The sequence below is a fragment of the Hyla sarda genome, chromosome 4 (genome assembly GCF_029499605.1).
Source record: "Hyla sarda isolate aHylSar1 chromosome 4, aHylSar1.hap1, whole genome shotgun sequence".
NCBI lineage: Eukaryota > Metazoa > Chordata > Amphibia > Anura > Hylidae > Hyla > Hyla sarda.
This window is the reverse complement of record NC_079192.1, coordinates 96,635,673-96,888,291: the sequence shown is the minus strand read 5'-3', so window position 1 is coordinate 96,888,291 and position 252,619 is coordinate 96,635,673. Positions and strand designations below refer to the sequence as shown.

At 44.3% G+C, this 252,619-nt stretch overlaps 5 protein-coding genes and 7 non-coding genes across 22 annotated transcripts; 2 read left to right on the top strand and 10 right to left on the bottom strand.

Moving 5' to 3' along the window:
* Positions 1 to 13,381: 13,381 nt before the first annotated feature.
* MAP2K1 (mitogen-activated protein kinase kinase 1) lies at positions 13,382 to 69,390 on the top strand. Its single transcript, XM_056571676.1, has 11 exons — positions 13,382 to 13,597; positions 42,928 to 43,138; positions 44,129 to 44,275; positions 45,065 to 45,142; positions 46,668 to 46,719; positions 49,601 to 49,725; positions 58,819 to 59,026; positions 63,038 to 63,102; positions 64,203 to 64,264; positions 67,911 to 67,956; positions 68,042 to 69,390. Exons 1-11 carry the CDS (start codon positions 13,518 to 13,520, stop codon positions 68,153 to 68,155), a joined length of 1,188 nt encoding a protein of 395 aa, XP_056427651.1. The 5' UTR covers positions 13,382 to 13,517; the 3' UTR covers positions 68,156 to 69,390.
* A 2,234-nt stretch (positions 69,391 to 71,624) lies between these two features.
* Positions 71,625 to 86,409, bottom strand: SNAPC5 (small nuclear RNA activating complex polypeptide 5). The gene is made up of 3 exons (XM_056571680.1): positions 86,215 to 86,409; positions 83,866 to 83,946; positions 71,625 to 72,473 (listed from the first exon to the last, which is right to left on the bottom strand). Exons 1-3 carry the CDS (start codon positions 86,302 to 86,304, stop codon positions 72,354 to 72,356), a joined length of 291 nt encoding a protein of 96 aa, XP_056427655.1. The 5' UTR covers positions 86,305 to 86,409; the 3' UTR covers positions 71,625 to 72,353.
* A 16,827-nt stretch (positions 86,410 to 103,236) lies between these two features.
* On the bottom strand, positions 103,237 to 112,195 carry RPL4 (ribosomal protein L4). The gene is made up of 10 exons (XM_056571675.1): positions 111,938 to 112,195; positions 109,920 to 110,091; positions 107,035 to 107,141; positions 106,693 to 106,831; positions 106,163 to 106,287; positions 104,769 to 104,898; positions 104,436 to 104,592; positions 104,129 to 104,212; positions 103,568 to 103,688; positions 103,237 to 103,457 (listed from the first exon to the last, which is right to left on the bottom strand). Exons 1-10 carry the CDS (start codon positions 112,178 to 112,180, stop codon positions 103,299 to 103,301), a joined length of 1,437 nt encoding a protein of 478 aa, XP_056427650.1. The 5' UTR covers positions 112,181 to 112,195; the 3' UTR covers positions 103,237 to 103,298.
* On the bottom strand, positions 103,758 to 103,828 carry LOC130268142 (small nucleolar RNA SNORD18). Its single transcript, XR_008843501.1, has one exon. It is a non-coding gene; the product is annotated as a small nucleolar RNA SNORD18 (small nucleolar RNA).
* LOC130268145 (small nucleolar RNA SNORD18) lies at positions 104,282 to 104,353 on the bottom strand. The gene has a single exon (XR_008843504.1). It is a non-coding gene; the product is annotated as a small nucleolar RNA SNORD18 (small nucleolar RNA).
* LOC130268146 (small nucleolar RNA SNORD18) lies at positions 104,671 to 104,741 on the bottom strand. Its single transcript, XR_008843505.1, has one exon. It is a non-coding gene; the product is annotated as a small nucleolar RNA SNORD18 (small nucleolar RNA).
* On the bottom strand, positions 105,312 to 105,382 carry LOC130268144 (small nucleolar RNA SNORD18). The gene has a single exon (XR_008843503.1). It is a non-coding gene; the product is annotated as a small nucleolar RNA SNORD18 (small nucleolar RNA).
* LOC130268158 (small nucleolar RNA SNORD16) lies at positions 106,896 to 106,997 on the bottom strand. The gene has a single exon (XR_008843515.1). It is a non-coding gene; the product is annotated as a small nucleolar RNA SNORD16 (small nucleolar RNA).
* LOC130268143 (small nucleolar RNA SNORD18) lies at positions 107,212 to 107,282 on the bottom strand. Its single transcript, XR_008843502.1, has one exon. It is a non-coding gene; the product is annotated as a small nucleolar RNA SNORD18 (small nucleolar RNA).
* On the bottom strand, positions 110,168 to 110,266 carry LOC130268159 (small nucleolar RNA SNORD16). The gene has a single exon (XR_008843516.1). It is a non-coding gene; the product is annotated as a small nucleolar RNA SNORD16 (small nucleolar RNA).
* On the top strand, positions 111,615 to 161,027 carry ZWILCH (zwilch kinetochore protein). 4 transcript variants are annotated; one of them, XM_056571662.1, is made up of 20 exons: positions 118,479 to 118,757; positions 119,203 to 119,256; positions 121,653 to 121,701; positions 122,868 to 122,957; positions 124,709 to 124,821; positions 126,356 to 126,558; positions 128,548 to 128,627; positions 128,863 to 129,018; positions 129,138 to 129,209; positions 137,239 to 137,332; positions 139,578 to 139,633; positions 140,575 to 140,680; positions 142,483 to 142,562; positions 144,005 to 144,161; positions 146,356 to 146,384; positions 146,778 to 146,914; positions 149,212 to 149,307; positions 150,866 to 150,984; positions 151,969 to 152,074; positions 160,648 to 161,027. In XM_056571662.1, exons 1-19 carry the CDS (start codon positions 118,747 to 118,749, stop codon positions 152,058 to 152,060), a joined length of 1,794 nt encoding a protein of 597 aa, XP_056427637.1. In that variant the 5' UTR covers positions 118,479 to 118,746; the 3' UTR covers positions 152,061 to 152,074; positions 160,648 to 161,027. The 4 variants fall into 4 exon arrangements, with proteins under 4 accessions (XP_056427638.1, XP_056427639.1, XP_056427637.1 ...); XM_056571663.1 differs by lacking the exons at positions 118,479 to 118,757; positions 119,203 to 119,256 and adding an exon at positions 111,615 to 111,827; XM_056571664.1 differs by lacking the exons at positions 118,479 to 118,757; positions 119,203 to 119,256 and adding an exon at positions 112,201 to 112,520 and having other exon boundaries at positions 160,648 to 161,026.
* On the bottom strand, positions 160,651 to 251,925 carry LCTL (lactase like). Of its 8 annotated transcripts, XM_056571666.1 has the most exons (17): positions 251,816 to 251,885; positions 206,644 to 206,722; positions 190,187 to 190,302; positions 187,542 to 187,725; positions 187,092 to 187,252; positions 186,801 to 186,888; positions 179,082 to 179,191; positions 177,117 to 177,245; positions 176,888 to 176,983; positions 174,375 to 174,429; positions 171,274 to 171,435; positions 170,891 to 171,165; positions 167,057 to 167,183; positions 166,635 to 166,834; positions 164,884 to 164,947; positions 162,281 to 162,325; positions 160,651 to 160,861 (listed from the first exon to the last, which is right to left on the bottom strand). In XM_056571666.1, the coding sequence occupies exons 4-17, from the start codon at positions 187,663 to 187,665 to the stop codon at positions 160,746 to 160,748; spliced, it is 1,752 nt and encodes a 583-aa protein (XP_056427641.1). In that variant the 5' UTR covers positions 187,666 to 187,725; positions 190,187 to 190,302; positions 206,644 to 206,722; positions 251,816 to 251,885; the 3' UTR covers positions 160,651 to 160,745. The 8 variants fall into 8 exon arrangements, with proteins under 8 accessions (XP_056427641.1, XP_056427643.1, XP_056427648.1 ...); XM_056571668.1 differs by lacking the exon at positions 206,644 to 206,722 and having other exon boundaries at positions 251,816 to 251,902; XM_056571673.1 differs by lacking the exon at positions 162,281 to 162,325.
* Positions 251,926 to 252,619: the final 694 nt, after the last annotated feature.

The window sequence follows — 252,619 nt, the reverse complement described above, 5'->3', positions numbered from 1 at the left end:
CGTGGAGTGGTAGTATTCACACCCAGGGACACCTCTCCCACAAACCCTAGGTGCGAGCATTTCCCGGACGCTGTGGGCGATCTGTACAGCCCTTGAGGAAGTGCTCCAGGCCAGCACATAACAAGCACAAATTCTCACTACTTCATCGTGACCTGTCCTGTTGAGTAAGTTGAGAACGATCCACTTTCATAGCCTCTTCAGCAAGAGGCACAGGAAACAGAAGAGGTGGACGTTGAAACAAGCGTGCTAGACGAGGATATTTCCTTGTTGGGGCAGGTTCCCCCTCTAAGTGCAGTTCCTCATGTCTCTCAACAAAACGCACATCAATGTGAGTGGCCAAGTGGATAAATTCAGTCAAATAAGATGGAGGATCACGTGCTGCAAGGGCATCTTTAATCCTGCTTGACAGTCCTTTTTTAATAGTGGCACACAAAGCCTCATCATTCCATGCAAGTTCAGAGGTAAGAGTGTGGAATTGAACCGCGTAGTCACCAACTGAAGAATTCCCTTGACAGAGGTTCAGCAAAGCCGTCTCAGCAGAAGAGGCATGTGCGGGTTCCTCAAAGGCACTGCAAAATTCTGCCAAGAAGGCTGACAAATTGTAGGATACCGGATTACCATGGTCCAAAAGGGGTGTAGCCCAGGCCAGGGCTTTTCCAGACAGTAGACTAATGACAAAGGCCACCTTAGCACGTTCTGTCGGAAACTTTTCAGACATGAGCTCCAAGTGCATGGAGCACTGTGTAACAAAGCTTCTGCATGACTTGGAAGCCCCATCATACTTGGAAGGTAATGGCAGACGTAGCTGAGAGCCAGAAGACACTGCAGGAACCGGTGGTGGGAGTGGGCCAGGTTGCGGTACTTGCGGTTGTTGTAAGGCCAAAAGCTGCTGCATCATAGCAGAAAGTTGAGAAAGTTGCTATGCCTGTCGGGCCAACTGCTGCAACTGACGTAACACAACGGAGGGAAGATCCGCGACTTCAGGCAGGGGTACTTCAGTGGGATCTATGGCCGGATCTTACTGTAACACTCATGTTTCAGTAGATAGGAACCCGGTGCATGTGGATCCGCTGGACCTGTGTGGCAGATGACTCGGACCGTACCAGGGAGCGGAGTCTAAGGTGCCGCTGGTTTTCACTAGAGCCCGCCTCAAAGCGACAGATGGCACCCAGGTCACTACCCCTGGCACGGCTCGACCACACAGGCGGCTGGGGAGATAAGAGACACAGGAGGGATAAGACAGCTCGTAGTTAGGATAGCAGGCAGGACAGTAGCATAGTCAGGAATGTAGCAAATGATCAGTAGGCAGGCGTCAAGGAGCAAGGTCAGGTCACTGAGCAAAGGATCAGATACACGGCAATGAAATAACTGGGATGCTTTCTCTCAGGCTCAAGGCAACAAAGATCTGGCAGGGAAGTGAGGAGGGTAGAGGAATTTATCAATGAGCCACAGATGAATTACACTAATGAGTGCACTGGCCCTTTAAATCTTAAAGCAGGCACGTGCCCTAGGGGATGGGGACACGCGAGCCGGAGCAGAGAGGCAGAGGCAGGGGCAGGAGAAGTACCAGGTTAGTGACGGACTGGGGCTCGTATGCGGGCGCGTCCAGCGATGCAAGTCCCAGCCCCGCTGACAGCAGCAGGTAACAGGACCATGCGCTCACAGCCAGCATGTGCGGCCGGAGCGCATAACGTAACAAACCTTAATCTATTCCTTGTGTTCTAAACAAAGAAAAACATAATTTTTCTACAGAAAATTAATCTTATCCACCTACATTTGTATTCCACCTGTATCTGGGATAAATGGCTTCTGAGTTCCCAGGTAAACATTTCTTCTCTGATTGATTTTTAAGTACCTCCCATTTATCAACATGAAAAGCCATTGATTTGTTTAAAGAAAATTCTGCTTCCCTCCCAGGGTTTCCCCAGACCACACTAACAAATGCATGTACCCTGAGGAAGTATATAGGATCTATTTTACACATTTAAATGGTCACCATCTACACCAGAGCCATGTTAAATGTCTCCATTACTCATCTCCTACCATCCTCTGAGGTGACTATTTTCCTACAGAGATGGTCAAATAGTGGAATCCATTTCATTTTACTCTCAGATTTCATTCCAGTATTGATCTATTGTAAGTGTTTGAAGGGATAACCAGACAGGCTGAGCTCCTTACATGCATTTAAGTCTATGCCCAGACCGCCTGAAGAGGAGTAGAGTACACCGCCCCAACTACAGCAGGTCACATTGGATTCTGGATCATGTGCAACATCACGGGCTGAGTGAGTTTATGTGAAGGCTATTCTATACAGGACAGAAGGGCACCTCTAGGAAAGCCATACACATGCATGTCCAAGGTGAGGAGAAAAGATCTGGGTCACTCACTCAGGCATTCAAAATGAGAATCATTTTCTATTATTTGTGAACTTTTTTAATGTGCAACAAGTGCCCATGTATGTATTCATCGGTGCTTTATTTAAGTCAGTCTGACTTTCCTTCCACATCAGATATAAACTGCATTAGGCTTATTACATAGAAATTAGTCTGGGGAACTAATCATTGGATGCATTTAATTTCATGGTAACAAAAGAATCCAAACTGAAGCCTATAAAGGTTATGTGCACCTTTAACTTTTTCTGACAGGTCATTGAGACACCTTACACGTTCTTATAATTGAGGTCTATAAGCAAAGCCCCTAACAATCGCTAAAACAAAGGGGGTCTGATGCTCTGGTGCTCCTTCAGACTTTCAGATTGACTTGTTGATTTCTGCAAATGAAACTGGCAGGTTGTTAGTCCCAGGGATTCCTATAGAAATGTAATACCCCAAAATGTAAAGGGATTTGACACCTAGTACAAGGTGTACCAAAAACCTGTTTGCTCAACACATTCATGGAGGTCTCTCAGTTTCTAACTGCAATTGCCTATCCAGGGGGACAACTGAGAATTACTCTTTAGTGATTGGTTGAGCGGCAATGTGGCCAGTGATTCATTGAGCTAAAGTATGACAGATTGACCCCAGGCACCAGGAAGAGGATCACACCAGAGACCTGAAGCAGGATACCAAAAGACATCGGGGGAGTAGAGATTCTTTGTTTTTATAGCACACAGAATGAATGAGCATGGTTTAAAAAAAAAAAAACACCCGGACCCTGACGTCCACGATATTGTCATTGGGGATTGCACCTATAAATGCTCCGCCGTTGCGGACGACCTCCTGGTATACATCACTGACCCACTGGTGTCCCTCCCATACCTGATGACCCGTTTGGCCGAATTTGGTGCCTGGTCTAATTTTAAAATTAATCTTTCTAAGTCAGAATCTCTCAATGTTTCATTGCCTGACCGTACAGTGTCTTCCTTCCGATCAGCCTTCCCGTTCCGCTGGCCTAGTGGGGGTATCCGGTACTTGGGGATGGTTATCCCCCCAGATCTCTCCCAACTGTTCGTCCGCAACTTTTCCCCCCTTCTGGCCTAATTCCGGACGGAATTGGAATCCTGGAACCGCAAGGACTTTTCGTGGTTCGGCCACATAAACATCCTTAAAATGACCCTGATGCCTCGTTTGCTCTACCTCTTACAGATAATCCCCCTCCACATCCCCTCTCTGTACTGGCAGCAGCTGCAGGCCTGCTTTGGCTCCTTTGTGTGGGCTTCGGCCCGTCCGCATCTTAATCGACTAACATTGTCGTGCCCCAAATCCTTGGGTGGGGTGGGCCTCCCTGATGGTCAAATGTATTATTTAGCGTGTGCTCATGCACGGGTACTCGACTTATTCCATAACCACAAGTCCAAGTTGTGGGTCCGTTTGGCACAGGATCTTTGCCCCACAGCTCTCTCCTCCCTGTCATGGACCTGGTCCCTGACGCTTCGGAATGACTTCCCTGCATCCTTCACCACTCGCCACACCATGGCGATCCTGTATCATGCAGGGCTGGGGGCTAGTCTCATTGACCAGAGGGGGCCCTCTCCTCCCCATCACTGATAATCCACAGTTCCCACCTGGGCTTTCAGTCAATGGCGCCTTCTTTGACGCTACCCTTTCTAATCCCCTCTGCTTTCATCATGTCCTAGCTGGTGGTGCGCTCAAATCTCTGGATGCCCTTTTAGGGGATCGCCCATTGTCTAGACGTGCTCCGTTTCCGTACCTCCAGCTTCGACATTTTTACTCTGGTCTCCCGAGGCACTTTATCTCCACTGGGGCCTAACCCCATTTGATCATTTATGCTTGGCCTCCTTGTACCCTCGTCACTCCATCTCCATCATCTACGGCCTACTCTTGGCCTGCCGAACGGAAGCCCTCCCGACCTTTTGTCGTGCTTGGGAATCTGAGCTGGGTAAGACTTTTCCTCCTGAACAATGGCTTTGCTGCTTCTTCCTCACCCACAAAGCTGTTATTGCCACAAAGGCTCAGGAGACAAGTTACAAAATTTTATATCGCTGGTACCAGGTGCCGGAAACCCTTCATCGCTGGTAACCGTCTGTTATGGGCATGTGTTGGCGCTGTGGTGGTGATGAGGGTACTATGACGCATATCTGGTGGAGTTGTCCCCACCTTTCGTCCTTCTGCCGATCAGTTCTCCATGTAATCAGGGAGATGACAGGTGTCCTAGACCCGTCTAGCCCGGAAGCTGCCCTGCTTTTCATGTTTCCCATGGCGCAAGCAAAATACAAAAAGTCCCTCACATGACACCTTCTTCAGGCCGCTAAAACTGTTATCCCTCAACACTGGAAAAGTACTATCTTTCCCTCTTTCGAGGAGTGGTTTGCCAAAGTTACGCACATTAAACATATGGAGGAGCTCTTGGCTGTCCACCCGGAGGATGTCTCCAGGCTTGCTGCTACCTGGCTCCCGTGGTCCACTTTCTGCTCCTCTCCTAGGTATCGGGTCCTGACCTAAACACCTATGTGTCTGGTTTGGCCCTGATGGCTATGCTGCCTCCGCCGGAGGTCCGTGCTACTCGGTATCCGCCCCAGCTAGGTCTGCCTGTGGTGTGTCTGTTTTTCTGACTGCCCTATTATGTACTCTTTTTTTCTGTTTCCCCCTCTTCGTCCCTGTATGGTTTTCTCCCACTTTATATTGTCCGGTTACTTTTTGAAGCCTTCCTCATCTTCTACTCAGTGGTTTCCTCATCACCTCTCCCTCATACTTACGTGCCCAAGGGGTTCTAGCCCCTTACTTGCTTTGTTTTTACCCCCGTTTTCTTCACTTTTTTTCCTGATATCCACTTCTCTTGGCACTGAAAGGATTTTTTTTTTTTTTTTTTTGAAGGCCACATATGTCTGGTTCTATTGCCTTTTTAGTGTACTGTTTATATTGCCTTTCCATGTTTTATTTCTTTTGTCCTATTTCGGCCTACCCGGCCGTTGATTGTTTTTTTATCCTCACTATTGTTACTGTATTTACTTGCTGTCCTCAATAAAATCGTTCTTAAATTGGAAAAAAAAACAAAAAACACCCTACCACCTAAAAACTATTCTCCTTTCCACTTCGGAATATAGCTTTTGTTTTATTTTACTACTTGAAAAATGTTTTAACTTTTTCTGACCCCTATAACACTTTTTTTCAGCATATTTTGCTAGAAGAGGGTTTGTTTTTAGTGCCGTGATCTGTAGTTTTTATCTGTATCAGTTATGTTTTGATAAGGCCTTTTTGTTAACTTTTTGTTATTTTGTTCTGGTCTATAAAGTGACCAAAAATCAGCAATTATGGACTTTTTATGTTTATGTAATTCACTGTGCAATTTCATTAATGTTATATTTTAATAGTTTGGACATTTTCGCACGTGGTAAGACCAAATATGTTTATGTTTAGGAAAAGGGGGACGATTTGAACTTTGATTGTGGTGTCTAAAGGGATAATGCCGGACATCAGCCTGATGGGTGATGTCTGGCAATAGCCATGGATCCCAGCAAACATGTATGCCCTGCATCCTCTAGGGGTTAATAGGCAAGTCAAAACCTGCAGCATATCTGCAAAAAATCTGTAGTGTATCCGCCATGTGAGCCACAGTCACAGCTCAGCCATGTGAAGAGTAGGGACTCTGGTCAGTAAAGTGACAGCAGTCCAGACTCCTATACGGTATTCAGTGGTCAGCTCTGCACTGCTGTATACTGTATGGATGGTGGACATACAGTCATGGCTGTAAATGTTGGCACCTCTGAAATTTTTAAAGAAAATAAAGTATTTTTCACAGAAAAGGATTGCAGTAACACATGTTTATTCTCTTTGTGTGTATTGGCACTAATCCAAAAAAGGGAGAAAAAAAGCAAATTGGACATAATGTCACACCAGACTCCAAAAATGGGCTGGACAAAATTATTGGCACCCTTAACTTAATATTTGGTTGCACACCCTTTGGAAAAAAATAACTGAAATCAGTCGCTTCCTATAACCATCAATAAGCTTCTTACACCTCTCAGCCGGTATGTTGGACCACTCTTCCTTTGCAAACTGCTCCAGGTCTCTCTTAGGGTGCGTTCACACTGAGTTATTCAAGGGGAATTTACTCAAGTAATTCCTCTTGAATTCTCCACTTCAAATTAATGCACATCTCCTCTGCCCATTGACTTTAATGTTTTTTCAAGCGGAATTCGAGCACAATTCAAGCGGAATTCAGAAAAGTATAAAATAGCCTCCTCCTCCATTCCTCTTCATTTCCGCATGGAAATTCTGCTTGAATTCCGCTTGAAGGATAAAATGACAGAAGGCAACAATTTCCTGACCGAAATTATTCCTCGTGAATTCCTCTTGAATTCCTCAGTGTGAACGCACCCTTATTGGAAGGGCACCTTTTCCCAACAGCAATTTTAAGATCTCTCCACAGGTGTTCAATGGGATTTAGATCTGGACTCATTGCTGGTCTCTTCAGAGCTCTCCAGCACTTTGTTGCCATCCATTTCTGGGTGTTTTTTGACGTTTGTTTGGGGTCATTGTCCTGCATGAAGAACCAAGATCTTGGACACAAACCCAGCTTTCTGACACTGGGCTGTACAGTGTGAAAATCTGTTGGTAATCCTCATATTTCCAGAGGCAGCAAAACAACCCCAAAACATCATTGAACCTCCACCATATTTCACTGTAGGTACTGTGTTCCTCTCTTTGTAGGCCTCATTCCGTTTTCGGTAAACAGTAGAATGATGTGCTTTACCAAAAAGCTCTATCTTGGTGTTAGGATTCGGCAGGCTGAAGGTGGATCCTCTGTGTCAGCGAGGGATTGGCGTGGACCATGTCGGTGGACCGGTTCTAGGTTGCTACTGGTTTTCACCAGAGCCCGCCGCAAAGCGGGATGGTCTTGCTGCGGCGGTAGCAACCAGGTCGTATCCACCGGCAACGGCTCAACCTCGCTGACTGCTGAGAAGGCGTGGGACAGAAGGACTAGGCAGAGGCAAGGTCAGACGTAGCAGAAGGTCGGGGCAGGCGGCAAGGTTCGTAGTCAATAGCAATAGCAGAAGGTCTGGAACACAGGCTTTGGACAACACTAAACGCTTTCTCTGGCACAGGGCAACAAGATCCGGCCAGGAAGGGAAGGGGAAGTCAGGTTATATGGACAGAGAGCAGGTGGAAGCTAATTAGACTGATTGGGCCAGGCACCAATCATTGGTGCTCTGGCCCTTTAAATCTTAGAGAGCTGGCGCGCGCACGCCCAAGAGAGCGGAGCCGCGCGCGCCAGAACGTGACAGCCGGGGACCGGGACGGGTAAGTGGCTTGAGATGCGATTCGCGAGCGGGCGCGTCCCGCTATGCGAATCGCATTCCCGTCGTGAATGTCAGTGCAGCGCTCCCAGTCAGGACGTTTTCCCAGAAGGATTTTAGCTTACTCAAGTTCATTTTGGCAAAATGTAGTTTAGATTTTTTATGTCTCTGTGTCAGCAGTGGGGTCCTCCTGGGTCTCCTACCATAGCGTTTTATTTAATTTAACCTCTTAAGGACCAGGGTTTTTTCCGTTTTTGCACTTTTATTTTTTCCTCCTTACCTTTAAATTACCTTTAAAAAAATCATAACTCTCTAAATTTTGCACTTAAAAATCCATATGATGGCTTATTTTTTGCACCACCAATTCTACTCTGTAATGACATCAGTAATTTTACCCAAAAATCTATGGCGAAATGGAGAAATGACGGCAAATTTTTGTATTGATTGTACTTTTTGATAACTTTTTATTCATTTTTTAATATATAAAAAGTGACCAAAAATACGCTATTTTGGACTTATAATTCAGACATTTCCGCACGCGGCAATATAACATATGTTTATTTTTATTTACACCGTTTTTAATGGGAAAAGGGGGGTGATTCTTACTTTTATTAGGGAAGGAGTTAAATGACCTTTATTAACTTTTTGTCCACTTTTTTGCAATGTTATAGCCTCCATAGGGGGCTATAACACTGCACACACTGATCTTTTACATTGATCATTGTTATCCCATAGGATAACATTGATCAATGATTCTGCCGCTTGACTGCCCATGCCTGGATCTCAGGCACGGAGCAGTCATTCGGCGATCGGACACACAGGAGGAAGGTAGGGATCCTCCACGTGTCCTCCAGCTGTTTGGGACACCAAGATTTTGCCGCGGCGGTCCCGAACAGCCGACTGAGCTAGCCGGGGCTAGTTTACTTTCACTTTGAACTTTGAACGCTGCATCTAAAGGGTTAATCAGCTATAAGCCACGGGTCCCGGCCTCTAACAACCCGCTGTGACGCGTTGCCCCGCATTCTAGAAAGGAACGGACTCAGGTTTTTCAAAACTGTTGGATAGAAAATTTAGTAGGCATAGTTGCTTCATTTGAACTTTGGGGCAAAGAACATCCTAAAACTAGAATTAACTCATTTTACTCTGCCCCTTATGAATCTCATTGCCACATAGATAATTTTTTGGGGAATATTCTGACTTTGTGCCTCATGGCAAGAGCAGAAATGGGTTCAATTACGTTGTCAGACCACGCCCCTGTTGTCTTATGTCTTAGGGATGACATACACTGTATAATGCCATTCTGGAAGGCACCACTATTCCTCATAGCATTTCCACTTATCCTTTATTCCTAAACCTAATAAGGACCTATTTTACCACGGAAACTATATTGCCCTCTTTAATGCTGATTTTAAAATTTTTATGAAAAATTTGGGGACTTGCTTATCCTATTGGCTGCCTTATCTGATTAACAAAGATCAAGTGGGTTTAGTCCTCTAAAGACAAGAAGGTGAAAACACTCAGAGGGTGACTGACCTTATAGAAATTGCTAAAGAAAAAAAAAGCATTTGACTGTCTCAACTGGTCATTTCAGACCATTGAGCCATATGGTATAGACTGTTCTCACGCTCTTTATTCCACTTCCTTAGGGGTTATAAGATGGGCTATAGAGGCTCTGTGGGGGTTATACCTAATTTTGTGGCTCAAAATAAACATGTTTTACAAGTAAAATGAGCCTCAATTTTTTTTTATCTTTTTTGTTTTTTTTTATGGGGCATTATTGTTTTATGGAGCATTTATTTTTGGGGCATTATATGCAATTTAGGTATTTTGTTGCAAAGATGAAGTGTTTTGTAGCATTCAAAATCTGCGACAAATGTGTGTATAAAAAATTTACTTTATGCGCATTAACCAGCCCCTTTATGTCCAATATTAGTGTTAGGGTCACGGCAGGTGGTGGATCCTCTGGGCCTGTGTGGATGATGACATGAGCCGCGCCAGGGAGCTGAGTCTAAGGCAGTGCTTCTCAATTATTTTCTGTCATGCCCCCCCTAGGAAGAAAAAATTTTGCGCCCCCCACCTCTGCATAACACTGTATCCGTATTAACGTATATGAGAATAAAAAAAGAAAGAAATGTGGATCAATTTACAACAAAGAATAGCTTTATTAGCTTAACCTGGGGGTGGTCTATTGTATGGGGGGGGGGGGTCGTGTCTACTTGCGGCTCCTGTAATGGATATTGACCCTTATTATTGGTATCCTCCTGCGGTGTGCTTTGTACCCCTTCCACTCCTGCATTCCTCCTATTATGCCCTTTTTTATCTAGGCTACCTTCAGGGCTTAGTAACTTTACCTGCAGAGCGTCTTTTTGCACCTTCCCCCTCCTCCTTTTGATCCAGGGTACTGTCTTCTAGTTCGTATACTTTTTCCTCCTCCATCCCCTGGTTACTATTTCTTTTCCCCTTTTCAGTTTTATTATCAGATTTTGTGTTTGTCCTACCTCCTCTCCTTGACCCCTGCTCTTTATGTTCTTTCTGTGCTTCAGCTCTTGTTTTCCCACCTGGTGATGCTGCGGATGTATCTTTGCGACTCTGCCTTGATGACATGCCGGCGTCCTCCGCTTCGGGCTGCTACTGGGGCTGCGCTGGGACAATCTCCAGTGATCGCGCCGTGCTGCTCCCTCTCTCCAGCCGTAGAGTTGCTAGGCAACCGACGCTGTGTGGGACGCCGCTTGTGAGTGAGTATTTGCCGAGGTCAAACGAGCCCCCCTTTACGGCGCGCCCCACTATTTGGGAAGCACTGGTCTAAGGTGATGCTGGTTTTCACCAGAGCCCGCCGCAAAGCAGGAAGGTCTTGCTGCGGCAGGCGGCACTCAGTTCGCTACCCCTGACACGACTCATCCACACAGGTATCTGGGATGTGGCGAGGCACAAAAGGAAACAGGCAAGACGAGATCAAGGTAGCAGTAGATCAGGGCAGGTGGCACAGGTGCAGGATCAGGTAACGGAACAAGGATAAGGAACACGGATATCAGGAACACAGGAACAACTACACAGGAACACGAGGAGCAAGTACTTAAAGACAGGGTGCAGGTGTAGACACTTAATTAAATGAGTACTGGCCCCTTAAATATAAGAGATCCGGCGCGCGCCCTAGGAGGCGTGGGCAGCGGGGACATGACAAGAGAGATCTCACGGCCAGCGTGTCTGGCCAGAGCGCAGATGTTATAGTACCCCGCTCCCCCCTTTTGTCTCCCCTTCATCTTTGGAACTCAAAAAGTTCCCCACTACATGAGACCAAGAGGTTTCTGGAGTGGGCAAAGGCTGTAAGGGATTTGCAGGTTTCTGTCGTGGAATCTTCCGACTACTAAGATGACCAACTGGCAAAGAAGAATGTCCCCAATTCAAGACTTTACATCTGAGTGTAACAAGCACAGAAGATATCACAGGAGGAAAATGATGCCTTGGTGTGGAGTCCAATCCTGCGACATCAGAGGATCTGGAAAGAGCGTCGGTTCTGAAGCTTTTATTAGCAGAGGAGGCACAAGACAGTGATCTTGGCAAAATTGTCCCCAACAAGTGAGCCCTGGTTCCAGTAGATTTAAAAAGAAAAAAGTTTTCCACTGGAGTACCCCTTTAAAGGAAAAGTAGGAACGTCATCACCCCTTTTTATAGCTCAATGGGAGAGCTGAAGATTGCTGAACGGCTCCCCCATAGAGCTATATGGAGGGGGCGTGGGGGCCGCAGCTTCGGGCGGGGGAACAGATGCGCCGCTGTGAAGGAGAGCCGGGGCTCCAAACAGGAGATCGCGGAGGGCCCCAGCGCTCGGACCCCCTGAAACTTCAAACTTTTGCCCTATCTCTCGGACAGGAGTTTTTTCCCATGATACTTGTCCTTTAAGTATCTAACTGAAAATATGACGCAGCTCAAGCAACATTTGAGACCAACCTGATCAGGAGCTATAAGGCTGGGCTCACATATATCCGGCATGACCAGAGGGAAACTGATGCTAGAACTGATCCCATTCAATGAATTCATCTCAATTTTGACGCCAGATGGTTGGACGCAGCTTGCTGCCTTCCCCTTTCCAGCATCCAGAAACAATGGATGCCATACAACTGATGACAACTGATGCATGTGGCTGCCATGTGATTGGCTGACTAGCTATTTGTGTTAAAGGGGTACTCCCTTTTTTTTTTTAAATCAACTGGTGCCGGAAAGTTATGACTTCTATTAAAAAAAAAATCTTAATCCTTCCTGTACTTATTAGCTGCTGAATACTACAGAGGAAATTCTTGTCTTTTTGAAACACAGAGCTCTCTGCTGACATCATGAGCACAGTGCTCTCTACTGACATCTCTGTCCATTTTAGGAACTGTCCAGAACAGCATATGTTTGCTATGGGGATTTCCTTTTACTCTGGACATTTCCTAAAATGGACAGAGATGTCAGCAGAGAGCACTGTGCTCATGATGTCAGCAGAGAGCTCTGTGTTTCAAACGGAAAATAATTTCCACTGTAGTATTCAGCAGCTGATAAGTACAGGAACGGTTAAGATTTTTATAATAGATGTAAGTTACAAATCTGTTTAAAGGGGTTCTCCGGTGAAAATCTTTTTTCTTTTAAATCAACTGGTGGCAGAAAGTTAAACATATTTGTAAATTACTTCTATTAAAAAAAAATCTTAATCCTTCCTGTACTTATTAGCTGCTGAATACTACAGAGGAAATTCTTTTCTTTTTGGAATGCTCTCTGATGACATCACGAGCACAGTGCTCTCTGCTGATGTAACGCTTTATTTATTGTTGTCCTTAATGGGATTTGAACCCAAGTCCCCAGCACTGCAGCAGTGCTACCCACTGAGCCACCATGCTGCCATGCATACAGCATGCATACATCTACTATGCACGGTTGCTAAAATGGACAGAGCTGTCAGCAGAGAGCACTGTGCTCGTGATGTCATCAGTGTTCCAAAAAGAAAGGAATTTCCTCTGTAGCATTCAGCAGCTAATAAGTACTGGAAGGATTAAGATTTTTTTAATAGAAGTAATTTACAAATATGTTTAACTTTCTGCCACCAGTTGATTTAAAAGAAAAAAGGTTTTCACCGGAGTACCCCTTTAACTTTCTGGCACCAGTTGATTTAAAAAAAAAAAAAAGTTTTTCACCGGAGTACCCCTTTAACAAGCAAATGAAAAGGAAGGTGCCTCTAATATTCTGGCCAGTAAGGCTGTGTTCACACTTTGTGGTTAATAAGCGGAACCGCAGCTAATTATATACCGAATGTGGTTTTTGACGTGAATGACCATGTTTTACAACCAAGATTTTGGTCATTCGTGGCATAAACGCATGCAGTTATAACCTGAGGTGCCGCTTATTAGCCGCAAAGTGTGAACACAACCAGAGTGTATGTATATCCTATCACAAAGACCCAGACAAATAAATCAGCGGGAAGCTGCGATGCTGATCCCGGCTCCTGTGAGGCCTGTCAGTCCTCATACACATCATTCAGCGGATCCAGTATAATGTATAAGAGCAGGGAAGCGTTTTATGTAGTTACTGTCCCAGTGCTGGGCATATGAGTAATCCAGCTGCGCCGCTCTCCTTGTCCAGCAGGGGGCGCCCTCGCTCTCCGCTGTACACTTGGCATGACGTGTTTCCGCGGTCCCTGTGTCTGTCGGGGGGCTCCTCCCATTGGCTGCTGCTGATAGCAGGGACAGAAGGTAACACAGGCATTACACCCCCTGAATGCAGAAGGGAAGAGAGTGACAGGGACCGGGGACTCTCCATCTGACTGCTGCACTGTGTGAGGACAAGTGACACCATGCCCAAGAGGAAGCCCGGACCCATCCAGCTGAACCCCACCCCTGATGGGAACACAGTCAACGGGACCCCATCTGCAGAGTAAGTGCTGGAGCCTGGGCACGCCTGGAGTGGGGGACACATGCCCTCTGCTTGGTATAGGGCACCCCCCCTCTCTGTTGGATACATTGCAGCCTCCCTAGGGTGACATTGTCCTGGTGCAGAGACTTTTCCTGTAGTGGAGACACTTGATGCACAGAGCACTGGTGACAGCTCCATCTGCAGGGCAGTGCCACCTCTCATGCCACCTCTGCAGCCCACAATGGCACTGGGGCTTCATCTTCCTATACCATTCAGGGAACAAGCATTTAGCTTTATGCACCGCAGTTCCTCATTTTAACCAACAGTTCTGTATATATATATATATATATATATATATATATATATATATATTTAAATATATATATATATTTAAAGGGAAACTCTACAGTTTGTTGCTGGGCATTGCATCTTACCTATATACAGGCACTGGGTATAAATGACCGAGCTACATATAATATAATGCAGTGTTTTCCAGCCAGTGTGCCTCCAGCTGTTGCAAAACTACAATTTCCAGCATGCCCGGACAGCCTTCGGCTGTCCGGGCATGCTGGAAATTGTAGTTTTGCAACAGCTGGAGGCACACTGATTGGGAAATATTAATAATAAGGATCTGTCACTGAATACAGAAGAACTGATGGGGGTAACTGAGCCCTGAAATCTGCCCCATGAAGTGCCAGTAAGGAGGGGTGGCATGGGGAAACCTTGATGCATATCCTGCCTGCATTAGGACTTCTCAGCCAATCATCAGTACTGGGAAGGGTCACATGACCCCCTATGATAAATGCAGCAGAACCCCATTGCTGTCGATGGGATTCCCCTATTCCGGTGCCCATTATGGAATTTCAGCGACAAAGCTTCTGTCGACGAAAAAATGATCACGCTCATTTTTTTTCCACTGGAATCAACGTGGAATGCATTGCCATCTATGGGAGCGGCAATGTCTGGTCGTTCCTAGCGCTGACTGGTTCAGTCGGCGCCGGGTGCCCTTGAAATCTCTGGACAGAATTTTTCTGGTCAGAGATTCATCAATATGGCCACAGCCTAGGGGCTAGAAGAAGAGGGGGCATGTATGTGGCATAGTGTATTAAAGTCAATGTGTAAACTCATATTTATGATATAAGCTGCATACACTGTCAGGTAGGTGACATGACAGCGATATCAGACATACCTTTCAAAATTTAGATTTTCTGCCTGATCTTAAAGGGGTACTCTTGTGGAAAAAAAAATGTTTAAATCAACTGGTGCCAGAAAGTTAAACAGATTTGTAAATGACTTCTATTAAAAAATCTTTACCCTTCCAGTACTTTTTAGCAGCTGTAGGCTACAGAGGAAATTCTTTTCTTTTTGAAACTTTTTTTTGTCTTGTCCACAGTGCTCTCTGCTGACACCTCTGTCCAGGTAAGGAACTGTCCAGAGCAGCAAAGGGGATTTTCTCCTGTTCTGGACAGTTCCTGACATGGACAGAGGTGTCAGCAGAGAGCACTGTGGACAAGACAAAAAAGAAATTCAAAAAGAAAAGAATTTCCTCTGTAGCATACAGCTGCTAAAAAGTACTGGAAGGGTAAAGGTTTTTTTTTTAATAGAAGTCATTTACAAATCTGTTTAACTTTCTGGCACCAGATGATTCTAAAAAAAAAATTAAAAATGTTTCCACCGGAGTACCCTTTAAGGAATTAGTATTGATCCCATACAAGGGTCAGTAGATTTTTATAGAGATACATTTTTTAAGTGTCAAGGAGGTGGAGCTGAGATGCTCAAGTGCAGCAATATTGTGCGAAATGTGGAGACAGTGCCCTGTATCTTATGCTGACTTGTAAAGGGATTCGGATCAGTTTAAAGGAGTAGTCCAGTGGTGAACAACTTATCCCCTATCTTAAGGATAGGGGATAAGTTTGAGATCGCGGGGGGTCCGATCGCTGGGGCCCCCTGCGATCTCCTGTACGGAGCCCCGACAGCCCGCGGGAAGGGGGCGTGTCGACCTCCGCACGAAGCGGCGGCCGACACGCCCCCTCAATACAACTCTATGGCAGAGCCGAAGCGCTGCCTTCAGCAATCTCCGGCTCTGCCATAGAGATGTATTGAGGGGGCGTGTCGGCCGCCGCTTCGTGCGGGGGTCGACACCCGCTATCTGGCTGGAGCGCCTGGCCCCTGTACAGAGAGATCTCAGGGGGCCCCAGCGGTCGGACCCCCGCGATCTCAAACTTATCCCCTATCCTTAGGATAGGGGAAAAGTTTTTCACCACTGGACTACCCCTTTAATGTTGACCCCTAGACCTACAAGTAACATAAACTGGTGCAAGTTCTCAAAATATACCAAATGCAGCCCTTGAGGTAGTAAAGATTGTTGTGTGCCAGCGGTGCCTGGTATAACGGGTGCTGCCCTCTGGGTGTGTCGGGTTGGGAAGGTGTGGAGTGAGCAAGCCCTGGGACATGACAGGAATGTGCGGAGTGCAGATGCCTCCTCCTCCTCCTCCTGCACTCAGTCTCGGCTACAGGTTTGTAAGTGTCCGGACACGCTCGGCTGGGACCCTCCACAATTGCTGCATTTGTCATATACACACCACAGGGTCACATCCCCCCCTTATGCTCCGGAGAATAGCAGCTGGCGGATTCTGCTTGTCATGCCAGCACAGATCAGTGAGGGGGTTGAATGGTTGGTGTTCTGCCCGGTTTAGTCAAGAATGTGTCATTCCTAACTAATAATGATCAGATCGGGTTACTTGTCCACAAAGGTAAGCCCGTAAGGCATTGTTTCCCTATCAGTGCGCCTCCAGCTGTTGCAAAACTACAACTCCCCTGTCCGGGCATACAGGGAGTTGTAGTTTTGCAACAGCTGGAGGTGCACTGGTTTGGAAACACCGCCATAGGGGTTTGTGTGCATTCGGGTGCATTCACATCCCAATTTTACCATCCTACTTTTTCTCTCGATTTTTTTTTTTTTTTTTTTTTTACGTACAAATCTGCACGCCAAGTCGTATCCATTGACTTCCATTCAGTAATCATGTCCAACACATGCATCAGTTTTGATCTGCATCCGAATTTTGTACGATTTTAGATCGGTGTAAAATCGCGGTTGACCACGATTTTTCGCCTAGATTCAAAATCGGATGGAAATCCTATCCGATTTTTTTTTAAAATTATTATGGCCTATGTAAATCGTATTGAATCGCGTGACTGAGATTTATCGTACATGATTTTTTTTCTACACATGCGCAGTAGCGTCTTTAAAGGGGTATTACGGTGCTGATTTATCACCTATCTAAAGGATAAGGGATAAGTTGCCTGATCGCGCGGGGTCCGGCAGCTGGGGACCTCCTTGATCTCGCACGCAGCACCCCGCTTTCATCAGGCCCCGGAGCGAACATCCGCTCCGGGTCTGATGACGGGGCCGGTGATCGTGACGTCACAGCTCCGCCCCCCCCCCCTGTGATGTCACGCTCCGCCCCCTCAATGCAAGTCTATGGCAGGGGCGAGACAACTGTCTCGCCCCCTGCCATAGACTTACATTGAGGTTGCGGAGCGTGACGTCACATGGGGGCGGAGCCGTGACGTCACGATACTCCGACCCCGTGATCGGCAGTCATCAGTTTGATGAAGCCTGATGAGAGCGGGGTGCTGCGTGCGAGATCGCGGGGGTCCCCAGCGGCGGGACCCCGCGTGATCAGGCAACTTATCCCCTATCCTTTAGATAGGGGATAAGTTGTCAGCACGGAAGTGCCGCTTTAAATAAACTTTATTGCCCTTGACATATACATATAATTTTCCAAACGTGATCAGATTTTTCGTGAAAAATCGGATGAAATTTTCAGCTGTACGATTTTTTTGATACGATTTTTAAACCGGATACCAAACAATCTTTTTTTAATTATATACGATATCAGGTAATCCGATTTTGTCCAATTTTTCTGTCTGTTAGTCGGATGGTAAAATCGTGATGTGAACCAGGCCTTAGGAGTTAATGAAAGGAATGAAACACACACTTGAGCCAGTTCCAAAAAGAATTTTTAGGTTCTTCTGACGCATCCAAAAAAAAAAAAAATAAAAACATTAAAAACCATTGAGTCATTATGCGTAATGTGCAAAACAAATTGTCTATTGTTTTTAAAGTATCAGATATATTTATAGTAACCAATACATAGACGACATTCTGTGAGTTTTTTTTTTTTTTAAATGTTGAACAGCAGTGGTCTCCAAACTGTGGACCTTCAGATGTTGCAAAACTACAACTCCCAGCATGCCGGGAGTTGTAATTTAGCAACATTTGGTGGCCCACGGTTTGGAAACCGCTGTTGTGCAGCAAAGACTCAAGCTCTTCTGACACACAGTATGGGTATTTTATTTTATTTTTTTTTTAAATCAACTGGTGTCAGAAAGTTAAACAGATTTGTATTTATTAAAAAAATCTTAATCCTTCCAGTACTTATTAGCTGCTGAATACTACAGAGGAAATGGTTTTCTTTATGGAACATAGAGCTCTCTGCTGACATCATGACCACAGTGCTCTCTGCTGACATCTCTGTCCATTTTAGGAACTGTCCAGAGCATTTTCTTCTACTCTGGACAGTTCTTAAATTGGACAGAGGTGTCAGCAGAGAGCACTGTGGTCAATATGTCAGCAGAGAGCTCTGTGTTCCGAAAAGAAAATAATTTCCTCTGTAGTATTCAGCAGCTAATAAGTACTAGAAGGATTAAGATTTATTTTTTTAATACAAGTATCAACCGGAGTACCCCTTTAAGACTTGTCAGGAGATATAATAGTGGATGGGATTAGGAAGGTGAAGACCCCTTTATCAATAGAACAAAGAGGCCGTGACGCAGTAATGATCAGCACTTGGAGAACCCTGTAAGTAAAACCAACACAGTAACCATTCTAGAATTATGGCCCTTTAATGCTGAATTTCTAGGCTTGCTAACCATCACCAGTGTTCAAAGGTGCCCATAACCTTAAAGGGGTACTATACCTATCCACTATACACGGAATAGGGGATAAGTGTCGGGGGTCGGGCGTTGGGAACGACCCACCGCAGCCTCATGTTTGGGACCCTGAGATCAGTGCCATACTTGCCAGTTTCTGGACCTCTCCGACCCCATACTTCCAAGACTAACAGGCGTGACGGCCCACTCAGCCAGTCGGTGATTAGGGATAAGTTAAGGTACCCAGAGTACCAATTAAAGAGATTTTGCAACAAGTACATTTTAGTTAACCTCTTAGGGTATGTTCACACGGCAGAATTTTCACTTGGAATTCATCAGCAAAATTCTGATGGAAATTCCACCGTAATTTACTTCAAATTGATTTGAATGGGATTCAGCAGTCGTATTCAGACAGCAGAATTTCCACTTTCCGCATTCTTATATTTTGCCGAATTCCATGGCGAAATCCCACTGAAATCAATGGGGCTTGAATATCAGCTTTGCTGAATGGAATTTCTGCAGAAATCCCGCCACGCGAACATACCCTTAGGCCCCCTTGCACACTAAGGAATATCAGCTTGGAGTAATTTTGGCGGAATCAGTGCGCCATCTCCTTTGACAGCAATGCATTTAAGAGCGGATCCTGACAAAAAAAATTAACATGTTCATTCTTTCGGCGGAGTCCGGAATTTGACTTTTAAATTTCCACAGCAGAATTTTCCACTGCGTCAAAGTGCAGCAGAATTCCATCAAAGGAAGGCTGCTGCACCCGAATTCTGTAGGTTAAAAAGCGGCCTTAGGCTTCAGTTCGCACCTCCTGCATTATCATTTCCGTAGAATAATGAAATGACAGCTTGACTTAATAATGACATATCATGGTGTCCAACATTTTGACGGGAAGAATGGGACTGTATACTGATATTATTACCGTCGGACAAGACCAGATCTGTGCTGGGGGCCCTTACCTTAAAGGGGTACTCCACTGGAAAAAAAAAAAATTCATCAACTAGTGCCAGAAAGTTAAACAGATTTGTAAATTACTTCTAGTACTTATCAGCTGCTGTATGTCCCAGAGGAAGTTCTTTATTTATTTATTTTTTTCTTCCCTTTCTGTCTGACCACAGTGCTCTCTGCTGACAACTCTGTCCATGTTAGGAACTGTCCAGAGCAGGAGCAAATCCCCATAGCAAACCTCAGACAGTTCCTAAAATGGACAGAGGTGTCAGCAGAGAGCCCTGTGCTCAGACAGAAAGGAAATTCAAAAAGAAAAGAACTTAATGTGGAGTAAATTACAGCAGCTGATAAGTAATAGAAGGATTAAGATATTTAAATAGAAGTAATTTCCAAATCTGTTTAAAGGGGTATTTCAGGCCAAACCTTTTTTTATTTATATATCAAATGGCTCCGGAAAGTGAAACAGATTTGTAAATTACTTCTATTAAAAAATCTTAATCCTTGCAATAGTTATTAGCTTCTGAAGTTGAGTTGTTTTTTTCTGTCTAACTGCTTTCTGATGAGTCACGTCCCGGGAGCTGTGCAGTTCCTATGGGGATATTCTCCCTCATGCACAGCTCCCGGGACGTGACATCATCATTGAGCAGTTAGACAGAAAACTTCAGAAGCTAATAACTATTGGAAGGATTAAGATTTTTTAAAAGAAGTAATTTACAAATCTGTTTAACTTTCCTGAGCCAGTTGATATATAAAAAAAAGTTTTTGCCTGGAATACCCCTTTAACTTTCTGGTACCAGGTGATTAAAAAAAAATGTTTTCCAGGGGAGTACCCCTTTTAATAGCCTTATTATCGGTGGCACCCAATCAGTGTTCACCTTTTTTTTAATTTATTTATTTATTTATTTTTTTCCTACGACTGTGTTAGATCAATGCAACCTGGACTTTGCTTGGTTGCTAGGGACAACAAGTTCTATTCTTTCAATAAGCCATGTTGGTATATGTTTGGGATCCTGAGATCACTGCCATACTTTTCTTTTTGAATTTCTTTTTTGTCTTGTCCACAGTGCTCTCTGATGACACCTCTGTCCGTGTCAGGAACTGTCCAGAGCAGCATAAGTTTTCAATGGGGATTTTCTCCTGCTCTGGACAGTTCCTGATATGGGCATCAGGTGTCAGCAGAGAGCACTGTGGACAAGACAAAAAAAAATTCAAAAAGAAAAGAATTTCCTCAAAAAGAAAAGATTTTTTTATAGAAGTCATTTACATCGTTTAGTATGTCATTTGTTTGTCTTGCCCACCCTACCCTTCCTTTGTGGCTTTGTGATGCTCTTGAGTTTTGTTTAATGGCAGGCAGATGACTGCGTCTTCTTAATACCCCGGTACCGTAGCATACGGCGGGATGCTCTTCAGTTTATTACTTAGGTTGGATTCCTTGTTAGGCTGGGTTCACACTACATTTTGTCCCGTACGGGACCGCATATGGCAGGGGAGCTGAAAACTTGCGCTCCCGTATGCGGTCCCGTATGTAATTAATTTCAATGAGCTGACCGGAGTGAAGCGCTGACTCCGGTCGGCTCATTTTTGCCCCGTATGCGGTTTTCCCACTGCACCTAAAATCGTGGTTGACTACGATTTTAGGTGCGGTGGAAAACCGCATACGGGGCATAAATGAGCCGACCAGAGTCAGTGCTTCACTCCGGTTCGCTCATTGAAATTAATTGCATACGGGAGCACAAGTTTTCAGGTCCCCCACCGTATGCGGTCCCATATGGGACAAAACGTAGTGTGAACCCAGCCTTAGGCTGGGTTCACACTACGTTTTCTCCCATACGGGAGCGCATACGGCAGGGGGGAGCTAAAACCTCGCGCTCCCGTATGCCTTCGTATGCGCTCCCGTATGTAATTCATTTCAGTGAGCCGGCCGGAGTGAAACGTTCGGTCCGGTCGGCTCCTTTTTGCGCCGTATGCGCTTTTACAACCGGACCTAAAACCGTGGTTGACCACAGTTTTAGGTCCTGTTGTAAAAGCGCATACGGCGCAAAAATGAGCCGACCGGACCGAACGTTTCACTCCGGCCGGCTCATTGAAATGAATGACATACGGGAGCACATAGAAAGGCATACGGGAGTGTGAACCCACCCTTAGCCAGAACCTGCCTGATATTTTATTGATTCTTTCGGGCTTCTGCCCTTGTGATGCTCTTTATACAATAGTTTTTCCAGATTTGGACTTGTATTCATGTAAAATCCTTAATAAAAATGAGTTTAAAAAAAAAATAAAAGTAATTTACAAATCTGTTTAACTTTCTGGCACCAGTTGATTTAAAAAAAAAATAAATAAATGTTTTCCACCGGAGTACCCCTTTTAAGGAATTAGTATTGATCCCATACAAGTGTCAGTAGATTTTTATAGAGATAAATAAGGATGAAATAAATCACATAAGGGACATATCGATATTCCTAATCTGTCATTCATTCTGAATAAATAGGGAAGCCATGAGGTTAGCCATCAGTTGGCACATGCCATAAAATGTGATTTTTTAAGGTGAGGTTTTCAGAATAGTGTATCTAGCATTAATGTTAAGCAGTTTTGCTGTAGAAAAGAATGTCTGGCTTCCAAATCAAGTCAGTATCAGGGCCCGTTGTCACTTATTGGGGGCATACTCGCATGAGGATGGAGGCTGGGATTGCTCATTTTAGAGCGGTTTATTTTGCTAGATAGGGTGGGTGTAGATACGGAATAATAGGGCTGGTGTCCCCTTTTGGTACCTATTTGGAAGTTATATATTCATTTCTGAAGAAGAAATTGTTGTAAAGTCAAAACATGCTGCCCGGTATCATAATCTGATGAAAATCCACCTTACTATCTTCCCTTCCTACTGGGTTCATAAGGTTGACGCTATACAGAGGATGGAGGAACTCGCTGTATCCCAACATGACAAATTTGATTTATATCTTTGGCCCCATGGATGTTTTTTTCAGTGTTCTCCAAGATACAGGGATTTCCTAAGTGAAGATTGATAGCGTGATAGAGCTCCACTTATAGCAGTGATCTCAAACCGTGGCCCTCCAGATGTTGCAAAACTTCAACTCCCAGCATGCCCGGACAGCCAACGGCTGTCCGGGCATGCTGGGAGTTGAAGTTTTGCAACATCTGGAGTAGGGATCGACCGATTAACAGTTTGGCCGATTTTATCGGCCGATAATCACGATTTTGGACGTTATCAGTATCTGCAATTACCTTGCCTTGCCGATAATCCGATAATGCCCCGACCCCCGCACCGCCCCCCCACCGCATCGCCCCGGCCAGAGACAGTCGCCGCTGCCCCATTGCCTCCCCCATCCCCGGTTTTATAATTACCGGGGCCCGGGGTCCACTCTACTTCTGGCTCCTGCTGCGTCCTGCGTTACGCTGTGCGCTGCGCGATGACGGGTGACATCCCCAACGCGACTTCACCGTCAGTGCGCACAATGACAGCTCAGGACGCCGCTGGAGCCAGAAGTAGCGTGGACCCCGGGAACAGGTAATTATAAAACTGGGGTTGGGGGAGGCAATGGGGCAGCGGCGGCGGTCTCTGGCTGGGGTGGTGCGGTGTGTGTGTGGGGGGGGGGGGGGGGGGGGGCGGTGGTTGGACTAAGGACCGGCAGGGAGAGAGAAGTGGGCGGCGGCGGGGGTGTCAGGCTGAAATAGCCGATAGCTTATACCGGAATATCTGTATGAGTTATCGGCTGTCGGCCTTAAAGTCCACAGAGTATCGGCCCTAAAAATTCGATATCGGTCAATCCCTAATCTGGAGGGCCACATTTTGAGACCACTGGCTTATAGCAATGCTCTGAGTCCCTGCATCCCCATCTCCACCCCAACCCCCTTCCTAGACTATGTGCACATGGGCAAAAACCGCTCTGTCAAATTATTCCACTCATTTTTTGGTTCAGTTTTCGGCACAATTTTGACGCGTTTTATTGCTTGTATGAATAATCTTTTTTTTTTCCATGTAGCGATTCTATTTTGGTCTTGGGTTCTCTATATGAAATAATTGTTGCAGCTCCTGGCCCTTTTCTGGGTTGAACCATTAGCCTCGATGTAGTCTCGGTCTACGACCAACCCTTCTGGCATAGTGTGCTGTTGTTGTTTTTCGTCCTTTATTATCTCAAATATCTAAAATGTGTCGACCTTTCTTGGCCGAACTTGTTGCCTTTCGCAATTTCTTATTTTAAGAGATTATTTTAAAGTGAACTCGTCACATTCAAAATGCCGTTCAATCTGTAGGTATTGTGTTATAGAGCAGAAGGGGCTAAGATTGATATATAGTTTTATGGGAAATTGTCCAGGATAACTTGTAATTTATTCATGTAAATCTCTGCTCATTCTGAGCTAAGTAGTCAAGTAGGTGGTCCTACTCAGTGATGTATGTGTGCGGCCAACCGCTGAGCAGCGCCGCCTACTTGACTACTTAGCCCAGAAAGCAGGTTCCAGGATAGGTCCTTTTTAAAGGGGTACTCTGCCCCTAGACATGTTATCCCCTATCCATAGGATAGAGGATAACACGTCTGCAATCTCCGCCATGGATAGGGGATAACACGTCTGCAATCTGCACCATGGATAGGGGATAACACGTCTGCAATCTCCGCCGCGGCACCCTAGTCACCCCAGAGCGAACTCAGCCGGATGACTAGCACCACTGCCTCCACGCCCCCTCCATTCACGTCTATGGGAGGAGGCATGACTGCTGTGTACTAGCCAACACTCCCATAGATATGAATGCAGGGGGCGGGACGTGACATCACGAATACGGAAGTCCTAGGATTCCGTTTTCATAAACACCGCATTGCTGGCCAGGAGATCAAACATGTTATCTCCTATCCTTTGGATAGGGCATAACATATCTAGGGGCAGAGTACTCCTTTAAGGGAAAACTGTAATCAGTGTCACTACACTAACCTGTTGATACAGGCCGGTAGTGTGTTGACATGATGACAGCTTTCCTTTTAAAGGGGTAATCCGGTGGAATTTGTTTAAATTTTTTTTAAATCAACTGGTGCCAGAAAGTTAAACAGATTTGTAAATTACTTCTATTAAAAAAATCTTAATCCTTCCAGTACTTATTAGCTGCTGAAGAGGAAATTCTTTTCTTTTTGGAACACAGAGCTCTCTGCTGACATCATGACCACAGTGCTCTCTGCTGACATCTCTGTCCATTTTAGGAACTGTCCAGAGCAGCATATGTTTTCTATGGGGATTTTCTTCTACTCTGGACAGTTCTTAAAATGGACAGAGATGTCAGCAGAGAGCACTGTGCTCAATATGTCAGCAGAGAACTCTTTGTTCCAAAAAGAAAAGAATTTCCTCTGTGGTATTCAGCAGCTAATAAGTACTGGAAGGATTAAGATTTTTTAATACAAGTAATTTACAAATCTGTTTAACTTTCTGGCACCAGTTGATAAAAAAAAAAAAGTTTTCCACCGGAGTACCCCTTTAAAGTGACCATGAGCCTTATGCAAATTATTTACAGTCCATCAATATTTTATGTAGCGTTGTAGTAGAATGCTGTAAATTGTCGTTTCTAAGCATTTTCCTATAAGGGCCTATGCGAGCAACAGAGTACCTGAGAAGAGTTCCACTCTGTGCAGTAGAGTCCTATTGCTGTCAATGGTATTCCACTGCACAGTGCAAACTATGACATTTCAGCGGCGAAGCTTTCCACCGCTGAAAGAATGAACATGTTCATGCTTTTGGCGGAATATTGAGTGGACTGCATTGCCGGCTATGGGAACTGGCAATGCCTATGTAGTCCTAGTGCCGATAGTGCGGGCAGCTCCCGGATTCTCCATAGTGTGCACAGACCCCTAGAGGGATGGTTTTGGGTTGTGCCTTTGTCTCGTACAGTACATAGATGTGATTTATTTAGGACCTCTTTTATTTGTTTCTTGCACACCTAGCACCTGCGTCCTCATTTTGCACTCTTGTTAGGTCCCTCTGGATGCTGAACAGCCTGGAGGTCTACAAGATTCATCTGCTTTGTGTTTAAAAGACATGTAATTACTATTATGAAGAGATCTCCGTGTAGTGCATATTCCTCTGAGCTTTGCTTCTTCTGTTTGTACCGGAGACCTAGCTCCAAAAATGATTCCAGACTTGCTCACTTAACCCTTTCCTTCTCGATACATTTTGGGCCCTTATGACAATGCAAAATGACCAATGTGGTATTTCCATCAATTAGTGACAGAAGCGCTGATTTCATTTTCTGTGTATTATAGCCCAGTGGACCTGTCAAGAAACAGCATACCATATTCTGACTACAGGTCTGTTTTAAAGGTCCAGTTGGAGATTTTCATGGGTGAACATAGAGGTGCCATATAGACTGATCCCAGTAGATGCACTTTTAGCTCTGCTTTGAGCTAAATACTCAAAGCCTGTGTTGCTTTTTTATTATTTAACTTTTTATGTTGTTGTTGAAAGAAACTGTATTGAACCGTTAAGCATTTATCTGCAATGCTACAAGGGGTATCCCTGGGGTCAATTATTATTGCTAATTACCCCGAGTCTGCCATAAAATAGAAGAAAATCCTATACTTACCTTCCTCTCTCCCCCGAAGCTGCCATTCTGAAGGAGCCAGGTCCTGCTGTGCAGTACATACTTTAGTCGGTGTCATCACAAGGACCTGCCACTCCGCTAATCAGTGGTAGGAGCAGTCCTACATCAGCCAGTGATTGGATAAGCAGACAGGTCCTTGTGTTGACAGAGACAAAAGAAGTTGTGCAACAACAGGACCAGGCTCCTTCAGAACAGCAGTCTTGGGGGGGGGGGGGGTCTTTTAAATCAACTGGTGGCAGGAAGTTAAACCTATTTGTAAATTACTTCTATTAAAAAATCTTAATATTTCCAGTACTTATTAGCTGCTGAATGCTACAGAGGACATTCCTTTCTTTTTGGAACACTGATGACCTCACGAGCACAGTGCTCTCTGCTGACATCTCTGTCCATTTTAGCAACCGTGCATAGCAGATGTATGCTAAGGGCAGCATGGTGGCTCAGTGGTTAGCACTGCTGCCTTGCACTGCTGGGGACTTGGGTTCAAATCCCACTAAGGACAACATTAAATAAATAAAGACTTATTATTATTATTATTATAATAACGTCAGCAGAGAGAACTGTGCTCGTGATGTCATCAGAGAGCATTCCAAAAAGTAAAGAATTTCCTCTGTAGTATTCAGCAGCCAATAAGTACAGGAAGCATTAAGATTTTTTAATAGAAGTAATTTACAAATCTGTTTAACTTTCCGGAGCCAGTTGATTTAAAAGAAAAAAGGTTTTCACTGGAGTACCCCTTTAGGTATAGAATTAGACTTATAATCTAACTATAGCAGCCTCAGCCTAATTATCAATAATGAGTCACTTGAATACCCCTTTAAAATCGCAAGTCCAGCCTGTTCTACAAAGTCCAGCCTGGAGAGACGCTGGCTGCACGAATGGTACAGTTGCTAAGGCAACCGTACAGATGCTCAGCGAGTTCCATGCACTGTACCATAGATTAGAAAAGGGCTTGCACACAGAACTGGCTTGGTATCATACAGTTGCCCCAGCAACTGTACCGCGCAGTGTGTGCAGCGCCTCTTCCTGTGAAACTTTGCAGAACAGGCGAGCGTATAATGTTGGACTGGCACTTTAAAGGGAACTTATTAGATAAACATTCCTATCACGCTCCTTAGAAAGCTGCCTGATTTAAAGAGGTGCAAAAAATGAAGTCTCAAAGTAGCATGTGCACCACGATAGAACTACAGTCACGTACTCATCATGGGCAATTGCATCTATTGTGATTGACATGCCAGCGAGAGTAGGACGTCATCTGTTGTCTTCATCTACATGTAGTATCTACCATAGTACATGTGACACCGCCAATAAGAGGACCCTTACTGGCATGTCAACTATGCCAAGAGTTCACGACTAGCCCTCTGGAGGTGCCCACATGATCTAGGACAGCGGTCTTCAAACTGTGGCCCTCCAGATGTTGCAAAACTACAACTCCCAGCATGCCCGGACAGCCAACGGCTGTCCGGGCATGCTGGGAATTGTAGTTTTGCAACATCTGGAGGGCCACAGTTTGAAGACCACTGATCTAGGAGAAGCACGTGGCTGGGCCCTTTACTCCTGGCTTGCTATAGTCTCCATTCAGTTGCACTATATGGTCTTTATAGACTTAAAAACGAAGTCCATCTAGTGCAGCCAGGGAGTGAAGGGCACAGCCACGTGCTTCTCCCAGCACTTTAATTTTCTAGTCTTTTTATTGACTGGGCTGCTTTCAGAGGAACACAATAACACTACAATTGTTCATATGGAATTGTAGAAACGTCACTTTTTAATAATACAGAACGTGTTGTGAAACAATCCCTGAGCCGGGTGCAAGGACAGCTTTACATTTCACATAGGAAAGGTAGATTATCCATCAGGATTATTGAAATGCAAATGCGTTATGTAAGAGTGGCTGTAGTGTAATGTACTTGTTATTTATGTTGCTTAGCAACAGTAGCATTGGAAACAAGCCCAATCCATATAAATACTACTCTTGAAATGTCTCCCCACCTACAGAGCCCATTAACACTCCCATGTCTATATACAGGACCCCAAATCTCGTCTTGACAATCAGAAACCCAGCAATGTTTTATTAACGACTGAACAATGTCCTTACGTCGCCCAATGTCAGGAGGAAAACTGAAAATGCAAAAGAAAGCTTTATGTATTGGGCTCCTTTTATTTCTTCATTGTGAGTGCGCAGCAAGAGTTAATATGCCTAGGTGTGTGTAGAGTTTGACAGGAGGAAACTACCCACGCTGTACCCACATTACCCACACTGCCAAGTGTAATGGGAACATGAGGGAATGGAAATGTCTGATAGCGTTCTGCAGTGAGGCAGGGTCGGGGGTTGGCTGAAGGGGTTAACCAGTGCGGGTGCTATGCTAACAACTCGGCACAGACCAGGGAAATACCGTACAAGTTCTTATCATCCGGTAATCCCCGGAACATTCCTCTGACGGATTGTCAGTGGCACATAGGGTCAGGAGTAACACAGTCTGTATAGTCAGGATACACACACCATGGTCAGCGAATTATTTGGGTATATTTAGAGGGACAATAATTACATAGGGCGCATATGGGGTTCATGCACATAAATGCTATGGGGTCTGTACAGGCACAGCATACCCCACCATATAGTACCTCCATGAAGACAGCCTTTGGCTGTCCAGACATACTGGGAGTTCTAGTTTTGCAACAGCTGGAGGCCCCCCTGGTTGTGAATCACTTCACTTCTATGCTTCAGGATTTTTATGCTATTGCTTTGCACGGCTTCAGGTCTTGTATGTCCCATTGTTCACTTACAACTAATAATGGCCTTTGTCATAACACATAATGCATTGTAATGTAAAGATGATTTGTGGTGGGATATAGATTTGTTCTTCACTTGCCACTCATGGTAAGGGCAGCAGGATTAGTGGGCAGTGGGCGTGCACATGTTGTCAGCTAATGACTTAAAGGGGTACTCCGGCCATAAGACATTTTATTCCTTATACAAAGGATAGGGGATAAGATGTCTGACGATGGGGACCCCCGCAATCTTGCATACGGCACCCACGCCACGCTGCCAGCTCACAAACTGCCGGGTGCCGACCACGGGGCTGGAGTATCATGACATTACGACTCCGCCCCCGTGTGACGTCACTCCCCACCCCCGCTATGCAAGTCTATGGGAGGGGGCGTGACGACCGTCACGCCCCCTCCCATAGACTTGCATAGCGGGGGCGGAGTCGTGACATCACTATGCTCCAGCCCCGTGGTCGGCACCCAGCGGTTTGTGAGCTGGCAGCGCGGCGTGCAGCTGCAGAATTTCTGTCGATGAGATTCTGCCACGGAATTCCACTTGCATCAGAGTCCCATTGTTTTCAGTGGAATTCTGTTGCACCGTTCACACAGTTCTGCAGTGGAAATGCTATACCAGAAATTCAAGATTCGGGACCTGCCAAAAGAATTAACATTCTTATTCTGCCAGATTGCATTGCTGTCTAAGGAGGAGGCACACAATAGATTTCTACCGCACCCGCTGCAGGCAAAATATCTGCCCAGAATATCTCCGGGTAGAGATTTGGCAGTGTGGATGCCCCCTTAACGTGCAACTGTCATTTGTACGAACTTTTAACATGGCCTCCAGACATGCAAAATGTTTAGATCGCCTCGGGTCTCAGTCCTTAGAGCCCCTGCAGTTGTGAGTTATAGCCGGATTAAGTGTGCATTAGCCGCCTGAACTGACTGGTGTGGTCTAGAGACTATAATGAAGCACATGAGACAAATCGGGTGGCAAACATGGAGTATAAAGGCCCACAATCGCAGTAGCTCTCAGGACAGAGATCTGTTGTGATCTAAACTTGTGACACATCTGGACGACATGACAAAAGTTTGTACAAATGACAGTAACTCTTTAACTTAGTGTGATAGCCTGGGGGTGTAGGGTATATGGGGTGTAGCTGTATGGTAATTAAAGGGTGTCTGGTTAACCCTTTCTATTGGTGATGCCAGGGTGAGGGCTCCTCTGTAATGCTTGTTCTGCCGCCACCCTTCCCAAGAGCGATAGGGAGGTATGGAATAATTGAATGTCCACAACTGGAGAGTTTGCTGAAAACAGTCGGAACTTTTACTGAAGATTTTATGCAAGCTACATAACCGGAACAGTCTCTATACAGGCAAAGTCTCTTAGAGATTGACAGTGGTTGGGACCGTAAGCGTTTTAGAGTCCGTAGACTGATATGCGCTGTTCCACTGGATTTAGGGGATTTAGTTGAGGTCCAGCAGTCACGCTAGCTTTAGTGGGGATTTACTTGGTTGGATTGAGGCTGAGGCCGACAGGCTTCAGGCCTAGAGTGTCTTAGTAAGTTGCGCAGATCCGTCCTGATAGTCCGACATCCACGAGAGCAGCAACCCAAGAGAGCAATCATTGGCTACAGCTCCCTTATATGGGCAGGGGCTGGCCTTAAGCTGACTGGTCCAATACTTCTGTCAATCATCTTTACAAAGGGTTATGGGTAATCATGTGACCCAAGGACCTCCAAAGGTCCTCCAACATACCATAGAGGAATTAACATAGTCACATGTCCGAAGGTCCTGCGACGCTACATAAGTATACATACTAATATGCATTATATTAGATATACCCATTATTAAATATGTACACATAAAATTTAGAGAAGGAGGAGGCGACTAGGGGCTGTCCCACCTGGGGGACCCTACCTGAACGTAGTAACTCTGACTTTGGGGACCACCATACAAGGTACGGTATGCAATACGGTGCCGGGACACCACATTATAATCCCCTAATAAGGTACAGTATATAAAAATTGGGATTCTAAACCTTACAACCACTTAAAAGGAGTACTATGGTGCTAAACAATTTATCCCCGACCCAAGGAATAGGGTATAAGTGTCTGATCGCGGGGGGTCTGACTGCTGGGAACCCCGCCCCCTTGTGATCTGCTGCACGGTGCCCCTCTCTCTGCATGAACGGAGCTGTGTTGACCCCTGCATGAAGCGGTGCATCATCCTTGACATTCAAGTTTCCAATTCTGAATCATTTGCAAAAGTAAGTAAGTGAGATTATCTAGGTTTTTGCATTGATGACTTCTAAAATGTGGGCGGACTGTTATCTCAATCACAAATCTAGACGAACCTTATAACCTGTAAACAGTTTTATTGTTTTTGTTATTTTTACCACCATTTGGCTGTAAATACGTCCTGTGTATTTCCCCCAAGGTGTATGTTCTTCATAAATAGTGTACATCTAAGCAAGTTTCAAAGTGTGGTCTGGGCTGGAGAGAGTTTGTTCTTGTGATAAATCAGTAAGTACCGCAAAAGCAAAGACACAATTTACTTCCCCCAAAGAGAAAAAAAAAAAAACCCCGAAAATAACCTGTTTGGAAACCTAGCCTTTAGGAGAGCTGGTTTCAGATGTGCTGTGCCCAATAAACAAAGGCACAGGAAGCCTGTCTACTAACAAATCTGAAAAACAATTCTTCTAAAAAAAGATTGGTTAGTGTGAGTTGTGTGAGTGAGTGCTTCCATGCAAACAATATTCCGTAGACATGTCCTGAAGATGCATGAGGCTTGAAAAACATTGTAAATCACTTTATCATTAAAGGGGAACTGCTCAGCGTTTGGAACAAACTGCCGTCACACCCCCTCCCATAGACTTGCATTGAGTGGGTGGGATGTGACATCATGAGGGGGCGGGGCTATGACGTCTCGAGCTCCCGGCTCCAGCATTTGGAACAGTTTGTTCCAAATGCTGAGTAGCGGAGTACCCCTTTAAACTTAGTGTGGTGGCCCAGTACAGGAGTTGTCCTCCTGTACACTTATCCGTCCTGTTTCGCAGATTCTCTGTCAGTGTCCCCTGGGTCCACATCCCTTTTACGGACTGTCAAGTGATCTTATGATATGTGATGGTTAATCTTTTGAGGCATTTGTGTCTTTAAAGGGGTACTCCGGTGAAAATCTTTTTTTCTTTTAAATCAACTGGTGGCAGAAAGTTAAACATATTTGTAAATTACTTCTATTAAAAAATCTTAATCCTTCCTGTACTTATTAGCTGCTGAATACTACAGAGGAAATTATTTTCTTTTTGGAATGCTCTCTGGTGACATCACGAGCACAGTGCTCTCTGCTGACGTTATTATAATAATAATAACACTTTATTTATTGTTGTCCTTAGTGGGATTTGAACCCAAGTCAACAGTGCTAACCACTGAGCCACCATGCTGCCCTTAGCATACATCTGCTAAGTTTACGCCGGTTGCTATACAGGGTCATTATTAATGATCCTGTACATAAACCAGCCTAAATTTGATTCTGCTTCATGGGTAACTGTCTGAACTATTAAAATAAAATGTTAATGATTTACTAATATTTAATTTTAATAGTTCAGACAATTAGCCATGCGGCAGTATTAGAAATGTTTTTTTTTTTTTTATAAGATTTTTGTATAGCAATAGGAAAAGGTGGAGCTAATTTTTATTGGGGGGCGGTTTATTTACATTTAATTTGTTTTTACTTTACACTTTTTCTATAGCACTCCTATACACATGGGGGTATTTGCAGACTGCAGAGCATTGCACCCGACCCATGTCTGTAGTACAGACACTAGGATGCAATTCTCTGCACCCCCCCCATGTGTATAGCAGTGTATATGCACTGCATACACACTGTTTTACCCATGGGGGTATGTGCAGAGCATTGCACCCTTGTGTCTGTACTACAGACACAAGGGTGGAATGCTCTGCACAAACTGCAATGGGTAAAGCGGTGTGCACTGCTTACCGATATACACATAGGGGTATATGAAGAGCGTTGCACCCTTGTGTCTGTAGTACAGACACAAGGGTGTAATGCTCTGCACATACCCCCATGTGTATAGTAGTGTGTGTACTACATGCACAGTGCTATACACATGGTAGTATGTGCAGAGCATTGCATCCTAGTGTCTGTGCTACAGACACAGGGGTGCAATGCTCTGTACACACTTCTATACACATAGGGGTATATGCAGAGCATTGCACCCCTGTGCCTGTAGTACAGACACTAGGATGCAATGCTCTGCACATACTACCATGTGTATAGAAGTGTGCATGTAGTACACACTTACGCTACTATACACATGGGGGTATGTGCAGAGCATTGCATCCTAGTGTCTGTAGATGACACTGGTGCAATGCTCTGCAGGTACCCCCCATGTGTGTGTCAATAAGCAATGCGGCAGTAACAGGGGCAGGGCGAATTAAATTGCAGGAAACTGTCCTACCAGTGGCAGTAGTACGGAGTCCTCCACGGCAGGCGGAGGCTCCATAAGTGTAGAGTGTCCACAAGCGACGGGGGAGGGGAGGAGTTCAGAGAAGCAGCCGCACAAATGATTGGTGAGCAGTGGGTAGTAAAGGGTGGGACAGGGACTAGACAAACTTAACAGAGGCTGCGGCAGTGCGGACTAGCGTCTGACCGCCCGCCCGCAGCAGATTTATCACAGCTGGAACCCGGACAACGAATCGGCCGATTTATTCGATAACGGAATTCGTCGACAACGAATCCCGTTATCAAATTTTATTGATAACGTTGATTAATCGTTGCAGCCCTAGAGTGATTATTTGCCCCGTGCCTGGCCCAGGAACCAGCGGCCATACCTCGGGTGGTGTAGAGGATAACCACGCCCTGGCGTCACTAATATAAAGGATTAATAACATCTGCCCTTCCAACACCCTCATCACATTGGAACTGTCTGCAAAGGGAGAAAATTCTTAACTGTTCCTAGTCTTCCTGGGAGTTAAAACTCTAAAATAAATGAGAAGTAACCACAAGGTAACAGCAAAAGTGGAACATTTTGTCTGAAATGCAAAGCGCTAAGTTTGTCGTAGACAGACCACTGCGCAAGAACACCAGAACGTCATCCTAAGGGTGGCGCTAGTACTATTCGCCATCCCCATAGACAGCAATGCATTCTTGAGCGCATCTGCCAAAATAATAAATGACCTTTTTTTTTCGTCTGATTTGCTCAGAAATGGTGCGATTCCAGCATAACTGTTAAAGGGGTATTCCAGGCCAAAACTTTTTTTTTTATATATATCAACTGGCTCCGGAAAGTTAAACAGATTTGTAAATTACTTCTATTAAAAAATCTTAATCCTTCATATAGTTAATAGCTTCTGAAGTTGAGTTGTTTTTTTTCTGTCTAACTGCTCTCTGATGACTCACGTCCTGGGAGCTGTGCAGTTCCTATGGGGATATTCTCCCATCATGCATAGCTCCCGGGACGTGAGTCATCAGAGAGCAGTTAGACAGAAAAAAAACAACTCAACTTCAGAAGCTATTAACTATATGAAGGATTAAGATTTTTTAATAGAAGTAATTTACAAATCTGTTTAACTTTCCGGAGCCAGTTGATATATATAAAAAAAAAAGTTTTGGCCTGGAATACCCCTTTAACAGTTATGCTGGAATCGCACCATTTCTGAGCAAATCAGACGAAAAAAAAAGGTCATTTATTATTTTGGCAGAAAACTTCAGAAGCTAATAACTATTGGAAGGATTAAGATTTTTTTATAGAAGTAATTTACAAATCTGTTTAACTTTCCGGAGCCAGTTGATATATGTAAAAAAAGGTTTTGCCTGGAATACCCCTTTAATCCCTTAAGGACACAGCTCATTATGACCTTAAGGACCAGAGCATTTTTTGCACATCTGACCACTGTCACTTTAAGCATTAAAGGAAATCTGTAGTGCTCTGAACTTTATCCCCTATCCGAAGGATAGGGGATAAGTTATAGATCACGGGGGCTCCGAGCGCCCCTCCATGAAGAGAGCTCTACACTTAAGGTCTCCTTTAATAACTCTGGGATGCTTTTCCTAATCATTCTGATTCCAAGTTTGTTTTTTCGTGACATATTCTACTTTATGTTAGTTGGTAAAATTTCATCGATACTTGCATAATTTCTTGGTGAAAAATTCTAAAATTTCATGAAAAAATAGAAAATTTTGCATTATTCTAACTTTGAAGCTCTCTACTTGTAAGGAAAATAGACATTCCAAATAAATGTTATATTGATTCACATATACAATATGTCTACTTTATGTTAGCATTAAAAAGTTGACATGTTTTTGCTCTTGGAAGACATCAGAGGGCTTCAAAGTTCAGCAGCAATTTTCTAATTTCTTGGTCGCTCTTCATTGGGGGACACCGATACTGATGGGTACGGTATATGCTCTTGCCACTAGGAGGCGCTGACACAAGGAAAAAAAGTCATCTCCTCCCTGGCAGGATATACCCGCCCACTGGAAGTGAGGTAATCAGTTTTAGCTAGTGTCAGTAGGAAGCAAGACACAGGTCTGGGAGCTCCCCAGACCTGTTTTTTTTATTTTATTTATTTTTTCCTAGTAAGGGCTGTTTAGTTAGGTTTTTTTTTTCTCCCTTTTGTTTCCCTTTTTCAGGTGGGGGCTCAGGAGCATGGTGCTACCTGTGCCTCCATATGCGACAAAGAGGCACGGAACATAAGAGTATGGGCTGTCAACCCCTTATTGCCAATGGCCAGCGTCTGTAGGTGGTACCCTGCCCCTGCTCGCCCCGCTATCGTAGCTTGGTATGATGCAGCGTGGCCATAAGCTGGCTGAAGATGCCTGAGGTGAGTATAGTGGATTGCGTCAGCAGGTGAGTATGTACCCCCCCTTCCCCCTCCGTTCCTCTTATTGTCCTTTTATTGCGAGCACCTATGTGTGGGGCTTGCTCAGGGTCTCCTGGGGGTGTCGTGTGTTCTACATAATTGGTCCTGGAGAACAGCTGCTGGCCCTATGCAGCGGCTCCCTCCGCAGGTGTTTCCTTCCCCGCTCATCTCTGAACAGCCTTGCTGTTTCTCCGCTCTGCCAGCTGTGTTATCTTTCATTCCCCCCCCACTTTGGGGGGGGGGATGTATTCAGCCGGTGGGAGTTCAGGGGGCTATGGCGGCGTGTGGTTTCTGCCCTTCTTCTCCCCCTCAGCCGGTGTGCGAACCGGGAGGAATTTTTCACGAAAGTTTAAAAATTGGAATTTTTAAGGGACCAGGTCAGTTTTGAAGTGGATTTGAAGGGCCTTCATGTTAGAGATACCCCATTATAAAAACTGCACCCCTCGAAGTATTCAAAATGACATTCAGTAAGTGTGTTAATCCTTTAGGTGTTTCACAGGAATAGCAGCAAAGTGAAGGAGAATGGGGTAATAGGAGAAAAAGCCCCCCAAAATCTGTAACCCAATTTCTCTCGAGTAAGGAAATACCTCATATGTGGATGTAAAGTGCTCTGTGAGTGCACTAAAGGGTCACAAAAGGAGCGACAATAGGATTTTTGAGAGTGAATTTTGCTGAAATAATTTTTGGGGGGCATGTCGCATTTAGGAAGCCCCTATGGTGCCATAACAGCTAAAAAAAAAAAACACATGGCATACTGTTTTGAAAACTACACCCCTCAAGGAATGTAACAAGGGGTAGAGTGAGCCTTAACACCTCACAGGTGTTTGACGTTTTGTTAAAGTCTGATGTGTAAATTCATTTTTTAGTTTCCCCCCCCCACTAAAAAACAGTCGTCCCCCCCCAAATTTACCATTTTTATAAGGGGTAAAGGGAGAAAATGCCCCCCAAAATTTGTAACACCATTTTTTTGGAGTATGGAAATACCCCATGTGTGAACGTAAAATGCTCTGTGGGCGCACTACAATGCTCAGAAGAGAAGGAGTCACATTTGGCTTTTGGAGAGAGAATTTAGCTGAAATGGTTTTTGGCATGTCGCATTTAGGAAGCCCCTATGGTGCCAGAACAGCAAAAAAAATAAAACCCACATGGCACACTATTTTGGAAACTACACCCCTCAAGGAACGTAACAAGGGCTACAGTGAGCCTTAATACCCCACAGGTGTTTGATAAATGTTCTTTAAAGTGGCATGTGAAAAGGAAAATGTATATGTTTTTTATACTAAAATGCTGGGGTTACCCCAAATTTTTCCTTTTCAGAAGTGGTAACAGGATAAAATGTCACCCACAATTTGTAAATACATTTCTTTGGAGTAAGAACATACCTCATATTTGGATGTAAACTGCTCTGCGGGTGCACACCAGTTCTCAGAAGAGCGGGAGCGCCATTCAGCTTTTGGAGAATTTTGCTGGAATCGGTCAGGGGCCTTGAGCATTTACAGAGTTACCATTGTGCCAAAACAGTGGGACCCGCCCCTCAAGAGCCATTTTTTTGGAAACTACACCCCTCAAGGAACGTAACAAGGGGTACAGTGATTACTTACACCTCACAGGTGTTTTGAACAGTGGGACAAAAAATTACAGAATAATTTTTTTTTCACAAAAATGCCGGCGTTACCCCAAATTATTCATTAGGTAATAGCAGAATTTTGTAACCAGATTGCTTCTGAGTATGGAAATACCCCATATGTGGACATAAAATGCTGTGCGAGCGCACTACATTTGGAACAGACGGGTGTATATGAAATTTCTTTTCCAGGAATGGATGAAGTGTACTATTGGGAAAAGGGGGGAAAGGAAAATTACAATTTTACTACTGATATACCAATTATGTTCTCAGAATGATGACCCAGAGCATAGCCAAAAAAAAAATAAAAATTTTCTCTACCTTTCCCTCACTCTATATTCCCCTGCACTAAGGGTAGCAGGAGGCCACTTGCTCTGCCCACAGGTCTTCACAGAGGGGGATCCCTGGCACCTTCTCTCAGCTCTGCCTGCTGACTGAGCTCAGTGGGCCGGCAGAGCTTCAGAAAGGGAAATTAACCCCTCCTCTGCTGGCTGCTATTGGTCGGATGATCGTCCGATCAATAGCAGCTCATCTGTGGAGGTGACCTGATTGCCACCTCCCCCCAGCAACAGGAGGTGATTGGCGGTGTATAGTACACCGCCGATCACCTTCTAATTCCGGGTCATCGGGTCACACATGGACCCGTATTACCGGAATCTCCACAGGTTTTTGTCCTCCTGAGTTATGTCCTGGAGAAGCTGATCTTTACTACAGATAGTCTTCTCTGTAGTAGACCATCTCTGGTAAATTGCAATACCCAATTATGTAATTGTTAACTTACCAACTTATATTGTTATACCATTGTGGGTGTAACTATTATGGGATGATTCCAGCCAAACCTATAAATATCCAGTTCCCTTCTATAAAAATAAATTATATATTTTTTGGCCCTCAAGAACTACAGTGGGGCAAAAAAAGTATTTGGTCAGCCACCAATTGTGCAAGTTCTCTCACTTAAAAAGATGAGAGAGGCCTGTAATTTTCATCCTCAACTTTGAGACATAATGAGAAAAAAAATCCATAAAATCACATTGTCTGATGAAGAATGTATTTGCAAATTATGATGGAAAATAAGTATATGGTCAATAACAAAAGTTCATCTCAGTGCTTTGTTATATACCCTTTGTTGGCAAAGAGAGGTCAAACATTTTCTGGAAGTCTTCACAAGGTTTTCACACACTGTTGCTGGTATTTTGGCCCATTCCTCCATGCAGATCTCCTCTAGAGCAGTGATGTTTTGGGGCTGTCGCTGGGCAACATGAACTTTCAACTCCCTCCAATGGTTTTCTATGGGGTTGAGATCTGGAGACTGGCTAGGCCACTCCAGGACCTTGAAATGCTTCTTACGAAGCCACTCCTTCGTTGCTGGGCAGTGTGTTTGGGATCATTGTCATGCTGAAAGACCCAGCCACGTTTCATCTTCAATGCCCTTGCTGATGGAAGAATGTTTTCACTCAAAATCGCACAATACATGGCCCCATTCATTTTTTCCTTTACACGGATCAGTCTTCCCTGACCCTTTACTAAAAAACCACCCCAAAGCATAATGTTTCCACCCCCATGCTTCATAGTAGGTATGGTGTTCTTTGGATACAGCACAGCATTCTTTCTCCTCCAAACATAACAAGTTGAGTTATTACCAAAAAGTTCTACTTTGGTTTCATCTGACCATATGACATTCTCCCAATCCTCTTCTGGATTATCCAAATGCTCCCTAGCTTAAGCAGGGGGACACGCCTGGCACTGCATGATTTAAGTCCCTGGCGGCGTAGTGTGTTACTGATTGTAGTCTTTGTTACTTTGGTCCCAGCTCTCTGCAGGTCATTCACTAGGTCCCCCCCCATGTGGTTCTGGGATTTTTGCTTACCGTTCTTGTGATCATTTTGACACCATGGGGTGAGATCTTGTGTGGAGCGCCAGATCGAGGGAGATTATCAGTGGTCTTGTATGTCTTTCATTTTCTATTAATTGCCTCCACAGTTGATTTCTTTATACCAAGCTGCTTGCCTATTGCAGATTCAGTCTTCCAAGCCTAGTGCAGGTCTACAATTTTGTTTTTGGTGTCCTTCGACAGCTCTTTGGTCTTGGCCATAGTGGAGTTTGGAGTGTGGCTGTTTGAGGTTGTGGACAGGTGTCTTTTATACTGATAACAAGTTCAAACAGGTGCCATTAATACAGGTAATGAGTGGAAGACAGAGGAGACTCTTAAAGAAGAAGTTACAGGTCTGTGAGAGACAGAAATCTTGCTTGTTTGTAGGTGACCAAATACTTATTTTACCGAGGAATTTACCAATTAATTCATTAGAAATCCTACAATGTGATTTCCTGTATTCTTTCCCCCCATTCTGTCTCTCATAGTTGAAGTATACCTATGATGGAAATTACAGGACTTTCTCATCTTTTTAAGTGGTGGCTGACTAAATACTTTTTTCCCCACTGTATTTTACTGTTCTTCAAGGACCAAATTTTACCTGTGACACCCTTGTTCCTTCCATGTCAGTTCTGCAGAGACAGCTAAAGCACTTCTCCTGTCTGATGACCCTGCAGAAGAGTACCCCAGATTTCAGCTTCCCGAACTTCTGTGAGTATGTGTTCGGGGGAAAGTGTAAGACTGTGTAGTGACTGCCACACAATTTCCCAGATTTATCAGTCCGTCTGAAACCCTAATTGTCTGGTTTTTTTTTTCCCCCATTGCAACCAATCACAGCTCAACTTTCCCTTTACAAGAGCTCGTTAAGGTATGAAAGCTGAGCTGTGATTGGTTGTTATAGGAAAAACCAGACAATTTGGTGTTACCCTGGAAAAGTCGGTGTGTTGGAGTTTTGTATGGTTACTGCATAGGTACTAGTCCGACCGGGTTTCAGAATAGACCAAACTGTATTTGGGGCAAAGTGTTGGTGTTACTGATGCTAGACCTTTATACAGAAGCTACTGTGATTAGGCTACTGCATGGGAATTTCAATACATGTTATTTTATTGGTGCTATCCTAACTGGAGTTGCTGCTTGTGCCTTGGTCATGTGGCTGATAACACCTAAAGAATTTGTCTAAAAGTGACCATACATCCTAAACGAACACTGGCCTAACCCACCAATTTTGCCAGAATCAGCTGCCTAATGTCTATAGGGAATTCCTGACTGTCCCCTTGATGGCAAATGTTGAGGGGAAAAGAAGGATCAGGTAGTTGGATTTCAGCATGTCTGATCCTTGAGTTCTGAAAATAGATTCGCTATAAAAGTCTTATTCTTTTGTCTGTATTCAGCATACATGCATGGTCAAGCTTGTTTTATATGGAGGAACAGTTGTTGGCCAAATGAGTGGTCAGCCAACAGCTAACTAAGATGTATACTACCCTTACGCGCATATGATATGTGAGACACAAGACGTGGTTCCGTTTTTAGGATCTACTGTAGCGGGTTCTTAACATTCTGAACCAGCTTAGCCTCAGCTTTTATTTCTTAAATAGGCACTGTCAGATCCAAAAACGTTTTATATGTTACTGATGAAAACTAAAGACATTTTGTAATATGGTTGTTTAGAATTTTTTTTGATATTTAATAAAGAAAACAACTTCTGAAAATCCTGCCACTAGGGGTCCCTATATCTACTGGGACACTAACCAGTCCTGACTCATGGACAAGGCACACACCAATCCCCTCCCATCACCACAAGGGAGGGACATGTCCCCTTCCCCTGAGAGGATTTCTAACACTGTGAGAATGAAAAGAGGGATTTTATAATAAATATAGTTCATAGAGCCATAAAGATTAGATGTACATGGTCAGGATTAGGTACTGAGTAACGTACTATTATTATTATATTATATAATTTATTTTTTTTTTTTTTTTTTTTTGTGTGATCTGACAGGTATGCTTTAAACTTCTGTTGATACTATGGGGAACTAGTTAAGGTTTTCTGCTTGTATTGATAAATGAGAATGAAAATGCCTGAACATAAATCATAGGCTATGGTCACATGTGCTTGGAAGCTCTGTTTAGGGAGCTCCATTGCAAAAGGCATCTAGTTAACGGTGCCTGAACAGACAAAGAAATGCTAAAAAAAAGCAGTTATTTTTTTTGTCCAGTGATATCCTGCTATATAAACAGACATCAGATTTAAACCAGGCGGACCCCATTAAAGTCTATGGGATCTGTCTCGAGATCCCTCCCAGCTCCATTTTCTGACCCTGAATGAAATCTGTGATGTAGGCCATGAATGGAGTCCCCAACATAGATCTGAACAAAGCCTTATATAACAGGTTGCTTGGCTCAGAACAAGTTTTTTTTTTTTTAATTGATAGATATTCTTGAACATGTTTATAGGTGGAATTCTATTGCTGACAACCTCTACTACATGTAGACCTCTTTGTGTGCCATGGATAAACTACAGATTTAGCTTCTGATGTTAAAGGGGTACTCCGCCCCTAGACATCTTAGCCCATATCCTTGGATGGGGGATAGGATTTCTAGGGGCAGAGTACCCCTTTAATTTATCAGATCTCATTTATGTTTCTGTCGTCCCCACCCCTGCAGTCTTATTCTGGGTTCTACTTTTTGACTTACAAAAATAAAAGATTTTGTTCAGTACATCAGGTGACTGTAAGGCTAGGTTCACACTGTAGAATTTCTGGGCAGAATTTCTGCCGGAGATCGAGCCGGCGGCGCTAGGACCGAGCAGACTGCATTGCTGCCCCCATAAACTGCAATGCATTTCTGAGTGGATCTTTTGGGAGATCTGCTCAGAAATGAATTGCCATCTATGGGGACGGCAATGTAGTCCGCACGGTCCTAGTGCCGCCAGCTCGATCTCCCTGGCAGAAATTCTGCCCAGAAATTCCACAGTGTGAACCTAGTCTAAGGAACAGCTTTTTCCTTCCTCCCAGACGGTCCTAGGGCATAAACTGAATACAAAAAACAACCCTTCAGGGGTTACCGCCTATATGGACAACCCCCCCCCCCCCCCTTAAAATTTTACCCCTGAAGGGATGTTTTTGTGTGCAGCATATTTTGACATTTTTTATCTCATTGTTCAATACAGATTAGCCCCACTTCAATGGGGATATTCTGTGTCTTGTATCTCCAGCGCTTACTCCCAATTGAGGGATTTGTGTGCAAAGAATTTGGTGTATATTGACACTGAAAATAATGGGGCGCACATTGCAGTATTTTTTTGATGCTTATTCTGTGTGGGAATGAGTGCCGAAATACTACGACTATGTGGGAACACAGCTCGCCAACTTTGGACAACCACTCATCTTATTACAAGGGGTCCGCTATCAGCTGGTCTAGGTGGGTCTAGCCACTGTAACCATTAATGCATTAAGCTGGCCATCCTGATACCAGTAAGACATATTGCAGCTTATTTCTATGGCAAGAAGAACAGTCTTATCGGAACGATTTACAGAAAATAGACAATGTAGTGTTGAATCAGTATTTTAGTTATGTAACTTCTATAACCAGCAGTGGTAATGCTTTACTTGTTAAAAAGTCCATCAAATGTTGATGCTACTAAACTCCCACTGGTGATGACATAACACTGTGACACATTTTGCGGTTACCAATGGGTACATGCGTTTTATTTCACAACTTTTTTATTTTTAGAACAAATCTCGAGGCCCTTCAGAAGAAGTTAGAGGAGCTTGAACTGGATGAACAGCAAAGAAAGCGTCTTGAAGCTTTCCTTACTCAAAAGCAGAAAGTCGGAGAACTGAAGGATGATGACTTTGAAAAGGTTTCCGAGCTTGGTGCTGGAAATGGTGGTGTGGTCTTCAAAGTTTCACACAAGCCATCTAGTCTTATCATGGCTAGAAAGGTGAGCCATTGCTATTCTCTTCTACTCAGGCTAACCAACTGGCATGGAGAGACGCTCCTGTATACTTGGCGGTACAGTTGCTGAGATTCTTCGCCATGCTTGGCAACCATACCACACCTAGAGCATTGTATATAGATACAGGTTGATTTTTACAGATACATACCAGAAGTGTCCTGGAAAATGTATAATTTGAATTTATTTTAGGTCAGAGTAGGGAATGGACGAATTCAAATTAGGAAAGATCACATTATATCAAGGTAGTGAACTTTGTTCAGACGGTAATATGTAGAACATATCAACCAACAGGCAGTTGTTCCATTCTGTTGGAATTCACATGTAAGAGTATTGGGCACAGATGGTGCCATATGGTGCCACTGTACCTTGCTGCATTAGAGATTAGTCTCCCTGAAATAAACTCTTCTGGAAGAAATTACCACTGAGATACAGTAGCCATTGCAGCATGCCTTGTATGGATCTTACAGAAAAGAAACACTATGAGGTATATGGTTTACTAGTAGGGTGGCTACAGCCTGGAGGTATTTGTGCCTAAAGGGGTATTCCACATTTTGTTCCGAACACTGGTTGTGGTCTGCGGCTGCCATGCCCCCTCCTTTAGACTTGCATTGAGGGAGCATGGCAGTGACGTCACGACTCCCGCACCCAGCAATCGGAACAAAATGTTCCGTTACGCTGGGGCAGTGGTGTACCCCTTTAAACCCAAGTCAACAATTATAGGGCTATTTGGTACAATGCTACTGTACAAGCACATGTTTCCCTATGAACAGTTTTATCCCATTACTACCAAAGCAGCAGCTCTATCGCCCATCTTACAGAAATCTACCACATTCAGTATGATAAACTTCATGTTTGGTCGCCAGGATACATTCTGGTTGCTGTTCTAGACTTGTGGCTTTTTGATGCAAAATTTTATTTTGGCAACACTCATGTATAAGATTGGTTTCCTTTAAATCGTGTTACTTCTTTCTACAGTTGATTCACTTGGAGATAAAACCAGCAATCCGAAACCAGATTATACGAGAGCTCCAAGTTCTGCACGAGTGCAACTCCCCATACATTGTGGGCTTCTATGGGGCATTCTACAGTGATGGAGAAATCAGCATCTGCATGGAGCATATGGTGAGAATGACTTCCGGGATGGGGGTGGGGTAAGAACAGAGATGACTGGGAAAAGCTTAAAACATACAGGGTATTAATGTGAAGCATTTTGCGTAAATAGAACAAATAGTAAAAATGTCTGGGGTACGCGGTAGCCTGGTGAGTAAGGCTGAGTTGCCTGGTGTTGCTGATAAAAAGAAGAAAAAAATAGTCGCATTGTATTCTTCACAACTGTTTTCAAGGGAAAACAAATCTCTCCATATTGATGGCACAATGGTTTTCCCATGTTAACCTATCCAATCAGATAGCAATGTCTAAAAACCCCCTTTGCACTAATTCTCAGTTCCCCAGGACTAAGAATTGTCCATCAGTGTTTATTGGGAAGGCATCCGACCTCGAACACTGCAGTGTGATCAGCGCAATGAAGAGGTCGGAGTACTTGTAGTAGACTTGTTTTAAATAAAGAATATTGAAACGTAAAGCCTGTCAATCACAATATAACGTATACTCCAGTGAAAATGGAGCAGCATTATTTCCAATGATAGGTTTAATTTTGAAGATGTGCAGGAGGTAAGATTTTTAGTGAGAGGAGAGTCTGGGGAAGACCTAGTAAATAAGTCAAAGTTGGGATATTGACCGTGTATGTTAGAAATGTTCTGGAAAAAACTTTTGACCATCACAGCGTCTTGTTTTCACATTTGCGATCAGGTCTGTTTGCTTGGTGCAGTGTATTATGGTTGGATGCAGTGATAGTTATTGACAGCTGTATTTACTTGCACATATTTTAAGTGCTCTGCTTTTTCTGATCAGGATGGTGGGTCACTTGATCAAGTGCTGAAGAAAGCTGGAAAGATTCCAGAGAAAATCTTGGGAAAAGTCAGCATTGCGGTAAGCATCAGAGAGAGTAATCTGTATCTATATAAATTAAAAGGATTATCCAGGATAAAAACAAAAACAAACAAAAGCAAGACATACCTACTTTCTTCAAGAAACATCACCACTTGTGACCTTAGGTTGTTTGTAGTATTGCAGCTCAGTTCCATTGAAGGGAATAAAGCCAAGTTAAAATACATAATAGGGGTAAGTGTCTGAACACGTGGGGTCCGACCGCTGGGTCTCCCTGGAGTCTACAGAACAGGGCCTATCTCTTACCTGGGAGTGTTCCTGCCCCCCCCCCCCCCCCTCCTGAAATGAACTGGTCTCAGGGGTGATGGCCCACTCTGCCAATCACCGACTGAGACAGGACATTGCTGTGGCCGGTGATTGGCAGAGCAGACAGGAACTCCTGAGACCAGTTTGTCTCGGTAGGTGGGGGCAGGAGTTAATTGACAGGCACCATTCTGGAGATCAGGTTCAAACACTTATCCACTATAATAGGGCATAGGGAATACGTTTTCCATCGGAGTACCCCTTAAAGTGTCTATTTTAGTAAGTGTTTTACTTTTCTTTAAAATAATTCTGGAGCCTTTTTTTTTTTTTTAGTGTTTTCAATGCTGTCCGTATCAGACTCTAAAGACACCTCTTTTGGCAAGGGGAATAGTACTACCCTATTATCAATTTAGTAATACGTTCTTAGGAAGAATAACAGGAACAGCACAATGGTAACAACCTAATGTTAACGTGTCTGTTCACACTGCTCTTATTTTAGGGCACATATTTGAGCAGATCTAGTGTTTTCCACATCAGCGCTGTAGTTTATCATTCATATGTATCAGTCTGAAAAGAACTGAATGTAAAACATACAGAATGGCTGCTTCTGCAATACAGTATGCTGAACTGAACAGAGCCTAACATTGTTAATATTGATATTGCTATAGAGCTTAACTGAAATAGCTAAACTAAATCTGTTTTCATAGGCCACCAGCTAGCGCACCAAACTGTGATATTGATGTTGCTACATATGCATAGGTTCTATTGTTTCTAATACAGTCTATTACATATCATTCACATCAACGTTCAGAACTCTGTTCGCTCGTACTATTAAAATTACGTTACTTTAACACACAAAAAAATATTCTGCATGTCAGGTTTTTCTCTCCACTAAAATGCTGAAAAATATAGAATCCTGATGGACACTATTCAAGGTCAATGAGACCTGTCAGGGTCCATTTGTGTGTGGCGTTACACCCACCCTTTCCAGACCCTTTATTAGCGTGTGTAACAGAGCTCCGTAACGCTGATGTGAACATAGCCTAAACCAGATTTGAGCTTTTGACAAATGAATTTTCTTTTGGATACATTTATTTATCACACTGTAATATAGGTCTTCAGGCAATTCTCCTGATTGTATAATTGTAATTGAATAGAGATACTCTTGAGGCCAAACTGGGAAGACTGCAGAGACTGGGGGATTAGTGCCTTGTATTGTGCACATGATATTGTGTTACCAACTTAACACTGCCAATTTCTTTAGGTGATAAAAGGCCTGACTTACCTGAGAGAGAAGCATAAAATCATGCATAGGGGTAAGAAATATATCTCTTACCATTCTATACTCTGATAAGGAAGGTAGAATATAAGGAAAGTTATTTCCAGTATTGGAAAGAAGCTGTTGGCTTTCCCCACAAAATAACAGTGCTGGAGAATTGTATGTTTGGATTCTACAATTGGAAGTTACCTTTTAACTTGTTCAGGACGAATGACAATTGACATATCTATGTACTGTGATTGTATTCAGTGAGTACTGACAGTGTGAGAATATGCAAATGGCACCATCTTGTGTGGCCCCATATATTCTACATATGTCTCCATTTGGAATATATTCTACATATGTCTCCATTTGGAATATACTCTATATATGTCTCCATTAGGAATATATTCTACATATGTCTCCATTTGGAATATACTCTATATATGTCTCCATTTGGAATATATTCTACATATGTCTCCATTTGGAATATACTCTATATATGTCTCCATTAGGAATATATTCTACATATGTCTCCATTTGGAATATACTCTACACATGTCTCCATTTACAATATACTCTACATATGTCTCCATTTGGAATATACTCTACAGATGTCTCCATTTGGAATATACTCTACATATGTCTCCATTTGGAATATATTCTACATATGTCTCCATTTGGAATATATTCTACATATGTCTCCATTTGGAATATACTCTACATATGTCTCCATTTGGAATATACTCTACATATGTCTCCATTTGGAATATATTCTACATGTCTCCATTTGGAATATACTCTACATATGTCTCCATTTGGAATATACTCTACATATGTCTCCATTTGGAATATATTCTACATATGTCTCCATTTGGAATATACTCTACATATGTCTCCATTTGGAATATACTCTACATATGTCTCCATTTGGAATATACTCTACATATGTCTCCATTTGGAATATACTCTACATATGTCTCCATTTGGAATATATTCTACATATGTCTACATTTGGATTATACTCTACATATGTGTCCATTTGCAATATACTCTACATATGTCTCCATTTGCAATATACTCTACATATGTCTCCATTTTGAATACCCCTTATTTTAAGCAAGCTCATGAGAGTTGTGCAGTATGCAAGGTGGTTATTGGAACAGAAAAGGTTGTGATCCTCTGTTGTAGTAACATATTCCATTAACAATGAATATAGTTACTCCCAATAATCAATTTATTGAAGCATTGCTGTCATTTAATGTTTATATGTCTGTGGGTCATGTAAAAAGGTTAAGATCTGTCAGGGTCTCCGTGCTGAGACCCTCTTCTGTCATTAGTTATAGCCTGTTTTGACATATTTTTGCCACTAAATTTATAGTTAGAAAGTCCTTATCACTTAAAAAAAAAATGTACATGTCAAGACTCAGTCTAACATAACAAAAAAGGTTACTTGTCTGCCTGTCTCCTTGACACTGCCATTCAGAGATTGCTCAGTCCCCAACACACAGAAAATGGCTACTCAACCAGTCATTGGCCATAGTGGTAATCCCCGTCACTCAGTGATTAGCAGTGCAGGTATTTCCTGCTCGGAATCACTGATCAGTGGGGACCGGGCACCATCTGGGTGAGGGGGCAAGTGAGTATTACTTATTTTATGCAACTCTGAGTCTGAACAATAAAATGGCTCCTGACAACCCCTATAAATGCTTATATCTCCAGTTATGTAATATCATAACTAGGCAGATAGATTTGTGAATATATATATATTTTTTTATTTTATTTTTTTTGTCTAAAAGCTGTGAAAAGGCCCATAATAACTATAGTTTTGACCATACTGCTTGTTATCAGCTATAAATAAGAAACAGTCCTCTTTAAAGGGGTACTCCAATGGAAAACTTTTTTTTTTATTTTTTTTTTTATCAACTGGTGCCAGAAAGTTAAACAGATTTGTAAATTACTTCTATTAAAAAAAATCTTAATCCTTCCAGTACTTATGTGCTGAATACTACAGATGAAATTCTTTTCTTTTTGGAGCACAGTGCTCTCTGCTGACATCATGACCACAGTGCTCTCTGCTGACATCATGACCACAGTGCTCTCTGCTGACATCTCTGTCCATTTGAGGAACTGTCTAGAGCAGCATATGTTTTCTATGGGGATTTTCTCCTACTCTGGACAGTTCTTAAAATGGACAGAGATGTCAGCAGAGAGCACTGTGGTCATGATGTCAGCAGAGAGCGCTGTGTTCCAAAAAGAAAATAATTTCCTCTGTAGTATTCAGCAGATAATAAGTACTGGAAGGATTAAGATTTTTTTATAGAAGTAATTTACAAATCTGTTTTAACTTTCTGGCACCAGTTAATTTAAAAAAAAAAAAAAAGGTTTCCACAGGAGTACCCCTTTAAGGCATATATAATAAACTATTGCATTTGTAATTGTGGATGATGAATCTTTTATATAGAATCTACAATGGAACATAAAACAATGCATTTGCCATCTCGTTGCATCATGCAGATTAGTTTGGAAACAAAATAAAATCTGTCAGTAGAAAGCCATCAGCGCTCAGGCGTCTCCGAGCAGGTTCTACGTACTACATCCAGTGCATGAAATGACAGGTGATCAGATTGATGCGTGTATATGGCTCCGGCTCTCACCATGCACAGCGGCTGGCTGTCAGTAGGAAGTCTGAATCTCCATGTAGCAGTAGAGTTAATCCACAAGTGCTGTAATTGCCCCCATGGGAGAAGCTTTTAGAGCTTCTGTCTCCTAGTAACTGAAACATATTGTTAGAGGAAGAATACTCTGAATAGTGGAGCTGACATAGAGATGTAGCTGAGGCTGGCGGCCTCCCGTACAGCTGTCTGCTCCCTGCCTCCCTACAGCGTTGGCTACAGTAGTTCACTGCTTTCCCTAATGCTTGTTTTACTCCATTGCAGACGTGAAACCATCTAATATTCTCGTGAACTCCAGAGGAGAAATTAAACTGTGCGACTTTGGAGTCAGCGGACAGCTCATTGACTCTATGGCGAATTCTTTTGTGGGGACAAGATCGTACATGTCTGTGAGTGTCCATATGCCTCTTGGCGTATAAGGTCCTGTCAATATATTTCTGCAGACTTGTCTCATTCTTGATGTGTGTACTATAGGTTAAAGCTAAAAACTTTTTTATACTGTATATATCAACTGGCTCCAGAAAGTTAAACAGATTTGTAAATTATCAAAAAAAATGTAATGGGTAGAGCTCACCTCCTCCGTGCTCGTGTAGCAGTCCTCCTCCACTGCGTCTTGAAAATAGAAAAAATTGTAGGATCCACAACACTGGTTAAAATGTCCTTTATTGTAAATCCATATAAAATCCAAACAGGGACAAGGTGCACCAAACAACCAAGCGATGCCGAAAGCAAGACCTCCCCCTCCTCTGACACGTTTCCGCCCTACCGGGCCTTAATCATATTAATTCTATGATTAAGGTCCGGTAGGGCGGAAACGCGTCAGAGGAGGGGGAGGTCTTTCTTTCGACCTCGCTTGGTTGTTTGGTGCACCTTGTCCCTGTTTGAATTTTATATGGATTTACAATAAAGGACATTTTAACCAGTGCCGTGGATCCTACAATTTTTAGATTTGTAAATTACTTCTATAAAAAAATCTTAATCCTTTCAGTACTTATGAGCTTCTGAAGTTAAGGTTGTTCTTTTCTGTCTAAGTGCTCTCTGATGACACCTGTCTCGGGAAACACCCAGTTTAGAAGAGGTTTGCTATGGGGATTCGCTTCTAAACTGGGCGTTTCCCGAGACAGGTGTAATCAGAGAGGACTTAGACAGAAAAGAACAACCTTAACTTCAGAAGCTCATAAGTATTGAAAGGATTAAGATTTTTTAATAGAAGTGATTTACAAATCTGTTTAACTTTCTGGAGCCAATTGATATAAATAAAAAAAAAATTCCTGGATAATCCCTTTTAAGCAGGTTGTAGAATACGTGCCTGGGTTGCACGTGTGTGTTATGTCACTGTATGATAGCCATGCAGCATAGCAACATTTGTTCTCTTTGTTGTGCACTGGATCCTATTTGTTCACATTGGGTGTCACACAGCAGATGGAGTGTTATAAATGTCCTCCCACATTGTGTGTATGTGTGTGTGTAATAACAGCTCCGATACATTTGGGGGTGGGGGTGGGTGTATTCCATTTGCGTTATGTCTCCCAGAGACATTCTGATGTATTACAGCAAACAGATGGTTAACAGAAGTCCTCCTGCAAGGATTGGATGGAACATTGGAGCATCTACTGTATATCAGGGCAGATAGAACAACACCGCAAATAACCGAAAGTGGCGTAAGAGAAAATATTGGTGCTTGCTTCATGTGCCAAGTATATGAGGACATTACACTATTCTCCCAAACAGTATTTAATAGGTCGGAATAAAGATTATGTTTCCGTACCAGTGTTCATTAAAACCTGCTCATGAGTCCCGTAGAACATAGTAGCGCTGTCACCATCACCTGTAATGGTGGAAAAATTATTTCACCTGCCTAAAAATGCTCAATGACAGCAAAGAAGTAAAAAAAAAAAAAATCCTGGACAGAATATGATGAAGGTAGAATAATTTAGCTATCTGTATTCTTTAACTTTCTTACATTGAGGATGGGAGTAGAGGTTTTCCTGGGAGTGGATTTTATTAGGGTAATGCCCTATTGTAGTGGTCTTCAACCTGCAGACCTCCAGATGTTGCAAAACTACAACTCCCAGCATGCCCGGACAGCCGTTGGCTGTCCGGGCATGCTGGGTGTTGTAGTTTTGCAACATCTGGAGGTCCACAGGTTGAAGACCACTGCCCTATTGTGTATGGCAGTATGGACATCTACTCTGTTTGGTGTTTAGAGAATAAAGATATAAAAAAAAAATAATTGTGATCTCTTACAAAGACGTTCCCTATTCATATGTGCAGTCGGGTCCACCTCTATAAGCTTGAGAGAGAAGCTGCTAAAAATTGGGGACCTTGCTCTTGCAGATTCAGGACTTCTATATATTTACAAAATGGTTTGTCTTCTTAAAGGGGTACTCCGCCCCTAGACATCTTATCCCCTATCCAAAGGATAGGGGATAAGATGTCAGATCGCCGGGGTCCCGCTGCTGGGGATCCCTGCTGCAGCACCCCGCTATCATTACTGCGCAGAGCGAGATCGCTCTGCACGTAATGACGGCCAATACAGGGGCCGGAGCATCGTTACGTCACGGCTCCGCCCCTCGTGACGTCACGGCCCGCCCCCGTCAATACAAGTCTATGGGAGGGGGCGTGGTGGTCATCACGCCCCCTGCCATAGACTTGCATTAAGGGGACGGGCCGTGATGTCATGAGGGGCGGAGCCATGACGTCACGCTGCTCCGGCCCCTGTATCGCCCGTCATTATGCACAGAGCGAACTCTCTCTGTGCAGTAATGATGGTGGGGTGCCGCAGCGGCGATCCCCGGGGTCCCCAGCAGCGGGACCGCGGCGATCTAACATCTTATCCCCTATCCTTTGGATAGGGGATAAGATGCCAGGGGCGGAGTACCCCTTTAAGACAACCCCTGTAGGAAACATACTACTTTAGAGGATTTTAATTTTATTACCCTTGATCTGCTCCCCTTCCCCACCTTGCAAGCTTATGGAAAGTAGAAGGGGGCGCAGTGAGTGGGATCACACGTAGACTTCAGGATCTGACTACACACAGTTTGTATGTAGTCCACGTGTACATAATCCGCTTCAGTTTTTTTCACAGTAGAAATTACACTTGCAGATTTTCTGCAGGGCCTTTTTAAGGGTAACAACATATTCTGCTTGCAGATTTTCTGCTGCAGAATTTACACTGTGGAAAACCCGCTGCAGATTATGTACGCTTGAACGTACCCTAGGGGCAAGGTCACACAGGGCGCATTCCACAACGTATTTCACACTGCTGATGCGCCGATTGCAGTTGCAGTGGGACTGCAGAGCGAGCTCCTCCCTCTGTGAATGCCACCGGCGCAGCCGCAGTGTGAAATATGCAGCGTGACCCTTCCCTAAAGAGGTATTCCAGGAGTTTTTTATTATTATTATTATTATTATTATTTTAGTCTGCTCAGGCTATAAAGTTAAAAAAAAAATCTAAACCTCCTTCCTCCACTGACACTGGTAAGTACGTATAGGAATTTTTCTTTTTAACACCTGACCGCAATAAAAAATAAATAAAAAAAATTAAAATAAACTCTCTGAAATAAGCCCTTAAAGGAAGCACATAAGTCTACATTGGAGCTGTAGACACAAAACAGTAGTATTTCTCTATCGGCTCAATTGGGGGACAAGACCGTGGGTATATGCTGCTGTCTCTAGGAGGTGTGACACTATGGTTATAAAAAAAAAGTCGGCTCCTCCCAGCAGGATATAGCCGCCTTCAGGCTCTGAGCTAATCAGTTTAAGCTTAGTGTCTGAAGGAGGTGGACATGGTCTGGAGTTATCCAGACCAGGTCTTCAGATTTTTTGTTTTCCTATTATAGGGACGTGTTAGTTTTTTATTCCTTTTTCTTTTCTGTTTTCAGGTGGGGAATCAGGGACTCCGGTTCCCTGTTTCCCCATTGCGAGTAAGGGGGCACAGACATTGCGTATATGCGCTGTTTACCCCCCCTCGCCATTGGTCAGCGCCTGGGTTGGTACCTCATGGGTCCGGGTCCCCCTATTCCTCTGCTCGCCTCGCTCGCGCATAGCAGCCAGACGTGATGCAGGTAACTAAAGCTGACTGAAGACTTCACTGAAGACTCCATTAGGTAAGTTCTTCTGACTGAGGTAAGTACTTACCCCCCCCCTTTTTTTTTCTCCATAGGTACGGACTTGCAACCTCTGGAGATCCCCTATTTTTGGCCCACCTTTCAGGTTATGGGGCTGGCTTATACAGGGGCTGCACCTTTATTCTGGGGGAGCAGTTGCACCTGAGGGGGCATGTAATATATGGGGCACTTCACTTTATGTGTGTGTGTTTGGTGCGACTACGTCCACAGTGCCTTATATGCAGCTGTCAGCCGCGGCACTGTTACGGGCCGGGCGCTCTCAGCGCTGGCTTGCTTTCACTTTGCTGGCAGCGCCTTATACGCGGCTGTTAGCTGCGACGCTGCTACGAGCCGGGGGCTTCAGCGCCGGCTTACTTTCACTTTCTCCGGCAGACTCTGCCGGCGTTTAGGCCGCCCGCTCGATTCCCCCGAGCGCATATGCGGCTGACATGTGCGCTCGGGACAAGGAGCGGGCGCCATTACAGTTTCTTCTCGGCAGTCTATAGCTCCGCCCACAGGGCTGGGAGCTCTCAGAGGCACGAAGCAGCCTCCAGTCAGTGCCGTGGGTGCGATTTTCAGTAAGAAGGGGTCGGTTAGTTAGTGCCTTGCTTCAGGAATGCCCCTCTCTTCCTATTGGCTGGCCTGTTCCTTCACTCTAGCTGCACGGAGCGAGTTCTCCTCACTGCAGCTGACAGGGGACACAGACTAGGGTGAGAAAGTTCCTGTCTGTTTCCACATTATGTCCGTATCCAGAGCTGTTCCTCCTTCTAAACAGAAACCTGGAACTTCAGTGACTTATTATATCTGTAAGCACTGTAATACCAAGATGTCTGGCTCTGCTGAGCCCACTTACCCTGCCTGCTCCACTGCTCCCCCAGACCCCCTGGTACCCCCTGATGCCCCTTCGGTCCCGGTGGGTTCAGCCGCTCCACCAGCCTTGGTTTCTTCCCTGACCCAGTATATGGCTGACTTGACCCAAGTCTCCCGTTCGGTGGCTGAGGCCTCCCGGGAAGTGGTGTCCGCCTTGAACACCCCTGCGCAGGGCCTCTGAGAGAGCCCGCTCCTCGTCTCCACATACTTCACGCTCTCACAAGCGCACTAGGGGTGCCTCGTCTGACTCTTCCATTGAGTCTTCAGATAGACGTGGGCGTTCCCCTCGTGGGTCCTGCCCCCCTGTCATCTGGGCACAAACGTCGCTCCTCCAGAGGACGTTCTCGGAGTCGCCGCTCTGCCATGCCAGAGCCGTGTACCTGGTCAGGGTCGCCCCCCTCCAGGACTGCCTCTACTCATTCACGTTCCCCTGGTGAACTGGTGGACGAGGCTTCCGAGCCGGCATCTGACTCAGAGGACCGCTCGGACTCTATTGCAACGGTGAACTCATTGGTGACAGCCATAAGAGACTCCTTTCACTTAGAGGACCCAGGATCTTCGGATGTCACTCCAGGAGTATCCTTTCATCATGCTAAGCCAGCACCTCAAAGATTCAGCTCTCACGCTGACTTTGACGACATTCTGGAATCTGCATGGAAACATCCAGACAAGAGGTTCCCGGGAATCAAGACAATTCAAGAACGTTATCCATTTGACAAGGATTTTGTCGCTAAGGTGGTTTCCCCTCCCTCAGTGGATCCACCAATCTCCCGGATCTCTAAGGCGACTACACTGCCTTCTGAAGCAGCTGTCTCTTCTCTTCTTCCAATCTTCGCCTCTACATGGGTGTCCAAGGCCTTGTGAATAAAGAAAAAAAGAGAGAGTGCCCAGGAAGGCGCCTAGTGCATAACCCTAGGTGGCAAGTAGCACCCCACAGAAAGTGGGGACAGGTCAGGGGTCTAATGGATGGCTGCTCACCTGGAGCGTATATTAAATACGCATGTAGCATCAATTGAGGTAGTGATGTAGGAGTCCGTGCAGGCCCGCAGGTCACAGGATAGGTCCAAAGGAAATCCTGAAATGGAACTGGTACAGCAGGAAAAAGATGACCTTTAGCCAGGCGCTCGGGGGTCCAAGGATGTCACAACCAAATCATGGGAGTGAATAAAGGTTCAAACTTTATTGGTAGATAACAACAACGTGTTTTGGGGTTAGCATACCCCTTCTTCAGATTGACAGATTAGTCAATCAAGGCCCTGTCTGAGTGGTGCCAAAAGCTCCATCAGGATATCTTAGCGGGATCCCCCCAGAGGATCTATCTGCTCTGGCTTCCAAAAGGTCTCTCACTGAGCTTCCTTTTATGGGTGGCCGTTTTTTTAGCAAACGCCTTGATGAGATTATCTCTGAGGCAACGGGAGTTAAGAGTTCCTTGTTACCTCAAAATAAGGCTCGCCCTACTTCCCAAAGGAAGTCCTCGCGAAGCCCTCGCGGGACAAGAAGGCTCCCTCGTTCCGGGCACGCCCGCCTTGGATGTCGGACTCCAACCGGTCCGGACGTTTTGCGTCCAAATCGGGCAACCGCAAACCCACTTCTGCATGAAGTGAAGCCCCCACCCGCGGTTTCTTCTCGGGTGGGAGGTCGTCTCTTGCTTTTTCGAGACATCTGGACCTCACACATTCAGGACTCTTGGGTCAGGGACATGGTGTCCAACGGTTATCTAATCGAATTCGCCTTTTTTCGATCCCGGCCCCCCGGTCTCCTCCTCTGGCGAAGCAATTTCGAGCGGCTCTCCAGTCTCTGCTTCTCCAGGGGGTTATCGTTCCCGTTCCTCCAGGGGAACGGTTTCAGGGTTTCTATTCAAATCTTTTTGTGGTCCCCAAGAAGGACGGTTCTGTGCGACCAATCCCAGACCTCAAGCGTCTCAACCGTCACCTTCTCATCCGCCACTTCCAAATGGAATCTCTCCGTTCGGTTGTGGCGTCCCTGGAACAAGGGTGGACATCAAGGATGCCTACCTCCATGTGCCAATATTTCCAGGCCATCATTGGTACCTCCGCTTTGCGGTTCCGGAGGGGCACTTTCAATTCGTAGCCCTCCCCTTCGGTCTAGCCACAGTTCCTCGAGTCTTACAAAGATCCTTGCGCCAGTGATGGGCCTATTACGGTCTAAGGGAATCTCGGTGATACCCTATCTGGACGACCTTCTCATCAAGGCTCCAACCAGAGCACAGACTCTGGAGAATCTGGACATCACTCTCCACACTCTGATTCGCTTCGGGTGGATGGTCAACCGGGACAAGTCAGTCCTCTGTCCTACCCAGTCTCTAACCGTCCTGGGACTTCGATTCGACACGGCCTCTGCCTGATTTTGTCTTCCGCCGGACAAACGTCTGGCGCTCCGGTCGAGGGTCCGCTCCCTTCGGACCCAGGTATCAGTCTCCATCCGCACTTGTATGGAAGTCCTGGGTCGGATGGTGGCAACTATGGAGGCCATACCCTTTGCCCAGTTTCATTACCGCCCCCTTCAACTGGTGATTCTCTCTCGATGGAACAGGTCTCCTCTGTCCCTCGATCGTCAGATTGTTCTCCCTCGCAGAGTCCGTCAGTCTCTGCTGGTGGCTCCGCTCCCCCTTTCTTCTCCAAGGGCGGTCGTTTCTTCCCCTGAACTGGCAGGTTATTACAACGGATGCCAGCCTGTCGGGCTGGGGCGGCGTGTTCAGGGATTGGACGGTTCGGGAACTCTGGTCTCCCCAGGAGACCCTTCTTCCGATAAACATATTGGAATTACTGGTGATTCTTCTTTGTCTTCTTCATTGGGAGTCCCATCTTCAGTCCCGTCCTGTCAGCGTTCAGTCGGACAACGCCACAGCCGTGGCGTACATAAATCGACAGGACGGCGTTCACACCATTCTCAAGGTTCGTAAGCCCTCCTCCGCAAGAATTTACCACCGTACTTGGCGGTCTTATTTTTGTTGGTGTGAAGCTCAGGACTTCTCCCCGGTAACCTTCTCGGTTCCCCGTCTTCTCTCCTTTTTGCAGTCGGGGTTTGGAACTGGGGCTGTCTCTCAGTTCACTTAAAGGTCAGGTTTCGGCCCTTGCTGTTCTTTTCCAGCGGCCCCTGGCTTCTAATTCTCATGTCCGGACCTTCCTTCAAGGAGTGGCGCACTCTGTTCCTCCTTATCGGTCACCCTATCCCCCTTGGGACTTGAATTTGGTTCTGAGTGCCCTCCAGGGTGCACCCTTTGAGCCCCTTAGAGAGGTGTCTCTCCGCCTCCTTTCTTGGAAAGTGGCGTTTCTTGTTGCTATCACCTCCATCCGGAGGGTGTCTGAACTGGCAGCTCTTTCCTGCCGTTCTCCGTTTCTGGTGATCCACCAGGAAAAGGTTGTTTTCCGGCCAGATCCTTCCTTTTTTGCCTAAGGTTTTCTCGGCCTTTCATCTCAATGAGGACATTGTCCTCCCGTCTTTTTGTCCTGCTCCTTCTCATCCTAAGGAGCGCTGACTACACAAGCTGGATGTAGTTCGGGCTGTTTGGTCTTATCTCTCCATCACTTCTTCGTTTCGTCAGTGTGATTCCTTTTTGTCCTTACGGAAGGTCGTCGCAAGGGACAACCTGCTTCCAAGGCAACCATTTCTCGGTGGATTCGGTCCGCCATTTCGGAAGCCTATCGCTGTAAGGGGAAGATTCCTCCTTTCAGGGTTGTGGCTCATTCTACCCGTTCTGTTGGGGCATCTTGGGCTCTCCAGAATAGAGCCTCGGCCTCGCAGATTTGCAAGGCGGCTACCTGGTCGTCTTTGCACACTTTCTCGAGGTTTTACAGAGTTCATACTTTCGCATCGGCTGATGCTAGTCTGGGTCGTAAAGTGTTTCAGGCGGCAGTGGATCGGCCGTCTGACTGACTGCTTATCTGCCCACCCAAGGGACGGCTTTGGTACGTCCCACGGTCTGTGTCCCCCAATGGAGCCGATAGAGAAAAGGAGATTTTTTTAACACTTACCGTAAAATCTCTTTCTCAAAGGATCCATTGGGGGACACAGCTCCTGCCCTTTTTGAAATTTTCCTTTGGTTCTCTGTCCGAGGGTGTGTTCGGTTATGTTTGGTTATGTTTTTTTCTTCTGGTTCACAGACAGTTTGGTTTTTTTTCTTTGACCTGTTGGTCTCCTTCTATTGCTCTGGAACTTAAACTGATTAGCTCAGTGCCTGAAGGCGGATATATCCTGCTGGGAGGAGCCGACTTTTTTTATTACCATAGGGTCACACCTCCTAGAGACAGCGGCATACACCCACGGTCTGTGTCCCCCAATGGATCCTTGCGAGAAAGAGATTTTACGGTAAGTGTTAAAAAAAATCTCCTTTTTTATTTTATATATTGTTTAACAAAATATATAAATGTGTGTATGTGTGCATGTGTTCATACATATATATTACAAAATATGTATGTATCCTTTTGAAGAAAATTTATATTTGATACAGTATGAATACCCACATTTGTTCCCTTGTTCTAGCCGGAGCGTCTACAGGGCACACACTATTCTGTGCAGTCTGACATCTGGAGCATGGGTCTATCACTGGTGGAAATGGCGATTGGTCGGTATCCAATTCCGCCTCCTGATGGTAAGGAGTTGGAACTGATTTTTGGCTGTTCCGTGGAAGGAGACACTGGGCCATCTGATCTCTCTCCTCGTCCCAGACCACCAGGACGTCCCACTAGCTGTAAGTGTTTCTTCCCTGGCCTCTTTATTTTCTTCTGTGTTTGAACAAATCTTACCTAGAACATTAGGTATTAAAGGGGTTCTCCTGTAAAAGAAACAACCTGTCTATGGTGTCAAAAAGTATAATAAAGCCACTTTATTATCTATAGTGCAGAGATCTTCCATTATCAGTAATACAGGAATATGGGTGCACTACTGTGTTAGATGTATACAATGACATTGACTATCCCTAAACACTGATGTTAAAATTGAGACATTCGCAAGTATATCCTCATATGAAGGACATACCAGAGCCCGCACACCAACGCCAAGGTTTCTCAGAATGGCACGGGACCTAACGCTAATCCTACCTGTGCGAGATAAGCAAAACAGGGGCCAGTGGACAATTACGGCAGCATTCGGTCAACTCGCAGCCTCCTCCCAGGTACCCTCCAGCGTGACTGAGCACACATACAATGGGAGGGGGAGGCAAGCTGCAAGCCCCACCTGAGTTGGCTAATATAAGTGCATAGCCTCACAGGTGCTACCTTAATGCTGCCTGGAAGATATTAAAGGCGCATTACCTATGGAGTTTACACACCTCCAAGTATAAAATTTTAACAAACAACAAAAAAACGTGGTCTCAAATGGCTGGAGGTGCTCAACCCCAAATGCGGCTGTGCATTTATACTGGGGGAGCAGATCCTGCCCTTCTAGTCCGTTGCTAGGGGCGATCCCCAGCATAAAAATGCATACAATGGAGGATGCCTGCAGTGGACTATAAGTGCCACAATAGAATCCTACACCAGATAAACGGTGTGGATGTGTAACAATTAGAATAATACAGGAATATGGGTGCACTACTGTGTTAGATGTATACAATGACATTGGCTATCCCTCAACACTGATGTTAAAATTGAGACATTCGCCAGTATATCCTCATATGAAGGACATACCAGAGCCCGCACACACCAACGCCAAGGTTTCTCAAAATGGCGCGGGACCTTCCATTATCAGCTCTGCTCACTCCCTTGTTGCTGTGACATCACATCACATTCAGAGCTTCCATCCCTGCACCCCCTCCCCTCCTATCTGCTTAGAACGAGACCAGTAATGTTAAGAGGGGAACTTTCTTTTACTACTTATTAGATTTTTAAAGGGGTATTCCGGCTTTATACATCTTATCCCCTATCAATGGATAGGGCATAAGATGTATGATTGCAGGGGTCATGCCGCTGGGGACCCTGCGATCTTGGTGCAGCCCCTGGCATTCTGTGCCAGGCTCTTCCTCAGAGACGGGGACGTGACATTATGGCCACGCCCCTAGTGCCGTCACCCCACACCCCCTCCATTCATGTCTATGGGAGGGGGCGTGACGGTCACGACATCACATCCCTGTCTTGGAGGCAACACCCGGCACAGAATGCCGGGGGCTGCACCGAGATCGCAGGGGTCCCGCTCACTGCTGTCTTAGCTGAGAAACACTTCCTGCTGCCTTGAAAAAAAATAAGCAGTAATATGATCTCAAACACATCCAGAGAGAGCAGGTAGCCGGCACTGCCCACGTAAGGTAGCGGTGACAAGTGTTACTATAGCTGGCTCGGGGTAAGTATGAAGACCGCATAGTCTTGGTGTGCTACACGATATGAATCTCAGCCTTATGCACAAACAATAATAGACAAAATTGGTGATTGGAGCACTCGCCATGAAAACCTGCTGTGAAGTTTATTGACAGTCTATAGACTGGATGCACGATCCTGCCGTCCTTGCTCTGCTCTATGCACAGGGGTATGTTATCTCTGTTTATGTCTATGGACTGTCAGTATACATTTTACACCAGGATTCCATGATGAGTGCTCCCATCACCTTTTTTTGTCTATTAGTATTGTCAGTATTATGAGCTTCCCTCTTCACATCAATGGTCTTGTCCTCAGCAAATGGGAGGGAAGCAGAGAGGGAGCTCTGCTTTCAGAGAGTGTGACTGGATGTTACAACTACAAGCCATACATCTTGGCTAATAACATTAATAACATTGTATTAGTAAGTTGCTTTATTATACTTTTTGGCAACATACACAGGTTGTTTCTTCTTTGCTGGAAAACCTATTTTAATGTTTGCTTCTTCATTCCCACAAGAGAATGGATATGTGTATAGAAATACAGGTAGCATACATCTTCAATTCCGAATAAAACAGCAACCTAGTTTTCCCCATTAGCTGCCTTGGTTTCTCATAAGATTTATTCTGCCATATAGAGAATTGTGTACGTAGATGGAAACTGGGTGGTAGAAACTGCTCCTGCTCTTTCTGTATAATTTTGTGCAATTCATCAACATCTCAGACATGAGGCAGTACTTGCTGTTGTGTCTCTCATACCTCGCACAGATGACTGATAACAGCCATGACATTCTGGTAGCATATTGTAAGTATGTGAGTGAGGCCTCTCTCACACTGCTGTTGCGCCCCATCAAGAACGGCCGTTAGTTTTTTTTTTTTTTTTTTGCGCCTTTAACCACCGTTCTCGTGATGGAGCACAATTTCCAACAAAGGGTCTCGACGGCTTCCATTTACTATTGTGGGGTCTGTCGGGAATATTGGAAAAAAAGAGATGGCACAATCAGTATTTTTTTTTCTCCCTGGCTCCCCTGATGCGCGTCCCACTGCTGTGTCATAACGGCTGTTTGAAAGGAGCCTTAGTCTGTCTATGGCAGGAGAGACATTAAGGCAGAAGACAAAGCATTAGTCTACTCCTCAGTGGTTAACAAGGAAAAGCTGGGCTTTCATCTGTCATTACCTGGCAATGGGTCCCCCTTTAAATTGGCATTTAGTAAAAAACGTATATAATGCAGATAATTTGAGGACCTTGGGTTTGTAAACCCTGATGAGGGGGAAGCGGGAAAACAGAGTAGGCCCATACGGGAACTGTCTCTGAAAGTTGTCTGAGCTGAAGAAAGCAATATAACACCCCTCTTGGGACACCATAGTTTTCATGGTCCGCTGCACTACCCCTGCACCGATAGTACCCATATTGTGTTGAATGTAAAATTGAGGATACAATTTAGTGGTTTAGTGGGTGAAAGAAGGATTGTACCATAAAGACCTGTCCAGCATAGTATAGGAGTACACCAGCAGTCTTTTAGCATCCAGCCAAACTTGAAGAGTCAGCCAAGCCCCAGCAGAGCTAGGTCCATCCTCCAATACAGGCCACATCTGAGGCCACATCAAACAATGAAGCTGCTCGCTATATAACTGAGCGGAAAAATCAGGTAAATCCATACTGCCCTGCAAACTCTGCTTCTGTAAAGTGGCTTGTTTGAGTTTAGGCCAATTATTGCCCCATAAAAAAGCTGGAAGTAAGGCATGTAATTGTTTTTTTAAAAAAAAGGACATTGGTACAGGCTGAGAAGTGTGATCAACCCATCTGGGCCGGCGCCTTCCTCTTTGATAGATTAATCGTAGGAGCTATGATTTTCTCTACTTTTATAGCCCCATCCAGCAACTATTGGCTCTAGAGAGACAAAACAGGATGGCGTATAGCATGGTAGTACTCTTTTAATATATCAGCAAACCTAAAGAAGTAGGTAGTTCTTCTAGTAGAAAAACTAAAACCTACATTTCCCCACCAAAGGGATGCCATATTCTTAAAATACGCTAACTACAAAAAGCTGTAAGCAGGCTCAATCCAGATCAAGAAACAGGGGTGCTACCAAGTGTACCAAAATACATGTGAAACAACAAAAAAGGAAAACGTACACAATATAGCGCACCCCCCAAAATGTATCTCAATTAGATATCACGATTTTATTCCATAATTACAAACAAAAATCTTGATATCTAATTGAAATACATTTTGGGGTGTGCGCTTTATTGTGTAAATATTCTTAAAATATAAAATCACTTTGAAATGGTAAGAATGCTTTCACACCCAGATTACTATATGTCCGAAGATTTTTTTTAAAGAAAAGAAATTGTGCACATAAAACACATGTTCAGTGTCTTGCATCATGATTTATAAAACGGTATCTTATTTTGCAGCCTTTGGTCCAGACAGTCGACCTCCCATGGCTATTTTTGAGTTACTGGATTATATAGTGAATGAGGTAAATGGACAATTTGATTTTAAGATCTGTGTATGTGCTGGAGTCTCCTGTGCATGTTCTAGTAAAGATAGCCAACCCTGGCACAGCTCATATACACCTGTTGGAGTATCCTTCCTTGGACATTCGTTAGCAGCCAAATAAATAAAGTAATGGTGGTGGTGCTCGGCTTGTGTAGTAGTGCAAAGGTATTTATATTACAGGTAAAAGGAAAGAATACAAGTGCACTCACCACGTTGGTTGCTCTTTAGGGGCCTCATGGGGCCTTATGAAGCGCTTGTAGCGCGAGACGGGTACATAGCCCACGAACACTCCCCTACCTCTGTCTCCCTGCACATGGTTTTTGATATGAAATAAACCTCATCTGAAGAGCAACCAACGTGGTGAGTGCACTTGTATTCTTTCCTGTTACTTGTAATATAAATTCCTGTGCATGTTACTTGCTTCTTATTGAGTGTACTCGGCATTCAGAAGACAGTTGTCCAGGATGGTATCTTTTTTTCTTTCTCTTTTATCTGTCTCTTTAAAATAATTTGGCAAATAAACAAAAATGAAAGTTTACATACACGTACAAAACCTGATTAATAAAATGTACTGTTTTAGAGTAGGGTCACACACAGCGCATCAACAGCATATTTGATTCTACGAATGTGCTTCTGGCAGTCACAGAGCAAGCTCCCTGTAGCTCTGTGTGTCCGCTTGTAGGGGGTGGATTCCCCAGTGGCAGTCACAAGCAGGGTTGCAGGGAGCTTGCTCTGCTGTCGCTCTGTGGCTGCTAACAGCGTATCCGCAGCGTCAAATAGGCTGCAGATGTGCTGTGTGTGACCCTACCCTTAGTATATGAACCTTTATCAGGTAATTGAATCTTAAATCTTTATTTTTTTGGGTGCACGCTGATTCAAAATGTGTTGCTTAGCACTTACGGCAACATTTAAAACTAAGAAAAAAGTGTAGGGTTCACTTCACGATAGTAAATCAGCGCCAGTGTCTAACTGATGTGTCTATGCTAAAGTTCTGCAGCAGATAATTTTTTTTTGTTGTCTTTTATACATGTAATTATTCTCTCTGTGTAACACTTTGTCTTTATGTTTCCCCTCTTACAGCCACCTCCCAAACTGCCCAGTGGAGTATTTGGTGCTGAATTCCAGGACTTTGTGAATAAATGGTGGGTTCTGTACATAGGCATCATGCAGACAAAGCTTATATACGATAAATGGAAGTTATTCATATACATTTGACTTTATTCTGTAAACGGTTTTCACTCTGTGGATGTTTTGAAAGAAACATAAATGTCTGTACAGCACCATTCTCAAGATCCCAGTTCTAGGAGCATGCTGCATGGATCTAAATATGTTTAAAAAGGCTACTTAAAGGGGAAAAAAACATTAGAATTTTTTTTTCCAATTTGCCCAGAATGCATTACAGGGGTGTAGAAATTTTATTTAAAAAAACTACTTGTCCACGGGACTAAAACGGAGCAAAATCTACTTGTCCCTCATGACGATCCACTTGTCCGGGCCAATTTTCGCTTTTACGCTCTAATTTTTTCCTCCTCGTCCTATAATAGCCATAACTACCTACTATAATGATACCTTTTTAATTTTTCAATAACATATTCTCCGAACCAAAAAAAAAAAAATATATATATATATATATATATATATATATATATATAATTGGTGAAGTGAAATTGAAATAGTAAAAGATAATTTAGCAAATTTGGTGGTTTTCTTTTCTACACCATTTACCTTGTGGTCAGACTTACATGTTATCTTGATACTTTAGACGGCCTGATTACAGCAATACCAGATTTGTGAGATCAGATAGTAGATTATAGTCAGCACCACTCCACCTGTGGGGTCACGTCACTTCAAGGCTGGATCCTGCTCCTACGGTAGTCGGGCGTACAGCAGACTTGATACCAGATTTGTAATGTTTCCGTCATGTTTTACAAATTTAAAAAAAAATTCAGAACTTTTTCAAATTTTTTTGACCCCTGCTTTTTTTTTTTTTTTTTTTTTTTTTTTATTCGCATACCAGGTTGCGCCATAATCAGTTTTTTTGTATCGGTACCATTTTGGTATTGATCTGACTTTTTAATCGCTTTTTAACTTTTTTTTCTGGGTTATTATAAAAATAGCAATTCTGTGGTTTGGTATTTTTTTTTTTTTTTACATTTACGTCATTTACCGTATGGGATACATAATGTTACATTTTAACAGTTTGTACAATTACGCACGCAGCGATACTAAATGTTTATTTTTATTATGTTTACATGTTTTTATATAGGATAAGGGAGTGATTTGAACTTTTAACATGGAAGGGGTTAATGTGTTTCTTTTGAACTTTTATTAAAACTTTATTTTTTACACTTTATTAGACTTTTAGGAGGAATCATTAAATTACTCATACAGATCAATAGAGTTCTATTGAACTCCATTGATAGAGCCTAGTCCAGCCAGGATCTATCAATGACAGAGCCAGAGATACCAGGGAACAGAGGTAAGCCCTCCGGCTACCTCTATAGTGGATCGCCCCCTTGCGATCGCGCTGCGGGGGAGGGGGGATCCACCCCACTGGACCACCAGGGAGCATTCACATGTCCCTTTAGACGCCGCAGGGGCGATCTAAAGGGTTAATAGCCAGCCTTGGTGATGGCCGCATGCTGGCTATTAGTGGCGGCCCCCGGCTACTGAGAACAGGTGGGGGCTGCAGAGTACGGAGCGGGCCGGAGACCGGAGCCCACTGCATACAGACTGCTGAGTGCCGCCACGCTTGTCAGGTCCGGCCCTGCTTCCCCGAAGCTGGGCTAAGGGCTGGAAAAATGCACCTGCCCGGTGCCCGGAACTGCATGTCCCGGGCGTCGGCCGATAGGAATTCCACATCCCTGCATTAAAAAAACTAAACCTTTACTCATCTCTCGCCACACCCCAGGACCTGACGTGCCACAATGCAGCTCAGGGAATTGCTGGCCGCAGCATTTTTCCGTCTCGAGCAGTGATTGGCTGAGCGTCATTGTGAGTTATTGGGCCTTGGCACCGGGAAGAAGCATATTGCTGCTCAGCCAAACTCTGGTCTAGATGAGACACTGCTGTGGCCAGCAATTTGCTGAGCTGCTCTGTGACATCCCAGGTTCCAGAACCAGAAAGAGAATTGCATTGGAGGCCAAGACACCAATATTGGGAGAGCAGAGTCAATTTTTTTTTTTTTTTTATGCATTTAGCAAGGGCATATTGAGAACGTAGCAACCAATCACATTACTTCTTTCATTTTTATAAAGGCTTCTGAAAAATAAAAAGTGACCGTAGTTGTTCTGTATTCTAATTCACCTTTTGTAATTTTTTATTTAAATCTCAGAGATATCCTACAAAATAGTTTTTTGTGCCTCTTGTGAATGCAATACATTTCCTGAAAAGAAATGGATTGACATGGTGTAATCGCGGCTGTACATTTTACTAGCGGGGGTTAGACAGAACGAGTTTCCCCAGTAGGGTAGCTACTATTTTTACAACTTCCCTAATATGCTATCACTCATCAGACACTTGTGAAATCTTCTTCCCCATGGTTGCCTATGAACCACAAGCTACAGACTGTCAGCAAAGTCCAGAAGCTGCCACAGGCGATATTGGGTTTGGCCATGTTAGGTGAACAGGTATGGCACATGTGCTAAATGTCATCATAGGCCCTCATTATCGAATAGAGGCCTAAAATTGTAATTTTGGCCTCTGTTAAGGTGGTAAGCACTGACATATGTCACTGTATATTTATGTGGTATTTAGTAGCACTTTTACAGCAGGAAAGCCAAACTGCTTTCACTCTACCTTTTAAAAAGAATTTGTCATCAGTGTCACCTGCACTAACCTGTTGGTACAGGCTTGTAGTGCGGGGCACATTGATGATAATGATACTCCACTTATCCCTGATCCAGTTCCCACATTATTCTCTTTATTCGGGTGGCAGGCTTGGTGCACAAGCGGAGCTCCAGGCGCACGCTGACGTCACAGCTGCTGCTTTCCACAGCTTGCTTGCAGCAGTGACGTCAGCGTGCGCCTGAAGCACAGCTTGTGCACCAAGCCTGCCACCCGAATAATAATCAGAGAGGAACAGGACCAGGGATGGAGGATAGATACCGTAAGTATTATGATCATCAGTGTCACCTGCACTACCAGCCTGTGCCAACAGTTTAGTGTGGGTGACACTGATGACAAATTTCCCTTTAGGAAGCCTGGCATCTGTGTACAAGCGAGCCAGCCAACAAATCAGAGCCAAAATGTAACATTGGACAATAATTTAAGGAAGCTTTACCTATCCCTCCACCAAGCTTATTTAAAGAATTACTGTCACACAGACATGTCAAAAGTTTTGATTAGACACTGTCTCTGTGCTGAGACCCCCTGTGATCACTAGATATAGCTGGGAGAAGCGTGCGGCTGGGCAGTTCACTCCCCGGCATGCTGCCTGATCCGACTGATTGCAGGAGACAGGCTCTATAGGCCTCAGCCTAAGACCCTGATTGATCAAAACTGTGACATGTCAAAAGTTTATTTAAATCATATTAACACTTTAAGATATAAATGTAGGGGTTTCCTATAAGTAAAAAAAAACATTTTCCAGGGTTTTCCCCTTGGTAATATGGTTCAGAATTTTCTCAAAGCTGAAAATATTGACATGTACTTTAATAGCAATTGCACTGTAATATCTCACATTACACAAACTGGACCATGAGGAGAGGTTCAGACGAGACCCCACATACATACAAATGATATCTTCTGTATAGTCTTGTTACAGTAAATGTCATTTTTTCGTTCCAGCTTGGTGAAGAATCCGGCAGAAAGAGCCGACCTCAAGCAGCTTATGGTAATGACTTCCTCTTGGGTACCTACCTTGGGCTCCTATCCCTTTTTCATTCAGTCACTAACATATGTCTTCCTTTGTCCCTTAGGTTCACAGCTTCATTAAGACATCAGAACAAGAAGAGGTGGACTTTGCTGGATGGCTGTGTTCTACTATGGGCCTCAAACAGCCCAGCACCCCCACTCACGCAGCAGGTGTGTGAGGAGAGGACAAGAAGCTGGTCCAGGCAGAGAGCTACCGCCAACATATCCCGCCTCTGCCATACTGCAGGGATCTCTGCAGAACGTGCCAAAAATAAACGGTTAATATTCACTCTCTACACCCCTTCCTTCAGAGAAGGGTTTGGGTCAACAATAGCTGTATCCCAGTGTCTCCCGTGGGCTTCACCTGCAGTAAGATCCTTGCTTTTATCCCATGATGCTTTGTGGTACACATGATGCTTTCAGTCCATAACAGGAGGATTCCTCCAGTCTTTGATAAGGAGGGGGGTAATCTGCCCATTTCAATTTCCTAACATAGGGTTCAATGGCTCAGTCACATGTGGGACCAACGTCAGCTGAGGGATGTAATCATTTATTTTATTGTCGTCTTTCTCTAAGTCATTGAGCTAAAGCAGCTTGAACGGATAAAGATAAACGTCTATTTTGTACCAGTTATCTAGATATATTTCTCTAAAATAATAAATATTTTTCTTCCTATTACTGTCTGTGACAGCTGAAATTGGTCCCTCATGAGACTAAGAATACAGCCCACACTGCCAGCCAGTACCCTGAGCTGTCTGGAGATCTGAGCCATGCGGGTAGCTGTCCGCAAGAAAACCAGCTTCTAAAGCCATAACCCAGAGCCTGCCACCTTCTAGCAATCTGCCTTCTTTTTTGGGAAAAACTCTTCTCTGCCGGAGCGGTAAACTGGCTACTGCACTAAATCTCTTGGTACAGACTACTCCATTTTAATAGAATCAGTGCTAATACGTTACATTTCAGATTTTCTTATTGACCACAGGAATCAATAGCAGTGATGTCCATTTTATTACAGGCACATAAAGCTTACAGTCGAGCAATGGCAAGTCTTTAGCATTAAGTGATAGTACCCCTGCATGTTGCTCCGGTAGAGGAGGGGGATGTGTATCCAGCAGTCGTCTTGCTGCCTCCTGCCTGTGCCTCTTTACCTGCCCTGACTTTTCATATTTATTTTCTATTTGAATGTGATGTGATGTGATCGCTCAGAATCTTTTTGCTGTGTCAGGCTTCTAATCCTCATTGTGATCCTGTACCGGGTGTACGTAAGCCGCTTCTTACGGCGGGCACTCTGAGGGGATGAAAGGGAGGCCCATGCCAGCCTGCCAATGGTTCAACGAGAAGCCTTCAGTCCTTATAACCTGTACCTCTTGAATACTCAGATGTATTATCTTTGACTACAATAAACCTATGATAAAGACTCTTTGATCTAGACTGAATATTGTAAGATAAGCTTTTGTTAGGCCACATCCTAAACTTGATTTGGACAAAGGAACATTACGTATCTCCATCAAAAACAGTGTTTCCCAACCAGTGTGCCTACAGTTGTTGCAAACTACAACTCCCCAGTTGTAGTTTTACAACAGCTGAAGACACACTGGTTGAGAAACACTACGCTAAAGCAACACCATGAGGGAAATATATAAATATTGGTGCAAATATCAGTTGTCATACAGCTTTCCAAAGAAATAGGGGCTAAGTTATAGATCGCGGGTGGGGGGTCCGACTGCTGGCCCCCCACCCCCGTGATCCTTTGCATAGGGGATAGGTTTCATTTCACTACAGTACTCATTTAAATGCTAGATTTTATTGATATTTTATTTGCAGCTTATGACAGTGTACATTCACTGAATGGCAACTTTATTAGAGACCTCCGTCTAGTTGTGCAACCACCCCCTTGGCCTTCAGAGCTGCAGCTGTTTGTCATGTTGGCCCCTGAGGACAGAAAAGCAGTTAAGGCAAGTCAGGACCTCTACCTAATTTGCATTAACAGCCCATTCTACCTTGGTCCAGAAATGCTTTTATAGGACTAAAATCTAGGACTGTGACAGATGGGTAGCAAGAAACACTCGTCATATTCTTGGAACCAATCCTTGGCTATACAGACTTTGTGGCATGGTCCATTGTCCTGCTAATGGGGGGGAACCATGAAGCGATGAATTTACCAGTCACACAACTGATTTTTAAAGCGCAACTGTCATGAGTTTTAACCCCCATAAACCAGCCCCAGCTTGACAGAGTTGTTAGAAATAATAGTTAAATCATACCTTTTGCTGCTTTCTAGCAGCTTTAATGATGCAAAAAAATGCTTTTAACGATAGTCAGCAACAGTCGGATAGGCGTGGCTATGCCCGCAGCCGCCACACCTATCCCCTGTATGTCAGTCCTGGGGATGCTGTGTGATTGGTCCATAGGTCCCAGCACTGAGAGCCCTTATTACTGTACTGTAGAAGAATAAACAGCGCCCGTTCATCTATGCACTCCAGTGATGCGGGCAGCCAGCACTTACAGCAAGCACTAGCTCTCTTTCTGCTAGTACTTGCTCCCTATAGCCCAATGCGCGGTGTAATACTGTAGCGGAATGATCTGGCCGCCCGGTCTCATCTACTGCTGTGATGCAATGCGGGCGGCCAGATCATTCCGCTACAGCATTACACCGCGCATTGGGCTATAGTGAGCAAGTACTAGCAGAAAGAGAGCTAGTGCTTGCTGTAAGTGCTGGCTGCCCGCATCACCGGAGTGCGTAGATGAACAGGCGCCGTTTATTCTTCTACAGTACAGTAATAAGGGCTCTCAGTGCTGGGACCTATGGACCAATCACACAGCGTCCCCAGCACTGACATACAGGGGATAGGTGTGGTGGCTGCGGGTATAGCCACGCCTATCCGACTGTTGCTGACTATCGTTAAAAGCATTTTTTTTGCATCATTAAAGCTGCTAGAAAGCAGCAAAAGGTATGATTTAACTATTATTTCTAACAACTCTGTCAAGCTGGGGCTGGTTTATGGGGGTTAAAACTCATGACAGTTGTGCTTTAAACTATGATTTCTCTAAAACAACCCAGCACTTCAGAGCAAATCATAGTGTCCTGGGATCCTTCTTCATAGTAACATAGTTCATAAGGTTAAAAAAAAAAACAGTTTAACCTATATACCTAGTTTGTCCCTACTGAGTTGATCCAGAAGAAGGTGAAAAACCCTTATGAAGCTAATGCCAATTGCTCCATACTAGGGGGGGGTGTAATTATTTCCTGACTCCAAATATGGCATCAGAATAAATTCCTGGATCAATGTTCTGTTAACAGAGTATGGATATTACATTTATATTATGTTACTACTCTCCAGAAATGCATCCAGCCCCTTTGAACTCTTTTATATAGAGTTCACCATGACCACTTCCTCTGGCAGAATGTTTCATAGTCTCACTGCTGTTACATTAAAGAACCCTTGCTTCCTGCACTTGTTTTATGATTCCCACGGTTTGGCCAGTATAACACAGGTGACCGGTTCCCTTTAAATATAGCTTAGAAGTAGGCAGAGAAGTGTACCCAAGATGAGCCAAGCTAAAATAAATAAGATATCAGTATTTCTAGCTTATAAGTAACAATGAATACCTTTTATTGTAAGAGAATTCACCAAACAATGCACACACAAGAATCTTTATACCCATTTATTTACACGGCACAGCTTATGTCTTAATGCTGTGGATTAGTACCCGTCTACTGGGCTACATTATTCACTTTATATGGATCTAGAGCTGCAGAGGTCCCATGTTCTTTGCTACAAAATTGTGCTTTAAATGAGATCTAGACACAAACAAAGTTATTCAACATAAAGAAGAGTTCTATAAACCTTGATAGGTTTGCTGTAAAGATGGCAGCCCCTGAGATATCCGGCTCCTGGAGTCATGGCACCTAACCTTGTTTGGGGCACAAAGACATCTACTCTAAGCGATAAGTAAAGATGTAGTGCCCTTGAAGATGCCATCAATCGTAGCAACTCATAGTTGGTCAATAACTAATGTATCCTTCTCTAATGGCTACATTTACAGACAGCGCCCTTGGAAAGGGAAAATTCATGCCAAATCTAGTTACTAGTCATGAAATGTTGCTAGTAGGGATCTAAGCTTATTTCATGTGCTCTATACAGAACATCAGTCTTGGAATCGGTGAGTGCTAGGACCTATAAACCCCTTTACTAGAAATATGTTAAAGGATTTAATGTGGTCTTCCCCTTTATGTACCATAAAACATCTTACTGGCTGACAAAGAGCTATAATAGAATACATGCAAGGTAAAATACTGCAGTCATTAACCCCGTGGACAAATGAAGGATGTGCTGTCGTTTATCATATGAACAGACAGTCCATTACTGGTGTCAACTTCTAAGTATCTGAATCCTCTTCCTCCTCTTCTTCTTCTTCTTCTTCTTGACTATAATCCATTGTGTTCAGCTGCAGTTCAGTCTGGTTTATTACAGCTTCATCATCCACGTTCACAGACTCCTGCAGAAAAATAAACTCCATCAATGAGACTCAAAGGCCGACATTTACCAAAAATGGTTGTGTAATCTGTAATAAATGTATTAAAAGTACACATATCTTAAAAGGTGGCAATCCAAAAAATCGGAGGCATACAATCCAGATTTCGGCTGCATATTGCACTCACTTTTGCAGTGGGTTTTGCCAAGGCAGCAGATGTAGATTAACCATGTTAAAGGGGTATTCCGGGTTTAAACATCTTATCCCCAATCACGTCATGCCCCCTCCCATAGACATGAATGGAGGGGGCGTGGTGTGAAGTCACGAGGGGGCGTGACTGCGACTTCACTTACCCGTCTCGGAACCAGCGTCCGGCACACAATGCCGGGAATCGCAGCGGAGGGACCCCTGTGATCATACATCTTATCCTTTGGATAGGGGATAAGGTGTTTAAACCTGGAATACCCCTTTAATCCACATAATTTAGGTTTTGGATTCCAAACATATTGTTCGTATGGAAAATGCATTAGTGACATTCATTACTTTTTGTTTCAAATCTGCAGTGAAAAAAACCATGCTACAGTTCAGTGTAACTACAGGGCATACTCCTATTGAAAACAATGCGACCAGCATTACAGAATGCAAAATACATGAGAAAAATACATTGTGGGGGGATTTGTCAAAGTGTCTGGCAGTTTTATGGTGTAAAATAAAAGTAGCAACGTTTTACGCAATTTAAATTTTGCTCAGTTTTACAACTTCTCTGCAGTTTAAAAAGGGGCATGGTTTTAGTGTAGTGAGTAGTAGACATGTATAAAATATATATATATCCCTACTGTGTGTTAAAGGGGTTATCCAGGAATAGAAAAACAGAGCAGTTCCATTGAAGTGAATGGAGCCAAGCTGTAATACCACACACAACCTTAGGACAGACATGGAGCTGTTTCTGAAAGAAATAAGCTCAATTTTCTATTCCTGGATAACCCTGTTGATCCAAAGGAAGGAAAGAAAAAAAAACCCTTATGAGCTTGATGCCAATTGCCCTATACCAGGGAGAAAAATTCCTTCCCGACTATAATATGGCAATAATAATAAATTGCTGGAACAACATTCTGTCCCTATAAATCTAATATCTATAACCTGTAATGTTATTACTCTCCAGAAATGCATCCAGGCCCCTATCAAACTCTTAAGTACACTATGACCACTTCCTCTGGCAGAGACTTCCACAGTCTCACTGCTCTTAACCCCTTAAGGACGCAGGACGTAAATGTACGTCCTGGTGAGGTGGTACTTAACGCACCAGGACGTACATTTACGTCCTAAGCATAACCGCGGGCATCGGAGCGATGCCCGTGTCATGCGCGGCTGATCCCGGCTGCTGATCGCAGCCAGGGACCCGCCGGCAATGGCCGACGCCCGCGATCTCGCGGGCGTCCGCCATTAACCCCTCAGGTGCCGGGATCAACACAGATCCCGGCATCTGCGGGAGTTCGCGATTAAAATGAACGATCGGATCGCCCGCAGCGCTGCTGCGAGGATCCGATCATTCATAACGCCGCACGGAGGTCCCTTCTCCTTTCTCCGTGCGGCTCCCGGCGTCTCCTGCTCTGGTCTGTGATCGAGCAGACCAGAGCAGGAGATGACCGATAATACTGATCTGTTCTATGTCCTATACATAGAACAGATCAGTATTAGCAATCATGGTATTGCTATGAATAGTCCCCTATGGGGACTATTCAAGTGTAAAAAAAAATGTAAAAAAATGTAAAAGTAAAAGTAAAAAAAAAGTGAAAAATCCCCTCCCCCAATAAAAAAGTAAAACGTCCGTTTTTTCCTATTTTACCCCCAAAAAGCGTAAAAAAATTTTTTTATAGACATATTTGGTATCGCCGCGTGCGTAAATGTCCGAACTATTAAAATAAAATGTTAATGATCCCGTACGGTGAACGGCGTGAACGAAAAAAAATTTAAAAAGTCCAAAATTCCTACTTTTTTAATACATTTTATAAAAAAAAAAATTATAAAAAAATGTATTAAAAGTTTTTTATATACAAATGTGGTATCAAAAAAAAGTACAGATCATGGCGCAAAAAATGAGCCCCCATACCGCCACTTATACGGAAAAATAAAAAAGTTAGAGGTCATCAAAATAAAGGGATTATAAACGTACTAATTTGGTTAAAAAGTTTGTGATTTTTTTTAAGCGCAACAATAATATAAAAGTATATAATAATGGGTATCATTTTAATCGTATTGACCCTCAGAATAAAGAACACATGTCATTTTTACCATAAATTGTACGGCGTGAAAACAAAACCTTCCAAAATTAGCAAAATTGCGTTTTTTCGTTTTAATTTCCCCACAAAAATAGTGTTTTTTGGTTGCGCCATACATTTTATGATATAATGAGTGATGTCATTACAAAGGACAACTGGTCGCGCAAAAAACAAGCCCTCATACTAGTCTGTGGATGAAAATATAAAAGAGTTATGATTTTTAGAAGGCGAGGAGGAAAAAATGAAAACGTAAAAATTAAATTGTCTGAGTCCTTAAGGCCAAAATGGGCTGCGTCCTTAAGGGGTTAAAGTAAAGAACCCCCCCCCCCCCCCCATCTGTGCTGGTGTAGAAATCTTCTTTCCTCTAGATGTAGAGCAGGGGTCTCAAACTTGTGGTCCTCCAGATGTTGCAAAACTTCAACTCCCAGCATGCCTGGACATGCCCAGACAGCGATTTGCTAATGGTTGTCGGGAATGCTGGGAGTTGAAGTTTTGCAACATCTGGAGGGCCACAGGTTTAACCCCTTAAAGACAAGGGGGTTTTCCGTTTTTGCACTTTCGTTTAAAAAAAAAAAAAATAACCCTTTCAATTTTGCACCTAAAAATCCATATTATGGATTATTTTTTGCGCCACCAATTCTACTTTGCAGTGACATCAGTCATTTTACCCAAAAATCTATGGCAAAACGGAAAAAAAAATAATAGTGAGACAAAATTGATTAAAAAAAATGCCATTTTGTAACTTTTGGGGGCTTCTGTTTCTACGCAGTAAATCTTATGGTAAAAATGACACCTTCTCTTTATTCTGTAGGTCCATACAATTAAAATGATACCCTACTTATATAGGTTTGATTTTGTTGTACTTCTGAAAAAAATCATAACTACATGCAGGAAAATGTATACGTTTAAAATTGTCATCTTCTGACCCCTATAACTTTATTTTACCGCGTATGGATCGGTATGAGGGCTCATTTTTTGCGCCGTGATCTGAAGTTTTTAGCGGTACCCTTTTTGTATTGATCGGACTTGTTGATAACTTTTTATTCATTTTTTCATTATATTTTTGGCTCTATACACCACCATAATTGAAATGAACAAGATGTGCTTTAACTGCAGACTGTCAGCTTTAATTTGAGGGTATTTACATCCAAATCAGTTGAATGATGTAGGAATTACAACAGTTTAGATATGTGCCTCCCACTTGTTAAGGGACCAAAAAGTAATGGGACAATTGGCTTCTCAGCTGTTCCATGGCCAGGTGTGTCCCTCATTATCCCAATTACAATAAGCAGATAAAAGGTCCAGAGTTCATTTCAAGTGTGCTATTTGCATTTGGAATCTGTTTCTGTCAACTCTCAAGATGAGATCCAAAAAGCTATCACTATCAGTGAAGCAAGCCATCATTAGGCTGAAAAAACAAAACAAATCCATCAGAGAGAGAGTCAAAACAACTGTTTGGAACACACAGAAGGAACGCACTGGTGAGCTCCGCAACACCAAAAGACCCGGAAGAAAACATGGTGGATGAGCGAAGAATCCTTTCCCTGGTGAAGAAAACCCCCTCCACAACAGTTGGCCAGATGAAGAACACTCTCCAGGAGGTAGGTGTATGTGTGTCAAAGTCAACAATCAAGAGAAGACTTCACCAGAGTGAATACAGAGGGTTCACTACAAGATGGAAACCTTTGGTGAGCCTCAAAATCAGGAATGCCAGATTAGAGTTTGCCAAACCACATCTAAAAAAGCCTTCACAGTCCTGGAACAACATCCTATGGACAGATGAGACCAAGATCAACTTGTACCAGAGAGATGGGAAGAGAAGAGTATGGAGAAGGAAAGGAACATGATCCTAAGTATACACCTCATCAGTGAAGCATGGTGGCGGTAGTGTCATGGCATAGTGGGCATGTATGGCTGCCAATGGAACTGCTTTTCTTGTATTTATTGATGTGACTGCTGACAAAAGCAGCAGGATGAATTTTGAAGTGTTTCGGGCAGTATTATCTACTCATATTCAGCAAAATGCTTCAGAACTCATTGGACGGCGCTTCACAGTACAGATGGACAATGACCAAAAGCAACCAAAGAGTTTATTAAGGGAGAGAAGTGGAATGTTATGCAATGTCCAAGTCAGTCATCTGACCTGAATCTGATTGAGCATGCATTTCACTTACTGAAGACAAAACTGAAGGGAAAATGCCCCAAGAACAAGCAGGAACTGAAGTAGAGGCCTGGCAGAGCATCAGCAGGGATGAAACCCAGTGTCTGGTAATGTCTATGCTTCCAGACTTCAGGCAGTAATTGACTGCAAAGGATTTGCAACCATTAAAAAGTGAAAGTTTGATTATGATTATTATTCTGTTCCATTACTTTTGGTCCCTTAACAAGTGGGAGGCACATATGCAAACTGTTGTGATTCCTACACCGTCCACCTGATTTGGATGTAAATACCATCACATTAAAGCTGACAATCTGCAGTTAAAGCACATCTTTAAGCACATTTCATTTCAAATCAATTATGGTGGTGTATAGAGCCAAAAATGTGAGAATTGTTTTGTTTTGTGTCCTTCCTTCTCACCTCCTTATGCATTGCTCTATTTCCTATGTCTCTCTTCCTTCTGGACCACTGACTGCTACTGTTTCCACCCCTCTATGTGTTGACTTATGCTTCCCTTATGGCTAGCGGTTTACATGTAGTGGCGTGGAATGTGAGGGGCCTTAATGATCCCACTAAGCGTCTTGCTATATTTCAGGCGCTAAAATCCTACCAACCTGCTGTGCTGTGCCTCTCTGAGACGCACTTGACAAATGATACAAAACATGTGCTGAACAAACTGTGGTTTGGCCACACCTTTCACACCACCTTTTCCTCACATGCCCAGGGTGTAAGTGTCCTTATTTATAGAAATATTTTGTTTTCCTGTACTTCTAGTCTTATTGATCCAGACCAGTACACACATAGTACGATTGGCTTTATGGTGTCTTCAATCGTACTGTGTGTGTACTGGTTGCACTCTATGTTTCTCCCCCCCATACTAAAGAGTGCCTTGCGCAGGGTGGTATCTTATTTATCCTCTTTGCCTGAAGCGCCGCTCTTGGTGGTTGGGCATTTCAATAATCTCTTACAGCCGACACTTGATAGGTTTGGTACCCAGGGACCTCCCAGGACTCCTACTACGGGTTTGGCTAGGTTTGTGGAGGAGGTGGGCAGATCTCTGGAGGAGACATAAATCCTACCAAGGTGCAATACTCTCTTACTCTAGCTCTCATGGTACGCTGTCATGCATTGATCTTGCGCTGGGCAACGAGTTGGTCTTTCCCCTGGTCACATCGGTGGAGTATCTCTCTGATCACTCCCTATTTTTGTACATCTCACCTTTGAATTCTAATCCTAGGTTGCGGGGTTCTCTGTGGCGACTGAACTCCTTTTGGCTTCAAGTCCCCTCAGTTGGCCTTACACTCAAGACCGATGTGGAGGCCTTTTGAGATCAATGCAGGAACTGCCTGGGTTGATACAGTGTGGGATTCTTTGGGGTATCTTTATTAGCGATATTAAGACCTGTAAATCTAGGAATAGGGCGATTCAGGCCTCACTACAGCAGCAAGTGCTCCTTTCGGAACAAAGGTTTTTGCGTGACCCTTCTGACCTAGCTAGAGATAATGGATGCGAACATCTTGAATGTATTGGTTTCCTTCTATGAGAAGACGTATTCTTCCAAGCTGCCACATGATCTGGCTGCTATTGATCAATTTGTTTCTGTTATCTCGCTCCCGGCACTATCGCAGACCCAGAGGGATCTCCTAGATGAACCCATTACTCTTGAAGAATTAGAGGCTGTTTTAGGGGCCCTTAATAATAATAATAAGTCGTCCCCGGGTGTTGACGAGCTTCCCAATGAGTATCTTAAACAATACCAAGACATTCTGCTGCCCCAGTAGCTGGGGGTTCTGCAGGCTGCGAGGAAGGGGAGGGTCTGCCTGGGTTTATGCTAGAGGCCATTATAGTATTGCTACTGAAACCCAGTAAGGACCCGCTCTCTGCGGGCTCATAGACCAATTTCCTTACTGTGCTCCGATGTTAACCTATTAGCGAAGGCCTTAGCCAACCGTCTCCTGGGGGACATTACTACCTTGGTACACTGTGACCAAACGGGGTTCATGCCGGGGAAGTCGATGGCGGATAACATCAGAAGGCTCTTTTTTAATCTCCAGTTGCAGCCCAAGGGCGCTGTTTGCAGGGCTGTGCTTTCACTCGACGCTGCCAAAGCTTTTGACAGCGTCAAATGGAATTTCTTGTGGAGTGTCATGAGTCACATGGGATTTGGGCCACGGTTTTTGGCATGGGTGCAACTGTTACACGATGCCCCTCGTGCCAGAATTCGGGCTAATGGTTTACTTTTCCATTCCTTTCCCCTGGGTCATGGTACATGCCAAGGGTGTCCCCTCTCCCCATTTCTATTTGCCATAGCAATAGAGCCCTTGGCAGTACTATTAGGGCATCTATGAAGTTTAGGGGTTTCCGTTATGGGGATATAGAGGAATGTATTGCCCTTTAAGCAGATTATATGCTTCTCTTCCTGGGAGATGTTGTGCATTCCTTACCCCCTTAATGGCTCTAATAGAAAAGTAGGGTAGTTACCTGTCCAATTGGGTAAGTCCACGATCCTTCCCCTTGATCCCCTCCATACCGGTTATTGCTATGGTTGGCCTCCCTGTGGTTGCACAGTTTAAATATCTGGCTGTCTATGTTACTGCCTTTCCCTCCGATTATGTTACTCTTAATCTTGTTCCGTTGCTAGACCGTAAATCTCTCAAAGTGGCTACTTGGCGTAAACTTTCCCTTTCTATGATTGGTAGATCCAACTTAGTTAAAATGGTGCTAATGCCTCAGGTTTTTGTATATTCTACATAATACCCCTGCCTGGATTTGTATGAAATATTTTCTTAGGATTCAGTCATTATTTAGAGAGCTTATCTGGAATGGCAAGCCAGCTAGGATTCGCCTTGAAATGTTGCAACGTGGTAAGGTGGCGGGTGGTTTATCCATTCCAAATCCTTGGTTGTATTTTTTTAACATCGCAGGTCCAGCACTTGAAGGGGTGGAAGCAGTTTACTACTATGGGGCGCACGGGAGATCTAGTATCAGGGTCTATTCACACGTACAGTATTTTGCGCAGATTTGATGCACAGGATTTGACGCTGTGTTCAGTCATTCAGTTTACATTGAAATCTGCAGCAGAAAATCCTGCACATCAAATTTGCGCAGAATACTGTACGTGTGAATAGACCATCAAGGCGTATTGGTAAGGTGACCCCAATTTATCTGTTGGAAATGACTGCACAGACACGCCCCCCAGACCTCCCTCCTACCTTTGTATTTATCCGTAAGGTGTGGACGAAATTTAGGACCCTTTTGCATTATACTATGTTTGTCACGTATTCTCCTCTGTGGCATAATCCTAGCCTGTCCAAATTCCGTATACTACCTGATGTCTCCCTTTGGGTCACCCATGGAGTTTTGTATCTCTCCCAGCTGTATGATGGGCCGATATTAAAGTCATTTTCTTAACTGTGGGAGGAGTTTTGCTGCCCCAAACATTTTTTTATTGTTATCCACAATTGTGTCATGCCCTCCATGCGCAGTTTCGGGCTTGTGACTTGACTGTTGGCTCATCCGTGGCAGTTGATGAACTGTTCATTCAGATTTCTATTAAGGGTGTGATATCTGTGTTGCATAGGGACTTACTGTCCTCTTATCAGGAGGCCAATCCATTGAATATTAATGATAAATGGGAGTCAGATGTGGGTCCCATGTCAGATAAGCAGTGGGCAGATTGTATCCCTGGCTTGCAGTGTAGGAATCTCACCAGGTGTCCCAATTATTTTTGCTACATCGGGTGTATCGAACTCCCGCCTTTTTGCACAGGATTGGGGTGCGGCCGGATTCCTGCTGCCCCCATTGGTCCTTGCTTAATGCTCACTTGCTTCATGTGATGTGGGACTGTACTCATCTCGCGCACTTCTGGGACAGCTGATTAGACAAGTGTATGGTTGTCCATTTAGTCTGTCTACTTTGAAATGTGCGCTGGGATACCTGGAGGGATTAGATGAGGATGGTGGCTTATGTATTAGAATTAGCAGGATTTTATACCAAGCTCGTAAATTGATTGCCCAGCATTGGTTGTGGGTTTCGCCGCCTACTATTTCTGAATTGATAACAAAATTAAATCATATTATTAGACTAAAAAAAGGGGTATATCTTAAGAGAAAAGCCATGCGCAAATTGATGCCATATGGGGTCCGTGGATCAATAACCCTGGTTTGCCATCCACATATTTGCGGAGGAATCCAATGGAGTGGTGTTTCTGAGTTGTCTGTGTTTTGCTCATCGATTGCTCTCACCTTGTCTGTGCCCCTATTTTGTATTTGTCTTGGTATGTTGTTCGCTGTCTGAGTCCCTGTTCTCTGTGTTGGGGTTCCGTGTGCCCCTTGTTGCTGCCCCCCTCGCCCGTACTGTGATGTTTTACTTTCTTCTCATATGATACTCCTGCCTTATACTACTTGAGTATGTATGTTGACATGCTTTTGCCTTTTGTCTGGGGGATGATCTGTTATACTGCACTGTATTGTTTCAACATAATTCTTTTTGTTTAATCTGCTGTGAAGGACGGACACTGGGATTTTTTTTTTGGGGTGGGTGGAATGGGTGGAATGGGTTTTCTGGGTTTATGTTTTTCTTTGTTTTTGTGTGATGTATGTTTTATAAAACGTTTAATAAAAATTTCTGATGTGAGGAAAAAAAAAGGATGTAGAGGATGCCCCCTTGTTATAGATACAGTTCTTGGTATAAATAGATGATTGGAGAGATCTCTGTATGGTCCCCTGATATATTTATACATAGTTATTAGGTCTCCCCTAAGCCTTCTTTTTTTCCAAACTTAAGTGTACCTGTCGTTAACAAATACTTTTTATATAATGTAGATAATACCATTATATGTATATTTGTAATATACATTGGTTAACATTTTTTTTATATTTTTGGGTGATAAATGCTGCCCCTACAGCTATAGTCTGTGTGTGTCAGCCAGGAGTCCTAATACAGGAAGTGAGGTCAGGACAAGCAGGGCTCTGTGCAGGCTCCTGGCTTGTCAATCATCCTGCTGTGTGAGTCGGAGGTATGTCACAGAGCCTCGGTGCACAGAGCCCTGCTTGTCCTCAGTGAACAGAGCCCCTGCTTGTCCTCAGTGAACAGAGCCCCTGCTTGTCCTCACTGCACAGAGACCCTGCTTGTCCTCACTGCACAGAGACCCTGCTTGTCCTCACTGCACAGAGACCCTGCTTGTCCTCACTGCACAGAGCCCCTGCTTGTCCTCAGTGCACAGAGGCCCGCTTGTCCTCAGTGCACAGAGACCCGCTTGTCCTCACTGCACAGAGCCCCGCTTGTCCTCACTGCACAGAGCCCCGCTTGTCCTCACTGCACAGAGCCCCGCTTGTCCTCACTGCACAGAGCCCCGCTTGTCCTCACTGCATAGAGCCCTGCTTGTCCTCAGTCTACAGAGCCCTGCTTGTCCTCAGTGCACAGAGCCCCGCTTGTCCTAATATATTTTTTTAACCAATGTATATTACAATATACATATAATGGTATTTTCTACATTATATAAAGAGTTTTTGATAATGACAGGTACACTTTAATAACCCTAATTCTGATAATCTTTCTGGGTACTGTAGTCCTCCCATTCCCCGTATTACTCTGGTTGCCCGTCTTTGAACCCTCTCCAGCTCCACTATATCTTTCTTGTACACTGGTGCCCAGTACTGTACACAGTATTCTATGTGTGGTCTGACTAGTGATTTGTACAGTGGTAGAATTATTTTCTTGTCGTGGGCATCTATGCCCCTATTGATGCACCCCATGATTTTATTTGCCTTGGCAGCAGCTGCCCGACACTGGTCACAACAGCTAAATTTACTGTTAACTAAAATCTGTTAACTAAGTCCGTTTCCACGTCAGTCTTCCCCAGTGTTTGCCATTTAATACATATTCGCAACCTGGATTTTTTTTCTCCCCATGTGCATTACCTTCCATTTAATATATCTATATATAATCCATATCTATATATAATTATCAGTATACACCAGCAGCCATTCTGAAGACCGGAGGGTCCACAGGAGTAAACATCTCTCATGTAGTCATCAGATTCCTGCAACAATTGGATAATATATATATATATATATATATAGGTTGTCCCACCAACAATACTTATTCCCTGCCCATAAGTGCAGGATCCAGTGTTTCCCAAACAGTGTGCCTCCATCTGTTGCAAATATACAACTTCCAGCATGCCTGGACAGCCTATTTGCAAGATAGGGGAAAGGTGTATGATTTCTGGGGGTCCTGGTGGTTGCACTCTCATGACCTATCTACTCCTATCTACTGGACCAGTGGAAATATTGCTGGCTGAAAAACTCCTAGGCATTCATCATTAAAGGGGTACTACGCCCCTAGACATCTTATCCCCTATCCAAAGGATAGGGGATAATATGTCTGATGGCTGGGGAATACCCGCTATCTCCCTGCTGCACCCGGCATTCAATAAGAGCGTCAGTGCAGCGCCGGAGGCTCGTGATGTCGTGGTCACGCCCCACTCATGACATCATTGCCACGCTCCCTCAATGCAAGTCTATGGGACGGAGCGAGACTGCATGAGCCAGGTGTGACCGTGACGTCACGAGTCTCTGCCCCGCATCGCCAGTCATCCAGCACAAAGCGAAGTGCCTGGGGTGGTGCCAGCAGCGGGACCCCTGCGATCAGACATCTTATCCCCTATGCTTTGGACAGGGGATAAGATGTCTAGGGGCGGAGTACCCCTTTAAGAACTTCCTGTTAAATAAAGGTATTCCCTTGTCTCCACAACATACATTGAAATGCTGCAGATAAGAGATTTGTGCCATTTTTCATGCACATTATGTGGATTTTCTTCTCAAACCCAGTGCTGCTAGTGTAATGCACACTGAACAATGCACAGCATACTGATACCATGGGAAAGGTGGGAAAGCAGTCTATGATCAGATCACCTTCACAAACATGAGTCATGTACCTCCTGATGGGTGCACGCAGCACCTAACCATCTACTCACCACCTCAGGGTGCACAACATGTGACTGCTGCTCCTGTTCTTCTCCAGCGTTTATCATGGACTGAAGAGCCAGCTCCTCCACCTGTAAGATAAGAGCACAGGGAGTCATCCTCTCACTCTCTGTAACTTGTCTATCTCCAGTGGCCACCACGTGTCCTGCATACATACAGGCCCAACCAATGTGGGGGGAAATACTAGAAAGGTGGCTGCAATAATGGGGGGGAAATACTATAAAGGTGGCTGCAATAAAACACGTATGGCCGATGGTAGAGAGGAGCATCCTAATGACTGATACCATGAAATCCTGCAGGAGACAAAAATCAGATGGCTGCTGTCTATGGAAAGGCCAGTCTGAGAAGAGTCCTGGGTCTACTGGTCATGTGCCAGTCTGAGAACAGTCCTGGGTCTACTGGTCATGTGCCAGTCTGAGAAGAGTCCTGGGTCTACTGGTCATGTGCCAGTCTGAGAAGAGTCCTGGGTCTACTGGTCATGTGCCAGTCTGAGAAGAGTCCTGGGTCTACTGGTCATGTGCCAGTCTGAGAAGAGTCCTGGGTCTACTGGTCATGTGCCAGTCTGAGAAGAGTCCTGTGTCTACTGGTCATGTGCCAGTCTGAGAAGAGTCCTGTGTCTACTGGTCATGTGCCAGTCTGAGAAGAGTCCTGGGTCTACTGGTCATGTGCCAGTCTGAGAAGAGTCCTGGGTCTACTGGTCATGTGCCAGTCTGAGAAGAGTCCTGGGTCTACTGGTCATGTGCCAGTCTAGGAACAGTCCTGGGTCTACTGGTCATGTGCCAGTCTGAGAACAGTCCTGGGTCTACTGGTCATGTGCCAGTCTGAGAAGAGTCCTGGGTCTAGTGGTCATGTGCCAGTCTGAGAACAGTCCTGGGTCTACTGGTCATGTGCCAGTCTGAGAACAGTCCTAGGTCTACAGGTCATGTGCCAGTCTGAGAACAGTCCTGGGTCTACTGGTCATGTGCCAGTCTGAGAACAGTCCTGAGTCTAGTGGTCATGTGCCAGTCTGAGAACAGTCCTGGGTCTACTGATCATGTGCCAGAGAAGAGTCCTGGGTCTACTGGTCATGTGCCAGTCTGAGAACAGTCCTGGGTCTACTGATCATGTGCCAGAGAAGAGTCCTGGGTCTACTGGTCATGTGCCAGTCTGAGAAGAGTCCTGGGTCTACTGGTCATGTGCCAGTCTGAGAAGAGTCCTGGGTCTACTGGTCATGTGCCAGTCTGAGAAGAGTCCTGGGTCTACTGGTCATGTGCCAGTCATATGAGTAGTTATTATGGGACTTTTTCTTTTATCTGAACCCCGTAAGGAACTATGTATATGAACACTGTAAAGCACTCTTTCTCTAGGTCAGGGTTTCCCAACCAGGGTGCCTCCAGCTGTTGCAAAACTGCAACTCCCAGCATGCATGCTGGAAATTGTAGTTTTGAAACAGCTGGAGGCACCCCGGTTGGGAAACACTCGTCTAGGTAGTGTAGGCCACTAATTTTCTGGGCACTATATGAACACAGTAGGTCGTGGTCAACCACGGTTTTGACTCCGGTTTAAAAACTGTACTGCAACCGCATACGTTTTTTTTTTTTTAACATGGACGTCAATGGGAAACACACATGTATACGGTTTTTACTTTCCACATGCTCATTTGCATCCTAAAGTCCCCACCCAACACCCCTCCCATTAAAAATGGACATTTTCAAAAACGTATGGTTTTTTTTTTTATATAAAAACTGACGGAACTGTATGCACTTTTAAAAACAGTATACTGTTTAAAAACACATACGGTTTACTTTTTCCCATACTGTTCCATCCGTTTTTTTGCCATACAGTTTTCTTTAGAAAAACGGACTGAAAACAGTATGGCAAAAACGTGATGTGACCCCAGCTACCCACTACCTTTTCCTCTTCTGCTATGTTCCCACAAAGGAAATTCAGTTCCGCAAAGTTTGCTGATTGATTTTTGCAGTTTTGCGAAATTTCGGTGGAGTTTCTGTGCGCTCAAAAATTCAAAGCCCCATTGAGTTCCGTCCAAAATTCTGCAAAATTTAAAGACACGTTCAATGTTTTTGCAGAATCCGGAGAGCAGAATTTTCCACTGCGGAATCCCAATTCAAGGTGCAGTAAATTTTGCGGAATTTCCGAGCAGATTTTTCTGCAGAAGTCCACACAAAATTTCTGCGGTGTGAACACAGCCTTAGGTTACCCATGAACTTTAGGGGGTGTAGATTTCTGAGCAATTTTGGTCCCTATGAAAATAGTTTTGGGGAAACTCCAGCTGCACTCCCTATCCCAACCATCTGATCCCTACTCATTACAAACAGAGCCCCTGCCCCTTGCCCTCTAACCTTTAACCTGTTGAGCTGGTCGTGCAGGGCCGCCTTGATCTTCAGCAATGTCTCTTCCTCCTTCTTAAGTTCTTGCAAGCGACTCAGCATCTTGCATGGAGGTCACCGTCTTGGCCGCCCCATCACCCACAATCCAGGCAGCTGCTCTCCCACTACCTGTCACGGCACTCCGCCGCATCATCGCCCCGCGCGGAATCCCCCTGACGTCACTACGGAGCGACGGGATAACAAGAGGCCATATTAACTACGGGCAGCTGGTAAAAGGCCCTAACCACGCAAGTGTTCAGTCATAGGGCTTTCGCTGCGCCACCTTGTGGTAACACTAAGAAAGCGTCATCCTAACACACGCCCTGTAATGCTGCAACTTCGCGGTATCTCTGGGTCAAACTAATCCGTCCCAGCGATATATTCAGTTACTGAGTGCTGCGCCACCTTGTGGTGTCTCTATGGTCCAGGCCAGGCACAGGCAACCTTCGGCACTGCAGATGTTTTGGACTACATCTCCCATGATGCTCTTACAGCCAAAATACTGACAAAGCATCATGGGAGATGTAGTCCATAACATCTGCAGTGCCGAAGGTTGCCTATGCCTGGTCCAGGCTAATGTATAGGACATGGCTTCCCAACCAGGGTGCCTCCAGCTGTTGCAAAATTACAACTCCCAGCATGCCCGGACAGCCTTTGGCTGTCCGGGCATGCTGGGAGTTGTAATTTTGCAACAGCTGGAGGCACCCTGGCTGGGAAACTCTGGTAAAGGAGCTAAGAAAACGTGATTTATCAGAGAGGTCACCTTCTTTGACGTTACTGGACACTGCCAGGGATCACTAGGGGCACTCTATCATACAAAACGCTACATGGCGCAATTTTATTAGAAAACAAAGATCACAACTGTGTATTATGGCACCGCGCCTCTTATTATTACCGGTCACTACACAGGATCTATTTGTGACCTTCGATATTATCATTTTTGCATTTTAATTTTGCACAGACCCATATGAGGGCTTGTTCGACCAATTGTACTTTGCAATGACACCAAAATAAAAATAAAAATTATTATTCATGGTGGGAAATTAAAGAGAAAACAATTTTTGCAACTGGAAGGTTTCGTTTTTAGGCATTGTACGTAAAATGATGTGTTATCTTTATCCTGTGGGTCAATACGATTAAAATAATACCCATCTTTACACAATTTATCTTTGTATTACTTTCTTTAACCCCTTAAAGGGGTACTCCGGTGGAAACCTTTTATTTATTTAATTTTTTTTTTTTAATCAACTGGTCCCAGAAATTTAAACAGATTTGTAAATTACTTCTATGAGAAAATCCCCATAGAAAACATATGCTGCTCTGGACAGTTCCTAAAATGGACAGAGGTGTAAGCAGAGAGCACTGTGGTCATGATATCAGCAAAGAGCACTGTGTTCCAAAATGAAAAGAATTTCCTCTGTAGTATTCAGCAGCTAATAAGTACTGGATTTTTTTTTAAATAAAAGTAATTTACAAATCTGTTTAAACTTTCTGGCACCAGTTGATTTAATAAAAAAAGTTTTCCACAGGAGTACCCCTTTAAGGACCAAGCCCATTATGACCTTAAAGGGGTACTCCAGTGGCCAGTGTTCCGGCTGCGTTTGGAACATTTAGTTCCAAACACTGTGTGCGCGCGCTGCGGGGGGGTCGGCCACGCCCCTATTGCCATCAGGCCACGCCCTTCCATGCAAGTTTATGGGAGGGGGCGTGGTGGTTATCACACCCCCTCCCATAGACTTGCATTGAGGGGGCATGGCCTGACATCACGAGGGGCGTGGCCGACCACCACAGCGCGCGCACACAGTGTTTGGAACTAAATGTTCCGGACGCAGCCGAAACACTGCCCACTGGAGTACCCCTTTAAGGACGGGAGCATTTTTTGAACATCTGACCACTGTCACTTTAAGCTTTAATAACTCTGGGATGCTTTTACTTATAAATTTGATTCCAAGATTGTTTTTTCGTGACATATTCTACTTTATGTTAGTGGTAAATTTTCATCGATATTTGCATAATTTCTTGCTGAAAAATTCCCAAATTTCATGAAAAATTTTTAAATTTAGCATTTTTCTTTCTTTGAAGCTCTCTGCTTGTTAGGAAAATAGACATTCCAAATAAATTATATACTGATTCACATATACAATATGTCTACTTTCTATTTGCATCACAAAGTTGACATGTTTTTACTTTTGGAAGACATCAGATGGCTTCAAAGTTTAGCAACAATTTTCCAACTTTTCACGAAATTTTCAAAATCTGAATTTTTCAGGGACAGTTCAGTCCACCATTGGTCGCTACCATTGATTTAAATGGGTCCTTGGACCCTCCGCAAATCTGACATTATTGCGGACTGTCTGTGGACCCATTCAAATCAATGGTAGTGTGAAACCCGCTGCTAGTAATAGCGTGTGAACGCACCCTGAAGTGGATTTGAGGGGCCTTCATATTAGAAATACCCCATAAATGACCCCATTATAAAAACTGCACCCCTCAAAGTATTCAAAATGACATTCGGAAAGTTTATTAACCCTTTAGATGTTTCACAGGAATAGCAGCAAAGTGAAGGAGAAAATTCTAAATCTTCATTTTTTACACTCGCATGTTCTTGTAGAACAATTTTTTGAATTTTTACAAGGGGTAAAAGGAAAAAAAAAGCCCTCCAAAATTTGTAACCCAATTTCTCTCGAGTAAGGAAATACCTCATATGTGGATGTAAAGTGCTCTGTGGGTGCAGTAGAGGGCTCAGAAAGGAAGGAGCGACGATGGGATTAGGAGAGTGAGTTTTGCTGAAATGGTTTTTGGGGGGCATGTCACATTTAGGAAGCCCCTATGGTGCCAAACACATGGCATTCTATTTTGAAAACTACACCCCTCAAGGCACATAACAAGGGGTCCAGTGAGCCTTAATACCTCACAGGTGTTTAATGACTTTTAGTTAAATTCGGATGTGTAAATTATTTTATTTTTTTTTTATCACGAAAATGCTGTTTTTTCCCCCAAAAATGTACCATTTTTACAAGAGGTAGTAGGAGAAAATCCCCTCCAAATTTGTAACCCCATTTCTTCTGAGTATGGAAATACCCCATGTGTGGACATATAGTGCTCTGCGGGCGCACTACAATGCTCAGAAGAGAAGGAGACACATTTGGATTTTGGAAAGCAAATTTTGCTGAAATGGTTTTTGGGGGGCATGTCCCATTTATGAAGCCCCCATGCAGGGTCGGCGTTAGGGTGGGGCATCCTAGGCAGTTGCCTAGGGCCTCCATCCAAAAGGGGCCCCTGAAAAGCTTTAGGGCATTACTAACAATACTGCATTTTGCACAAAATCGTGGTAAAATCGTTTTTGCCGCCATTTTACCACAATTTCACGCAAAATGCAGTATTCAGAGCTTAAGGGACTAACACTCCTCCCCCTGTCCTGAGCATTCTGGAGGAGCGCTGCTTGCGCTCCACTTATCAGACGTCACCACACTCAGCGCTCCTCTAGTAAATCCCCCTCACATCTTGCTTGCGCTCCACTGCTCGGGCGATCGCTGCCAGCACTTTTTTTTTTTACTTCCACTATGTGCGGCCCTGCAAGGCTGAGGAGGCCAGGGGCTGCTGGGAGCTCCTACTGACGTGACCCTGGCGCTGAAGCAAGGCAGCCTCAGCCAACCCCATCTCCAGCAATCATCTCCTGGGGGTAAGGAGAGGCTTTGGGTTGGGGGATATGTATTGTATATGTGTGTATATGATTTTTTATGTGTACATGTATTATGCATGATAGATGTATGTGTATGTATGATGTGTGTTAGATGTCTATGTATATATGTATGTATGATGTGTGTATGTATGAGGTTTGTTACAGTGTGTCACCCTAGTATTAAGGAGATTACATGAGGAGGAGGTTTGTTACAGTGTGTCACCCCAGTAGTAAGGTGATTACATGAGGAGGAGGTTTCTTACAGTGTGTCACCCTAGTAGTAAGGTGATTACATGAGGAGGAGGTTTGTTACAGTGTGTCACCCCAGTAGTAAGGTGATGACATGAGGAGGAGGTTTCTTACAGTGTGTCACCCTAGTAGTAAGGTGATTACATGAGGAGGAGGTTTGTCACAGTGTGTCACCCTAGTAGTAAGGTGATTACATGAGGAGGAGGAGGTTTGTTACAGTGTGTCACCCCAGTAGTAAGGAGATTACATGAGGAGGAGGTTCGTAACAGTGTGTCACCCCAGTAGTAAGGTGGGAGTCAAGGGGCGGAAAAATTAGCTTTTGCCTATGGTGGCAAAAATGGGGTGGGGGGGGGTATCACTATTAAGGACATCCCTGTGTCCCGAAAGATCTTTTCGGGACACAAGGTTGCCTGCATTAACTCTATGCGGCACTGCATTAACTTTAAAAACACAGGGGCGCACGCCAGAGAGAGCCCACGCCGGGACGTCACTGACATCCTGTGCATGTGCCCATAGGAAAGGAGGCGCAGAGCATCGAGCAGGAGGACGCCCGCTGGCCAGCATGGTAAGTTACCAGCGGCACGTCATCTTCAGTGCTCAGACCACTGCTCCTCTGGTCCCGGGACCTACTGCTATGGCCTAAAAGCCAGGAGGAGTGGTGGTTGGAGCACTGAAGCAGGGCAATACATAGACATACAGCCTCCAGTCATACACTTTATATGGTTGTAGGCTGTATGTCTGTGGGGGAACTATACTGCCAACCTAATGTGGGGGAACATACTGCCAGCCTAATGTGGGGGAACTATACTGCCAACCTAATGTGGGGGGACTATACTGCCAACCTAATGTGGGGGAACTATACTGCCAAACCTACTGTGGGGGAACTATACTGCCAAACCTAATGTGGGGGAACTATACTGCCAACTTAATGTGGGGGAACTATATTGCCAACCTAATGTGGGGGAACTATACTGCCAACCTAATGTGGGGGAACTATACTGCCAGCCTAATGTGGGGGAACTATACTGCCAGCCTAATGTGGGGGAACTATACTGCCAGCCTAATGTTGGGGAACATACTGCCAACCTAATGTGGGGGAACTATACTGCCAACCTAATGTGGGGGGGGGGGAACTATATTGCCAACCTAATGTGGGGGAACTATACTGCCAACCTAATGTGGGGGGAACTATACTGCCAACCTACTGTGGGGGAACATACTGTTAACCTAATGTGGGGGAACTATACTGCCAAGCTAATGTGGGGGAACATACTGCCAAAGTAATGTGGGGGGGAACTGTGCTGCCAACTTAATATGGGGGAGGGGGGGGACTATGCTGTGTACTTAAAGGGGTAGTCCACTGCCCCAGTGTTCAGAACATTTTCAGCAGGCCAGGGGCAGGCGAGGTGGGGGAAGGGGGTGGCAACAGCTGGAGGCACAAAATGGGTCGGGTCACCGGCGGATACACAGATGTTTCCGGCACGGAAATTCCATTTTCTGTGTCCGCACAGAATGCATGGCTGTCTCTGAGACTGTGCATTCCTGTGCAGTCCTAGTGCCGGCATATTATGTCGGTGTCCTGCAGTTTGCGGAATATCTGCACGGAGATTCCCCATGTGGACATTCTGTCTGTGAACTTAGCCTTATAGTATATGTGGGCGCTATTACTGATAGGTAGCATTGAGATCACTGTTTATCTGTGTGCGGTGACTATTACTGTATAGAGAACAAGGTTATAATATAAGGTTAGGTTACATGGCAAAAATTAATTGCACAGTCATAGAGCGCCATGTTGTTCTTGAATCGTGCTGAATCTCAACTAATGTAAGTAAATGTGGTCACACATAGAGAAATCCAGCACAAATCAGTTCTTGCTCTTTGGGGGGTTTATTTATTTAGACCTGCTCCAACATGGTCTGACATTTCAGCATATTTTGGGCAGATGCGACTTGTCGCACAAAAGTCGCACTTGATAAAATCAGCACCAATGCATTTTCCAATGCATTTCCGTCTAAAATAGACTTGCATGCATCATGTTCTAAAAATCCTCTACAGCAAAAGTCGCAGAAAAGTCGCACATATTTAGACTGCAACTTTCTGTGCGACAAATTTAGACAGGAAAAACCAGTCTAAATTCTTTGATAAATCTCCCCCAATATGTCTACTTTATGTTTGCATCATAAAGTTGACATGTTTTTACTTTTGGAAGACATCTGAGGGCTTCAAAGTTCAGCAGCAATTTTCCAATTTTTCTAAAAATTTTCAAAATCGTACGTTTTCAGGGACCAGTTTAGTTTTAAAGTGGATTTGAAGGGCCTTCATATTAGAAATACCCCACAAATGACATTCAGTAAGTGTGTTAACCCTTTAGGTGTTTCACAGGAATAGCAGTAAAATGAAGGAGAAAATTGTAAATCTTCCTTTTTTACACTTGCATGTTCTTGTAGACCCAGTTTTTGAATTTTTACAAGGGGTAATAGGAGAAAAAGCCCCCCAAAATTTGTAACCCAATTTCTCTCGAATAAGGAAATACCTCATATGTGTATGTCAAGTGTTCGGCGGGGCACAGTAGAGGGCTCAGAAGGGAAGGAGCAACAATGGGATTTTGGAGAGTGAATTTTACTGAAACAGTGCTGAAATGTCGCATTTAGGAAGCCCCTATGGTGCCAGAACAGCAGAAAACTCAAAACATGGCATACTATTTTAGAAACTACAACCCTCAAGGCACGTAAAAAGGGGTCCAGTGAGCCTTAACACCCCACAGGTGTTTGACAACTTTTCGTTAAAGTCGGATGTATACATGTATACTAAAGTGCAGTTTTTCCCCCAAATTTACCATTTTTACAAAGGGTAATGGGAGAAAATGCTCCCCAAAATATGCAACCCCATCTCTTCTGAGTATGGAAATACCCCATGTTAGGACGTAAAATGCTCTGTGGGCGAGCTACAATGCTCAGAAGAGAAGGAGTCACATTTGGCTTTTGAAAAGCAAATTTTGCTGAAATGGTTTTTAGGGGCATGTCGCATTTAGGAAGCCCCTATGGTGCGAGAACAGCAGAAAAAAACCCACATGGCATACTATTTTGGAAACTACACCCCTCAAGGAACGTAACAAGGGGTACAGTGAGCCTTAACACCTCACAGGTGTTTAATGACTTTTTGTTAAAGTTGGATGTGTAAATGAAAAAGAATTTCACTAAAATGCTGGTTTTCCCTCAAATTTTTAATTTTTACAAGGGGTAATAGGAGAAAATGACCCCCCAAATTTGTAACCCCATTTCTTCTAAGTATGGAAATACCCAATGTGTGGACGTCAAGTGCTCTGCTGGCGCACTGCAATGCTCAGAAGCGAAGGAGCGCCATTGAGCTTTTGGATAGAGAATTTCAGGGGCCATGTGCATTTACAAAGCCCCCCCCCCCCCCCCCCCACGTGACCCCATTTTGGAAACTACACCCCTCACAGAATTTAATAAGGGGTGCAGTGAGTATTTACACCCCACTGGCAGTTCACAGATCTTTGGTACAGTGGGCTGTGCAAAGGAAAAATTTTATTTTAAATTTTCACGGACCAAAAATCTGTCTGACACCTGTGGGGCATAAATGCTCACTGTACCCCTTATTACATTCTGTGAGGGGTGCAGTTTCCAAAATGGGGTCACATGTGGGGGTCCATTGTTCTGGGACTATGGGGGTTTTGTAAACACACGTGGCCTTCAATCCCGGACAAATTTTCTCTTCAAAAGCCCAATGGCGCTCCTTCTCTTCTGAGCATTGTAGTTCACCCACAGAGCATTTTACATCCACATATGGGGTAGGAGAAATGGGGTTACAAATTTTGGGGGGCTGTTTTCCTATTTTCCCTTGTGAAAATGAAACATTTTGGGTAACACCAGCATTTTAGTGAAAAAAAAAATTGTTTTTTCATTTTCCCATCCAACTTTAATGAAAATTTGTCAAACACCTGTGGGGTGTTAAGGCTCACTATACCCCTTGTTACATTCCGTGAGGGGTGTAATTTCCAAAATGGGGTCACATGTGGGTATTTATTTTTTTGCGTTTATGTCAGAACCGCTGGTGTAGACTTCAACATTTCCTTTTCATAAGGGGTAAAAGGGAAAAAGCCCCCAAACATTTGTAGTGCAATTTCTCCAGAGTACGGAAATACCCCATATGTGGCCCTAAACTGTTTGAAATATGACAGGGCTCCGAAGTGAGAGAGCGCCATGGGGGGGGGGGGGGGATTTTAGGGTACATTCACACTGGCGCTGGTTCACATGGGGGGCAAACCTCCAGCTGTTTCAAAACTTCAACTCCCAGCATGTACTGACAGACCGTGCATGCAGGGAGATATATACTTTTGCAACAGCTGCAGGCACACTGGTTGGAAAACCTTCAGTTCGGTTCTGTTACCTAACTCTGGGATGCTGGGAGTTTTGCAACATCTGGAGGGCTACAGTTTAGCCCTCCTGATGTTGCTAGGCAACTCATCGGCTTCCGTAGGATCCAGAGAGCCGCATCGCTGTCCTCTGCCGCCAATGGGTAAGTGGACCTTCGGCGCCGGTCCCCCTGTTCTGCCCGCACAACAGTGGGTGGGCAGAGCAGGGGAACTGAAGGTTAACCTCCCCGCCCCCCGATCTGCACCCCTGCCACCTCACTTCTATACCTTCAGGGGGATCGTGGGTGTCTTGGAGAACCCCAATCCCCCTTATTTTCCAGGTAACTGGAGACCAGTATGACCCGGAATTGCCGGTGTGAATTAATCACCAACATGGGGGGATTCTCAGGACCCCCCTGGGCATTTGCACAGGGTGCCTGCTGATAGATATCAGCAGTCACCCCAGGTACGCCCTTGGTCCTTAACCCCTTAAGGACGGAGCCCATTTTCACCTCTAGGACGAAGCCCTTTTTTGCAAATCTGACCACTGTCACTTTAAACATTAATAACTCTGGAATGCTTTTAGTTATCATTCTGATTCCGAGATTGTTTTTTCGTGACATATTCTACTTTAACATAGTGGTAAATTTTTGTCGATACTTGCATCCTTTCTTGGTGAAAAATCCCAAAATTTGATGAAAAAATTTAAAATTTAGCATTTTTCTAACTTTGAAGCTCTCTGCTTGTAAGGAAAATGGATATTCCAAATAAAATTTTTTTGGATTCACATATACAATATGTCTACTTTATGATTGCATCATAAAATGAACGAGTTTTTACTTTTGGAAGACACCAGAGGGCTTCACAGTTCTGTAGCAATTTTCCAATTTTTCACAAAATTTTCAAACTCGCAATTTTTTAGGGACCAGTTCAGGTTTGAAGTGGATTTGAAGGGTCTTCATATTAGAAATACCCCATAAATGACCCCATTATAAAAACTGCACCCTCCAAAGTATTCAAAATGACATTCAGTAAGTGTTTTAACCCTTTAGGTGTTTCACAGGAAAAGCAGCAAAGTGAAGGAGAAAATTCAAAATCTTCATTTTTTTACACTCGCATGTTCTTGTAGACCAAATTTTTGAATTTTTACAAGGGGTAAAAGGAGAAAATTTATACTTATATTTGCAGCCCAATTTCTCTCGAGTAAGCACATACCTCATATGTCTATGTAAATTGTTCGGCGGGCACAGTAGAGGGCTCAGAAGCGAAGGAGCGACAAGGGGATTTTAGAGAGTTTTTCTGAAATAGTTTTTGGGGGGCATGTCACATTTAGGAAGCCCCTATGGTGCCAGAACAGCAAAAAAAAAAAAAAAAACACATGGCATACCATTTTGGAAACTAGACACCTTGAGGAACATAACAAGGAATAAAGTGAGCCTTAATACCCCACAGGTGTTTCACGACTTTTGCATATGTAAAAAAAAAAAAAAAAAACATTTTCACTAAAATGTTGGTTTTCCCCCAAATTTCAAATTTTTGAAAGGGTTAATAGCAGAAAAGACCCCCCCAAAATTTGTAACCCCATCTCTTCTGAGTATGGAGGTACCCCATAAGTGGACCTGAAGTGCACTGCGGGCGAACTACAATGCTCAGAAGAGAAGGCGTCATATTTGGCTTTTTGAGAGCAAATTTTGCTCGGGGGGCATGTCGCATTTAGGAAGCCCCTATGGTGCCAGAGCAGCAAAATAACCCCCACATGGCATACCCTTTTGGAAACTAGACCCCTCACAGAATATAATGAGGGGTACAGTGAGCATTTACCACCCCCCCCCCCCCCCCCCCACGGGTGTCTGACAGATCTTTGGAACAGTGGGCTGTGCGAAACTTTTCATTTTCACGGACCACTGTTCCAAAGATCCGTCAGACACCTGTGGGGTGTAAATTCTCACTGCACCCCTTATTACATTCCTCGAGGGGTGTAGTTTCCAAAATGGGGTCACATGTGGGTGTTTTTTTTTGCGTTTGTCAGAACCGCTGTAACAATCAGCCACCCCTGTGCAAATCACCTCAAATGTACATGGCGCACTCTCCCTTCTGGGCCTTGTTGTGCGCCCCCAGAGCACTTTGCGCCCACATATGGGGTATCGCCGTACTCGGGAGAAATTGCATTACAAATTTTGGGGGGCGTTTTTCCCTTTTACCTCTTGTGAAAATGAAAAGTATAGGGCAACACCAGCATGTTAGTGTAAAAATTATTTTTTTTACACTAACATGCTGGTGTAGACCCCAACTGTTCCTTTTCATAAGGGGTAAAAGGAGAAAAAGCCCCCCAAAATTTGTTAGGCAATTTCTCCCGAGTACGGCGATACCCCATATGTGACCCTATTATGTTGCCTTGAAATACGACAGGGCTCCAAAGTGAGAGTGCCATGCGCATTTGAGGCCTGAATTAGGGACTTGCATAGGGGTGGACATAGGGGTATTCTATGCCAGTGATTCCCAAACAGGGTGCCTCCAGCTGTTGCTAAACTCCCAGCATGCCTGGACAGTCAATTGCTCTCCAGAAATGCTGGGAGTTTTTGTTTTGCAACAGCTGGAGGCTCCATCTTAGAAACACTGCCATACAATACGTTTTTCATTTTTATTGGGGAGGCGGGTGGTGGGGGGGGCAGTGTACGTGTGTATATGTAGTGTTTTACTCTTTATTTTATGTTAGTGTAGTGTTTTTAGGTTACATTCACACTGGCGGCGGATTACACTGAGTCTCCCGCTAGGAGTTTGGAGCTGCGGCGAAAAATTTCCCGCAGCTCAAATTTGTAGCGGGGAACTCGCTGTAATCTGCCGCCAGTGTGAATGTAGCCTGTACATTCACACGGGAGGGGGGTCAAAACTACAACTCCCAGCATGCACTGACAGACCATGCATGCTGGGAGTTGTAGTTTTGCAACAGCTGGAGGCACACTGGCTGGAAAACCTTGAGTTAGGTTCTATGACCTAACTCAGTATTTTCCAACCAGTGTGCCTCCAGCTGTTGCAAAACTACAACTCCCAGCATGTACTGATTGCGGAAGGGCATGCTGGGAGATGTAGTCATGCAATGGCTGGAGGCACGCAAGTACAACTCCCAGCATGCCAAGACAGCCTTATGCTGTTCCTGAATGCTGGGAGTTGTAGTTTTGCAAGATTTAGAGGGGTTCAAGTTGTAAATCACTGTCCAGTGGTCTCAAAACTGTGGCCCTCCAGATGTTGCAAAACTACAACTCTCAGCATGCCCAGACAGCAAACTGCTGTCTGACCCGTATGACCCGGAATCGCGCAGATTTGCGCGCATCGCGGTTATGGGGGGGTCTCAGGACCCCCCTCGGCGATGTGCCGGGATGCCTGCTGTTAGATAACAGCAGTCATCCCGGTCCGATCACCGCTACCGGTGACGCGGCGCTCCCGGAACACCGCGACGTACATGTACGTCGCCGCGCGCCAAGTGACACTTCGCGGCGCCGTACATGTACGTCGCTCGTCGTGAAGGGGTTAAGTACCAGGGAGCGAAGGCGTACCTGTACGCCCTTGATCCCTAAGTGGTTAAAAGAAGCTGCGTCAGCCAGCGGCAGGGTGGTGGATTTAGACAGCCGTGATACAGGAGGGTCCACCATAGGAGAAGACCACTTTGTAACCAGGTCTTGAGGAAAGTGAAAGTTAGCTCAGAGCTTCTTGGTCCCGTGGAAGCGCTTATCTGGATGCTTCCAAGCCACCTCTAACAGCTTGTCAAATTCAGTGCAAACTGAAAACTTAGGGTGCCCGACGAGCGTGGCGGAAGGAGACTTCAGGGGCTGCGCCAGAAGTTACTGGGTCCTATAGATGGAAGGTGTCCCTGACTGCATACACCTGACTGTCCAACATATCCGACATGCGAGAAGTCTCTTCCGAGTCAGAGGGAGGATCCGAATCAGAGTCCACCAGCTCCCCCGGGACTGGGAGCGCACTGTAGGAGTTCTGGAACGGGTGGAGGTGGACTGGGGATGCGGAGACCGGGAGCGGACACTGGGCGACCAGTTGCGGTGGGGCCTGGAGGAGGTGGAGGGAGAACCCTGCACGGCCTGACTCAGGGGAGGAAGGGCGACCTGAACTGCCACGGGAGGGCCGAAGGGGATGACGGGAGAGGGGACCCACTGACATCTCCCTAGGAGAGGAACGTAAGGAGAACCGTCCCAAGGTGGAGACTACATCATGGGAAACCCTGGCTAAATCAGAGATCGTCTGAAGATGAGACCCACTCAGATGCAGGATCAGACCTTCTGCCCTCCGGAGGACCATTCTGCACGGTAGCCAGGGGAGGACTGGTTCGCAGGGAAACACAGGACAGACAGGTGAGCTCAGAGGAACCGCCTGGCATTTTGAGTTTACTGCCCGAGTAGGAATAGTTGGGTCGGGTCTAGGATCGGACATGAAAAAGCGCACTATTAAGTCAGACAACCACAGACCAGGAGTGATCTCACCCAGGTTCCTGTGTCTGGAGAGAAGCAGGTCCTGCAGGTGCAGCAGAAATCAATAGGATAACCTGCAGAGATGTGGCAATGAGCAGCAGAGTAGGGCTGGTATGCGTCCAGGTCCACGCTAAGCCAATAGCAGAAGAGAGGCCAGCAGACTCCTACACGGGGAGAAAACAGAAAACCCAGCCCCCCTGCAGCGTGTGCTCCCACAGGACAGGTTAAGCTGTTGGTCCCGGAATGCCACGGAGCACAGTGCCGCCCCGCCCTGACCAAAATGGTCGACATCATAGAGGCCGGGGGAGCCCCCTTCAGGATGCACTTCCCATACTGGAACCCCAGAGCCATGCAACTGAGGAAAAAGATGGGTTGCATGGCAGAGGATAAGGCAGAGGGGAAGCTAACTGCAGGTTGGTGTTGATTTCCTTTTCTGCAGACGTATGCACTTTCTGTAAGCCAGGTTGGACCTGGAATACATATGCGACTTAAATGGAGATGCAACTTTTTTTCTTCATAAATAACGACTATCCCATTTGATAAATACATGACCACCGCAAAGTAAAAAAAAAAATTAAAAAATTACTACGTGAGCAGATTTCAGAAACGTGCTTTGGAATAAGCAAAAAGTCGCAGCATGTATAGAAAAGTCACATGCGCAAGTACGTGCGACTTATTTTATGCAAAAAAAAAAAAAACTCACTACAGGGCTTGAGAAATCTCCTTCAATGTCTTTGTCAGTACCCACTTGCAAATAAGTGACTTTTTGATCACTTATTCCATTTTTTTTCTGGAATGGGATGTCACCAAAAAAACAATATTCTCCTTGCAATGATCTCACAACCGTACTTTTGATTCAGGGTACAGTTCTAGACCTTTGTACACATTCCCCTTTCAGCATCAGTTGGAGACACTCCAAAATATATACTTTATAGATATTTACCACTTATAAATTTGTAAACACCACTGATCTAGCAAATTCCTATAAATTATCCATATTGGCACTACAATATGAATACTGAGGAAGGTCGCAAAAAAAATTGGGCCAAAGTGTCTGATACCTGAAAAACACTTGTTCAGTGCACAATATACTAATATTCACCTATCATGAAAGATACAGTAATCTTTATTACACATACATGATTATATAAAACATTAATAAGGATCAATAAAATTTTGTGAAGATCAGATACATGTTATTCTCTTGAAAAAGCAACCAAAAATCTACCATGGTATGGTGATGACAGATCTAATGCAACATGCAACCACCACAAGTACCAAAAGGTGCCCAGGGAAAATAAGGCAAGCATAACATGAAGAGCACAAGAGAAAAGAAAGTGTGATAAACCGCATGTCTGTGATGTGGGAGCAGGGATAAAGGAGATAAGATGTCCAGAGGCAGAGTCGCTATACATCCACTAGCACCATCACATCATGCTGTCCTCCAGCCATGAGCCAACCAATAGACTACCACATCACAAAGTCACCCTGTTATACTCACTGGATCTGGTCACGCACTACCTGCCACCTTTTCACTACTCGCTTCATCAGGCAGTGTCTTCAGACTGGTCAGTTTTTATATAAATATCACGCTCTAACTAAACAACATTACCTGTAAAGAACTGCTGCAGTCTAGAGATGAGCGAACTTACAGTAAATTCGATTGGTCACGAACTTCTCGGCTCTTGCTGACTTTTCCTGCATAAAGTAGTTCAGCTTTCAGGTGCTCTGCAAAAGGTGGACAGTCCTAGGAGACTCATTCCTAGGACTGTATCCACCTTTTCCAGCCCACCGGAGCACCTGAAAGCTGAACTAATTTATGCAGGAAAAGTCAGCAACTGCTGAGAAGTTTGTGACGAATCGAATTTACTGTAAGTTCGCTCATCTCTACTGCCGTCCCTGCCACCATATGTTAAAGAAGCCAACGTCATCCTGGAGTCAAAGGCGCATGCATGCTGTAAGGCCATGATGTGTGCGCACGTCATCCCGCAACAAGCAGGCGCATGAGCAGATGACGCGCATATACAAGCTGCACCTGCGCAGACAGAACCAGGCACATTACCTGGTTAACACATGGCTGCTTGGACCGCAGCTGTTCTTTACATGTAGTTCTATTTGGTCAGTTTTTATATAAATATCAAACTAGTCTGAAAACACTCCCTGATGAAACGAGTAGCGAAACAGCATAGGGGGTAGTGCGTGACCAGACCCAGTGAGTATAACAGGGTGACCGATTGCAATAGTGTGATACTGGTTGGCTCATGGCTGGGGGACAGCATGATGTGATGGGCCTAGTGGCTGTATAGCGACTGCCTCTGGACATCTCTTATCCCCTTTATTCCAGCTCCCACATTACATCAGACATTCGGTTTAGCACTCGTGCTCAAGTTATGCTTGCCTTATTTTCTCTGTGCACCTTGTGGTACTTTTGTTTGCATGTTGAATTACATCTGTCATTGGTAGCTTATTTGGCACTCAGGAGAACATGTATCTGCTCTCCGCACAATTTTCTGACTGTTATTGATCTTTTTAAATCCTGTTTAATAAAGATTACTTATTTTATATCTATTTCATGCAAAGTCCAAAATGAGTCTACTCTAACCAAGAGCTACAATTCAAGGACTCATCCCAGCAAACTCCATGCCCCCTAAGGAAAGGATGAATGCATAGCACCACAAGCATTTTGCCCTACAGGAGCTCTTTACTGCTACTACAAGGAGAGGTACAGGTCAGCAGGATTCAAGCCATCCTCCTCAGCACCTCTGTCAAATACTTTACATTGCTGCTATTTCATTCACAGGAATGGACTATTTTCCCAGGACTACAATTCTTTGTTAATTACTGCCATACCCAGCGACTAATCTCTTTCCTGCCCCCAGGGATGTGAGCATATGAAGTTATGTCCTCCCTACCTGCCTCGTGAAGTATTCCCCTGGGCGGTGAGTTCTACTTACCGGGTCCTACCCCCTCAGCTCCGTCTGCATAGGGAGCAGGGCAATGACGCAGGCCATCAAACCAAGGGAGGGGGCAAAACCACAGCTGGAGTGACCCCAGGGATGGGGAGGATACAGATTTTACCATATAACATGTTGCTAAGTGTTATATATAGTCAAATCTGCTGCTTCCCTTTAACTGAGATAGAAGTTGTATACACATTTTTTGAAAATTAATATAAAGAGGTCAGTATCAATTTATTTAAATTAACTTCATCTGCACAGCAACCAAAAAGGCCCTGTGGTGTTGTACCATTGTATGTTTTATCTACAATAAATTGTATCATTTTTAATAGTACAAACTACATTAGATGGGATGCAAAAGACAAATAGAGAACACTAAAACACTACTACTGCTTCATTATATACCTTCAAATCTGCGACAGCACCAGGCTCTACTGTAAGACCAGTGATCAGATATTGTCTAATCTTCCTGAAACACAAAGGGGGTGATTTATAAAAACTTGTCCAGAGGAAAAAGTTGTCCAGTTGCCCATTGCAACCAGATTGCTTCTTTTATTTTTCACAGGCCTTCCTAAAAAAGAAAGCAAGCTGATTGCTGTGGGCAACTTCTCTGGACAGGTTTTGATAAATCTCCTTGAAACTGTCTGGATTTGCACATAGCAAGCAAGTACAGCTCAGCTTCACATCTCAGCTATGATAAAACCAAGCTATGATAAAAGTTGAGCTTTAGCTATGGGGCAAAACCAGACATGTTTAGGCAGATTGATGAATCTGGGCTACTATGTTGACTATGAAACCTTTGAAAATCTAAGCTTTCATCTACTAACCTATCTAAACCAGATGAGTCAAAATGGAGGAGTGTTTATGCTTAACCCCTACGACGACTTGTGTGCAACCTGCACCTTAGTACCAACAAATTCTGCCCTTTTCTATGTTAGCAGTCCAAACAAATGGCTGCCCTGACTTTCGTGCCTTTTTACCAGACAGATCCCGAGAAGACCCACCCTTGAGCATGGACTTAATTGAAACCAACCCCCCCCCCCCCCCCCCCCCGCAATACTATTTCAGTTTACTTCGCTCCTCAAGCTGTGCAATATAAAACCTGCAGATGAGAGCATATTCAGCGAGCGGTAACCTGGGACTTTGATAGTGGTAGACCAACCTATGCAATGTCAAAGTCACAGAATGCCTTTGAGCTCTAAAATGTTACTTAAAAGGTTCAGGAAGAGACATCGCAATTGATCAAGAACATTTCATATTAAACAGCATTTATTGAGTATGAATCCAAAGTGCTGAACTTCAGCCAGTGGGATTTAAGATTTCTTTGCTGCTTTCTTAGCTTTCTTTGCAGCTGGTGCTTTGGTGGCCTTTTTTCCAGCTGGTGCTTTATCAGCTAGTGCTTTATCAGCTAGCACTTTAGCAGCCGCTGTCTTAGCTGCTGTCACGTCCCGCTTTGTCTGTTTTTTCTTAATCTGAAACAAAAATTTTACAAGTTGTAATGTGGTCACAGATTAAAGCAGTGTAAACAGCTAAATAAATCAGAGTATGGCCAAAAATATAATTGAGGAAATCTAACACTCACATTCTCAGCCTGGAGAAGGATGGCATTGCGTTTTGCTGTCTTTGCATATGGATTGAGCCTCATCATAATTCTCAAGTTCTTCAGTGGGTTCTTCTTGAGTTCTCTGCGCTTCACCTTCTTACTGTAATTTAAACATACACCAGGTCAATTTCATCAACCATAAATAAACGCTGCAGTTTTATTTTTTAGATTAGTCAGAGCTTCCATTCACGTCACAAGTTTCAGAAACACGGACCAATGAAGTGGAAATCATCATCCAATCAAAAAGTGAACAGCACCATTTTGGTGCAAATTCTTCAAATGTCACTTCTGAATAGCACCTAAAAAGGATAAGCCATCTTAGCGGCTGAAGACAAATTGCAACAATTTGATTAAGGTTAAAAATTTCAGAAAAAGCTTGTTCTCGGCCCTATATACTTAAATTTATTAAACTAACAATTTAATCAGTCAGCCACAAAATCTAAAAGGTACTTCGAAAGATAAACTAGATGTCAAGGACACTAAAATCATCAATTCTCCCTAAATACTTTGATAAACACTACCATGTGGAGAAAAACTTACTTTGGAGCACGAAGAGCCTTCTGGATCTCTTGACTCTTCATGATACGGCTCAGATCTGTGTTTGTCATTTTGTGCATGGGAAGGCTGCATATAAAATATATACATTAGTGAGAGCATAAGCGAGAGATCTATAAGATAGTTGACATACTGCTGTTATTCAGAGCTTCTACAAATATCATGGAGTATCAGAAACACGGACCATAGAAGTTTAGCTCATCATAATACAGCTAATATGTAATACTCATGTATACCACCGAAGCAATAGGCAACCAGGACTTTGATGCTGCAAAACGCAATAGTTACATACTTGTAATCTGCTTTCAGGGTAGATTGTTTACGCCATGTGCCATACAGTTCATCCAGCTTGCGGAAGGCACTTTCTGTCCAAATGCAGAATCGTCCAACATGACCACCTGGAGCCAACCTCAGAAGGTTCAGCTTATTTACACCAAGGAGAGTGATTCCTAGAAGGTGAACAAATAAGTTATTCCATTTGGAATAACAGGATTCACGAGGCTGTTTATCTGATGTTCATTTACAGCAAGGTCAGAACTTCTATGAAATCACAGGCTTCAGAAACACGGACCAATGAAGTAGAAGATCATCATTCCTCAATTCACATCCTGAAGCGGTCTTTTACCTGGAATATTTCTGAAGGCTTTAACAATGCCGTTATCTTCATTGTAAATTACACAAGGTCCTCTACGCTGAATGCGACGGCGGTTTCTCATTTTACCCTTACCAGCACGCATACGTTGGGAAGCATACACCTGGACACAAAAACAAATGTAGTGTTAATGGTAAAGAAAAGAAAAAAAAAAAAAGAAAAAAAAAAGGCATTGGGTATGACCAAATATGCCTGACAGAACAAGGGCTTGTTCGCACAAGCGAAATACAATGTTTCAACCTTAAAACCTGCAGTGTATATTTTAGTGCACATGGCACCTAAGAGTGCGGTCATCTTTGCTCTAACGAAAAAAAAACTGCAGTTTACAATGTTCACTGTTGAAACTATTGGAAGACTATCAGAAACTGCATTTTTATTGAAAAACACCTGGGGGCAACCTCAAAAGGTTTAGCTTGTTTGCACCGAGGAGAGTGATTCCTAGAAGGTGAACAAATAAGGTATTCTATTTGGACAAACAAGAGTCACAAGGCTGTTAATTTGATGTATATTTACAGCAAGGTCAGAACTTCTATAAAATCACAGGCTTCAGAAACACGGACCAATGAAGTAGAAGATCATCATTCCTTAGTGCACAGCTTGCAAAGTAGTGTTAACAGTAAAGACAAAACCCTAAAACATTGGTTATGTGTAGTAGTGTAGATAAAAATAAAAAATGTGGTATCACCGCGTGCGGAAATGTCTGAATTTTAAAAATATATTCTAAACCACATGGTCAATGGAGTAAGCACAAAAAAATGCCAATATCCAAAATAGCATATAAGTGATCAAAAAGTCCAAATACAGAAATGGCACAGCTAAGAACTTCAGATCACGGCACAAAAAATTTGCCGTCATACCGCCCCGTATGTGGAATTAAGTTATATGGGTCAGAAAATGACAGTTTTAAAAAAAATTTCCTGCATGTACTTATGATTTTTCCCAGAAGACAAAATCAAACCTATGTAAGTAGGGTATCATTTTAATTGACCTACAGAAGAGACTCATTTTTACCGAAAAACGTACTGAGTAGAAAAGAAAGCCCCCAAAAGTTACAAAATGGTGTTTTCAATTTTGCTGTAGATTTTTGGATAAAATGACTGATGTCATTACAAAGTAGAATTGGTGGCGCAAAAAAAAAAAAAAGCCATCATATGGATTTTTGGTGCAAAATTGAAAGTTATGATTTTTTAAAAAGAAAAAACGAAAGTGTTAAAAAAATGGAACACTGCGTCATGAAGGGGTTAACCAGCCAACCAATTTAACCAAATTACCAGCAGACACCACTGGTTTTCAAGATAAGCTTAACAGGAAGGGATCAGAGCACAAAGGTTCAATCCTTAATTTATTTTCCCCCCCAGTTTCATCACCTTCTTGATATCATTCCAGGCTTTCAGTTTCTTCAGCAACAGAACTGCCTCCTTTGTCTTCTTATAGTTTTCAACTTTATCTTCCACAACCAAAGGGACCTCAGGGATCTCCTCAATACGATGGCCTTCAAACAAATGTGTATAATGCACTATGTAAAGCCATGCCATCATGCCTTCCCCATACTGTTATTAAACCCTGTTGAAGTTCACTGTACTGTGCTGTAGATTTTATGATTGATTTACCAGCATAAAATCTGCATCATGTGTGAACATATCCTTAAAGTGATATTGCCATCTCAGATTATAGCTAAAGTCCTGTATAGACTACTCCAAGTCTTAAATCAGAGTGTAAAATAAAGGTTTACATCACCCCTGTAATAGCATAGTACAGAATAAGTATATTCTCCATACTGTGACAGTGTGGATACTTTTACAAAGCACACTCCAATAGTGGAAGACAATGTTCCATTCATTAAACCTCCAGTGACCTAACTTTGGGATTTTTTTTTCTAAATCAATCTTAGACTTACCTTTAGACATGACAAGTGCAGGGAGGGCTGAAGCAGCCAATGCAGAGCAAACTGCATATCTCTTCTGATTTACATTGACCCTGCGATGCCAGCGCCTCCAGGTCTTGGTAGGGGCAAACATACGCCCTCCACGACACATCTATAACCTTAGTTTAGGAAAAACTTATGACAAAAAAACAAAAACACCTCTTTCCACCCAGTCTCGCTCAGAATTTAGGTTTTTCGTCAGTCATCCACACTTGCATTATGACAGCAGGCAACTGTCGCAGAGCATGGAGTAAGACGCAAATTACGACATCATAGCAAGCAACAAGGCATTTAAAACTTATTACTAAAGGATACGTTTCCAAATGCACCCTGACCGGAGCGGTGAGTTCCACCTCCTCGGACACGGGGAATACGGGCAACAGCCCTGCCAGTTCCCCATGATTCGGCACTGGTTTGGTGACCTGGTAAAAGAAAGAAACTGTCAGTGCTGTTTACACATACAAAGATTATCCTCCGCACAATCTTCCTTTACACGTCAGAACTTCCACTATTATCATTAGTTTCAGAAACACGGACCATGAAAGTGGATCTCATCATGATGAAAGGATATCCTAAAATACAGATCTAAGTAGTATACAACAATATAGGTGCTGTTAGACCTCATTCAGATGGATGTATTGTTCCCTGTATACCAAATGCAACATCCTAGAGCAGTGGTCTTCAACCTGCGGACCCCCAGATGTTGCAAAACTACAATTCCCAGCATGCCCAGACAGCCAACGGCTGTCTGGGCATGCTGGGAGTTGTAGTTTTGCAACATCTGGAGGTACGCAGACTGAAGACCCATCCTAGAGCAACCCCAAATCTACAAAACACCTTTGATCATGGGTGCTGCAAGTTCAGTAAATATGCAGATTCCCATCTATTACTTTGAACATCCAAATTTGACCATTTGGTTTCTAAGAGTTTTATGAGAGCTGTTTGTAGCCTCAAAATAAGTAATTTTTTTTCCCTTAGATTGAAAGTCATGTGGAAAAAACTTAACAGTTTACATGTCTTATTACAGCCATACCCAGTAGAGATGAGTGAACTTACAGTAAATTCGATTTGTCACGAACTTCTCAGCTGTTGATGGATAAGGTGGATACAGTCCTAGGAGACTCTTTCCTAGGACTGTATCCACCTTTTCCAGCCCACCGGAGCACCTGAAAGCTGAACTAATTTATGCAGGATAAGTCAACAACTGCTGAGACGAGAAGTTTGTGACGAATCAAATTTACTGTAAGTTTGCTAATCTCTAATAGCAAGTAAAAATACTTTATTTTGGACATAGTACGGCTGGTTTACACACAAACATATGAGCTTGTTGTGTAAAATTACTATCACATCCAAAATAAGTTTTTTATGGCTGTAATAAAGGCTTCAAAACACTACTTGCACAATAGCTACTATACCCATAAGGCCCCTTTGAGACTACTGGTATCATCCTGCTTTTTTTACTGCCGTTATTTTACACTAACGGATGAAAATAACTGGATGCAATAACGATGATAACTGAACATCTGTTTTTAATCTTTTTTTCTTAAAAACCTGATGTTCATCCGTTATTACCAGTTACATCCGTTTAACCTTTTGTAAAGCTGTACTGAGCATGCTCAGTACAAAAAAAACACTAATAAAAAAGGCCAATGTCTGATTTATTTTTACATTCATTTCCCCATAAACTTCAGTGTTAAATTTTAACGGCTGTTTTTTTCACCATTATTTTTGCCGGACCAAAAGTTAGTGCATATACCGGCTAAAATAACGGACTTTAGTAAAAACGGACATACCTGATGCAAAAGGATGGTCAAAAAATCCCATTGACATGGGACTTTTTGCCAGGAGTAATAACGGAGGTTTTTACAGGATGATACCTGTAGTGTGAAAGGGGCCTAAGACAAATAAAAACACTTTCAAAAGCAAGCACAATACCCAAGGTTCATTTTTATAATCAAGCAGGTGTTTGAGCCTCTAAAGACGCTGTGTGAACATCACTTAGTAGAATAATCTGAATGATGCTTCAGGGCAGCGTTTCTGAAGCGCCATCCTCAAGCACCCCCAACAGGTCATGTTTTCAGGATTTCCTTAGTCTCTCTGGTGATGCCGGATTCACTGACCATAGTTATATCACCTGTGAAAGACTAAGGAAATCCAGAAAACATGACCTGTTTGAGGGGACTTTTTGATGGTGCATGAGAAACTGCTTTAGGGTACATTCACACGTGCATATTTCAGCAGATTTTGCTGCCCATTGACATCAAAGGATAGCAAAATCTACTAAAGCAAATCTGCAGCAGAAAATACATGCGTGAACATACCCTCAGTGTACGTTCACAAGTGCAGAATTACTGGAAGAGATTTTGCTTCCCATTGAAATCAATAGGCAGCAAAATCCGCTGGAGAAAATCAGCAGCAGAAAATATGTACGTGTGAACGTACTAGGGATCAACCGATTATCGGTTTGGCCGATAATCACGATTTTTGGCATTATCGGTAATAAACTTGCCGATAATGCCCCCCCACCGCACCGTGTCGCACCCCCCACCGCCCTGGCCCCATTGCTTCCCGGGTTTTATAATTACCTGTTCCCGGGGCCCACGCTACTTCTGGCTCCTGCTGCGTCCTGCGTTACGCTGTGCGCAATGACGAGCGCGACCTGACGTCACCGTAAGTGCCAGCTCAGGAGGACGCCACCGGAGCCAGATGTAGAGTGGACCCCAGGAACAGGTAATTATAAAACCGGGGATGGGGGAGGCAATGGGGCCGGGGCGGTGATAGGACTCAGGACCCCCGGACAGGCAGGGGGAGAGAAGCAGGTGGCGGCGGCCTATGGCACCGCAAAAGGCACTGCAGTGCATTGATTTAAAGCGCCCACTTTAAAACAATGAACTGCAGCGGTGTCGCGGGGGGATAAATAGCTGATAACTTATACAGGAATATCGGTATAAGTTATTGGCTATCGGCCCTGACCTCCACCGATTATCGGTATCAGACCTAAAAAAAAACGATATTCGTCGATCCCTAGAACGTACCCCTAGGAAATGTCAGCAACCATTTACACCATTGTTCCCCAACATGCGGCTCCTTAACTGCTGCAAAACTACCGCATGCTTTGACACAGTTGTGAAGCCACATAGGTTGAGGGAACAGATTTACACAGCATTCATCTTAGCAGGTACTCTAACTACAACACATACCAGCAAGTTCGCTCACTGCATATGGCTGCCTATTGTTCTTGCGCAGGTTGGTGTGGACAAAGTTGACTATATCCGGCCGGATAGGAGCCTTGAACACTGCAGGCATAGTGACATTTTTGCCTGATGATTCCCCCTTTTCGGAGTACACCGATATCAAAGGACGAGCGCAGGCCTAGAGAACAAAAAAAAAAAAAACCTGTTAGATTAGATTATCCCACCGCAACAGCAAAAGAGAACAAATTTCTTTATGCTCAGACTCTATTTGTCGTCAGTCTGTGGCGTCAGCTATTGACAGCAGGCAACTGTCGCTGATCGCCAAGTAAGACGCAAATTACACCATCATTGCAAAAAGTTATATGCGATATGGGGGAGATTTATCAAAACCTGTGCAAAGGAAAAGTTGCCCATAGAAACCAACTTGCTTTCAATTTTAACAAGGCCTCTGCCAAAAGAAAGAAACACGCTGATTGGTTGCTATGGGCAACTGAGTACGTTTTCCTCTGGACAGGTTTTGATGAATATTCCCCCTAGAGGCTTTTTGATGCCTTGTTAGCAATATTTACAGTAACACTAATCTGTGCCAAAAACTAAAATGAAGCCTTGACAGCCAGTAGAGCTATCAGAGCATGATGGGAGTTGTAGGTCTGCAGAATGTGGTATGGCAAAAGTTGGAGACCACTGCCCTATAACAGTGGGTCTCCACACTGGACCTCCAGCTGTTGCAAACAACTGCCAGAAGGCTCAGACAGTCACCACCTATCCACGTATGCAGGGCATTGTAGTTTTGAAACAGCTGGGTGTCCAGTTTAAAAACGATTGTTCTGTTTTCCAAAGTGTGTCTCCTGCTGTTGTAACACTACAACTCCCAGCATGCCCAGACAGCCTTAGGCTGTCTGGGCATGCTGGGAGTTGTAGTTTTACATCAACTGGAGACACACTTTGGAACAAACCAAAACCACACTTCCCTCCCTATAAGGCTGCATTCACATCTCTTCCGCAATATGGTTCCCGTACCCGGTTTCAGTGTAAAAACCATATGTATACACATTGAAAACCATATGCCAAACATAGCATCCGGTTGTGTACATTTAGCATCATGTACAGTTTTATCCATTTTTTTCCCATACACAAAACCGTAGTCTACTACGGTTTTACATCCAGGTGAAAAAAACGGATACAAACCATAAGTTTTTTTTTTTTTATGGAACTGCATCCAGTTCGCACACCAAAAGTTTTTCCCACAAATAGAACAAGAACAAAAACCCATCTCCCCCCCCCCCCAAAAAAAAACATAACACAGGACATCCGTCTTCAAACAGTTTAAAACCATACCGAGGTATATACAGTTCAGTCCAGTTTAGAGACACGGTTTTAAAAAAATATATATATTTAAAAAAAAACTGATACGGGAACCACATAGCAAAAAACAGATGTGAATGCCACCTAAGAATCATAAGTTACAAAAAAATTATAGATTTGCCACATACAACTCATTTCCCCCTATTCTACCACTAACTGGGGAAGATCTAATTTCCATCACTCATCACAAAAGACTGGAAAAACTGCCCTACAATACACTAAAACCAGACCTCCCTACACAGGACATAATACGGCTCTAGTTAATATAACAATTGTCTAAAATTGTAAGTATTAAAACTTCCCAAAAACTAACACATTCCTAAATTAGGTGTGTAGATAAAAGATCACCATAGGACCACATGCGTTCAGGATGCGTTATTCCCATATATCAGTAAGTGTACCTGAGCTATGAGGTGAGTGGAGTGCGCCCTCACCTAGCACCCACCATGTGCCCGCTGTGCAGTCTACGAGCCGCCGCTCACTACACATGGACGGCCCCGGCCTACTCACATGCGGCACTAAAGCGCGGCTCCGGCCTAGGACACGCCGGTAAAAGCACCACACCAACACACACCGGGTGTCCCCCTACACAACACGGAGCCCCTCAGCCCATATTAGGGGGTCTATCACCTAAATAACAACCCCAATCCCGGCCTCACCATGCTGACCGCCGGCTCCGGGCTGCTGCTCGATGGCGGCCACAGAGAGAAAAGGGAGGAGATAAGGTGCCGCGATACTATATCCCCCCGCCGGGAAGAGGAGTGGCGACGGGACCTATTTCCAGCCGGACATATGTGATAGAAAACCACCACAGTGTACAAATATACCACGAGAAATACAATACGATTCCCAATATCCCATCGGAGCTCAGATAATAACTCCTGGGTGTAAGCAGCGCTCATAATCTGGTCACGTCTTCAGGGACTATTTAACGCCGCGGAAGGAGCTGCATATCATATCTGGTACTATAATGACGTGGTAGAGCGGTTTGTGAAAATACAACAAAACAGTAAATGTTCGGCGGGGATGGCGTCTGCTTCATATTAGAGGGGATAAGGGCTTGGTGTCATTGGATTTTGCGTTATTTTAGTGGTTTGTGTATCGGTGAGGTTGGGTAAGTACTTCCGGGGGCGGTGACCTCGGTGACAGCTGCCGCGCGCGCAGTTTGATTTTGAAGCTGAATGAGAAGATGTGGAAAGGAAGACACCGGGCGGCGGAGGAGCTGTGCGGGGCGCTGAGCAGGTGTGCGGAGCTGCTGTGGGGCTTATATAGTTCTTTAGTCCAAATGGGTGTGGATCGTTACATTTGTGTGCTGGGGCTTGTAGTACTACAGAAGTGATGAATATGGATCAATAGGCTGTGATAGTGATTGTATGCTGGGACTTGTAGTACTATAGAAGTGATGAATATGGATCAATAGGCTGTGATAGTGATAGTGCTGGGGCTTGTAGTACTATAGAAGTGATGAATATAGATCAATAGGCTGTGATAGTGATTGTGTGCTGGGGCTTGTAGTACTACAGAAGTGATACTGATTATAGATCAATAGGCTGTGATAGTGCTGGGGCTTGTAGTACTACAGAAGTGATGAATATAGATCAATAGACTGATAGTGATTGTGTGCTGGGACTTGTAGTACTACAGAAGTGATACTGATTATAGATCAATAGGCTGTGATAGTGATAGTGCTGGGACTTGTAGTACTACAGAAGTGATACTGATTATAGATCAATAGGCTGTGATAGTGATAGTGCTGGGGCTTGTAGTACTACAGAAGTGATACTGATTATAGATCAATAGGCTGTGATAGTGATAGTGCTGGGACTTGTAGTACTACAGAAGTGATACTGATTATAGATCAATAGGCTGTGATAGTGATAGTGCTGGGACTTGTAGTACTACAGAAGTGATACTGATTATAGATCAATAGACTGTGATAGTGATTGTGTGCTGGGACTTGTAGTACTACAGAAGTGATACTGATTATAGATCAATAGGCTGTGATAGTGATTGTGCTGGGGCTTGTAGTACTACAGAAGTGATACTGATTATAGATCAATAGGCTGTGATAGTGATTGTGCTGGGGCTTGTAGTACTACAGAAGTGATACTGATTATAGATCAGTGGATTGTAAACTGCTTATTTTTCTGGAGCTTGTAGTGTAGTTGTAGTTCTGCACAAATGATCCTGGGTTTAGCTCAGTAAGTTGTGGTGCTGATTGTATTGCTGGGACATGTAGTCCTACAGAAGAAGTGAAGCAAGGTTTTGGGTCTTGTAGTGCTAAGGAAGTGATAAGAGATGACTGATAGGACTTTCTCCTGTAAAGTCCAGGGGTGCTGTGTACACATGACATACTTGGTCACTGATAGTATAATATCCTTAAATGACAAGTCTCACGCCCAATCAGTACAGAAAAACTTCTCATAGAGATATATGGACGGGGTGTGGTGGTCTCCGCTTCGTGCGGGGGTCGTGACCTGCCACTCTGTGGGAGATTCTGTGCGGGGGGCCACAGCGTTCAGACCCCCGCAATCAAAAACTTAACCTCTATTCTGCGGATAGGGGATATGTTTTTTTGAACTGACCAGGCATGAGACTTATTCTTTAAAGGGGTACTCCGGTGGAAAACTTTTTTTTTTTTAATCAACTGGTGCCAGAAAGTTAAACAGATTTTTAAATTACTTCTATTAAAAAATCTTAATCCTTCCAGTACTTATTAGCTGCTGAATACTACAGAGGAAATTCTTTTCTTTTTGTAACACAGAGCTTTCTGCTGACATCACAAGCACAGTGCTCTCTGCTGACACCTCTGTCCATTTTAAGAACCAGAGTAGGAGAAAATCCCCATAGCAAACAAATGCTGCTCATTTTTGTTTTGATCAGACTTTTTGATCGCTTTTTATAAATTTTTTTAAGGTATAAAAAGTGACCAGAAATACACTATTTTGGACTTTGGAATTTTTTTGCGCATACACCATTGACCGTGCAGTATAATTAACAATATATTTTAATAGTTCAGACATATACGCTCACGGCGATACCATATATGTTTTAGGGATCGACCGATATTGATTTTTTTAGGGCCGATACCGATAATCTGCAACCCTTCAGGCAGATAGCTGATAACTTATACCGATATTCCGGTATAAGTTATCGGCTATTCTCCCCCCTGGCCCTACAGATCAATGAACTGCAGTGGCTTTTGTGGGGCCAGAGACCGCCGCCCGCTTCTCTCCCCCTGCCTGTCCTGAGCTCCTCCCTAGTCCAACCACTGCCGCTGCCCCATTGCCCCATTGCCTTTTATAATTACCTGTTCCCGGGGTCCGCACTACTTCTGGCTCCGGCGGCGTCCTGAGCTGTCACTGTGCGCACTGACGGTGACGTCACGTCGAGTACGTCACTCGTCATTGCGCTGCGCAGCGCGGGGGCGCAGGATATCGCAGGAGGCAGAAGTAGCGCGGGCCCCGGGAACAGGTAATTATAAAACCGGGGTGGCGGTGGTCTCTGGCCGGGGAGACGGGGAATTATCGGCAAGGTAATTGCTGATACCGATAATGTCAAAGATCGTGAATATCGGCCGATAATATCGGCCAAACCGATAATTGGTCGATCCCTAATATGTTTATATTTTTATTTACATGTTGTTGTGGTTTTTTTTTTTAAATGGGAAATAGAGGGATATAACGTGCAGTACATTGATTGCCAGCACTGTTCAAAGCTATGCCTTAGCATTGCATTGATCAGTGTTATCGGCGGTCGAATGCTCAAGCCTGGTTCTCAGGCTTGGAGCAATCAATCGCCGATCGGACGTGCCGGAGGCAGGTAACGGACCCCCTGCTTGCGTCCTAGCTGATCGGGACATCAAGGTTTCATTGCGGTGGTCCCGATCAGCCTGACTGAGCTGCTGGGAATATTTTTTTTTTTCAGTTTAGACGGGGCGATCAACTTTGAACGGCGCGTCTAAAGGATCGGTGAGGCACGCTATTAGCCCCGGGTCCTGGCTACCATTAGATGCCGGGACCGATCCGATATGACGCGGGGTCACAGAGTGACACCCGCATTATATTGCGGGACCAGAACGTACAGCTACGCCCTGAGTCTCCAAGAGGTTAATAAATATCTTTTAAAATGCCACCAAAAGTGGGGAGATTCAAAACCTGTGTAGAGAAAAAGTGGTGCAGCCCATAGCAAACCATCAGATCACTTCTTTCAACTGGAAGGGGAAGTATAAGGGCTCATTCACACTGGAGATCTCATTTGTAGCCGGTGCCAGGACTGCTCTAAAATGTTTCAATAGACGGCAATGCATGTCAGAGTGGACTACAGCCGAAGGCTGTCTGGGTATGCAGGACATTGTAGTTTTGCAACAGCTGGAGGTCCGCAGGTTTGAGACCACTGCTGTACGCTGTATCCCTATGCCCGGGCTGCAAAAGATAAACAAAATAAACTTTAACTTACCTATGCCTTAAGCTGGGGACCGCAACGTCGAACAGCCGTCAGCCTATCACCGGCCGCAGCGATGTCCCGCCCCGGCAGGTGATAGGCTGAACCCACTGTCATGTAAGAAGCCGGCCAGAGCTCCTTACATGACAGTGCGTTTAACCTATCACTGGCGGGGGGCGGAATATTGCTGCGGCCGGTGATAGGCTGACGGCTGTCCGACGTTCCAGTCCCGAGGAACAGCGTGAGGCCGACGTAGGTAAGTTAAAGTTTATTTTGTTTATCTTTTGCAGCCCGGGCATAGGGATACAGCGTACAGCAGTGGTCTCAAACCTGCGGACCTCCAGCTGTTGCAAAACTACAACTCTCAGCATGCCAGGACAGCTGTTGGCTGTCCGGGCATGCAGGGAGTTGTAGTTATGCAACATCTGGAGGTCCGCAGGTTGGAGACCACTGGCGTACAGTATAGAGTTCCAGCGTCGGTGGCCCCCAACAAAGAGTAGGAGGGCAGAGCTTGCGGGTGACATATGTGAGTAGTACCCCGCTGGGCTGATAATTGGGCGGGGAGCAGAACAGCGCTGGCGGGTAACATGATTTGGGGGGGGGGGGGGGAGAGGGGTTGAGCAGAACAGCGCTAGCGGCTCACATGATTTGGGGAGGGAGGGGGTGAGCAGAACAGCGCTGGCGGGTAACATGATTTGGGGGGGGGGAGCAGAACAGCGCTGGCGGGTAACATGATTTGGGGGGGGGGGGGGGAGAGGGGTTGAGCAGAACAGCGCTAGCGGCTCACATGATTTGGGGAGGGAGGGGGTGAGCAGAACAGCGCTGGCGGGTAACATGATGTGGGGGGGGGGGGGTGAAAGAAGTACCGTTATATACCGTGGAACCGCCATAAGTTACAAAAATACTGTGATACCCATTTTTGGTCATACCGCCCAGCTCTACCCTGGCAACCAATCAGATTCCAGATTTTATTTTTGGAAACATCTCTGAAAAATGAAAGCTGGAATCTGATTGTTGTTAAGGACAACTGCTCCACTGTTCCCCTGCACAAGCTGTGATCCCCCTCTGTGTTTTAGACACTGCATACACCTCTCCTGACAACAGCCAACATTTTGTCATAGATTTTCAAAAGCAAACTTCAAGTGGGTAAAAATAACAAGCCTGTGCCTAAAGCTTTATACACAGGGAAATATATAGCAAAACCTCTGCAGAGGAATAGTTGATCAGTTGCCTATGACAACCTATCAGATCACTTCTTTTATGTTTCAGAGGCTTTAAAAAAAAAAAAAAATTAAAGAAGCGATCTGATTGGTTGCTCTGGGCAACTGCTTCACTTTTCCTCTTCAGAGGTTTTGATAAATCTCCCCCACAGAGTGTATTTTGATACTTTTTTTTTACCATGACATATACTATGAAGGAGAGTAGCAGGTGCCAATTATTTCAATGGCCCTTACTAAGTCACCTAGGGGTAACTTCTCAATGAATGATGGGTCAGAGGAGGATATCGGGAATCATTGTTTTAGGGTAGGGTCACACGTAAGGGATCCGCAGCGTATCTTATGCTGCAGATCCGCCAGTGACCCGAACCATAGTGTGCCTCCAGATGTTGCCACATTTATCCAGTGTTCTGGCACAGTCGGATAGGCGTGGCTTGTGGTTCGCAAAGCCCTGCTGCCGCCGCCGCGGCCATCCTCTCCTTTCAGTGTTGGGATCGCTGTGTAGTAAGACACAGCGCATCCACCACGCATGCTCCTCTCCTGACGCACGTGCGCGCGCCACTGCCCTGCATCGACAGAGTGAGTGCTCGCTCCCGCTGCCTATGCGCCCATTGCGCAAGTGCAGTAATAGAGGAAGGGAGGGGCGCATGCACTGCGTCTTACTACACAGAGATCCCAGCGCTGAAAGGAGAGGATAGGCGTGGCGGCGGGGCTTCACAAACCCCAAGCTACGCCTATCCGACTGTGCCAGACCACTTCATGCGTCCCTCCCTTCCTCTAGTACTGCACTTGCACAGTGAGCGCATAAGCAGCGGGAGTGAGCGAGCGCTCGCTCTGTCAATGCAGGGCGGTGGCGCATGCACATCAGGAGGGGCGCATGCGCTGTGGATGTGCTGTGTCTTATTACACAGCAATCCCAAATCTGAAAGGAGAGGATGGCCGTGGCGGCGGCGGTGCTTCGCGAACCACAAGCCACGCCTATCTGACTGTGCCAGACCACTGGATAAATGTATTTTATACGTTATAAAAGAAGGAGGAAAACCTATAAAGGTATGATTGCACTCATGTTATGGTCATCTGTAACAACATAGTAGTAGTCTGGAGGGCTAAAATCTCATGACAGTTGCGCTTTAAGAGTGATCATCGCACTATTAAGAGATTTGTGGCTGATTCAGAGCACAGACGGGTTTGTGCAGATAAAGGCACATTGAAGATTTCTGCCAGATCCATGCATCGGATCAAGAGAGCAGCTGCTAAAATACCATTACGTACAGCAAACAGGTATTTGAAGCTGTTGGTGCCTCTGGAGTCCTTCGGACATCAAGGTGTAGAGTCCTCCAGAGTCTTGCAACTGTGCATGAACCTTCTTTCTCTAGTCGTCTCCATGACAGCACCCTGAGATTGCCTCTGCCTGATTGGACAGGGAAAAATACTGAGAGGTTAAAAGACCCTCCCCTTCCTCTCCCCTCCAGTGTTTTTCCCTGTCCCGATCCGGGCAGGTAACCTGAGAGGTGCGTGAGACGGATCCCGCTTGACAGTTTATTTTTCCCTACCTACGTCTGCGGCGTCCAGGTCAGGCTTATGCAGAGAGGGAGTGATAGGGAGCGGATCAGGGCGCAGGCTTCTCTTCCGCTCCCGTGCTGACTTTTTTCCCGCGTCGCACAGGGCCTTCATTCTGGTTCCGTGGAGGCGATCCCAGTGCCGGCCGGCGTCTGACCTCACTTCCGGTATCGTGGGGTCAGTTCCGGCTGGATCCCCAGTCCCGTGGTTGGCGTCTTACGCTCTGGACCGGCTCCGGCCTGCCCTATATGATTAAGAGGTAGGCAAATTCAAATGGGATCGCTTCTGGAGCGCAGACAGGGTCCTCTATTAAAGGAGCCTTAGTCTAGTGTCTCCTGCTTCATTCAGGCTGTTGCATACCTTTTCCAAACACTATAGACTTGACGTAATGTCAGGTCAAGCCATGGCATTTGGACGTAAGGTCCTAGGTGCTGTGGTCCCTCCCTAATAATTCTTTGGTATTTATCAGGGTGCTGTCGTGGAGACGATGAGAGAAAGGGTGAATTATACTAACCGATAATTTGTTTTCTGGGAAGTCTCCACGACAGCACCCATACATCCCACCCTTGGTGATAATTTTGGTGTTGGTTTTTAGTTACCACTTTTTCCTTTTCTACTCGGTGTTCTTTATAAATACACTGGAGGGGAGAGGAAGGGGAGGGTCTTTTAACCTCTCACTGTTTTTCCCTGTCCAATCCAATCAGGCGGAGGCAACGTCAGGATGCTGTCATGGAGACTTTCCAGAAAACAAATTATCGGTGAGTATAATTCACCCTATTCGGCCACCAATGCTTACAAGCAGAAATGGCTGCATTGGGCAGAAAAATACATGACGACTAATTTTCAAAATGTCCTGTTCACTGATGAGTGCCTTGCAACCCTGGATGGTCCCTTCCGTAATAAAATCATCTTCATGCGTGACAATGCACCATCTCATGCTGCAAAGAATACCTCTGCATCAATGGCTGCTATGGGGATAAAAGGAGAGAAAGTCATGTGTGGCCTCCATCCTCTCCTGACCTCAATCCTATTGCAAACAAATTCAAGCAGAGACTGTCCAAAAACCCACAAGTTCAATGGATGCAAGACTTGTGAAGCTGCTATCAAATGTGGTGTGAGGGACCGTCGGTTTCCCCGGTTTTCTTTTTTCCTTTCTGCGCCTTCTTGCAATCCGGTCTGGATCAGCACTTGGCGCTCCCTTAAGGGTCAAGTGTTGGCTCTTTCTATTCTTTCAGCGGCAGTTCGCTTCAAACCCTCACGTCCGCACCTTCCTGTGTGGCGCAGCCATACCGGTCTCTGGTTTGGGTATTTTTCCCACCCCGGGGACTGCTTTGGTACGTCCCACGGTCTCTCTGTCCCCAATGGAGATGATCGAGAAAAGTTGATTTTTATGCTTACCGTAAAATCTCTTTCTTGGAGGATCCATTGGGGGACACAGCACCCACCCATTTGTTTGTGGTTATGGTTCGGCTTTCGGTCTTAGGGGTTGTGTTCGGTTCTTTTTGTCTGCTTCCCTCGGACACCTTCTGGTTTTCTTTTTCTGTCGATCCTCGCCTACTGCTTTGGGACTAAACTGATTAGCTCAGAGTCAGTAGGCGGGGTGTCAGCCTCCTAGTGGCAGCAAGATAATACCCATGGTCTCTTTGTCCCCCAATGGATCCTCCGAGAAAGAGATTTTACAGTAAGCATAAAAAATCTATTTTTTTCGATTTCCCTCTCACCTTCTAAGAGTCACAGCTTTTTTTTTATTTTTCCCCCTTCAGACCCATATGAGGGCTTTTTTTTTTTCTTTTCTTTTTTTCTTTTCTTTTTGTGTGTGACTTTGTAATGACACCTTTCATTTTACCATAAAATGTACGGCAAAATCAAAAAAGGTATTATTTGTGGGGGGAAATTAAAAGGGTTTTCTGGCCTCCGTCATAGACTTGAATGGAGGGTGGGGGGAGTGGCGTGACGTAACAAGGGGGCATGGCCTTGATGTCATGTCTCAGGAGCAGCACCCGGCACAGAATGCTGGGTGCTGCCCAGAGATCACTGGGTTCCCAGCGGCGGGACCCCTACGATCATATATCGTATCCCCTATCCAAAAGATAAGATGTCTAAGGCCAGAATACCCCTTTAAGAGAACTGCAATTTTGCTATTTTTGTTTTTTTTTGTTTTCACGCAGTGCAATATATGGGTAAAATGTTAGGTTCTCTTTATTGGGTAGGTCAATGCATTTAAAATTATCCACAATTTATATAGTTTTACTATTATTGTACTACTTTTATAAGAAGTCATACTTTATTGAACAAAATTAGCATATTTAAAATTCTCCTCTTCTGACGCCTATAATGTTTTTATTTTTCCGTATACAGGGATGTATGGGGGCTAATTTTTTTGTGCCATAATCTGTAGTTTTTATCGGTACCATTCATGTTTTGATGGTTTTTATTTTAGCGCTTTTAATATTATTTTTTTTTCTGATATAGGATGTTATTAAAAATTTATATTTTTGTAATTCGGACATTTCTGCACCCGGCGATACCAAATATGTTGATTTATTTAACTAATTGGAAAAGAGGGTTGTGTTTTTTTTTTTTTTTTATGGGGATAGGGGCTTATTAACTTTTATTCAATATATATATATATTTTTTTACAATTAATTTACAGTGTATTGTATTTATAGCATTATATATCATTAGATTGCAGATACTGATCAGTGCTATGCATATGCAGAGCACTGATCAGTGTTATCTGTGATCTACTTCTCTGGTCTGCTCCGGCTGTGCTGCGGGCGATCAGATCAGCTACTGGAACCGTCACAGATGCCATGATCAATATTGATCACTGCATCTGAGGGGTTAATGGCAGACATCAGCGTGATCGCGTACAGGTATGTCCTGGTGCACAAAGTCCAAGGCACCCAGGGTGTACCGGTATACCCTGCACCCTCCAGGGGTTAAACCACGTCCCCCGAAATTATCGGCGGAAAATTTCCTTAGCCAAAAATGCTGAAAGGGCAATTTTCGGCGGCCCAAATTTTGGTGCAGTCCTAATATTTCCATAGGAAAAGGAATACACAATGGCGAATTTCCATATGTCTAATGTGTAGGATGTAACCTGGGTCTGTTCAATTGTTTTGTGATCTCACACTGTTTTGCTTTTTTACAGCATTTATGAGCAAGTCAAGAAGGGTGAGACTGGCCCTTTTCCTTACAAGGTATGTAATATAAATGAAGGGGTATTCGGCTTTATACATCTTATCCCCTATCCAAAGGATAGGTGAGGCAGGGGTCCTCCTGTGATGTCACGGCCACGCCCCCTAGTGACATCACGCCACACCACCCCCTTTCATGTCTATGGAGGAGGACGTGACGGTAAAAAAGTGTCTGTATTCCTTACCAAGGTCAAATTATGCACTGAATCTGCACCAAATCTGCATTGAACGGAGGGGGGGAAAAAAACCATTCACTTAAAGAACATCTGTACTGCATGAATTTTACATATTCCTGTGCCCGGGCTGCAAAAATAAACAAAACTCACCTTCCTACGTTCTCCCGTTGCTCCAGTATCGGCCTCACGGTCCTCCGCTGTGATCCTCTTGCTGCTTCCTTGGGATGGATACTTCACAGAGCCGTCAGCGTATCACCGGCCGCAGCGATGTCCCACCTCGGCCGGTGATAGGCTGAGCGCACTGTCTTGTAAGGAGCCGGCCAGAGCTCCTTACATGACAGTGCGCTCAGCCTATCACCAGCCGAGGCGGGACATCGCTGCGGCCTGTGATACGCTGACTGCTCTGTGAAGTTCCCGTCCCCAGGAAGCAGCAAGAGGATCTCAGCGGAGGACCGTGAGGCCGATACTGGAGCAACGGGAGAACGTAGGAAGGTGAGTTTTGTTTATTTTTGCAGCCCGGGCACAGGGATATGTAAAATTCATGCAGTACAGATGACTCATATTTTTGTGGAATTTTAGGTTCGGAACGTCCGCAACAAAAATTCCACGGGGCCGGAGTATCGTGACGTCACGACTCCGCCCACATTTGACGTCACGACCGCCCCCGCTATGCAAGTCTATGGGAGGGGGTGTGACGGCCATCACGCCCCCTCTCATAGACTTGCATAGCGGGGGCGGGGGTGAAGTCACACGGGGGCGGAGTAGTGACGTCACGATTCTCGGGCCCTGTGGTCGGCACCCAGCAGTTTCTGAGCTGGCAGCTGGATAGGGGATAAGATGTCTTAGGGCCAGAGTACCCCTTTTAAGGTTGTCACAGCTTTCATGGTAGATCTGTTTGCAATTGGGATTTGCAGATGTCATGTTCATCGCTTGCTTTAGATTCTTTGACATTTTACTGTACCTTTCCTTTTTTTCTCTCCCATTTCCTAAAAGGATGAGCTCCAGGTTTGTGTGGTCAGTCCTGGCCAGGGCCAGTCATTGGAGAGTTTCTGGAACGGGACTGCTTTGGTGGTGGAGAAAAAGGTATGATTATGTTACAAATACTCTTGTTTGCATTCTCTTACCAAGGACTGTGCTTGTATAAAAGGGCACAACATGTTTTGGAACATTGTGTTTGTCTGTACAGTGGTTCTGACTGGGTACTAACCTGTCCATACAACTCATCAATAAAACCACTTCCCATATGCACATTATGAAGCTTTGTTACATACAGTGGCTCCTCAAGTTACAATATTAATTGGTTCCAGGACGACCATTGTATGTTGAAACCATTGTCCATAACTCTATAGAAACCTGGTAACTGGTTCTGAAGGCCCAAAATGTCATCCAAAAATAGGAAAAAGTGAGGATTAAAGAAAAATAAGTAGATAACTAATATGGATAAAGAAAATCCTTCAATGTAAAAGTAAGAAAGATCTTCGGGGAGCTGTAAATCACTGTCTATGTAGAGGACAGGAGCTTCTTCAGGGTCCTGTAAAGTACACACAATGGGGGAGATTTATCAAAACCTGTGCAGAGGAAGAGTGGTGCAGTTGCCCATAGCAACCAATCAGATTGCATCTTTCATTTTCCACAGGCCTCTAAAGAGGCCTGTGGAAAATGAAAGATGCAATCTGATTGGTTGCTATGGGCAACTGCACCACTCTTCCTCTGCACAGGTTTTGATAAATCTCCCCCAATGTCCTAAAAAAAGGAATATGGAGCCGCCTGTACCTGGTGTCCAAAGGAGCAGCTAACCCTGGTACAGGTAAAGTGTACAGAACATGTAATACCTCCGTGTACTGTGAGGGGCGCTACCAGACAGGAATTCAGTGCATACGCTTCAGTAATATAGGTGTTTTACCAGTGAGTGCCCATTCTGATTGGTCAGTTGACACATTTCGCAGATCTGGACTGTCTGTAGTATTGTCAAGTTACAGTGGTCCAGAAAAAGACTATTGTATGTTGAAACTATTGTATGTTGAGGCCATTGTAAGTTGAGGGATCACTGTACTTTGTATAATGGTGGAAGACCAGCACTCCGTAATGTATGATCGTTTTCAAAGCCTGTTGTTATGACCAGATTTTAAATACTGGATCTTTATTCTGACTAAGCCTTATCTATATTGGATATGACCGTCTGCACCAACTACACTGATTATCCATTAAGTCCAGAATAGAATACAAAATCCTTTCTCTCACCCACAAAGCTCTCCATAGTGCTTCACCTCCCTCTCATGTCAGTCTACCATCCTACATGTGCTCTCCTCTCTAATCATCGAAAACTTACACCTATAATCCGAACCAAAGACTTTGCTCGTGCTGCACCAGTTATTTTGAATTCAATAGACCGACCATCAGATTTATACCCAACATACACAACTTTAAACACAGACAGATCTTTTCAAGCAGGCATATAACATTCCCTATACGGTTTCTCCTACTGTTAATCTTTCTCCACTATCATATATACTTCATACACTGAGATTGGCAGATGACTGGTTCAGCCACCTTTATGTGACGGACCCTATTAATAAAACATGTCTGGGCTATTGTATAAATTACCTTCTGCCTTTTGTCTCAACCTCATAGACCGTACACTCTTACAAGCAGGGCCCCAACTCCTTGTTAGAAAAATAATTTGTAATATTTTAATGTCTTATTTGTTTTTATCGGTTCCCTCAAAGTCTTGAGGAATTTGTTGGTGCTATATAAATAATAATTTATAATAATAGTAATGAAGCTAAAAAGCCCTTAAATGCATAAACGTAACATATGTAACTCTGAACTTGCAGGTTTTGAGAGTGGAGGAAGATATGGAAGAATCTCAGAATAGCCGCAGCCACTCATTAAATTTATCTGTAGAAAATCCCTGTGCACCACTGCCTGTCTCCACCATGCAGGCCAGGTATGTGTCACCTACATTCAGCTCTGGAGAATAAAGAGCAAAAGTATACAAAAACAAATGTGTGGTTTTTCTTTTACACTTAGAGTACCTGTCATAATCTTGCTAAATTTTATAATCCTCCCAGTTCACTGCCCCCATCATGATAAACCACCCCCTGCCTTTATTTTTATAATTTTTTTGTTTTCTACCTTGATATTGCTCTGTATTTTCTGCTCAGTCTCAGCCAGATTCACAGACTGGGAAGGCCATACAGAGGAGAACTTCCTCCCTCACTCTGCTACACACAGCCCAGAGCAGTTCAGTGTGTGCGATGAGCTATGATTGGCTAAGGCTGCACCCCCCCCCCAGCACTCCAGACTGCATTTCCTGATTTTGGACTTCTGCCAGGCCAGCAGGAGTCCAAAGTCTGTGCAAAAGATGGAGGGGAAATGTGCTCTGGAGGAGTAGGGAGACACCTAGTGGCAGCTTTTTTAAACACAGATAAAACATAGAAAACTTCATTTTTTTTTTTAAACAAAGTACATTAGGAATTTTTTCTTTTTTTTTATTTACCAAAAGGAGTGCAATAGAAAAATGTGTTTTAATGATAATGCCCATTTTACTTCTGTTTACATTTTCTTGTTTCATTCCTTTTGGTTTATGCACTGGGCAAGCTTCCGCCATGCGTGCCAAATGTATATATAGGACACCAAATACCCAGAATATTCCAAAATTGTGCACTTTTAACACTTACTGGGAAGTTGTGTATCATCATCCTTTTTTGTTACTGTATAGGAACGCATAACTTTCTAGTTTTCCTTGCTATTGTCTTAACAATGGGAGTCTGTGGCTGGCATAAGCCACTATGTCTATGTAGAGGCTTACTTCACAGCCTTCCATTGGAGGCATGCGACAGGGAATACTCTCTATTTATCCCTCTAATGGATTGAAAAATTGTGAGTAGACCCCCACTATTCTTCTTCCCCGCCAGCTCCTTTACCACCTTTTAAAAGTTATAGTATACAACTAAACAGAACATTCTGTGCACGGGTCTGAAGCTTGAAGGGTCGTGCTCATATGTAATCAAAGACAAGCTAGACCTGCAAACAGGGCATCTTCAGGCTTTAGCAAATGGCTAGAGTCATACTACTATATAGTGGAGCAGTAGTGACAGGGAAAAATTAAGTGCATGTCCATGTTAGGGCTGGCTGAGTGACAAGGGATAATTTATTGTACAAGCATATCCACCTGCCAGAAATGGATCTATCAGGAATAACAAAGTGGCTGCCATTGGAGGTTAGATCAGGGAACATCATTGCAACAATACTTCTAACACTTAATAAAACTTCTCACCTGTGCCTTTATCCAGCGCATAATAAGGCATCAATGTTCTTTTCAAATATTTTCATATGCAATAACATTGTATCAAAAAATGTGTATCTATAAAGGCACACGTACCTGCAGTCCAGATACCATACAATTTACCAGTTTAGACACGTGAAGAAGCAGGAGATACACTATTTTAATATAAGTTAACCTTTATTTGTCTTTCTAGGCAACTCCTTTCAGGCTACACTTTGATACATAATCCCATCATGGCCCAGTTTGGCAATGGAAAACCAGTTGAGGCTCTTCCTGAGTTATGGGTACGATGTGATGGCACAGATGCAGAAAGTACCTGTTGGCTTGGAGCTGAGCCTATAAAAACCAACAGAAATGAGATCACAGGAATGAGCTTCCATATGGTGACCTGTGCAGGTCAGTGCAGTAATATAACTACTGGACATGGTCTTTGATCTCCTTGTAGGAAGTCAGTGCAGTATATGGGCTACAATATTACTTACTGTGAGTTACCGGAACTCTTAATTTAATAGTAGTTTTTACACCTTGTGAAGAACTGAGTGAATAGTAATTAAAGCATGCTGGCTTCAGGGGCAGGATTTTATCCATAGCTACGAGCTATGTAGATTTTTGCTTTAATTTATATAAAATTACAGTCAACTTTTTCAGCTCTAAATCTTGAAATCTCTTACACCAATTTTTAAAGGATAGGAGATACCCAGTGCTGAAAAACTTATCCCCTATTCTAAGGATAGGGAAGAAGTTTCAGATCAAGGGGGGTCCGACCCCTGGGGCCCCCCGCGATGTCCTGTACGGGAACCTAGTAGTCCGCGGGAAGGGGGAGTGTTGACCACCGCACGAAGCGGTTGACCGCTTCGTGCGGTGGTCAACACTCCCCCTTCCCGTGGGCTGCTGGGGCCCCGTACAGGAGATCGCGGGGGTCCCAGCGGTCGGACCCACCGCTATCTGAAACCCTGCGATCTGAAACTTATCCCCTATCCTTAGGATAGGGGATACGTTTTTCAGCACCAGACTACCGCTTTAAGAAATTTCGCAAAGTTCAAATACAGTGGTCCCTCAAGTTACAATATTAATTGGTTCCAGGACGACCATTGTATGTTGAAACCATTGTATGTTGAGACCATAACTCTATGGAAACCTGCTAATTGGTTCTAAAGGCACCAAAATGTCATCCAAAAATAGGAAAAAGTGAGGATTAAAGAATAATAAGTAGATAACTAATATAGAAAGCAAATTCCTTACATATAAAAGTAAGAAAGATCTGCTGGGAGCTGTATTCACTATGTCAGTGTTTCCCAAACAGGGAGCCTCCAGCTGTTGCAAAACTACAACTCCCAGCATGCCCGAACAGCCAAAGGCTGTCCGGGCATGCTGGGAGTTGTAGTTTTGCAACAGCTGGGGGCACACTGCTTGGGAAGCACTGCTCTATGTAGAGGACAGGAGCTTCTTCGGGGTCCTGTACAGTACACAGTGTCCTAAAAAAGTAACATGGAGCCGCCCTCACCTGATGTCCAAAGGAACAGCTAATCCTGGCCCAAAGAGTAGTACAGAACATGTAATACCTTCCTGTACTGTAGGGGGTGCTACCAGACACCAGTCAGTGCATACGCTTCAGTAATACAGGAGTTTTACCAGTGAATTCCCATTCTGATTGGTCGGTTCATTGACAGGTATCACAGATCTGGACTGTCCGTAGCATTGTATGTTGAGTCTGGTTTCAACTTACAATGGTCTTTTCTGGACCAGTGTATGTTGAAACTATTGTATGTTGAGGCCATTGTAAGTTGAGGGATCACTGTAATTCCTATTGTATCATGCAAAACGGGTGTGTACCACATTTTGCAACCTTAGGCTATGTTAACACAGTGTAATATTTAGTACCGTATTTTTTATTTTACATGTCCATTTTCAGCCGCAAAAATGCGTCTGCAAAAAAAAGTACTGTCTAATTTTTGCCAATTACAGCTGAAAATGGTGTGTTTAAAAACACTGTGTGAACATAGCCATTGTAACACCAGGAAACAAGTGTAACAATACTAATAAATTCCTCTTATGTCCTGTCACATGCCATGCCTGCTTATTTCTGATGTCTGCAGTGCAGCTATGTAACTGTTAGAGTTCACACTGTGCTATGCAGTGTCCGTCAGACATATACCCGTGATAGATGCCACTAAGTATACCACATGGTATATTCTCTTTTATGGGATCAAACTGAATGGCATTGCATAGAGGTCTACGCTATTCCATCTGCCAAACTTCAGTGCATATGTCCCAATTATAGGCAAAAATTACACACTTATGGCCTCTGGGTAAATGGGGTTTTATGGATCTTTTTAATGTTTCTACATATGCTATTGGCTGAAGACCCAGTGTTTTTCATCACAGGTCCAACTTCTGACAAATCCTCATTTCCAAGTCTTGAAACGCTGAAGAAATCACACAAGGAAAGACATCATTCTTCTGCAGTAAGTTTGCAAATACAATAATATTTTACATTTACTGGAGTTACATTAGCTATATTTCAGTCTACTGGGTCAGGTCCATACAGCTTCACCCTCTGTTACCACTACAGGGAATCATTGAGCCCACCTATATCCCACTGTATAGTTATGTCATGGACTAAATTGCTAAACAAGGATCATTCATTTACATAGACCTTCAAAAATAATCTCTTAACCTTACGTTATTCTCTGTTACTAGATGCAGACAAGAGGATTTGCCCGATATGATTTATTCAGCCCCAGCGCTGTGGAGAATTCTGTTATAGAGTCACAGACCAATGTCACCGTGGACTTCATATGGAATGGAGTAGACAGTATCCTTCAGATTCCGCCTTTGACTTCTGCTTCTACACTGGTATGTATAGAACTTAATCTATTTTCACTACTTAGAAACAAGCTTATTTTTCTTTATTATTATTCTGTTATGCATGTTTTTCCTTTTATGAATCTAGATTTTCTTTTGTCATTTCCTAGAATATCAAAGTGGAGTCCGGAGATCTTAGAAGTCCTGTGTACCCTGTGTATAAAGAGCTGGATTTCCTTCTGGTAGACCAATTTTGGGATTATGCAAATTGTGATATGTCTATTGTACCATATATAATAGACATAAGTAATGACCCTGACCCTTTACATTGTACAATTAAGTTTATAGCAAAGGATATCACACATCATACATTAGTTCTCTATATAAAAATGATGTTAAAAGAATTACTATTGTTAAAAAAAAAAAAAAAAAATTGACATGTCATTGCTAAAATGCGTGGGTAGAAGTGTTAAAGGGGTAATCTGCTGCTCCACGTCCAGAACAAGATGTTCCGAACGCTTAGAGACTGCGCCGGGGGCTTGTGACGTCACGGCCCTGCCCCTTCAATGCAAGTCTATGGGAGGGGCTTGACGAAGGCGGAGCAGCGGAATACCCCTTTAACACTTCTACCCACGCGTTCTAGCAATGACATGTCAAATTATTAATTTTTTGGACATGTCATTGCTAGAACGCGTGGGTAGAAGTGTTCAAGGGGTACTCCGCTGCTCCGCATTCAGAACAAAATGTTCCGATCGCTTAGAGACGGCACCGTGGGCTTGTAATGTCACGGCCCTGCCCCTTCAATGCAAGTCTGTGGGAGGGGCCGTGATGGCCGTCACGCCCCCCTCCCGTAGACTTGCACTGAGGGGGAGGGGCCGTGACGTCACGAGCCCACGGCGCCAGCTCGAAGCGCTCAGAACATTTTGTTCCGAACGCTGAACAGCGGAGTACCCCTTTAAGCTGAATGCTTTTCTCTCAGTCTCTCTACTTGCTGCAAAAGACTGATGTTACAACTAAAAAAAAAACCACATAAATAACGGATCAAACGCAAAAAGAAATGAAACAAAAGAAAAGCGTTTTAACAGATCAAAATGACATCTTTATTAATGTTTAAATACAAAAATGACATACATTCAAAAATATTAAAGAGAAACTCGCTGTTTACAAAAAACAGACAGAGAAGAAATACCAAGGTGGAACAGAAAGATAGGGGAGAAGGGGAGGGCTCACATCACCAACAGGGTGAAGCCAGTTATATATCTCTAGGAGAGGTAAGTACCAGTCCTATTACTAATTCGAATACAAGCAAAGAAAATAACAAGCATTGGTGCAGAAAGTACATTCACAATTCTAAGCTGTGGTATCAAAGCAAGAAAACAATGCAATGTTTGAAGTAATTAATATTACCAAGTGGCAGAGAAGTATATGAGTGAGCGGTCACCACCTGACGTTTTGCACAAAAGATGTTCTAAAATGTCAGTCTTCTGCAGCAAGACTATGGGGAGAAGAGCAGTCAGCTGAACGCATCTCTCCACTACTCATAAGCACCAAGACCCCCACGAATCACAACTATTGTCGTGTCTCTCTGACATGTGAAACGTTTTTTACACACATACATGTATGTACACGTACCATGAATATGCACAGTAATGTTAAACATTTTGAGTAGGGAATTGCTTATTCCTGCCCAAAAAGACTACCACCCTGGAATCAGCTTTTTGAACTTTTTATTTGTTTTTTTTATATACAGTGGTCCCTCAACATATGATGATAATCCGTTCCAAACGGACCTTCATTTGTTGAAACCATCGCATGTTGAGGGATCCGTGCAATGTAAAGTATAGGACAGTGGTCTACAACCTGCGAACCTCCAGATGTTGCAAAACTACAACACCCAGCATGCCCGGACAGCCGTTGGCTGTCCGGGCATGCTGGGAGTTGTAGTTTTGCAACATCTGGAGGTCCGCAGGTTGAAGACCACTGTTAGAGGAAGTTGTACTCACGTGTCCCCGCCGCTCCGGACCGTCACCGCTGCCTGGGATGTCGCCGTCCATCGCTGTCGCCGCGTCCCCGAGGTGTCCCCGACGCTCCGGCAAGGCGTCTTCTTCCCCAGCAACCGCGCTCTCACGTTGCCGTCATCATGTCGCTACGCACGCCGCTCCTATTGGATGACGGGACGGCGTGCGCAGCGACGTGATGATGACGACGATGGAGAGCGCCGACGATGCAGAGAATCCCGAAGAGGACGTGCCGGAGCCCCGAGGACAGGTAAGTGATCATCACCGGAGCTCACGGGGCACAGTAAACGGCTATCCGGTGACAGCTGAAGCAGTCTGCGCTGCCGGATAGCCGTTTATGCGATGCCCCCGACATAAAAAAGCATCGTATGTTGATGCTGCCTTTAACATGCGATGGCCTCTGAGAGGCCATCGCATGTTGAAATTATCGTATGTCGGGGCCAGGTCGAGGGGTCACTGTATTTTAGTGATATGACATGCAATCTCTTTTCTATTACAGTAAAGTATTTAGAAAGAAGAGAATGTCCAGCGCCAGACTCGTGCAAGGAACTTCTTTATTTGGTTGCCATGGGAAATGACATTAACTCAAGTAATGTGACGCGTTTCGGCCCACAGGGCCTTAGTCATACATGTGTTACATAGACTAAAATCACTTTATATATGCTGTGTGGGAGTGACATGGATGGGGCGTATCCAAGCCACACCATTTCCACACCTGCACATAATTACAGACGTTTTAAAACCAACAAAGGAATCAGGGAAATCAATATCCAAAAAACATCATAAAAAATGACGTTTATGAAAAGATAAGAAAAAAACATTAAAAAAATGGTTTTATATGTTTTTGTAGATATGGGAGCCTAAGGAGAGAGGAATGATAGTGGTTTGATGGTAGAACTGTTTCTACCATCAAACCACTATCATTCCTCTCTCTTTAGGCTCCCATATCTACAAAAATGTAACTATAGTTCTTATATTCTAAGATGACAAAATTCATCTAATCTCGAGAGAGACCAATGATAATGTTTGACGAATAAAACCATTTTATTAATGTTTTTCTTATCTTTTCATTAAACGTCATTTTTTTATGATGTTTTTTGGATATTGATTTCCCTGATTCCTTTGTTGGTTTTAAAACGTCTGTAATTGTGTGTGCAGGTGTGGAAGTGGCGTGGCTTGGATACGCCCCATCCATGTCACTCCCACACAGCATAGATAAAGTGATTTTAATCTATGTAACACTTGTATGACTAAGGCCCTGTGGGCCGAAACGCGTCACATTACTTAAGTTCCTGTCGTTTCCCATGGCAACCTAATAAAGAAGTTCCTTGTATGAGTCTGGCGCTGGACATTCTCTTTCTGTGTGCTAAGCGGACTAGTCCTGGTTCAGTCCGAGCGCAATCTCAAGGGTGAGCTGGATATAACTCTTTTGCTGTTTTCAGTAAAGTATTTAATAATGCGGTGCATTATGCTGCTATTAGCAAAGTCCAATAGTCATACATGGAATAACATACAGCTTACATGCACGAAGGATGGTGCAGACACATGTACTCTCACTATAGACTTAATTTCATTTGAAAGTAATTTTAGATTTTTCTATGATAAATGTTTATTTTAACCACGGGGATCTCCATCAATCAACTATTTATGGTATGTCAAATCTACCGTATATACTCGAGTATAAGCTGAGTTTTTCAGCACGATTTTTCGTGCTGAAAACGCCCCCCTCGGCTTATACACGAGTGAACTCTCCACCTGTCAATCCCTTCACAGTGGTCTTCAACCTGCGGACCTCCAGATGTTGCAGAACTACAACTCCCAGCATGCCCGGACAGCCATCGGCTGTCCAGGCATGCTGGGAGTTGTACTTTTGAAACCTCTGGAGGTCCGGAGGTTGAAGACCACTGTGGCCTTCGTCATCATCCAGACCCCCCTTTAGTTTTCTACTCATTTCCCCTCAGTGGGAAGGAAGGGTATGCCGGTCCTGGCCATCTGTGCTGCAGGGACTGTCGGGTGGGGAGGGATAGTCGTTCCGGGGCTGTCAATTTTCACCGGGGGGGCCCCTCTTCTCCGTGCTCCGCGCCCGGCCCGAACTAGTGACGTTGCCTTGATGACGACGCACAGGGACGTTCATTCGCAGCCTGCGCATGCTGGGAGTTGTAGTTTTGCAACATCTGGAGGTCCGCAGGTTGAAGACCTCTGATGAAGGGATTGACGGGCGGTGATGATGAAGGGGGGGGGGGGGGATGATGACGGGAGTCTGGATGATGACATGGGGGGGGGGGGGAATGATGTATTTCCCACCCTAGGCTTATAGTGGAGTCAATAACTTTTCCTGGGTTTTTGGGGTGAAATTAGTGGCCTCGGCTTATATTCGGGTCGGCTTATACTCGAATATATACGGTATATCAGGGGTGTGGAAATTTTATAAAAAACTACTTGTTCAAGGGACTAAAGCGGAACACAATCTACTTGTCCCTCAAGAAAATCCACTTGTCCTGGTAGATGAAATAATTTCAACCAAAATAGTCTGATCCCCCCCCACTAGACCACCAGGGATGGATATAAGATTCCTTTAGACACTGCTGACAGCGGTGATCTAATGGGTTAATAGGTGATCGCAGCATGCCAGGCTATTAGCGACCGGAGAGCTGTAGCTCCTCTTACACCCCAGACAAGCCCAGAAAAGTCTAGATGTAACTTTTTGATCACCATAAAAAATTTCTCATATGAAGTGACCAAAAATTAGCAATTCTGGACTATTTTTTACATTTACACCGTTCACTGTACGGTTTAATTAACATTATACTTTAATAGTCTGGACATTTCCACATGTAGCGATACCACTTATGTTTATTTTTGAACATTATTTTTATTTAAAGATAATTGGAAACTGGAAAGGGGCTTATTCACATATATAGCACTTTATAAAATATTCACTATTTTTCAGTCTCAATAGGGACTTATGTGTTACATGGGGGGGGGGGGGGTTCTGCTTCTCCAGTTTATGTGCTGCATTTTGTGTCAGAAAATGCTGGAAGTTGCATTTAGTTACTAGATAACTACAACTCCCAGCATGCCCTGATACAGCCTATGGTTGTGTGGGTGTTGCAGCATGTTGCACTGTATAGTAGTACAGTTAAGGTTATTGTGTAACATGCTGGGAGTTGTAGTTTTGGTTTGTGTCAGCTGCAGAGCCATAGTCTATGTCAAGGAATACTGGGAATTACAGTTAGTAACTACAACACCCAGCATGCCCTGATGCAGCCTATAGCTCTGCAGCTGACCCGAACCAAAACTACAACTCCCAGCATGTCACACTTTATAGTTCTACAGATTAGGTTATGGTGCAACATGCTGGGAGTTGTAGTTTTGGTTTGGGCGTGTTTGTGTGCATCCGTGGGGCTCGTGGTTGGCGGGTGAGTATGAAGGGGGTGGGATTCTGGGGGTGCAATTTAGTGCGGGTGCCACTAAAAATAAATAAAATGAGATGGCACAACTGCCCTAATGCCCGACGTGACAGTCCGCTCCTATACAAAACATTCATGCATACACATATCATACATGCACCATATCATACATACACACATCCCCACCACTGCCCCCCTACATCATACATTACATACACACATCACACATACATCATACACACATACAGTCACACCATACATATACACCATACATATGCACACATCATACATACACCAACCGCTGCCCCCCCACATCATACATTACATTACATACACACATTACACTTAGACATTATACACACATCATATATTACATACACATCACACACAGACAGACATCATACACACATCACACACTACATACACATCACACACTACATACACATCACACATAGACATCACACATTACATACACATCACACATTACATACACATCACACATAGACATCATACACACATCACACACACATCACACATTACATACACATCACACATAGACATCATACACACATACACTCACACCATACATATGCACACATCATACATACACCCGCCGCTGCCCACCCCACATCATACATCACATACACACACATCACACTTAGACATCATACATTACATACACATCACACTTAGACATCATACACACATCATACATTACATACACATCACACACAGACAGACATCATACACACATCACACACTACATACACATCACACATAGACATCACACATTACATACACATCACACTTAGACATCATACACACATCACACACACATCACACATTACATACACATCACACACAGACAGACATCATACACACATCACACACTACATACACATCACACATAGACATCACACATTACATACACATCACACTTAGACATCATACACACATCACACACACATCATACATTACATACACATCACACACAGACAGACATCATACACACATCACACACTACATACACATCACACATAGACATCACACATTACATACACATCACACTTAGACATCATACACACATCACACACACATCACACATTACATACACATCACACATAGACATCATACACACATACACTCACACCATACATATGCACACATCATACATACACCTGCCGCTGCCCACCCCACATCATACATCACATACATACACATCACACTTAGACATTATACACACATTATACATTACATACACATCACACTTAGACATCATACATTACATACACATCACACTTAGACATCATACACACATCATACATTACATACACATCACACATAGACAGACATCATACACACATCACACATACACTCACACCATACATATCCACCAGTGTTTCCCAACCAGGGTGCCTCCAGCTGTTGCAAAACTACAACTCCCAGCATGCCCAGGGCATGCTGGGAGTTGTAGTTTTGCAACAGCTGGAGGCACCCTGGTTTGGAAACACTGATATACACCATACATATGCACACATCATACATACACCTGCCGCTGCCCCCCCCCATCATACATTATACACACATCACACATACACTCACACCATACATATACAACCACCCTTCCTGCCGCCTGCATTCTCGGCCTCCTCACCTGAGCCGCCATGAGTGGACATCAGAGCTGTAGTCCCGGCCGGTGTGAGGTGAGATTTCTGTCCTCTTCTCTCTCCCCTCCCCCCCTGCTCTGTGTTTTCCCCGTGCAAACTAGCAACCTCCCCGTGGTGGATTAGGTCCTGTGGAGACAGAGCAGGGGGAGGGGGAAGGATCGAGCTGTGTGCGGGGGATGGAGCTGTGCACGGAGTTGTCTACGTCCTTTCTCTCACCATGCTGTGTCTTCTGAGCTCCGTCCATCCTCCGGGAGGGGAGATAAGGGGGGGCTCTGCAGTCAGCTGGAGGCCACCGCCCCCTCCATACACTCTGAGCGCCGGTGTGAGGTGTAGACTTCCATCCGCTCCTGCACCTCACACCGGCATTAAAGAAAAATAAGGGGGAAGTCTGTCTGTCCCTGCCCGATACAGGGCTAAATCTATAAACAATTCACCTGCCCGGCACCCAAAACTACTTGTCCCGGGCGTCGGGCGATAGAATTTCCACATCCCTGTATATGCCATGAATGTTTATCTTTGGGAAATATCTATAGGAAAATACTAAGTTAGGGATACTGATGATACATACTATTAAAGGGTTTATTATATGAAGATAGACCTTTTTTGTCTGAAGTCATACAGTAATTTGGGGGAATATATTAATAGTAGAAGAAGTATTACTTCTACACTCCAAAGTTGTGGGAAATTGTGTCCAAATATGCAACATTTCCGCTGCCAAGTGCTTTGGAGTGCTGCATTGATACATCTTCTGTTAACTTGGCAAGCCTGTTACTTTGGCTTGTCTTAGTGGTCATAATGAATACTGCAAGATTTAAGTATTGTTTTAAAATATAGAATGAAAAATTGAAAATTAGAAAAACCTCTTCAAAAATTCTTAAATATGTTTGTTTGAAAACTTGATTTACACAATAGGTCAATTTCTGATTATACATTATTTTTAAATGTTTCACTCCCTGTCTTGCCGTGATCTCCGTCCAGCATTATAAGTCTATGGGGCTGACAGTTTGTTTGGCCAGGGTCTCGGCACTTAGACACCAACCAATAAAAATGTTGGCATGTCTCTATTTTTTATGACATGGACACTTTAATAAATCTTTTTTAATATCCAGCTTATCAATGTACACAAACATTCATTATAACCGGTTGAGTAATTGCAGTCCGTCTTCTTTATGACAGGTTTTGGCTGAAGGCTTAAAAACTGGAGTAACAGAGTGGCCAGAAACCATAGAAACCAAGTCCGCTGTAGAGCTTGTTCAAGAGCTTCTAAATGGTGATCACATATGACTGAAAATATGTTTTGTTGTTGTTGTTATTCCTTCTTGATTGATCAGCAGATGACAATCAATTAATACCCATCACATCTGTCTTATATTTAGGATCTGTACTCTGGGTAGTAGAAATTTATTTTCCCACAGTCTGTTATGTCCATGGCCTGAAACATTTAGCAGTCTTCTAAAGAGAAATTTGTAAAATGAAGAGTGATTCCCATAGCATTCTCCAGACCAGTTTTACTCAACTTAAGTCCTCAAGGCCTCAAGGCACTGGCCATAGTTATTCTACCTGTGAAATACAAGTGCTCTCTCTTGTAAGCTGTGACGTTACATCACAAGCTCTGATAGCAGTCTGTCCTGTCACTACTCCTCTACTGTCAGCACTGGACAAGTCCAGTGATATCAAGGGGGAGCAGTTATTACTAATAATTATATAAGGTAGCAGGGAGACCATTCTCAGTCACAGTAGTTGCCATCAGAACAGGCTCCCTGCTGCCTTATCTAATGAGTCAAGCTAATGAGCAGTAATACCATCTACCCCTTCATATTACTGATCTTGTCCCATGCTGACAGGAGGAGAGGAGAGATGGGAGCTCTCTGCTTTGAGAGTTACCCAGCTGCAGCAGGGAGCTCACTCTTGTGACTGTTGTCGGCGCATCTGCAGCAGATGACAATCAATTAATACCCATCACGTCTGTCTTATGTTTAGGATCTGTACTCTGGGTAGTAGAAATTTTTTTCCCCACAGTCTTTTATGTCCATGGCCTGAAATAAAACATTTTAGGACATCACAGACAGCCCAGCTGAAATAGAAGATCTGTACTATGGCTAATAACATTATATTAGAAGGTGCCTTTATTATACTTTTTGACACCAAACACAGGTTGTTTCTTCGCTGAACATCCCCTTTATTGGTGGGGTTACACTGAGCACATCCGCAGTGTATTTGATGCTGAGGATGCGCCAATAGCAGTAACAAGAGTGAGCTCCCTGCTGCAGCTGGGTAGCTTTGTGTGTCTGCCCGTGATTTTCCGCTGCTACGAGCAGACACACAGAGCTACCCAGCTGCAGCAGGGAGCTCACTCTTGTGACTGCTGTCGGCGCATCTGCAGTGTGATATATGCTGGAGATGTGCTCCTTGTTACCCTATCCTTATGATGGAAATTGAAGAACACAATTTTAGTGGACCCATGTTTAAATAGGTTTAATAAATTGTAGAAAACATGCTGGTAGATTCCCTATACATACCGCTGCCCTGCTGAATCCTTAGGGTGCATTTGCATTACGTTTTATTCCTGTGTGGCACGGATTGGTCTGGAGAAGCTCAAAACCGTCCACGGGTCATTTTCCAACTGTTTGTCTTTTGGCTCGTACTGACAAACACAGCAGACCACATTTTCAGTCCGAACCAAAAGTCTGATACGGTCGGAATGCGTTCTTTAGCCTATTTAGAGCTTGTTCACTCCACAAAAAGTGTGGCTAAATATACAGAACCTAAATCCACACAATCTAAAATATCTGCAGTTTTGATGTGGAATTTGATGCACAACAATAACCTCTAAGGGCTTGTTTACGTCAGGCTTCGTTATGTGGAGTTCTGTCGGCAGTTCCGTCAAGTTTAGTGGAGAAAAAAAAATTGTGCAAGCACTTTTTTTTCCCCCTCTGCTAAACTCCTGTAAAATTACCAGCTCACCGATAGACCCTATGCAAGTGAATGGGGTTCGTCGGGACCCGGCAATAGCCATTTGCATCCGACCCGTTTCAGGGTCCATTTGGCCCAAGAAAAAAAAAAAAAAAAAAAAAAAAAAAGCTCAACAGACCCTGTACAGGTCAGATGCAAATGCCAATGTGAACCTAGTCTAAGGCTGTGAGAATTGTTACTTGAGAATTGTTACTTTAGATGCAGAAATTGGCCCAGATTCCATATGCAAATCAGCACAGATTTTAATAATATGAACATTGCCTTAAACTAGTGGTACACTACCACCACCACCACCACATGTGAGCCCAACCTTTTGGATTTCCTCTGCAGCACTACAAATAGTCTCTGAAGCTGTTTCCGATATGATCTGTGTTGTACGCACAATAAACATAAGGGTTGCTAACCTCTGGCTTATGTGGGGCACAGGGTTACAAAATAACTTCATGTATTTTTATTTTGCCATAAAATGTTTAAAACTTTGAAATTGTAATTTGGTTGTTCGTTGCGATAAACATGTTGATTGCTTGTTTTTTATTTGCCAGAGCTAAAGAATAAACTAGACGGAGTTAATAATTCAGCTCCTAAAAAGGAAGCAGAGGTGAGTTCCCCGATAGGAATGATTTAGTGAATTGCTTCCGTTTTTCTTCCCCCGGCACCGAGAAGGTGTGTGTGCGTTTTGACAAGGTCAATATAAAGCTATTTCTCTCCTGGCTGCACATTGTAGGTAATACTCAGGAGTAATATTGCAATTATTAAACATGGCAATTACACTGAGTGATGCACATTCCGACTGCACAATTCAGCTGCGTTGCCTGAGGGCGCATAAAATAAAAAGGAAAACCTAAATAAAAATTGATAGAAAGCCACGAACAACAAGCGGGCCTGAGGGGAAATAGTTTCATGTCGAGGTCTATTGCTTGTAGACTGCTGAGGATTTACTCCAGAGGCTTGAAAGGTATCCAAACAGCCTCGATAAAATGATTTGCCAGTCATTCCGCTCCGCTCATGTATTATGTATACAGCAGTCTCGCTGCACACATGATAGATGTGGACACTTAATTTCATTCAGCCATTCTTCATATGTACGGCTCTTAAACAGGTGACTAAGCTTTTTAAGTGCTGAGTGTGGCCGGTTAACTCTTGCGGCGCCGTACGCAGAGTCTAGCTATGGGTATTTACACATTATTGTCACGCTCTGCTGTCACACGTATCCTGTCTGGAGCTGGAGGGTTTGTTTCAGCTCTTAATTAATTAATCATACAATGGATGAATTGGTTACATTGTTACGTCTGAGCAAATATTCTGCCCATGTAGGCATTTTTTTTTTTTTAGGGAGGGTGGTAAGGGGGGCTTAAAATTAGTAAGAAAATGTAGCCAGACTGGCAGCGAGGAGAGACAGTTTGATTGAATAGTAACCAGGAGACCCATGATCAATCACACCAGTTTCTTTGTATCGCCTGCATTGTCTGTCGCCGATGTGGAGCGGGGTATGAATAACTTCAGCTTGTGAGCCTGACGCGACTCATTCTTCATCTCTAGAAAGTAAAGAGTGATACGGCAGCAGTAGACAGCTCCATCCAGTCCTTCATCACGGAGCGCGGAGACCTGGACTTTGCCGAGATGTTATGGTGTAAAATGAGGAAAAGTAGGTGGTTCGTGTATTTACTGGTTTTAAGATTTAATCCATCTCATGGTCTTTATACTGTGGCCCTTCAGATGTTGCAAAACTACAACTGCCGTCAGCTGTCCAGGCATGCTGGGAGTTGTAGATTTGCAACATCTGGAGAACCACAGTCATAGTGCATGGACTATGATATTAATGTATATGTCTGACGCTGCTTACCTTTATGATAAGTCATTGGCCACCTCTTGGCCATGTCACAAGCAGCAGACACTTTTGTATAGCTGTTACTGTAATAAAAATAATGGTACCTTATAAAATAGGGGTAAAAGAATCCAAAAGAGACTGCACTCACCTTCCACAATGATTTATTCAGGTGCGTGTAGGTATACGGCAGCAGAGGAAGGGGCACACCAGGGCAAGTTGTTTCGCGTGGTCTTGCGCTTCTTCAAGCTGGAGTGCACTCCGGATTGAAGAAGCGCAAGACTGCGCAAAACAACTTGTCCTGGTGTGCCCCTTCCTCTGCTGCCGTATACCTACACGCACCTGAATAAATCATTGTGGAAGGTGAGTGCAGTCTCTTTTGGATTCTTATACCTGTATTGCATACTTGTTGTGATTGGCACCACCAACATCCACACCCGCTTCCAGCCTACAGCGGTATCCCTTCTACCTTCTCTCTTCACCCTAGTCCTGCATGTGCCGGATTTTCGTTTCTCAACCATCCATACCTTATAAAATAGCGTTGTTTGTCTGTAGACAAGTGTCAAAGGGGTACTCTGGTGGAAAACACTTTTTTTATTTATTAATCAACTGGTGCCAGAAAGTTAAACAGATTTGTAAATGACTTCTATTAAAAATTCTTAATTCTTCCAGTACTTATCAGCTGCTGTATACTACAAAGGAAATTATTTTCTTTTTGAATTTCTTTTCTGTCTGACCACAGTGCTCTCTGCTGGCACCTTTGTCTGTCTCAGGAACTGTCCAGAGTACGAGAAAATCCCTATAGCAAACATATCTTGCTCTGGACAGTTCCTGACATGGACAGAGGTGTCAACAGAGAGCACTGTGGTCAGATTGAAAAGAAATTAAAAAAGAAAAGAACTTCCTCTGTAGTAGACAGCAGCTGATACGTACTACACTTGAATATTCTTAAAAGTGTAAATGACAGTTTAAAATTTACTTAGTAGGTGGTACATTACTACTCAGCAATGTGATGTTCCTCAGGACATCTTTAGACATTGTTTGGATAAATAAAATAGAAAATCATTATGTTATCATAATCTTTAACTTTTAAAAATGGGGAAAAGGTTACAAGCCACTCCTCCCTCTTTACTCGTGTGCATTGGGCCATTGCAAAAGTCACAGCAGCATATGGATTGCCTAATATTCCTTTTATAAAAACAAACTAGTTTGCACTGAAGGTAGAATGATCACAGCCATGCCTGGTCTCCATGAGATGGGCATCACTTACCTAATATTGCACCTCCAAGTTAACAAGCTGAGAAAGAAGTCTCCAGGGGGCATGTTTAGGTTTCATTTTTCAACTACTAAATTAACTTTTTTGGTTTAAAGGGTCTGTAGAAAGAAACTGTACATGTTTATTAGTTGACGTAAAAAATATAGGATGTAAAAAATAAAGTTGCTGAGTTGCCCATAGCAATCAATCGCTTCTTTTATTCTTGAAAAGGCCTATGAAAGAAGCGATCTGATTGGTTGCTATGAGCAACTCGGCAACTTTTCCGCTGGACAGGTTTAGATAAATCGCCCCCATAGTCTGCTAATTCTGCTGTAATGCTGCTTTTTTCTTTTTGCACTTGACATAGGTGTATCTTCTTATCAAGATGTTGTAAATTGTTTCACGCTCATCCTACAATCACTGAGACATGGCGATGTGCACCCCTGGGTAAGATGGCAAAAGCTTCCTTAATTTCTGGGCATGCTGGGAGTTGTGGTTTTTCAACAGCTAGAGGCACCCTGGTTGAGAAAAACTGCTCTAGTCACAAGGTAATACTTCCGAAACAGCTCTGAGCTGACTCCACAAGTCTTCTGATGATGTCTTATAGGAACTGCCTTATACAAATGGGTGCCAGATACTACAAATCCTGCAAGTTGTTAGGTGCCGCCTCCATGGATTGGACTGGATGTTCCAGCACATCCCACAGATGCTCAATCAGATTAACATTTGGGGAGTTTGAAGACCATGTTAGCACCTTCAGCTCTTTGTCATGTTCCTTTTTAAACCACTTCTGAACAATTTCCTCAGTGTGGCAGGTAACATTATCCTACTTGAAGAGGCCATTGCCATCAGGAAATCTGACTGCCTTGAAGGGTGGTACTTGGTTTGGAAAGGAAACCTTAGTGTATGTCAGTCAGTACATCTACAAAGATGTCAGTGTACTCCTTTCTAAAGGTGTTCAAAACGCTTACAATAAAGTTGTCCCAACCCACAGGCGGTCTTCTGACTCCCCACTGACGGATGATGCTGATGTAGAGAAGCGTTGGGCATGTCTGATTTGTGCTGCCTAATCCCTCTAACTATGGCTTATCTCTCCCCATAGACAACACTTGAGTGTTCAGCCTGGATAAATATCATGTTTAAAGGAGTACTCCGGTGGAAAACCTTTTTCTTTTAAATCAACCAGTGCCAGAAAGTTAAACAGTTTTGTAAATTACTTCTAATTAAAAATCTTATTCCTTCCAGTACTTATCAGCTGCTGTATAATACAGGGGAAGTTCATTTATTTTAGAATTTCTTTTCTGTCTGACCACAGTGCTCTCTGCTGACACCTCTGTCCATGTCAGGAACTGTCCAGAGCAGGAGCAATCCCCACAGCAAACATGTCCTGCTCTGGACAGTTTCTGACATGGACAGAGGTGTCAGCAGAGAGCACTGTGGTCAGAATAAATTCAGAAAGAAAAGAATTTCCTCTGTAGTATACAGCAGCTGATAAGTACTGTAAGGATTAAGATTTTTTTTTTAATAGAAGTAATTTACAAATCTGTTAAACTCTCTGGCACCAGTTGATTTAAAAAAATAAATAAATAAATAGTACCCCTTTAAGGGGAGGTCAGGAGAAAACATTTGGCAATTCGATTATTGAAAATGTATGGCCACCTTTATTGCAAAAGCAGAATGCATACACACTATAAGACTTATTAAAAATCTTAGTAAGGGGGAGCTTGGAGGGTGACATTAGAGATGAACCATTATTTTACTTTTCTATATATTTTTTGCACCTACAATGAATAACCAATATGTGATTGCAATGATTACTGAGTTCATCACTGACGATGCCTGAGTAGGCCATTCCCTGTTGTCTCTGAATAATTGTTTGCTTATTTCAGATCCATCGTGGGAGCAGCAGCACACTGAGCAAGCTAATTCAGCAATCCTACCACGGAAACATGCAAAGCATCTCCCTTTCAGGCCTCACTCCCATCCGCATGCTGCTAGAGATTGGTCTGGACAAGATGAAAAAAGATTATATTAACTGCTTTATAGGTTCGCGGCTACTGAGATCTCCTACTGGGACATTATTCACACATATTACAGCAGTCATGTTGAAAATTAATATAAGCTGTTTTGCATATTTTTTACTCTTTCATTTCAAGACTATAATCACTGTAAGTTATGGCCCTTCTGTGTAGGGAGAGGAATTGAAGCCAGCGTGATTTATTTTATATATTACTGGAAGTTATCCGAACTTAGATCTGCCACTTAAAATCACATTCTGCTCTCATTCACACTTGCAATAAGATTACAGACACCATTTTAGATGATAATGGTGATGAGAATTATTATAGTGTCTACATTTTCCACAGCTTTGTAGATTGGAATTTTCCTTGACTTGTAAATAAGAAACATGAGCGCCGAAGGGGTTGTGTCAAAGCCTGTGGAGACATGTGATCGGTGTAGACCTTTTGCCACTAATCTAGTGAATCTAGTGGTCAGATCCTCACCGATCACATTGGTTGCTTTGTTTGACCCTTTGCTTCCCCCGACCACTACTAGGGCCAGAGGTTGATATTCTGTTGATATATGATAAGTCATTACATGTGATAGCTGACAACTGGTTATTTTCATGATAGTTTGTTTACTAGTGATAGTAGTCCCCGGCAAGGTAACCCCTCAACAAAGCTCCAAACAAAATTATACAAGAATCTGGCGAGTGGAAACAAACCAATATATAAACCAATACTTGAGGGGGGGGGGGGAGTCAGTGGTCCAAAGTTGTGCAAAATAGCGTAAATCTTTATTGAATATACAATGTTCACAAAACATCAGTAAAAAAAATCACACAAGGGGACAGAACAAGATGGTACTGGATGAGAGAGCTGACAAAAACATGTGCAACCTATATGCCTGGGAAACACTTAAAGGGGTACTCCTCCCATAGGCATTTTATCCCCTATCCAAAGTATTGGGGATAAGATGTCTGATCGCCGTGGTCCCGCTGCTGAAGACCCCCAGGATATGGGGTGCAGCACCCCGCTCTCAATACTGCACAGAGCAAACTCGCTCTCTGCATAATGACGGGCGATACAGTGGCTGGAGCATCGTGACGTCACGGTTCCACCCCTCGTGAAGTCATGGCCCGTCCCCTTAATGCAAGTCTATGGGATGGGCTGTGACATCACGATGCTCCGGCCCCTGTATTTCCCGTCATTTGCTCTGTGCAGAAATGACAGTGGGGTGCCGCAGCCGAGATCCCGGGGGGGGCCCAGCAGCGGGGCCCCCGCGATCAGACATCTTATCCCCGCTTCCTTTGGATGGAGGATAAGATGTCATGGGGCGGAGTACCCCATTAAACTTTCACAGCAAAAACTAAATTAATATAGGATGTAATGCATAAACAGGTGTAGTAAAAACACTATATACAGTGCCTTTCCAGTGCCGACCTTTTTTTTTTATATATAGATGAGGCTCAAAAAAGCCATGGGGCTGTTTCCCAGCATGTTAAAAGCCCCGGAAAGTCCAGACTCTTTATCTGGTGGCTGTCAGTCAAATGGACTAAGCAGATGCAAACAGGTATGGAGACAGTGAAAAAGAGGAATAGGTTGGACTTTTGGGCTTTTACCGTGCTGGGGAACACTCCCTGGTCTTTTGAGCCTCATTTACATACCTACAAAAATGCTTATGTTGTTGCTGGAAAGGACAAGGGAGACTACAAATGTATGTCCAGAATCATAATCCTAGGTAATTTACACCACGGTTTTCCTGCTGATGGGCCGACTTTACAATGAAGCTTTCACACTAAAGATGCAGTCTGATCTGTCATCAGTATATTTTAGAAGAGGAGGAGCTGAGAAGATTGATATATATATATATATATATATATATATTTATATATTTAGACTTGTGGCCAATGATTCAGTAGAACTAGTAATATATTTATATTCCTGCTCATCCTGGACTGGACTCTTAAGCTGAGCAAGATGAGCAGAGGTTTAAATGACTGGAAAATAGTAAAAAAAAAAAAATGACCAAATGGCAGAAAAAAGCTTCTTTTTTTTTCCATATTTTGTGAAAGTTCAATTTTTTTGTGCCCCATGAAATCTTTTCCCACAAAACTCTATATCAATCTGTTCAGCTCCTCCTGCTCTATAATATGCTGTTAGCAGATAAAACTGCATACTTGTTGTGGCAGGTTACTTTAAAGGCAAGAACGTCATTTTAAGTGCATTTGTCTCAACAGGTCGAGAACTTGCAACTTTCAATTACTTGGTAAGTTAAGTATCCTACAGCCAAGTTGTCTTCTGTGTCATTATTTATGTATATATAGGCTCAACCTGAAACTCTAAGTGTCTGGTTTTTCCCATAACAACCAATCACAGCTCAGCGTCATATCTTTACGAGCTCTTGTAAAGTGAAAGTTGAGCTGTGATTGGTTGCAATGGGGAAAACCAATGAGGGTTTCAGGCTGATTGATAAATAAGGGCCATAATCTGAATGGCTGCAATGTTTCTTAGACTAGAGAAAGACTGAACAAATCTCTATGCGAACTTGCTGGAAGTTTCGATCTGATTGGTTGCTCTAAGCAAAACCTACATTTTTGAGTTTTTTTATTAAATTTTTTTATTAACTGGACCGTTTGTGATTCTATATTTTCCTTCTCAGGATTACTTCATCAGCACATCCGAGGATCTACAAGAGCAGGTGCACCGTGTCAGGAAGCTGCATCACATGCTGGAAGTGGTTGTAAACTGCAATGCCTTCCTGCACCTGGAGCATGAGAACCTCTTTCCACTTACACAGTGAGTCATTACTAGAAGTATAGTATAGTACAGTGGTCTTCAACCTGCGGACCTCCAGATGTTGCAAAACTACAACTCCCAGCATGCCCGGACAGCCATCGGCTGTCCGGGCATGCAGGGAGTTATAGTTTTGAAACATCTGGAGGTCCGCAGGTTGAAGACCACTGGTATAGTAGAACTCCAATCCTATGCTTAACTTTATGTAACAATGCATCGATTTGTGCAGTCTGATCAACTAAGATTCCGCATGCTCAGACAATACTCAACATAGGAGCATAGTTTTTCTTAGTATAGTCAGGTTAAGCTTTAAAGGGGTTCTCCGGTGCTTAAACATCTTATCCCCTATCCAGGATAAGGTGCCTGATCGCGGGAGTCCCGCAGCTGGGGACGCCCGTGATCATGCACGCGGCACCCCGTTTATAATCAGTCCCGGGAGTGTGTTCGCTCTGGGTCTGATTACGGGCAACTACAGGGCGGGCGGCGTGTGACGTCACGCCTGCGCCCCCGTGCGATGTCACGCTCCGCCCGGGCGTGATAGCTATCACGCCCCCTCCCGTAGGCTTGCATTGAGGGGCGTAGCGTGACGTCACACGGGGGCGCAGGTGTGACGTCACACGCCACCAGCCCTGTAGTTGCCCGTAATCAGACCCGGAGCGAACACACTCCCGGGACCGATTACAAACGGGGTGCCGCGTGCATGATCACGGGCGTCCCCAGCTGCGGGATTCCCGCGATCAGGCACCTTATCCCCTATCCTTTGGATAGGGGATAAGATGTTTAAGCACTGGAGAACCCCTTTAAAGTGTAACTTCAATGTTTTTTAGTGGCAGAATACCTGTCTAAATCTCCAGGCAACTTTGTAGCCTTAGACTTGCCCGCAGCTAAAGTGATTGGAATACAGATTTGCCACATATCCATATCACTGAACACTTTAGTTTCGGGCTATGAAGCTGCCAGGAGATTTATGTGTAATCTTTCTTTAATGGCATAAAACAGAATACAGTACAATGGTCCCAGAAAAACATGACAAACACAAATCATATCGCAAGCCATAAGCAAACAATAGAAGCAAAGCACAGAAAAGCAATGACATCATGAAGAAATAAGCAATGCCACATTTTGGGTAAGAACACTAAGACTGTAAGAACCATAAAAGGTAAGTGGAGATGTTTACATTGCCCCAGAGTGACACTGAGCCAGGGTAGAATAAAATCAGAATAGAACAAGTACAATAAAGCTAGCATGAATTACTCAAGCCATCAATAAGAGAAGGACAAAAAATACAGCTCCCACTAATCCACAGCAAAAAGGATTAAAGAAGAAAAAATAATGTAGAGAATTAGCAAGGAAGGAGGAAAAAAGAAAGGGCAAAGAAGGTGAAAAAGAGGGTGGGGAAGGGAGAATTGGGGAAGAAATACATTAATCACCAGTCTAGAAGAACTTAAGAAGTAGAAAAGAGCAATAATAAGCAGGCAGGATGCAGAAAGAAAGGTTCTGCACCAGATGACAAGGAAACACATCAATGAAGAAGGCCCAAAAATGCTTCTGAATCCATAAAGGAACGCCTAGGGAACTAGATCTTATTACATTTATCAGACCAACCATGTGCATCACCCACAATCTCCTCCATGCGTCCAGTTCACAGATCCATTCCGCCATAGATGGAAGGTCTCGTGTCTTCCAATGACGTGGAATGACAAGGCGAGCAGCTGCCAAAAGATGTCTTATTGCTGGGAGATTTAAACACTAACCTGTCACCGGACCAACATCAGAGTTATGCTTTAAACCTGGTTCATGTGCATTGTTTTTCTGGTCTGTTAATATATCTTTATGCATACAGCACCAACATTTGTAGCACTTTACAATCTCATAAAAGGATGTCTACTTTTTATGAATCCATAAACTATATAAACTGGGCTGTCTGAAGAAAGAATCAGAATCAAAGGGGCACAGCGCTAAGATGTGTATTTCTGTCCCTTTGTTTTGGCAAATGGGCACCAGTGCTTAACTGAGCACTATGCCTGTGCATTTCTGTCACCCCTCTGTTCTGGAAGTGGTGCAAGTCTATGGACTTTCTGCAAATCTGAGCCGTAACTATCAGAAACTAACAGGCACAGTGCTCGGCTGAGAGTGCTGCCTATATTTCTTTCAGGGATGAGTGGGAGTTCAGAACCCAGACTGCAGCCGATGGAAAGGTCTGAGATGTTAATTCTAAAATGAGAGGTGCACTTTAACTGTACCTGTAGTTTCCAGACTTGTTTGCAGTCTCTGAAGAATCATTCTCTCTTTCTGGTTAGGTCCTGTTTAAAGTACTACAAAGAGAACCCATGGAATGAGCAGCATGTGTTCCAGCTCCCGATCCGACCAAGTGTCATTGGCAGCTTCTACCAAAAGTAAGTTCACAGATGGTTTTTCGGTCCCCAGCAAATTGCTAGGACATTCCATCAGTGATTAGCGCCATTAGGAATAACTGTTCATGCAGCCATTCAAAAAAGAATTGAGCAGAGTATAGAAAGTTCAGTTGTGAACCAGTTAGTTTAGAAAAGATAAACACCTTTTTGCCGCTATATTGTACACTCATCACCACTATTCCTGTAGTGTTATCCATTTCATCACAGCTCAGCTGTATCCATATATTTCATTGCTGCACTTGGCTTATTTGACTACTACTTAGACCACCAGAAAATGACATGGCATTATGTGAAACAGGAAGCTGTGTCAGTTGAGTCCTCACCTATCATATACCTCCTGGCAGCTCCCAGACTCTTCCCTCCCAGCTCATTGTATGTCCCACCATTTATAGATTGCTGCTTTCTCTATGGGGCCATGATACACTGATAATCTAGAGTTATATAGCAGTACGCTCCATCAGACCACACTTCTGCCTGTGCTATACGCAGGGGGTAGATTCTGTAATGTGTTCTATGTGATGCCGCCTGACACTGCTCCTCAGTGTGTAAGAGCTGATAGGGAGAACCCTTACACACGGAGACAGGCTGCAGCTGTTTTTCACATAATATTCTATAGTGTGAGTGAGGGGGCAAAAGTTGTTACCGATATCACTTGCGGTACACAGAATCAAGATGGCAGACAACCTATGCATGTCACATCAGCTGAAATAGTTTTAATATTAGCCTTTGGTCCACTATAGAAGCAAAAAAACTAAATTCCGGAGTCAGGTTGTGTGTGGTATTACAACTAGTGCAACACAAAAAGAGAAACACAGCCGCACATCCACCATTTGTAATTTGATCTACTTGCTTCTCAGCATAATTTCAAAAATTTATTTTATTAGTATACATTTTGATCAAAAAGTAGAAGCCCACTCGCCACGTCAAGGCCACTTCGTTAGAGTGGGTCCCTAAGCTAACACTAGCGTAGCGCCCGGGGGCGACCACTGCCTCCGAGACCCCATGCCCAACGGGGGGAGCGACCCTGTGGCCAGGCAGCCCCACTACTGCCCAACCAAGCCCCTGGCTCTGGGCCACTCCACCCCACAGACAAAGCATCACAGAAACAATGGCCGCCACAGAGAACCACACCAGTATGAAACCTACCATGTGCTCCCTGCCAGAGGGCTGGCATAATAAGAGGAAACCCTTATGCAGTTTCCTGCTAATTAAAAACACCTGGGCCAAATGGGTGGAGTGGAGTGCTGGCCATGGAAGAAGGGAGAGACTACAAATGTGCAACACAAATAGAGAAACACAGCCGCACATTACAACTAGGCTTCATTGACTTCAATGAAACTGAACTGCAATACCACAAACAACCTGGAGACAGGAGTGGTGCTGTGTTTGGATGAATACATCTCTGTTTTTCTAATCTTGGATAACTACTTTAAGCTTTTCATATCTGCTTTAATAAGTGTTTTTATATCTTATCTGTATAGTAGGCTCAACATGAACCTAGTCCATTATTGGTAATTTAGTATCCACTATTTTCTTACAGCTCTCACCCACAGACATGGAGAGTGGAGATCCTCAGTGGACATGGGCAGAAGGAAGTCAAAACTATGTGGCAGCTAAGTGCCAGACCTCCTGTAGATCATGTGTCATTTGATATCCCAGGTACTAATTATAATCTATAAAGGGGTAGACCATCTTTGCAAATAGGTACAGAATGTATTGTATTGAATAAGTGAAGACTCTTTGCTTGCTGTACTTACACATATAAGGGGAGAGAAAAAAAAATGTTTTAACTTAAACTGAAAATGTGTTACTTCTTTAAAACTGTCCCAACAGCCTTAGCCACTGTTAACAAAAAAAAAAAAAAAAATAAATGTGGCGCATTTAAGTCATGCCTCTTTATGCAAAGCCACACCCACTTTTTGATCTTTTCCCTTGCGAGCATAGTGAATCTCTCTGTTCTTTTTGCTAAATATGTGTGCCAATTTTTTGGGGTTATTTTATGACATTCTCACATACACGCTTTTATTGTATGTAGAACCTTGGTCAGAAGTTGAGAAGCTTACTAGTACTAATATCATAGAAACGTAGAAGGTTGTCATCAGAAAACGACCACCTGGTCCAACTAGTCTGCCCTTACATTATTTCCTTTATTTTAAAATTGGGTAAGATATATGTTTATCCCAGGCAGGCTTACGTTTATTTACTTTGGATTAACCAACCTCATCTGCTGGAAGTTTGGCCCAGTTTGTACCCCAGACTATACAGATTTAGTTCCTTAAGCCTTTCTTCATAAGTTTTATGAGGCCTTCCACCATTTTTGTAACCCACATAGTCTCACTAGAGCTCTATATAGGGCACTTTCAATCTCTATTAGCTTTTTCAGCATGGCTTTGTTAATATGGGCAGGAAAACTGGTCAGATTGTCTATGGACACGTTGGTTATCATTTATAGGAGATCTGCAGTGAAATAAACTTATCTTCTATCCACAGGATAAGGGATAAGTGTCTGATCGTGTGGGCTCCTGCGATCTCCCGTACGGGGCCCCGGCTTGTGCCCATATATACACTTTAAAAACATAATGGACTTGACCATCTTTTCTCCAGGAGTGGACATAACACTAGATTATTGCTTTGATTTTCTAGATGTTCAAATTGACATGACAATGAGTGGAGAAAGTGAGGAGATTCCTTATTACCAAGCACAGATCAGCTGCAGTCAAGTGCACTTCTTGTGAAAGTGACAAGTCAGGTAATACAACACACATTCTGTTGCTGTATCATATGTGAATGGTGTCTTTTGTACACATATATTTTATATAAACGGTGGCCGAATCCACTGATTTAAGTTTGATTGTACAACTATCTAATGTGTATTGGGTGGTTCTGCCTTCCCCTGGAGGCAGGTTTCGAGGACTGAAGGATCGGGTATAATGATTTTCAACTCAACCCATCCTTTGTTCTTCTAGGACAGTGATGGTGAACCTTTTTGAGCCCATGTGCCCAAACCGTAATGCACGCCAACTTTTTCCCCTCAAAGTGCCAGCACAGCAATTAAATAAGAATACTGAGGTTTAAGTTTAGAAAAAAACAACTTGGGCAGTATGTTCCCCCACATTAGGTTGCAGTTCCCCCACATTAGGTTGCAGTTCCCCCACATTAGGTTGCAGTTCCCCCACATTAGGTTGTAGTTCCCCCACATTAGGTTGTAGTTCCCCCACATTAGGTTGGCAGTATAGGTCCTCCACATTAGGTTGTAGTTCCCCCACATTAGGTTGGCAGTATAGCTCCTCCACATTAGGTTGTAGTTCCCCCACATTAGGTTGGCAGTATAGCTCCTCCACATTAGGTTGTAGTTCCCCCACATTAGGTTGGCAGTATGTTCCCCCACATTAGGTTGGCAGTATGTTCCCCCACATTAGGTTGGCAGTATGTTCCCCCACATTAGGTTGGCAGTATGTTCCCCCACATTAGGTTGGCAGTATGTTCCCCCACATTAGGTTGGCAGTATGTTCCCCCACATTAGGTTGCAGTTCCCCCCACATTAGGTTGTAGTATAGTTCCCCCACAGACAATACAGCCTTCAGCCATATACAGTGTATGGCTGGAGGCTGTATGTTTCTGTACTGCCTCACAGTGCTCCGTCCACCGCTCCTCCGGTAAGGGGTCACGACACACTGCTATGGCCTGTTTTGCCCCGCTTGGCAAACTATGGCCGCATGCTCACAGAGGGGGCTCGGCATGCCACCTGTGGTGTGCGTGCCATAGGTTCGCCATCACTGTTCTAGGAGATAAGCTTTCGCCAGAGGAGTCTGTCAGCAGGTTGTGCGCACAACAGATTTTCAAATTTTTTAATTTCACATATCACTTTATTATCATAGTGTGGATTTGAACCGTGTGAACTACAGCATAGATTCCCATTGCAAACAAAATCTGCATTGAAATTTGAGTGGAAAATGCCTGTTAACCCCTTAATGACATCGGACGTAAATGTACGTCATGGTGCGGTGGGACTTAATGCACCATGACATACATGACCGCGAGCAATGGAACGTTGCTCGCATCATGCACGGCAGGTCCTGGCTGCCAGAGACCCACCAGTAATGGTGGACATCAGCGATCGCGCTGATGTCCGCTTATAACCCCTCAGATGCTGTGATCAATACAGATCATGGCAGTGCGGCACTTAAAATGGATAATCGGATCGCCTGCGGCGCTGCCGCTTGAATCCAATCATCTATAATGGTGGACGGAGGTCCCCTCACCTGCCTCTGTCTGTCTTCTGCTCTGGTCTGAGATCGAGCAGACCAGAGTAGAAGACTGTCAATAACACTGATCAGTGCTGTGCCCTATGCATAGCACTGAACAGTATTAGCAATTAACTGACTGCAGTAAATAGTCCCCTATGGGGACATAAGTGTAAAAAAAAGACAAAAAAATTAAAAGTACAAAAAAATTGAAAAATCCCCTCCCCCAATAAAATTGTAAATCGTCCCTTTTTCCCATTTTACCCCCAAAAAGCGTAAAAAAAATAAATGAATACATATTTGTATGAAAATAATGAATACATATTTGGTTAATGTCCTAACCAAAGTATAAAGTTAATTATCCCCTATGGCGAACGGCGTAAACATAAAAAAAAAAAAAAAAAGTCCAAAATTGCTGCTTTTGTCACCTTTTATTCCAAAAAAAAGTTCTAAAAAAATTATTCAAAAGTTAAATATAAGCAAAAGTGCTACCGAACTACAGATCAAAAACTACAGATCAAAGCGCAAAAAATGAGCCATCACACTGCCCCATATATGGAAAATTTTGGAAGTTTATAGGTGGTCAAATAGGGCAATTTCAAACATACTAATTTTGTTAAAATAGTTTGAGATTTTTTTTTAAAGCCGTACAATTATAGAAAAGCATACAACATGGGTATCGTTTTAATCGTATTGACCCACAGAATTAAAAAAAGTCATTTTTACCATAAAGTGTACAGCGTGAAAACAAAACCTTCCAAAATTTGCTAAATTGTGGGCTTCTTTTCAATATACCCACATAAATAATGTTTTTTTGTTGCGCTGTACATTTTATGGTAAAATGAGTGATGTCATTACAAAGTAAAATTGGTCACGCAAAAAACAAGCCCTTATATGGATCTGTGGATGAAAATATAAGAGAGTTATGGATTTTAGAAGGCGAGGAGGAAAAAACTAAATTGCAAATATAAAATTGGCCTGGTCCTTAAAGGGGTTCTCCGGTGCTTAGACATCTTATCCCCTATCCAAAGGGGATAGGGGATAAGATGCCTGATCGCGGGAGTCCCGCCGCTGGGAACCCCCGGGATCTTGCACGCGGCACCCCGTTTGTAATCAGTCCCCGGAGCGTGTTCGCACCGGGTCTGATTACCGGCGATCACACGGCCGGCGGCGTGTGATGTCACGCCTCTGCCCCCCTGTGTGACGTCACGCTCCGCCCCTCAATGCAAGCCTACGGGAGGGGGCATGACAGCTATCGCGCCCCCTCCCGTAGGCTTGCATTGAGGGGCGGAGTGTGACGTCACACAGGGGGCAGAGGCATGACGTCACACGCCGCTGGCCGTGTGGTCGCCTGTAATCAGACCCGGAGCGATCCTTTGGATAGGGGATAAGATGTCTAAGCACCAGAGAACCCCTTTAAGGCCAAAATGGGCTTTGTCCTTAAGAGGTTAAAGGCCTAAGGTGTATAGCTAGTATGGTCTTGCAGTTGACCTTTACTGATTCACTGACTGCTGTGTGTTTGAAGTTTCTAAGTTGCCTGATCTTGATCCTGACTAAAGGTAATAATACACAAGCTACGTATTGTTCTGTGTTGTACTGTTGTGTGGTTACAATATGGAGATGGGATGGTAACCTTAAAGGAGAACTACGGTATTGAAAATTGTATCCCCTATTCTAAGGTCTCCCGTAGGGGGCCGCGGCTCTCTGCATAGAGAGCGCGTGTTGACCACCGCACGAGGCGGCGGCTGACACGCGCCCTCCATTTACTGCTATGGGAGAGCCGAAGCGCTGCCTTCGGCAATTTCCGGCTCTCCCATAGCAGTGTATGGAGGGAGCGTGTCGGCCGCTGCTTCGTGCGGTGGTCAACACGCCCTCTCTAACCGGGGCCCCGTACGGGAGATCTGAAACTTATCCCCTATCCTTAGGATAGGGGATACATTTTTTCAATCCCGTAGTTCTCCTTTAATAAAAAGTTTGCACGAAGGCCAAACCTCCTACCAGCCACTGTTTTCTCTCACCTTAGAAATATGAGAAATCATATAGCTGTAATTATAAGGAATAACGTGTTCATTTTTTTCACTGTAAATTTTATTAGCACAGCTTGCAAAAATAAAATCTTTCCACATAATTTGTATGGACTCTACAAGCCGCATTGTCCATAATCATTATCCAAAGGCTTTTAATCAAAATCTACAAAATTGTGAAGATCAGTCCAAAAAATTGCACACAAAACATCCAGCAATGTTACCACCTGCACCCAAGCGGTTTCCTGTACACCATAATAGTATTGGTGTGGTCTTTCAGTCTTTAAAGGAGTACGTCACTGGAAAACATTTTTTTTCTTGTTTGGCTCCATTGGGGGACACAAATACCATGGGTATATCTTGCTGCCACTCTGAGGCTGACACTAGGCAACAAAAAGAAAGTCGGCCCCTCCCAGCAGGATATACCCCGCCTACAGACTCTGAGCTATCAGTTTTAGCTTAGTGTCCGTAGGAGGCAGACACAGGTCTGGAGTTCTCCAGATCTGGTTGTTTATTTTCTTATTTTTTAGTTTAGGGACGTGTAAGTAGATTTTTTTTTCTCTTCCTTTTATTTCTCTCTTTTTAGGTGGGGGTTCAGGAGCATAGTGCTCACTGTTCCCCCATTTGCAAAGAAGGGGCACAGGCATCGAGTTATGCACTGTCAACCCCTTCTCGCCACCAGCCAGCACCTGGGGGTTGGGTCCTTTGTGTCCAGGTGGCCCTATCTTCCCTGGTCGTCTCACTGTCTCAGCCCGGCATGATGCAGGTGTTTAATAGCTGGCTGAAGACTTCAGTAGGTATGTTTTCCTGGGAGCATTTTTTTCCCCTTTTTCCTTATCTCTCCCCCCCCCCCCCTCTTTTTCCTGGGGTCTATCTTTTATTCAGGTTTTACAACCTCTGCAGTCCCCCTGTTTTGGGCCCACTCCTCTTTATTCATTCTAGGGACAGTTCCTGCTCTGCCATCCTGAAGTCAGGGTCAGTCTCTCGGGCCAGCTTTATTCACCTGGGGCAATTTTCAGAGCCCTGCAGTTCTACCCTGGCGCTGTATACTCGCAACCGGCATTTTACTTTCACTTTGGTTGCTTCCACTTGTGAGGAGACCGGAGCGCCGGGGGTTACCTTACCTGTTGGCTGCGCTTTACGCACACAGCCAGCAGTTTTCTTCGCTTCGGCCGCATTCCACGTGAGGTGACCAGAGTCAGGGGTTGTTAATTGAGGCTGCTGCCTAATCGCGGCATTTAGCTCCGCCCACTCGCCGGACGGCATTTCGGCAGGGGCCCGGCCCCCTTCTCACCTCGTCCTATGGCCTTTCCTGTCTATTTCCAACCTGGCGCGGGTTTCCTGTTCCGTGGTGATTGCATTGGAGAGATCTTCCTTACCCTAGACCTCGCTCCCCTTCCCCTGATCCTCATTTCAGGCGATCTCACAAGCGCCCTAGGGAGTTTTCCTCTGGCTCTTCTCCGGAATCCGGAGCTCGGGACAGGCTCTCTCCTCATGGGTCGCGCTCCTTATCCCTGGTCCCCCGGAAGCTCCCCTGCTCTAGGGGTCGCTCTTCTGGTCACCGTCCTAGGTCTCCAGGTCTGCGTGCCAGGTCCGCTTCGCCTTCATCTAAGGCTGCCTCCACCCGCTCCCACTCTCCTGGGGAGCTGGAAGATGAGGTGTCAGGTTCTGCCTCTGATCCAGAGGACCAAGCCAGCGTGTCCTACATGGTGGACACCTTGGTGTCAGCCATCAGGGACACCTTTCACCTAGAGGACCCCAGAACTTCGGACCCAGCTCCAGAAGTTTCCTTTCATCGCCCCCAGTCGCTCTCCTAACGTATTCAGCTCTCATGCTGAATTTGGCACCTTAGGCATGGAAGCATCCAGACAAATGCTTTCAGGGGACTAAGAATGTTCAGGCGCAGTTTCCCTTTGCCCAGGACCTTATTGCGACATGGACATCACCGCCAGCTGTGGATCCTCCAGTTTCCCGTCTGTCAAAATAGACTACTCTACCATTGGCGGATGCAGCATCCTTTAAGGACCCGGCAGACAAGAGGATTGAGAATCTGGCCAAGTTCGCCTTTGAATCTGTGGGTTCCTCCTTGCTTCCTGCCTTCACTTCTGCTTGGATGTCCAAAGCCCTTTCTGTCTGGGCTTCCCAGCTCCTCCAGGGCATTTTGTCCGAGTCTCTTCGGAAGATTTGGTGGATCTTGCACTTCAACTCTCCAATGCTGAAGACTACTTGTGCTCTGCTTCCCTGCAGTCTACCCATTGTACGGCTTTTACCACAGGTAACCGGGTAGCGATTCGTCGCTCCCTGCTCTGGGTGGAACTCGGAGTTCCCTCCATCTCGGCGATTCACATCCCGGGGGTGGAAAATTGGGAACCGGACTTCCTCAGTCACTCCTCTGCCGACCCCGGTGAGTGATCTCTTCATCCACAGGTGTTTGCGGAGATCTGCAACCTCTGGGGCACCCCGGACGTGGACCTCTTCGCATCTCGCCACAACCAGAAAGTTCCTCGCTTCGTTGTGAAGTCCAGAGATCCTCTGGCTCTAGCCGTAGACACCTTAGTGATTCCCTGGTCTCCCCAGGTGATTCACACAATGATCAGGGCGCTCAAGCCTTCCTCTGCGAAGATTTATCACCGTACTTGGCGGTCCTTCTATTGATGGTGTGAGTCTTAATCCTCCCCAGTTGTTTTCTCCCTTCTATGCCTTCTTTCCTTTTTACAGTCTGGGCTGGAACAACACTTGGCTCTCAGTTCCCTTAATGGTCAGGTGTCTACTCTCTCCATTCTCTTTCAGTGCCCCCTGGCGTCCGACTCTCCCATCCGCACTTTTCTGCAGGGGGTTGCTCATGTGGCTCTGCCGTACAGATCCCCTACTCCTCCGTGGGATCTGAATCTGGTTCTCAGTGTTTTGCAGCGTACTCCCTTCGAACCTCTCCGGGACGTTTCTCTTAGTGTCCTTTCCTGGAAGGTGGCTTTCCTCATTGCGGATACTTCCATTAGGAGAGTTTTGGAGCTGGTGGCTCTCTCCTGCCATTCCCCCTACCTGATCTTGCACCAGGACAAAGTTGTTTTTCGTCCAGTCCCATCTTTTTTGCCTAAGGTGGTCTCTGCCTTTCACCTAAATGAGGATATCGTCCTTCTGTCCTTATGCCCAGCTCTGTCCCATCCCAGGGAATGTTTGCTTCATGGTCTTGACGTGGTAAGGGCCGTTCAGATTTACCTTTCGGTCACTTCAGCCTTTCGCCAGTGTGACTCTTTCTTTGTGCTTAGGGAAGACTCCTCCTTTCCGGGTCTCTGCTTATTCCACTCAATCCGTTGGGGCCTCCTGGGCTCTCCACAACAGGGCCTTGGCCTTGCAAGTCTGTAAGGTGGCTACCTGGTCGTCCTTGCACATTTTAACAAAATTTTACCAGGTGCACACTTTTGCATCCGCTGATGCTGGTTTGGGTCGCAAGGTGTAGCAGGCGGCTGTGGCCCAGCCTTCCACCTGAGTTGCTTGGGTTCTCTCCCACCCCGGGGACTGCTTTTGGTACGTCCCACGGTCTCTGTGTCCCCCAATGGAGCCAAACAAGAAAAGTAGATTTTTATGCTTACCGTAAAATCTCATTCTCGAAGGATCCTTTGGGGGACACAGCACCCACCCATTTGTTCTGGTGTCCTTGGTTCGGTTGCCTGTCCGTGGGTTGGTTCGGTTATTTTTTCGTCTGTGGTTTCCTAAGACAGTTTCTGTTTTTTCTTTCCCTGTCTGTCTTCTTCTCCTATTGCTTTGGGATTAAACTGATATCTCAGAGTCTGTAGGTGGGATATATCCTGCTGGGAGGGGCAGACTTTCTTTTTGCTGCCTAGTGGCAGCCTCCTGGTGGCAGCAGCATATACCCACGGTCTCTGTGTCCCTCAATGGATCCTCCAAGAGAGATTTTATGGTAAGCATAAAAATCTACTTTTTTTAAATTAACTGGTGCCAGAAAGTTAAACAGATTTGTAAATTACTGCCAATAAAAAAATCTTAATCCTTCCAGTATGTTATGATCCACAGGAAGTCATTTTCTATCTGACCACAGTGCTCTCTGCTTACACCTCTGTCCATTTGAGGATCTGTCCAGAGCAGGAAAGGTTTTCTATTGGGATTTGCTCCCCTTGACATTCCCTAAAATGGACAGAGGTGTCAGTAGAGAGCACTGTGGTCAGGCAGAAAGGAAATTCAAAAAGAAAGCACTTCCTGTGGATAATAACAGCCGCTGATAAGTAGTGGAAGGATTAAGATTTTATTTTTAATAAAAGTAATTTACAAATCTGTTTGACTTTCTGGCACCAATTGATTTTAAAACAAAAATGTTTTCCAGAGTACCCTTTTTAATGGTTTAATGGATATGACACCTATGAAGTAAACTCCTGGGGACTTGAAAATACATTGTATTTGGCATACTTTTTAACCAAACTTTTATCTGAATTGTGGAGAACTTTGTGCCTAACACTCTTCAGTCAGGACTAGAGATGAGCGAACTTATAATAAATTTGATTCGTCACGAACTTCTCGGCTCGGCAGTTGATGACTTTTCCTGCATAAATTAGTTCAGCTTTCAGGTGCTCCCGTGGGCTGGAAAAGGTGGATACAGTCCTAGGAGACTCTTTCCTAGGAATGTATCCACCTTTTCCAGCCCACTGGAGCACCTGAAGGCTGAACTAATTTATGCAGGATAAGTCATCAACTGCTGAGCCGAGAAGTTCGTGACGAATCGAATTTACTGTAAGTTCGCTCATCTCTAGTCAGGACCATAAGCTAAATACTGTCGGAAAAAAAAAACATATCAATATACAAATCACTACCCATCAAGTGTTCGTACTCAGAATCCTCCTCTGTGAACACCATGTAGGACAGTGGTGTCCATACTGTGGCACTCCAGATGTTGCAAAACTACAACTCCCAGCATGCCCGGACAGCCGTTGGCTGTCCGGGCATGCTGGGAGTTGTAGTTTTGCAACATCTGGAGGGCCACAGTTTGGACATCACTGATGTAGGAGATACATTTATCACAGCATGCCTTTTCTTTTCTACAGGACCAGAAGAGGAAGTCTTCAAGTGAAAGTCCTTGTTCTGGGCGGAGTTGACAGCACTTGTCAGATGGTGGTTTTATCTGCGTGCCACCTTCTTCATCCTAGCTCTTTCTACGCAGGAGGATCATAAGGAGCACAGCGCTGATGAGAATGCACAGCGTACATACTGTGGGCACCACAATCTCCGTCACCATCTCCATGTGGCTGGTCAGTGGGTCTAGGATGAGAATAAACCACCATGTGAATATAGCTGCTCACAGTATTGAATGGTGAAGCCTTGCAAGCTTTCTTATTTTATTCTAAAACTGTCAGGCTTCATTCACATCTTGGTTTTACACTACGGGTGCCCAATCCGGCTGGGGGAGGGGCAAACCGGGCTCTCCTGTACCCTAGCCGGACCAGCGCTGAACTCCATTCACTTTAATGAGCCGACCGGAGTCAAACTGTGACTCCGATCGGCTAATTTTTGACCCGTATACAGTTTTGTGACCGGACCTAAAACCGTAGTATACTACGGTTTTAGGTCTGGACACGGGTCAAAAATCACCGTTTGACTCCGGTCGGCTCATTAAAGTGAATGGAGTTCAGCGCTGGTCAGGCTGGGGTACGGGAGCGCCTGGTTTGCCCCTCCCCCAGCCGGATCCGGCACCCGTAGTGTAAAAACCGATATGTGAATGCAGCCTTACATCAAATATTCCTGACTGTAGTTGGGATCTTAAACATTTAGCACCATGTCTTTACCCACAGTAACAACCTTATTTGACATACTGTAGTAGGAAATTGTTAAAGTTGACCATAGACATGCCATAACTGCTGACAATCAGATGGCCAATTCCTTTCATTAAGGGGGTACTCCGGTGTAAACCTTTATTTATTATTATTATTATTTTTAATCAACTGGTGCCAGAAAGTTGAACAGATTTGTAAATTACTTCTATTAAAAATTCTTAATCCTTCCAGTACTTATCAGCTGCTGTATACTACAGAGGAAGTTCTTGTCTTTTGGGATTCCTTTTCTGTCACGACCACAGTGCTCTCTGCTGACACCTCTGTCCATGCCAGGAACTGTCCAGAGCAGCATATGTTTGCTATGGGGATTTTTCTCCTGCTCTGGACAGTTCCTGACATGCAGAGAGCACTGTGGACAGACAGAAAAGAAATCCAAAAAAGAAAAGAATTTACTCTGTAGTATACAGCTGCTAATAAGTACTGGAAGGATTAAGATTTTTTAATAGAAGTAATTTACAAATATGTTTAACTTTCTGGAATCAGTTGATTTTAAAAAAATAAATAAAAAAAAGGTTTCCATTGGAGTACCCCTTTAACATGCTGCTGTATGAGATTTTTCAAGTCTATTCTATTGCTGCTTATCTATGGGGAAAAAAAAATTAGAAAAGAATCACTCAATTATATTCTATTTTCCCCTAACATAAATGATATAGTTATAGTTTTGTGTGCAGGTAACATGCATGATCTACATATCTGCCATCACTAGACTCGTGAACATTTTATCTGCTTGCTTTTTTATTTATTTTTATATTTTTTTTTATATGCAAAATCCCAAAAATGAATGCATAGAATAACAATTTTCAGTAAGGCCGCATGTACCATATTGTTTTTTTAACGCACAGCTTACCATATATTAGCCGCAGTAAATTTGCAGCCGCATTCTTCTGTTCCTCTGTTTTTTTGGTTTTTTTTTTTTCAAGAAGAAAACAGACAAAAGGGAAGTGAGCATGATAATCTGATGACATGAAATCCTGTATGATCCCAAGTGGTTCCGGCTCCGTGACCCACGCTTGGTGGGCCGCTAATAGTGTGCATGAAATCTTAACCATCTACTGTACTTTTCTATGGCGCATTCACATCTGTAGTACACATCTGTATCTGGGGTACAGGTAACCACCACACTGCATAATTCTTAAAGGGGTACTGCGGCCCTAAGACATCTTACCCCCTATCCAAAGGATAGGGATAATATTTCTGATCACGGGGGGTATCGCCGCTCCCTCCCATAGACTTGCATTGAGGGGGCTGGGCGTGACTTCAAAGGGGGTGCAGTCGGGGATTGGGGATAAGATGTCTTAGGGCCGGAGTCCCTTTTTAATGCAACATTTAACAATAAGATCAGAGAATGGTAGATGCTCATATAATGCAGCAGTCACTGCTGGAATGAACAATGCTGGCAGCCTAGTACATGTCCAATACTCCAGTGTTATACCCAATAATGTTTTGGTGTTGCGAGAACACTGAACCGGTGTCAGAGGTCAGTATTAATAACCTGTATGAGCATGCCACCTCAAGTACAGCTCCAAAGAGTACATAGCAGAAATGTTACTATAGAACCAATAAGCACGTACTATGGAATATTTATCGAACACTAACAGAACTTTATAAATCTCCACACATCAGCTGCAGTCCCATGTAATGAATTGTTCCACAGTCATATTTCCTTATATTTCATACCAAAAACTAAAGCTTCCTATCTGTGGTAGAGGGTGCATCAGAATTTGGCAAGAAATAAACAGATCCCATATGGTCACATGAATGCAGCCCAGTACTGACTTGGCAATGCTGTTTTAGGAATGGTTTCCAGGGTTTTGATTACTCTTTTATATTTGGAGGAATATGTATAAATGACTATAATGGGATCGCTCCATGTGGATACAGTAATTCATAGTTGACAAGTATATAATACTTTTGTGACACTTTTATAGGATATTTAAATCGCATCAATTTTGAAGTATTAATAAAGAGTTAAAAATAAGTCTCATTTTAATTTTGCAAAATGCGGAAATAGAAAATTTGTGCAAAGTGGTCCATTATTACTAAGCGTTTTTATGTCGTTTTTTAAGTGTTAAGTGATCATCTGTGAGGCCATCTGTAAAGACATCTTAAAGGGGTACTCCAGTGGAAAACATTTTTTTTTTATCATCTGGTGCCAGAAAGTTAAACAGATTTGTAATTTGATTCTATTTAAAAATCTTAAAGGGGTATTCAAGGCAAAAAAAAATTTTTATATATCAACTGGCTCCGGAAAGTTAAACAGATTTGTAAATTACTTCTATTAAAAAATCTTAATCCTTCCAATAGTTATTAGCTTCTGAAGTTTTCTGTCTAACTGCTCAATGATGATGTCACCTCCCGGGAGCTGTGCATGATGGGAGAATATCCCCATAGGAACTACACAGCTCCCGGGACGTGAGTCATCAGAGAGCAGTTAGACAGAGAACAGCAACTCAACTTCAGAAGCTAATAACTATTGGAAGGATTAAGATTTTTTAATATAAGTAATTTACAAATCTGTTTAACTTTCCGGAGCCAGTTGAGATATATATATATAAAAAGTTTTGGCCTGGAATACCCCTTTAATCCTTCCAGTACTTATCAGCAGGAACTTTCCTGATGGGTAGGTTTGCTATGAGGATTTGCTCCTGCTCTGGACAGTTCCTGACATGGACAGAGGTGTCAGCAGAGAGCACTGTGGTCAGAAAGAAAATAAATTCAAGAAGACAAGAATTTCCTCTGTAGTATACAGCAGCTGAGAAGTACTGGAAGGATTAAGATTTTTAAATAGAAGTAATTTACAAATCTGTTTAACTTTCTGTCACCAGTTGATTAAAAAAAAATTGTTTTCCACCGGAGTACCCCTTTAAGGCTAACACATGGAAAACCTCTAAATGAAGCCATTGGGCTTTGAAACAGGTCAGATGCAAACCGCTGCTGCTGGTTCCCGACGGCTCCCTTTCACTTGCAAGGGGTTCGTCGGTGACCCGGTAGTTTTACAAGAATTTAGCCGGGGGGGGGGCTTGCTTGCACCATTTTTTCTTCCCATAAACTTGATGGAACTGCTGACGGCGCTCCATCTAACGGAGTCCGCCGGCAGTGTGAACGAGGCCGAAGGCATTTGATACTTTGCCATACAAAAGGTTAGTACATAAAATGAGGATGCTGGGACTAGGGTTGGCTTAGTGATAGAAAGCAGTGGGTGAGTATCAATGGAACTTACTCTGATTTAGTTAGTTTCTGGTGGTTACCACAGGGGTCAGTTCTGGCTCCTCTTTTCAATGTTTTTTTAATGACCTTGTAGAGGGATTATATTGTATAATTTAAATTTATAAGTTGACAATTATGGATTCTTGTTTTTTTTTTTTCAACCTTATGAACTAATACTATCCTTTACACTATGGATTAATAGCACAGCAAACCTACAGAAATACACGTCTCATATCTATTTACCTGCAGCTAGGAGTTTGTTGGTAGTAGAACACGTCTCTGTAGATATACGGTGCCAGTTTTCCACCTGACAAAATCAAGTTTCAGTCACCTTTAGTGTCTCATCCATTTCAGAATGCAGGCTCTCCTCTGTGTTGTCTTATGTTTACCTTTATGATGTAGGAATCTTTATTTTTACTATTTATTCTACATGATTTCACCAGCACTTACTGCGGGAGGATGATTAAAACATAACTTTACTACTGTACACCAGGGAGGGTATAGTATTAGCAGAACATGGTACCAGGGTTTAAACCAAGGTCAGAACCATATCAATTGGTCATAAATTAAAGTATTTTTCACTGTTTATATGGTGTGTGGATCACCATGTGTTGTAATCCAAAGTGACTTGCAACATACAAAGTGATATGGTCTTCTGCTTTAACCCCTTAAGGACAAACAATTTTCATTTTTGATGTTGAAAAAAAAAAACATCATTTGGCAACTTTTTAGGGCTTCCATTTCTATTCAGTGCACTTTTTCGTTAAAAATAACACCTTTATTTTTATATTGTAGGTCCATATGGTTACAGGGATACCTAATTTATATAGGTTTTATTTCATACTAAAAAAAAAAAAAAAAATTATGACTGCATGCACCAAAATTTGTATGTTTAAAATTGTCATCTTCTGACCCCTATAACTTTTGTATTTTTCCACATGCAGTGCTATATGAGGGCTCATTTTTCTTTTGATGGGACTTTTTGATCTTTAATATTTTAAAGGTATATAAAGTGACCAAAAATGCACAATATAACCACATATATCTTGAAAAATGTATAACGTTTTATTTAAAAATAGGAAAAGGAGGGGGGGTAATTCAAACTTTTATTGGGGGGGGGGGGGGGGGGCTTATTCACATTTATTCTCCTTTTTTTTTTTCTTCTTTTTTCTCCCACAGGGGGCTATACTATGCAATCTTTTGACTGCATACACTGATCACTGCTATGCCATAGCATAGCATTGATCAGTGTTCTCGGTGCTCTGCTGCTCTAGCCTGAGCAGGCTTGGAGCAGTAGATCGACGATCGGACGACAACAACGAGGAGGCAGGTGAGGACCCTCCTGTCGTCCAGTAAGCTGATCGGGACATTGTGATTCTGTCCCGATCAGCTCTGCATCTAAAGGGTTAATGCCAGCCATCGGGCCAATCGGCAGTGCCTGGCATTAACCCTGGGTCCTGGCTGCTGATAGCAGTCGGGACCAACGGGGGTCTGAAGCGTTCTCCGCTCGTGAGAACGCTTTAAACCCTGGTAACGGGATTCGGGGTATACAGACGCACTCCGAGTCCTTAACTGGTTAAAGTATACCTGTCAGATTAATAAAAAAAACTTTTTACATATCACAGAGACATTTCAAACGTTTATATTGGTCAAGGTCTCAGTGCTGAGACCCTCACTGATCAGGAGAACGATCGAGGGTAAGTGCACGGTAGAGCACTTTTCTCTCTGGCTCTCACCGATCTTTGCCTTGCTGGCCTTGATTGGTGGGGGTTTCAGCACTGAGACCCCAAACGATAAAACTTTTGACATGTCACATTATTTATTGTAAGTGACAGGTACACTGTTAACATTTTATTTGGTCTCTTATAGTTATATCTTTCTGTAAAATATTGGTGATGGTATGGCTTTGATGCAGCTCTCAGGTTGTCGTCTCGTTTTCACATTGTCACCTTCTGTAAATGTGTATACTTTTAGAGTTATGAAGAAACACTTACCTCTCTGATATTAGGGAATCCATTGGCTTTAATGATCTTTTTGTAGAACTGTACGGACGCCTTTGGATAACGTGGTTTGTTTTGGTTCTTGAATTCGACATAGTACAGGCCAAATCTTTCTGAAAAGCCTTCATCCCACTCAAATTTATCAAGCAAAGACCAGGCCGTGTACCCCTTGATGCGAACCCCATCATTTATGGCTGCCACAAATAGAAAAGTTAAGTCAGATAGGATCTGAAATAAAGTCGCACAACTTTGGTTTAGTAAAAAAAATGAGATAATCTAAAAAAAATTCTAGATAATGTAAACATCAACAGCTGGAGACACACTGTTTAGAAAGCACTGCACTATATCTTTAATGCCAAAATTGGGTGCAATACAGAAAAGCTAATTTCTGGAATATTCCTACATGTCTGCCTCACCTTTCAGCATCTCATTGATGTAACCTTTCAGGTACTGTATTCTCCATTCATCACACAGCTGGGCACACTGCATCTTCTCTGACACTCCATTCTCTGTTACCAATACGACTGGGTTTCCATACTGGGTCTGGGGGAAAAATACAGCAATAAAATTATTTGCATCATCCAGTGAATGCAATGTGCTAAATTATCATTCAATATTAAATAGATAGAGGGAAGGAAAATAGTGCATAAAGGTCAGATTCTCACACTGTAAAGGGATAAAATGCAGGAGCCAATATTGTAGGTAATACCATAGCTTTACTGTCAAAATGATGGTGTAATTGGCCAATGTGTGCAAACTTTTATCACCATGTACAACCACAGTATGAGTACCTGGCATTTGGCCTCATGCAACAGTACAGCTGCGTCCAGTGGTTTATGGAGTCTTTAGGCTAGGTTCACACTATGGAATTTCAAGACGGAATTCTGCTTGGAAATTTCGATTGAAAATTTCAGTGCAGCAAAATCCCATTGCTGGCAATTGAATTCCAATGCACAGTGCACACTGTTGTTCCACCGCCGAAATTCCACTGCCAAAAGGGGGAATCCACTCAGCAGACATTGACGTTCATGGGACAACAATGTCTGCACAGTCCTAGCACCAACTGGTTCAGTCTGTACTGGCCTCACTCTGTATCTCCGGCCTATCAAGTGTTACATGATATCACTGTGTGCCCTGGTTTTGGCTTTAAAAAAAAACTCCATCAAAATGACATATGTGAAAGCACTATCAGGTTAGGTCCACATGCAATATTGTGTTCAATATTTTTAGCCAAAACCAGTAGAATAAAACTATAACATTTTGGAAAATGGAAAGATTTGCACTGTTGTCTAAGTTTTGGCCCCACTCTGATCAAAACATGATGGGGAAATATTTAAAACATTTCACACGACTTGAAAATATAGTGTGATTTTGTGCCAAATATTTGGCAATAAACTCAGAAAAAAGTGGCACAAAAATCACACTACATTTTCAAAGGAGATTACACTGAAAAAAAAGCTTACATGATGCACTCTAGTTCTGATAAAGTGGGAATGTTGTCGGATTTAGTCTAGATTATAGAACATTTTCAAAAGCTCTTACTCGTGCCTACATAAAAATTCTGGCACAAAGTTTAAACTACTTTTGTAATGGTGTGAAAATGTTTTTAGCAAATGAGCTAAATCATAGAACTCTAAAGAATGCTATAATACTATCTCACAATCTCGTTATGGCGCAAAATAGAAACAGGTCTGTGTTTTTAGACACGAGGAACCAATTTCCTAGTGATAATAGAGAGATATCAAATCATAGGGGGGACATGTATCAAAGATTTTACCCCTGTTTGGTGTGTATTTTTTTGCGCAAGCCCTTTTTTTGCGCAATTTTTTTGCGCACGTTTTGGTAGAGCATGTCCTCCAGATGTGGCTGAATCAGGGTACCTTGGAGTGACATCTATAGTACACATGGATTTATTAACTGCGTACTTTTTTTTTTACACCAAAAATTTTGCCGCAAGAGCTCTTTTTTTTGCGCAAATATAAGCCGTCTTGGACTTAACGTAGCAAGATGCTCTAAATCATTGATTCTATTTTCCAAAGAGTGGATTTAGGAGATTACTATATTTACCCGCAATTTATGAAGCTCATTGCACTTGATTGATAAATTTAGCGCTTCTGCACATAATTTAGAATTCGGGAAAAGGGGTAAAATGCTTCTACCATACACAAATAATGATACATGTCCCCCAAGATGTATATAAAACACAACCCTTATTGTTTATTGAATAAGGACAAGTGTGAAGATGTCCCTATAGAAAGTTTAATGCTCTATAACTCATTGATATGAACATTGATCCGTACACATAGCTGCCTGACTGTCAAAGCACTAGAGCGGTGATCCACTGCAGTGCTGCTGTTCTGAATTTTTAGGGATTTCAAGTTGTAGTGTAAGAAAGATATACAAACTCACGCCTATGAATTTAGAGTAACACAAGAGGACAGTGTCCAAAAATATTTCAGCTGTGGCCTATTGGGAATCAAGTTATCCCATTCCAGGAATTTTTTTATTTGACTATGCTGCAGTGGCTGTAAAGTTAGTGTAGTTCATAATATAGTGTCTGTACCTGTGAATTATGGTGGTCTCACAATTCTTCTGTAATTATCACCCCAATATTTATTTTTAACAGCATTCAAAATTACTCAGGTCTTGGGATTTCCCAGGTTGCAATGCGTCAAGACCTGACATCACTAGTCAGGTGATCAGAGGGAGCCTGTCCTGTTTCAATGGGTGGAGTGACTGCTGGGTGGGAGAGAGATCTTTTTGCAACAGCTGTAGGCACCCTGGTTAGAAAACACTGATCTATTGCACTGAGGGGAACCCAGGTTTGTTTCAATGGGTAGGGTGCCTGATGTGTGGGAGGGAGGAAAGTGACCTCATACTTACAAACTATGAAACTATGGGATGTGTAGTTTAGAGAATGAAATTCAACAGGAAATACCCAGTTCTGGCAGATACGTACTGCTAAAATCACCTTATGGTGGATTACCCTTTTAACTCTATATCAACCAGGAGAACAATAGGGAGAAATATCAGTGTAGCAGATAGGGCCAGTGGACCATTCCGGGGCTTCTTTATAATCATTAGTCCACTACGAAGTCATGAGCTATCTGCCACACTGATATTTATCCCTATTAATATGGAGTTAACTTGGCCTCAGTTGCCATAATTTTGGACACTGTCCTCTTGTGTTTTACTCTAAATTCATAGGCATGAGTTAGTATAGGTACGATTTCTAAACTAACACACAACCCCTCATGTAAGTAACAAATCCCACGCAAAACTAGGATGTACAAACACGAAAAAATGTTTATGGGATTTCAAAATAAACTTTATTATTGCAATGGATAAAATCACAAAGTATACAGAAATGTACTCTGGAAACCAGGGATACAGAGAGGTAACCAGTATGACACTGGAACAAAAGTAAGGGGTCACATAATGTAGATGACTAGTGTTAGCTTAGTACAAGCAGGGCAGGTGCCGGAAGAAGCCAGTCCTTGGCGAAACGTTGGGTGGGAAGGGCCCACGTCTCATTACTCCTTTGTTCACTTGGTAATTATTCAGGCTTTTATGGGTTGTTCACTATATGTAATGTGCTGTTATTACTTTTTATGTGCACCTGCGCTGCTTGTACTAAGATAACACTAGTCATCTACATTATGTGAGCCCTTACTTTTGTTCCAGTGTCATACTGGTTACCTCTCTGTATCCCTGGTTTCCAGGGTACATTTCTGTATACTTTTTATGTGATTTTAGCCATTGCAATAATAAAGTTTATTTTGGAATCCCATAAACGTTTTTTCGTGTTTGTATATCCTAGGTACGATTTCTTACACTACAGCTTGAGATCACTAACAGTAGTGTTATAGAAGCACTGTGGTGGGTCACCGCTCTAGTGTTTTGACAGTCAGTTGGCTAGGTATACGGCTCGAGGTGCATATCAATGAGTTCTAGAGCATGGTAATTTTAAACTTACTATAGGGACACCTTCACACTCGTTCTTATTCAATAAAGGTTACGTTATATGTACACTTATATTTTGATACCTCCATAGTATCACTAGAAAATTGGTCCTTTATGTGTCTGGTAACACAGACCTGTTGTAAATAAGCATTAATTGATATCACCTGTTAGTGATAGTTGGTCCATTATGTGGTATTAGTTTAGTGGTCCAAAACCTCACATATTTGTCACACAGGTGTTTGTTAACCAAGCCCTGATCTCTAAGCATATTAACATTTATAAATTACCTTCACAAAATTCAGTAGTCTCCGGAAGCCCCAGGGGACAGAGTACAGCCACTTTGATTCTGGCTCAGGCCACTTGGGGTCCACCAGCTCTATCAGGTCTTGGTCTGTAAAGTAACTTGGCCCCTGTGTGGATGGGAAGTTTCTGCTTGTGATATATCTGGTGGTAAAGTGACCTAACCCAAGAAAGTCACTTGTACCTTTAATATAAGCCTTCTCCTGAGAGGTAAATATAGGAAGTCTTGACATCCCCAGACCCTGCTGCGCGCTCTTCTGGCCTGTCAGTAAAGAGACATATTACACAGGAAATTGGGAACACATCCTTGTAATGTTTTCTAATTGAGCCAGCAGGACATAAGACATTGCCAGTCTACTGTCTCACTTACCTATATATTCTTTCATGATCTGGGGGTAGTCTCCATTGTAAAAAGGATTTGCAAACCATCCAAAATTAAACTGCACAAATCTTTCTGCAGCCTCAATGTCCTTCTGACTGGAGATATCTACTGGTTCTCCCCACTCTGTAGTCAGCGAGATCCCAATCATTCCTGAAGAAGAGGGATGGTAGAAACATACCGTAATACAACTGCTTAAAACTAGAGATGAGCGAAGTTACAGTGATTCGATTCGTCACGAACTTCTCGGCTCGGCGTTTGCTGACTTTAGCCTGCATAAATTAGTTCAGCTTTCAGGTGCTCCGGTGGGCTGGAAAAGGTGAATACAGTCCTAGGAGAGAGTCTCCAGCCCACCGGAGCACATGAACTCATTTATGCAGGCTAAAGTCAGCACCTGCCGAGCCGAGAAGTTCGTGACAAATCGAATTACTGTAACTTCGCTCATCTCTACTTAAAACAAAAGACTGTCTTTACCGTACACCTGTAATAACATCACACATTGGATTTAGGATGGTAAAATTCTACATTTTTATGTAGAATGATGCTGAACTAAAGTATATGCTAAAAACTGAAAAGGAATGTATTATGTGTTCACCTACAGTGGTGCATAAAAGTATTTCGTCAGCCACCAATTGTGCAAGTTCTCCCACTTAAAAAAATGAGAGAGGCCTGTAATTATGAGACACATAATGAGAAAAAGAAAATCACTGTCTGATTTTTTAAGAATTTATTTGCAAATTATGGCTGGAAAATAAGTATTTGGTCTATAACAAAAGTTCATCTCAATACTTTGTTATATACATTTTGTTGGCAATGACAGAGGTCAAACATTTTCTGTAAATCTTCACAAGGTTTTCACACACTGTTGCTGCATTACTCCATGCAGATCTTCTCTAGAGCAGTGATGTTTTGGGGCTGTTGCTGGGCAACATGGACTTTCAACTCCCTCTAAAGGTTTTCCAAGGGGGTGAGATCTGAAGACTGGCTAGGCCACTCCAGGACCTTGAAATGTTTCTTACGAAGTCCCTCCTTTGTTGTCCGGGCAGTTTGTTTGGGATCCTTGTCATGCTGAAAGACCCAGCCACGTTTTATCTTCAATCTCACAATACATGACCCCATTCATTCTTTCCTTTACACGGATCAGTCGTCCTGGTGCCTTTGCAGAAAAAAAGCCCCAAAGCATGATGTTGTAACGAAGCAGGATGTGGATCCTCTAACCTGTGTGCTTGATGACTCAGACAGTATCGGGGAGCGGAGTCTAAGGTGCCGCTGGTCTTTACCAGAGCCCGCCACAAGGCAGGATGGGCTTGCTGCAGTAGGTGACACCCAGGTCGCTACCCCTGACACTGCTCAACCACACAGGTAGCTGGGCTAGGCGAGGTACAGAAGGATAAGGCAGTAGCATAGTTAAACATAGCAGATGGTCAAGGCAGGCGGCAAAGGTGTGAAGTCAAATAACGTAGCGGAAGGTTGGGATACACCGGTAAGACTAACAGGCTATAAGGGTCGCTTAATCTCAGGCTAGTGTCACTGAAGATCCGGCAGGGAAGTGTAGGAGGTGCAGGGACTTATAATGTGGTGTGAGGTGCAACAACTAATTATGGGCGTACTTTAAATTTCAGAGTTCCGGCGCACCCTAGGAGACGGGCCCGCGTGCGGGAGCTGAGACACAGAGGAGGAGGTAGCAGCGGAGCATGGTGAGTGACTGGCTGGATTCAGGGACCATGCGCTCACGGCCGGTACTTGCTGCTAGAGCACAGTGTATGACAGATGTTTCCACCCCCATGCTTCACAGTAGGTATGGTGTTCTTTGGATGCAATTCAGCATTCTTTCTCCTCCAAACACGATGAGTTGAGTTTTTACCCAAAAATTCTACTTTGGTTTCGTCTGACCATATGACATTCTCCCAATCCTCTTCTGGATCATCCAAAGGCTCTCTAGCAAAGTTCAGACAGGCCCGGACATGTACTGGTTTAAGCAGGGGGACACGTCTGGCACTGCATGATTTGAGTCCCTGGCGGCATAGTCTGTTACTGATGGTAGCCTTTAGGCCAATGTAGAGAAACCAGCACAGGATGAACACCAGAGTTGTGCAAGTAATCCACCCGCATGCCAAATACCGGGTTCAATCCATTTGAAGGGGAGGGGAGTATGATGGTAGCCTTTGTTACTTTGGTCCCAGCTCTCTGCAGATCATTCACTAGGTCCCCCTGTGTGGTCCTGGGATTTTTGCTCGCCGTTCTTTTGATCATTTTGACACCACAGGGTGAGATCTTGTGTAAAGCCCCAGATCGAGGGAGATTATCAGTGGTCTTGTATGTCTTCCATTTTCTAATAATTGCTCCCACAGTTGATTTCTGCACACCAAGCTGCTTGCCAATTGCAGATTTAGTCTTCCCCGCCTGGTGTAGGTCTACAATTTTGTTTCTGGTGTCCTTTGACAGCTCTTTGGTCTTGGCCATAGTAGAATTTGGAGTGTGACTGTTTGAGGTTGTGGACAGGTGTCTTTTATACTGATAACATGTTCAACAGGAGCCATTAATACAGGTAACGAGCAGAGGACAGAGGAGACTCTTAAAGAAGAAGTTACAGGTCTGTGAGAGCCAGAAATCTTGCTTGTTTGTAGGTGACCAAATACTTATTTTACCAAGGAGTTTAACAATAAATTCATTAGAAATCCAACAATGTGATTTCCTGTATTCTTTCCCCCATTCTGTCTCTCATAGTTGAGGTATACTTATGGTGAAAATTACAGGCCTCTCTCATCTTTTAAAGTGGGAGAACTTGCACAATTGGTGGCTGACTAAATACTTTTTTGCCCCACTGTATATAATGATGAAAGGCATGGTGTTCTATGGGAGTCAGAGAGTCAGTGGGGTCTGGGTATTGTGGCCACGCTTCCGTCACATGAATCCAGCCTAAGGCTGCAACTCTTCATCTTTAATAGGGCATACAACTGCAATCTAAACACACTTAGTGTAGGTTTATTCTAAAGCTTCAGAGCATAGAGTATTGTGCTATTGTTCTTCCAGTGATCATCAAGAACCATTAACAATCCTTCAGATTTTAGCATAATGTAGATGGTTCATACCTTTCTGCCTGCTGCGCCAATGTTTGTTATAACTGTGCCATACTCGGGCGTGTGCCTGCAATATATAAAGATCTGATTTAACAAAGACATTTCCCTTGTGTACAATGTGCATATTTATACGACTCTTTCCTATGACCTAGGTGTGCTCAAGGCTTACATAGATAATAATGCCATGCTTATGTTGCTTGCCGCTGCATTGTTACTCTAATCAGCCATTACATTAAAACTTCCTGCCCAATATTGTGCAGGTTCATCTTGTGTCACTAAAACAGCCCTGACCTGTCATAAGCTACAAAAGACCTCTAAAGATGAACTGTGTCGCTAATACAGTCAGTTAAAGTAACATCTACCTTGAATGCCAGGACAAGGGGTTTGCCAGCAGAACATTGGCCAGAGCATCACACTTCCTCCGCCGACTTGACATTTTCTCATATGGGCACTCGCATTTGCGCAGCCACATATGCATCAAGCTACGAAGCATTGGGTGCTGTAACACCTTTTTTCATAGCCAGTGTAACCTTTTACTGGGATTGAACCAGACAGGCTTGCTTTCTGCTCCCAACACTCTCAATGAACCTTGGGTGCTAATGACCCTGTTGCTGGTCTTGCATACCAAGAACACCCTACAAAATCTGTGATTCTTAAGATGCTGTTACCCACTCATCTTATCACAATTTGGTCAATGTGCCTTTAGATCCTTACACTCGATAATTTCCTGCTTTCTTATTAAAATTTAAGAATTGACTGTTTACCTGCTCCTCAATTATTCCTTCCCTTAAAGGGGTACCCCGCCCCTAGACATCTTATCCCCTATCCTTTGGATAGGGGATAAGATGTCTAGGGGTAGAGTACCCCTTTAACAGATACCATCAATATTATGTTCTTCATTTATCAATGGTTTTAATGTTCTGGCTGATCGGTGTATAGTGCTCAGCAGTATAAGTCTGTTGAAGCGTGGCAAATATGTACTCAGCAACATTGAAATTGCAGCACCAAAAAGGATAAGCAGTAAGGTAATGCAAATCCAGGAAGGGTCTACATATGATCACATATTCAAGCACCATCTTGGATGAAACATAGCCAGGGATTGGTCTGGAGATCATGTTGGCAATTCTATGAAAAGGTCTTCATGAGAGAACGTCACATCCGTCGTACACCTGCAATTATGGTGCTGGGTGAAATAATACAGTGGTCCTTCAACATACGATGGTAATCTGTTCCAAATGGACCACCGTTTGTTGAAACCATTGCATGTTGAGGGATCCGTGGAATGTAAGGTATAGGACAGTGGTCTACAACCTTCCGACCTCCAGATGTTGCAAAACTACAACACCCAGCATGCCCGGACAGCCAACGTCTGTCCGAGCATGCTGGGAGTTGTAGTTTTGCAACATCTGGAGGTCCGCAGGTTGAAAACCACTGGTATTGGAGGTTATACTCATGTGTCCCCGCCGCTCCGGACCGTCACCACTGCCCTGGATGTCGCCTTTCATCGCTGTCGCCGTGTCCCCGGGGTGTCCTGCTTCCTCGGCATCCTCGCTCTCCGTCGCTGCCATCATGTCGCTACGCATGCCGCTCCTAATGGATGACGGGACGGTGTGCGCAGAGACGTGATGACGACGATGGAGAGCGCCTACGATGCTGGGGATCCCGAAGAGGATGCGCCGAAGCCCCGAGGATAGGTAAGTGATCGTCAGCGGACCACACGGGGCACCGTAAACGGCTATCCGGTGGCAGCTGAAGCAGTCTGCGCTGCCGGATACCCTTTTATGTGATGGCCCCGACATAAAAAAGCATCGTATGTTGATGCTGCCTTCAACATGTGATGGCCTCTGAGAGACCATCGTATGTTGAAATGATCGTATGTCGGGGGGTCACTGTATATAGTTGCCAGACCCCTCCATTCTTCATTCCAGGTGCGCTAATTGCCTGGCATTACATTGATTTGGTTATAGAACCAATGGTACAGCCATTTCTCCAAAGTGTCCCAGGAGTCATTTTTCAACACTACAACACCAGACTGCACGTTGCTCGTGTTACTGTGGGCAACCTGTGGGGCCTAAACTTGATACCATGGGCTGCAGAGTCTCAGAACTTGTCTGTCATCATTCACATCTGGGGTGTCATTGGTCCCCAATTGTAAAGTGATCTGCCAGCGGTGGATCTCGAGGATTTGCATGCCCCAGTGCATTCAGGGTGGCAAAACATTCCTTAGTGAACCATTAATAGCCTCACTGATAGCATGACAAAGCATGTAAATATGTGTATTTCTGCACTTGACCCATATGAGATGTTTTGAATATTTTCTTTCCATTTTTTTAAAATAATTTACATATCATTAACATGTCTATCAATCTGAGATTTCTATAATTTTGTAACTTTTCCTTCTTGGTGTCATTTCAGTGTTGAGGAGAGTAAATAATACTAATATCTTTAAAGAACATCCAGTCATGTATTTCCATCTCCTCTTCTGTTTCTGGGTAATGTAGCAATATATGGAGTCCGTCACTAACCTTAATAAGGTGGTGGGCAGCCTTATATACTCCAGTCCCTCTTAGCTTCAGGCCTGGTGCATGTTCTCCTGTCTCATATCCTTCAACAGCAATTGACTAAAAGATAAAGCAGTATTTTCTATAAAATTGTACCTTTATCTAGGAATAATGATAATCTAGCATGATCTGGATCCCATATATAGTGCTATATGAAATGGTGATGTAATTATTTCTTGCCGGTATTACGTACCCAAGGATTGCTGAATGTGATCCAATATTTCACTCGATCTCCATATTTATCGAAGCATAAATTAGCATAGTCATTAAAGTAAGTGATCATGGTGATGTTCTGCCATCCGCTGAACTTTTCCTGCAGGGTCTAACAGATCACATACGCGATATCAGACGCCATAACCTTGTAAGAATTGCCAGTTAGAGATGTAAATTGACTTGAAGACACACGTCTTATCCTGATATGGAGATTCTACACAGGAAATTGTTAATGTTCATATTTTTCTGGATGCTTATTCTAATACAGTATACAATGTCATGTGGTTCAGGGCAATCTGGCACTAATCCATTCGTTTTATTTCATCGGAAGGCGGGCATAGTCAAGACTTTCTCCAAGGATCTTATTGTTAACATGAATTTGTCATTTCTAAAGTGATAAAAGACTGAAATAAAAGTTCACTTTTTATTCAGTTCAATAAGATACATGGTAAAGCTCTGTTCACACATTGTTTGTAAACTATATTCAGCACATGTGCCAAATATATCCATAGGGTCCAGCTGTAGTGTGTGCCTTTTAACATACCGTTTTTTTTTTTTTTGCTGAACTGAATAGCAAAGAAGACTTGCAATTCCTTGCAGAGGCATACAGTAAAAAATGGACAAAACAAAGTATAGGTCACTGCCTTCCTTTGGAGCTATGTTTCAAGAAATCCTCCCAACATGTACCTCTGACATAACAATGTGTAGACAAAGCCTGAGGCTAAATTCACACGGTGGAATTCCTCATCAAATTAAAACCCAATAGACTTCAATGGGGTTCCGCACTCCCATTCACACTTCAGATTTTGCGCATGCGGATTCCGCACCAATTCCGAAACAAGCCAGAAAATGAATGTGGACGTAGATTTGGTGTGAATGTGTGGAAACTCTGCCTTGTGAATATAAGCTAAGTGCACATCTGCGTCAGAGCTGTTCACAGAGTCCATTCAAATAGTGGGACCTGAGCAAAGAAAAATACCACAAGAAGTATTTTCTTTATGCCCAAATCCTGCTATTTAATGGACACCAGACAGACTCCCATTAAAGTCAATGGGGTCCATAGGTGTTCGTTGTGCAGTGGACAGTCCTGCTCAGTTTTTTCTCTTGTCATGAACAGTCTCTGTGCGGGAGTGTCTCTTTGATGTATCGATGATTAGTGGAACTAACTTTGTAGTAGGTTGATCCAGGGTTTCATCCAATTGTCAGTAAGGGGTTAAATGGGTAACTCCACTGACCAGCGCGCGGAACTAAATGTGACGTCACAGCCGTCATGCCCCCTCCCATAGACTTACATTGAGGGTGTGTGGTCATGATGTCACGAGGGGGCGTGACCGACCCCTGCAGCGCGAACATAGCGTTCGGAACATTTTGTTTCGAATGCTGGCCAGTGGAGTGCCCCTTTTAAAGAGCTTTCCAAGCAAAATTTATTGATGACCTATCCTCGGGATAGGCAAACAGTATCAAATTGGTGGCGTGCCTGGCACCCCAATCAGTCAGCTGTTTAGCAGAGCTTTGGGGGTGAGATTTACCAAAACCTGTGTAGAGGAAGAGAGGTGCAGTTGTCCATAGCAACCAGTCAGATTGCTTCTTTCATTTTTAAAGAGGCCTATTAAAAATGAAAGAAGCAATCTGGTTGCTATGGGCAACTGCACCACTCTTCCTATACACAGGTTTTGGTAAATCCCCCTTTGGTTTCCAAATACACTGAGAACAGAGCCAGATGCAGAACTGACATGTTGGTTTCACCTCACACTTTGTTACATTGAAGATAAGCTAAAGATAGAGGTGTCTGGATGCAGCTTATTCTTCCTGCATATTGATATAAACATACGTGTTCAGGTGAGCATGCAGGTTGTGGTTACCTATACAGGTTTTCATAGGTTTTTGCTATATAAAACTATGTATCTGTGCATGTAAACTGGGCACCAATGCAGAATAGGCCTACCTGTGGTAAGTCCCAGTGGTATAAGGTGATTACTGGAGTGATCTTATTTTCAAGAAGAACATTGATCAAATCGCTGTAGTATTTTATTCCCATCTCATTAACACCTTCAGCTGTGGAAACAAATGTGGGGCAATTTACATCACATAATATGCACCATCACCATTCTGCTGGGTTCACATGTTGCAGCTGTGGGGTAGTAGATTGTGGTGACTGTAAAAAACACTTGGCAAAACCCCATGAGGCTTACAGTGAAATACATAAAAATCATGGGGGGGATTTATTAAACATCTGGAAATCTGGACACTAATTGGTTGCTATACAACTGCACCACTTTTGGCTGCACAAGGTTTGGTAAATCTCCCCCTATGTCTTTCACCTACACATGCAGAAAAACTACAGCATTAAAGGGGTATTTCGGCTTTATACAACTTATCCCCTATCCAAGGGATAGGGGATAAGATGTATGATCGCTGGGGTCCCGCCGCCGGGAATCCCCACGATCTCGGTGCCGCCCCGGCATTCTGTGCCGGGTGCTGCCTCCAAGACGGGGATGTGACGTCACGGCCCTGCCTCCTAGTGATGTCATGCCACGCCCCTCCATTCATGTCTATGGGAGGGGGCGGTGGGACCCCTGCAATCATACATCTTATCCCCTATCCTTTGGATAGGGGATAAGATGTATAAAGCTGAAATACCACTTTAAACTTTGAACGACAACACTAGGGTTTCACATGGACTTTCCCCTCAAGCAAAACTACTATAACAGCAGCAACAACCACCACAGGTCATAAATCATAGCATCTTCCCTGGCATTGTGCCAAAACACTCCATCCCAAACAGATCCCATTGGCCAAGATGGTCGGGACTGTGCAGAACCCTCTCAGTACCATGACAATCACTGAAAAAGATGGACGCGGTTTACATCAGTCACAGATAACTTATCAATAAAAGGAACCTGTCCTGTTGACAGTACAGACCAACTCGCTATAGAGCAGGAGTAGCTGTGAATTGATAGTGGATCCTGCATGTCACCCAGTCAGAGGCCATATGCACAGCAGAGGTGAGTGGATTAAGCATGTTGGGGTCCCATCCGACAAGAGGCCACCTCCGCGTGGTGGATGGGGGACATGTTTTGATCAATAAGTGTGCCATTTTTTGACCAAGAGTGCTGCTGCAACCTTCCTTTTTGTATACTTTGTATTTGCCACAGCAGCGTGCACCCATGTATTAGGTATTTGTGCTGGCTATTTTTCTTTTTTGTGTTTTTGCTTTGCAAGCTGAGAAGGGTGGTTTATAGTTTTGTGGGAGAAATTCTAGAAAAATATTGTCATACATTCATGTAACTTTCTGGTCATTCTGGGCTAAGTATTGAAGTAGGCGATGCTACTCAGAGATTGGTAGTTCTCTCAGCACACAGTTACAATACATTCAGAAAGGCTTTACATTTTTTCACATTTTGTTATGTTGCAGCCTTCTGGTATTATGAAAAAAATTAGTTTTCCCCATCAATATCTACTAAATACTTCATAATAAGAATTAAAAAAAAAAAAAAAAAAACATTTGGGAAATGTTTGGATATTTAGGAAAGAAATTCAATTTTGCATAGGCAAAACTATTTAGACCCTTTGCTATAACACTTGAAATTTTTAATCAAAGCTGACACTGCATAAATTGCATAGGAGTGCTTATAGCATTATATCGAGGCATGAAATATACTGCTGATTTCATTCATACATATTTATTTATTCGTATTTGCCCTTTAGGGGGTACTAGGATCTGTGTGTATGTTGGCCACAATTTAACACTGTGGTATGTAGTAAAATAATGTTAGAAAGTGGAACTTTAACCCCTTAAGGACCCAGCCCAAATATACCTTAAGGACCCGGCCATTTTTTTAACATCTGACCACTGTCACTTCAAGCATTAATAACTCTGGGATGCTTTTACCTTTTATTCTGATTCCGAGATTGTTTTTTCGTGACATATTCTACTTTATGTTAGCAGTAAAAGTTTGTCGATACTTGTATCATTTCTTGGTGAAAAATTCCAAAATATGATGAAAAAATTTAAAATTTAGCATTTTTTTAACTTTGAAGCTCTCTGCTTATAAGGAAAATCTATATTCCAAATAAATTATATATTGATTCACATATAAAATATGTCTACTTTATGTTTGCATCATAAAGTTGACAAGTTTTTACTTTTGAAAGACATCAGAGGGCTTCAAAGTTCAGCAGCAATTTTCCAATTTTTCACAAAATTTTCAAAATTTGATTTTTTCAGGGACCAGTTCTGTTTAGAAGTGGATTTGAGGGGCCTTCTTATTAGAAATACCCCATAAATGACACCATTATAAAAACTGCACCCCTCAAAGTATTCAAAATGACATTCAAAAGGTTTGTTAACCCTTTTGGTGTTTCACAGGAATAGCCGCAAGTTGAAGGAGAAAATTCAAAATCTTCATTTTTTACACTCGCATGTTCTTGTAAACCCAGTTTTTGCATTTTTACAAGGGGTAAAAAGAGAGAAATTTTCTTAAAATGTGTAACCCAATTTCTCTCGAGTAAGGACATACCTCATATGTGTATGTCAAGTGTTCGGCGGGCGCAGTAGAGGGCTCATAAGGGAAGGAGCGACAGTGGCATTTTGATGAGTGAGTTTTTCTGAAATGGTTTTTGGGGGGCATGTCACATTTAGGAAGCCCCTATGGTGCCAGAACAGCAAAAAAAAAACACATGGCATACCATTTTGGAAACTAGACCCCTTGAGGAACGTAACAAGGAATAAAGTGAGCCTTAATACCCCACAGGGGTTTCACGACTTTTGCATATGTAAAAAAAATATATATGTTTTTCACAAAAATGTGTGTTTCCCCCCAAATTTCCCATTTTTGCAAGGGTTAATAGCAGAAAATACCCCCCAAAATTTGTAACCCCATCTCTTATGAGTATGGAGGTACCCCATAAGTTGACCTGAAGTGCACTTTGGGCGAACTACAATGCTCAGAAGAGAAGGAGTCATATTTGGCTTTTTGAGAGCAAATTTTGCTCGGGGGGCATGTTGCATTTAGGAAGCCCCTATGGTGCCAGAACAGCAAAAAAAAAACACATGGCATACCATTTTGGAAACTAGACCCCTTGAGGAACGTAACAAGGAATAAAGTGAGCCTTAATACCCCACAGGGGTTTCACGACTTTTGCATATGTAAAAAAAATATATATTTTTTTCACAAAAATGTGTGTTTCCCCCCAAATTTCAAATTTTTGCAAGGGTTAATAGCAGAAAATACCCCCCCAAATTTGTAACTCCATCTCTTCTGAGTATGGAGGTACCCCATAAGTTGACCTGAAGTGCACTTCGGGTGAACTACAATGCTCAGAAGAGAAGGAGTCATATTTGGCTTTTTGAGAGCAAATTTTGCTCGGGGGGCATGTTGCATTTAGGAAGCCCCTATGGTGCGAGAACAGCAAAAAAAAAAACACATGGCATACCATTTTGGAAACTAGACCCCTTGAGGAACGTAACAAGGAATAAAGTGAGCCTTAATACCTCACAGGGGTTTCACGACTTTTGCATATGTAAAAAAAATATATATTTTTTTCACTAAAATGTGTGTTTCCCCCCAAATTTCACATTTTTGCAAGGGTTAATAGCATAAAATACCCCCCAAAATTTGTAACCCCATTTCTTCTGAGTATGGAGGTACCCCATAAGTGGATGTCAAATGCACTGCAGGAGCGCTACAATGCTCAGAAGAGAAAGAGTCACATTTGCTAATTTTGCTGAAATGGGGGGGGGGGGGGGGGGGGGGCATGTCGCATTTACTGCCAGAAAAGCAAAAAATGTAAATACATTTCTTTGGAAAAAGGACATACCTCATATCTGGGCGTAAAACAGATCTCCGGGTGCACACTGGTCACGGAGGAACAGGAGGGCAGTCAGGGGCCTTGAGCTTCTGCCTATGGAGCCAGAACAGTGGGACCCCCCCTCAAGGGGCATTATATGGGGTACGCTAATAACTAACAAGGGGTACAGTGGGACATAAAAGGATAAAACAGGTTATGTTCCCAGAATGATGACCCAGAGCATAGCCAAAACTAAAAAATATGCCCACCCCAAACCCTATGCTCTGAATCATCATTCTGGGAATGTGATGTGTATGGCCGTCCCTAACCTGTTGCCTCAAATGCGCACCCCGCTCAGGTGGAGATAGAGAGCACTGCACATTTGAGGCAACATAAAAAGTCCCCGATGATAGTGACTCAGTGACCCATGACCCAGAGAAAAAAATACCCCCAGAGGTCTTATCAGTTTTTTTTTTTTTTTTTATGAGAGTTTTTTGGGCAATTTAGTGGTTTTATGGGGTTAAAACTTGGAATGTACTCTGGACTTGGTACATTGGGGTCAAATTATGGAAAATTAAAATGAAAAGGGAAAATTTAGTACTGCATGGAAGTGTGATACTCCTTGAAGCAGTTTTTAATGCAGAGGCCCGGATGATCAGGGCAAGTGTCACATTGATAGGTGGTGTCCTTCCGTATCCCCCTCCTGTTACACACTCTGCATTTTTTCTGGGATCGTCCCTTCTTTCCAGTGTGGGGGACCTCACCTGGAAAGTGTTGGCCTGGGACGATCCTGGCACCTATTACTCCAGTTCCTTCTGAACTCCGGCCTGCTCTTTCCCGGTCAGCAAAGATCAGGACCTTTAGGACTTCTTCTTGGAACTGAAGGTATGTCCCTGTGTTGCCAGCGTTCTGGTACAGTACAAAAGAGTTGTACATGGCAACCTGTACCAAGTAGACCGCAACTTTCTTGTACCATACACGTGTTTTCCGCATGGCGTTATATGGCTTCAGGATTTGATCAGAAAGATCAACTCCCCCCATATACCGATTGTAGTCCAGAATACAATCGGGCTTGAGGACCGTTGTTGTGGTACCTCGCACAGGGACAGGTGAGCTGCCGTTACCATGAATAGTGGTCAGCATAAGGACATCCCTCTTATCCTTATACTTGACCAGCAACAGGTTTTCATGGGTAAGGGCACGGGACTCACCCTTGGGCATAGGTGTCTGAACAAAATTTAGAGGGAGGCCTCTCTGATTCTTCCGCACGGTCCCACAAGCGGACGTCGATCTGGCGGCAAGGGATGTGAAGAGAGGGATGCTGGTATAAAAGTTGTCCACGTACACGTGGTAACCCTTATCCAGCAATGGGTACATAAGGTCCCAAACGATTTTCCCGCTAACACCCAGAGTGGGGGAACAATCTGGGGGTTCAATACGGGAATCTCGTCCCTCATACACCCTAAACTTGAGAGTGTACCCGGAGGTACTCTCACAAAGTTTATATAGCTTCACGCCATATCGCGCCCGCTTCGAGGGAATATACTGGCGGAAGATGAGTCTCCCCTTAAAACTGATGAGAGACTCATCTACAGAGAGCTCCCTAAGCGGTACATAGGCCTCCAAAAATTTGGCCCCAAAGTGATCGATGACCGGCCTCACTTTGTAAAGCCGGTCATAGGTGGGATCACTTCGGGGTGGACATGCCGCATTATCTGCATAATGCAGGCATTTCCGAATGGCCTCGAACCGCTTCCGTGCCATGGCCATACTGTACAGCGGGGTCTGGTATAGGACGTCCCCGCTCCAGTACTGCCTGACACTTGGCTTTTTGATCAGGCCCATGTGCAGCAAGAGGCCCCAAAATGTCCTCATTTCTGCTGCACTGACAGCGTACCATTCATTGGACCTGGCCAAAAAAGAATCAGGGTGGTGGGCGATGAACTGCCTGGAGTACAGATTCGTCTGCTCCACCATGTGATTGACCAGGCTCTCACTGAAAAAATAACTGAAAAAGTCAAATTCAGTGAATCCAGCCGTGTCAATCCGGATTCCGGAGTCGCCAACAAACTCCGGAATCCGTGGCTGATAACCCTCTGGGGGTCTCCAGACAGGTTCACCGGAAGGGAGCTCCGGTAAAATTGCCTGGGGGGTCGGACTCCTAGTACGAGCGGCATCACCACTCGCACTAGTGCCAGCCACTGGGGCACTTTCATGGGGGGTGAGTGGCCTCGCCTGGCGGCGTCTCCGCCGCCGTGCAGGGGGCTCATCATCAGTACTAGATGATGAGGAGGACGATGAAGAACACAGGAATGTTGGATCTTCATCGTCCTCACTGACAGATTCGGAGTCGGAGGCAAGAAAAGCGTATGCCTCCGCTACCGAAAATGCCCGGCGAGCCATCGCCTTTTTCTACGGTGGCGGGGGGCGGTGGTGGGGGAGAGGGGTGGGAGGGGGTGTGTGTGGGGGGTGGCGGGGATGTATGTAGTGTGTGTGCTTGGTGTATACTATATATATAACGGTGTGTGATTAGAAATCACACACCGTTATATGAACAAAAATAAACAGCTGCGGCCAAAAAAAAAAGGGGGGCCAAATGCAGCGCCCTGAACCCCTAATAGGGCCCAGGTCAAGCTAAAAAATCTCAGGCAGACCCTTGGGGACCTATTAGGGGGTGGGTGGGGGGGGATTTTTTTTTTTACTTTTATTTTACTGTTTTACACTATTTTTTCCTACCTTTCCCTGGGGGTTTTTCTGTCCCTGCTCTATGGGGGATCGTCGGTCCTGAGGGGGCTCCAATCCTCACAGGGGGGGGTCCCTGGCACCTCCGAGCAACTTTGCCCGCTGACTGAACTCAGCTAACGGGCAGAGCTGCAAGAAGATGCAGTTAACCCCTCCCCCGCCGGCTGCTATTGGCTGGACGATCGTCCAGCCAATAGCAGCTCTCCTGGGGGGGTGACGAAATCGCCACCTCCCCATAGATACAGTGGGTGATAGGGGGTGTATTGTACACCCCCGATCACCTTGTATCTTCGGGTCAGCGGGTCACATGTGACCCGTATGACACGAATCGCGGCAGATCGTTAGTGTGAATTCACCAACGATCTGCCGCGATCGCCGACATGGGGGGGTCTAATGACCCCCCTGGGCATTTGCGCGGGATGCCTGCTGAACGATATCAGCAGGCATCCCGGTCCGGTCCCCGCCCGGCGCGCGGCGGGGACCGAAATTCCCACGGGCGTATGGATACGCCCTGGGTCCTTAAGTACCAGGACGTCAAGGCGTATCCATACGCCCTAGGTCCTTAAGTGGTTAAAGGGGAATTCAAGGAATTTTTTTTATTTGACTATGCTACAGGGGCTGTAAAGTTAGTGTAGTTCATAATATACTGTCTGTACCTGTGTGTGACGGTTTTCTCACAATTATTCTGTGATTTTCAACCCAATATTTTATTTTTACCAGCATACAAAATGACTGTTCTCTCAGATTTTTCCCAGCTTGCAATGCGGCTGAGACCTGACTCACTAGTCAGCTGATGACAGGGAGCCGGTCTGCTTCAATGGGTGGAGGGATCGCTTGGTGGGAGAGAGATCAATCTGCAACAGCTGTAGGTTGTATTCATATAGTTTTACCGGAAAAGATTTAGTAAAACTTGTAACTTATTGATTAAAATCTCAGCACATTCGGGGCTTAGGAGTCCAGGGGGTAGTCCTAATCAGTATCTGACACCTATCTTTGCATACATTAATCATTGAGTGATTTTGCCAACTGGACTCGTAAGTTTAGAATGAGCAAAGATCCCACTCCATAACACAAAGGTTGGATTGAATTTGTTTAGTGACAGGTTCCCTTTAAAACAACAATGGACTCTCACCTTTGTTGCCTGTAGGAATTAAACGTGGCCAGGAGATAGAAAGACGATAATGAGAAACGTTCAGTTCCTTCAGCAATTCTATGTCCTCCTGCAATATATAACATACAATGTAAACCCACATAGGAGGTGGAATTCTGCTTTACTAAAGCAAAGAATCAAGTTCTGCACTCTTTATTATGAGCAAGCGAAGCCAAGCGAACCCTGTTCTACAGCCAAAAAAATGAATACCTGTGTGAAAACATGGCCTGAGAGCAATACTGGAGCAACAGTGTAGCCATAAAGTGTTCTGACCTTGACTTTGTAATATCCATCACATGAGGAATCTGCAGTCTGGTTCATGAATGTTTTCCCCTTCTTATGTGTGAATGCATCCCAAATACTTTGTCCTTTTCCATCCTTGTCCCAGGCACCTTCGGTTTGGTATGCAGAGCTGCCCACTCCCCATATGAAAGCTGTAGAAACGGAATAAACAATCACAGTATAGGCAAGGGTGGGACAATTGGTAGACATAGAAGGTAGTTGCCTAGGGTGTCCTTGGGGGTGTTATGCAATCTATGGATTGCCTAAAGATATGTACACTATGGTTTTCAAAAAAATAAATATTTGTCCACCCAACAACTGTCATTTGAACTTCAAGGATGAAAGAGGAGGTGCCTTCTGAAACCAAGAAAGCGCTTGTCCCTCCCATGAGTATAGGTGATATGCTTGCCATAGGTTGAAGATGCGTAACTAAAAACTTACTGGGTGGGAAAGTGCCATAGTAAAAGGATCCGCGATCAGTCTGTGTCCACTGAAATTCCTCCTCGCCCCAGCTGCAGAGTGCCAGGAGCAGAATATGGGTCACACAGATAACTGGAAACATCATTCTAGGACAGAGGCGATGGTCTGCTCACAGTATCTTTTTACAACGGATTTTCTAGTTATTCTGTAAAAAAAATAGCTTAGATATATCAAATAATCTTCAGGGTTTTTTTTGCTTTTGTTCTTTTGTTTTTAAAGAGTACCTGTCACCAAATAAACTTTTAACATAGTGTCCATTGTGTAATTAGCAGACACTTTCCCATTCACTTGCTTTTAAAATTTTCAACATCAATATATGTTTAAAATGTCATAGAAAAAACAACCACTAGGTGGCTCTGTTCTGTTCCCTGCCACAATTAATACAGTGAGTTTGGTCTCCTCCTGGCCTGGCAGGAGACCAAACTCAGGAAGTGTTTTTCTGAACTGAGCTTGATTGACAGCAGCACAGAGCCTCACTGAAAGCTGCACAGACTGAAAGCTACACAGAGCCTCACTGAAACATGCATAGAGCCTCACTGAAACATGCATAGAGCCACATTGAAAGCTTCACAGAGCCTCAATAAAACATGCACAGAGCCTCACTGAAACATGCATAGAGCCACATTGAAAGCTGAGGTCTTCTATTCAGCACTGCAAAGATGTGAGGGCAGAAGTGGTCCCCCAGCATGCTTCAGTGATGTCATATCTGCTGGGAAGATACACCCGCTTTCTCCTGCTGGAAGATTGCACTATTTAAGTAAGAAGAATGGTAAAATACACAGCTTTTTAAAGATCTGAATTTTTTTTTTAAGGGTGGGAGGGGTGTTAGGAGTAGTAAGGGAACGTAGCCTGAGTTAGTTTAGAAAAGTTTATTTGGTCACAGGTACTCTTTAATATATTTTAATTAGAGTTGGGCGCGAATATTCCAATTTTTATTGCGACTATCGTGAATTCGCGAATATTGCGAGTATATTTGCTATATATTCAAAATGACGAATATTCACTTTTTTCCCATATTCGCATATGAGAATATTCGCATATTCCTTCTTTCCACTTGTGGGCCAACTAAAATGATGCAAATACACTTGTCAGAGGTTATCAACAACATCCCTAGCAACCAATAGTAAAGTTGCCCCCCCCCCCCCCCACTGTTTTCTTCCTTGAATATGCGAATATTCGCATATGCGAGTATAACAAATACACAAAATTCGCGAATATAGGACGAATATTCGTCTATATATTCACGTTATTTCGCGAATTCGAATATGGGCAATGCCGCTCATCACTAATTTTTATTAGACTGGAAACCATCTTTATAACCAATGATTAAAACTGAACAGCATATTCCAGGTGAGGCCGTACCAATGCTTTATAAAGGGGGAGTATTATGTCCCTGTCCCTTGAGTCCATGCCTCTTTTAATACATGACAATATCCTGCCGGCCTTAGAAGCAGCTGCCCTACATTCTATTCTGTAGTCTATGATCTACAAGTACACCCAGATCCTTCTCTACCAGTGACTCTCTCAGACATATGTTGCATGTAGATTATTAGTACCTAGATGCATAACTTTATCCATTTTAAACCTCTTAATAATATTTCAGGATTTTTTTATTGCTGGGTCCCTGACCTCTCCACCAATTGCTATAGCGAAGGGGCAGAAGCTGAGCACTGAGCTGCCTTGTTTCTCCTCGGACTGGAAAATCAAAAAATGTTTAAGTTCTAATTCTACAGCTTGTATCTCTCATGATGTCAACGACAACTGACCGTGCAGTGGATTCATATAAAGTATAGTATTTATATAAAACAAAAAGACAACCCCTTAAAAGGTGCCATGTCAATGCTGAAATTGTGCCAAGAACTTTTAATGTGTTTCTGATAGCAACATATTTTTTGAGAGGTCATAAAATCATCATTAATTTAATTCCCAAATAACGCACATTTAAAAAATATAACTATTTCATGGAATACTATTTACTTTCTTTTTAATAGATCTAAGTTACTAAACAAGGAAATAAAATAAATAAAAATGCCCATGCAAATGCCAATTTCTCTTAATTGAATTTTTTTATCTTTTATATAATACGAAGGATAAATAAATTATTTAAGACAAATGATTTTTCAGGAGATCAGTATATTAGGGAGAAAATCTTTTAATATAAAAATGAAAGGTAGACATAATTTAGGCATCAATGACTCTTAGCTGTATACATTTAAGGAATGTACGGTACCTGCCTTACTGACATCCATAAGATTACCAGCAGATAATATACGCAGACTAAAATACAGAAATGTCAATGGTTTTACTCCCTCGTTAGATTTTCATGGCTATTGGAATAGTTAATCTTTGCAGTTACTATTGCAAGTAGCTAATTTCTTTACAAAGATCTAGGATAAGATGCCAGGACCTCTAAATTGAACTACTGTTCCAGTTAGAAAAATCGGCTAATGATTAAACAAATTTCCATGTAAATGATATTTATATTTGTAGCATTGGGGTAGTGGTTTTCAAATGAATTTCTTAAAGGGGTATTCCAGGATTTTTGGTTCTTTAAATGTGAGAAAGGGGCAGCAAAGTTAGTCTAGTTACTAATATACTTCACTTACCTGTGTTTGGTAGTTGGTATCAAATTTCTTTGTCTTTCTATTCCCCCGAAAGTTTATTATTTGCAGCCTACAAAATGAGTGTTGTCTTGGACCTTTCCCAGATTGCTGTGCGGCCCCTAGACAATACATTACAAGTCAGGTGCTGAAAGGAGGCTTAGCTGCTTCATCTCTTGTGTGTGAAGCCAACCCCCTGATTACATTATTGGCGCACATGTGCGAGCATTTGTCATCACACAGATCCAAAGCTTGTGTGTCAGGTGATGTCGGGCAAGTCATGTGATCAAAGGGAGCATGGCTGCGCTGCAATGGGTGGAACGACATATGTGTGGGAGGGAAATAAGTCCCCTCCCATCTTAAAACAAAGGATCCTGGGGAATGTAGTCTGAGGAAGGTCACGGAAATCGGAAGTAGCCAGTAGCTTGATGGGGAACACAGGGCATGGCCACTTACCACAAACACAAGCACAGATTCTTGGTAAGTGTGTCTATTACTGTATGACACTTATTTACTTAAGTCACCTCATGTTTTTTCCTTGTATTTCCTTGAATGCAGAAATGTTCTTATACATGTGATTGGTATTGGGGAATTCCCATTCACATGTATGGCATGTAGAGTGTCAGTTTTGGTACAGATTTCAGAGCTGAAATCCAAGTCAAATTAATGTTTATAGGGTCTCAAGGTTAATTCATGCATCACAGAGTAGACAATGTAGTATAGGACATATTACATCCATCTGATGGGTACAGCACATAGTAAAATAATAATGCTCACTCCCCTGGTCCGCCCTCTCTGTATACCAAGTGGACACACTCTTGCAGATCCTATGTGAGGCAGGAGAGGGTTAAAATCTGGAAGCTGTGCTTGCAGAACACTGATTCACCCAATATCGGGCCCTGCAAGCAGTGATGTGTTCGACCTCTATGGTAGGAATGCCACTGGCATGTATGCTAGACTTGACTAAGTAGATGAACTGATTCATTAAGATACAAATGTAATTTTGAAGTATTGTATTCTTATAGTGCTGCATTATATTTTGTGGCTCAACTGGTGGATACCAATAACCTGTAGGGCTACACGGCAAAGTGTCACACAATGGTAAGTTGCATGACCAAACTATTTGCATGACCTGTCTGGCATTTGCTGTCATGTGACTTTATTATAGCTGCTATTTGGCTGTAGAAAAAAAACTGCTAGATAGCATAAAAGTCGCAAGCAGGGAACAGTCACAAGCGACTTCAATGGAGGCCAATACTGGCAAGGTCGTGTGCGACTTGCGACCAAGAATCCACCAAAGTTGTGTTACAATTGCTTTGTCTTGCAAGTTACAACGTAACCACATTGCCAATCATTAGTTGCTCTATTGCATGCAATGTTGCAATTTTCATGTCGCATGACCAAAAATCGCCCAATAGCCCTAGCCTAGGCTACACAGCGACTTTGGCCACAAGATGATGATCACAGTGTTACTCTGCTGTGTCACACATGATAAAAGTGAATAATGTCAAAACAAATGCCGCGTTGCCACCATTGACCTTGCATGTGACTGCGACCTGCTTGTGACTCTCTACAATTTGGTTTTTTGTTTTCCCATCAGCCTCGCTACATCTGTAGTAAAGTTGCGCAACAAGTTACACAAATATTTTGGTTGCACAACTTAAATGCAATTTGCTGCCATTTAGCCTAGTCTAAATTCCTATAATATGTGGCATAGCTATTGACTGTCCGGGCATGATGGAAGTTGTAGTTTTGCACAATCTGGAGGCTCACAGTTTGCAGACAACTGATATTGAGGGTAAGTGTGAGTCAATTATTTACTCATCAGATCACATATGGACAGCTGCACGGTTTGTCCAAGTGTTTCCCAACCAGGGTGCCTCCAGCTGTTGAAAAACTACAATTAATAATGAAAAGAGATGGATCAGGCATCTAATCACCTATAGTATGCAGTGCTCCCAATCGATGTATATGAGTATTAAAGGGGAGTGATATCAAAACTTAACTTTTACTAGTGTTATAAATAAAACACACAAGATAGTGAGTGTTCTATTGGTAAAATGTTACCATCAATTTTACGCAAAATATAGAGACAACTGTTAAATATAGTAGCAAATTCTCATGTATCTTATAAATACAACAATAGTCACTATCCCAATGTACACGTCTCCATATGCTGTCAAAAGCATTTCAGACATGGGTAGGGTGTCTTCCTCAGGGGCAAAGAAGGAGGCAGTGACCTAGTAAGAAATTCACTTTTGCATATAGATTTAGCACAAACCAGAGTTGCCGAACAGTTGCGAATCTATCCAAATAAGAAATACACCAGTGGCACCGATACCTTATCAATGCCGCACCTCGAGATGGACAATGGCGATATTCGGGCAGTAACCAGAAACTTCAGATGCGGTGGTGCTAGGACAAATATGCAGCAATGAATGTAATAACCAAGAAAGACACAAAACCGGTGTCCTGCACTCACCGCTTCAGTTCTGTTTATACGGCTCCCATCTCGGGCTGCTCCTCCGGAACCGGGGCTGGCGGAAGCGTGGGGCGCTCAGAGGCGACAGAGGGCCTCTGAGCGCCCCACGCGTACTTTCTTGGTTATTACAGTTGCAAATCTAGTTATAGGTATTTAGTGCTTGTCATAGCACATAAACAATATTGTGAGCAGTGACAGCCTATGGTCCAGTCTGATGACCTGTTTTGGCTCCTGCGTCTATGCTCCAAAGATGCAGGAGACAAAACAGGTCATCAGACTGATCACTGCCTCCTTCTTTGCCCCTGAGGAAGACACCCTACCCATATCTGAAACGCGTCGGACAGCATATGGAGACGCCTACATTGGGATAGTGACTATTGTTGTATATATAAGATACATGAGAACTTGCTACTATATTTAACAGTTGTCTCTATCTTTTGCATCAAATTGATGGTAACATATTACCAATAGAATAATCACTATCTTGTGTGTTTTATTTATAATACTAGTATAAGTTAAGTTTTAATATCACTCCCCTTTAATACTGAAAAACTACAATTGCCAGCATGCTGGGAGTCTTACAACAGCTGGAGGCATCCTGCTTGGTAAACACTGGTCTATCCTATCACAATAAACTAGTAAGGAAAGTAGGTTCTGTATATTTTCTGGACATTTACTTACCTCTAGTCTTCGGGGATATCTTCATGCCATAAAATTACCATCCAATAAATTGCACCAAAAGCAAATAGAACCACTTCTGCTCTAACTATCAAAATCCCATAGAAATGTCTGGTCCCTCGTCTCTCTAGCTGTAGCAAAACCTCAAACAAAACAGAACTCTCCAGGCTGGATGAATCAGCTGAAGCGCACAGAATTTAGTTCAAAGGCTGCCGGGAGAGGTGCTTGACCAGTGTAAATGCAGCAATACTGTCACATCAGAGGTTTTTAGCGCTGTCACCTAAAGGAAGAGTTTATGACCCTGGACTGTGAGATCTTTTGGTATTATTTTATTAACATAGTAAACAATAAGCCTCACATCAGATGCATATTTGTAAGTACTGGTGGAAAGAATAAACTAGTGTACTGGGTATTACATCAATATACAAAAGCAAGATGATATAGGATATGCTGTACCCAGATGCAGCAAATATATTCAAGGTAAATAATCCAATATTGAGGAAGGCAATAATTAAGACATAACTTTTAATAGCTAGTAGGATAGAAATGTGCGGGGGAGTCCACTCACGGTTACGGTGCCAAGGATATCTTTATTCAGGTGCAAGTAAAACATCAGCCGGACACCAGGGGTAAGCAGCTTTCACGCCCGCTCAAAGGGCGCTTCTTGAGACCACTCCCCCTGTCGTCACCTGACCCAGGTGAATACACCTGTCCTGGTCACGTGACGACAGGGGGGCGTGTTTACAAAAACTTTATTAAAAACACACAAAACCGGTATGCAGACTAAAATCAATGTACAACACTACAAAATCACAAGATCTAAGATTATATCAAAGTCTGCATGCAACTATCATAGATATACACTCATGTCGAGTCTATCATTAAGCCCAAGACCGCCCTGGGCGTTAGTCCTGAGGATCCACCGCCCTTCTTTCTGAAGCAGTGTCTTTCTAGTGTCCAGACCTGCTGCCGTGTGAACGCACTCTATAGCGAAAAAACGCATAGTGTGAACATTGCTATTATGGGCCTCACGTATATGCTCGATCAGTCGGGGAGAACCTTTCCCCGTCCTGATCGAGTTCATGTGCTCTCGAAAACGTACGTTCACTGCTCGCGTGGTGCAACCGATGTAAAAATCGGTTGCAACAACACTGGATCACGTAAACTACGTTTTTTGTCCTGCAACAGAAAAAATCTTTACACATTACATCTACTCCTCCTATGTTTTAATGTGCTTGTCTGTACAGTAAAAGTTGCACCAATTACACCCTCCACACTTAAAGTTGCCTTTCGGCATATCCTTAGTTAACCAGTTAGTACTGGGGGTCGGGTTTTTTAGGGAACTACTGACTAAGACATTGCTTCGATTTTTGCATTTTTTAAACGTAATCAGAGGAGGTTTTTTAGTGAAACTCTGGAGGTCCGGGTCATTCTGCAATAAATTCCAGTTGTTGTAAATGGCTTTTTTAATTTTTGGGGCTAGCGGGCTATAAGTAAAGGCAAAAGAAAATCGGTCCCGATTATCTCTATCAGATCTGTCTCTTGAGTTACCTCTGCTTGTTTTTTTCCCTAAAAGGGCATCTCTGCTTTTGGACCTAGCCTTATTAAGGGCTACGTCCAAAATATTTTTGGGATACCCCTGCAACAGTAACCTGGCATGCAACTCTCCTGCCTGCACCTCAAAGTCCCTTTCCTCTGAATTTATTCTCCTAAGTCTTAGGAACTGTCCGTAAGGGACAGCCTTCTTCACATGTTTGGGGTGATAACTTCTGAAGTGCAGGAGGACAGGTGTATTTACCTGGGTCAGGTGACAACAGGGGGAGTGGTCTGAAGAAGCACCCTTTGAGCGGGCGTGAAAGCTGCTTACCCCTGTCACGGGAACCTGGCGTCCGGCTGATGTTTTACTTGTGTCACGGATCGGCCGGCTGGAGGTGGATCCTCTGTGTCAGAGAGGGTTTGGCGAGGACCGTGTCGGTGGACCGGTTCTAAGTAGCTACTGGTTTTCACCAGAGCCCGCCGCAAAGCGGGATGGTCTTGCAGCGGCGGTAGCAACCAGGTCGTATCCACCGGCAACGGCTCAACCTCTCTGACTGCTGAGATAGGCATGGTACAAGGGATAAGGCAAGAGCAAGGTCGGACGTAGCAGAAGGTCAGGGCAGGCAGCAAGGATCGTAGTCAGGGGCAACGGCAGGAGGTCTGGAACACGGGCTAGGAACAAACAAGGGAACGCTTTCACTAGGCACAAGGGCAACAAGATCCGGCAAGGGAGTGCAGGGGAAGTGAGGTATAAGTAGGGAGTGCACAGGTGGAAACTAATCAAGCTAATTGGGAAGATTGGGCCAGGCACCATCATTGGTGCACTGGCCCTTTAAATCAAGAGAGCTGGCGCGCGCGCGCCCTAGAGAGCGGAGCCGCGCGCGCCAGAGCATGACAGCCGGGGACCGGGATAGGTAAGTGACCTGGGATGCGATTTGCGAGCGGGCGCGTCCCGCTGTGCGAATCGCATCCCCAACGGCCATGACAGTGCAGCGCTCCCGGTCAGCGGGACTGACCGGGGCGCTGCAGGGAGAGAGACGCCGTGAGCGCTCCGGGGAGGAACGGGGACCCGGAGCGCTCGGCGTAACAGTACCCCCCCCCCCTTGGGTCTCCCCCTCTTCTTGGAGCCTGAGAACCTGAGGATAAGACTTTTGTCCAGGATGATGTCCTCAGGTTCCCAAGATCTCTCCTCTGAGCACTCAACTCCAAAGGGTCCAAGATAACGTGGTCCGAGATTAAAACTGGGGACACGGAAGCGGATATACTTGGTGGAGAGCCACACAAAAACAGGGGGGGTTCTTCTTTTTCCTTCGGCAAGCTTCTTCACCCGGGATGAGGCTAGTATGAGGGATTTAAGAGTCTTTTCCCAGATGGTGGCGAAGCCCCGGAAAACCTCATCAACAGCGGGCACACAAGAAGGCGTGGGGGTGGGGAGGGAAGAGGGTCAAGCCCGGCACGGGGCAGAGTGTCAACAGGACGGGAGCCGTGAGGAGGAGACACAGCATAGTCCAGACAGGCCTTGGGAAGGCCAGGTAAAGGGGGAGACACAGAGGCTTGACTGACGGGACTGGGAGCAGACATGAGGCACTTCCTGTGGCAAGAAGCACCCCAGCTCCCGATCTCCCCGGTGGTCCAAACAAGGGCAGAAGATGGGGGTTGGAGCCATGGCAGACCGAGGAGGACTTCAGAGGAGCATTTGGGCAAAACAAAAAGTTCCATGCTGAAGAGCAGGGGTTCTGTGCGGTAACGCACAGTGCAGTGTAGAAGTAAATCTTCTTTCTTCCTGCGGCGAGTCCTCTCTTCAGGGGTCAGGCGGGACCGATCCAGTTGCATAGCCTCCTCGGCGGGAGGCACAGGGGTGGATTGCAAAGGATACTGTAAGAGAGGTGCTCCGGGCGGTGTGGCACATGGCAGGGCCTTCCCAGGCAGGAGAACACGGCAGAGTCTAGAGTCCTCATCAAATTTGTCCGGCAGGGACAAGCAGAGGTTAGGAGCGGCCGGTTGCTGCGGAGGAGTTGCAGGAGCCGGCGGAGGAGATGGTTGTTGCAGCTGTAGCTGTGACTGAAATTGTGACTGAAGCTGCTGTAGCTGCGACTGGAGTTGCTGTGTCATGGTGGTCAAGTAAGCCAGCTGGTGATTTCGTTGGGTGATCTTTAGGGCTTGCTGGGCGATCACCGTGGAAATGTCGGCAAGACTTGACAGCGGCACCTCAGCGGAATCCATGGCCGGATCTACTGTCACGGATCGGCCGGCTGGAGGTGGATCCTCTGTGTCAGAGAGGGTTTGGCGAGGACCGTGTCGGTGGACCGGTTCTAAGTAGCTACTGGTTTTCACCAGAGCCCGCCGCAAAGCGGGATGGTCTTGCAGCGGCGGTAGCAACCAGGTCGTATCCACCGGCAACAGCTCAACCTCTCTGACTGCTGAGATAGGCATGGTACAAGGGATAAGGCAAGAGCAAGGTCGGACGTAGCAGAAGGTCAGGGCAGGCAGCAAGGATCGTAGTCAGGGGCAACGGCAGGAGGTCTGGAACACGGGCTAGGAACAAACAAGGGAACGCTTTCACTAGGCACAAGGGCAACAAGATCCGGCAAGGGAGTGCAGGGGAAGTGAGGTATAAGTAGGGAGTGCACAGGTGGAAACTAATCAAGCTAATTGGGAAGATTGGACCAGGCACCATCATTGGTGCACTGGCCCTTTAAATCAAGAGAGCTGGCGCGCGCGCGCCCTAGAGAGCGGAGCCGCGCGCGCCAGAGCATGACAGCCGGGGACCGGGATAGGTAAGTGACCTGGGATGCGATTCGCGAGCGGGCGCGTCCCGCTGTGCGAATCGCATCCCCAACGGCCATGACAGTGCAGCGCTCCCGGTCAGCGGGACTGACCGGGGCGCTGCAGGGAGAGAGATGCCGTGAGCGCTCCGGGGAGGAACGGGGACCCGGAGCGCTCGGCGTAACAACTTGCACCTGAATAAAGATATCCTTGGCACCGTAACATTGAGTGCTCCCCCCCCACATTTCTATCCTACTAGCATTGTCTGAATTTGCTTATATCTGCACAAGGGGTGGTAGCACCAATAGAAGGTGGACGGTGCACCACACGGACTGGGACATTTCTCCTGTTCGCATTAGTGGGTTTCATATACCTCATTACCAGCCTTAAAGGGAAGTGCAGATCGCTGTTGCTGCTGTTGCTATTTATAACTTATAATAGGTTGATATAAAAGTATTATATTAATCGGACCATACATACAGTTTAAATGTGAAGCTAGGCTCACTTAACACCAAAGTAGTGGGAACACGTACACAGAAATTGTGTCACTATATATCCGGAATGGTGACAGAGATGGGATGGTATCCAGGTAATGCAGTGGGGGCATTCTTGACAAGTGTTACCTCGCCGTAAAAAGGGTGGCCCCACACTGGAACCTTTCCCTAGTGTCACCTATTACACCCTACACCCCCTACGCATTTCAACCACCTGTGGCATTGGTATCATCAGGGGATTGATTCAGGTATATACAAATAATAAATCAAAATAAGTGAAGAAAAAACACACAGATGATTATGTGCTCACCAATATAATAAAAGGTCCTAAAAAGAAAAGGGTGCTATTAAAATCACTCTTAGAGCCAGTCTGCCAGCTTTTGTGTTTGCCAGTGACTAATAGTGTGTCTCCACATCACACCAAGGACATCACTGATTAGGGCGGTTATTTGATCAGACAGACAAAGTCCACCAATATCAGTAGACTGTTGCTGTCCCTATGAAAAAGCCCAGACCTATAGAAACCAGTATAAACAAGTCAAAACAATGCCTCCATGTCAATTACTCACAACACCTAATAGGCAAGATTACTCCTTCCTGGTAGTGTGTCCAACTTACAGTGGTACCGCCGACTGTGGAGAGTCTCCGCTATACCCGCACAGTGGTCGCTGCATTAATCCCCTGATGATACCATCACCACAGGTGGTTGAAACACGTAGGGAGTATAGGGAAAGGTTCCAGTGAGTGGCCGCCCTTTTTAGGACGAGGCAACACTTATCAAGAAGTGCATAATATGGGGTTAGTGTAGGGGTATTTAGAAATCCCCCACCCCTGCCCCCACTGCATTACCTGGATACCATCCCATCTCTGTCACCATTCCGGATATATAGTGACACAATTACGTGTACGTGTTCCCACTACTTTGTTGTTGGGTGAGCCTAGCATAACATTTAAACTGTATATATGGTCCGATTAATATAATACTTTTATCTCAACCTATTAAAATTTATGTCTTAATTATTGCCTTCCTCAATTTTGGATTATGTACTGGGTATTGGTCAACTTTTATTCTCAGCTTAAAATGTTAAAAAGATAAGAAAAAGATAAGCTCACATGCTACTCAATACTTACGTAAACCTAAGGCAGTCATACGACCGAGCAAACTATACAGGGGAACTTTGTTGTTTTTTTTCCTTTGGAACAACCAGGACTCTTCCTAGAGCTGACCGCCCTACCAAATTAGTCATCAGGGAGAAGGACCATGGTAAGAGAGATGACCAAGAATCCAATGGTCATGGACTGAGCTCCAGAGATCCTGTGTGCAGATGAGAGAAACTTGCAGAGGTTCAACCATCGCTGCCGCACTCCACCAATCTGGCCTTTATGGCAGAGTGGCCAGAAAGAAGCCTCTCCTCAGTAAAAGGCACATGAAACTGGGGTTTGCAAAAAAAATGGCACCTGAAGGTCCAAAACTGTAAGAAACAAGATTTTTAGGTCTAGTGAAACCAAAATGGAACTTTTTGGCCTAAATTATAAGTTTCATGTCTGGAAGAAACCAGGCACTGCTAATCACCTGCCCAATACCATCCATACATTGGGGTGGCAGCATCAGGGACTGTGTCAGGGAGACTGGTCGGTGTTGAGATAAAGCTGAATGGAGGAAAGTACAGAGATATTCTTAATAAAAACCTAATCCAGAGTGCTCAGACCTGGACCTCAGACTGGTCTAAAGATTCAAATCCAGGTGCAAACCTTGTGGCTTCATCCCCAAGAAGACTGGAAGCTGTAATCACTACCACAGGGGTTTCAACTAAGCCCTGAGTAAAGGGTCTGAACGTGTGTCAATGCAATATTTTAGTTTTTCCTTTTCAATCAATAAGCAAAGACTTCTAACATTCTGCTTTCACTTAGTCATTATCAGCTATTGAGTACAGAATCATAGGGGACAAATGTGTGTTTTTATTTTAGCACAAGGTGGCAACATGACAAAATGTGAAAAAAGAGTCTGAAAACTTTCCAAATGTACTATATGTATGTTTCTACCAAGATATACAATGTTTTAATAATGTTAATACATCGTACGGGTGAGTGCCCATGTCTTTTCTACTTGCTATGTTTCTATTGCGGAGTATGCAAAGTAGCTTTTCTTACGATGGCATTTAAAGTTATGGTTGGTATTGGCTAAGTGTGTGTAATGTGTGCACATCAATTGAGAACACATTTATATTATTGTAGTTGGTATATCAAGTGTTTCACTGCAAAACGTCTTCACTGCAAAACATCACTTATCCATCAGATGGCGCCTTAGTACAGTTTGTACAACCCTCAGATCAAAGTGATGCAGAAGACAGAGGTTCATTCAGAGCTGCAATCAAACATTTTGTAGGTTAAAGCACAAGTGACTTGGAAGCAAAGAGATGAAACTGTGTTTAGTAGAATGTAATTAATTCTTATTATTGCTAATAAGACAAATAAATAGTTCTGCTCAGAAGTGAGCCCCTTTTCTAAGCAAGCACTCTAAACTGACTGCAGGGAAGAAGCATTTTGGTAGATAAAGTGTGTCTCATGATCCCCACCGTACATTAGAAGAAAGGCAGCAGGAGACATTAAACTAGAATATACAGACATATGTTCCTTTACATCATATATAATGTTTTATTAGTAAGAAAAATGTTTTAATTTATCGTAAATATGTTTTTTTTATATACATTTTTGATATCCCTTGGGACCAAAGGGGTTAGTGTGACATACAATAAAGGCTTATAAGCCATACAATGCTCCATGGGAAAAAGAGTATGCAAAGAAGCTCTTGCTCCTCACTACCATCTTCAAATCAATGTTCAACCCCTAAAAGGGCCTTAAAACGTGATTTAGGATTGCATGCCTTGCGCAAAGTGCTTCTGTGATCATCCCTACCACCTCCTCATATTTACAAAACTTGAGGTGTGTATTACTTAAATCCTCAACTGCTTTATTCAGTATTATCTTTCATAATTTCCTGTGTGATACATAACTCTAAACCGTTCTGCATTGGTGGTACATTCCCCTTTTTGGGGTTAAGTCCTGCTGTCTCACAATGGCCCCCTAAAACCCTGCTTTTAAATCAAAGACGGACTGAAAGGTCAGGCACTTGGACACCACCCAGGGTGCGCTGCCAGCACGTTTGTCGGTGGGGTAGGGTGCATGGCTAATGGAGCTGCCACTCTCTCATACATTCAATGCCAATAAACTGAAATAGTCAGCTCCTCCATTAATATAGTGAAGACAAACGTGCAGGTACACACCTCCATGGCAGATACGAACAGAAAAAATTGGGCCTCATTTACTAAGAGTTTCGGGTTTTTACTAGTGGGAAAAGTTTGCAGGATTCCTCTCTATTTACTATTGGGAAAAGTCGGGAACATTTTCTGACCAGCTTTTTCTAGGTCGATATTTTCAGCCATTTACCCACAGGATTTTCTGTGAATTCCATAGTAAATCCGTCGAGCTGTGAAACCACGCCCCTTTTTGGCAGATCACGCCCCCCTTTGAGACAGACCTTTTCAGGTTTGTCGGATTTTTCAGGCGCACACTGGCGCAGACATGTCTCAGACTAAATAACCAGACAAAAACTGGTCGGTTTCAGCTTAGTAAATGAGGCCCATTGTGTTGCAGCAGCACTCTGCAAACTCTAAGGCACATGAGTTAAAAGAGAGAATAGAAGGAGAGAAAGGAAAAAGAGAAGAAAGAAGATAGGGAATGGAAAAAGAAAATAGCCGAAGCAGAGAGAGCAAGGGCCACCAGAATCCTGATGGAGAAGAAAGCCAGAGCAGAATAGGAGGTGACTCTCAGAATAAGAAGAAGGCAGGCAGAGTCTTCCAAAACAAATCCGGGTTACCCTGATCAGTGGAGACCATTTGTTCCATTCTGTGGATCTGCTTAACCCCTTAAGGACCAAGCCCATTTTGACCTTAAGGACCAGGACAATTTTATTTTTGTGTTTTCGTTTTTTTCCTCCTCGCCTTCTAAAATCCATTACTCTTTTATATTTCCATCTACAGGGCTTTTTTTTTTTTTTTTGCGTGACCAATTGTACTTTGTAATGAAACCTATTTGTCCCAAAAAAGGTATGGCAAACCCAAAGAATAATTTTTTAGGGAGGAAATTTAAATGAAAACCACAATCTTGCACATTTGAAGGGTTTCATTTTCACACTTTACTGTAAAAATGACATGTGTTCTTTATTCTGTGGGTCAATATGATTAAAATGATACCCATGGCTAGATACTTTTCTATTTTTGTACCGCTTAAAAAAAATCTCAAACTTTTTGTACAAAATCAGTAATATAAAATCGCCGTATTTTGACCACCTATAACTTTTTAATTTTTCCGTATATTGGCTGGTATGAGGGCTCCTTTTTTGCGCCGTCATATGTACTTTTTACTGATACCAAATTTGCTTATATAAAACTTTTAGATCACTTTTTATTTTATTTTTTGGGAATAAAATGTGACAAAAAAGGAGCATTTGGGGACTTTTTTAATAATTTTTTACGTTTACGCCGTTCATCATACGGGATCATTAACATTATATTTTGATTGTTTGGACATTTACACATGCGGCGATATCAAATAAGTTTATAAAAAAATTGTATGGTTTTTGCGGGTAAAATGGGAAAAAGGGACAATTTTCATTTATATTGGGGGAGGGGATTTTTCACTTTTTTTTACTTTTTATTTTTTAAATTTTTCCAATTTTTTCTTACACTTTTTATGTCCCCAAAGGGGACTATCAATAGCAATCAGTTTATTGCTAATATTGTTCAGTGCTATGCATAGGACATAGCACTGATCAGTATTATCAGTGATGGCCTAGGTTATAAGAAGATTGCCAAGTCCTTGAAACTGAGGTGCCACATGGTGAGAAAGACAGGTTCCACTCGGGACAGGCCTCGCCATGATCTACCAAAGAAGCTGAGTGCACATGCTCAGTGTCATCTAGAGGTCTTGTCTTTGGGAAATAGACATATGAGTGCTGCCAGCATTACTGCTGAGGTTGAAGGTGTGGGTGGGTCAGCCTGCCAGTGCTCAGACCATATGCTGCACAACGCATTAAATTGGTCTGCATAGCTGGTGCCCCAGAAGGAAGCCTCTTCTAAAGATAATGCACAAGGAAGCTTGAAAACAGTTTGCTGAAGACAAACAGACTAAGAACATGGAAACATGCCCTGTGATCCGATAAGACCAAGATAAACTTATTTGGTTCAGATGGTGTCAAGCGTGTGTGACGACAACCAGGTAAGAAGTACACATACAAGCATGGTGGTGGGAGTGTAATGGTCTGTGCCTTCATGAGGCAGTATTCCAACATGATAACCAACCCAAAAACACCTCCAAGACCACCACTGCCTTACTAAAAAAGCTGAGGGTAAAGGTGAATGACTGGCCAAGCATTTCTCCAGACTTAAACCCTATTGAGCATCTGTGGGGCATCCTCAAACGGAAGGTGGAAGAGCGCAAGGTCTCTAACATCCACCAGCTCTGTGATGTCCTCCTGGAGGAGCAGAAAAGGACTCCAGTGGTAAACTGTGCAGCTCTGGTGAACTCCATGCCCAAATGGCTTAAGGCAGTGCTGGAAAATAATGGTGACCACACAAAATAATGACACTTTGAGCCCAATTTGGACATTTCCACTTGGGGTGTACTCACTTGTCATCAAGTTTTAGACATAATGTTCACTCCAAACCACCATAAGTAACAGCTCACCCCTTCCTGTAGCCGGACGGCAGTGCACGGAACCTGCCGGTATCGTCGCCGGTCAACCACAAGGTATAGGACAAGGAAAAGTTCAGCACTTCTTTATGCGGTCAAAATTGCTCTGCTACATTGATCGTGTTCATACAGGATACAAACAGGAGATAAAAACTCTTCTGACGTGTTTTTTGCTGTAAGCGCTTAGTCATAGAATAGTAATACAGATACAAAATGACCTTAAAATACTCTGGAAGCCACATCCTACTTCCTATTGCGAGAAATTCCGAGCCAATCCAATTCTCACAATCTGGGCACGTGATCTCTCCAGCTGTTAACTACAGCTGAACAAGCTGCCATACAAACATACATCCACATTCAAAACTGAAATAATACTTCACTGGCAGCCTGTTTCGAGCAGCAGGATAATAGTTAGTTTACAACAGTATATCATATAATTCCATTACATGTGATTACATTACCATTGTAAAACACCATGAAAATAGAAAAACAGACCCTACAAATATATACCAAACAAAAACACATAATCTGAACTGGACCCAATTCTTTTAGTATGTGGTAATGAGATCCAATCTACAATTCAAGCCCACTGGCTGTCTCTTACCTAAAATTAATATGCAATACGTCTCACAATTATATAAACGTTTTCTGAGGTCTCACCCTCTTTTATTAACACTAACTTTTTCAATGCCACAAATCCTTAATAATCCAGTTTCACCCTGATGCACATCCCTGAAATGCCGTGACAAGGTCGAGATATTAACATTATTAATTGTTATTCTTAGCGTCTGATACATGCTTTCTGGTTCTCCCTTTTAGGGCATCACTCGTGCAGCCCACATATTGTACACGGCAGGACATGCACAATGCCAAGTACAGTGGTCCCTCAACATACGATGGTAATTCGTTCCAAATGAACCATCGTTAGTTGAAACCATCGTATGTTGAGGGATCCATGCAATGTAAAGTATTGGATGTTATACTCACTTGTCCCCGCCGCTCCAGACCGTCTCTGTTGCCCTGGATGTCGCCCTCCGTCGCCGCGTCCCCGGGGTGTCCCCGCTGCTCCAGGCCGTCTCTGCTGCCTGGGATTGTCGCTCTTCATCGCTGTCATCACGTCGCTGTGCACGCCCCTCCTATTGGATGACCGGACGGCGTGCGCGGCGACGTGATGATGACGAAGGAGAACGACGGCGATGCAGGGGATCCCGAAGAGGACGATCTGGAGCGCCGGGGACAGGCGAGTGAGACTCACCAGACCAAACGGGGCACCTTAAACGGCTATCCGGTGGCAGCTGAAGCAGTCTGCGCTGCCGGATAGCCGTTTATGCGATGGCCCCGACATACAAAAGCATCGTATGTTGATGCTGCCTTCAACATGCGATGGCCTTGTATGTTGAAATGATTGTAGGTCGGGGGGTCACTGTACACTATTGAAGACGTATTGCAATTAAAATAATTCTTCACACTGTACACCTTGTTCGTAGCGAATGATTCAAAAGAATCACCTACTGCAATATAGGTGCACATCAGGCATCGTGCATGTCCACATCTCCAATTTCCTTTGTGTGCCAGCCACATTGGACAGGGTTTACCTACCCTGTTGCTGACAAACAGGCTAGGGGAAATCAATGAGCCCAGCAATGGTCCTTTCCTTGACACCATGTTCACACCTTCCCCTACTAACTTTTTCAACACAGGATCCACTTCCAACACTGGAATGTACCTATCAATAATCTTCTTAATAGCATTAAACTGTGCACTGTACGCAGTAACAAAGGACAGTACAGTAGAGTCACTCTACTGTACATAGAATATTGCAGTATACACCAAGGGATCACTGCTAAGGGTTTAGCACTTACTACTCAGGATTCATAGAGATGCATATTGCTTGCTACTAAAACAAGTTATCCAGAAGCTGGCCGGGCAGCCCAGGGGCACCATGAAAACCATGTGCTTAGTCTTGCAAGGACTGAGTTGAATGGACAGGATGTCTGAGAGCACGGGGGACACAGGCCACGCTCCCAGACCTTATAATTAAAACTTTCCTGCCATAGAGAGCTCATGTTGTTGGTGGAAACAGACCCAATTAGGGGCCCTTGGAAGCTGGAATAAGAGAAATGCCAATGCCCTGCCTTCTGAGAATAGAACTAATGAGAACGACTCTGTCATAAAGGTCCATGTTAACTGCTTCGAACACAGCGAACGCCAGATCTTCACCAAATGTCCTCTGCTTCCGTCTACATGTGTCATCTAAGAGGCTTGTACAACTCTAAAGGACATAAACCTAATATGATGTAATTTGGACCTATGGAGATGCTTTTTCCCCCACATAAAGTATCATCCTAGTAAAGTTGTTTCAAACAAATAAACAGTGGTAGAAAACCTTTCCCTTAGTGCTGCAAATGCAATAAAGAAAATCAGAAACAGACTATTATTTAACCAAAATAAATATATAATACACTTGCACAATCAAAAGCCATATTTTAAAAGCATAATATAAAAATGCAAGCCGCTATTAAATGCTATAGATTATTGTTTTCCAACCACTGTCCAGCTGTTGCAAAAGTACCATTCCCAGCGTGCTCTAACAGCGTTCATAGCAGGCCGGGAGTTGTAGTTTTGAAACAGCTGATAAGTCACAGGTTGGAGATTACTGCTGTGGAATGACTAAGGCCCGACTTTAGGGCCGAAACGCGTCACTTGTGTCTTTGCCATCCATGTGCTGAAGTTTCCGTAGTAAAGTATTCTGTTACCACTTATCTGCGCTGGACATCTTCCTGTTCTACATTACGGCTGTGGAATGTTATGCTTCTTACCGTCCAGCAGAGGGCACTGTGAATCAAGAAGCCATGAGATCCAGTTCAAGTAAATAAAAAATATAATAATAATATATGTATATATATATATATATATGTCACGATGCCGGCTGGCAGGAGGTGGATCCTCTGTGCCAGAGAGGGATTGGCGTGGACCGTGCTAGTGGACCGGTTCTAAGTCACTACTGGTTTTCACCAGAGCCCGCCGCAAAGCGGGATGGTCTTGCTGCGGCGGTAGTGACCAGGTCGTATCCACTAGCAACGGCTCAACCTCTCTGACTGCTGAAGATAGGCGCGGTACAAGGGAGTAGACAGAAGCAAGGTCGGACGTAGCAGAAGGTCGGGGCAGGCAGCAAGGATCGTAGTCAATAAGGTAATAGCAGGAGGTCAAGTACACAGTAAGGACAAACACAGTAACGCTTTCACTAGGCTCTAAGGCAACAAGATCCGGCAGGGGAGTGCAGGGGCAGAGATCAGATATAGTCTGGGAGCAGGTGGAAGCCAATTAAGCTAATTGGGCCAGGCACCAATCATTGGTGCACTGGCCCTTTAAGTCTCAGGGAGCTGGCGCGCGCGCGCGCGCGCCCTAGAGAGCGGAGCCGCGCGCGCCAGCACATGACAGCAGGGGACGGGAACGGGTAAGTGACCTGGGATGCGATTCGCGAGCGGGCGCGTCCCGCTGTGCGAATCGCATCCCCGACGGCCATGACAGTGCAGCGCTCCCGGTCAGCGGGACCGACCGGGGCGCTGCGGAGAGAGAGACGCCGTACGCGCTCCGGGGAGGAGCGGGGACCCGGAGCGCTAGGCGTAACAGTACCCCCCCCCCCCTTAGGTCTCCCCTTCTCTTTGTCCGGTAACTGCCTCCCCTGGGATGAGGACACCGGGAAAGAATGGAGGGATTCCTCAACGGCAGGCAGTACAGCAGGAGTGGGAATGGGGAGGGAGGGCAGAGGGCGAGGCCTGGCACGGGGCAGTGTGACACCAGGACGAGGGCCATGAGGAGGCACCGAGGCTTGCCTGACTGGACTGGGAGGGGGGGGAGAGGCACTTCTTATGGCAGGCAGAGTCCATAAAGACCTTAGGGAGACCGGATACAGGGGGAACCACAGGGTCACGGCAGGGAGTACTGGGAACCGGTTTAAGGCAGTCCTTGAAGCAAGAGGTACCCCAGCTCTTGATCTCCCCTGTGGACCAATCCAGGGTTGGGGAATGGAGTTGAAGCCAGGGTAGTCCAAGGAGAATTTCGGAAGTGCAATTGGAGAGGACCAAAAACTCAATTTTTTCGTGATGAGGTCCGATGCACATTAGGAGGGGCTCCGTGCGGTAACGCACGGTGCAATCCAACCTGACTCCGTTGACCGCGGAAATGCGGAGTGGCTTGACGAGACGGGTCACCGGGATGCGGAATTTATTCACCAAGGACTCCCGAATAAAATTCCCAGAGGCACCAGAGTCCAGGCAGGCCACGGCAGAGAGGGAAGAGTTGGCTGAAGGAGAAATCCGTACAGGCACCGTGAGACGTGGAGAAGCTGACTTAGCATCAAGAGACGCCACACCCACGAGAGCTGGGTGCGAGCGTGTGTTTCCCAGACGTGGAGGACGGATAGGGCAATCCACCAAAAAATGTTCGGTACTGGCACAGTACAGACAAAGATTCTCTTCCCTACGGCGATTCCTCTCTTCCAGGGTCAGGCGAGACCGATCCACTTGCATGGCCTCCTCGGCGGGAGGCCTAGGCGCAGATTGCAATGGAGACTGTGGGAGAGGTGTCCAGAGATCTAAGTCTTTTTCCTGGCGGAGCTCTTGATGCCTCTCAGAAAAACGCATGTCAATGCGAGTGGCTAGATGAATGAGTTCATGCAGGTAAGCAGGAGTTTCTCGTGCGGCCAGAACATCTTTAATGTTGCTGGATAGGCCTTTTTTAAAGGTCGCGCAGAGGGCCTCATTATTCCAGGAAAGTTCAGAAGCAAGAGTACGGAATTGTATGGCGTACTCGCCAACGGAAGAATTACCCTGGACCAGGTTCAGCAGGGCAGTCTCAGCAGAAGAGGCTCGGGCAGGTTCCTCAAAGACACTTCGAATTTCCGAGAAGAAGGAGTGTACAGAGGCAGTGACGGGGTCATTGCGGTCCCAGAGCGGTGTGGCCCATGACAGGGCTTTTCCAGACAGAAGGCTGACTACGAAAGCCACCTTAGACCTTTCAGTAGGAAACTGGTCCGACATCATCTCCAAGTGCAGGGAACATTGCGAAAGAAAGCCACGGCAAAACTTAGAGTCCCCATTAAATTTGTCCGGCAAGGACAAGCGGAGGCTAGGAGTGGCCACTCGCTGCGGAAGGGGTGAAGGAGCTGGCGGAGGAGATGGTTGCTGCTGAAGTTGCGACTGAAGTTGCTGCACAATGGTGGACACTTCCGACAGCTGGTGGGTTAGATGGGCGATCTGTCGGGATTGCTGGGCGACCACCGTGGTGAGATCAGAGATATAAGGCAGGGGAACCTCAGCGGGATCCATGGCCGGATCTACTGTCACGATGCCGGCTGGCAGGAGGTGGATCCTCTGTGCCAGAGAGGGATTGGCGTGGACCGTGCTAGTGGACCGGTTCTAAGTCACTACTGGTTTTCACCAGAGCCCGCCGCAAAGCGGGATGGTCTTGCTGCGGCGGTAGTGACCAGGTCGTATCCACTAGCAACGGCTCAACCTCTCTGACTGCTGAAGATAGGCGCGGTACAAGGGAGTAGACAGAAGCAAGGTCGGACGAGGCAGAAGGTCGGGGCAGGCAGCAAGGATCGTAGTCAATAAGGTAATAGCAGGAGGTCAAGTACACAGTAAGGACAAACACAGTAACGCTTTCACTAGGCTCTAAGGCAACAAGATCCGGCAGGGGAGTGCAGGGGCAGAGATCAGATATAGTCTGGGAGCAGGTGGAAGCCAATTAAGCTAATTGGGCCAGGCACCAATCATTGGTGCACTGGCCCTTTAAGTCTCAGGGAGCTGGCGCGCGCGCGCCCTAGAGAGCGGAGCCGCGCGCGCCAGCACATGACAGCAGGGGACGGGAACGGGTAAGTGACCTGGGATGCGATTCGCGAGCGGGCGCGTCCCGCTGTGCGAATCGCATCCCCGACGGCCATGACAGTGCAGCGCTCCCGGTCAGCGGGACCGACCGGGGCGCTGCGGAGAGAGAGACGCCGTACGCGCTCCGGGGAGGAGCGGGGACCCGGAGCGCTAGGCGTAACAATATATATATATATCATACAGGGTCAATAGATTTGATGTGGGTTCCCTCAAAAACAATGAACTTATACTTTTATAATATGCATTTAAAAGTCTATTGCAAATTGTCAAGCTTATATTTAAACACCATGTGTGACATCTATAAGGTTAACCCATATTCTAAGCAACATGAAAAAAAATGCATGATCAGTTTCCATCCATACCGCAATGAATTTATGTTATGCAGGCATATCAGTCATGCTCCAGAACACTAAAGATGTGGGTAAGCTACTCTGGACCCTATGGACTCTGTGCCTTGAAGTCCGTAGTCCTGTAGGCGCTTGGTCTAATGCCATAAGGTGTATCTGCGCCTTTACAAAAACAGTACGAGATGAGAAATACACCATTGTTTGTAAATCATAAACACATAGCACTACAGTAGTCCAGAGTCTTCCATAGGTGTCACATTCAGTGATCTGCGTGACACAAACCTCTTATATGACCATACAGCATACAGAGTATGAGAGTATACTCAGAGTTTGTTCTCACAAAGCATTCTGTTCTTAGCCAAACCAGCATTCACTGGATACATATACAGTGGGGGGGAAAAGTATTTAATCAGCCACCAATTGTGCAAGTTCTCCCACTTAAAGGGGTACTCCGGCACTTAGACATCTTATCCCCTATCCAAAGGATAGATCGCGGGGGTCCTGCCGCTGTCCCGCCCCCTCCCATAGGCTTGCGTGATCGACAGTAATCAGACCCGGAGCGAACACGCTCTGGGGACTGATTTTAACGGGGTGCGGCGCGCAAGATCACGGGGGTCCCCAGCGGTGGGTCCCCAGCGGTGGGTCCCCAGCGGTGGGACCCCCGCGATCAGGCAGCTTATCCCCTATCCTTTGGATAGGGGATAAGATGTCTAAGTGCCGGAGTACGGAGAGAGGCCTGTAATTTTCATCATAGGTATACCTCAACTATAAGAGACATAATGAGAAAAAAAAATCCCTAAAAATCACATTGTCCAATTTTTAAAGAATTTATTTGCAAATTATGGTGGAAAATAAGTATTTGGTCAATAACAAAAGTTAATCTCAACACTTTGTTATATACCATTTCTTGGCAATTACAGAGGTCAAATGTTTTCTGTAATTCTTCACAAGGTTTTCACACACTGTTTCTGGTATTTTGGCCCATTCCTCCATGCAGATCTCCTCTATAGCAGTTATATTTTGGGGCTGTCGCTGGGCAACACGGACTTTCAACTCCCTCCATAGGTTTTCTATGGGGTTGAGATCTGGAGACTGGCTAGGCCACTCCAGGACCTTGAAATGTTTCTTACAAAGCGACACCCTCGTTGCCCAGGCAGTGTGTTTGGGATCATTGTCATGCTGAAAGACCCAGCCACATTTCATCTTCAATGCCCTTGCTGATGGAAGGAGGTTTTCACTCAAAATCCCACGATACATGGCCCCATTCATACTTTCCTTTACATGGATCAGTTGTTCTGGCCCCTTTGCAGAAAAAAAGCCCCAAAGCATGATGTTTTCACCCCATGCTTCACAGTAGGTATGGTGTTCTTTGGATGCAACTCCGCTTTCTTTTTCCTCCAAATACGACGAGTTGAGTTTTTACCAAAAAGTTCTACTTTGGTTTCATCTGAACATATGACTTTCTCCCAAACCTCTTCTCGATCATCCAAATGCTCTCTTGCAAACTTCAGACGGGCTCTGACATGTACTGGCTTAAGCAGGGAGACATGTCTGACACTGCATGATTTGAGTCCCTGGCGGCATAGTGTGTTACTGATGGTAGCCTTTGTTACTTTGGTCCCAGCTCTCTGCAAGTCATTCACTATGTCCCCCCGTGTGGTTCTGGGATTTTTGCTCACCGCTCTTGTGATCATATTGACACCACAGGGTGAGATCTTGCATGGAGCCCCAGGTTGAGGGAGATTATCAGTGGTCTTGTATGTCTTCCATTTTCTATTAATTGCTCCAACAGTTGATTTCTTCACACCAAGCTGCTTGCCTATTGGACTGCAAATTCAGTCTTCCCAGCCTGGTGCAGGTCTACAATTTTGTTTCTGGTGTCCTTTGACAGCTCTTTGGTCTTGGCCATAGTGAAGTTTGGAGTGTGACTGTTTGAGGTTGTGGACAGATGTCTTTTATACTAATAACAAGTTCCAACAGGTGCCATTAATACAGGTAACGAGTGGAGGACAGAGGAGACTCTTAAAAAAGAAGTCACAGGTCTGTGAGAGCCAGAAATCTTGCTTATTTGTAGGTGACCAAATACTTATTTTCCACCATAATTTGCAAATAAATTCTTTAAAAATCAGACAATGTGATTTTATGGATTTTTTTTCTCTCATTCTGTCTCTCATAGTTGAGGTATACCTATGATGAAAATGACAGGCCTATCCCTTTTTAAGAGGGAGAACTTGCACAATTGGCGGCTGACAAAATACTTTTTTTTTCCCCCACTGTAAGTATTTGCAGAGTTGTAGGTGAACTATAAGACTTATTCAGAAATGTCTGAAAGTACAGGTGCTTCGATTTGCAGGAAATCATACAGATATTACAATCACTTAATCTGCTTTGTTACAAGGTTTCATATCTACTATACAACCACTCTTAAAGGAGTACTCTGGAGCGCTGGTACTTAAAAAAAAAAAGTTTACATCATCTGATAGCTCTTTCAAAGACCTTTCCGACAATACCTCATTTGTCAAATTTGGCCACGCCATTCTCTTGTAATTGCCACCTGTAGCAGTAAGCAGCCATGTCATAAAGACTACATTTCCCATGACTCCCTGCGCCAGCTTCCTGTTAGCTGCTGCTCTCTCCCCCTCCTCCCCCCCCCAGGAAATTATAATACATTATAATAAAGTGACGCCCACAGCTCCTTCTTGTGGTTATCTCCTCCCATCTCCCCCTCCCAGCTCATCAGCCCTCTCCATGTGCCCACTAGCCCACTGATCCACCCATCCATGTGCCCACTAGCCCACTGATCCATGTGCCCACTAGCCCACTGATCCACCCATCCATGTGCCCACTAACCCACTGATCCATGTGCCCACTAGCCCACTGATCCACCCATCCATGTGCCCACTAGCCCACTGATCCATGTGCCCACTAGCGCAGTGTTTCCCAACCAGGGTGCCTCCAGCTGATGCAAAACTACAACTCCCAGCATGCCCGGACAGCCTTCAGCTGTCCGGGCATGCTGGGAGTTGTAGTTTTGCAACAGCTGGAGGCACCCTGGTTGGGAAACACTGCACTAGCGGTGTCACAAGAATGCGGCAGCACTACGCAAATAGCGTAGGGCTAACTTAGGCAGCGATAGGAGCCTAGCGTTAGCCCTACGCTATTTGCGTAGTACTGCGCATGCGCAGAATAAATTAACTTTGGGGGAGTAGCCGACTCCGGGCGGGGAGGCCGGCGCAGCCCGCAGTGACTCATGGGAGCGATGAGTTACCGGGCGAAGATGGTGCCGGATTGTGAAGAAGACGTGGTCGAGCGTCATCAAAGGACCCAGCTTCCGGTCAGATGGAAAAGCGAGGAGAAGCCCAGGAAGAAGCCGACATGGACAACGTGAGTATATTACAATGTGATATAACTTTTATTAATGCTTCATTTCCCCCATAAACAGGTTGCGTTGGAGTACTCCTTGAACGATGATTTCTGAAAAACTGTAGTGGCGATAACATAGAGCATTTTCTTCAGACGTATTGGGTAATTTATTAGTTTTACCCTTTTATTGGTGTTAATAAGTTGCACATTTTTGCACAGTGGATGATTTCGGAAAAACTAGCAACTTTTTTATTTAGACTCTTCCAAATAAACAGCTTGAATGTAGTGAGGCATGGTTAGCTTTTTGCAGTGGCTGGTGATTTATCAACTACGACTTTTAAAAATGTGTGCAAAATTTTTACACAAGCTCACACCAGCCTGGACCGAACATTGGGAGGAGTTTATCATTGTCTATGTAAATCAAGTTTTTTGTGCAAAAATTTTGCAACTATTTAAAAAGGTGATAAATCTTAACCACTGCAAAAGGCGAACAATACCTCATTACATTTATGCTGTTTTCTTGAATGAGTCTAAATGAGTTGCATAATATTTTATGCCAAAAACTGTGTAACAATTTACCACCAAAGCGGGGTAAAACCAATGATAAATTGGCAAATGGAGATAAAAAAAACTTTATTTACAAAGACAATAATAAATCCCCCAAACATACACACGATGTGTGCAAGTGACCCTTGACTTGTTTCAGAGACCAGTCACAGTAGTTTCCATCAGAACAAGCTCACTGCTCATCTGAGAAAGGATTCCTGCTGACTTAAAATCTAATGAGCGGTAATACGAGCTCCCCTCTTCACATTAATTGTCTACTCCAGAGCAGACAAGTGGGGAATGGGGAAGCAGGGATGGGAAGTCTGCATTCAGAGAGTGTGGTGGGAGGTCACAGCTACAGCCAGAAAACATAGCTGATCATGGAAGATCTCTGCACTATGGCTAATAACATTATTTTAGTATGTTGCTTTATTATACTTTTTGACACCATTTACAGGTTGTTTCTTTTTCGCTGGACAACCCCTTTATTACAATGGTGCACATAATGTTCCCCAACATGTGACATTCTAACTGTCGCACAACTATCACTCTCATTATGACCTAATACATGAAGGGTGGAAAGCCACAGGTTTGAAAGCATTGGTCTAAACATTAATGTCATCCATTTGACAGATCCATTTGCAGATCTGTTGTTATATTACTGGAAGGATATGGCCAACACTAGTTAAGGCTAGGTTCATACTATGGAATTTCTGGGCAGAGACATTCTGCCTAGAGATTTCAAGTGTGCGCATAGACGCCAATATTTTCCACATGGATTCCGCCTAAAGAATGAACGTGATTCTGTAGTTTGCACAGCGCAGCAAAATCCTATTGCCAGTAACGGGATTCTGCTGCATTGGAATTTCAGACTGAAATTCCTAAGCTGATTTCCACACGGAAGTTACGTAGTGTAAACTTAGCCTAATGGTTTTGCCCCTATACTGACGATGATTCTATGCAGAGCAGTAGGAAAAAAAATTATAAACTTGCTGTACAAAAACTGTCATGAATCCAAAATGTAAACCCGTACCATAGTGCTATAGGACCCTTGAGAAGGGAACCCACATCTAGTTAAACCCTTCTTCTCTTTCTTAGTGTTTGGAACAAAACTGTTCAGAGCTCCCCTCTTCAGAGGAAATGGCTTAAGCATGGCTGGAAAAAAATAGCACTGTAATGGCAGGTCAGTTTTTCTATGAGACCATTCTTTCCAGTGTATGCTGTTGCTTTATTAATATAGAGCTTTAAAAATGCCACATTTCTGAAAATACCTAATTTCCTCATGATGATGCTGATGGTTAAAGGAGATGTCCGGTGCTCACTTTTCTTATTTTATCCGTTCCGGGCTGAAAAATAAAAGAAAAACATTTTCTCTTACCTGCCTAGGCTCCCCCGGTGCTTCAGTACAGGCGTTCGGTCCCCGGGCTGTATTCTTCTTACTTCCTGTTAGCCCGGCACATCACACGGAGCTTCAACCTATCACCGGCCGCAGCGATGTCCCACCTCGGCCAGTGATAGGCTGAAGCTCTGTGTGACGTGCCGGGCTAACAGGAAGTAAGAAGAATACAGCCCGGGGACCGAACGCCTGTACCAGAGCACCGGGGGAGCGTAGGCAGGCAAGAGAAAGCTTATTTTCTTTTTTTTTTGCAGCCCGGAACGGATACAATAAGAAAAGTGAGCACCGGACATGTCCTTTAAGCAAAACAGGTAGAGGGGGACTATGTTTTAATATACAGTTCTTATCCTGCAACAAGTGTACACATATATAAATGAGATAGGTGTACATGTTTCAAGCATTATCACAAAAAGGGCAAACCATTGATATTAGCAGGAATACTGGGTTTTTACATTTTAATAATATTGGTTCCTAATAAAAGTGAAGATTTAGGGGTGGTTTCTTTTCCAGGCTGTAGCACTGGGTAATTGTTTTAATTCTATTATCGGGAATCCTTGTTTACTTTCTTTGGGTCTATGTTAGATTTATACAGATGTGAGGGTCCCATTAATGTGTCTGGCAGGAGTATACAATGGGGGACCTCCCAACTTATACCACCACCATATAGCTAGGACAGATGCCACTTAGCAGTATCTACAATATATGTTAGTAAACTGTATATGTTTTAATTACACGACCTTGCTCTATGGAATAGGTCAAAGGCCAGTGCTATTCTATGTAATAATCAAAAGCTTTTTTGGCCTATGTCAAGTGACTGGGGTATATGGATAAGTTTGCCGTATGTGTTGAGAGATTTCCCATGGTACACAGCACATGTTGTTAAAAAGAGCTATAGCTATTTAAAATGAATGGTGCACTTTTGACACACACACACACACACACACACACACACACACACATATATATATATATATATATATATATCATGTAAACTGATCTACATTGCTACTTACAATTAAAATATAAATGTAAGAATCAGAAAATGTTAATTTCTCCAGCGGTCAACGTGGTCACCGCAGATTCCAGCATGAGCTCAGTGCTCTGGCACAGCCGTCGGTGCCAAAATGACAGAAATTCCTGCAGTTTCCTATGGAACTAAGCGTTCCATTCAGAACTAGAGATTACCTCATCCCAACCACTGCACCTGGGGAGCGGAGGTGAACAGGCCAAAAACCTGGGGTGGAAGGATTTAAGGTGCACTGCCAAAATCCAGCCTGCTACTACTGCTTCCATAAAAGAGGCCTTGGTTTAAGCTCCCTCTATTTACATCACCTTGCAAAAAGCTGGATGCATAAATTCACTGCCAACAGGTACATACGTCAACAGGACAACTATGGAGTAACACTGCAGCTTTGAACAGACATGAGTCTGTAAATAAGTGCTTAAAATATAGTGCACTACCCTTGCCAGTCACAGCCATGCTTTGCTTTTTACGCTGACCCTTTTCCATTGCACTGTGGAATTCTCTGGCAGTGTACAAGGGAGAACAAGATTGCTGGGATTCTGCAAAGAAACCAAAGTGAAATGATTTGGATCAGCAGGACAATGCAGACATTCAGTGATGGGGCAGGTTACAGGAGCAGAATCAGCGTCTTCTGAACATCTCAAACATCAAAAGAAGGAGAAGTCTTCTGAGCCAAACCCCCCCCCCCCCCCCCCTCTCTCCTCTACCCCCCAGGAACTCCTCTGCTTTCTGTCACGGTCACAGCCACAGGCAGTTCCAGCTCCATCTATTTCTGATTATTTCTTCTGGTTATTTAACCTGCCTGGAATGCAGCCTGTGAAATCACATTAAACTCTGCTTCTCTTCAGAGGTCTCAGGGCCTGGCGGTGCTTGCTGGAATCTGCAAACCTTCTTATTCAGCTACTGCCCAACTTAAGATTCCTGCTCTGGGATATGAACTAAAGTGACAGCAAAACAGAATTGTGTGCTCTTCCCTTTCAGGATCTGGAGTGGAGTGAAAGAGAAAAAATGTTAATAATCTCTGTTTGGAATATCAAATTTCCTTTCTGTTCTTCAAACATTGTGGATTTAACAAGAGCACGCTCTGAGACTAGTTCAGACAGGGCCAGGGATGGGAAAACAGGGGCTTATGGCAAATATAACCCTCAATGTATCACCAGACTAATGTGACAACAGGAACAGATTGTATGCTGAGATTTCGGATAATAAACACCATATGACCTACAAAGGGGCTTGGAGAAAGGCTTGCCCAAGGGGCCTCATGAAACTGGGATTCCATTAGACCATTATGAGAATGACCTGTATCACACAGGAGTAATATGGCCACATGTTTGCATCATTATTACTGTCGCAAGTCCCGGTTTGATGACTCAAGCTGACAGCTGTCAGTTTGGGTCATCGGAAATACAGTTGGGCCAGGACATTCAGCTGTAATACAGATGTAAAAGTTGGCCATTTTAGGTCCATTCACACTACTGAGAATATGACGCATTAAATTGAGTGCTCAGTTCACATGTTGGCCGTTCTGACACAGTTTTGGATTATGTCGAAAGACAGAATATGCTCAATCTTTCCTGGAATCCATCAGGAAAGTCCCATTTGTTAATGGGACAGTAATCCGCAGCAAACTTGATTCCAGTTCATTACATCATGTAGAAAATGATGGATTCACTGAGGAAATTCAGCTGAATTCCTTGCTGAATTTTCTCGGTGTGAACAGACCCTTATTGCACATTCACACTACGCAATATTCTTTCCGTATTTCTCCATACACACCAGGTGCAAACTGATTAATTTGGCGCTTGGACATGCGCCATTTCTATTCATGGCAACGCAAATCCAATTGGATTACTGAAAAAATTCAACAGTATAGACAGTGCAGCAGAATCCCATTGAAGACAATTGGAGGCTGTTCACAGGAATTTTTTATCAGAATTTCTAAGCTTGGAAATTTTGTAATGTTAACACGCAAGGGCGCCCTTGTGAAACCAGCCTTTATGGCATACCTACATTAATACATACCTTATCTGTTGCAGATTTGCTGCTGTTTAATCAATATAAATATTTGAGCACATCATCAGATCTTTAGCAGCAGAATGTACCCTAAAGGTGGCCATACATACACCCTGTTCCAAATTATTATACAAATTCTATTTAAGTGTCACAAAGATTAAATATTTAGTTTTTCAGTTTAGCTCATAGATGGCATTGTGTCTCATGTCTCTTTTGATCACTGAAAACAATCTCGGACACTTGTGATAATTAGATTGCCAGGTGAGCCCAATTTAAGGAAAAACTACTAAAGGTTGGTGTTCCACATTATAAAGCAGATCTCCATTTTCAAGCAATATGGGGAAGAAAAAGGATCTCTGCTGCCGAAAAGAGTGAAATAGTTCAATGCCTTGGACGAGGTATGAAAACATTAGATATTTCATGAAAACTTAAGCGTGATCATCGCACTATTAAGAGATTTGTGGCTGATTCAGAGCACAGATGGGTTTGTGCAGATAAAGGCACATTGAGGAAGATTTGCCAGATCCATGCATCGGATCAAGAGAACAGCTGCTAGAATACCATTACATAGCAGCAAACATATACTTGAAGCTGCTGGTGCCTCTGGAGTCCCACAGACATCAAGGTGTAGAGTCCTCCAGAGTCTTGCAACTTTGCATAAACCTTCTATTCGGCCACCACTAACCAATGCTCACAAGCACAAATGGCTGCATTGGGCAGAAAAATACATGAAGACTAATCTAAGTTTCAAACAGTCATGTTCATTGATGAGTGCCGTGCAACCCTGCATGGTCCAGATGGATGGAGAAGTGGATGGTTGGTGGACGGCCACCCTGTTCCAACAAGGCTGCAACGTCAGCTAGGCGGTGGTGGAGTCATGTTTTGGGCCGGAATCATGGGAAGAAAGCTGGTCGACCCCTTTAGGGTCCCCCGAAGGTGTAAAGATGACCTCTGCAAAGTATGTGGAGTTTCTGACTGACCACCTTCTTCCCTGGTACAAAAGGAAGAACTATGCTTTCTGTAATAAAATCATCTTCATGCATGACATTGCACCATCTCATGCTGCAAAGAATACCTCTGCATCAATGGCTGCTATGGGGATAAAAGGAGAGAAAGTCATGTGTGGCCTCCATCCTCCCCTGACCTCGATCCTATTGGGAACCTTTGGAGCATCCTCAAGCAAAAGATCTATGAGGGTGGGAGGCAGTTTACATCCAAACAGCAGCTCTGGGAGGCTATTCTGACATCTTGCAAACAAATTCAAGCAGAAACTGTCCAAAAACTCACAGGTTCCATGGATGCAAGACTTGTGAAGCTGCTATCAAACAAGAGGTCCTATGTTAAAATGTAACGTGACCTGTTATAAAATGTTTAAAAAGTTTAAATGTTGTTAAAAGTTTGACTGAAATAGCTTTTGATTTCTGTAAATATGCTGCAAACACAACAAATGACAATTTTCAGTTCTTTACAATGTATAAAATGTTTTGAAACTTACTGTGCGTAATAATTTAGAACAGTCCATTGTAAGTTTTTTATGTTTAAAAAAATACTGTTATCATTAGGAGGTTTGTTCAATAAAATTTGAATTGTACTCTTAATAGTTGATAACATGAGAATTATGCTGAATGTTATTTGCATTAATTATTTAGGTAAATGAGAAAAATATCATTTGCATATTAATTTGGAACAGGGTGTATTAGTAGTTTGATGATTGAACAACAGCTGAGCGAACAATCTGCAGATGACTGTTTTTCAGATGCAGCCATACATTTTTTATATTGGCCACTATAGTAATTTAGATTGGCCATACATGATCAAAGACACAGGGTGAAGCTTGATAGATCTTTCTGAAAATGTTCTGAAAACATTTGTTCCTGAAAAATTGTGGATAGACGAGCATTACTAAACAAATAATCTTTAGCTGATATCTTTCCAAAGATGTAATTCTGCTATAGGTGATCTGATTGTTCTATTGCTAAATTTCACCAAACAGATGATTGTTTTGGTAAATTCTCTTTTAGAGTAGGGTCACTCATGTTGTTATTTGCTGTGTATTTTCTGCTGCTGATTGACTTTTTTGGGCAGGAAAATACGCAGCAGCAAACACGCAGCAAAATATGACACGTGTGACCCAACGTGTCTGTGCAAAATTACTGTATGAAGAACAAAAAGGTGACACTATTAGGCCAGGGCTACATGATGGCTTTGCCTGTGACATGGGTCAAAGATCTCAGTTTTGCTCTACCCGAATTAGGGTGCATGCACACCACGTTTTTGCTATCCAGTTCCCGTATATGGTTTTCCTTCAAAAACCGTACTAAAATGTATTGAAAACCGGATGTATTGACTTAACATTGCAAGCCGTATTGCAAACGCATCATACGGTTATGTCCGCTTGGCGACTTTTACGGTTGGGCACGGTTTTTCAGCTGTGTTCGCAACCGGAGTATACAGCGTTTTTAGGTCCGGTTGACCAACCATATCCTAACCGGATACGTTTTTATTAACATGGAAGTCAATGAGAACCGGACTAAACCGTTTGTACGGTTGCATCCGTTTTAATCCCTCCGTTTTTATTATTGCACATGCGCAATGCAAGCCGCAAAAACACCACCCACCTTCTAGAATGTTCTTTCTGGAAAAACTTTATTTAAAAACAAGGCAAACATTGACAGACGTATACATTTTTTTAGGGTGAAAACGGATACAACTGGATTAAATCGTACATCACGATTCAAACCGTATACAGTTTCAATTCGGATACAGGTTGATTTATGTGCACACAGTTTAATACAGTTGAGTCCGGTTTTTGCCTATCCGTTTTTTACAAAAAACCTGATACGGGAACTGGATAGCAAAAACGTGGTGTGAATGCACCCTTATGCTGTATCATCAGGTCATACTGTGATCCCAAAATTGAGACGACCAGAAATCCATCCTGGATGGAATTATCATGTTTGTCAAAGTCACAGCTTCTTTTGGTTTGCAGCACAAACAGAGATGGTCACACGCTTTTAATTTTGCCAAGGGCCACACAAAATTGGCTCTGCGTGTCACTTAGCATGCTATACTCCTTTTGTTATAATTTTTTCTGAATTGCATATCATGCTGCCATATTTTAAGCTCTTCTCTGAAATGAATGGAAACCTATAGCATCACCAGGGTGTCCTATCTCTAAGTAGGAGTGCATAGCACAGGTAAGTGCATAACTGGTAATTCTCAAATAAAATACAAAAAATAAAGGGAACACGAGATAACACATCCTAGATCTGAATAAATGAACTAATCATAAGAAATACTTTTGTCTTTACATAGTTGAATGTGTTGACAACAAAATCACACAAAAATTATCAATGGAAATAAAATGTATCAACCGATGGAGGTCTGGATATGGAGTCACACTCAAAATCAAAGTGGAAAACCACACTACAGGCTGATCCAACTTTGATGTAATGTCCTTAAAACAAGTCAAAATGAGGCTCAGTAGTGTGTGTGGCCTCCACGTGCCCATATGACCACCCTACAACACCTGGGCATTGTTACGCCGAGCGCTCCGGGTCCCCGCTCCTCCCCGGAGCGCTCGCTTCACTCTCCCCGCGGCAGCGCTCCGGTCACGTCCTCTGACCCGGGGCGCTGCGATTCCGCTGCCAGCCGGGATGCGATTCGCGATGCGGGTAGCGCCCGCTCGCGATGCGCACCCCGGCTCCCCTACCTGACTCGCTCTCCGTCTGTTCTGTCCCGGCGCGCGCGGCCCCGCTCCCTAGGGCGCGCGCGCGCCGGGTCTCTGCGATTTAAAGGGCCACTGCGCCGCTGATTGGCGCAGTGGTTCCAATCAGTGTGTTCACCTGTGCACTTCCCTATATCACCTCACTTCCCCTGCACTCCCTTGCCGGATCTTGTTGCCTTAGTGCCAGTGAAAGCGTTCCTTGTGTGTTCCTTGCCTGTGTTTCCAGACCTTCTGCCGTTGCCCCTGACTACGATCCTTGCTGCCTGCCCCGACCTTCTGCTACGTCCGACCTTGCTTTTGCCTACTCCCTTGTACCGCGCCTATCTTCAGCAGCCAGAGAGGTGAGCCGTTGCTAGTGGATACGACCTGGTCACTACCGCCGCAGCAAGACCATCCCGCTTTGCGGCGGGCTCTGGTGAAAACCAGTAGTGGCTTAGAACCGGTCCACTAGCACGGTCCACGCCAATCCCTCTCTGGCACAGAGGATCCACTACCTGCCAGCCGGCATCGTGACAGTAGATCCGGCCATGGATCCCGCTGAAGTTCCTCTGCCAGTTGTCGCTGACCTCACCACGGTGGTCGCCCAGCAGTCACAACAGATAGCGCAACAAGGCCAACAGCTGTCTCAACTGACCGTTATGCTACAACAGTTACTACCACAGCTTCAGCAGTCATCTCCTCCGCCAGCTCCTGCACCTCCTCCGCAGCGAGTGGCCGCTCCTGGGATACGCTTATCCTTGCCGGATAAATTTGATGGGGACTCTAAGTTTTGCCGTGGCTTTCTTTCCCAATGTTCCCTGCATCTGGAGATGATGTCGGACCTGTTTCCCACTGAAAGGTCTAAGGTGGCTTTCGTAGTCAGCCTTCTGTCCGGAAAAGCCCTGTCATGGGCCACACCGCTCTGGGACCGCAATGACCCCGTCACTGCCTCTGTACACTCCTTCTTCTCGGAAATCCGAAGTGTCTTTGAGGAACCTGCCCGAGCCTCTTCTGCTGAGACTGCCCTGTTGAACCTGGTCCAGGGTAATTCTTCCGTTGGCGAGTATGCCGTACAATTCCGTACTCTTGCTTCAGAATTGTCCTGGAATAATGAGGCCCTCTGCGCGACCTTCAAAAAAGGCCTATCCAGCAACATTAAAGATGTTCTGGCCGCACGAGAAATTCCTGCTAATCTACATGAACTTATTCACCTAGCCACTCGCATTGACATGCGTTTTTCCGAAAGGCGTCAGGAACTCCGCCAAGATATGGACTCTGTTCGCACGAGGCGTTTCTTCTCCTCGGCTCCTCTCTCCTCTGGTCCCCTGCAATCTGTTCCTGTGCCTCCCGCCGTGGAGGCTATGCAGGTCGACCGGTCTCGCCTGACACCTCAAGAGAGGACACGACGCCGTATGGAGAACCTCTGCCTGTACTGTGCTAGTACCGAACACTTCCTGAGAGATTGTCCTATCCGTCCTCCCCGCCTGGAAAGACGTACGCTGACTCCGCACAAAGATGAGACAGTCCTTGATGTCTACTCTGCTTCTCCACGTCTTACTGTGCCTGTGCGGATGTCTGCCTCTGCCTTCTCCTTCTCTACAGTGGCCTTCTTGGACTCTGGATCTGCAGGAAATTTTATTTTGGCCTCTCTCGTCAACAGGTTCAACATCCCGGTGACCAGTCTCGCCAGACCCCTCTACATCAATTGTGTAAATAATGAAAGATTGGACTGTACCATACGTTTCCGCACGGAGCCCCTTCTTATGAGCATCGGATCTCATCATGAGAGGATTGAACTTTTGGTCCTCCCCAATTGCACCTCGGAAATTCTCCTTGGACTTCCCTGGCTTCAACTTCATTCCCCTACCCTGGATTGGTCCACTGGGGAGATCAAGAGTTGGGGGTCCTCTTGTTCCAAGAACTGTCTAAAACCGGTTCCCAGTAACCCTTGCCGTAACTCTGTGGTTCCTCCAGTAACCGGTCTCCCTAAGGCCTATATGGACTTCGCGGATGTTTTCTGCAAAAAACAAGCTGAGACTCTACCTCCTCACAGGCCTTATGATTGCCCTATCGACCTCCTCCCGGGCACTACTCCACCCCGGGGCAGAATTTATCCTCTCTCTGCCCCAGAGACTCTTGCCATGTCCGAATACGTCCAGGAGAATCTAAAAAAGGGCTTTATCCGTAAATCCTCCTCTCCTGCCGGAGCCGGATTTTTCTTTGTGTCCAAAAAAGATGGCTCCCTACGTCCATGCATTGACTACCGCGGTCTTAATAAAATCACGGTTAAGAACCGCTACCCCTTACCCCTCATCTCTGAACTCTTTGATCGCCTCCAAGGTGCCCACATCTTCACTAAATTGGACTTAAGAGGCGCCTATAACCTCATCCGCATCAGAGAGGGGGACGAGTGGAAAACGGCATTTAACACCAGAGATGGACACTTTGAGTATCTGGTCATGCCCTTTGGACTGTGCAACGCCCCTGCCGTCTTCCAAGACTTTGTCAATGAAATTTTTCGTGATCTGTTATACTCCTGTGTTGTTGTATATCTGGACGATATCCTAATTTTTTCTGCCAATCTAGAAGAACACCGCCAGCATGTCCGTATGGTTCTTCAGAGACTTCGTGACAACCAACTCTATGCCAAAATTAAGAAATGTCTGTTTGAATGCCAATCTCTTCCTTTTCTAGGATATTTGGTCTCTGGCCAGGGACTACAGATGGATCCAGACAAACTCTCTGCCGTCTTAGATTGGCCACGCCCCTCCGGACTCCGTGCTATCCAACGCTTTTTGGGGTTCGCCAATTATTACAGGCAATTTATTCCACATTTTTCTACCATTGTGGCTCCTATCGTGGCTTTAACCAAAAAAAATGCTGATCCCAAGTCCTGGCCCCCTCAAGCAGAAGACGCCTTTAAACGACTCAAGTCTGCCTTTTCTTCGGCTCCCGTCCTCTCCAGACCTGACCCTTCCAAACCCTTCCTATTGGAGGTTGATGCCTCCTCAGTGGGAGCTGGAGCTGTTCTTCTACAAAAAAATTCTTCCGGGCATGCTGTCACTTGTGGTTTTTTCTCTAGGACCTTCTCTCCAGCGGAGAGGAACTACTCCATCGGGGATCGAGAGCTTCTAGCCATTAAATTAGCACTTGAGGAATGGAGGCATCTGCTGGAGGGATCAAGTTCTCCTGTTATTATCTACACCGACCACAAGAACCTCTCCTACCTCCAGTCTGCCCAACGGCTGAATCCTCGCCAGGCCCGGTGGTCTCTGTTCTTTGCCCGATTTAATTTTGAGATTCACTTTCGTCCTGCCGATAAGAACATTAGGGCCGATGCTCTCTCTCGTTCCTCGGATGCCTCAGAAGTTGAACTCTCTCCGCAACACATCATTCCACCTGACTGCCTGATCTCCACTTCTCCTGCCTCCATCAGGCAGACTCCTCCAGGAAAAACCTTTGTTTCTCCTCGCCAACGCCTCGGAATCCTCAAATGGGGTCACTCCTCCCATCTCGCAGGTCATGCGGGTATCAAGAAATCTGTGCAACTCATCTCCCGCTTCTATTGGTGGCCGACTCTGGAGACGGATGTTGTGGACTTTGTGCGAGCCTGCACTATCTGTGCCCGGGATAAGACTCCTCGCCAGAAGCCCGCTGGTTTTCTTCATCCTCTGCCTGTCCCCGAACAGCCTTGGTCTCTGATTGGTATGGATTTTATTACTGATTTACCCCCTTCCCGTGGCAACACTGTTATTTGGGTGGTCGTTGATCGATTCTCCAAAATGGCACATTTCATCCCTCTTCCTGGTCTTCCTTCTGCGCCTCAGTTGGCTAAACAATTTTTTGTACACATTTTTCGTCTTCACGGGTTGCCTACGCAGATTGTCTCGGATAGAGGCGTCCAATTCGTGTCTAAATTCTGGAGGGCTCTCTGTAAACAACTCAAGATTAAATTAAATTTTTCTTCTGCATATCATCCCCAGTCCAATGGACAAGTAGAAAGGATTAACCAGATCTTGGGTGATTATTTGCGACATTTTGTTTCCTCCCGCCAGGATGACTGGGCAGATCTCCTCCCATGGGCCGAATTCTCGTATAACTTCAGGGTCTCTGAGTCTTCCTCCAAATCCCCATTTTTCGTGGTGTACGGCCGTCACCCTCTTCCCCCCCTCCCTACTCCCTTGCCCTCTGGTCTGCCCGCTGTGGATGAAATTTCTCGTGACCTTTCCATCATATGGAGAGAGACCCAAAATTCTCTCTTACAGGCTTCATCACGCATGAAGAAGTTCGCGGATAAGAAAAGAAGAGCTCCCCCCGTTTTTTCCCCTGGAGACAAGGTATGGCTCTCCGCTAAATATGTCCGCTTCCGTGTCCCTAGCTACAAGTTGGGACCACGCTATCTTGGTCCTTTCAAAATTTTGTGTCAAATTAATCCTGTCTCTTATAAACTTCTTCTTCCTCCCTCTCTTCGTATCCCTAATGCCTTTCACGTCTCTCTTCTCAAACCACTCATCCTCAACCGTTTTTCTCCCAAATCTGTTCCTCCCACTCCTGTTTCCGGCTCCTCGGACATCTTCTCGGTCAAAGAAATTTTAGCTGCCAAAAAGGTCAGAGGAAAAAATTTTTTTTTAGTGGACTGGGAGGGTTGTGGTCCTGAAGAGAGATCCTGGGAACCTGAGGACAACATCCTAGACAAAAGTCTGCTCCTCAGGTTCTCAGGCTCTAAGAAGAGGGGGAGACCCAAGGGGGGGGGTACTGTTACGCCGAGCGCTCTGGGTCCCCGCTCCTCCCCGGAGCGCTCGCTTCACTCTCCCCGCGGCAGCGCTCCGGTCACGTCCTCTGACCCGGGGCGCTGCGATTCCGCTGCCAGCCGGGATGCGATTCGCGATGCGGGTAGCGCCCGCTCGCGATGCGCACCCCGGCTCCCCTACCTGACTCGCTCTCCGTCTGTTCTGTCCCGGCGCGCGCGGCCCCGCTCCCTAGGGCGCGCGCGCGCCGGGTCTCTGCGATTTAAAGGGCCACTGCGCCGCTGATTGGCGCAGTGGTTCCAATCAGTGTGTTCACCTGTGCACTTCCCTATATCACCTCACTTCCCCTGCACTCCCTTGCCGGATCTTGTTGCCTTAGTGCCAGTGAAAGCGTTCCTTGTGTGTTCCTTGCCTGTGTTTCCAGACCTTCTGCCGTTGCCCCTGACTACGATCCTTGCTGCCTGCCCCGACCTTCTGCTACGTCCGACCTTGCTTTTGCCTACTCCCTTGTACCGCGCCTATCTTCAGCAGCCAGAGAGGTGAGCCGTTGCTAGTGGATACGACCTGGTCACTACCGCCGCAGCAAGACCATCCCGCTTTGCGGCGGGCTCTGGTGAAAACCAGTAGTGGCTTAGAACCGGTCCACTAGCACGGTCCACGCCAATCCCTCTCTGGCACAGAGGATCCACTACCTGCCAGCCGGCATCGTGACAGGCATGCTCCTGATGAGGTGGCGGATGGTCCCCTGAGGGATGTCCTCCCAGACCTGGACTAAAGCATCCGTCAACTCCTGGACCGTCTGTGGTGCAACGTGGTGTTGGTGCATGGAGCGAGACATGATGTCGCGATGTGCTCAATCGGATTCAGGTCTGGGGAACGGGCGGGCCAGTCCATAGCATCAATGCTTTCCTCTTGCAGGAACTGCTGACCCACTCCAGCCACATGAGGTCTAGCATTGTCTTGCATTACAAGGAACCCAGGGCCAATCGCGCCAGCATATGGTCTCACAAGGGGTCTCACAAGGATCTCATCTCGGTACCTAATAGCAGTCAGGCTACCTCTGGCAAGCACATGGAGGGCTGTGCGGCCTCCCAAAGAAATGCCACCCCACACCATTACTGACCCACCACCAAACCGGTCATGCTGGAGAATGTTGAAGGCAGCAGAATGTTCTCCGCAGCGTCTCCAGATTGTCAATCAGTGTTGCTTCCTGATTGGACAGTGTGATTTCACAGAAGTGCGATTGACTTTAAGTTACATTGTATTGTTTAATTGTTCCCTTTATTTTTATACCCATTCACAATATGGAGCAATCCAATAAAAACATCTGTGATGCTATAGGAGATTCATGTACCTTGTTGATGCTGTGCAGCAAGGGTGTAGCTCAGGAAGCTGGTGGGGCATATGCCTTCGGTTCTTGGTGCCAGGGAGGTTACAGGCAATTCTATATTGGCCTTAGGTATTTACATACAGAGCTTAGATAGCAAACTGGATGTTTGCCACTAGTAAAAGAAAGCCAGAAGGTGTCTTTGTTCTGGCACAGGCTTTTATGATGGTTGTTGACTGCATATTGACGGAGAATAGACTGCCATAAACAGCTCATGGGCCCTGCAGAATTGTAGAGAGCCCACACTTGTAGATAATACTTTTTTTCATGAACTTTCAGCTCTGTCTAGCAAAGATTGTTATGTTACTTGACTAGACAAAGCAACCCCAGGTAATCTATAGCTCCCCCAGGGATCCCACCCTGTATCCAGTGTCACTGTGTGCACAACTCCTGGCAGGTTATCACTGTTCTTCCACCTTCTGTCTGATAATTTTATGGGGTCAGGAATAAAATGTCTTCTAGACAACACTTTCTGACAGAGATTATGCAAACGTTTCTCAGCTGTGCAGCATGTCTGTGTGCAAAAATATCTGAGAAAATGGGGCACGTGAGACCACTTATGACCATTTGCTGTTGTACATTTCCGACATTTGTGGGTACTTTCTTTCTTACTTTCATTCATTTTTTTTTTTTTTTATCCTTTACGCATATGCTACAGACTGACTAACTTTGTAGGACATGTGTATAAATCACTGGAGTTTTCCTTGTTAAACGTGACCACATCTCTGAGTCTTTCAGCTCATTCGTGATACTGGACCGGAACCTTGAAAGCAGATCTACAGGTTGTGCCAACAAGATAAGTCCATCACCTACATCGTGGATTCTCCACATTGATGATGCCCTATTAAGCACCTGTCCTCTTTCTTTTTAGACTTTTGTAGGACATTTATGACCTCATAGTCTTATGTCTCTTGGTCTGCTCTGTTATAGGACCAGAACAATAAAAATCATAGCAGTACAAGATCTGCTGCACATCGGACAACAACAATGCTTGACTAACCCTCTCACTGGAATCTAAGGGAAGGCAGGGTGCCTCACCCGGACCAGCACCTCTACTTAGTGCCACTTTGGGCAGCCTAAGGGTATGTTCACACTGATTAATATGTGCGAGGAATTCTCGCTGAAAAAATCAGCTCAGAAATTACCGTTTTTTTCTACGTGGAATATGCATGGAATCAGCACGGAATGTGGGCGGAATTCTGTGCGGCATTCTGCACAGAAATCAGTGCGGAATTCATAGCATAGGAGACATTATTAAAAAAAATAAAAATTTGCACGAATTCCGCGCAAAAGTGTGGCGGACTGAAATTTTTTTTTACATTAAGTTCTATGGGGTTAGGACGCGAATTCCGCATGAAGAAAGAACATGTTCATTCTTCATGCGTAACAGGATTCAGTGACAGAATTCCGCTAGCGGAAATTCCTCAGTGTGAACTGAGGAGCGGAAATTTAATTACATACTATGGGGTTTTTCACTGCTGAATGAATTGGAAAGGAATAAGCGAACAGAATTACTGGCGGAAGTTCCTCTCCAAACCTTCAGTGTGAACATACCCTAACTTATATCGACAAAACACATGCCAAATGGACATTCTTTTCTCCAATCTGGGCCTGTTCATAACTTCATTGGAAGTTCCATCAAGAGCCTCTGTAGAGATCTCTGTAGAAGATTTTGTCAGCAATGCCGGAGCACAAAATAGCACAACATACAGCTTTATTTTGTCCAGTAAAATGATGGACATGTTGACAGAAATCTGATGGAATCAATCAAACCTAGGACAATAGAAATAATCATGCAGATGAATAGCAGAAGTAACATTTAGTTAGCCTATGCATATGTTTTAACCCCTTAACGATGAGCGCCGTAAATGTACGTCCTGGTGACGTGGTACTTAACGCACCAGGACCAACATTTACGTCCTAAGCATAACTGCGGGCATCGGAGCGATGCCCGGTTCATGCGCGGCAGGTCCCGGCTGTTGATCGCAGCCAGGGACTCGCCGGTAATGGCGGACATCCACGATCCCGCAGATGTCCGCCATTAACCCCTCAGATGCCGTGATCAATACAGATCACGGCATCTGCAGCATCGCGGTCACTTAATTGGATGATCGGATCGCCCGCAGCGCTGCCGCGGCGACCGATCATCCTGCATGGCAGACGGAGGTCCCCTCACCTGCCTCCGCTGTCTTCCGGGAGTCTTCTGCTCTGATCTGCCTTCCCACAGACCAAAGCAGAAGATGACCGATAACCCTGATCAGTGCTATGCACATAGCACTGAACAGGATTAGCAATCGAATGGTTGCTATAAATAGTCCCCTATGGGGACTATAAAAGTGTAAAAATAAAAGTAAAAAAATTAAGTAAAATAAATGTGAAAAACCCCTGTCCCCCAATAAAAATGTAAATTGCCTCATTTTCCCTATTTCACCCCCAAAAAGTGTTAAAAAAATATTTTGTATACATATTTGGTATCGCCGCATGCGTAAATATCTGAACTATTAAAATAAAATGTTAATGATACCGTACGGTGAACCGCGTGCACACAAAAATTTAAAAAAATCCAAAATAGATGTTTTTTTTATAAAAGTTTAAAAGTTATAAATAAAAGTTTTATATAAGCAAATATGGTAACAATAAAAAGTACAGATCACGATGCAATAAATTAGCCCTCATACCGCCGCTTATACGGAAAAATGAAAAAGTTATAGGTCTTCAGAATAGGGGGATCTTAAACGTACTAATTTGGTTAAAAAGTTTGTGATTTTTTTTAAGCGCAAAAGCAATAGAAAAGTATGTTATCACGGGTATCATTTTAATCGTATTGACCCAAAGAATAAAGAACACATGTCACTTTTACCTACTAGTCTGTGGATGAAAATATAAAAGAGTTATGATTTTTTGAAGGCGAGGAGGAAAAAATGAAAACGTAAAAATAAAATTTTCTGCGTCCTTAAGGCCCAAATGGGCTGCGTCCTTAAGGGGTTAAAAGGGTTGTCCCACCACTTAGGGCCATACTTACTATGAAAAATCAGCAAGTAATTTCCTCTCTGAATTTCTCACCGCCCAGAAGTTTACAGTGGAAATAAGCATAGGAAATTAAAGACCCATTGACAAATAGGTTTTTTAAGCAGATTTCCATAAAAGAGAATAATGTTCATTCTTTCGTCAGATTCTGATCTGCATTGGAAGTTCTGCCAGTGAACACTACAGGACTCCTGTAGTGTTCACTAAGCAGCAGAATCCCATTGAGTTCAATGGAATTCTGTTAAAAGCCCTCAGGGCCCATTCACATGGTGGAATGTCTGTACAGAATCCAGTGGAAAAATTCTGGTTCAGCAGCCTCCCATTGTTTTGAATGGGTTTCTGCTTCACTTTGCAAAATTCTGCTGCAGAAATTCCAATTTTGAACGCTGCTCATTCTTTCAGCCGATGCATTGCGTCAATGGAGACAGCGCATTTGTAGTGGTCTTATCGCTGATTGATTGATTCACCACACAGAATGTTGCCCAGAACTTTTCCAGGATATTCTGACAACTGAATTGGCCCTTCTATCCACAGGGCCAGCAATAAGTATATGATCACAGGGGGTTAGACTTTTTAGACCCCCTTTGATCTTGAACACTGGGGTCCTGAGTCTCCTGTCACAACGGCGCAAGGTTCAAGCATACGCACTGATGCTCCATTCTTTGTCTATAGGAGCTGCCAGAGATAAGCAAGCGCTATTACGGGCTATTTCTGGCATTCACCACAGACATTGACTGTAGCTATAACCTGATGTGTGAACACCACTCCATTCTGACCAGAGACTCTGGACCCCTGCTCTAAAGACTGTGGTGTCAGACAACCGCTTTAAATGACAGGGAACATATAAAGCTGGTTACATAAATATAGTTATGCGAGTAAATGATTGTGTGTGCGGCACCAACAATTGGCGCCGAAGCATTATAAAGTGAACTCTGGGGTGTTTGTCCTGACCTGTTTTACAGGTGCCATATTAAATGTAAGCGCCACATGTGCCCCCCCCCCCCCCTTTCCCCAAAAACAAGTCTTCAGCAGGCACAGGACTGCAGCCTTCACTATTATACCTATGCCCAAATGTCTCTACCACCTCATGCCTATGGCATTGTAAAAGCCTAGATGAGAACACTTCCCTCCCTGGGCACTTCTCCCACACCAGCCCCTGTGGAGACAGAACATGGCAGCAGGAGAAAAGAAAGGGAAAACAAACATCTAGCGGGGAGAGAAGCAGAGAGGGGGCAGTGGCCGCTGCCAGTAATAACAGCCCGGGCACTGGCCGGTAGCGAGCGGGTTAATGTGTCTGGCGCCGGGCTGCCCTCTTCAGAGGGACACACGAATTCCCGAGACTGCGGAGCTATCAGTGTGTGGGAGCCGCCTGGAGACAGGGCTGAGATAAGCGGCGCCCAATGGCCTCCTCCTCCCTGTCACCTCTCACCGGCCACACGGGCTGGAGGTTGTGCACACAGCGGGCGGCTGATAACCGCAAACCGGACAGCACTGCCGGGGGGAGTCAGCCATTTCCGTCCCTGTATAAGGCCTATGTATGACCTGTGCCAACAGGGGCGCTATTTATTAAAGGGGCATAGCCCTGCACTGGCTCCAAATCTATGGCTCTCCAGCTGTTGCAAAACTACAACCCTCATCATGCCCGAATAGGTTGGGGAACTCTGGTTTGGGTTAGAGCAGTGTTTTCCAACAAGTGTGCCTCTAGCTGTTGCAAAACCACAACTTCCAGCATGCCCGGACAGCCGTTGGCTGTCCGGGCATGCTGGAAGTTGTAGTTTTGCAGCAGCTGGAGGCACGCTGGTGGGCTACATATTAAAGGACATCTGTAGTGCAATATAACTTATCCCCTATCCTAAGGATAGGGGATAAGTTATAGATCGCGGGGGTCCAAGCGCTGGGGCCCCCCGGGATCTACTGGACGGGGCCGCGGCAGTCTACTGGAAAGGGAGCATTCTGTCCCTGAATGACGCGGTCGCCGACACGCCCCCTCCATGTACCCCATAGAGATACATGGAGGGGGTGTTTCTGCTGGGGACGAAACTTCACTTCCTGCAGACTCCCCCGTCCAGTGGATCCCGGGGGGCCCCAGCGCTTGGACCCCCTGCGATCTATAACTTATCCCCTATCCTTTGGATAGGGGATAAGTTATTTTACACTGGAATACTCCTTTAAAGGAGTACTCTACTGCAGAGTATTCCTGCTCAGTCCTGCCCGGGCTGCAAAATAAATGAAAATGAATCATCACTCACCTCCCTGGGTTCCCGCGGAGCGTCACTACAGCTGATCGGTCCTCCGGTCCATCCTCTTCATACTTCCGGGTGTAACGAAGCGTCACATGGCGCTCAGCCAATCGCCGGCCGAGGCAGAACACCGCGGTGGCCGGTGATAGGCTGAGCGCCATGTGACGCTTCGTTACACCCGGAATTATGAATAGGATGGACCGGAGGACCGATCAGCTGTAGTGGCACTCCGCGGGAACCCAGGGAGGTGAGTGATGGTTCATTTTCATTTATTTTGCAGCCCGGGCAGGACTGAGCAGGAGTACTCTGCACTAGAGTATTCCTTTAACTGGCTGCAACACAAACCCTAGGCTAGAGCTGCATGGCGACTTTGTTCACTACGCGGGTCAAATGACTGTGAATCATGCAACTTCGTAGTTTATGTAAGTGAACGGGGTCGTGTTGTGACCCACAAGGAGCCGTGATCCTGAATGGATTTTTGTGGACCTCCAGCTTGTGCTGGGCTTATATGGGGGAGACAAGCAGGGAGCCCATAGGCCACCCTTGGGTCATCTGATCACTGATACCTCCTGGGTAACAATCACATGACAACTCACATGACAACCTTCTTAAAGTTATAAAACCTTTACATGTTTTATAATACAACAATTGGTGAAACATATGTACATGGGGGAACAAGTGCAAGGGAGGCCTAGGGGACACTGCAGGAGGCTGCCTGACAGGGCAGCAAGGGTATGGGGAAACACCTCCCGTACTGGACTACCACATATCTAAGGATAGGTTCACATTGCCATTTGTATCCGACACATTAATGGTCCGACTGGCCTTTTTTTTCTCTTGACCCTGAAACAATTGCATGGGGGCCTTTGGGGATCCGGTAATTTTACAGGAATTTAGCAGAGAAAAAAAATTATGCTTTTACTGTTTTTTTATCCGCTAAACTTGAAGCATCTTCCGATGGAGCTCCACCTAATGGAGCCTGACGGCAGTGTGAACGAGGCCTAAGGCTGCATTTACATCTCGTTTTTGCAATACGATTCCCGTATCAGGCTTTTTGTAAAAAAAACTTATGTCTCAAAACCGGACTGAACCGTATACAACCATATATACCTCTGTACGGTTTTAAACCATATACGGTTTGAAAACGGGTGTCCGGCTGCACACAGTTTAATATGTGTAAAATTGTCCCTAATTATATAAAGTTCTTTTTGTTCTATTTGTGGGAAGAACATTCAGCGTGCAAACTGCAAAACTGTATTGTACAAACCGGATGGAACCATACGCACATACAGTTCAGTACGGGTCCCATAGACCACCATTTAAAAAAAAAACGTAAACAGGTTGTATGTTGTATCCGGTTTTTCACCCGGACATAAAACCGTAGTAGACTACGGTTTTGTGTACGGGAAAAAAGGATAAAACCGTAAATGATGCAAAACACACACAACCGGATGCTACGGTTGGCATACGGTTTTCTATGAAATGTCTATACATACGTTGTGCAATACGGTTCAATACGGTTTTTTCACTGAAACTGGATACGGGAGCCGTATTGCAAAAAAGAGATGTGAATGCAGCCTAAGACCGTATCCACACTGCTGAAATTCAGCATTTGGTAATTCCTCTTGCTGCATGACCACATGGACGTGCGCCATCTCCATCGATGGCAATGCAGTCCAGTGGAATTCCACTCAAAGAATAAACATGTTCATTCTTTGGGCGGACACCCATTTCGCTGGGGGATTTCCGTTGCAGAAATTCCACAGAACTGCAAAATCTCATTGAAAACAATGGGACTCTGTTGCAAGCGGAATTCTGCCAGCTGAATTTCAGCAGTGTGTGCAAGGCTTAATAGGAGATATCTCATGGGAAAAAACATATTGCATTAATAAAAAACCTTCACATTCATTAGTGGTAATGCATCAGCAAGACATTGCACTCTTTGACTTCACAACCTGTGTTGTGGCAAAAGTGCCCAGTTCCCTTAGTGCCCAGTGCCCTTAGGATGTATATTTATGTCATGGGCGGGAATACGTCAACATAACAGGATATTTTAACACTCTGCTATCAAAAGCCAAGACTTACCGCTAATGCTGGGCGACGGTGATCGCAATACCCCAGCAGAGTTGATTGCGAGACGTAAAAGGCAAATTACTGGGGCTGGTGGGTTTGGGGGGGCTGATTGGGACCTCCACAGGGTAATTGTGGGTTTCTGACTAGCTAGGATGACGGCCAGAGGTCACTTAATCTCTGCTGTTCCGTACTATTGGCGCTCCAGAAATACAGTAAACCATTACAGCCTGTATACATGGAGTGCTAATTACTCTGTTCAATGCTATGCCTATGGCACTAGAAAAAAACAGAGAAGGAGCGCTCCATGGTGTAATATTGCCAAATCAAAGTAAGACACTAGATGATAGTAGCGCTTACCAGAACAAGTTGTGCATGGGCCAGCACAACTTGGGTGAGGGAATGTAACAATGGTCCACTGCTGCCATGCCACCAGTGTAGCAATTGCAAGACAAAAACCTCCAAGGAAAGTGGACTTCAGGCACTGAAGGACCAGACAATGTGGAGACAGTAAAACATTTATTCCCAGTATGCAACGCGTTTCGCACATGTGCGCTTCATCGGGCATCAATGGCACGGCATTGCACAGTGTATGCATTTGAAAAATTGCCCTATGGGAACAAAAATACTAATAGTGCCCTATGGGAGCAAAACATTTTAAGGATATTTAAACAAAGGTAATAAATGAGAATATGCTTTGACTCATATCCTTTTTCCCTTCTTTCAAATAAAATAATGTAAATAAACATAAATATAATTATTTTTGGTGTCGCCGTGTGCGGAAATGTCCAAACAATTAAAATATGATGTTAGTGAAACCGCAAGGTGAATGGTGTAAACGTAAAAAAAATATATATATATATAGAATTGCTGATTTTTGGTCACTTCATATACCAGAAAAAAAATGAATAAAAAGTAATCAAAGAGTCCCATCAAAACAAAAATAGTACTGATAAAAAATACAGATCATGTTGCAAAAAATGAGCCTTCATACAGCCCTGTATATGGAAAAAAAAAAAGTTATAGGGGGCAGAAGAGAACAAGTTTTACTTTTTCTCACTTTCTTACAAAAAGCTATAATTTTGTTAAAGTAGCAAAATAAAACAAAACCTATATAAAATAGGTATCTTTGTAATCGTATGAATCTACAAAATAAAGATTACATGTAATTTTAACTAGAAACAGAAGCCTCCAAAATTTGCAAACTTACAGAATCTTTTTCACTTTCGCCGCACAAATAATTTTTAGGGGTCTTATGTAGATTTTGTGATAATATTTATTATGTCATTACAACGTACAATTGGTCCTGCATAAAACAGCTCTAATATGGGTCTGTAGGGGACAAATTGAAAGGTGTTTTGGAGTTTAAAAGGCAAGGAGGAAAAAACGAAATGAAAAACCCAAAATTGGCTGTGCCCTCCAGGCCAAAACGTACTATGTCTCTGTAGTAGGTCAGTTTGTCCTCCCTCTCAGTAGATGTAAAAAAGGCCCCCATTTTGTGCCGGTGGCGAGGTCCAATAAGGTGGAGAGCCAGAAGTTATCCTGCTGCCGAATGGTGACAATTCGGTGGTCACTATGCAAGCAAGTGAGCATGCATTGTGCCATTTGTGCAAGTGACTCGGAGGGACTCCCTATCTCCATCTCCACTGCATACTGCCACGGTGTCTGGGTCCTCTGTCTCGTCTTCCTCATCAGCTGTAGCTGGACAAAAGGTGTGAGAGCATGGAGGAGGAAGTGGCATGACCTGGCCAAGTTGCTGTGCAGGAACCACATTCACCCAGTTGGCCGTAAAGGACATGTGTTGTCCCTGACCGCAGTTACAGCTCCACACATCGGCGCTGCCTTGCACTTTGGTACACACCGACAGGCTCAATGACTGGCCCACCTTCTGTTCTACATGTTTGTGCAGGGTTGGTACTGCCTTTTTCGAAAAGAAATGATGGCTTTGGACTCTCCACCTCGGCATGGCACAAGCCATCAGTTCTCTGAAAGGTGCAGAGTCCACCACTTGAAAAGGGAGGGACTCCAGCACCAGCAACTTGGACAGGAGCACATTCAGCTTCTGTGAGTGGGCGCATACTGCTGTCTCTTGGACATCGCTTCGGTGATGGATTGCTGCCGGAAGGACTGACGAGAAGTAGGACGAGCAGGAGCATCTGGACCAACAGAAGATGGGAATGACAGACAGCTCCCTTCTGCTGAGGTGGTGGAGCCTTGGCTGGCTGAAACAGGGAGCGGCGTGCCACTGGGTGCTGCAGCAGGCTGGACCACCGCATCGGAGCCACGGCTCTCCCAGGCCACTTAATGGTAACGCTGCATATGTTGACGCAGGGCCGTGGTGCCAACATTAGGACCCTGACCACGCTTCATCTTCTGCCGACACATCTTGCATGTGACCATGTTAACCTCCTCCGGATGCTTGATGAAAAGCTGTCACAGAGTAGTCAGAGTAGCTGATTTTCCCACCAACAGTCTGCACTAATTGACTGCTACTGTCGCCAACTCCAGGAACCCCTGCTCGACTACCTCCAGGGAAGGTTTGGCTCCAGACTTCCCACTTCTGCCACCATGCTGAGTGCCAACCATGCTACCACCTTGCTGGCTCAGCTGCTGCCTCAGGGGCAACCTGCAACCCTCTTCTCCTGATGATGATGATGATGATGAAGCACCTTCTGCACCCGGCTCCTAAGTGTGATCGGCTTCATCATCATCGAGTTGTGTCTGCACGTCACTGATGTCATCCTCAACAGTTTCTGTTTCAGGAGCCTGAACGCTCGCAACTCCACCTCCCACGCCACTCTCCTCATCGCTACTTGGCAGGCTAGCAGAGTAAAAGGCGGATGTCTCCTGCACTTCTTGGCTGGGCAGTAGCTGCTGACTGTCCTCTAGTTAATCGTCCTCGCTGTATAGTGGAGCTGAGCCCACAGAATACAATACTTTTCTGGAAGAGAGAACAGCATAAGACAGAGGCGGTTGGAGGACAGGGACTTCCCCTTGGCCATGCCAACTGAGGGTTAAGTCTGAGGAACCCACCGACTGTTGACTGTATGCCCTGCACCTGCTTCCCTGCTATGATGCAGGCTATCAGCCGCCAGGACCCATGTTTAATGCCGTACATTACTGATCACGGTGATTCCCAGCATTAACTCCTTGGCCGTGGTGATCAAAGTTGATCGCCGCATCTAACGTGAAAGTAAAACTATTCCTTGCTGTTCAATGCTATGGCATAGCATTGAACAGTGTATGCAATCAGAAGTTTGCATGTAATAGTCCACTATGGGGACAAAAAAATGGTGTAAAAAAAAAAAGTTAATAAATATGATTTAACCCCTTCCATAAAAAAAGTGTGAATCACCCCCCTTTTCCCATAAAAAAAAATATGTAAACAAAAATAAACATAAACATATATGGTATTGCCACGTGCGTAAATGTCCGAACTATAAAAAATATAATGTTAATTAAACCGCACGGTCAATGGCGTATACAGAAAAAAATTCCAAAGTCCAAAACTGCGTATTTTTTTTATCATTTCGTATACCCAAAAAAATGTATAAAAAGCAATCAAAAAGTCCCATCAAAACAAAAATGGTACCAATAAAAACTACAGACCACAGCGCAAAAAGTTAGCCCTCAATAATCCTCATATACAGAAAAATTTAAAGTTATAGGGGTCAGAAGAGGACATTTTTAAACATACTAATTTTGGTGCATGTAGTTGTATTTTTTTTTTATAAAGTATAATAAAATAAAACCTACATAAATTGTATTGTAAAGGTATCCTTGTAACCATATGGACCTACAGAATAAATATGTGTCACTTTTACCGTAAAGTGCACTGCGTAGAAACGGAAGTCACTTTTTTTTTTCAATTTTTTTCCCACGATTAATTTTTTGGGGTTTCATCATAGATTTTATGGTGAAATTACTGATGTCATTACAAAGTAAAAATTGGTAGCGCATAAAACAAGCCCTCGTTGGGGTCTGTAGGTGGAAAACTGAAAGAGTTATGGCTTTTTATAAGGTGAGGAGGAAAAAACAAATGTGTAAAAACGGAAAAACTCTGAATCCTGAAAGGGCTAAAAGATCAGGAGCACAAGCCACAAAGCATATGTCCCTGTAGATACACAATATTTGCTAGACACACCCAATACCGCTATATTGTTCCTAAATAAAAACCACAATACATAGACCAATATACTCACATACAGTAACATATAGTGGTAGATACCAGCTATACGCTGGCACCCTGCAGACTGAATGAGGCCGGGTTCACATATATCAGGCGTGCACTGGAAGGAAACTGATGCTTGAACTGATCCCATTCATTTGAATGGGACAGTTCACAATCATTCAGCATCTTAATTTTGACGCCAGATGGTTGGACACACCAGAGAGACAAGTTTGGATTACACCCCCTGAAATACACTACTGTGCATGTGTGTGTGTGTGTGTGTGTGTATATATATATCATAGGAAAGAAAAAAATATAAATATATTTCCCAACTAGAGTGTATCCAGCTGTTGCAAAACTACAACACTCAGCATGCTGGGATTTGTAGTATTCCAACAGCGGGAGGCACCCTGGTTGCGAAACATTGATATACCGTATTTATCGGGGTATACCACGCACCGGCCTATAACACGCACCCTCATTTTACCAAGGATATTTGGGTAAAAAAAGTTTTTTACCCAAATATCCATGAAAAAATGAGGGTGCGTGTGTGCGCGTGTATATCCCGATATACCCCCAGGAAAGGCAGGGGGAGAGAGGCCGTCGCTGCCCGCTTCTCTCCCCCTGCCTTTCCTGGGGTCTAGAGCGCTGCTGTCGGCCCTTTTCACCCCCTGGTTATCGGCGCCGCTGCCCGTTCTGTCCCCCTGACTATCGGTGCCGGCGCCGATAGCCAGGGGGAGAGAAGTGGCGCCGACAGCCAGGGGGAGAGAAGGGGCAGCGGCACCCATTGCCGGCGCCGCTGCCCCGTTGCCTCCCCCCATCCCCGGTGGCATAATTACCTGAGTCCGGTCCGCGCTGCTCCGCTGCTCCAGGCCTCCGTCGTGTGTCTCCAGCGTCGTTGCTATGCACGGCGCGGCGCTCTGACGTCATGCGCCGCGCCGTTCAGCGCATAGCAATGACGCCGGGGACGCACGACGGAGGCCTGGAGCAGCGGAGCAGCGCGGACCGGACTCAGGTAATTATGCCACCGGGGATGGGGGGAGGCAACGGGGCAGCGGCGCCGGCAATGGGTGCCGCTGCCCCTACTCTCCCCCTGGCTGTCGGCGCCGCTTCTCTCCCCCTGGCTATCGGCGCCGGCACCGATAGTCAGGGGGACAGAACGGGCAGCGGCGCCGATAACCAGGGGGTGAAAAGGGCCGACAGCAGCGCTCTAGACCCCAGGAAAGGCAGGGGGAGAGAAGCGGGCAGCGACGGCCTCTCTCCCCCTGCCTTTCCTGGGGGTGTATCGGCGTATAACACGCACACAGACTTTAGGCAAAAAATTTTAGCCTAAAAAGTGCGTGTTATACGCCGATAAATACGGTATACACACATACATGCATAAATCAGAGTTTCCCAATCAGGATGCCCCCAGCTACTGCAAAACTACAAATCCCAGCATTCCCAAACAGCCTATATATGTGATATTCCAGTACGGGATATCATCCTACAGTCCTATCAGCTTGAGTCCCTGTACGTCCTCAGGGCTCACCTGCAGTGTTCCCCCATAAAGTGTATAGGTTGTACTTTAACAGTAAAGGATCTTTGATATAGTCACATGGTTATTAGTCACATGATAATGGTTTTCATATGTTAAAGTCACATGTTTTGTTACCCAGAGAGCATCAGGTGACCAGATGACCCGCAGCTAGCCTATGGGCTTCTTGCTGAGCCCCCCTTTATAACAGGGGGAGGTACTACAATCACACTTTTTCATTATTCATTGCTCTTAGATCCTGAGGTTAAGTCCACTCCAGAAATCTCAGAGCCAGTGTCCAGCACATCTGGAGGCCTCAAGCCTAAATTGCAGCCACAAGTCAGTAAGTCCAGTCATCTTTGTCTGCTGTCACTGTCTTCAGTCAAGTCAAGTGAAGTACAGTGGGGATCAAAAGTTTGGGCACCCCAGGTAAAAATTTGTATTAATGTGCATAAAGAAGCAAAGGAAAGATGGAAAAATCTCCAAAAGGCATCAATATGTCAACAAAAGTTAGATTTTATTTCCATCATTTACACTTTCTAAATAACAGAAAACAAACAAAAAATGGCGTCTGCAAAAGTTTGGGCACCCTGCAGAGTTAATATCTTGTACTGCCCCCTTTGGCAAGTATCACAGCTTGTAAATGCTTTTTGTAGCCAGCCAAGAGTCTTTCAATTCTTGTTTGAGGTATCTTTGCCCATTCTTCCTTACAAAAGTATTCCAGTTCTTTGAGATTTCTGGGCTGTCTTTCACGCACTGCTCTTTTAAGGTCTATCCATAGATTTTCAATTATGTTGAGGTCAGGAGATTGTGAAGGCCATGGCAAAACCTTCAGTTTACGCCTCTTGATGTGATCCCCTGTGGATTTCGAGGTGTGTTCAGGATCATTATCCATTCATAGAAGCCATCCTCTCTTTAACTTTTTCACAGATTGCATCAGCTTTTTAACAGATGGCATCAAGTTAGCATACAAAATTTGCTGAAATTTTATTGAATCCATTTTTCCTTCTACTTGTGAGATGTTCCCTGTGCCACTGGCTGCAATACAACCCCAAAGAATGATTGATCCACCCCCATGCTTAACAGTTGGACAGAGGTTCTTTTCATTAAATTCTGTTCCCCTTCTTCTCCAAACGTACCTTTGCTCATTCTGGCCAAAAAGTTCAATTTTAACCTTATCGGTCCACAGAACTTGTTTCCAAAATGCATCAGGCTTGTCTGTATGTTCATTTGCAAAGTTCAAATGCAGATTTTTGTGGGGAGGATGTAGAAGAGGTTTTCTTCTGATGACTCTTCCATGAAGACCATATAATAATAAACTCCAATGTCTGCCAGATCTATCTGAAGGGATTGTGCAGTCAAACGTGGGTTTTGAATTGTTTTTCTCACAATCCTGCAAGCTGTTCTGTCTGATATTTTTCTTGGTCTTCCAGATCTTGCTTTAACTTCCACTGTTCCTGATGACGGCCATTTCTTAATTACATTCCAAACAGAGGATATTAACATCTGAAAACGTTTTGCTATCTTCTTATAGTCTTCTCCAGCTTTGTGAGCGTCAACTATTTTCAGTTTCAGATTTCTAGACAATTGCTCAGAAGAACCCATGGTGCCGATTGTTGGGGCAAGGTCAGATGAATCTGGGCATTTAAAACCTTTGAGATTGACATCACCTGGTCTTCCCAGATGATGATTGAGAACAATCCATGACACTGGCAGGTCTCAGCTTTGCAAAGGGGGCAATGCATGCTATAAATTCTGCAGGGTGCCCTAAATGATGGAAATAAAATCTAACTCTTGTTGACATATTATAAGAATGTCTAATCTGTAATTTGATGCCTTTTGGAGACTTTTCCATGTTTCCTTGGCTTCTTTAGGCACATTAATACAAATTTTTATCTGGGGTGTCCAAACTTTTGATCCCCACTGTATAGTTAGCATTGCTGCGCTAAAGTCTGTCAAGTCTCTGCAAGTCCCAGCAAGCTGCGAGATCCCCTGTGTTACTGGTCACCTCTCTGGGATTCTGGTCGAACCGTACAGACTGTCACACCTGTCTAACCTCAGTAAAAGCTACCATTAACCTTAACCTGGCCTTGGACTATTATTTGCCCTGCCTAACCCAGGACTAGCGGTGCTACCTTCGGGTGGTTACAAACCATGCTCTGGCATCACGAACACGAAGGGGTTAATACCATCTACCCCTGGGCAACACCAACTGCCCCTACACCTCACATTGCACCCCCGTGGCTCACCACACACACACACACACACACACACACACACACACACACATATATATATATATATATATATATATATATATATATATATATATCTCAAATGTTAACGCCATAAGATTTTGCCACTGCTGCGATATTTGCTGCTCTAGGGTTGGGCTAAAGGTATGCCTAGTGACAGATGCACCAATGTATATCACATATATTAAAAAAAACTATACATATACACATGCATACATACAACACATACATACTCACTCACACATATATCATACATGTGTATATACACTGCTCAAAAAAATTAAGGGAACACTGAGATAACACATCCTAGATCTAAATGAATGAACTAATCGTATGATATACTTTCATCTTTACATAGTTGAATGTGCTGACAACAAAATCGCACAAAAATGATCAATGGAAATCAAATTTATTAACCCATGGAGGTCTGGATATGGAGTCACACTCAAAATCAAAGTGGAAAACCACACTACAGGCTGATCCAACTTTGATGTAATGTCCTTAAAACAAGTCAAAATGAGGCTCAGTAGTGTGTGTGGCCTCCACGTGCCCGTATGACCTCCCTACAACGCCTGGGCATGCTCCTGATGAGGTGGTGGATGGTCTCCTGAGGGATGTCCTCCCAGACCTGGACTAAAGCATCCGCCAACTCCTAGACAGTCTGTGGTGCAGTCGGTGGATGGAGTGAGACAGGATGTCCCAGATGTGCTCAATCGGATTCAGGTCTGGAGAACGGGCGGGCCAGTCCATAGCATCAATGCCTTCCTCTTACCGGAACTGCTGACACACTCCAGTCACATGAGGTCTAGCATTGTCTTGCATTAGGAGGAACCCAGGGCCAACCGCACCAGCATATGGTCTCACAATTGGTCTGAGGATCTCATCTTGGTACCTAAAGGAAGTCAGACTACCTCTGGCAAGCACATGGAATCCTGTGTGGCCCCCCAAAGAAATGCCACCCCACACCATTAATGACGCACCGCCAAACTGGTCATGCTGAAGGATGTTGCATGCAGCAGAACGTTCTCTACAGCGTCTGCAGACTCTGTCACGTCTGTCACATGTGCTCAGTGTGAACCTGCTTTCATCTTTGAAGAGCACAGGGCGCCAGTGGCGAATTTGCCAATCTTGGTGTTCTCTGGCAAATGCCAAATGTCCTGCACGGTGTTGGACTGTATGCACAACCCCCACCTGTGGACGTTGGGCCCTCATACCACCCTCATGGAGTCTGTTTCTGACTGTTTGAGTGGGCACATGCACATTTGTGGCCTGCTGGAGGTCATTTTGCAGGGCTCTGGCAGTGCTCCTCCTGCTCCTCCTCCTTACACAAAGCCGGAGGTAGCGGTTCTGCTTCTGGGTTGTTGCCCTCCTACGGCCTCCTCCACGTCTCCTGATGTACTAGCCTGTCTCCTGGTAGCGCCTCCATGCTCTGGACACTACGCTGACAGGCACAGCAAACCTTCTTGCCACAGCTCGTATTGATGTGCCATCCTGGATGAGCTGCATTACCTGAGCCACTTGTGTGGGTTGTAGACTCCATCTCATGCTACCACTAGAGTAAAAGCACCGCCAGCATTCAAAAGTTACCAAAAAATCAGCCAGGAAGCATAGGAACGGAGAAGTGGTCCGTGGTCACCCCCTGAAGAACCACTCCTTTATTGGGGGTGTCTTGCTAATTGCCTATAATTTCCACTTGTTGTCTGTTACATTTGCACAACAGCATGTGAAATTGATTGTCACTCAGTGTTGCTTCCTGAATGGACAGTGTGATTTCACAGAAGTGTGATTGACTTGGAGTTACATTGTGTTGTTTAAGTGTTCCTTCTATTTTTTTGAGCAGTGTACATACCGGCATTACACACACATACAGCACACTATACACAAATGCATGTAACTGATAAACTGTTTACATCACACATGTACATCATATACACATTACATCTACCTACTTTTATTTAAGGCTGGTTGGGTGCATTAAATACTTCAGGAACTGCTTGATATTCATGCTTCCTGGTGCCTGCAGACTATCTACCTCATCGTTGGCCAACAGGCAGCTAAACTGTGTGACAACAGCAGCAGGAGGAGGAGACGGGGGAAGGAGGGGGGTGTTAAAGGAGCCTCTCACTGCTAGCACTGTGTAAATGAACTCTGCAGCGATGGCTGCAGGGCTACACTGCTGATGCAGCTGGCTGTAGGGCTACACTGCTTCCCCCAGCTACAAACACTATAGCAGCCACAGGGGGCCCTTTGGAGAATGGGGGCCCTGGGAAATTGCCCAGTTTGCCATGCCGTAACGCCAACCCTGTGTGGCTGGATCTCACAGGCTTCCGTAGCTGGCAGACAGAAGGCCATCAGCTGGTCTCCTGCTGCCAAAACAACCAATGGCGACCTGAAGGGATTTACTGAAGTAATGCTATAGACCCACCGACTGCAGAATAGCCACCCTTGGAGACCATGTGACTTATGAAATTTGTCTCTGGCCACATGGAATGCTGGGAAAAGTCAGTGACAACAGTAAAATAAAAAGACTTGCACTAAAGAACTTTTGGGTGTGGGTTCCGTGCATAAAAACAGGACAAATCTGTCCACAGAGGTAACAGAAGCAGATTACACTGTATTGTAAGGCTAAGTCTACACTGCTGTTATGCCCCGTCCCGTTCTGGGTCCGTTCAGTTAGAACAGGTCGGAGCACAACTGACACCATCAAGTCCCGACAGATCCCATTGACTCGAATAGGTTCTATAGGGGATTTGGTAGGATATGCACTGTTTTTTTCCCCAAATTCCATAAGTCCATTTACCAGAGCACAACGCCTGTGTGAACGAACCCTTAGATGTCTTCAGGGGCTCAAAGGCTGAAGAAAAATAATCATAGAATAGCCCTCCTTAAAACCTAAACCAGTAATAATCATTCAATCTATGGAAACATTTAACTGGTTGGAAAGGGTTTAAAGGGAACTTGTTGCACTGACAATGCAGTCCAATCTGCAGGCATCATGTTATAGGGCAGGAGAAGCTGAACAGATTGATATATCGATTTGTGGGAAGAATTCCAGGATAGCTTGTCATTTATTCATGTAAATCTCTGCTCTTTATGGACTAATTATCTTAGTAGGCGGTCCTACTCAGTGACTGACAGCTCTGTCTACATGCACACGCAGACGGCTGTCAATCACATTTGATGCAGATCATAATTCTGGCAAAAGTGCACGACTCGCTCCACGGCTGTCACTCAAACCCAACCCTTTCACTGCATAAGTCTATGGAGTGAATAGAGGTGAATAGGGTGGATGCTGCTGCGCACTTCACAGGGTTATAACTTGCGATCACAGCAGGTCTCAGGAGTGAGACCCGGTGTGATCTAAACTGGACTAAGTAGGAAAAGTTTATTCATATAACCATTACACTTTAGGTCAATGAGACTTAGAATTTCTGTGCTAAATTCATCAGCAAATTTTGCATAAAATAAGCACCAATTCTGCCTCATTTTAAATGGAGTGTCAATATAGGGTTTTGTGAGCAGTGTTAATTATTTTCTCTTACTGTATTGAACATGATAGATTTTCCTGTAAACTGTAGATTGTACATTTGTTCTTCCCAGCTCCAAACCCTTGTAGGCCATCACTACGTTACTAAATGGAGCCCCAGGCACAAGCTGACTGTGTTTATGGGGGATCCAGGTTTACATGATAATTCACATGCATACTTTCTTTCATGCATTCAGACCTCAAGGGTGTAATCAGTGTTTGTGATAAGACCAGGGCCTCCGTGATGGCTGTCGTCATAGAGATGCCTGGAAGACACGCATACACTTTGTAATCCCCATTTTTTTTTTCAAAGGATTCCAAAAAAAATACAACAATACATTTTTTCTTCTAGTAAGTTTTAAAACCTGTGAGAAGTTAGAATTTGGTACGATAAATAAGACTTAGGCCCCTTTCACATTGCCATTAGTACATGGCAGGAGACCCGGGCAGAATAGAGAAAAATTACAGCATGTGCCCTCTTTTTCTCCCGTTATCTATAACGAGTCCCAGCGGCCCCCATAATAGTAAATTTGAGCTGCCGGGACCTGTTTGCCGTTGCTCCCCGTTATGAGAACGTCCGTTAAAGCCAGAGGGAAAAGAAAAGAGACTCTGACGGCCATTCTCGACAGGGAGCAAGGGCAGTGTGAAAGTAGCCTTAACTAGACTCCAGCTTTCTTAAAAAGCTTTCCACTACTGACATTTTTCACCTGGCTACAGAATAGTCCTTCAGTATTAGCTTGGTAGATGGCAGCACACCTCAAATGCTGGCATACACATTAAAGCAGTTATCCGGGGACCACTCCTTTTTTTCAGATAGAACAAAATGATTCTGCATTAAAGGGTAACTTATCCCCCATCCACAGGATAGGGCATAAGTTTCTGATTGCAGAGGGTCCAACTGTTGGGACCCCCTGCGATTTCCTGCCTGACGTCATGGTCCTCCTTATGCATAAAACAACCATCTCTTCGTGCACTGAGCTGTGTTGACCACCGCACGGAGCAGTGGCCGATATACCCCCTCCATGCATCTCTATGAGAGAGCTGGAGGTACAGTGCTCGGGGTATGTAGCTATATGCGGTGGTTGATACAGGCCTGTGCACAGAGCGGTGGCTGCTCCGTGCATGGGGAGAGCCAGGGCACCGGGCAAGAGATCACGGGGGTCCCAGTGGTCAGACCCCTTGCAATCAGACACATAACCTGTCCTGTGGACCAGAGTTCCCCTTTAAATTAGAGTCCTACTGATTTCAATGGAATTTCCTTACCGATGTTCGCATAGAATTTCAGTGTGTAAATTTATGGCGCTGATTTCAATTCAGCTAAAAAAATTGACATGTCAATTTTTTAAGGCAGAATCTGCAAATACTGATGAACAGAACGTATGTAGAAGTATAGTGTGGGGATTTCTATACTGATCAGTATGTCAGTTCCAGGTACTGGACTATTATATTATCCAATGATTGCTACTAGCCACTGGACAATTTATAGCCATAGAGATCTTTCACTTCATATACTGAATAGGACGCATGCATATTATTGCTGCATTAATCTGGGCTAGTGCTATTGGATTTAGTGTGTTTGCTTTTTCAGGCTAGGTTCACAGGCTAGGTTCACACGGCCACTGTCCCCTGTCCCGATTTTCTCCCATTAATGCTGCCTAAACGGACCATACTACTAATGGATGCAAACTGATTCAAAGGGATGTCATTTAGTGGCATCCTTTTGCTTCAGTTTTTATCTATTAGTATGAAAAGTCAGCCACCTACAGACTCCCATAGCTGGGACTACTACTACTCCCATCATGGAATAGACTCGTTTCCATGATGGGAATAGTAGTTATCCTGTCTGCGGGAGTCTGAGGGCAGCTGGGGAGACCACTGTAGTGCTTGTACTACTACCCCCATCATGGAATACAGTCTGTTTCATGTTGGGGGTAGTACAGGGGCTGAGGGATTGATTACACAGGGTCTAACTTCTAAGACCCCATGTGATCAGAAGTTATTAAACAGGGGAGCTGGCGGCATGCTCCGCTCCCTGCGATGTATATACTGTGTCTTTAATTTCATTTTTAAACACCCCGCCAGGAGCCCTAAATGGCTGGCACTGAGTGGCCATTCAGGGCTCCCAGTAAACTTTTTAAAGTCAGTCAATGAGGATTCACATAGCGCTGCAGGGGAGATATGTATATAGAAGTGCAGTGGAGGGCAAGATATCTACAGTACATCGCAGGGGAGCGGAGCATGACGCCCGCTCCCCTGGTTAATAATTTCTGATCGCAGAAGTGAAAGTGAGACCCGGTGCAATCAATCCGTCAGCCCCTGTACTACTACCCCCTACATGGAACAGACTCTGTTCCATCATGGGGGTAGTAGTGCAAGCACTAATGTAGCCTCCCCAGCCGCCCGCAGACTCCCGCACCCAGGGGAACTACTACTCCCATCATGGAAACAAGTATGTTCCATGATGGGAGTAGTAGTAGTCCCGCAGTACTTCAGGAGTCTACTGATTTCACCTCTTCTGAGTATGCTCAGAAATAATATCGGTTCAAGAACAGATAATAAAAGCCGGCTGCAAACGATGGCATTGAAGGCTCATCCATTTTTGATGGAAAAAAAAAATACTGCAAATACTGCATGCAACGTCTTTTTGCCGTAAAAAATAACAGATTAGGAACCAAACAGGATCAAACGGCTTGCAAAGGACTGTAAAAAAAATCCATTGACATCAATGGGATTCATACACAGCCGTTATACCAAACTGTTTGCAAAAGACAAGAACAGATTTGAGAACGGGCATAAATTAACGAGGACTGACGTTAATGTGAACGAGCTCTTAATCGTACCAGGGCTGAAACACTGTATGGAGTAATAACAAGTAGTTCTGTCTTTGTCTACTTTGTAAATATTTCGCGGCTTTTATGCTCCTTTTGATATAGACAGTTTCACTCTTTTTACCTACCCGTAGAACTTTTTCTCTTTGACCATGCAGTGGTCACATATTTATCATTTGCGACTTTTGTCAAAAGTCTCTATGTTGTGCGCAAAGGGACTTTTTTTAGGTGCAAAGCTACACCACCTACCAGTAGGCGTGAGAATAATTTCTACCTTCTGCAATTCAACCTTTAACCCCTTGTGGACGACAGCGTCCCACTCCCCTTCTATGACACACGCTCAGTGTGTCATAGCTGGGTGGTCCTAGCTGGGTGGTCCTGGCGGATATCTACCGCCAGGACCTATCTTTAATGCCAGACATCACCGATCATGATGATGCCCGGCTTTAACCCCTTAGACACAGCAATCAAATTGATTACAGCGTCTTAAATGCAAGTAAAAATGTCCCGGGAGCTCTGTGAAAGTAAATAAAAACACCTAACCTGCCAAATTCAGGACCCGGGAAAGTGTCTACTTCCCTCCCTCACAAACGTCTAGAAAAAGTGTATGTGGTAGAGCTTTTCCCACCACAGCAGAGCTGCGCAAAATTCATCATCCTGCTGCACCTTCTTAATAAATAAGATGCACGCTAGTCAAACCCACCACCCAAATAAACGTGGAAAATAGCTTTATCGTAGACATTCTTTGATAAATCTGGGCCATTATGTACCAATAACATTGAGTTACATAAAAAAAAAAAAAAAATTTAAATTCATTAGTAGTGGCTATAGGCATTAACACTTCAACAGTGACTAGAACTCTGGCCATACACTATTGATAGTTGTTGACAAATCCCACTGATTCTCTCTCATGGGGTCTAGAAAACTAGGTTGGAGAAATTGCAGTTTAACCTATCTGATTGTTTTACAAAGAGATAAGTGACAGCAAGGGTCTGTATGTTATTTATCTCTTTCCCTACGGAAGAATATGTCTGAGCTAAATGAGCAAGTGTATGGTGAATCGTGAAATACTGTACAGCTGTTGGTCAACTGCTATCACATGTACATGGCCATCTTAAGGTCCCTATACATTATAGTTAGAGATGAGCGAACTTACAGTAAATTCGATTCGTCACGAACTTCTCGGCTCGACAGTTGATGACTTATCCTGCATAAATTAGTTCAGCTTTCAGGTGCTCCGGTGGGCTGGAAAAGGTGGATACAGTCCTAGGAAAGAATCTCCTAGGACTGTATCCACCTTTTCCAGCCCACGGGAGCACCTGAAAGCTGAACTAATTTACGCAGGATAAGTCATCAACTGCCGAGCCGAGAAGTTCGTGACGAACCGAATTTACTGTAAGTTCGCTCATCTCTAATTATAGTCAAAAGTCGAACCTGCTGACAGGTATATGGAGGTCTCCCAACTCAAAAAGGGTTGGACATGTTGGATTTCAACTGCATGACCCTCTTGTTCTTAGAGAGGTAAGCTGCTGCCAGAGCCATCTGGCAGGAGCTTACCCATTATTTCTCCATTAAGCACACATGATAACAAAGATGTGACCCCCCCCCCCTACATATCAGATATTTTTTTTTTATAGCCGCTTGTTGAAGTTATTCTGAAACTAACTTTAAAAAACATTAACGTTTGTACTGTACAGTATTCCCTCAAGTTACAATATTTCTACATACAATAGTCTTCCCTGGTCCATTGCAAGTTGAAGCCAGATTCTACATACAATTCTACAGAGTCCAGAATCTCGGCACGTATAAATGGCTGGAAGATCTAACCAATAAGGGTTTATAGTACAGTGCGGTACTACGTGTTCTATACTGACCTTTACCTGTGCTAGGCTGCCCCTTTAGACACCATGTGGGAGATTTATCAAAACCTGTCCAGAGTCAAAGTTGCTGAGTTGCCCATAGCAACCAATCAGCTCGCTTCTTTCATTTTTGAAAAGATCTCTGAAAGAAGCGATCTGATTGGTTGCTATGGGCAACTCAGCAACTTTTCCTCTGGACAGGTTTTGATAAATCTCCCCCACCATGTGAGGACAGCTCCATTTTGTTTTTCTGGTTCACTGTGCGTACTGTACAGAACCCTGGAGAAGCTCCTGTCCTCTATATACAGTGGTCTCTCAAGTTACAATATTAATTGGTTCCAGGACGACCATTGTATGTTGAAAGCATTGTATGTTGAGACCAGAACTCTATGGAAACCTGGTAATTGGTTCTAAAGGCACCAAAATGTCATCCAAAAAAATGGAAAAAGTGAGAATTAAAGAAAAATAAGTACAGTGACCCCCCGACCTACGATGGCCCCGACATATGATGAAATCGACATACGATGGCCTCTCAGAGGCCATCGCATGTCGATGTCAGCATCGACATACGATGCTTTTTTATGTCGGGGGCATCGCATTAAGTGCTATCCGGCAGCGCAAAATGTTTAAGCTGCTGCCGGATAGCAGCTTAATGTTCCCTGTGTGGTGCGGTAAGTATTACTTACCCCTCCACGATGCTCCGGGGTGCCCTCCGGGTCCAGCGCTGGTCTTCCGGCGTCTTCTCGGCCCTCTCCGATGACGTCAATACGCTGCTGCGCACGCCATCCAATGACGTCGCTACGCAGGCCCAGTAAGGCC

Bases quoted from the DNA above. Each gene is read 5' to 3' on its own strand.
- LCTL (XM_056571670.1), bottom strand. From the start codon at position 187,665: ATGATGTTTCCAGTTATCTGTGTGACCCATATTCTGCTCCTGGCACTC. The intron at 174,430-176,887 runs GTTAGTGACGGA...TATATATTGCAG, and splicing joins CTGCCCACCACCTTATTAAG to GCACACGCCCGAGTATGGCA. The intron at 171,166-171,273 runs GTAAGTGAGACA...CTTTACTGACAG, and splicing joins GATCATGAAAGAATATATAG to GCCAGAAGAGCGCGCAGCAG.
- MAP2K1 (XM_056571676.1), top strand. From the start codon at position 13,518: ATGCCCAAGAGGAAGCCCGGACCCATCCAGCTGAACCCCACCCCTGAT. The intron at 59,027-63,037 runs GTAAGTGTTTCT...CTTATTTTGCAG, and splicing joins ACCAGGACGTCCCACTAGCT to CCTTTGGTCCAGACAGTCGA. The intron at 67,957-68,041 runs GTAATGACTTCC...TTTGTCCCTTAG, and splicing joins CCGACCTCAAGCAGCTTATG to GTTCACAGCTTCATTAAGAC.
- RPL4 (XM_056571675.1), bottom strand. From the start codon at position 112,180: ATGAGCGCTGCTTACACCCAGGAGTTATTATCTGAGCTCCGATGGGAT. The intron at 104,593-104,768 runs GTAAAAGACCGC...TTCACCTTCTAG, and splicing joins AGCCTTCAGAAATATTCCAG to GAATCACTCTCCTTGGTGTA. The intron at 103,458-103,567 runs GTGAGTGTTAGA...TTTTTGTTTCAG, and splicing joins TCCTTCTCCAGGCTGAGAAT to ATTAAGAAAAAACAGACAAA.
- SNAPC5 (XM_056571680.1), bottom strand. From the start codon at position 86,304: ATGCTGAGTCGCTTGCAAGAACTTAAGAAGGAGGAAGAGACATTGCTG. The intron at 83,947-86,214 runs GTTAGAGGGCAA...CTTATCTTACAG, and splicing joins ACCAGCTCAACAGGTTAAAG to GTGGAGGAGCTGGCTCTTCA. The intron at 72,474-83,865 runs GTGAGTAGATGG...ATTTTTCTGCAG, and splicing joins ATGTTGTGCACCCTGAGGTG to GAGTCTGTGAACGTGGATGA.
- ZWILCH (XM_056571662.1), top strand. The intron at 129,210-137,238 runs GTAGACCAATTT...TCTTTATGACAG, and splicing joins AAGAGCTGGATTTCCTTCTG to GTTTTGGCTGAAGGCTTAAA. The intron at 144,162-146,355 runs GTTCGCGGCTAC...TTGTCTCAACAG, and splicing joins TTATATTAACTGCTTTATAG to GTCGAGAACTTGCAACTTTC.